This window comes from Bubalus bubalis, chromosome 6, assembly GCF_019923935.1.
Source record: "Bubalus bubalis isolate 160015118507 breed Murrah chromosome 6, NDDB_SH_1, whole genome shotgun sequence".
Classification (NCBI taxonomy): Eukaryota; Metazoa; Chordata; class Mammalia; order Artiodactyla; family Bovidae; genus Bubalus; species Bubalus bubalis.
In genome coordinates, this window is record NC_059162.1 from 10686937 (window position 1) to 10975294 (window position 288358).

Here is a 288358-nt window from a genome sequence, read left to right on the forward strand (position 1 = left end):
TCGCCATTCCTGGTCCTCTGCTCCCTCTCTGTGGCTGCTTTGTTGTAATGCAGGCTCTTGCCAGATTCTTGGCTGAACTGGCTCCCAGCTCCTCTGAAGCATTTTTCAGTTTAACTTCAGTCTTTTCTTTTCAGGTACTACTATCTTAGTTCTTCTAACCTCTTCTGATGCTTTTTAATATTCATCTCCTCTTGTCAGAGATTCTGTGAGAAATGTATCCTGAATGTTACAAGTTTGGGTGCCAGTAAGACCTCTTTAAGGGCTTCTCAGGTGGTGCTAGTGGTAAAGAACCCACTTGCAAATGCAGGAGACATAAGAGATGCAGGTTCGATTCATGGGTCAGGAAGGTTCCCCTGGAAGATCAGGGGAACTATATGGATTGATCTGTATGAACTGTATGGACTGTGGCATGCCAGGCTCCTCTATCCATGGGATTCTCTGTGGGCATGGGAACATGTCTCCATGGATGTGTTCAGTCGCTAAGTCGTGTCCAACTCTTTTTGACCCCATGGAGTACAGCACACCAGGCTTCCTTGTCCTTCACCATCCCAAGGAATTTGCTCAAACTCATGTCCATTGAGTCGGTGATGCCATCTGACCATTTCATTTTCTGTTGTCTGAACGAGTGAACATGTCCATGGAGAATCCCATGGACAGAGGAGCCTGGCAGGCTACAGTCCGTAGGGTCACAAAGAGTTGGACATGACTGAAGCAACTTAGCATATATGGACACAAGACCTCTTCAAGTTCTGGATCCTGTTATCTGTTGTCCTGTTGGACACCAAGTTCTCTGGCCTAGGAATGCTGAAGGAGCAGTATGTTGTCATAGGTTACTTAGTCATAGAAATCCCCTCCTTTTGCCCTCAACATCAGAGCTTTTTAATAAGAGAGAATACACCTATGCTTGCTTTGCTGAAGGGTGATGGTGGACCGCAGATAGACCCACAAAGCCAGTGCTTCAGAGGGAAGGTGTGTGGACAAAGGATATATCTGCTTTCTCTCTCTTCTAATTGCAAAGCATGCCTAGCAAAGGTAATGAAGGATTACTTTGTTTGAGAAACTTTGTGGATAAGAGTAAAGGGAAATAAATTCAGTGAGGTGACTTTAAGCCAAATTTGAGAGGATAGGATGTGAAAATCAGACACTGAAGAGTTTTATCTTTATCCCAATGTCAGTGGCAAAATTTTTGAAGCAGAATGTTATGTGAATGAATTAATTGCTATTAATCCTCAGATTCAGTGCAGCAAAGATGTTAACTCTTTTCCCCTCTGAATCTGCAAATTCAGTGCAATCCCATGCTAACTTCCAATGTTTTGTTTTATGGAACTTGATCAGTCGGTTCTAACAATCCATTGGAAAATAAAGTCAAGAGTAGCCACAGTGTTAAAAAACACGTGGAGAGGTGATAGTGAGTTTTTCCATTGTCCCTAAGTTACTTTAAACTTGCAGCAGTAACTTCTCAGAACCTATCTGTTTTACACATGGTAGTGGATGTAAGTCAGCGCTACTTTCTCCTTTCATCCTGCTTGCTCCACTGTGCCCACAAGTCTGTTCTCTATATCCGACCTAGAGGGGTGGGTGAGGGGAGGGGAGGGGGGCACAAGAGGGAAGTGGTACCTGTGTGATTATGGCCCATTCGTGGTGTTGTTTGGCAGAAACCAACAGAACATTGTAAAGCAATTCTCCCCCAATTAAAAATAAATTAAAAAAAAAAAAGAACGTGAAAAAAAATGTATCAGTGAAAATGTTGAGGCATTGACATAGAAACATGTAGATAGTTTCAAGGAACAAGAGAGAGTGTAGCAGTCACAAACCCATGTGAGAATTTAGTGTATGAGGAATGATGCACTATGTCGTACACCATACTTATAATCAATGCCCCGGGATTCAACTACTTAATGGATGGCATTACAATAGTTTGATATCTGTTTGACAGTTGGGGTGGGCTCAAGCCCTTCCTTATTCCATATACAAAAATAAATTTCAGATGGACTGACGAGCTAAATTTTATAAATAAAACGAAACTAAAAGAAATTGTTAAAAACTATAGAAAGTATGTTTAATCTCAGCGTGGGAAAAACCTTCCTATGTGAGACCCCCAAACTCACAATCTCTAAAAGGAAGGGCTGGCTAGTTTACATGATTTTTATTTTCTCTTTTTCCCTCTTTGTTTACATGTTTATTTTATATTGGCTATAGTTGACTTACAATGTTGTGTTAGTATCAGGTGTACAGCTAAGTGATTCAGTTATACATATACATGTATCTCGGAGAAGGCAATGGCACCCCACTCCAATACTCTTGCCTGGAAAATCCCATGGATGGAGGAGCCTGGTAGGCTGCAGTCCATGGGGTCGCTAAGAGTCGGACACGACTGAGCGACTTCACTTTCACTTTTCACTTTCATGCATTGGAGAAGGACATGGCAACCCACTCCAGTGTTCTTGCCTGGAGAATCCCGGGGACGGGGGAGCCTGGTGGGCTGCTGTCTATAGGATCGCACAGAGTCGGACACGACTGAAGCGACTTAGCAGCAGTAGCAGCAGCAGCATACATATATCTATTATTTTTCAAGGTCTTTCCCCATTTCTCAGTATTACAGAGTATTGAGCAGAGTTCCCTGTGCTATACAGAAGGTTACTGTATGATTTTTTTGTAGATGCCATTAAGGCAAAATTTAAAAGTATGTTACAGATTATGATAATTTAATTATAACATAGCCAAGTTTTAAATTGCTAATATGCAGAATATTCAATAAATAATGTAAAAGACAATTCAATAGAAAATTACACAAAGGGTATGAGTAGGAATTTTTAGAAAAGGTATGGTTGTCCAATAAACATCTGAAAAGATCTGCTCCATTTAAATTTTGAGAAATACAAGATAAAGCAACAAAGAAATCCAAGATTTTTAAAAATTAAAATGACAGATAATATCCAGTGTTGGCAAGTGTTGGCAAGCATTTGGGAAAACAGGCACCTTTATTTATTGTTAGTAAGAATGTAAATTGGTGCAGTCTTTTTTGCAGATACGTTGGCAGGATGTGTCAAAATTAAAAATGGAAATACCAGTAGTGCTATTTCCACCAACCTGTGCTATAGATCTAGTCACACGAGTGCCATGATTTATGTACAAGAATCACATCATTGTTTACAGTAGTGAAAAATGGAAAATAATCTGAATATCCATCAACAGTGAATTGGTCAAATAAATTATGCTATAGTCATACGTTGTAATAACATTTAATACTTAAAAAGAAGGAGGTGAATTTATATGTACCAACAAAGAAAGATAACCAAGATGCACTGTTAAGAGGAAATGCAAAGATAATACACATATTGTTATCCCTATTGTGTAAAGTAAGAGAAAAAACTAAAAAGACATGTTTGCGTATGTTATATTTCACATATAACATGTGAAAATGTGTGTTGATGTAGATGAATAGGTACTTACTGGCTGTGTGTCCTTGGGCAGGTTGCTTAACCTCTCAATATCCTATTCTCCTTGAATGGAAAATACAGATAAGAGTAGTACATATCCCCTAGGGTTGTGTGATGTGAGGCTTAAATAAATTAATCTACTTAAAGTGCTTTGAATGGTGCCTGGCACATAGTACTCACTTGATGAGTGCCCCTACTATTCAAACACATATTAAACTTGGAGAATTATTATTTGGGAGGATGGGAGTGAGATTTCAGATTCTGAATTATTTTTAGAGCTTATTCTAAAGAAGGTCATTCAAAGCTGATTTAGAAATCCAGAAACAAAATCAGACAGTCCTGAGTTGGGCGATGGTGTTGGAAATGGAAAGGAGACTCTGAGTTTGGTGTTGGTGATGGGAGGGCCGAGAGTCAGAAGGCAGGGGCCACTCAGAGTTTGGGGTTTTGACTGATGGACTTAGAAAATGCTGCAGCGTGGAACAAGTAGTGGAGATAGGAGACTGTTTCTGTGGGGTGAAGTATTTTGGAAGGGAGGAAGATTAGTTTTGTTTTAAATTATGTTCTTTAAGCTTCTGGGAACCCATCTATTAGGAAGTAATCAGTAGACTGGATGTAAACACTGGCACTCTGGAGAAAGATGAATGCTCCAACTACCCTTTGAGGTAGAACAGCAGGAAACGTCTCCAGTTCTTAGGTCTCATTTTAAGGATTTCCTTCTAATATTTCCATTATAAAAATAAATGATTGTGATACCATGGAACAATCTCTGGGTAAGGGAGGCAGAGAACCTGTTCTAGTCAGTTTGTTTGTCTATTCAGTTTTTCCCCCCCAACAAATATAAATTGAGCAACTTTCATGTGCCAGACACTGCTCAGACTGATGAGGTAGAAGGAACTGAGTTGCTCACCATCTGATTTAGGAGACAGACATGAACAAAATTGATTGCAATACAGTGTCCTCGGCGCTGCAATAGCCACCTGCACAGGGATCCAGTCTGCTTAGCATTGTGGGGGAAGTCAGGGAAATGTGATAGAAAAGGAGATGGCTGAGCTGAATCTTCCAGGAGGGAAACAATCCTCCAGGAAGATGTGAGGGTAGGGAGAAGGGAAGGGCCTTCCAGAGAGAGGAAGCATTGCATCTCAAAGCATGTTAGCATGGGACTAGAACAGCTTTTGTGTTGTTGGTGGTAGCTTTTTTGGGTGTCTATTATAGAGAACTATAAGTACTTTGGCATGGCATGGAATGGGGTTAGGGGTAGAGAATATTAGTAAGTGAATTGAAAAAAGTGGCAGGGATCAGATCGTAGGTGGTGGGAAAAATATCAGTAACCTCAGATATGCAGATGACACCACCCTTATGGCAGAAAGTGAAGAAGAACTCAAGAGCCTCTTGATGAAAGTGATAGAGGAGAGTGAAAAAGTTGGCTTAAAACTCAGCGTTCAGAAAACTAAGATCATGGCATCCAGTCCCAATCACTTCATGGAAAATAGATGAGGAAACAATGGAAACAGTGACAGATTTTATTTTTGGGGGCTCCAAAATCACTGCAGATGGTGACTGCAGCCATGAAATTAAAAGACGCTTGCTCCTTGGAAGAAAAGCTATGACCAACTAGACAGCATATTAAAAAGCAGAGACATTATTACTTTGCCAAAAAAGGTCCATCTAGTCAAGGCTATGGTTTTTCCAGTGGTGATGTATGGATGTGAGAGTTGGACTATAAAGAAAGCTGAGCACCAAAGAACTGATGTTTTTGAACTGTGGTGTTGGAAAAGACTCTTGAGAGTCCCGTGGACTGCAAGGAGATCCAACCAGTCCATCCTAAAGGAGATCAGTCCTGACTGTTCATTGGAAGGACTGACGCAAAAGCTGAAACTCCAATAGTTTGGCCACCTGATGTGAAGGACTGACTCATTGGGAAGATCCTGCTGCTGGGAAAGATTGAGGGCAGGAGGAGAAGGGGACGACAGAGGATGAGATGGTTGGATGGCATCACCGACTTGATGGACATGAGTTTGAGCAAGCACCGGGAGTTGGTGAGGGACAGGGAAGCCTGGCATGCTGAGTCCATAGGGTCTCAAAGAGTTGGACACGACTGAGTGACTAAACTGAACTCAACTGAACTAGGCCACAGGGGAACACTGAGGGGTTTCACCTTCCAGAAAAATCACAATTGCTCTTGTTGGTGGCATGGCAGATGGGTGGAAGGGGAAAAGGGATGGGTACAGGTAGACAAGTGAGGGGTTACTAAATTTACTGAATTTTCAAATCACCATGGTTTAAAAAGAGGAAAACAAAGGAACTAAAAGCAGTGAGAATGGAGAGTGAGGGACAGATGTGAGAGCTAGTGAAGAGGCAGAATTGGTAGAACTCAGTAGCTGATTAAATTTGGAAGATAAAGGTGAGGAAAAGAGCGTTGACAGGCTCCATGTTTCCAGCTTAAGTGACTGGATGGTCTGTTCCTTCTCCCCAGGATATATCAAATCAGTCTTCTTTCCAATTTCTGTTGTGTAATCAGTTCTATTTCTGGGGTCCAGATCTCATCATAACTTACCTTGATGACTGCCAAAGCCTCCTCGCTGTGACCTCTTGAAGTTATCTACCATGCAACATCCAGAGTGATCTATCAAAAATGCAAATCAAATCATAGTTTCTCCCTTACTTAAAACCTTTCACTGCCTCTGCATCTGCTGCAGGATGAAAATCGAAGCCCTTTAACATGACATATAACGGTCTCTAAGATGTGGTCTTTCCAGCCATATTCTTTGTCATTCCCTGCCTGAGCCTTTGGACTTGAGCAACCCCTCGTATCTTGCAGTATCACACACAGAGCTATATATTTGCTTGTTGTCACCCCTCCAAAGTCTTTAGTGTGCCTTCCTATCCGTGTTTCCCCAGCACACACACAACCATACATTCTCCCTGCCCCAACCTCCTTTGCTCTGATTAACAACAGTTCTTACTTTAGAACTCAGGTTAGGTCTGCAGCTCTGGGAAACTCAGGCCTCGCAGCCTGGATTAGTTTGCCCATATTTTTGGATATTATAGCACACTGGACCTACCTCACAGTCATTCAGCTTGTTTTGTTTTATGATTCTGTTTATTTTCTATTTCTCACCATAATCCAGAGCAGATACGGTATCTTCATGATCTCTTGTCTCAAATGCCTAGCACATTTCCTGGTATATGATATGTATTTATGGGCCTGTGGAATAAATAAATTAATAAATGAGTCGGCACCACCATTAGCTAGATAGGTGGAACAGGAAGAGCAGAAGATTGATGGGGAACTATAAGCTCAGATTTGTACATTTTACAATTGAGATTCCTGCGAGTCACATAGGGATGGCTATTTCAGGGCAGCCAAATATATCAACCTGGCTTTCAAGTGAGATGTCTGGCTTTCAGATACGGGTATGGGCATTTTTAGCTCATAGTTGGTAGTATATGGTGTGGGGGTGTTTAAGATCATTCATGGTGAAAATATGAGGAGAGAGAAAGGCATACTTTAGGGCAGTATTTTTGACCACAACCCACAGAAAAAAAATTAGTTTTTATTATGCCCCAGAACACATACACTCACACAAATCCATGTACATGTAACTAAAACAAAAAATTTTATGAAACAGTATAGAGTCCTTTTAGACAGTGATGCCCTCTGATATATTTTTTTGTGTCATCCTGTCTTATCCTAGCCTATCATTTCTTTTCTATTTAATACTATGCAAATGCTGCTAAACATTCTGACTGGCCGTCTGATAAACCGTCCTCTGTAGAACACTGATATCTAAGAAGGAAGAGGAGGGCCTCGTGAAGGAGGCTGAAAAAGAAAGTGCGGGGGTGGGGGGCACTGAGAAGTGGGTGGCAAATTAGAAGAGAGCAATATCTGTCACAGAAACCAGAGGAGCGAACATTTTTGAGAGAACAGAGGTGTGGTCAGTGGTGTGAAATGCTGCAGAAAGGTGAAGTGAGACTGTCGAATGTGGCGAGGGCATTTTTGCATTATCCCGATTGAAGTCAATTGAGGAATGGGTAGGGGGTAAGAGAAGAAAGCCTGAGCCTAAGCTCTTCTCTATAAAAATGGAGGCTGCCTGGCAGTAGTCTGCTGAGTATTTTCTCATCCTTTATCTCATTCACTCCTTAAAGGTATTATTCTTTGTGTGCCTTGTAGAAATCAGAAGAGTAATTCAAACCTCAGAGAGGTTCATTTAGGTGCCCTGTGGTGCCCATCATCACGTAGTAAGTTGGAGAGCTGAGATGCAAACCTTGGTCAACCCCGACTTTAAAGTCTGTAGTTTTCCAATTGCACCGTAATGGTTAGTCTATTTTTGTAATTTTGGATAAGTAATTTAATTTCTACGGTCACGAGTTTATGAATCTATGTAATTACAGATGGAGAGGGTTGACAAAAATTATAGACTCCAGAAACATAGACAATAAAGAGCTAGCATGTACTCACTTAGCATTATCAATTTAATTTCAAACTATTTTAAAAAATTTATTAGTGTCATAAGAGCATGTGGTAAAAATTCAACTGATGCATAAGGTTAAAAATGAGGCAATTATTTTAAACTCATTTTCCATTTGGAGCCTTCAGTGGTCCTGGGAAGAGTTTATTCAATACTTTTGATTTTCTAATTTATCAGTTTAGTCTGAATACTTAACTGATTTTAGCATCTTGGTCTTCCTCTCCCTCCCCTTCACCATACCCAATGCATAACGACTGTGTTGAAGATTCAAGAGTGATTCATTGATACCATGCACCTGCTGCTGCTGCTAAGTCGCTTCAGTCGTGTCCGACTCTGTGCGACCCCAGAGACGGCAGCCCACCAGGCTCCCCCGTCCCTGGGATTCTCCAGGCAAGAACACTGGAGTGGGTTGCCATTTCCTTCTCCAATGCATGAAAGTGAAAAGTGAAAGTGAAGTCGCTCAGTCGTTCCCGACTCTTAGCGACCCCATGGACTGCAGCCTACCAGGCTCCTCCATCCATGGGATTTTCCAGGCAAGAGTACTGGAGTGGGGTGCCATCGTCTTCTCTGCAGTGATACCATAAAGGAATAAAAACGGCACTGAAGTTTAATACTGCTCTGTTATGTATGAAAGTTAAGAGTACATCCTAAAAGTTCTTATTACAAGGAAAAAAAAATTTTTTTTAAATTTTTTTATTTGGCTGTGCCAGGTGTTAATTTTGGCATGTGGGATCTAATTCCTCAACCAGGGATTGAACCTGTGCTCCCCTTGCATTGGGAGCACAAAGTCATAGCCACTGGATCACCAGAGAAGTCCTGGGAAAAAAAAGTGCTTTTAAAATTTTGCATTTATATGAGATGAATGAGTGCTATGTTTTATCTAAGGATTGATCTGTTAAAATGTGCTTTCACCTACCTGTTAGTTGATGTATTTCATTAAAAGATGTCTTGATGATTGATTTTTTAAAAAAAGGCACCAAAGCAGGAGTCAGAAAACCTGGAACTAAGTGTCAGCTTTATCAATGACGAACTGACTGATCTCAAGCAAGTTATTTTATTTATCTGGATGGCAGATAAAAGTTTCCTGTGTTTTTCTTAAGGTAACTGAAAGGGGAGTGAGTCACTAAATGGGGGCCTACATAGAGCTGCCTTACCCAATGCTGCTGTCTGTCTTCTAAACGCCATAGCTTCTTCCTCTGCCTCTATCTCTTCCTCTACCCTGGGGCCGTTTCCAGGCCCACCTGGCCCTCTTGTCCTTCCTTAGGCTGTCCCCCTCTGAACACAAATGTGGGAAAAATTCTCAGAATCTCACTTCCTGGGACAAATTATCCAGGCACCCCGTGCCTCTCAGTGGATGCCTCCTGTGGAGTGGTGGCAGAGGTCGGAACACAGCTCCCCAGCCCCACCACTTCTGAGCCAAGTGACTTTGGGCATGTCACTTGGTGTCTTTCATCAAGGTTTTTCTTTTGTAAAAGGAGCATAAGGATAATCACTTTTTCCATAATGTAGGGCTGTTCTGATGCTAAAATGAGATAAGAAGTTCAAAATCATTTTATCATCATTATGTCTATTGTTAATAATGACTCTTAGAATCATAGATAGCACGAGGAAGGACCTTGGAAATTCAGCTGCCGCTTTTTAAAGGAGGAGAAACTGAAACTAGAGGAGACCAACTGGTTTACTCAAGGTAAAATGCTTTCCTGTGACCCTGTTTCCAGTGTGGGGACTGGAAAGCTCAGGCTTTAGAAGTCCCAGTCTTCTGCAGGTAGTAATGGACTGTCGTGTAAGGATAGACTGTATAGTACAGATGTTGCTATGGCTTGTCATGGGCATCACCAACTCAATGAACATGAACTTCAGCAAACTCCAAGAGATAGTGAAGGACAGGGAAGCCTAGTGTGCTACAGTTCATGGGGTCACAAAGAGTTGGACACAACTTAGTGACTGAACAGGGTTTCCCTGGTGGCTCAGAGGTTAAAGCATCTGCCTGCAATGTGGGAGACCTGGGTTCGATCCCTGGGTCAGGAAGATCCCCTGGAGAAGGAAATGGCAACCCACTCCAGTATTCTTGCTTGGAGAATCCCATGGATGGAGGAGCCTGGTGGGCTACAGTCCACGGGGTTGCAAAGAGTCAGACGCGACTGAGCGACTCCACTTCCACTTAGTGACTGAACAACAACAACTACGGCAACAATCGCTTGTCAAGCAGAAGGTCCTTACATAAGGACAAATTTAGTTCCTGGAGTTGAAACTTTCATGGATGTATTTTTTGGTTTAATTAAACTGATGTATTGTAAAAGATGAGTACCGTTCTTGTCTGGCCATTATGAGTTTGCTTTGCTGTGTTCACCTCAAGGTTTCTTCCTGGCTGAATGGGAAGTGGAGCTGAGGTAGGCAAAAGAGAAAGAAAGCCCAGTTTACTCCTAATATTAGGCAAAACCAATGTTCTTGAATCCCTTGGCCAATGACTACAGAGTAATTGGCGTTTTAAGAATACATCTTCTAATTCTTTGACCTCTAGCCTAGAGCATATGACCTTTTAAGAATCGAGGGCCCCTTGTCACTATGAAAATTAAGAAGCCTAGTTGCCAGCCTGTCCTCTGATAACTAAATGCCATGGGGATTAGCAGGGCTCTATTTGGGGCCTCCTGGTTTTAAAGCCAGCGGTGCACAGAGCCGCGATCTAAGAACTAGAAGAGACACAGGTGTGTCGTGGAGACAGGAAGATTCCAGGGTGTCTAGAGGCGAAAATGGAAAGGAAGGGAAGGACCAGCAGGTCATTCTGGACAACCCTCAGGAATCTTCATCTGTGTGGACTGGGTAGAGAGATTCAGAACAAGAACTATAAACTGAAGATTTAAGAAGGAGAAAAGGTCTGGACTAGGAAGATGGGCGGAAAAGAAAGAGATCTGGGACATGAAATCTGGAGGAAGGAAAAAGAGAGCCTGGGGATGAAGGAAAGACAAAATCAAGACTCTGGAGCCAAGTGACAGTCTACTGAGATGGTGAGAGTCAAGGAGCGTGAGAGGCTGGGAAACTCAAAAAACCTTTGGGATAGTGGTTATGGAGGGCAAAGACAGAGAGGAGCAGTGGGCTGAATATGGGAGAGACCAGGAACAGTGAGCTTGGGCAACAGTCTTAGAGTAGATGGATCCAAGGGGAGATGAGAACAGATAGGGAAAGGGCCAAGAAATTGTGCCTTGCAGAGGATGGTGACTGGGTGGGAAAGGATTAGGGAATGGCAGCTGCAGAATGTGGGAAGTAGTGAAATGAACCTGAGTGAGGAGCGGTGTGCACAGAGGGGAAAGGGCGTTTAAATCAGGAAATGACTAAGGTGGATGTGCCCTGAGGAAGAAGGAGAAACTGGTGGAGATGGTGAGGAGAAGAAACAGTGGGAAGACATGACAGGGAAGTTAGTATTGAACACATGAGAAGGGGACAACTTAGAGTTAGCAATGGAGGCATGTGGGATCTTAGTTCCCTGAGGGATCTAGCCCTCACCCCCTGCACTGGAAGTTCGGAGTCTTAACTCCAGGACTGCCAGGGAAATCATGAGAGAGCCTGGATTTTAAAGAGAAGAGTGTTGAACTAGAGAGGAAATACCAGAAATTACACATTTAGGAGGAAAACCTGGGTAAAGCTGAGAACATTTTCCAGCAAATTCCCAGAAAAATCTGGTGGGATGTGTCAGCCCACTTCCTCTTGTTTTGTTAGACGCTGCTCAGAGAAGGCAATGGCAACCCACTCCAGTACTCTTGCCTGGAAAATCCCATAGCCGGAGGAGACTGGTAGGCTGCAGTTCGTGGCCGCAGTTCATGGGGTCGCTAGGAGTCGGACACGACTTCACTTTCACTTTTCACTTTGTCATGCATTGGAGAAGGAAATGGCAACCCACTCCAGTGTTCTTGCCTGGATAATCCCAGGGATGGGGGAGCCTGGTGGGCTGTCGTCTATGGGGTCGCACAGAGTCGGATACGACTGAAGTGACTTAGCAGCAGCAACAGCAACAGCTAGCTTCCTCATACTTTTTGACCAAACAGAGCATTTCATATCCTTGGAGATATACTCTCTAGAATTTTCTAGTCAGCTGAAAATGATGGGAGGTAGAAGCATACAGGAAGGGGAGATTCTATCTCCAGTTTCTTCAGCATTCCTCAGACCACCTCCCCCGACCCCGCACAAGAGGTTGACCTCAGTATCTCCACTGTGACCTTGAGTAATCCTTTGGAAGTCTAGCCCATTTTTGAAATAGATTGATTCTAGGTCTACTTTCCAGGAAGCTTGAAAGGGCTGGATATCCCAAGTGGGACTGAGTTAGACCCAGAATGGTGTCTGAAAGTCGGATGTTGTGATTAAAGCAAAATTGGCTCTCTATTTGTGCTCCTTTGGCTTGATTACAAGCTCAGTTATTACCTGGATTATATTACTTCTTTCTACTTAAAAGGACAGGGAAAAGATAGGAGGGAAAAAGCAATCTACAGTCAAGCTCCTTGACTGAAAGTAAAAAAATAGAAGTTCCTCAGTCATGATCTTCCCAACCCAGGGATTGAACCCAGGTCTCCTGCATTACAGACAGATTCTTTACCATCTGAGCCACCAGGGAAGTCTTGGCTGAAGAAGGAAGGAAATAGAAGGCTTTAGGAACATACAAACTTTATTATCATGGGTTAGAAACATTCATGAGAGAAATAGACAAATGACAGGGAGCAAGGCCCAACAAAGATGCAGTGTCTGGAGAAGAACCAAAGGCCCTTTGCTTTATGGGTATGTCCCCATTGCCTTGTGTAAAGAGTAGGGAATTACGAACTGAGCACCTGTAACTTCTGCAGAGTAGGGCCTAGCCCCACAGGCCTGACCTTGCAAAACACCTTTCTCAACCTCCCTGGGAGGTGCTGACAAGAGGAATGAGACGGGCTGACTTTTAGGGGTGAGAAAATAAGATAGTTGTTGGGGACATTGGAAAATGGTATATGGAAACCATTTTGGGAGAATGTGCCCATGTTCATGTGAATGGATAAGATTTGGGACAGTGGAGAATCCCAGGGACGGGGGAGCCTGGTGGGCTGCCGTCTATGGGGTCACACAGAGTCGGACACGACTGAAGTGACTTAGCAGCAGCAGCAGCAGGGACTAGATGAAAGTATAGTGTGTAAAGGCTATACTCTCCAAACGGTTACACTGTCCTCCTCCATCTAATATCCTTTAGCATTTAGAACATGGATTTGTTGGTATAGGTATAGGGAAGCTGTAAGCAGGGCCAAGATAGGATGTGGGATTTAATTGTATTTGTTTCTGGGCCAGCGGGAGAAGTTTCTGGCATTTATCACGTGTATCCCAGCAACACTTTATGAATGAAATAAGGTATGAGCATCACCAGTGTGTCTGTGGGGTCAGAGGGTGGTATTCAATTAGAGGTATGAGTAATGCTTGAGTCATAGATCTTTGGAGAATTCAATCAGTACAAAAATTTTTTTTGGAAGGAGAATGTACTCATCTTCTTAAGGGTTTACATAAACACAAATGACATACCTAGCTTAGAGAAGAAAAAGATGTACTGTCTTTAATCATTTTGATGGCTTAACCTTATCTTTCCTTCTCCTTTAAAAACTACCACTTCCTTTGATTGTTTCCCTCCTTATTTTCAAATTAAAAACCTAATTGAGAGACATTATTCACACTTATCAAGAAGCTTTATCTGATTGATGGATTTAAAGTGAAATAATAGACGTCAGAGAAATGTCTCTTATTTGATAAAAGCCCTTGGACAAAGTCCAGCATATTTTTGTTGATAGAGAATATAAGTGTAAAGGGTCCTGCAGAGACTCTTGTTGGGGAGGGGTGTTTCTTTGGTAGAATGGAGAGGTTGAGGTGGGGAGTAATGGAGGGATAAGGGAAGGATATTCATGAGGAAGGAGGTAACTCAGGCTAAATAGTCAAGAAGTATAACTCATGGGACAGAGGAAGGAGGGGGACAACATCTTGAAGTCTCAGCTCATCTTTCTCAATAGTGTTTTTTATTGCCCCCAGTTTACAATGAGGAAATGGAAGATTGAGAAGTTAAGTCACATTCTTGGAGTTTTGAAGCAAGCAAACTACATAGCTTGCTACTGAAGCTGGCTGTTTGGTTAGTGTGAACCTGGAAAATCAGCACATTATTTGCTGGGCAATAAGACTAATTCCATCCTCCCAGGTGGCTCAGTGGTAAAAAATCTGCCTGCCAAGCAAGATACACAGGTTTGATCCCTGGGTTGGAAAGACCCCCTGGAGAAGGAAATGGCAACCCATTCCAGTATTTTCGCCTGGGAAATCCCACGGACAGAGGAGCCTGGTGGGCTACAGTCCATGGAGTCACAAAAGAGTAAGACAGGATTTAGCAACTGAACAGCAACAAACAGCAAGACCAATTCCATCTTTTCCTGTCCGTCTTTCAGAGTAGTTCCTAGATTAGAATCTACCTATGGGATCCTTGAGGATGGGACCATGTCATTATTATCTCTCATCGATGTATGCCCTAGCCCCAAGTGTGAACATTTCAAACGGTGACTGAAGGTCTGGAGGGAGTTGGAGAACTGGGGCTGTTCACTCAGGTTGTGGGGAACACATGATCTCTTAAGGTAGTGAAGCTTTGGGCAGATCTCGGGACTGGTAGATTTCTTGGGTATGGGGCTCAATCTCTATGAAGAGCAGAGGATGTATCGTGTCTCAGAGAACACTGACTGAGTCTGGTGGGAAGTATCCCGATAACCTAGGCTTTCCTTTTCCTCGTGCCTGTGGGGCTCATGGCTGGCCTGAGCATCGAGGTTTGCATTACAAGCACGTGGGCCTCCTCATGAGTTCCCTGACTAGCACCTTGTTCCTGCCCACTCAAAGTAGTACAGTCTCTGGCCAGCACCAAGTTCTATGTGTCAGATTCTTGGAGCTGTCTAGGGTGAACGTATTAAGATTGGTGCGCCTGTGCCTCCTTGCTTTAGGTTTGTAATATGCATTAGCTGTTTTACTTTTCTGAGCTCCTCTCTTTAGGTTCTAGACAAAAGGCAAGCTTGATTGGAGTGGCTGCTTTTCCCCAGGTGTTAGACTTTGCATCCCAGCCTGACTGAATCACCTTGCTCCCTGATCCCATCACTGGGGCTAGAGGAACGGGTAGGGAAGTATGAGCTATTACCCTAGGATCCAGTCTTAGAAGGGCCCTTTAAGATCTTCTGATTGAAGCCCTTCATGTAGTCATGCTGTTCCTCACTTGGCCATCGCCTGTATCTTGAGCCATAATCGGAGGCAGGGGGCAGTGACCAGAGCTGTAGCCCTAGAAGCACACACTGAGGTTGGGGAGAAGGGGATTCTGAGCAGCACTTTACTCTAGTTGTAACCTTCTGAGTGGGACTGGGGTCATGAACACTGAATCAGAGTCTTTCGATCAATGTACTGTCATTGGAAACACAGAGGCCAGTTGTCCCCTGATGTGTCTGGGAATCAAATAGGATAAAATGAGCTGAAGGTGAGGTTAGAAGGACTTAGATTAGACTTTCAGAAGGACTGGCGTAGTGGAAACAGTGATTGTGGCATTGTTTTCTCTAGGAGGCTTTTAAAAATAGGAACTGTTTTATTTGATCTGGGGTAGGTATGGAAGTCTTTATATAAGGTTATGGAGTGATGGTCAGTTTGATTGTCTAGGGTCACCTCTAGCAAGCCCAAGCAGCTGAGAAATCCTCAGTCTTTAAGTAAGACAGACCTGGAGGAAAGAAAGGCAGACTTGGAGCTGGGGAAGGTGGGGGAAGGGAGGCAGGTATTGGTGGAGGGTTGCTGAAGACCATCTGTGTTTCATTACAGAGCTGCCACACTCACCCTCCCCCCGTGTGCCCTTCTTCCCACCTTCCCTCTCTGTCTCTGTCTCTCTCTCAAACGCACAGACCACTGCTCCGTCTCCACTCCTGTCCTTAATTCTAGAGAGGATGCTGAAGGAGCATCATATCAGACTCCCGTTCCTTCTTCCCAGGCTCCATAGATACAGCTCTCAAAGCTGAGGACTGTACCGTCTTCTGGAGCCCAGTTTCCCTGCCCGTCTTTGCTGCCGTTCACACTGTTTCTTTACGGAGGCAAGCTTCTTTGTCTCAGGGATCGAGGGTTTTCCTAAATCTCCCAGCTTTGCCCAGCCCCTGTCTGAGAATAGCTGGACTGGGATGAAACCACAAAGAGAGAGAGGGGTGGAGGTAGAGAAGGCTTCGGGTTTCTCTCCTGGACTGGGTGCACTCTGCTTAATTAGCATGAGAATAGAAAGACGGTCTCCCTACCTCCCTTAGGGATGGAGAGGAACTGAAGAGCAAAGACTCACGCTCTGTCCTACTCCATCAGAGATTCTGGGACTGGGGAAATGACCACTTTCACATTCCTCCGATCCTCTGCGGACCCCAGGACCCAGGGTACTGAGAAAAGCTTTGATGGAGCCGGCTGGTGGATCTCCACTCCAGATTTTCCAGCTGTCCCTGTCCCCCCACCGCTCAGAGAGCAGGATGCTGAGATGGCTCGGTGATGCAGAAGGTATGTGCTTTTTCAGTTCTGGTGCTGATGCTGTGTGTGTGGTGAGGTCTCTGTGGCGCAATGGACGAGCGCGCTGGACTTCTAATCCAGAGGTTCCGGGTTCGAGTCCCGGCAGAGATGGTCACCTGGCAGGTACCTCTTTTATTTTATATGCTGTCATGCTAGGTTGATAGTTATATTTATTCCTCTCTGGGGGCTCTGGGAAGAGAAAGAAAACCCCTTTCCTTAGGAATCCTGGACCTCCTCTCTTTTTCTGTCTCCTCCCTCTTTGTTCTTTCCCTGTTCCTTCCTTATTAATTTTCTATTGTCTAGCGAAGGCTCAGATGCCTGCTACATCTCTCCGCTCAGCCTGACACAGCCTTTGAATCCTTTGCTTCGCAGAAAAATCACTGGCAAAGAGTGACTGGGATGCCTGGCCATAGGTTTTGAAACCACTATGGCTCCATTCCTTTACCTCTGAGCACATGAAAAGGCAGATCATCCCATATGCTGATAAGGAAAAGTCCAGTTGTCCTCGAAGGTAACACTCACCTTGACCAAGATGGGTCAGGAGGTGGATGGGGTCCTGTAGAGGGTGAAGACCTGTGCTGTCTATGTCGGCTATCCTTTTGTATTCCAAAGGATAGGCTTTTGTGTGTGTGTGCTAAGGCTCATCACTCACTTCTTCCTCTACCAGGTGAGATGTGATCATTGTTCTTCATCTCAGTGGAATAAACTACACAGAAGCATGCTAATTATCAGCAGGAGACGAACTTGTCCCCAGAAAGTCAAGGTCTTACACTTCAGTGGTCTTGACTGCAAAGTTCCCAGCCTTTCCTGCTTGCCAGACAGGCTTTGAGGTTTGTATCGGAATGTTCTTTTCATAATTCTTGGTTTCCAGCAAGCAGTTTTCTCACCAGCTCGCTCATCCTGCATCCACTTCAGCTCTCTTTCCCTGCTTCATCTAATGGGCCACAGTCAGGAAGATTGGGAGCTTGGTCGAATTGGTTTTCTATTTTGGGCTGGTCTGGCTCTCTCTATTTCATATTGCAGCCTCTAGTCTATTAGCTAGAGGGAACCGCCTGAGCCGGGAACTGACCTCCACCTCAGGTGAACTCGGGAAACCTGAGGAGACTCACCTCTCCTCCTGACTGCTGGGGAGTCAGCATCTCTCCAACTCAGGGCTCTGGACAGGTGACCAGAGGACACGGCCAGCTGTCACTTGTGCTCTGAAGAAGCTGGGGTGGGGTGAGATAGGAGAATCCAATCCATGCTAAGAAGTGGGGAATTGATACGGCAGACAGGAGGACTCTGGACGGAGACCGATTTTTTTCTTTTTTTTTTTAGCTTGGGGACTTGTGCGCGTTTGCAGCAAGCTGAAACTCCTGAAATTCTTTTGAAGTTAGTCTGGTACTTTTAAAGGGACTTAGGAATTTTGCAATAAGAACCAATACAGCTTTACCTTCCTGAGTTACTTTGATGGAACACCAGTTCTGATATTAACTCTTTCCTGACAGCCCGATGGATATGGCCTTTGGACATGAAATCCCTGGACAGCCCTTCTGGAGCCTTTTATTTTTAGCTCAGCTTATCCTAGATCTTTTTGCGTTAAGGTCAGGCCTGAAAGGAAAAATTGGTCTGTGTGTGTGGATAGGGGCATGGGGGGTTGTATGGAAGGAGTTTACAGAAGAGGCATTTCGGAGTTTTCAGCCATAATCCAGAATATTACCTACATCTTTCTAGTCCACCCCTCACTCCCCTGCATCATTCTATTATAATGGTGCTGCTGAATGCTAACAGTTTCTAGCACTGTGAAAGTTTGGGACAAGGGTATACATTCATCATAGTTCACTCTAAGCTTTTCTTGATTCTGGAAGCTCTCTATGAATGTATTCTTTATGAAATGTAGTCTTTATGAAATTGTGGGAGCTGGGGTGGGATGTGTGCCCAAGTAGGCAGTGAATTGAGATTCGTTCAAGTGGTTGATCAGGGTGCAATGTAGCCAGCTCCTCAGGTCAAGCTTCTTCCAAGAAGCCAAGTTTCCAAGCCTCTCTGATCTTTAACGTGCTTATTTATTAAAGCAAAATTGTACTGTCCATCTTCCAGATGTGAAAATGAACGAGAAAGTCCATTGTACAGCTCTATATAGCTCTGTAGAGCTGCGTGCAAGTGTATAGGTTTTGTTAGTTTGGGGGTTGCTTTTGTCTCACTCTTCAGCATGAAGAAAAGGTGCCTGGCCAGAGAGTAGGGGAATGAAAGGCTCTGAATGATCAGCCGCTGCCTGGGACCTCCAGGGTGGCTGTATGCCACCAGCCGGGGCTGGTACTGACCTGTGCTGCCCTAACAGAGAGGACGGAATGGGCTTTCTAGCTGGTGGAGTCCTTCAGAGGGCAGAGGGCCCCTGTGTTCCTTACGTAGGTGACTTCATCTCAGCCAGGTAGGTAGAGGTCCCCACTGGCTACACCACTGAAGGGAGCTAAAAGCTTCCACTTATTTAGGCATCACCCAGCTTTTAGCTCCCTCAGCTTCTGAGGGGTGATGTTTTGGGAACTTATAGAAGAACATCACCAGGACCAGTGGCAAGATTTTCCAAATTGGTAAAAATTCCTATATATGTGCTAGCAACATTTTTCTTAACACAAGAGACAGAATTTTTTAAATTTATGAATATCATAATTATTACATTTTAAAGGTACTCAGAATATAAAATAGAAATGGGTAGATTGTTTTTTTTAATAAAGTCACTTCACTGTAGGACTCAAATGCTTCACAGGTGCTGAAAATGGCCATTAATTACAAAGTGTGCAGACAGGATATATCTTATTTATTATTGTATTCTCACCACTTGAAATATGGTCAGCATTTGATGGATATGTTTGAAAGAATTAATGCTGACTTACATTGGCTATAAATTATGTAGATAAAAAAGAGAAAGAGCCATAGCTCCTAGGGATCGGGAACACAGGCAATGTCTTCTTGCATGAATTCATCCACTTTACAAATATTTATCAAGCACCCACTTTATGCCACTTTCCAGGCACAGCGATCCAAAATAGCATTTCCCACTTCCCTCATGGAGTGCATATTTCTGTGACAGAGACAAAGAATAGGTAGGTAAATAATATTATGGTAGAATTGTAGGTAGAGGTACCTGCTGCAGGAATCGATGATAAAAGAGTGATGTGAAGCCTGGTGGTCATGGAAGACTTTCCCAGGAGGTGGCATGTGAGTGGAGAGTAAATGAAGCAAGAGAGCTCAATGAAATCCAGATGATGGGCATTCCAAACAGAGAAACAGCAAGAGCAGAGAGCCTGAGGTGGGCATGAGCTTGAAGACTGAGGGAAAGTACAAAGGTTAGTGTGGCTGGAGCGGAGATGGTGATGAAGAGAGTCAAGCTCAGAGATTAATATGGGACATATGGGAACTTCCCTAGCAGTGCAGTGGCTAAGATTCCATGCTTCTAATAAAGGGGCATGGGTTCAATCCCTGATTAGGGAACTAAGATCCCACATGCCATGGTAGTGTGGTTAAAAAAAAAAATTCGGGGCATGTCATACAGGATAATGTACTCAACCCCATCACAGCCAACTCTGCCTTGTGTGTTAAGTCTAGTATCTCCTCACTTTTCCTTTACTATCCTGCAATGAATTTATAGGTAATACAACTTATAAGTATAATTAAAACAAATCAATAAAATTCCTTTTTTTGAAATGTAAGGAAATGTAATAAACACTATGTATTTTAATACATAAATGCCACACTAGCAGTCTTATACCTATATGAAGAATCACCTCCAATGCAATAACTATAGATGCAGATATGCAAAAAAAAGTGCAGGTATATTATAAATACCACAAAGAATATCAACCATTAGCAGTGTTGTGATTTTCCAAACTGGTACACACTTGTTGATAAATTTATGATCAAAATAAATTAAATATTCTTGCAAAGCAGGCACCATTTTGCATTCCTGAATATTTTAGGAAATTTGAAACCATGCAGAAAGCTGTATTTATATGGAAAAATGAGATAGACTTTAGGTCCAGACACCAGCAACTAGCCTTTCAGTAGGTCATTCAAAAGAAGTGCACCACATGAGGCAGGTCTTCTTTGTGTGAGATGCATCTACATATTGCAGGACACACGAATCCCAGGTTCCTTTCCTCTCTGTAGCTAGTTCAGTTCAGTTCAGTTGCTCAGTCGTGTCCGACTCTTTGCGACCCCATGAATCGCAGCACACCAGGCCTCCCTCTCCATCACCAACTCCTGGAGTTCACCCAGACTCAGTGGTACCCAATCATTACAGAAACAAAGCAAAAAAAAAAAAAAAAAAAAAAACTCCACCAAATTTTCAAATCACTGCTGCTGCTGCTGCTGCTAAGTCACTTCAGTTGTGTCCGACTCTGTGCAACCCCATAGACGGCAGCCCATCAGGCTCCCCCGTCCCTGGGATTCTCCAGGCAAGAACACTGGAGTGGGTTGCCATTTCCTTCTCTAATGCTTCATGAAAGTGAAAAGTGAAAGTGAAGTTGCTCAGTCGTGTCCGACTCTTAGCTATTGCAGACCAAGTGGTAAGTCTTGTAGATCAAGCTTTCCTTCATGCTAATGAAAAGTCATTGGTGGGTTTGAGCAGAGGGGTGGTGGGATCTGATTTATGTGTTGAAGGGTTAATTTTGACTGTTGGTAAAGAATAGCCTGTGTTGGGGAGAAGGGAACGTTTTCTGGTCTGCTGGTCACAACACCTTTTAGAAGCAGCTGGGTGTGGCACTGTGGTTCCCAAGTGACACCACTAGAAATGGAGGGTTTTATAGCAACGTCCACCTACAAAAGTGATCTGTCATTTCTGGAGAGCTAGCCTGGCATGGATCATTTATAGTTTGTCTAGGAGCTAGTTAGTTTATTGTCCTTACAGTGATTCCACTTACTAGCAAAACTGTTCATTTTTGTTTGCATTTAAAAGCCATAGGAAGTGGAACCTACTCCCCTAAACATGATTTCAGTGTTTATGTCTTTTTTCAGTTCCTATAAATTGTAATGGAACAGAACATCTTTAGACGTCTTTGTGTCCTCCTTGGAAGATGTAGCTTTTTGCTTCTGTAATGTAAGGTTGTCCTATGATGGTTCTACTGAGAGAATGGACGGTGGGCGAGACACAGAGTCTTATGATACGAGAAGCGGGAGACACAAGCATAGCGGAGGAAACAACTGTTTGGGGACGACAGGGACCTGGGTCTGCATCAGCGGTCTTGCTGTCCACTTGTGTAACTTTGGGCATGCACTAGGTTTCTTGAGCCTTGGTTTCCTCTTCTAGAAGATCCAACTAATATCTAGAATTAAATAAGGTAAAATGGAAAAGGGTCTGGATAGGTAGATCCATAATAGGTGCAGAAACAAACACTAGCTTCCTTTGTTTACAGATGGTTTGTCCAACCAGCCTTCTTCAGATTGAGAGTTTCAAGCTAGTTTCTTGGAGATCATGTGTGAGGCTCTGGGGATTTAGCCATGGACCACATGTCTCCATACCTTGAAAATGCTTGGGCGCAGTGAAGTGCTAGAGGGAGTAAGAAATGCATGATGCATCTCACAGTCATCACCACCAACAGACTGTCTCCCGTGCTCACTAGGAAGCTCTGGACTTCTCTATGGGGCTCTGAGCATAGAAGCTTGCAGGGATCATTAGTCCAGTTCTGGGAACAAGGTTTCACAGGCCCCATGGAGAGGGTCATGTGAAGTCTTTTCAACGAGGAGAAATGCTGGGCTTTAAAGCCAGGTATGAGCACCAGGGTGTCCAGAGACCAGACAGATTCCTGCGGAGCTGGGAGGAAGTAGGAGCCCAGAGGTTGGCTGCTGTGTTCCTGGCCAGGGCACTTCCTGGGAGCTGCCTGCCATGGACCCAGCCCAGTCCTGAGTTTTGGAGGAGCATCATCTGTGAATCACTAACAGCCCCTAATAATCTTCCTTTTGCTACATCTATAGTCCACTTTTGAGGAGGGCCATGGAGAAGGCAATGGCACCCCACTCCAGTACTTTTGCCTAGAAAATCCCATGGATGGAGGAGCCTGGTAGGCTGCAGTCTATGGGGTCGCTAGAGTCAGACACGACTGAGTGACTTCACTTTCACTTTTCACTTTCATGCATTGGAGAAGGAAATGGCAACCCACTCCAGTGTTCTTGTCTGGAGAATCCCAGGGACAGGGGAGCCTGGTGGGCTGCCGTCTATGGGGTCGCAGAGTCGGACACGACTGAAGCGACGCAGCAGCAGCATGGTTCCATCCAAAATAGCAGACAATTTAGAACCAATTATACGTATTTTGAAGGAATATGCAGCTTATTTTCTTTTCTAATTATGCACAAGCTTCCAACAGTACTTTAACATTTTTTTTTTTTTTACTTAACTGTGCCCCTAACAGTGGAGGAGAGTGATTTTTTTTTACCCCCAGATGTCAGGAAGCAGAGACTAAAGTGGTTTTTGACAAGTACAATATTTCTTTGAAGTCTTATGCTTCATGCTATATTTTAGTACAGTTTGGGGGTTCTACTTCATTATATCTGCATTTTTAGGTACATAAATAATTATCTGGCTGCAAACTTTATAGTAAAAATAGTGCCTGGCATGTCCCACATATGAGTATCTGGTATATACTAGTTATAAAAGCACAGAAATATCTTAATATTAAAAATGAGCTTGTGACCCCTGAGTATTCACTCAGAGACTCCGGGGCAGGTAGCCTGGAGACAGCTTAAGTATACAGAAATGTGACGGAGAATGAATATTCATTCAGTTACTCATTCAACAAATACTTAGCGCCTACTGTGTGCTAAGCATTGAGCTAGGTGCTGGCGGGGATGCAAGGATGAACAAAGAGAGGCACAGATTATCACGCAAATACATTGTAGAATTGCAACTACAAATGAAGAGGCAGACGATAGAGGGGAGGACGTTTATGATAGAGGGAGCTGACCTCCTCGGAGGGGCCAAGGAGAGCTTCTTCCAGGAAATGTCTCTTGACTTGACTCTGAAGATCAGTAGGAAATAACCAGGCAGAGAATGAAGGAAAGAGCTTTCCAGACAGAGGAACAGAGAGCACAGAGGTCTCATGGTGGGAGAGAGAATAAATGGCTAAAAAGCGAGTGTGGTTTGACTTCAGAGAGGCAGGCAGAAAGAGGCATGAAATGAAATTGGAGAGAGACAGGAAGCTGACCCACAGGGCTTTGTCATGACTGTAGGGGTTTTGTCTTTATCCGAAAAACAGGGCGAAACCACTGAAGGGTTTTAAGCCAAAGAATAACGTGATTAGCTTTGCATTTTAGAATGATTGCTCCAGCTGCTGTTCAGAGGACAGGGTGGAAAGGTGCCAAGACAGACACTGGAGCTGAATAGCAGTTCAGAAGTCGTTGTGAGAAGTGAGGTTAGCTTGGATTGGGCGATGGTGGTGGTGGTGTAGTTAGAGACAAGTAGATGGGGAGAAGGCAATGGCACCCCACTCCAGTACTCTTGCCTGGAAAATCCCATGGACGGAGGAGCCTGGTAGGCTGCAGTACATGGGGTCGCTAAGAGTCAGACACGACTGAGCGACTTCACTTTCACTTTCACTTTTCACTTTTCACTTTCGTGCATTGGAGAAGGAAATGGCAACCCATTCCAGTGTTCTTGCCTGGAGAATCCCAGGGACAGGGGAGCCTGGTGGGCTGCCGTCTACAGGGTCTCACAGAGTCAGACACGACTGAAGCGACTTAGCAGCAGCAGCAGCAGCAGCAGATGGGTTTTAGAGATATTTATGAGCAAAAATGTGCAGGATTTGGTAGTAGATTGGCAATGGTACAAAGAGGAAGGAGCTGTCAAAGGGGACTCCAACATTTCTGGCTTGCCTACTATTGACCATGACAGGAAAACCCTGCAAGAAGGCCAGGTTTGGGGTAGGTGAGCTCAGCTCTGAGCTTCTAACTTTGAGGTGCTTTGAAGCTAAGAGCTGGGTCAGGGTCTGAATCAATGATTTAATTTTGGGAGTCATCTGCATGTTGGTGGAATTTGAAGCCAAAAGTGTGAATGAGATCACACAAGAGAAAGAGTAGAGTGAGAAGGACCTAAGAATGAGCTAAGAAAAACTCTACTGTTTAATGGCACAGTAGAAAAAGAGAGAAGCAATGGCAAGGGAGGTGGGAGGGAAACCAGAATATCATTTCTGAATTCAAAGGAAGGGAGCATTTAAAAGGGACTTGATTGAGTACCACGTGCCACTGCAGAGCCAAGAATAAGCAGAACTAAACTTATCCGTTAGAGTAAGATATGTGAAAGCCGGTGGTAGGTTTTTTTTCACTTTCTAAGGAGTAAAAGGGCAAGAAACCAGATTGGGGTGCAGAGAGAAGGGGAAGGGAGGATGAGGAGAGAACACAGAAAGGCCACTCTTAGACATCTGGCTGAGAAGGGATGAAGGAAGGCTGGTGAGCTGGAAGGCAGGAAGAGCCAAACAAGAGTGTGTTTTTGTTTTTTATTTTTAAAACTTTTCACTTTGGAAATTTTCAAATGTAAATAAATTCAACAGAGTAGTATTATGAACCCTCATGTGCCCATCACTTGGTTTCAGCAATGATTAACTCACGGTCAAACCTGTACCTATATGTCCACCCATTTTATCTGTGTTGTCAGTGGGAGAGACTTGAGCTGTTTGAAAAACTCCTGGGGAGGAAATCACTGAGAAGGAGAATCCGAATAGTCAAGAGAAAGAAATAGAGAAGAAAATGATGCTTAGGGTTTCTGAGAAAGTGAGAGGGGCATAGGATGTAGAGCATGCTAAAAGGGAGTTGCTTTGGTGCCTGGAGAGCCACCTTCTGTCTTGCTGAAGGAAGGAAGGAGGGCAAGGTGATAGGATGGGTGCAGATGCAGATTTGCTTATTGGCATCTGGAAGATAAGACAGTTCCACCTGCTGATGCAGCTGGCTCCTCCTCCTCCTCTCCCTCCTCCTTGTCCTTCTTTTGAAGGAAGTGATCATGCCATCTTCTGAGAGTAATTGGGAAAAAGAGGATGTTGGTGTTTAAAGAGACCATAGAAATCTGGGTTAGTGATTGTGGAGAGAGAGAGAATGATGATATAGCAGAGGAGGGTGGAATATTTACTAGACGGTATTAAAAGACCAATTTGGAGGAGACAGACTGGCTCTGAGAAACAGATCCAAGTTCACATACATATATATGTATATTTGTATTTCTGGCTTGTTAGTGTGAGCCTTCATAATATGCTGTTACTCTAGTCCCCCGTGGAAGAATGTGTTCAGGTACAATGTATTTACATGTTCCACAGAGTGCATGGAACTCCACAATCTCCTGAGTGTGTAAGTAGTATATATATATGTAGGGAAGTGATTTTAATTCTTAAAATGTACGTGTGTCTAACCTGGAGAAGGAAATGGCAACCCATTCCAGTATTCTTGCCTGGAGAACCCTCATGGACAGAGGAGCCAGGCGGGCTACGGTCCATGGGGTTGAAAAGACTGAGAGACACACAGCATAGGTGTGTCTAACAGCACATTTGGAGAAGGCAATGGCACCCCACTCCAGTACTTTTGCCTGGAAAATCCCATGGACGGAGGAGCCTGGTAGGCTGCAGTCCATGGGGTCGCTAGAGTTGGACACGACTGAGCGACTTGACTTTCACTTTTCACTTTCATGCATTGGAGAAGGAAATGGCAACCCACTCCAGTGTTCTTGCCTAGAGAATCCCAGGGACGGGGGAGCCTGGTGGGCTGCCGTCTATGGGGTCGCACACAGTCTGACACGACTGAAGCGACTTAGCAGCAGCAGCAACAGCATATTGGAGCTTGTGTTTCACATTAATTGGTTCAGGGCGCCACCTGCTGGAAATCTTACTTAACAGTACCAGCCTGGGTTTTCCAGTTTTAGATGCAAAATCTAAACTCTTTTTTTCTCTGAAGTCAGTGTTCTTGCATACAGCATTTCCCTTATGACATGTGGGCTTCATTTATTAGATACTCTTTTACTGTTTTATTTGTGTGTCAAGTCACAGACATTAAACTATGTTCTTTTCTGAGTTGCTTTTGGTCAAGGATCACATCTATCCCATTTCAGCGCATGTGTTGTCTGTAAATCTCATCCATGATCCGTATACAAAAGAATAGAAATAAAATGTCAGACTTAAGGAGCAGATTATTGGCTAAAGGTGTATAAAGCATAGGAGATAGAGTCCAATTTTATCCAGATTAAGAGATGTCTTATTTAGTAATCCCTCAAATTCAGATGTTGTCTATAGTATCCTATCACAAATTCTTCTCTTCTAGGTTCTTAAAGTAAAATATGTATTTCTCCATAGTTTCCAAAGTGACCCTTCAGGAAACCAGTCTGATATAAAGTATCCTTTTCATTGTCTATCTTAATCTGAATATATTATCATTCAAAACTTTTCTCCAAGATCTTTAGGTAACACTGTTAAACTGCTTCCAGTTTCTAGGTTTTTGTCAAATAATTCTTTTCCTTTGAATTAAATTACTCTATGGGAGAGTTCTGGGATAAATCACTCTTTTTTTTATTAGTTTTTTTTAAAAAAATTTCTATTTCATTTTAAATTGGAGAATAATTATTTTACAGTCTTGTGATGGTTTCTGTCATAGATCAACAGGAATCAGCTGCAGGCATACACATGTCCCTCCCTTCTTAAACCTCCTACCTCTCCATCCCACCCCTCTAGGTTGTCACAGAGCTGGCTTTGGGTTCTTTGCATCATACAGCAAATTCCCACTGGTTATCTGTTTTACATGTGTAAATATATATGTTTCAGTACTACTCTCTCAAGTCATGCCATCCTCTCCCTCCTCCGCTGTGAACAAAAGTCTGTTCTTTACGTCTGAGTCTCCTTTGCTGCCCTGCAAACAGGTTCATCCATGCCATCTTTCTAGATTCCATATATATGCATTAGTATACTATATTTGTCTTTCTCTTTCTAACTTACTTCACTCTGTATAATAGGCCCTCGGTTCATCCACCTGATTAGCACTGACTCAAATGTGTTCCTTTTTATAGCTGAGTGATATTCCAATTTGTATGTGTACCACACCTTCTTTATCCATTCTTCTGTTGAAGAGCATCTAGGTTGCTTCCATGTCCTCACTATTGTAAATAGCTGCAATGAGCTAGTGCTTCAGTGAACATTGGGATACATGTGTCTTTTTCAGTTATGGTTTCCTGAGAGTGTATGTATGGATGTGAGAGTTGGACTGTGAAGAAAGCTGAGTGCCGAAGAATTGATGCTTTTGAACTGTGGTGTTGGAGAAGACTCTTGAGAGTCCCTTGGACTGCAAGGAGATCCAACCAGTCCATCCTAAAGGAGATCAGTCCTGGGTGTTCTTTGGAAGGACTGATGCTAATGCTGAAACTCCAGTACTTTGGCCACCTCATGCAAAGAGTTGACTCATTGGAAAATACTCTGATGCTGGGAGGGATTGGGGACAGGAGAAGAAGGGGACGACAGAGGATGAGATGTCTGGATGGCATCACTGACTCGATGAACATGAGTCTGAGTGAACTCCGGGAGTTGGTGATGGACAAGGAGGCCTTGCATGCTGCAATTCATGGGGTCAAAAGAGTGGGACACTACTGAGTGACTGAACTGAACTGAGAGTGTATGCCCAGTAGTGGGATTTCTGGGTCATATGGTAGTATTATTCCTAGTTTTTAAAGGAGTCTCCATACTGTACTCCACAGTAGCTATATCAATTTGCATTCCCACTAACAATGCAAGAGGGGTCCCTTTTCTCCCCACCCTTCCAGCAATGGATAAATCACTCTTAATTGCTTCTTCTCCTTTAATTCAGTCAACTCTTAATTATGGTCATTTTTTTCATATACAAATAATCATGATTCACAGGGAATTTAGAGAAATGCCAGTATAAAGTACTGAGTTATTCACAAGAAAAGTAGCATTTGTTCATTTACTCAGCCAGTCCTCATTAAGTGCTTACTGTGTGCCAGGAACTTGGGGAAGCAATGGGAGGATGTGGGGAGCAGGACAGACATGATTCCGATCCTTAGAGAGCTCGCTGTACAATGTGGAAGGCAGACATTGATTATAGCATCCCAACATGTTCTGGTGAGCCCTCTGCTAAAAGAAATTCAGAGAATGTCATGGAATATCTGGAAGGCTGAGAGTCATGGAAGTCTCCCTTGAAGAAGTGGTATGAAGCCATGGAGGAAAAGGAGAGCAAAAAAACTCCAGGAAGGCTATGGGACAGGAGCCAAATGCTGAGAGCCGGATTATGGAGGGGCTGATAAATCTTTCTATGAAGTTTGGATTTTATTATAAGAACAGATACCAGCAATGGAAAATTTTAACAGTTTGTGTATGAATGGCAGCAGGGGTGGCCACACTCAGATATGGATTTTGGAAAGATTATTCTAGCTGAAGTTTGGAGAAGGTCTGGAGGGAAAACCCTGATGGGACATAAGTTTCAAGGTATGTGTGATGTGGCATTGGCTTACATTAGGACAGTGGAGAAGGAGACAAGTGAGTGAATCTGAGAGATATTTAAGATGTTGAACAGATAAGACTTGGTGGAAATTGGTTGTAAGGCGTCAAAGGAAGAGACAAGTCTAGAATGGCTCCCAGCTTTCTGGCTTGAACAAAAGGAGGTGCCCTTAGTGAGACAGCAAGTACTGGACAAGATGTAGATTCTCAAGGCCAGAGAAAGTGAGTATTCCCCCTTGGACATGTTGAATTTGAGCTGAAGGCAATGGCACCCCACTCCAGTACTCTTGCCTGGAAAATCCATGGACAGAGGAGCCTGGTAGGCTGCAGTCCATGGGGTCGCTAAGAGTCAGGAACGACTGAGCGACTTCACTTTCACTTTTCACTTTCCTGCATTGGAGAAGGAAATGGCAACCCACTCGAGTGTTCTTGCCTGGAGAATCCCAGGGATGGGGAAGCCTGGTGGGCTGCCATCTATGGGGTCGCAGAGAGTCGGACACGACTGAAGCGACTTAGCAGTAGCAGTAAGGAGTATTGGTAGATATGTCTAGTGAATAATTAGATATATGAGCCTGGAGCACTGGGGAGGAATCTGGGCTGGAGATACAAGTCAGGATGATCAGCCTGTTGAGAGTAAATTGATGTTTTGGAAGTGGTCAATACCTCACCAAACATAAAGAAAATAAGAATGACTAAGGAGCCTTCAGGAACACATCTTTTAAGGCAAGAGGGATGGTACGGGGAGGGAGGAAGGAGGGGGGTTCAAGATGGGGAACACGTGTATACCTGTGGCGGATTCATGTTGATGTATGGCAAAACCAATACAATATTGTAAAGTAATTAACCTCCAATTAAAATAAATTTATATTAAAAAAAAATTAAAAAAAAAAAAAGAGGGGGAAGCCAACCCAGAAGACCAGCCAGTGAGGCTGGGAGACAACCAGGAGGGCCAGTGCCAGAGCCAATGGTAAGAAGCTTAAAAAAAAAAAAAGAAAAAAAGATGTGCAGCAGTGGCCAAAATTGCTGATAACAACTGATGTTTTTCTTTAAGATTTAGTGACACGTACGTGGCCTTGTCCAGTGCAGGTCCAGTGAAGGGACACAGTCAATTTCAGTGAGTTCACATACAAGTAAGGGATGAGGAAGTGGGAGCAGTGAGTGCAGAAAATGAAAATATCTGTTGTAAACTGGAGTTTAGGGACTCAGTGGGAATTGGCAGGAGAGGTATGGTTAGGGAGAAATACTGTTGTTGCTTGTTCTTTGGAAAGAAAAGGGTTGAGAATGTTGCAGTGCTCACAGAAATTATCCCATAAAGAAAGAAAGGCTGAAGGGAACAAGAGAGGAAGTATTCACTTGATAGTTTAGTCCCTAAGAAGGCAGCCAGAGATAATAAATACATAAATAAATAATTTGCTGTGCCCCTTTTTTGTATACAGAAACTGTCCTAGGAGCATTATCTCATTTGACTCTTATGCAGCCTCTCTGAGAAGTTCTATTATTATTAGCCCATTTCTTCGAGATGTGGACACTGAGGCACAGATAGGTACCAAGGCCACACAGTACATGGTGGGGCTGGGATTCATATTGGGGTATGTGACTTGAGACTTGTACCCTTGATCACAAGGCCCTGTTGTGGGATCCACAGCCTACCTGGAGCCATAAATGGGAGGTGTCCACCCTTGCTCTTGTAAGAGGTCTGAGGGGGAGGGGCTGGTCTGGATGCAGATAGGTGTCAGATTGGTTGGCATTATTAATTCCTTAGGGATGCCATAATAAATTACCCCACTCTGGGTGGTGTCGGAGAAGGCAATGGCAACCCACTCCAGTACTCTTGCCTGGAAAATCCCATGGACGGAGAAGCCTGGTGGGCTGTAGTCCATGGGGTCGCAAAGAGTCAGACACAACTGAGCAACTTCACTTTCACTTTTCACTTTCATGCATTGGAGAAGGAAATGGCAACCCACTCCAGTGTTCTTGCCTGGAGAATCCCAGGGACGGGGGAGCCTGGTGGGCTGCCGTCTATGGGGTCACACAGAATCGGACACGACTGAATCGACTTAGCAGCAGCAGCATCTGCTCTCCCTCCCTCTGAAGGGGTCCCTAGTCTGGGGGTCTCTGCCTCTATCTTCACTTAGTTGGCTTCTCTGTATCTCAGAACTCTTTCTGCCTTTTAAGAGACCTGTCGTTTAATGTAGGGCTCACCTCAAACCCAGGATGATCTCATCTTGAGACTCTTAATTACATCTGCAATGATTCTTTTTCCAAATAAGTTCACAGATTTTGAGGGTTAGGATCTGGACATATTTTGGTGGGGGAGGGGGTACTATTCAACCCACTACAGTTAGAAAGATGAAGGAGTTTCTGTCTGATGGATCCCTGTATTCTATGGAGTAGAGTATGAGTACTGTTCTGAGAGTGAACTCAGAAGTAGAGGGGTCAAGTATCTGAGGAGTGAAGAAATCTGGCAGTGATTATTATTGAAATGTGGAGAGTCGACTGAATAGGAAACACAATATGTTTGTGGAGCAGCGTGAAGAATGCAGATAAAGTTTGTTATCATTAATTTATAGCTGTGTGATTTTCTCTAACAGCAATTTGCAGCCGGGTGCACGCATGGAGAAAGCTGACAGATGAAATGACAGGAGTTACAGTCAAGAGGGCGGGGCATGGATGGGGGGGAAGCAGGACAGAGGAGGAGGGTTAGGGTACTGGCGGGGCGGGGGGTGGGGGAGCTCTGTCTATAGGAGCAAAGCTGGGTGTGTATGGAAACAATATCCAAGGAGAACTAATAGATGGGTCAAAAAGCAGGTGAAACCCTAAGAGCAATTCAGTGAACTATCTATAGTGCTACAAGGTTATTCTCAGAGTGTGGAGTATTTGATTGTATTGTTTTACATGAGGAAAAGAATCTGGTTGCAGTAGAGGCAAAAGAAGGTTAATGGAAATGGACAAGTCAAGAGAGAAGACAGGGATATAACAAACTAGAAACAGATTCAAGGTTATAGAGAACAGTGGTTACCAGGGAGAAAGGTGATAGAGGGGTAAGGGATTATGGGGTACAAACTACTGTGTATAAAATAAGTACGTTTTAAGGATATGTTGTGCATCACGGGGAATATAGCCAGTGTTTTATCATAAGTCTGCTGCTACTGCTAAGTCGCTTCAGTCGTGTCCGACTCTGTGTGACCCCATAGACAGCAGCCCACCAGGCCCCGCCGTCCCTGGGATTCTCCAGGCAAGAACACTGGCGTGGGTTGCCATTTCCTTCTCCAATGCAGGAAAGCGAAAAGTGAAAGTGAAGTCGCTCAGTCATGTCCGACTCTTAGCAACCCCATGGACTGCAGCCTACCAAGCTCCTCTGTCCATGGGATTTTCCAGGCAAGAGTCCTGGAGTGGGTTGTCATTGCCTTCTCAGTATCATCTATAAAAATACTAAATGATTATGTTGCACACCTGAAACTGATATAATGTTATAAATCAACTATACTTCAATTATTTTTTTAAAAAAGTGAAGGCAAGATTCAGGACAGGCCACCCATGTGAACACAGAGTCACACAGAAAAACAACAGGCCCTGGGTGGCAAATGCTGCTGATGGTGTGATGTTTGACCTGGGACTCAGTGGTTAGAAGAGGCTATTGAGGTGGGTGCCATTCCCTTGGAGTGACACTGGATGCTGTGTTATTGAAGATTCTAAGAGGAACAGAACCAATAGAGAGAGAGAGAGAGAAAGTGTGTGTGTGTGTGTGTGTGTGTGTGTGTGTGTGTATTTACAGAGAGGGAGGGAGAGAGAGAGTTATTGATTGATTTATTATTAGGAACTTATGTGATTATGGAGGCTGAGAAATTCAGACCAAAGAGAATAGATAATATAGTTCCATTCCAAGGCAGAAGACTGATGTTCTAGCTTGAGGACAGTCAGGCAGAGAAGAAGAATTGTTTCTTAGCCTTTTATTCAACTCAGGTTGTTAACAGATTGGATGGAGCCCATCATAGGGGGAGGGGCAATTTGCTTTACTCAGGCTACAGATTCAAATGTTAATCTTATCCAGAAATACCTCCACAGATACACCCAGAAATGATGTTTGACCAAAGATCTGAGCACTCCCTGCCCCACTCAAGTGGATACATAAAATTGACCTCCACAAACACCTTGATTACATGAATAGTCTTACTCTACTGGTCTTAGTCTCCCTGATTTTAAATGAAGGGTAAAAAAGATTATTACTAAAGGTCCCTCTAATTTTAACTTTCGTGTTTTGCAGTATAATTTCAAACCCTTAGGGTGGGAAGAAAGTGTTAGTCGCTCAGTCATGTCCAACTTTTTGTGACTCCATGGACTATAGCCCATCAGGCACCTCTGTCCATGGAATTCTCCAGGCAAGAATACTGGAGTGGGTAGCCATTCTCTTCTCCAGGGGATCTTTCTGACCCAGGAATTGAACTTGGGTCTCTTGCATTGTAGGCAGATTCTATACCATCTGAGCCACCAGGGATATCCTGGTAGAAGGGTGGAAATAAACATCATGTTAAAATTCTCCTTAACTAAACATAACTCAGAAATAACTCCTGTGAATCCACAGATCTTAGAAACTAATGATTATACTCAAATTCTGGCTAATACTCACTATTTACCTGCTTAAAAAAAAACACATTTATTTATTCTTGATTACACTAGGTCTTCGTTGCTGCATGCGGGCTTTCTCTAGTTTCTACCAGTGGGGGCTGCTCTTCGTTACGGTGCACTGGCTTTTCACTGCAGTGGCTTCTTTTGGTGAAGAGCACAGGCTCTAGGTGCGTGGGCTTCAGTAGTTGTGGCTGTTAAGTTTAGTTGCTCCATGGCATGTGGAATCTTCCTGGACTAGGGATTGAACTTGTGTCCCTGCATTGGCAGACAGATTTTTATCCCCTGCGCCACCAGGGAAGTCCTCTTAAAAAAAACAACAACAAAAAAAACCATAAAAGTCTCGACAAAACTTTCAACAGCACAACCACAGAAACTTCTCCTTCCTTTCCCACAGAAACCATTAACACATGGTTCCAAAATCTCCCTGGGCAACAAGAACTAGTTCTGGGTTGTTCTCTGTCTTCTCTGAGTGTGGATTAAGTGATATTGTGACAGGATAGCAGTCATCTCAGGTGAGTCCCTCATTTAGGTCAGTGTAGCAAACTTGCCTGCAAACAATGAATTCCAAGTTGTTACCTTTGCTTGAAATCTGTGCATTTTATAGGCGGGCTGAATATTTCTTTTTAAGTAGGTGTATCTGAAAATAATAAATGCAGTCCTTCCTGGAAGCAGAGGGTTGGGATGAGAGGACATTTTGAAGCATAGTACATTTGCCTAGTTTGGGGTTAAGGAAAGGAGAGTGGAAGTTCAGCCCTCAGTGTACACGCTTCTGCTGGAGGAGTTAGATAGAGAAGAATCTTCTCAGATTGGCACACTTTATCTTTACTCCACTTGGAATGCCCTTCCTCCGTTTCCTCTCCTGATGACTTGAAACAACCTCTGAAATGTCAGACTCCTTTAGGTAGCTTTTCTTGGCTTCCCTTCCCACCCACTCTCATCTAGATCAGGTGCCCTCCCTTTGTCTGCCTGTCACCTCCTGTGTGTACGTCTGTCATGGCGTTCCCCGTGGCATATTTACTTGTCTTTTATTTCTGTCTCCCCGACACAATGGCTGACACATGAGGCGATAAATTCATTTATACTGAAGTCATTTAATTGTGTACTTTTGATGAATTTGTCATTATCTTGCTCCCTTTGCTATGTCTGGCAACTATTTTATATCAGTCACTATACTAGCAACTAGGAGCATACAGATAAACAAAACATAGGGGGTTCTGATACTTGTGAAGTGTGTATTCAGGTAGGAGAGACTGACAAAGAGGAAAGCAGTAGAAGAAAAGTAAATAAGGTGGCCACTATTTGTAATTACTATGTCACAAAGGGAATAAATGAGAGACAGACAGAGACTGATGGGTGAAGGTACTCTGGGTAAAATGAGTAACAAGCCTCTCCCAGTTGGTGATGCAGGAGAGAAATAGGGAGGCAAATACTTCAGGCAGAGGAAACGGCAAGAGGAGGAGCTCAGTTAAATGTGGATGGCGTAGAATGAGCCAGGCATCCTGGAAAGACATAGGAGTGGGATCACTCAGAGATGCTACCCATAGTTAAGAGTTAGGACTTGGGAGACCAGTGAGGAAGTGCTGCAGGAGCACCATCAGTGAAGGGGATAGTACTGTCTTGGAGTCATGCAAGGGCAGTAAAGACAGAAGAATGTAGGCTTCAGATTATGTGTTAAAAATAAAAAGTGGTCATGTTTTTGATAGTTTAGATGAGAATGATGAAGGAAAGAAAGGAATCAAGGATGTCTCTCTGAAGTAATGGATTGCTGTGTACTGATTTGGGAAGATTTGGAAGAAGGAGAAAGAAACAGGCTCAAGATCCTACTGTACAGCATAGGGAACTATATTAATATCCTGTGATAAACCATATGGAAAAGAATATGAAAAAAGAGTATATATGTATGTAAAACTAACTGAATCACTTTGCTGTATAGCAAAAATTAGCACGACATTGTAAATCAGCCTTTGGTCACCTAATCTATGACAAAGGAGGCATGACTATACAATGTTGAAAAGACATCCTCTTCAATAAGTGGTGTAAAAACTGGACAGCTACATATAAAAGAATGAAATTAGAACATTCCCTAACATCATGCACAAAAACAAGCCCCAAATGGATTAATGACCTAAGTGTGAGACCAGACACTATAAAAGTCTTAGAGGAACATGTAGGCAGAACACTCTTTGACATAAATCACAGCAAGATCTTTTTTGATTCACCTCCTAGAGTATTGAAAATAAAAACAAAAATAAACAAAAGGGACCAAATTAAACTTAAAAGCTTTTGCATAGCAAAGGAAATCATAAACAAATGAAAAAAAAAACAAACTTCTGAGTGGGATAAAATATTTGCAAATGAAGCAACCAAAAAGGGATTAATCTCCAAAATATACAGACAGTTCACTCAGTCAAAAATGAGTGGAAGATTTAAGTAGACATCTCTCCAAAGAAGACCTACAGATGGCCAACAAATGCATGAAAATATGCTAAACATCACTATTAGAGAAATGCAAATCAAAACAACAATGAGATACCACTTCACACTGGTCAGAATGGCCATTATTAAAAATCTACAAACAATAAATGCTGGAGAATATGTTGAGAAAAGGGAACCCTCCTACACTGTTGATGGGAATGTAAATTGGTTGGTTCAGTCACTATTGAGGACAATTTGGAGGTTCCTCAAGGGGTCACACAGAGTTGGACATGACTGAAGTGACTTAGCAGCAGCAGCAGCAAAAAACTAAAAATAGAACTCTTATATGATCCAGGAACCCCACTTCTGGGCACATATACAGGGAGGAAACCATAATTAAAAAATGACATATGCACCCCAATGTTCTTTGCAACACTATTTACAACAGCCAGGACATGGAATCAATCTAAATGTCCATCAACAGAGGAATGGATAAAGAAGATGTGGTCCATATATACAATGGAATATTACTCAACCATGAAAATGAATGAAATAGTGCTATTTAAAGAGACATGGATAGACCGCGAGATTGTCATACAGAGTGAAGTAAGTCATAAAGGGAAAAGCAAACATCATATAATATTGCTTATATATGGAGTCTAGAAAAATGTACAGATGAACTTATTTGCAAAGCAGAAATAGAGACAGATGGAAAGAACAAATGAATGGATACTGAGGTGGGGAAGGGAGGGCTGGGATGAACTGGGAGATCGGGATTGAGATATATACACTGCTGCTGCTGCTGCTAAGTCACTTCAGTCGTGTCTGACTCTGTGCGACCCCATAGATGGCAGCCCACTAGGCTCCACTGTCCCTGGGATTCTCCAGGCAAGAATACTGGAGTGGGTTGCCATTTCCTTCTCCAATGCATGAAAGTGAAAAGTGAAAGTGAAGTTGCTCAGTCATGCCCGACTCTTAGTGACCCCATGGACTGCAGCCTACCAGGCTCCTCCATCCATGGGATTTTCCAGGCAAGAGTACTGGAGTGGGGTGCCATTGCCTTCTCTGATATATACTCTACTATGTATAAAATAGATAACTAATGAGGACGACAGAGGACGAGATGGTTGGATGGCATCACCAACTCAATGGACATGAGTTTGAACAAGCTCCAGGAGATACTGAAGGACAGGGAAGCCTGGCGTGCTGCAGTCCATGAGGTCACAAATAGTCGGACATGACTGAGCGACTGAGCAACAATAATGAGGACCTACTATATAGCACAGGAAACTCTATTCAGCGCTATATGGTGACCTAAATGGAAAGGAACTCCAAAAAAGAAGGATATCTGTATACCTATAAATTAATCACTTTTCTCTGTGGCAGAAAGTGACACAACATTGTAAAGCAACTAAACACCAATAAAACTTTTAAAAAATGTAAGTCAACTATATTTCAATAATAAAAAAAAAAAAAACAGGCTCAAGAGGAAGATAAGTGTTCTATTTACATTTGAGATATGTGTAAATTTTCCAAGAGAAGGCTAGTAGGTAATAGAAGCAGGTAGTTGGATACGAGTTTTAAGCTCAGAAGAGCTCAAAGACTTCACTTGTAAATTTAAGAGGCCTCCGCATAAAGATCCTACATAGATCTGTGGAAATTGACAAGGCTATTTAGAGAAGAAAACAGAGAGAGAAGAACAAAGAGGGCTCAGATCAGTTCTTTGGACCTCCCTGATTCGGCATTTGAGTAAAGGAGGAACCATTCAAAGAAACTGAGAGAAACAGCCAGTAAAAGAGAAAGTAATTTTAGGAAGCAAAAAAGAGTTTCAAGGAAGAGGAAATACCGTTGCTGAGAAGTTCAGTAGGATGACTGAGAAATGTCCACTGAACGTTTTACACATTGGGGTCATGGGTACTTTGGCAAGAACTGTTTAATTGAGAAGTGAGAGCTGAATTTAGGTTTCAGTAGCACAAATTTGAGTTAGAATTCAGGAATCGAGGCAGTGTATGTCCAGAATCACACTTTTCAAGAAGTTTGGCTATAAAAGAGCTCTGAGAGATGGACCAGGAGTTACGGGGAGGTGTGGATCAGTGAAGGATTGTTGTTATATTCTTAAGGAGAGATCATGATTATAGTTTTTTTTTTTGCCAGTGAAGATAATCCAGGAGAGAGGGAGAAGTTGGAGGTTCTGAAGAGAAAAGATCATGGTAAGGCTTGATGTCTTCTAGGATTTAAGAAACAATGGCACCCAGTGCCAAAGGGAAAAGATGAGCTTCGAGAGGGAAGAAGGATGTGATGAAGGCCAGTGAATAGGTGAGTTCATAGGTAAGATGTGGGGCTTCACCTCCAGTGGCTTCTATTCTTCTAGACTGAAGAATGAGGTGAAACCATGAGCAATGAGTGAACAAGTGCTTGGACCTGTTCTCTTTCTCATGGCATGAAACTAATTTTGCCAGTTCTTAAGATAGTCAAGGGCCTCCCTGGTGGCTCAGTGGTAAAGAATCTGCTTATCATGCAGGAGATGCAGAAGACATGGGTTCGATCCCTGGGTTGGGAAGATCCCCAGGCGGAAGGTATGGTAACCCACTCCAGTATTGTTGCCAGAAAAATCCCAGGGATCGAGGAGCCCAGTGGGCTACAGTCCATAGGGTCACAAAGAGTCAGACACAACTGAAGCGACTAAGCCCACAAGATACTCAACTAGAATTGGCAATATTTCATAGAAACCTGGAAGGTCACTGCTCTTTGGCTTTTTAGCTCTTTTTTTTGGCAGGGACAGATTCCTCTTCATCTATGCTTTTTCTTTTCTGAAATTAGTTTGTGTGGTAGTTAATAGTTTTTTGATGAGATTCAAAATTCCGTATCAATCATTGCCCCTCAATCATGCTGCAGGGGTGAAGGCTAGCCAGGAAACCTGGCTGTGTGTGGTGGGAAGAATTGATTGTCACAGTTTCTAGGTGGGGCTTCTTAAAGGCTTTGGAGGAGACAGGTGTATGAGAAAGAGAAAGCATTTGTGCAGGAGAAAAGAAAAATGGAAATGATAAAAAGGAAAGATTAAGTTTTGCCATGTGCTGCACAATACCTAACACTCATATCTATCTTCCACAGAACATTTAATAAAATTTGTGCTACTTGTCAAAGTTGACACTGCTGCTTCCTGGGCTCAGTGTGGAGTAACAGCAGAGGCTACCCAAGGGATAGCCCATGCACATTTGGGTTACATTAATTTTTTATTGTGAAATAAATTATTCATAGCCAAGGATGTATATAGAATATATGAACAGTTTAAGATGCATAATTACAATCATAAAATAAGCACTCAAGTTCCAACTAGCCAACTTAAAAAGAGAACATTGCCAGTTCCTCTGAAGATGCTTGGGCGAACCTCCTCAATGGTGAGAGATTAGTGGCTCAGTCATTTTGGACTTTGATGACCCCATAGACTAGCCCACCAAGCTCGTCTGTCCATGGGATTCTCCAGGCAAGAATATTGAAGTGGGTTGCCATTCCTTCTCCAGGGGATCTTCCTGACCCAAGAACTGAACCTGGGTCTCCTGCACTGCATACAGATACCTTACTGACTGAGCTACGAAGGAAGCCTCAATGGTATCCCTCTCCTACTTCCAGAGGTAACAAATCACCCCCTTAGTTTTCTTTATTACTAAATAATAATATGTTGTTGTTGTTCAGTCGCCAACTTGTGTCCAATTTTTTGTGACCTCATAGACTGCAGCACACCAGGCTCCCCTGTCTTTCATTGTTTTCATTGTGTTTCATTGTTGAAAGACAGGCTCCCCTGTCTTTCATTGTCTTTCAAAGTTTGCTCAAATTCATATCCATTGAGTCAGTGACACCATCAACCATCTCATCCTCTGTCATCCCTTAGGTTCATTTATTTTTAAACTATATGGAAACACATTCTTTTGTGTTGCTTTGGTTCCATCATCATTGTACTTTTTGAGATTTATCCATGTCCTTAGAGGCACAACAGTTTATTTATGTCGATAGATGTATAGTGCTCCATGATATGGAAATACCACAATTTATTAATATACCCTGCCTTTGACAACATGTGATTTTTTTTTCAGGTTTTTCTGTTATAACCAGTGCTGCTAGAATATTCTTATATCTCATGGTGCAAGAGTTTTCAGATTATATACTTAAGAATAAGATTGCAGAGTCATAGGTTATATCCCTAGTCAGTCTCATCAGGGTATACTTTTTTTGCTTTCCAAAGTGATTCTTATCAATTTTATGTTGTCTTTTCAACAAAGACAATACAGATTATATCCAAATATGAATAATAACAGAGATTTTGCAAACCTGGAGGAAATGTTATTAGTTGGTCCTCTCTGTAGAGATAGCCACAGTGCAGGAAATGGGTAGACACTCAGGCCGGTGAAATATTGGTGGTACATGTTCCTTTGTTTCATTTTTTTCTTCCCTAACCTTCATTCTCAGACAGGAGTATCTTTTAACACATGGATGTGGTTAGGGGTCTCCTAGGAAGCTGAGAATGTCAGAAAACAGGAGATTCAAAGTTCGAGGCAGGAAAAGAAGGGAACATTGCCCTGCACACATATTTGAGGATCTGGAATGTCCAACAAACAGCGAAGGGGTAGGGGTTGCTGTGCAAACATTTTTGTCAGAAATTTTGGCCCCAGAGTTGAAATGCTTTTTGCAGCTAGGAATTTCCATGGTCACTGTTGGATGCATTAGTAAGAACTGCAAGTTTTTCGAACCTTTCATCCCCAAAGGATATGGAAATGCAAGTATCATCCTGCCTGAAATTCTGGTACCCTGACACTAAGGTCACTTTGCCCTGTGTTTCCTGGAGTAAGAGTACCTGGTACCCATACAGCTTCCTCTCTGCATCCTCTTCCCTCCTAGGGCATCAGCCATTAACCAATCACATTAGAAAAACGACCTTGAATCCTCTCAAGATCCCTGAAAATTAGATATTGTTCCAATTTTAGAGATGAGAAAACTGAGGCTCAGAGAGGTGAGTAACTCACCCCAAATTAGGCCAGTTCTAAGTGGTAGACTAGAAAGCTGAAGTCACACCTGTTTAACTGCATCTGTGTTTTTCCTCCCTGTTCTCTCCCTCTTCTTCTGTTCTGTCTTGTCCTTTATAACCATATGGTCCTGAACAAGTGTCTTCTCCTGTCTGAGCTTTAGATTGAAAATTAGCAGTTCACATAGGTTTAATGAACATTTATTAAAAAATGAAAATCACCCTATGGACATCTCACATTCTAGTGAGAGCAATGTTCTGAGCCTGCAAAAGATCTTTCTCCCTCTATCTTACTACCGATCTTGTTGCTACTATTTATAAGTGTCTTCTAAATCTACTCTCACAGCCTGTGGCTAAACGTGCGTTTAGCTTGTTCTACAGCTGGTGTGTACCTACAGTTAGGTAGGTCTTGACTATAAAACTTGCTCCAGTGTGGTGGTGTTTGTCTGTTATTTTGATTTCATCCTATTTTGCCAACCAAGAGTATGTTTCCCCTCATAAAAGTGAGTTTTTAGTGGAGGCCTTCTTCAGATCTGCTGTTACAAACTCACACACACCTTAGCACTGGTATCTGTCTCAGGAAAGCAGTCAGGCTCGGCAGCATGACAGGTACGCCCATCAGTACCCAAGGAAAACTGCTATTGCAGCCTCCCAGTTTCATTACTTCTCTAGTGACACCTCACCCTGCTAACAGGGGATCAGAAGCAGAGGCAGGAGGTGTAATTCAAATGTGGGAAAGAGTCAAATCAGCCTCTATCTTGGTGTGGCTCGGGGAGACCCAGCCCCTACCACCTAGGAGGCTAACTGATTCAGACCTTTCTCCTCCTGGACAGCCAACTTGCTGCCTTGTGTGCTGGTCCACCTCACCCGTTTCTCCCTTACTCCCCTGGTTGGAGAGAAAGATGCTGATTCTCCAGGGTAGTCCTCATCCACTGGGAATGTGAAGACTGTGATCGAGGAGTTGTTCTCTATGACCCCAGTGTGTGTGCGTGTGTGTGCTTAGTTGTGTTCAGCTCTTTGCAGCCCCATGGACTGTAGCCTGCTAGGCTCCTCTGTCCATGAAATTTTCCAGGCAGGACTACTAGAATGGGTTTCCACCTCCTACTCCAGGGGACCTTCCCGACCCAGGGATCGAACCTGAATCTCTTGGGTCCCCTGCATTGGCAGGTAGATTCTTTACCACTGCATCATCTGGGAAACCCCATCTGTGACTCCAAATACCCCCCAAAATTAATTGAGATAAAAAGAAATTCTAAACTCTTCTAATAATGGTCATGGACATGAATAACAATATCAGGGACCTCAGGTTCTGGTTCCTTTTTGCAGTTGGTTGCCCGGTAATCCTGTGTCCTCTACTTGAAAACTGGGTAGAGAATCTCAAAAAATCATCAAGATTACTGAGAATAGCAATGAGTGAGAGACTAGAAGTTTTTCATAGTCTAGAACAGTAGCTGGCAAACTTTTTCTATAGGTCAGATAATAACTATTTTAAGTTTTGTGGTCCCTTCTGTCTCTGTGGAATATGAAGCTGTGTGTGGATTTACAATCTTTAAATGTATAAAAACCATTCTTAGTTTGGTAGCCTTACAAAAATGGACCACAGGCTGGATTTGGCCTGTAGTTTGCTAACTGCAGTCCTATAAGCTCACCTGCAATTTTAGAGCAGCTAGATATTAGAGAAAAACCTTCTAGAGACTTAATATGGTATATTTTGAGAGGAAGCATTGAGCAGAAATATCGGGCTCAAGCATAACTAATTAGAAAATAATCTGGAGGACAAAATGGACAAAGGAGAGTAAAGATAAGGAAGAACAGAGATTGTGAGGCAATTATTTAAAGGAATTAGGGATGTGGAAAAGAAGCAAAGATAGGGGATGAGGATTGAATGGAGTATCTTGAACAAAGTAGAGAGTCTGGGAAAATGGAATAAGTGGGGCAGATTTTCTCCTAAGCATGTGCATGCGTGTATGCATGCTCAGTCACTTCAGTTGTGTCTGACTCTTTGTGACCCCATGGACTGTAGCCTCCCAGGCTCCTCTGTTCATGGGATTCTCCAGGCAAGAATATTGGGGTCGGTTGCCATGTCCTTCTACAGAGGATTTTCTCAACGCAGGGATCAAACCTGAGTCTCCTGCATCTCCTACGTTGCGGGTGGATTCTTTACTGCTGAGCCACTAGGGAAGCCCCTCCTAAACATGCTGCTAAGTCGCTTCAGTCGAGTCTGACCCTGTACGACCCCATAGGCGGCAGCCCACCAGGCTCCCCTGTCCCTGGGATTCTCCAGGCAGGAACACTGGCATGGGTTGCCATTTCCTTCTCCAATGCATGAAAGTGAAAAGTGAAAGTGAAGTCGCTCAGTTGTGTCTGACTCTTCACGACCCCATGGACTGCAGCCCACCAGGCTCCTCCATCCATGGGATTTTCCAGGCAAGAGTACTGGAGTAGGGTGCCATCGCCTTCTCCTAAACATAGTTACTGTCAAATACACACAAGTCCTGCTGTGTAGCAGACTGGATTTGCATGGGGATATGAGGAGGAATTTACTCCCATCTGTGGCTTATCACTACATGCATGCGTGCTCAGTCACTTCAGTCTCGTCTGACTGTTTGTGACCCTACGGTCTGTGGCTCACCAGGCTCCTCTGTCCATGGGATTCTCCAGGCAAGGATATTGGGTGGGTTGCTATTTCCTCCTCCAAGGGATCTTCTTAACCCAGGGATTGAACCTGCATACCCTGCATCTCCTGCATTTCAGGCAGATTCTTTCCACTGAGCTGCCAGGGAACCCTGGCTTATCACTTTGGTCCTCTTTTAACCATATGGGTCAGGTCACAGGTCTTCACTTGCTTTCCTGGCACCACCCAACACTTAGTTTAGTGCTTGTTCAATCAGCTTTCATGACTGAAAAATAAAAAGGAGGGAAAGAGTGCATTACTTCCCTGGGATGTAGGTTGGCAAGGGTGATTGGGAAGAATGCAATATTGTGGAACATTTTCTGTGGATTGAGAAGTAAGTGTAATAATGTCAATCATGGCACTTTAGCCGAAGTACAAACATGTTTTCTCACAGATAATTGACCATGGGTGGACACTCAAGATGGACAAAGAGGACAATCAGAATATTAATGGAGAGGTGATACATGTCAAAGAGAAAATAAGAAAATGGATCTCAACTGTATGACTAGGTAAACAGGCCAATTTCTGCTGGGAGATAATTTGAAAGGCTGAGACCTTTTAATACCCAAGAAGTATTGAACATCACAATATTTGCACAATATATTGAATATCTCAAACAGGCCCATTTTCTCAGAATGATGGAAGAGCCCTGAACTAGGAATCAGAACGTCTTGGGTTTAGCTTTTAGTCTGCTCAGTAATTTGAAATCCGTGTAATCTGTGTGATTGAGCTTTTCCGAGTCTCGTTTCCTCATCAGTAAAATGGAGATGGCATGTTTTTCCTTTTCCATACTGTTATTTTGATTTATACATGCATATTAAATGGCTTTGTAAAGCATTAGGAACTATGATAATGATGGAGATTTTATTAGTTTTAGTATTTTATTATTATTTATTACTATTTTATTAATGAGTTGGCTTCACTAATAGAGCAGGCTGGGTATTATGATTAGGGGCTTCCAAAAGACTAGCTGCCTGTCAAGTTTTGCCTAAATTGAACTGTAATAGTATGATTAAATCATTTCATGAGGTCCACAGTTTCTAAGGTTCTTCAGTTCAGTTCAGTTCAGTCACTCAGTCGTGTCCGATTCTTGGCGACCTTAGGTTATGAAAATAAGAAATATTTAAAAATACAATTACATTAAAGATGAAATTTAATTCAATTGTGTACCTCTTAGCACTTGATTAGCTGGCCATCCTAGCAATGTCTTGAGAGAATGGAGCAGAATTGCTGAAGAGCTTTGGGTCACCACAAAAGTACTGAATGAATGCCTGTCTGAACATCAGAGGTGGGCAAGGCATTAAGGAAGAGAGGAGTGGTCTTTTGTAATTGTCTTCACAATTTTGACTCAGGATAGTTTGTTCTGCCCATATCTAGGGGTTTTGAGAGATGGCAGCCTGTGATTTTTTTTTTCCTTTGAATTCTTTCCCAGTGCCATCTTTTCCCCTAAGCAAATATTCTCAATACAGGATCCTGACTAACCCTCCTGGAGTTCTTATGGCATAGATAGCTAATGTCCCACAAAGAATGCATGCTTCCCTTCCAGGAGCCTTATATCTTGTAACCTGTATTCTAGGAGTCTTCCAGGAGACTTTCCAAACTGCCTTGTATCTAGGTGGGGCTGGGTGCCAATGGCAGGTTGTATGGGTGTGATGTGTGTCACGTACAGGCTGAGCTAGTTAAGAAGCAAATGATTTCTCCACTCCCTTTTCTTCTTGTCTGCTTACTGAAAACTGATACCAGTGGTAATACTGGAAATCAAGTCTTGAGGATGGAACTATCATTAAAAATGGAAAGAAACTGGGCATCTGAGTCACTGCTTGAAGGAGAGCTGCCCTATCAGGAACACCTATGTCATACTGGAATGTAAGCAAATAATCCACTGGGACTTTTGGGTTTTCTGGTATTACCTGGATTAATACAGTTGTTGATATAGCAAACCTTCTCATACTATTCTGTTCTTTACAAATTGTGATCAGGTAGCCTTGTCTCTTGATATTTAGCCCTTTCCCTTTCTTCTCTAGGTCCTTTCTACCCTTCCTGCTGAAAGGTTGTTGCTGAGCCATGAAAGATACTGGGATTCTTGGCCTCCAGAGGAGAGGAATTCAATCCAGGGCAAGTGACAAGGCTTGATCACTCAGAGCTTTTGTGTGATAAAGTTTTATTAAAGTATAAAAGAGATAGACAAAGCTTCTGACATAGACACCAGAAAGGGGCAGGGAGAGTGTCTCCCTGTTAGCCTTTGGCAGTATGTCATATGCCTATCAGCAAGCTGCTAATTAGAGAAAGGAAATGTCTCAAAACTCAGAGTGGCACCAGGCCCCTCACCCACAACATGCATTTTGAGATAACATTGGCACAAGGTGAGTCATCCCGGGCCATAAAATGATTGACATGAATCTTGAAGAAAGGCAGGTTTCCAAGTAAATATATAGTTTCATTAAGAAACAGAGTTGGAGAACAATGTATGAGTAAAACAGACTAGTTTGTTGAGCCCTTATTGGTTCTGAGTCTTAAGCGGAACCGACTTGAAGAAAGACAGAGTTTAGGGTAACTACATAGTTCATCAACATAGCTTAAGGAAAATATTTCCATAAGAAAAATGCATTTTGATATTTGGCAAAACTAATACAATTATGTAAAGTTTAAAAATAAAATAAAATTAAAAAAAAAAGAAAAATGCATTGTTAGCTCAAGATTTGAGAAAAGTTAAGTTCAGGTGGAACCAGGTGTCATCATGGCAACACAGAATTTTAAAAGAAACCTCCTTTTAATTTTGTATAGAGAAGGAAAAAAATCTGACACTTATAGTTTGTTTCCTCCTGCTGCTTAAGGGAGAAATAAAAAATGTCTGATGCTTGCAGCCTATTTCCTTCGTTTGGAGACCCCAGGCCTTCTTTCCTGATACCCTCTCACTGCCATCATCTTCAGATGAATAATGACATCATCAAAGAGCAAGAACAAAACAGTGGTTATTTCATTCTTGGATGCATTCATTCATTTGTTTGTTTGTTTTTTCTCTGCCTGACTCAAATGCATGGTAGTAGCCCAGATGTTGGATGGGAGCCAAGAACAGATGTTTGCAGGCTATTATCTTAAACTCTTGTGTTGGATATAAAAAAGGTATAAACAGTAAAGACCATAAGTTTCAATGGCATGACTTTAAATTGGGAGTCTAGAGGAAGGGTAGTTTCTCACCACTTTACATCCATGGGATTTGTCTCATTTTTATTTCTTACTCCTCGTCTGGCAGAGTGCACTTGAGATGTAAGAGTCATCAATGGAGCACCCTGTGGCCATTATTGGGTTTATAAAGCCAGCATAGGGAGATCAGAGAGTTGTTTAAAACCTGAAACCATGTTGTGAGCCTGGAACCCAAGTTCAAATACTTGGATATAAAAGAAACTGAGAGCCCATGTGTTGAAGGAGGATAAAGTTACACATGCAGAGCAAGTAAACAAAACCTAGAAAACAGACACAAAAAAGGAGGCTAAAAAATCACACCAAATTCATGTCTGAGATCTCATAATTTTCCCACTTATACAGCTTGTGCTCACAGGTACACTTGCAATTTGACCAAGTACAATCTATACTTAAAACAGTTGTCCTAACCTGTTATTTTAGTCATGATGTTGGGTATAACTGTGGTTTCTAAACAAGAAACTTATTCCATAGTCACTTAGGGATTAAGTGGCTTAACTGGAATGAAACCATGATTGCAGGGCTCACTTTATAGTTTCTATCACCAGTTCATACAGCCAGTATAGAATCTCACTGGCCTTGAATAATCCCTTAACTTTCCAAGAGCCAAATACCTGGCTTTGGAGGAAGAGATTCTTATGATGTGCTGGAGTTTGGACCAGGCTCTGTTTGAATCCTGACTCTGCCACTCACTATCTCTGTGACTCTAAGTGAGTTACGGAAACCTCTCTTTGCCTCATTTCCCTCATTAGTAAAATGAGGATAATCATATGACCCACCACTGGTTGTCAGAGGGATTAAATGGATCAAGAGGAGTAAATCATTAGAACAGTGTCTGCTAAATAAGCATCAGTTTTTGCTATTGTTTTTCTGTTGTGGGTTAAGTGCATTTCCTCCTGTTTGAGCTTTTGTTGGACTGGAAGGCAGCTAATTCTGCCTGCAGACATGAAGGTCCTGACTCAGGTTTTTTCAGCCTTATTTGGAGGATCCTCACAACACTGGTGTCCTTTTCCTTTCAAGTCGGAGCTCATTCCAATCTTCTTTTTTTCTATTTTTGATTGTGCTGGGTCTTTGTTGTGTGCATGCTTTCTCTAGTTGTGGTGTGCAGGCTTTTCATTGTGGTGGCTTCTCTTGCTGTGAAGCACAGGTTCTAAGCACATATGCTTCAGCAGTTGCAGTATGCGGGCTCAGTAGTTGTGGCTCTCTGGCTCCAGGGTGCACCTTCTCTCTTGAGCTGTTGCTTTCTCCCTTCATCTTTTCCCCACTGACTCTCTCTGTCGTCCCTATGGTCATGTCCTCTTCCCTGGCAATCCTACCCATGGCAGCCCTGTCTTTCAGATCTGGCTCAAGAGTTCTAACGATGAAGGGTTTTCTTTTACATTGGTGTATCAGTATCAGTTCGGTCACTCAGTTGTGTTGACTCTTTGTGACTCCATGAACCTCAGCACGCCAGGCCTCCCTGTCCATCACCAACTCCTGGAGTCTACCCAAACCCATTCCATCGAGTCGGTGATGCCATCCAACCATTTCATTCTCTGTTGTCCCCTTCTCCTCTTGCCCTCAATCTTTCCCAGCATCAGGCTCTTTTCAAGTGAGTCAGCTCTTCGCATCAGGTGGCTAAAGTATTCGAGTTTCAGCTTCAACATCAGTCCTTCCAATGAACACCCAGGACTGATCTCCTTTAGGATGGACTGGTTGGATCTCCTTGCAATCCCAGGGACTCTCAAGAGTCTTATTCAACACCACAGTTCAAAGGCATCAATTCTTCGGTGCTCAGCTTTCTTCACAGTCCAACTCTCACATCCATACGTGACCACAGTGGCTGACTTTATTTTTCTGGGCTCCAAAATCACTGCAGATGGCGACTGCAGCCATGAAATTAAAAGACGCTTACTCCTTGGAAGGAAAGTTATGACCAATCTAGACAGCATATTAAAAAGCAGAGACATTACATTGGTGTATGGGTACTAAATATGGAGGAGGGTATGGCAACCCACTCCAGTATTGTTGCGTGGAGAATCCCAATGGACAGAGGAGCCTGGTGGGCTACAGTCCATGGGGTCACAAAGAGTTGGACATGACTAAGCAACTAAGCACAGGATATAGGCACTCAATACCTAATGTTTTTCAATGCTAGCTTCGTGGCAGGAGAGGACAGTTTAGTTCAGGATTAAAAGACTGGCCAATAGCTGTGATAATGATGCAGGTGATCAGAAAGAAGGAGAGAGGCAGCAGATCAAGATGCTCCAGGATCCTTGTGCAAGACAAATCACAGGTATCCTGTCTGCTCAACTAAAACCTGTAACCAGTTAACTAAATTGCGTGTCTAATAGATCACATATAACTATACACCAAAAGGAAATATTTCAAATGTCTTTTGCACACAGGACTCTGGCTCACAGAGTCCATCTTTTGGTGACAGGTTTTCTGAGGACAAAAAGAACTCAAGTGAATCCTAAATTTCACTCAGTGTTTTTATTGTTGATGTTGTAATTTTGAAATTATCATATGTGTGTCATAGAATAAAGCAAATAAGCAGGGAATTCCCTGGCAGTCTGGTAGTTAGGACTGTGTGCTTTCACTGATGAGAGCCTGGTTTGATCCCATCCCTGGTTGGAGAACTAAAATCCCACAAGCTGCGTGGTATGGCAAAAAAAAAAAAAAAAAAGGCAAATAAACAAAACTGTTGATGATATTAGGATCAAAGTTTTTCAGTGTCTGAGAAAAGACAAAATATAGAAACAAAGAAGGTAATGGAGAAAACCCTACAATATCTAATCTAAGTTGGAAATATCAATAAGAGCACAAGGTTATATACATAGTCTATATAAAATATAGCATGTGTTGCATACAATATAATCTGTGTGAAATTAAAAGACGCTTGCTCCTTGGGAGAAAATCTATGACAAACCAAGACAGCATATGAAAAAGCAAAGACATCACTTTGATGCTTTTGAAATGTGGTGCTGGAGAATATTCTTGAGAGTCCCTTGGACATCAAGGTTATCAAACCAGTCCATACTAAAGGAAATCAAACCTGAATATTCACTGGAAGGGCTGATGCTGAAGCTCCAATACTTTGGCCACCTGATATGAAGAGCCAGCTCATTGGAAAAGACCCTGATGCTGAGAAAAATTGAGGGCATGAGGAGAAGGGGACGACAGAGGATGAGATGGTTGGATGGCATCTCAGTGGACATGAGTTTTAGAAAACTCCAGGAGATACTGAAGGACAGGAAAGCCTGGCATGCCACAGTCCTTGGGTTGCAAAGAATTGGAGTAGACTGAAGGACTGAACAATAGCAACAACAATTTATATTTATCTGTGTATAATCTATAAGTCTATTATATAGCTATGTCTATATACATATATATGTGTGTGTGGAGAGAGAGGCAGGGAGAGAACAAAAATTTGAGAATATGCTCTATTATTTAGAAACCAATGTACTCCAGTAGCAATGAGCACAGCTACATTCAAGTACTATTTTCTAAAATACAATGTTCACTAAAAAAACTAAGGCTCCTTAGAGAAATGACAAGTTCTAGCTTTGAAGCAGGAGAAATTTAAAGTGAGGTTAAGATTTCTTATGCCATCATAATGGAAAGAAATTCTAAAGAGTAATAGGGGTCTTGTTAAAAGGAAACAGCTCTCACTGGACAAGTTTGGGACAATATTAACCTCAAAAGAATAATGCTTGAATTATATCAATCAAAATGTCTGAGTTTGTAATGCCACTCAAAAAAAGATAAAAGAAAAATAAAAAAAGAAAAAGGGGAAATAAAAGCTTATTTACTACAGTGGAGATTCTTAGGATACCAACTTCTTATTATGAAAATTAGTAATTAAAAGGAAATATTTAAGCTTTACTCTGTGTTAGTCTGGATAGGTGGATTATGCCACAACCTCAAAATCTTAGTGGCTTGAAACAAGAGAGTTTATTTTTCATTTTCACTCCTCGTCCGTCTTGGATTAGCAGCTGTTCTGATCCACATCTTCCTCACTTAGGGATACAAAATGACAGAGACTCAATGATTTAGAATGCTATTGTGGCAGTGGAAAGGAATGTGCTAGAAAATACACCATATGTCTACTCATATTTTCATGACCCAAGCAAGTTATATGGTCATGTCCAAATTTAGGAGGGTAGACAAGTTCAATCCCACAATGGCAGATTGTGTAAATTTTTTAGGAAATAAATTTCTTCTTCCCTTTTCCCCAGGAACACAGTAAACTTCATCCTACCAACTTTGTGACTTGCTCCAACTGATGCCACGTGGGCAGAAGTGACATCATGCTGGCCTGGAGCAGTGGCTCTACAAGGCATCTCATCCTTTGTCTCTTTAGCACTCAGGGCATCCAAGAAGAGAAGAGCAGGCCCCCAGGAGCCGGTGCTTCTTTTTTAGACTCCTGGTTTTAGAGACACACTACACTGATCTGGAGTCTGGAGCAAAGCCCAGAAGAGCTACAGCTGAGCCACAGGCAAATCACAGACTCATAAGAGATGTTTCTTGTTGTGAGTCAGTAAGATTTGGGCTTGTTTGTTGCTGAAGCAAAAGCTGACTAATCCACCCATCATATACTCAGAAGGAAGATTAAAAGTGGAATACTGGTGGCTAGCCACATTGCCTTTTAAAGTGAAGCGAGTACTCCAGATTGCCAACTAATAAATGTTGAAGGAATGATACTACTAGACACCACTGTTTTGCCATCCTGAAATCATTAATTCCAGCAGTTATTACCAATGAATATGGAACCATTAGGTGAAAGTTTATTCGGAAATAGAATATTTGGATGAGGCTAAGTAGCATCTTGTGGATTACTTCCTGCTTGCAGGGGGTTCACTGTAGCTTTGGAGAGAACTGGTGGAATCAAACGCTATGTCACTGATGGTGGACGGCTTGACATTGTGTGCTCCTGGTGTGATGCAGTTTGAAGCAATAGCACTGCCTTTGAAATATCCTTGCCTGAAATGTTTCATCTGTATTTAATCAAGACTTTAGTTTAGAGTTTCAATATACAGGGGATACAGGAGACATAGGAGCATGTTAAATAATGTTGCAGGAGACAGTGCATCAGGAATGTGGTAATTTTATAAGGTGATTGTTCTAATTTTTTCAAAATCCCCATGTCACAGGGATTCAAAAAAAAAACAGTATGTTTGTGTGGCTGTTCTGGTTTAAAAATGACAAAAGATATAAGACAAATGTAGTGCATAAGCCTTGATTGGATTCTAGTTTCAAAAAATCTCACTAGTTTCAAGAAAAGAAAAAAAACTATAAAAGTTTCAAAAGTTTTTCTAGTTTCAAAAAAAACTATAAAAGCATCTGTTGGTGAGTTTGGGAAATTTGACCATTTGGCCTGATAGTTGCATGATAACAGGGTATTTTTTTTTTATATAATATTCCTAGGTGATGATAAAAGTAGTGAAGCTCTGTTGAAGACATTTTTCTTATAGGAAATGTATGCTGAAGTATTTAATGGCTAAATATTAAACCCAGTTTCAAATAGGTTGACAATAAATTTATACAGATAAACAAACACCAACATAATACTTATAATTCAAGCAAATTGTTAACATTTCTTGAATCTGAGTGGTGTATACAAGTGTTCATGATATTAATCTTTCAAATTTATATTGGAAACATTCTGTATAAAATATTTCATATAAAAAACCTAGGTGGTGGAATTTGAATCTGTACTCAAAATATCATTCCAATCTAGAATTCTGGCAGGATAAATGTGACATCAATTTTTCTTTTTATTTTAATTAATTTTTATTGGTGTATAGTTGATTTATAATGTATAGGTGTCAGGTGTACAGAAAACTGAATCCAGTCTGTTTTAGATTCTGATATAGGTCATTACAGAGTATCGAGTAGAGTTCCCTGTGCTATATAGTAGGTTCTTATTAATTATCTATTGTATATATAGTAGTGTGTATATGTCAATCAATTTTGTTTTCTTTTACTTGCTTTTAAGCCATTTTATTTCAGGCATCCTTATCCTGAATGGTTGCTCCTGACCTTCTGCATCCTCCATTTTTTTTTTTTTTTTCCATTGTGCAAAGAGCGAGCTATCAATTGATTTAGGGAAGGAGATCAATAATTACACTTTACTTGAATTATGATCCACCTGGAGAAACCATATTTTACTGGGTAACTAGTGCTTCTGTTTGGAATAAACATTGCGTATACAAAATGCATGAACTTCGTGTACATCTTCCACCTCATAAGATGAGGCATTTCTCTTCTTTATGGCTAAATGTCTCCTTAGCTCCAGAGCACATCCTTTGCCAGCGCCTTCGGAATCCTGATCTGATCTGTTTATTCTGACTCTTACATGAAACTTCTTTTGACACTTGGCCTTCAGCCTAACACACACACACACACACACACACACACACACACACACATCTGTCACCTCCATATAAAGCATATTTTTCTGCTATCTACTAAGCCTCCCGAGATGTATCGATCTATTTCTGTTCTTCCCTTGACTGCAAAATTTCTGACTATCGTCTGTCCAAGCTATTGCCATTTCTAGCTATTTATTCATTATTCTCATTCATTTCTGAAGCAACTCTTGCTGAAGTCACACAAAAAAAGCAACTTGAGAGTGGAACCCAATTTTTCAATTGTCTGTACTCATCTGTATTTCTCTATATGTAATTTCTTAAAAAAATAATACCTCTTCCATCTAAAGTTTTTTTTTTTTTTTTTTTTTTTTTTTTGCAGTGTCCAAGGGATATAACAACAGTTTCAGAAGCACACCTAGTGCCAAGTGGCTTTGAAAGACCTGAGGTACACAGGCCTTTTCTAAGCAGGATTGGTCACTTCACTGGACTCTTTCCTATCAAACCAAGGCCACAGGGGTTCTATGAACTCAGGCCACTGTCTTCTTCCAGGCTCAATTTTCCTCTCTCCACTTTAAACCATTTGGGCTCATGTGTGTTTTTCCTTTATGGCCTTTCTGTTGCCTCAAACCTGGGCTCCTTCTCAGTGTAGTTCTTCATACTGACTATCTGAAATGTTTTCTTAGCTTTGATTTGAGTTTATCTTGCTATCCTGTCTTTTGGGTCTCTCTGTTTCAGATTCATGCATAACATCCTGAAATCCACAGTTTTACCCTGCCGTTGCATTTAGGTTCCCAGAATATCATGTGAGGCCGAGTATAATGGACACCCACCTTTTTGACTCAAAAGACATGAATTAGAACAAACTCTGGGAGATAGCAAAGGACAGAGGAGCCTGGTGTGCTACAATGCATGGGGTCACAAACTTAGTTGGACATGTCTTAGCAACTGAACAACAACAGCCTTTCTATAAAAGGGGATCTTGCACAATAGCAGTTTTGCCTAATAAATGTCGTTCTTTGGGCTACTGTGTCTGGTTGGTGGCTTTGTAGCCAATTCAAAGGTCAAGGATAGAGTTGCTTATCTTGTGCCTACAGACCTGACTTCTACAATCCTAGGAAGAAGATATGGCTGCCAATTCAGCTTTGAATATCAATAAAGATACAGGCACTGACATTTTGATGAGTGGCATTTCTGTTATCCTACCTGAAAGAGGAGACTGAAAGTGTTATACCACGGCACGAGAAACTGGAGAGCAAACTGTGCAGGATCCCTGGCTGTCTCATCTGGACTTCATGAAGGCACTTTCCCAGTCATACATGGTCTACAACCATTCTCGGGATCGACTGGAAGAGAATGGTCAGGCATGTAGTATGATGGTGAGTTATGTCTACTTTTCTAAGATTTGGTATGAAGTTGTACCCTCTTCTAGGGAGATATGAGTAAACAATCTCAGGCGCCATGCAGGTCAAGTAGGCTAATGTGAACTGGTGAAGATCATTTTTGTCCTACTGCCGCTGCTGCCGCTGCTAAGTCGCTTCCGTCGTGTCCGACTCTGTGCGACCCCAGAGACGGCAGCCCACCAGGCTCCCCCGTCCCTGGGATTCTCCAGGCAAGAACACTGGCATGGGTTGCCATTTCCTTCTCCAATGCATGAAAGTGAAAAGTGAAAGTGAAGTCGTTCAGTCGTGTCCAACTCTTCGCGACCCCATGGACTGTAGCCCACCAGGCTCCTCCATCCATGGGATTTTCCAGGCAAGAGTACTGGAGTGGGGTGCCATTGCCTTCTCCATTTGTCCTACTAACCTGGACATATAATAATGCTCAAGGCCACACCTCCCAGACAGCTTCACCTAGTACCCTAGCAGGGATGAGTCCAGAGAAAGGGAATAGAGAGTCAATGAAAGTTGTGGGGGTTGGGGTGGAGAAGGAATTTCCCTTTAATACTCATCAAACAGTAGCTTCATGCCTAGAGTCTGTGTTCCTGGAGATCTGGTAGCTCCATAAAGCACATCCCAGATAAGAAACGTTCTGTTCTTAAGAAGAAATGAGATAAATGGTCAGGTTCAGGCCTACTCATCCTTCCTTTCAACGTTCTTAAGACCATGGCTTTGGATACTGGTTTGTAACTATAGATTCCATGTAAAGTGGGATTTCAAGCCATTGGAAATACTTTCTATATCCATCCTGTTCGTTGGGGTCAGCCACCTACTGAGCCCATTCGCACACTACAGGGTCCATCCCTATGAGATCATACATGTAGCACTCCGTGTGGATGAACTTTCATCTATCATATGACTTCCTTCTGAACTTCGACATCCTGGCTAAAATCCTATGCCAAGTTCATCTCCTAGCACTCCATGCTCTGGAGCTTCACCAGATTCACTCTTATCGGTATTATCTATTGTCACAGTCAGCCACCCTTCTTGTTTTATAGGTATCTGGGTATTAACAAGTCATATTATTAATCAAGGGAGAGGTCTTCTCACAACAGGATGTAGACTTACCCTCACTCTAGACTGTGGCTGTGCCTTTGATTATGTGCAGTGTTTATTCTTGGAACCAGAAGAAGGGCTCTCTTGGGATTATATAGATAAGAATGTTTAATCTTAAAACAGATTTGTGTGCCTCAACTAATCCTGCTGGGACTGCTGAGCTCCTCATGAAGAAGAAAGATGGAAGTTCAAACCATGATAGTATTGCTCTAGCCTTATATGATGACAACATGTGCCCACTGTCCATTTTCACCCACTGGGTTTTTATAGCTGTGAGGCTGGAGTATTCATGAAGTTCAGTCTTGTGGAGGAAAACAGCCAATTAAAAGCGGGATAATGGCATAGGTAAAGCCTTCCAGACACTCTTAGGGGCACAGAAATATTAAGTAATGTGTTTCTTTTCAGGACGGAACTTCAGTATCTTAGCAGCTAATAAGTGTGACTCTTCATAATCCAGTAGATTGAGTGACTGCTATCCAGAAGATCTATCAAAAACTCCTCACACTGTACCTCACTTACCCAGGCCTTGGTCTGTTTGGGGCTGGGCCAACTAGCACAGCACACATTCTGTGAGAGCTTAGAGGCCTCACTTCTGGGTGTTATATTCTCCAAACAGGTTTATCTCTATAATGTAAGATGATATATCTTCTATATTTAATGGTAAGCCCCCAAGACTAAGGAGTATAACTCCTTTGGGAGTTCAAAGGCACTCCTAGAAGATCAAATCCCTTTAATCACGTCATTGTCCATTCTCCAATTTCCTTAAGAAAGGTCAGGTTTACCTGAAACTTGGCTGAAGCTGCTATCCATGCTCAGTCATGTCAACTCTTTGTGACCCCATGGACTGTAGCCCACCAGGCTCCTCTGTCCATGAAATTCTTCAGGCAAGAATACTGGAGTGGGTTGCCATTTATTCCTCCAGGGAAACTTGGCTACACACCAGCTTTTTTTTTCCTTTTTTTTCTTTTTCAGGATATCGTCCTTCTCAGATCTTAGCTTAACTCAGTACATCATGTCCTCTCTAATTCTTAAAGACAGATATCACACTAGTAAAGTGGCTAAATTTACATTTATCTCTTTCAAGATAATGCCACTCGGAGACCGCTACCCTCAAACTTACTTGTTCATCTGGTTTTGCCAGGGTCATCTACTCAGGATGGGAAAATAACTGCTTACTTTTAAATTGGCATAGAGACTCTTACCTTGAGGGGTCTGCATTCATAACCCTGAGGCATGATCACTATAGTGGCCAAGAAAAGCTCAGTTCCTACCAGATGTGATATTATTTTTTTTAATAGGGATTTGAATTCCAGATAATGTACATACAATGTGGCCCAAATGTCCAGATCCATAGAGCTATGACAATCCAAGTGCTAGTACTCAATGCCTAGTGGCATAACCCAGCTTATATAATAATATAACCTCATTGCATTCATTAGATTCATTGAATTCATTAGAGTTGATAGAATTCACTCAAAGGCAATGTTAAAATATGCCTAGGTCATGGGACTTCCCTGGTGGTCCAGTGGCTTAGACTCTGTGCTCCCAATGCAGGGGGCCGGGATTCGATCCCTGGTCAGGGTACTAGATGCCACAGGCTGTAACTAAGAATTCATGTGCCGCAACTAAAAAAAGATCCCACATGCTGCAAATAAGACCTGGTGCAGCCAAATAAATAAATTAAAAAAATATATATCTAGTTTAGCACTCTCTAAAAGAACCATAATTACCTCCAAGAAATTTCTGAAGAATGGAGAAGTCACTATAACAGTTTAGCTACTTAAGTTTTTAAAAATGACTATATGACAAAAAATGGCTATATGCAAATACTATAGCAGTTCAGCTACTTAAAAATGTGTTTGAGCACCCAGATGCTCAACAAACGTATTTTGAATGAATGCATAGATAAATGAATAAATAAGAGCTGATTTGTAGGTCTGCTTCTTCCAGTTGCCAGCCTGGTGACCACCCCCTCCCGATGCTAATTTCCTATCCTTCATGTGGTCTGTCAGATCTTCTTGTACCTTATATTTGAGCTGATACTGTGTTAGACATCTTTGCATGAAAGCTCCACTATTGGTGTTGGGAGTGGTCCTAGGGGAACCAAGATACGACTACTTTATTTGCTACCTGGAGCGGAGAGATTATCTAGATTCCATAGTAGACCTGCCCATGCCTGCTCCAAGAGCCTCAGTGGGGAACTAATGTGACTGTGCTTCTACTAATATCTCTTCCAGTCATTTCCGCTGCCCTGCTTCTCTGGCAGGATTTATCTGCTCATTCACCTCTCTACTTGGCAGTCTGGTTAAAACTGCAACCTGAACCTCACCCAAGGCTATAGGAATTTATTGGCCCACCTGGCAGACGGTTATACAGGAATGGTCTGAGTAATGGTTTTCAAAATTTATTGTACATCAGAGTCACCCTGGAGAGCTTGTTCAGACACAGCCTGCTCATGTCACCCCTCAGAGTTTCAGGTTTATTTGATCTGGCTTGAGGCCCAAGAATTTGCATTTCTAACAAGTTTCCAGGTGATGTAGATGTTGCCAGTCCAGGGGCCACACTTGGAGACTCACTACTCCAGGTGTGAATTCCTTGAAATCAGGAAACAAAGGAAGACCTTTTCGCTTTCATTTCTCTCTACCTAAAATATCTTTGGCTGATTTCTCAAATGGATAGAAAAACTACTCAGATTTGACTGAAAAAGGAAAGAGAAAACTCAATAGTGCCTTTTCTTTCCAGGGGCTTAGCACCCAGGTGACAGCAAGGGCCACTCCAGGTTCTAAGTGAAAGTGGCCAGGGGCACTTTTCCTTGTTACCTTTCAAATCTTCTTCTTATCATGTTAATGCATGAAGAAATTTACTTGCTGTATCTTTCTACCCTAAGAAGACTAAGTCATCCCTGCAGCTTTGACTCAAGGACTAGTTTGTTGTGGAACTAGATTCCAATGAGGTAAGGTTTGTGTGAATTTTTCTTGAAAAAGCTCAGGCAGAACCATTTGCTCATCGAACAACTAGAAAGAAACAATGGTTGTGGGTTTCTGCGGTGGGAAACGTGGTGGTATTGACAATATTCCAGAAAAAGAAAATCTGTGGGTAGTTTGATTCTAAACCTCCAGTTGACTGAGGGAACAGAAGTTAGCTTTTATTTCACCACAACTGAGATTTTAACAAAAGGAAATGCATTTGGCTGTGGCAGGAATTAGAATGTATTGTGCAGGAGGTTGACCCAGACTGAGTCTAAAAGGAATTCTGATTTTCTGGGTGTGTTGGTCTGCAGGTGTCTTATTGATGTGAGTTTATTTTTAGAGGCTTTTGATTTTTGGCCAAAGGAGGGAGAAACTTTAGGGCTGGGGATCTGTTTCTTAGAAAAAGATGAGAACAATGGCATGACAAAATGCCTATGATGTAATATTAGGTTAAAAACATCAGAATACGGAACTGTATTATGTATTATTCCTGAGGTTAAAAAAGTACCTAGGAGATAAACTCTTCATAGATTCAGAAGGGCAAGAATATATAGCCTTTAAACTTTTTTTTTCTATTGCACATTTTAATTTCTATTTCTTGTAGTATTACATGACAGAATATTTGTTTCCATTCATTTAAGATTGAACCCCCTTTCCCCTGCATTCACAGCTAGATTCTTTGAGTTTGAGGAATAAATTAGATTCATGTGACAACCATTCTTAAAATAGGTTGAGACATCTCTTATAGCCTTATTAAATACATAATATACATTTCTAAATGTCCCATCAGATGAAAGTTGTTAATTGTGTTATTCAGCACTTCTATATTTTTGCTGAATTGTTTTGGTTGCTTGAATCATAATTTATTGAAAAAAACATGTGCTATAATCTCCCACCATCATGGTGATTTTTCAGTTTATTTCTGCAGGTCTTTTGACTTTTGTTTATGTCTACTGAGTCTACCTATTTAATAATGCATCTACATGTTTAGAATTGTTATGTTGCTTTAGTTACTTTAATCTTTAATAATTGTATAGAAACTCTGTGTTTAATGATGTTATTTGTCTTCAAGTCTTCTTTGACTGATTTTAATTTATCTATACTGGCTGTCTCTTAGCATTTGATTGACATATCACTTCTCATTCTTTTCAACTTTTCATTATTTTCATGCTGTAGGTGTGTCTTTTGTAAGAAGCACAGAAGTTGGATTGTGTTGTAATCCAACCTGATATTCTCTTTTAACTGACAAGTTTGATTTACATGTGTTGAGATAATTGATATATTTGGATTTGGTACGATTAGTTTTATTTTCATATTATACTTCTTTTATGTTTGCTTTCTCCTTTTTTTTTCTCATCTTTTTTTTTAGGATGAATATTTATATATTTCCCTTCATTTTTTAAAAAAAATATTTATTTTTAATTGAAAGGTAATTGCTTTGCAGTATTGCATTGTTCTCTTGCTTCTTGTTTCGTAAGTCCTATGTCATTAAGTCTGTGAGGACAAGGCATTTTCTTAGAGTCCAGGTAAATTGCTACCAGATGTTTTCTCACTCCTTTTAAAAAATGGAGGTGAAATTCACATAACATAAAATTAACCAGTTTAAACTGAACAATTCTGCAGCTTCTACAATGTTCATAATGAGTATGCAAGCACAACTCTATCTAGTTCCAAAATATAACAAGGTCTCTTTTGCTTTGCTCTGCAAGATGTTTTATTAGACCTCAGGCCAGGTTGTTTTACTTTTCTTGTAAGAAAGAGTTCTTTCTATATACCTCCTGTGCTGTGCTGTGCTTACTTTCTCTGTCATGTCCAAATCTTTGCGATTCCATGGACTGCAGCCTGCCGAGCTCCTCTGTCCAGGGGATTCTCCCTGAAAGAAAACTGGAGTGGGTTACCATGCCATCCTCCAGAGGATCTTTCTGACGCAGGGATCGAACCCATGTCTCCTGCATTTCTGGTGGATTCTTTACCTCTGAGCCACCAGGTAAGTCTCTATACACCTTCAGTTCAGTTCAGTTCAGTCGTTCAGTTGTGTCCGACTCTTTGTGACTCCATGAACTGCAGCACTCCAGGCCTCCCTGTCCATCACCAACTCCCGGAGTTTACCCAAACTCATGGCCATTGAGTCGGTGATGCCATCCAACCATCTCATCCTCTGTCGTCCCCTCCTCCTCCTGCCCCCAATCCCTCCTAGCATCAGGGTCTTTTCAAATGAGTTGGCTCTTCGCATCAGGTGGCCAAAATATTGGATTTTCAGCTTCAACATCAGTCCTTCCAGTGAACACCCAGGACTGATCTCCTTTAGAATGGACTGGTTGGATCTCCTTGCAGTCCAAGGGACTCTCAAGAGTCTTCTCCAACACGACAGTTCAAAAGTTCAATTTCACCATAGTTCAATTTTTCAGTGCTCAGCTTTCTTTATAGTCCAACTCTCACATGCATACATGACTACTGGAAAAACCATAGCCTTGACTAGAGGGACCTTTGTTGACAAAGTAATGTCTCTGCTTTTTAATACGCTGTCTAGGTTGGTCATAACTTTCCTTCCAAGGAGCAAGCGTCTTTTAATTTCATGGCTGCAATCACCATCTGCAGTGATTTTGGAGCCCCCCAAACTAGTCAGCCACTGTTTCCACTGTTTCCCCATCTATTTCCCATGAAGTGATGGGACCAGATGCCATGATCTTAGTTTTCTGAATGTTGAACTTTAAGCCAAGTTTTTCACTCTGGTCTTTCACTTTCATCAAGAGGCTCTTTAGTTCTTCTTCACTTTCTGCCATAAGGGTGGTGTCATCTGCATATATGAGGTTATTGATATACACCATCAGCACCTTCCAAAGCATACATGGACTGCCCTTAGCCTCATTCTCTGTCCACTCTGCTATTAGAATGATCATTAGATCTGATTAGACAGATTATCTGTTAGACTGATGATCATTCTAAAAGCAGAGTGGAAGGGACTGAGGCTGCAGGCAGTCCACATCTGCTTTGGAAGTTGCTGAAGGTATATAGAGGCTTACCTGGTGGCTCAGAGGTAAGAATCCACCAGCAATGCAGGAGACGTGGGTTTGATCTCTGTATCAGAAAGATCCTCTGGAGGAGAGCATAGTCACCCACAACAGTTTTCTTGCAGGGAGAATCCCATGGAGAGAGGAGCCTGGCAGGCCGCAGTCCATTGTGCGGCTTCTAATTGATCGGGCTTCCCTTGTGGCTCAGCTAGTAGAGAATCCTCCTGCAATGTGGGAGACCTGGGTTCAATCTCTGGGCTGGGAAGATCCCCTGGAGAAGGGAAAGGCTATCCACTCCAGTATTCTGGCCTTCCATGGATTGTATAGTCCATGGAGTAGCAAGGAGTCAGGCATGACTGACTTTCACTTTCACTTCTAATTGATCTGAATCTTGTCCTACTGTTTATTTTATTCATTTATATATATATTTTAATTCAGATATAGTTGACATATAACATTATATTAGTTGCAGGTGTACTATTTATTTGAGATGCTGAATGCTGGATTACAAGAAAACCCCAATCTCTAGTAAGGAATGTGTGTTAGAGCTCTACCTGACTCTACCCCACCTACACAGCAGGTTATAGTGAGAATGCAAAATTCCCTGGACCACTAATGGAATGGAATGTTGCCAGGATCCAGTACCCCTACCCTAACCCCAAATTTTCCCTGATGTTTTCTAGATGTTGTAATTCCTGAATGTATGTCGAAAGAAGGAGGATGAGAACAGATAACACTTTGGCCACTAAAATATCAATATGCATGCAGAGAAGGGTTTGATCTCAGTTTTCTACTTGGCACAGACTCAATTTCTCTAATCCAGAGGGGCAGCATTGCAGAAGGGACAAAGTGTCTCCACACTTTTTGGTTTTAGGTGGACAGGTTTTGTGTAGCAACGTGTATTAAGGCTACTGTTTGCACTTACCAAGCAATTACCATCAGCTTTTCACATTATGCTAATAGGTTGACTGATGGCAGTGTAAGATTTTTCTTTTTTCTTTGTAAATCTTCACATCTATCTTTGTCTTCATAGGTAATTCACTGGAAAGTCGGGAACATCTGCTTTGGAAAATCTTGGCAGTTTTTTTTTTTTTTAATGACATTTTGGGGTTCATAGGCCCTCATATACCAAGGGCAGAGGAAGAAGGTCTGAGAAAACATAGAATTTGAGTCTTTTGTGCATAAATGGCACCTCCCAATCTGGTGACACTTCAGATTCTGGTTCTCAGAGTTCTCATCGAATAAGATATTATAAAAGGACTCCTGAAGCAAGTTTTATGTGGAAGTAGGGCCATGGTCTCGGAGAAGGCAATGGCACCCCATTCCAGTACTCTTGCCTGGAAAATCTTATGGACGGAGGAGCCTGGTGGGCTGCAGTCCATGGGGTCACGAAGAGTCGGACACGACTGAGCGACTTCACTTTCACTTTTCACTTTCACGCATTGGAGAAGGAAATGGCAACCCACTCCAGTGTTCTTGGCTGGAGAATCCCAGGGACGGGGAAGCCTGGTGGGCTGCCGTCTCTGGGGTCACACAGAGTCGGACACGACTGAAGTGACTTAGCAGCAGCAGCAGCAGCAGGGCCATGGTCTTGGTCTCAACCACACTCAGAGATCAGGGAAGAGGTTGAAAGGAAACCCCCTCACTGCCTCAGCCTTGTCCTGTGAGCTGGTTACAGACAACTCTCTCCCATGGCTTTACAAAGACACCTGCCCTTGAGGTCCTGAAATTCTGTCTCCTTCATACCTTCTCTAATATGATTTCCTTCTTTGTTCTTCATGGGAGAATTTAGAGCAGCAGATTTGAATGATTTTCTTGGGTCTGCTTTGAGGCAATTTGGTATAGCATTGACTTTGATAAAACATAACAAAACAAAAAGTTGGTAAAACATAACTCACATGACCTGAGTTTAATGTCTGGCTCCATCATTTAGAAGCTCAATCATTTTCTTTACTTCATTTGTTTTTCATTGATGTGATCACTACTTGACACATATTTTTATTTGTTTGTCCCACTAGTGCATAAACCCAATGTGGGCATGGAATTTTTCTTTGATCTGTATCTCTACTGCTTCGTATACAGGCTAGCACATTGTCATTAATATTTATTGCATTAGGCTTGTTCCCCCCTCCCCTTTTTTTTCTTTTGCAATCCTAAGTAACTCTGAAATGAGCATCTTCAAGTTTTCATCATAGGTAACTCTGATGTGGAATCTTTTTTTGAATTATTTTGCAAGATACATCACAAGTGCAATTGTTAAATCAAAGTCATAACTATTTTTTGACTCAATATGTATTAACAAATTGCTTTCTAAGATGTCCTGCAAGTTTATCAGAGTTTCCATAAATAAATGTTACTAATTTAATAGGCATAGAATGGTAGAAATTAATTAAATTTAATTTATTTGATGAAGTTTCTATACTTCCTATAATGTACTCAAGTCTATCATAGGAGAAGAATCATGTCACTTCCATTTTTCTATGCTTAATTAAGGAGCACTAGGTATCATTGATCTTCCCTGGTGGCTCTGAGAGTAAAATCGTCTGCTTGCAATGCTGGAGACCTGGGTTCTATCCCTGGGTCGGGAAGATCCCCTGAAGGTGGAAATGGCAACCCACTCCAGTACTCTTGCCTGGAAAATTCCATGGATGGAGGAACCTCATAGGCTACCGTCCATGGGGTCACAAAGAGTCGGACATGACTGAGTGACTTCGCTTTTGCTAGGTATCTTGAGTATGTTGAGAAGATATTTGGCTGTTAAAGAAAAACTGTGGCATCTGGTTAAAAGGGAAAAATAAAGCAAACAGGGACTTATTTATGCCATTTTCTCATTTTTTTCTGTTATCTTTCATGTATCTCATTTTTTTCTTGAAGCCTGGGTGAGATTACAATCACTCAAATGTGAATATGAAGAAATTTTGATGATTTTTTCTTTTCACCCTTTGTTTTGCCAAAAGTTTTCACTTTTGTCTCAGGTTCAAAGGATTTGTTAACAAAATAAGCCACTTGTTATATACAAATAAATAATATAGATATTTATTAGAGAATTATCTGCTTACTTTCAACATACTAACATTAAAAGAAAAGAAAAATAGAAAAAGCAGAGAATACATCACCAAATTGGGTTTTGACCAACATCCAGACTTAATCAGTGCTGGGATGTCCCTGAGTCACAGCACACCTGGAGTCCCAGTTGGGAAAGGGTCTCAGGCAGCAAGTCTGCTCTGTGGGTGAGACTTCAAAGATTGCAGTTCAGGGTTCCTGTTTATAATCCCAGGACAGAAGCAAACTGATATCATCAATCTGTGACCAAATTGCAAGCCTGGTTTCATGTTAATACTGTTTGTTTTGTCTTATAAAACTTGGAATGTTGCTAAGTGTGGGACTTGGTTGGCCAGGCCCCCTTCAGGGGCCCAACAATCTCAAGATTCCTCTCCCATCTTATCTAAGGTTTTGCAAGTCTTGCAGTCTCAGCAGGCAGGTTAGAAGCAAGGTCAGAGACCTGCTCTGCTTTATCTCTGAAGCCTAAAAAAGACTATTCATTTAATTTCTGTAACACCCTCAAATCCTGCCTCTCTTCAGGTCACTAACTAGTTCTAGAGGATTTAACATTTTCTGGAAAGAAAAGGATTAAGGAGATTTCTAGAGAAGATACAAGAACTGACTGACTGAGGCCCAGACATTTGGAAGTAGAGCAGTTATGTGTGTGCTGGTGTGTCTGCGTGTGTGGGTGGGGTGGGGATGCTGGTAGGAAGCTAGGTTGAAGGGAACCTCTGGCAGCTTTGTGTGACACAGGAGAATAACTAAACACAGTGTTATATTTCATCCTTTGTATCACTCTTTTCCCTCTCTGCTTCATTTCCTGCGTTCATTTCTTCAATCTCATGTTCACCTTGATGTGGGAGTGTTGGGGGAGGGTTAGAAAATAATCTTGTCAAAAGATAGGTGTGTGTTTACAAGCCCATTTATCCATGAAAATACTTTATGATATTAAAGAAAATCTTTTGAAAATTTTTTTAAAGGGAGGTAATTTATGTGGCTACTTTACTCATTTTCAAGAGGTGTGATTAGCATCTTTTTCTGTGTACATTTTTTGTAAAAAAATAATACTGCCTATTAGAAATGGTCAGGATACAACTGGAGAGTGTGGTCCACTTTGCTATTGGTTGGCACAGACTATATTAAAGCAACAATGATCCCATGAGAAAGAAGGTTTTTTTTTTTTGTATTCAATTGAAAGGCACAGAGACTTGAATGAACAAAAAATGAAACAACATTGACTTAAACAGGCATTTAATCCAAAATTTATTTTTATGTCTGCTAGTCAACCACCCAGGACTGGTGTAGCAGCTTTGCAAAGCCATATGGGACTTAGGACATGTCTTTTTTTTCTACTTAGTCACACATAGAGTGTGCTTGTCACCTTATGGCCACAAAATGGCCCTTTCAATTCCATGTTAGTGTCCTATTTGAAGCAGTAGAAGTGGATGGGCAAAGAGCATGAGTGTGCCTCCCCTCCCACTTGTTCACAAGCTCTGCTGTGAGGTCCTCCCCACAACTTTTGCTTCGTAAATACTGTGTCACATGGCTCTCCTTATGCATTGTGGAGGCTGGGGAAGGTGGGAGCTGTGGCGTGTTTTTCTCTCTCTTTGCTTGCTTGTAAACTGGGCACAACTGAGAGCACATGGGATGCTTTTAGAAAAGGGAGTGAAGATTTAACACTGAGTAACATTCAGTAACGGGCTCCCAGGTGGCGCTAGTGGCAAAGAATCCACCTGTCAATGCAGGAGATGCAGGTTTGATCCCTGCTTTGGGAAGGTCCCCTGGAGGAGGGCATGGCAACCCACTCCAATATTCTTGCCAGGAAAACTCCATGGACAGTGGAACCTGGTGGGCTACAATCCATAGGTCACAAAGAGTCGGACACAACTGAAGTGACTAACACACACACAAATACAACATTCAGTAACATTGAGCTGCCCCAGAACCTGAACATTTGGCCTTCAGAAATGTGAGTTTGTCAGCCATGTGATCTTCATCATCATTGGGGTTTAAGTGAGAGGTAATCATGGGTTTGTGGGTTTGTAATTCATGGGTTCAGATGTGAGAGTTGGACCATAAAGAAGATGGAGAGCTGAAGAATTGATGTTTTTGAACTGTGGTGCTGGAGAAGACTCTTAAGAGTCCCTTGGACAGCAAGGAGAGCAAGCCAGTCAATCCAAAAGGAAATCAATCCTGAATATTCATTGTAAGACTGATGCTGAAGTTGAAGTTCCAATATTTTGGCCACCTGATGCAAAGAGCCAGCTCCTTGGAAGAGACCCTGATGCAGGGAAAGATTGAAGGCAGAAGGAGAGAGGGTGACAGAGAACAGGTGGATGGATGGCATCACTGATTCAATGGACATGAACTCACACCATCTGGGAGATGGTGACAGACAGGGAAGCCTGGCGTGTTGCAGTCCTTGGAGTCGCGAAGAGTTGGACATGACTTGGTGACTCGATAACAACAACAACAACAATCATGAATTTAGAATAAACATCAAAAATAAAAAGGCAGGACTTCCCTAGTGGTCCAGTGGCTAAGAATCCAGCTTGTAATGTAGGGGATGCCAGTTTGATTCTTGGTCATGGAATGAAGATCCCATATGCCACGAGTGACTAAGCCCATGCACCGCAACTAGAAATCCCATGCACTGCAATGAGAAGATCCTTTGTGACTCAATAAAGATGTTGTGTGCCACAGCTAAGACCTGAGGCAGCCAAAAGAAAAGAAAGCAATGGGAGTTCAGGTGATGAAAATATTTTGGTTATAAGTAGTGGCGACACATAAAATTGTGAATGTATTTAATGCTGTTGAATTATAGACTTAGAAATGGTTAAAATGATAAATATTATGTCATACACATTTTATCACAGTAAAAATATGCAACAAGAGGGATAGCCATTAGACTGGGGGAGAGTTCTAAACTTCTCTGGGTGGAACAGAAGTGGAGGACCTAAAATGTAATATTAAATAAGATGATTCTTTGGGGTGGGTTGACCACGATAGCAGTGAGGAAATAGTCTAAGAAAGAGTAAACAATGATTTCCTCTGCCCGTCTACTATTTCTTCTTGTTCCTCTTTCAGAGGGCTGTCTAGCAGGTGTCGCCTTCTTCCACGTTTGCTGCAGCCTGCAGGCTCACCCCTCCTGCTCTGAGGAGTCATTTGCCAACTGTGTCAAGCAGTGTCTTCCCACTCACATCTGGAGGAAACCTGGCACACGATCAGTATTGACAGGAAAAGCAGAGGCTTTTGGAGTTGGAATTGGCTAAGTGTTGTTTCTCAAGACTGTTTTTCATCTAAATTACAAATTATCGCCCAGTTTCAACTTCAGGGCACACTGCTTTCTTACATATACCCCTTTCTTTTTATTTCTTTTTTTAAAATATAAATTTATTTATTTTAATTGGAGGCTAATTACTTTACAATACCTTTCTTTTTATTTCTATTGGAGTATAATTGCTGTACAATCTTATGTTAATTTCTGCTGTACAATGAAGTGAATCAGCTATATGTATACATATATCCTCTCCTTCTTGGGCCTCTCTCCCACCCCTCTAGGTCATCACAGAGCACCAGGCTGAGCTCCCTGTGTTATACAGCAACTTCCCACCAGCGCTCTATTTTATACATGGCAATAGCACCTCCTGGGAAGCCCCAAATATATATATGTCAATCCTATCCTCCCAATCGGGCCCATTCTCCCCTTCCCACTTGTGACCACATGTCTGTTCTCTATTTCTGAGTCTATATTCCTGCCCTGGAAATCCTTTCATTTGTACCATTTTTCTAGATTCACATATACAATATTTTTCTGTTTCTGACTTCCTCTTTCTAGAGAGTTTCTCTCTCTAAACACTTGGTGTGGTTTCTGAATGTAGGATATAACTTCTCTAGATGTGACTTCCCATTTGCTTCAAAGTAAAAGCCTGAGACCAGACAGCAGCTTAACAGTTGGGCTACCGAGCATCCTGTTTTGTCTGGTTTGTGATTTTTGCTCCGGTATAATTATTAGTAACACCTCTTTTACTCTTACATGGGTTCCTGTCTGGACAATAAATTATATGGTCCTTCTACCTGTAAGGCTCTGCATGATCTATCTCACTCTCAACATACATCTCTGACTTCACCTTGATTTACCTCCCTGCTTCTTGCTCTGAATTGCAGACTTACAAATGGATAAAATGATAAATATTATGTCATATGCATGTTGTCACAGTATAAATAAGCAACAAGAGTGATAACTATTAGACTAGGCTCCTCACTGACTCTTGAACTCATGTGTGTGCTCCTGCCTTAGAACCTTCACACGAGCTTTCTCTTTCTGGAATGCTCTTCCCCAGAGATCTATGTGGTCAACTCCTTCATGTCTTTGCTTAAATTTTACCTTCTCAAGGAGACAAACTGGTCACCCAGTTTATTGGGTTGGCCAAAAAGTTTCATTTGGGTTTTTCCACATGAATGTATGGAAACGTGCCATCACTCACTTCTGCTGCATCCCTGGGCCCCATTATTCTGCCCTGGTGTTTCGTAGAAGTATACTATCTCACTTGGGGGCTTTCCAGGTGGTGCAGTGGTAAAGAATCTGCCTGCCAATGCAGGAAATGCAAGAGACATAGATTCGATCCCTGGATTGGGAAGATCCTTGGAGTAGGACATGGTAACCTGCTTCAGTATTCTTGGAAAATCCCATGGACAGAGGAGCCTGGCAGGCTACAGTCCATAGTTTCGTTAGGAGTCGGACACGACTGAGTACGGCACACACACATTCTATCTCACTTACATATATTTGATATTTATACTGTCTCGGTTACAAATCTATTATGTTTATTGCTCCTCTCCCCTAGCTAGAATATGAGCTTCTCCAGGGCAGGGACCTTGTCTCATACATAGTAGACACTCCATATATATTTGTTGAATGAATGAGAGAAGTAATAAGTGAAAAGAGATATGATCTGTGGCCCATTTCCTCAAAATCTTGCAGGGTGACTTGATAGCTATAAAGAGCCTTGGTGTTAATAGCTGATGGTTTTGTGACTCATTAGTTTATTCCTAAACTGGATAACTTTTCATTTTCTTTTCCCAAAATAGTATTGGAAATTTGTATGGCAAAGGGTTTGACCATTTTATCACAAATCAGTTTAGGGGTAATTTGGAAGATGGGTAGGTCTTCAGGATCCTTAGAAATAGTCCCACAGAAGCAACTATTTGTTTTGTCTAAGAGAAAGGCTAATTCTGCAGTAATGATTATGAAAGTAAAAAGAAATTGATATTGGCACAATACTCTGTAGTTTATAGAGCTCTCTCAATCTTACTATCTTATTTAATCCTCATAATAACACTTTGTATTATCCCTATTAAATTTATGGGGAAACGGAGCCCAGACAAATTAATGCCTTTCTGAAAGATGGCTAATTTAGTGGCAGAGTGGTTAAGTGGCAAAGTGCCTTCACACTCCTAGTTTAGTGACACATTTTTTCTAATATCCCTCTCTAAGTTTTATCAGGACACTTTGATTTGTTGTGTCTTTTGGCATCCGGTGGGGAAGTAGACAAGAGACAGAGAACATTGTAACCCATAGCCTGGGAGAGGATATCCTCAGGTCCTAATGTGCAGCTGGACACTATGAGATCCAGGCCATGGGCATTTTTCACCCAGATCCAAATGGACATTTTCTACAAGGCTTTCATAAGACACAGGAAAAGACTTTCTTCATGATATTTCATAGTCTCCTCCCAGTTTTTTTCTGCTCTCACCACTGTAACAACTATAGGCATAATAATAGGAACAATTGTTACTATATATTAAGCACACCATGTGTCCTGAGCTATTCTAAGCGTATTACATATGTTAATTCACTTGCATCCCATATCATTTCTATGTAGCAGTTAGCAGTCTATTTTTCATAAATGGTCCTGAAGCACATTTGAGCTCATTTCATAGATAGAAAGTGGAAGAAATAAAATTTGAACTTATGTCCATGCCCCAGAAAAGTGCTAGCCAGTAGAGATATAATATGAGACACATGTAATTTTAAATTTTCTAGTAATTACATTAAAAAAATTAAAAAGAAAGAAATGAAGTAAATTTTAATAATGTGTTCGATTTAACTGAGTATATCCCATGTATTAACACTTCACCATGTAATCACTGTAAAATTAATACAAATTTCACATTTTTTGTACTAAGTTTTCTAAATATGGTATATGCTTTACTTTTTTTTTTTAATATTTATTTATTTGTTTTTTGGCTGTGGTGGGTCTGTTGCTGCACGCAGGCTTTATCTAGTTGCAGCAGGTGGCGGCTGCTTTTCATTGCGGTGGCTTCTCATATTGCGGAGTACTGGCTTTAGGCACAGGCTTCAGTAGTTAGCGGCACGTGAGATCAGTAGTGCGGCTCATGGGCTTGTTGCTTAGTGGCATGTGGGATCTTTCTGGACCAGGGGTTGAACTGTCCTTTGCTTTGCAAGGCAGATCCTCCTTAACCACTAGACCACCAGGGAAGCACTGCACTTGCTCTTATAGCACATCTTGACTTGGATGCTAAATTTTAATCAGAAATACTTAATTTGCACTTATATTTCATACAATTTATAGCTGAAAAAGTAGATTTACATATCTGAGTTATTTTAATCATACTTAAGTTTTCCAATAACTGAGTTGAATATGAATTTTTAAATTAAAATAAATACAGTGTAAAATTCATTCCTCTGTGGTGTGGTTGTAGCTGCTATTTTGGGCAGAGTGGCTCTGGAGCCCATGCCCGTAACCACAACACCATATGACTTTGATTGTTAGGGGAGACAGTCCCAGAAAGAGCCCATCAATGTTCCTCTCTAATGTCTAGGTTCCTGAACTATGGATCTATTCTATGTCATGTTTAACAGCCTTTTTAAAATGTTTAGAAAACCTAGAGTTAAAAAGTGGATTCTCACATGTTGATGTTTTATATAGTAATTTAGGAACATTGACACCTGCAGGGTCATCTAACATGGTAGCAACTCTGATTTGATTAAAGTTATTACCGTATACATTTATACCACAAAAGCAGTACACTGGGTTGGGTAAGTTCACTTTATACCCTAGAATGAGATTTTTAAAATTTCCTCTTGGCTTTACATCATGTCCAAAGGGTACTTATGGGCAAAAAAGAGGGAAAAGCCTTTTTTTTTTTTTTTTTTTTTGCTACTTCAAAAGAGAAAGGGCTGAGAAACAATGGCCAATCCCTGGTAGGAGGGGTCAGAGATGTGTGTGTGTGTTGTGTGCTCAGCCACTCAGTTGTGTCTGACACGTTGCCACCCCACAGACTAGTCTGCCAGGCTCCTCCATCCATGGGATTATCCAGGCAAGAATACTAGAGTGGGTTGCCACTTCCTTTGCCCGGGTATCTTCCCAACCTAGGGATCGAACCCACATCTCCTATGTCTCTTGCATTGGCAGGCAGATTCTTTACCATACCCATGATGAAACGCTGTTACCCTTATGTTTATCCCAAATCTCTGGCTTCTCCATTCATTGACTTTGTTTGATTGACTCTCACTTCCCTTGAAGATTTAATTAAGTTCAACCATATTCTGTCAACCTCCCCAGTTTCAGTGGAGTCTTTTATTTCTGCTTCATTATAACAAGAAATTGTCTCTCAAATTAAAAAAAAAAAGCACCCCCAAACAAAAACCACTCTCCTTGCCAGAGAAGCCTTCCTGACACTGTGGTAATTTCTTTCTATCTTCTTCTCCTCAGCTTTTTAGATCTTATGACATTCAGCCCATAATCTTCATATTTAGCATTGACATTCAAATGCCCTGAATGACACAGATCCTACATCCTACTTGGGGTAAGGTGAGAAATTTTATGAAACAAAAAGAATATGTAGGTTTTTTTCTGCTCTGCTTAATATCTAAGAAAATTCAGGAAAAGGTAAGGCTATCTCTTACCAACTGTGGGAGGAAATAATAGCTAGAGTAGACTTCATGTCAGACCCCATTGCTTAATTGGGTTTCAAAATAGCTCCTTTGCATCCTCTTGGTTTTGGTGTGAATGAATTTGGGAGAGGGAGATGATTGGTAAGAAATGGAAAAGTGAAAGCTACATCTAGAATTTTCTTTCATGTTTCAGAACTGACCTTCAGAGAAGACATTTTTGCCTCTCTGCAGCCAAGAGAAGAAAAATATCTGTCAGGCAAATGAAAGGGGAAGGTTTAGGGGTGACTTCATCTTCTCTCACATTTTATTCGGGGGGGACACTAAGTTAGGACTCTAGAAAATGTTAGTACAGTCACCTTACTCACTTGTGCCAGGCCCAGAGCCATGAAGTTATGAACTAAGCAAACCTGCCTCCATCTTTTCTTCTCCAGTTCTGAACTTGGTGAGGTAGAGAGAGATGGCTCTCTCTCCTTTACCAGGGCAAGCTTGCTGCAGTGACGGACAGTCCCTCTGAGATGAACATTAAGCTGATGATTGTCATAAGCCCAACACTGGGACTTATGGGAAAAGACTGGGAAAAGAAAATATGGTAAAAGTGTGAGTATATGTGATATTCTCTAGCTAATGCATAATAAAAGCAAAGTACAGACCCTCTGCTGCACGTGGGTGAGACAGCCTACGACAGTCAGAATACACTTTGGCCTGGGGCAAGTTAGGCCTGGAAACCAAGTGGTGACAGTCAAGGATCTCACCAGTCAAGATTTTACCAATATTTCGGTTCAGTTACCTCACTTGACATGGAACAACAGACTGGTTCCAAATAGGAAAAGGAGTATGTCAAGGCTGTATATTGTCACCCTGCTTATTTAACTTATATGCAGAGTACATCATGAGAAACGCTGGGCTGGAAGAAGCACAAGCTGGAATCAAGATTGCCGAGAGAAATATCAATGACCTCAGATATGCAGATGACACCACCCTTATGGCAGAAAGTGAAGAGGAACTAAAAAGCCTCTTGATGAAAGTGAAAGAGGAGAGTGAAAAAGTTGGCTTAAAGCTTAACATTCAGAAAACGAAGATCATGGCATCTGGTCCCATCACTTCATGGGAAATAGATGGGGAAACAGTGGAAACAGTGTCAGACTTTATTTTTTGAGGCTCCAAAATCACTGCAGATGGGTACTGCAGCCATGAAATTAAAAGGCGCTTACTCCTTGGAAGGAAAGTTATGACCAACCTAGACAGCATATTAAAAAGCTGAGACATTACTTTGCCAACAAAGGTCCATCTAGTCAAGGCTATGGTTTTTCCAGTGGTCATGTATGGATGTGAGAGTTGGACTGTGAAGAAGGCCAAGTGCTGAAGAATTGATGCTTTTGAACTGTGGTGTTGGAGAAGACTCTTGAGAGTCCCTTGGACTGCAAGGAGATCCAACCAGTCCATTCTAAAGGAGATCAGTCCTGGGCGTTCTTTGGAAGGAATGATGCTAAAGCTGAAACTCCAGTACTCTGGCCACCTCATGCAAAGAGCTGACTCATTGGAAAAGACTCGGATGCTGGGAGGGATTGATGGCAGGAACAAAAGGGGACGACAGAGGATGAGATGGCTGGATGGCATCATTGACTTGATGGACATGAGTTTGAGTGAACTCCAGGAGTTGGTGATGGACAAGGAGGCCTTGTGTGCTGCGATATGGGGTCGCAAAGAGTCAGACATGACTGAGTGACTGAACTGAACCTCACTTGAACATGGGTCACAGAGTAGATGTTAACAGGCTGACTCAGATTCAGAGGGGTTAGGGACCTCAGGCAGGGTCCCAGGGCCAAGAACCAGGTCATTGATGTCAGCCTCTTCTGCACCATGAACCCTGCCTTCTTTATAGCTAAAACCTAAGAAGAAGAGTGCATGTCTCCTGATTGATTGTTGTATAGTAATATTCTATACTGATCTAGAGCTTTGGCACGAACACAAGCTTAAGGATGGGCCTTACAGGCACGTTTGTGCTTATCCCTGCCTCACCCTTCGGTTACAGGAACATGCAACTTATCTCTAGCCTCAGTATTATTCTCCTTTTTAATTCATATATTCCTTCTTCTCTCTTTACCATTTCTTCTTTCCTCCCTTACACCTTGATTAAGCATATTCTTTGTATTAGGCATTACCTATTGCTTTAGTTGTCAGGAAAACAAAGGTGAACAAAATGTTGTTGTTTCAAGAAATATGTGGTTTATAATGGGAAACAGATTAGAAAACAAATTGCAGTAGAAATGAACAGTGGTGGCCTGACGGTGAGAATGTTTTATGCAGGAAGATGGGGGAAGGTTTGGAAAGGTTTAATGGACATGGAGAATCAATTAAGTGGGGTCCACAGGGGTACGTAGGAGTATCTCAGACATTATAAGATGTAGAGAGGACAATCTATGTTTCTGTAAAAAGTTTACCTAGAGTGATGCATTTTAACTTTTGCCAGATTTTATCTATCAATTTGGGGCTTTCCAGGTGGCACTAGTGGTAAAGAACTGCCTGTTAATGCAGGAGACACAAGAGACCTGGGTTCGATTCCTGGGTAAGAAAGATCCCTTGGAGGAGGGCATGGCAACCCACTCTCGTATTCTTGCCTGGAGAATCCCATGGACAAAGGAGCCTGGCTGGCTACAGTCCATCATGTCACGCAGAATCAGACATGAATGAATTGACTTAGCACACACACACACACATCTACCAATTCACTTTTTATATATTGCAGACATGTGGTAAGTATTCATAATTTGATTTCAGAGTATAGATCCATGGTAGAAGTCAATATAAACAGTTAAAACTGGGAGTAAGAATTACACTCTGCTCTTGTTTTATAAGCCCAAAGAAGGCAATTATTAAGGTCAATGTGTAAATAAATGTCAACACTGATGGGGAGATCAGTTGAGACTTGTGTACTTCTTTGCCATTGCTTAAATCAGTCTCCCTTAGTTCAGCTTAACCTTGTTTCTAAAGTTGTACTTATTCGTTGCCAGGTTAGAATTCTACTAAAGGCACACGAGGCTAAGATTAAGTGATCCTCTGACTTTTCTAGGGAAAGTGGGAGGAACCCAGAGCTGTAGGAAGTCCTTTACTAAGGAAAGTCAATGTAGAACATGCCATGAGGACCTAGTGCACCAGACAGGTGTGGTTGTGTCCTTATTCTGTGTGTGTGTCTGTGTGTGTGTGTATGTGAGTGTGTGCATTTTGTCCTTGCTCTTGATTCAAGTAGATGATTTGAAAAAAAGAAAAGCAGTTAATATAATCAGATACAGTGCGATATAGGAGATCTAGCAGTTTGGGGGAGGAAAAAGAAAGCCAAAGCAGGTCTATGACAACCTCATGGAACATGGTTGTGAGCTGTACATTGTCAACGTGAGTCAGAGTTTTGGATTCTATGTATTTCACCTATGTCATCTTTCACCTGTATTCTATTGTGTCCATCTGGTCTTATGGCCATTCCTATAGAATGGCCATTTTTTTTTCCTCTGAATAATAAAATTTAAACATTTTCTTCTGACCACAACTTGATGTCTCTCTATCCTTGAAACTCTATCACCCAGTTGTCCCTGCCCTCTGTCTCCTTCTGATTCATCCAGATCTCCAATTTTGGGCCTATTTTCTCAGTGTCTATTAATCCCACCTCTACAATGCTTTTTTCTTCATTTGAATTTTTGGTTGTGCTGGGCCTTTATTGCTGCATGGACTTTTTTTCTAGTTACGATGAGTAGGGTCTACTCTTGCGCTGCATGGTCTTCTCTTGTTGCATGGGCCCTCCAGTGCAAGGGCTTTAGTACTTGTGGCTCCTGGGCTGTAGAGCAGAGGCTCAGTGGTTGTGGTGCATGGACTTAGTTGCTCCATAGCCCAGGTCAGGGATGGAGCCCGTGTCTCCTGCACTGACAGGTGTATTCTTTTTTTTTTTTAATTATTATTATTATTTTTTAATTTTATTTTATTTAACTTCACAATATTGTATTGGTTTTGCCATATATCAAAATGAATCTGCCACAGGTATACATGTGTTCCCCATACTGAACCCTCCTGCCTCCTCCCTTCCCATACCATCCCTCTGGGTCGTCCCAGTGCACCAGCCCCAAGCATCCAGTATCGTGCATCGAACCTGGACTGGCGACTTGTTTCATATATGATATTATACATATTTCAATGCCATTCTCCCAAATCATCCCACCCTCTCCCTCTCCCACAGAGTCCAAAAGACTGTTCTATACATCAGTGTCTCTTTTGCTATCTCATACACAGGGTTATTGTTACCATCTTTCTAAATTCCATATATATGCATTAGTATACTTTATTGGTGTTTTTCTTTCTGGCTTACTTCACTCTGTATAATAGGCTCCAGTTTCATCCACCTCATTAGAACTGATTCAAATGTATTCTTTTTAATGGCTGAGTAATACTCCATGTGTATATGTACCACTGCTTTCTTATCCATTCATCTGCTGATGGACATCTAGGTTGCTTCCATGTCCTGGCTATTATAAACAGTGCTGCAATGAACATTGGGGTACACGTGTCTCTTTCCCTTCTGGTTTCCTCAGTGTGTATGCCCAGCAGTGGGATTGCTGGATCATAAGGCAGTTCTATTTCCAGTTTTTTAAGGAACCGCCACACTGTTCTCCATAGTGGCTGTACTAGTTTGCATTCCCACCAACAGTGTAAGAAGGTTCCCTTTTCTCCACACCCTCTCCAGCATTTATTGCTTATAGACTTTTGGATAGCAGCCATTATGACTGGCGTGAAATGGTACCTCATTGTGGTTTTGATTTGCATTTCTCTGATAATGAGTGATGTTGAGCATCTTTTCATGTGTTTGTTAGCCATCTGTATGTCTTCTTTGGAGAAATGTCTATTTAGTTCTTTGGCCCATTTTTTGATTGGGTCATTTATTTTTCTGGAATTGAGCTGTAGGAGTTGCTTGTATATTTTTGAGATTAGTTGTTTGTCTGTTGCTTCATTTGCTATTATTTTCTCCCATTCTGAAGGCTGTCTTTTCACCTTGCTTATAGTTTCCTTTGTTGCGCAGAAGCTTTGAAGTTTAATTAGGTCCCACTTGTTTATTTTTGCTTTTATTTCCAGTATTCTGGGAGGTGGGTCATAGAGGATCCTGCTGTGATGTATGTCGGAGAGTGTTTTACCTATGTTCTCCTCTAGGAGTTTTATAGTTTCTGGTCTTATGTTTAGATCTTTAATCCATTTTGAGTTTATTTTTGTGTATGGTGTTAGAAAGTGCTCTAATTTCATTCTTTTACAAGTGGTTGACTAGTTTTCCCAGCACCACTTGTTAAAGAGATTGTCTTTTCTCCATTGTATATTCTTGCCTCCTTTGTCAAAGATAAGGTGTTCATATGTGTGTGGATTTATCTCTGGGCTTTCTATTTTGTTCCTCTGTCTTTGTGCCAGTACCATACTGTCTTGATGACTGTGGCTTTGTAGTAGAGCCTGAAGTCAGGCAGGTTGATTCCTCCAGTTCCATTCTTATTTCTCAAGATAGCTTTGGCTATTCGAGGTTTTTTGTATTTCCATACAAATTGTGAAATTATTTGTTCTAGCTCTGTGAAGAATACTGTTGGTAGCTTGATAGGGATTGCATTGAATCTATAAATTGCTTTGGGTAGTATACTCATTTTCACTATATTGATTCTTCCAATCCATGAACATGGTATATTTCTCCATCTATTAGTGTCCTCTTTGATTTCTTTCACCAGTGTTTTATAGTTTTATATATATATATATACATATGTATGTATATATATATATATATATACATATGTATATATATATATGTCTTTAGTTTATTTAGGTAGATATATTCCTAAGTATTTTATTCTTTCCATTGCAATGGTGAATGGAATTGTTCCCTTAATTTCTCTTTCTATTTTCTCATTATTAGTGTATAGGAATGCAAGGAATTTCTGTGTGTTGATTTTATATACTGCAACTTTACTATATTCATTGATAAGTTCTAGTACTTTTCTGGTGGAGTCTTTAAGGTTTTCTATGTAGAGGATCATGTCATCTGCAAACAGTGAGAGTTTTACTTCTTCCTTTCCAATTTGGATTCCTTTTATTTCTTTTTCTGCTCTGATTGCTGTGGCCAAAACTATGTTGAATAGTAATGGTGAAAGTGGGCACCCTTGTCTTGTTCCTGACTTTGGAAGAAATGCTTTCATTTTTTCACCATTGAGAATAATGTTTGCTGTGGGTTTGTCATATATAGCTTTTATTATGTTTAGGTATGTTCCTTCTATTCCTGCTTTCTGGAGAGTTTTTATCATAAATGGATGTTGAATTTTGTCAAAGGCTTTCTCTGCATCTATTGAGATAATCATATGGTTTTTATTTTTAAATTTGTTAATGTGATATATTACATTGATTGACTTGCAGATATTGAAGAATCCTTGCATCCCTGGGATAAAGCCCACTTGGTCATGGTGTATGATCTTTTTAATGTGTTGTTGGATTCTGATTGCTAGAATTTTGTTAAGGATTTTTGCATCTATGTTCATCAGTGATATTGGCCTATAGTTTTCTTTTTTTGTGGCATCTTTGTCAGGTTTTGGTATTAGGGTGATGGTGGCCTCATAGAATGAGTTTGGAAGTTTATCTTCCTCTGCAATTTTCTGGAAGAGTTTGAGTAGGATAGGTGTTAGCTCTTCTCTGAATTTTTGGTAGAATTCAGCCGTGAAGCCGTCTGGACCTGGGCTTTTGTTTGCTGGAAGATTTCTGATTACAGTTTCAATTTCCATGCTTGTGATGGGTCTGTTAAGATTTTCTATTTCTTCCTGGTCCAGTTTTGGAAAGTTGTACTTTTCTAAGAATTTGTCCATTTCTTCCACGTTGTCCATTTTATTGCCATATAATTGCTGATAGTAGTCTCTTATGATCCTTTGTATTTCTGTGTTGTCTGTTGTGATCTCTCCATTTTCACTTCTAATTTTATTGATTTGATTTTTCTCCCTTTGTTTCTTGATGAGTCTGGCTGGGTTTGTCAATTTTATTTATCCTTTCAAAGAACCAGCTTTTGGTTTTGTTGATTTTTGCTATGGTCTCTTTTGTTTCTTTTGCATTTATTTCTGCCCTAATTTTTAAGATTTCTTTCCTTCTACTAATCCTGGGATTCTTCATTTCTTCCTTTTCTAGTTGCTTTAGGTGTAGAGTTAGATTATTTATTTGACTTTTATCTTGTTTCTTGAGGTATGCCTGTATTGCTATGAACTTTCCCCTTAGGACTGCTTTTACAGTGTCCCACAGGTTTTGGGTTGTTGTGTTTTCATTTTCATTCATTTCTATGCAAATTTTGATTTCTTTTTTGATTTCATCTGTGATTTGTTGGTTATTCAGCAGCGTGTTGTTCAGCCTCCATATGTTGGAATTTTTAATAGTTTTTCTCCTGTAATTGAGATCTAATCTTACTGCATTGTGGTCAGAAAAGATGCTTGGAATGATTTCTATTTTTTTGAATTTACCAAGGCTAGATTTATGGCCCAGGATGTGATCTATCCTGGAGAAGGTTCCGTGTGCGCTTGAGAAAAAGGTGAAATTCATTGTTTTGGGATGAAATGTCCTATAGATATCAATTAGGTCTAACTGGTCTATTGTATCATTTAAAGTTTGTGTTTTCTTGTTAATTTTGTGTTTAGTTGATCTATCCATAGGTGTGAGTGGGGTATTAAAGTCTCCCACTATTATTGTGTTATTGTTAATTTCTCCTTTCATACTTGTTAGTATTTGTCTTACATATTGCGCTGCTCCTATGTTGGGTGCATATATATTTATAATTGTTATATCTTCTTCTTGGATTGATCCTTTGATCATTATGTAGTGTCCTTCTTTGTCTCTTTTCACAGCCTTTGTTTTAAAGTCTATTCTATCTAATATGAGTATTGCTACTCCTGCTTTCTTTTGGTCCCTATTTGCATAGAAAATCTTTTTCCAGCCCTTCACTTTCAGTCTGTATGTGTCCCCTGTTTTGAGGTGGGTCTCTTGTAGACAACATATGTAGGGGTCTTGTTTTTGTATCCATTCAGCCAGTCTTTGTCTTTTGGTTGGGACATTCAACCCATTTACGTTTAAGGTAATTATTGATAAGTATGATCCCGTTGCCATTTCCTTTATTGTTTTGGGTTTGAATTTATACACCATTTTTGTGTTTCCTGTCTAGAGAATATCCTTTAGTATTTGTTGGAGAGCTGGTTTGGTGGTGCAGAATTCTCTCAGGTTTTGCTTGTCTGTAAAGCTTTTGATTTCTCCTTCATATTTGAATGAGATCCTTGCTGGGTACAATAGTCTGGGCTGTAGGTTATTTTCTTTCATCACTTTAAGTATGTCTTGCCATTCCCTCCTGGCTTGGAGAGTTTCTATTGAAAGATCAGCTGTTATCCTTATGGGAATTCCCTTGTGTGTTATTTATTGTTTTTCCCTTGCTGCTTTTAATGTTTGTTCTTTGTGTTTGATCTTTGTTAATTTGATTAATATGTGTCTTGGGGTGTTTTGCCTTGGGTTTATCCTGTTTGGGACTCTCTGGGTTTCTTGGAGTTGAGTGATTATTTCCTTCCCCATTTTAGGGACGTTTTCAACTATTATCTCCTCAAGTATTTTCTCATGGTCTTTCTTTTTGTCTTCTTCTTCTGGGACCCCTATGATTCGAATGTTGTAGCATTTAATATTGTCCTGGAGGTCTCTGAGATTGTCCTCATTTCTTTTAATTCGTTTTTCTTTTTTCCTCTCTGATTCATTTATTTCTACTATTCTATCTTCTAATTCACTAATCCTATCTTCTGCCTCTGTTATTCTACTATTTGTTGCCTCCAGAGTGTTTTTTATTTCATTTATTGCATTATTCATTATATATTGACTCTTTTTTATTTCTTCTAGGTCCTTGTTAAACCTTTCTTGCATCTTCTCAATCCTTGTCTCCAGGCTATTTATCTGTGATTCCATTTTGATTTCAAGATTTTGGATCAATTTCACTATCATTATTTGGAATTCTTTATCAGGTAGATTCCCTATCTCTTCCTCTTTTGTTTGGTTTGGTGGGCATTTATCCTGTTCCTTTACCTGCTGGGTATTCCTCTGTCTCTTCATCTTGTTTAAATTGCTGAGTTTGGGGTGTCTTTTCTGTATTCTGGCAGTTTGTGGAGTTCTCTTTATTGTGGCGTTTCCTCGCTGTGTGTGGGTTTGTACAGGTGGCTTGTCAAGGTTTCTTGTTTAGGGCAGCTTGTGTGGGTGTTCTGGTAGGTGGAGCTGGATTTCTTCTCTCTGGAGTGCAATGAAGTGTCCAGTAATGAGTTATGAGATGTCTATGGTTTTGGGGTGACTTTGGGCAGCCTGTATATTGGAGCTCAAGGCTGTGTTCCTGTGTTGCTGGAGAATTTGCTTGGTATGTCTTGCCCTGGAACTTGTTGGCCCTTGTGTAGTGCTTGGTTTCAGTGTAGGTATGGAGGCATTTGATGAGCTCCTGTCAATTAATGTTCCCTGGAGTCAGGATTTGGACTTAAGCCTCCTGCTTCCAGTTATTGGTCTTATTTTTACAGAAGTCTCAAAACTTCTCCTTCTATACAGCAGCATTGATAAAACATCTAGGTTAAAGATGAAAAGTTTCTCCACCATGAGTGTCACCCAGAGAGGTTCACAGCGTTACATGGAGAAGAGAAGAGGGAGGAGGGAATTAGAGGTGACCCGAATGAGATGAGGTGGAATCAACAGAGAAGAGAGCAGGCTAACCAGTAATCATTTCCTTATATGCACTCCACAACTGGACCGCTCAGAGATGTTCTTGGAGTTATACAGAGAAGAGAAGAGGGAGGAAGGAGACAGAGGTGGCCAGGAGGATAAAAGGAGGGAATGAAAAGGAGAGAGACAGATCCAGCCAGTAATCAGTTCCCTAAGTGTTCTCCACCGTCTGGAACACACAGAAATTCACAGAGTTGGGTAGAGTAGAGAGGGGTTAGGGAGGAGACACAGGTGACCTGGTGGAAAAAAAGGAGAGTCTGAAGAGGGAGAGAGTAGTCAAGCCAGTAATCTTGCTCCCTAGTAAAAAATGGATATTGAAGATTGGGTTCTTAAAGGTACAAAATTGGTAACAAATACCAAAAAGCTAAAATTAAAAATCTAGAGCAGAGTTTGGAATTTCAAAAATACAATGTTAAAGAAAAGAAGAAAAAAAAAAGAGAAAAAGAAAAAAAAAAGGTCACATAAGTTATAAAAAATATCTATATGAAGTTTGCTTTTTTTTTTTAAGAAAAAAGGGTCTTTTTTTGTTTTTACAAAGTAATAGTAGGTTATAAAAGTGAAAATTAAAGGAGTAATAGAGGACTTAAAATTTTTAAAAAAGTTAAAAAAAAAGAAAGAAAGAATGATCATAAAAATAGTAAAAAATATATATATAGGACTTTCTCTGATGTTGTTGTGCATATTGTGGGTTCAGTTCATTTTCGGCTAGTTCCTTGTTCCGGCTTATATTTCTCAAGATCTATAGGCCCCTTCCTATGTAGTCAGTATGCTGGTCTCTTCAGTGTCTGGTTTCCACCCTGATACAAAGGGGGCGGTGGTGGACACCGTTGTTTTTTTTTTTAAGGCGCACTTGTTCAGTCGTGCTGTGGGGAGGGAGGGATGCTGCAAATATATAAGACTGGCGTGTGCTTGCAGTGCCTCAGCCACACTGGGCCTGCCCCTGCTCACGGCGTGTGTAGCCTCCCTGCCCACACTGCTCAGGCTTTAGGTTGCTCCGCTGCGAACCATCCGCAGCCGGCCCTGGGCTGCTTGCACCTCCCAGGTCTAAGTTGCTCAGGTTCAGGCACTCGGGTAGTCCTCAGAGGCACAGACTCGGTTGGGCCTGCATTTTGTGCCCTTCCCAGGTCCAAGCAGCTCAGGTGATGAGGTGTTTGGCGAGTGTGGTTGCTGCGACTTATCGCCTCCCCGACGCTTGGTTATCTGGGTGTACAACCGGTGCACCTTCTCAGGTGGATGTTGACTGTCCAGAACCCCAAGAAGTTTTAGTTAGCAAAGAAGCCTGCTTACAGTTTTGTAGATATTGTCTCTCTGGGGCTGCGATTGCCCCCTTCTGGCTCTGGCTGCCTGTCACCGGAGGGGGATGGTCTGCAGCCAGCTATCTCTGTACAGTCCTTTGTTCCATGCGTGGACCTGGCGGTGTCTTAGGTTAGGGTTGGCTTTTCGCATGGTAGATATCTCACAGTCTGGTTTGCTAGCCCAAATTATTTCGCTCAGGTAGCGCTGGGCGTATTCAGGCCAGATCCTTACTCTAAGCGATGCAGCCCGCGCTGCGACTCCCTGCCCAGCCCCCACTTGCTAATGGTGGATGCAGGCGTCTGCACTGCTTCTCCGTTGGGGGAGTTACAGTAGGGCTTGTAATCTGTGGGTTTTAATTGTTTATTTATTTTTCCTCCCTATTATGTTGCCCTCTGTGCTTCCAAGGCTCGGCACAGACTTGGCAGTGAGAATGTTTCCTGGTGTTTGGAAACTTCTCTCTTTTTAAGACTCCCTTCCTGGGACGGAGCTCCATCCCTCCCTCTTTTGTCTCTTTTTTTTGTCTTTTATATTTTTTCCTACCTCCTTTTGAAGACAATGGGTTGCTTTTTTGGGTGCCTGATGTCCTCTGACTGCATTCAATAGTTGTTTTGTGGAATTTACTCGGCGTTTAAATGTTCTTTTGATGAATTTGTGGGGGAGAAAGTGTTCTCCCCATCCTATTCCTCCGCCATCTTAGCTCCTCCTTGGCAGGTGTATTCTTTACCAAGAATCTTTACCAAGGAAGCCCTTTCACTGCTTTTTCTATAAACTTGAACTGCATGGTCAGAAACTTCAATAACCTTCCCTTTATCCTGAATTCTATTGTCATCTGTCTATTCTATAAACATCCTGTGCTGCAATATCCCAGCTGTCTGCTTTTTTTGAACCTACTCTTGGGTTGCTGAGCACTGGTGAAAAAAGATGATATATTTAAGTTTCTCAGACAACTGGATTTTCACTTCTCAACAAACTGAAGTATCCTCTGTTTTTTTTTTTTTCCCCTGCATAGTCTGTGTCACAGACAGAAATTGTTTGGAGAGTATATTTGTTTATTGATTGTCTTCATTAAGGTTCTGTGAAAAAGAGTCTCTGTTTATATTACATGCTTCTCTACTCCTGGTACTTGATAGACGCTTGTTAAATAGATGAACATGTCTCAGCTTGGATGTCACTATCTCTAAAAATTGTTCCAGCATCAATATTTCCTATCAGTCTGAGTTAGGGATTTTCCCCTTAAGTATCCTGTTTCTATGTCACAGCATTTTCTGTGCCATATTCCCTTTGCCTGTTCAGCACCTTCCAATAGGACTTTTCACAAGGATGCTGCTGCTAAGTCACTTCAGTCGTGTCTGACTCTGAGTGACCCCATAGACGGCAGCCCACCAGGCTCCCCTGTCCCTGGGATTCTCCAGGCAAGAACACTGGAGTGGGTTGCCATTTCCTTCTCCGATGCATGAAAGTGAAGTTGCTCAGTCGTGTCCGACCCTAAGCGACCCCATGGACTGCAGCCTACCAGGCTCCTCCATCCATGGGATTTTCCAGGCAAGAGTACTGGAGTGGAGTGCCATTGCCTTCTCCATTCACAAGGATAGGTATAGTCTATAGTCTATCTCTGTGTTTTCCAGTGCAGTACCTACTAAGCATATGTGACTACTTAACACTTAAAAAGTAGCTAAGGACTTTCATGTTGGTCCAGTGATTCTGACTCTGAGCTTTCACTGCTGAGGGCCTGGGTTTGATCCCTGGTTGGAAAACTAATATCCCACAAGTTGCATGGCATGGCAAAAAAAAAAAAAAAAAAAAAAAAAAATGTGGCTACTATGACTCAGGAAATGCACTTTCATTTGATTTTAAATAATTTTAAATTTAAATAGTCATACATGCTTCATGGCAGCCACATTGGAGAGCACATACAACTCTAAATTTTAAACTTTATGAGCTGAGGGAATGTATTTGTCTCATTTTCTGTTACAAGCATTCAATAAAAGGGCATATAATCTAGATTGTGTGTCTAGATTATAGATTATGTGTCACTTGGGGGTTGATGCCTTCTATGTTGAGAGTGAGGGGGAATGTGAGAAAATTCTGTTTCAGAAAGGCTTGGATATCTGTGCTGATGATTTTAAGAGATTAAGTTCTTATTATTGTGTGTAGCTCACTTCAAAAGTGAGCTAGAAATGGTGGCTAGGCTTCAGGTAGCTGGATTTGTGATAGAATTGCTTATTCTGTCTCAGTGCTGAACTAGACCATAGAGACTTTTAACAGATGTATTTTCATAAATTGTCTGAAAATCCACAAAATCATAAAAATGAAGGTGATCCCTCCTGGGAATGAAAGACTACCTCAGAACAAAGTGAGTATCTTTTATTTCTCTTTTATGAGTGAGTGGTTGTAGCACTTGCTCTTCTTTTCTTTAAATAAATATTTACTCTTTTAATTTTTAATTATCATTTTTAAATTTTGGCTGCACTGGGTCTTCCTTGTGGCATGCGGGCTGTTCAGTTGTGTACTTGCGCTTATCTGCCCCACAGCATGTACGATTTTAGTTCCCCAACCAGGGATTGAACCCACGTCCCCTCCATTGGAAGGTGGATTCTTAACCACTGGACCACCAGGAAAGTCCCACACCTGCAATTCTTGAGTTCTAAAATTGATTTGCTGATTTAGTGATGTGAGCTAATAATTTGTGTCATATACCCAAGCACTAACCTGTTTTCTATGCATTGATTTATGTGATAACCAAGTACTACTCTCGACTTTAGAGACAAGAAAGTTAAAGCATGAGATTAGTGACTTGCCCAGTGTTACTCAGTTCAGCGGGGAAAGGAGGATTTGAACACAAGCACTCAGTTTCAGAATCCACTCTCACCTGTATTGCCTCTTGTATAATCATTTGTGTCTCTCTATACTTCTGTGTTCTCACTTATGGAGTTTTGGAAAAATATCACTCACCTCATATGGTTATTAAAATTACATGTACTATGTATTTGAAAGGGCTTTGTCAAGTATCACAGACTTCATCAGGTTGGGTGCCCAAGAATCTAAAATATCAGCACAGTGACCTTTAAGAAATGCCAGCTCTCAGAGATAACACAGCTATAAGATTTAGTGGTTTGCCTAAGAACTGGGGAGAATTTTCACTTTTCTACTTCCTGTAGTTCAAGGATTTTTGCTTTTGGAGTGTAAGAGGCCTGACAGCTTTCCTGCAATTCCAAGTTTTCAGTGTCTTAGAGTTGCTTCAGTTCTAGAACAACCTAATGTCTTTGAAATCACAAGTAGGAAAGGGATTCAAGGATGAAGAGAGGTAGTGGTGTGTGTATGTGTATGTGTGTGTGCGTGCGCATACGTGTGTGTGTGTGTGTGTATGACTAAAGGCCAATGCAGAACATTTATAGACCCTCCAGGAGGTGAAATCTTCAAGCAGCACATTTATATATACCCCTAATCTCATGGCTGCTAATACCTACAAAGAGTTACATGCATTCTTGGCTGGTTCCAGCTGTGACAATTTAGTGAGTAGTACTCTGTCGCCACGACCTGTTTGCCTGATAGTCCGCTTGCTGTTCTGATTGGATTCATACTTCGAGGTGCTAGTATCCATGCATGTGTGTGTATTAAGTCGCTTCAGTCATGTCCGACTCTGCAATCCTATGGACTGTAGCCCAGCAGGCTCCTCTGTCCATGGGATTCAGATTCTCCAAATAAGAATACTGGAGTGGATTGCCATTCCCTTCTCCGGGGGATCTTCCAAATGTAGAGATTGAACCCATGCCTCATATGTCTCCTGCTTTGGCAGGCAGGTTCTTTGCCACTAGCGTCACCTGGGAAGCCCATTAGTAGGCCATTCTGCTGCCTGCTAAGTTGCTTCAGTCGTGTCCGACTCTGTGCGACCCCAGAGATAGAAGCCCACCAGGTTCCGCCATCCCTGGGATTCTCAGGCAAGAACACTGGAGTGGGTTGCCATTTCCTACGTCAATGCATGAAAGTGAAAAATGACAGTGAAGTTGCTCAGTAATATCTGACTCTTAGCAACCCCATGGACTGCAGCCTACCAGGCTCCTCCATCCATGGGATTTTCCAGGAAAGAGTACTGAAGTGGGGTGTCATTGCCTTCTCCATTAGTAGGCCATAGAAGTGAGACAATTTTAGAGAGGCTGTCTTAGGAAGCAATAGTTTTAAAATGTCTCTTAAAGGTGGAAAAGAAGACTGGATAAATAACATCAAAATCCATTAATTTTTAAAAAATGAAAGTAAATGGTAATTTATTTATTAGTTCAGTTCAGTTCAGTCGCTGGGTCATGTCCGACTCTTTGCGACCCCATGAAATGCAGCACATCAGGCTTCCCTGGAGTCCAGTAAACTCCTGGAGTCCACCCAAACCCATGTCTATTGTGTCGGTGATGCCATCCAACCATCTTGTCCTCTGTCGTCCCCTTCTCCTCCTACCCTCAATCTTTCCCAGCATCAGGGTCTTTTCAAATGAGTCAGTTCTTTGCATCAGGTGGCCAAAGTATTGGAGTTTCAGCTTCAACATCAGTCCCTCCAGTGAACACCCAGGACTGATCTCCTTTAGGATGGACTGGTTGGACCTCCTTGCAGTCCAAGGGACTCTCAAGAGTCTTCTCCAACACCACAGTTCAAAAGCATCAATTCTTTTGCACTCAGCTTTCTTTATAGTTCACCTCTCACATCCATACATGACCACTGGAAAAACCATAGCCTTGAGTAGACGGACCTTTGTTGACAAAGTAATGTCTCTGCTTTTTAATATGCTGTCTAGGTTGGTCATAACTTTCCTTTCAAGGAGCAAACATCTTTTAATTTCATGGCTGCAATCACCATCTGCAGTGATTTTGGAGCCCAGAAAAATAAAATCAGCCACTGTTTCCACTGTTTCCCCATCTATTTGCCATGAAGTGATGGGACTGGATGCCGTGATCTTCGTTTTCTGAATGTTGAGCTTTAAGCCAAATTTTTCACTCTCTTCTTTCACTTTCATCAAGAGGCTTTTTAGTTCTTCTTGGCTTTCTGCCATAAGGGTGGTGTCATCTGCATATCTGAGGTCATTGATATTTCTCTTGGCAATCTTGATTCCAGCTTGTGCTTCCTCCAGCCCAGGGTTTCTCATGATGTACTCTGCATAGAAGTTAAATAAGCAGGGTGACAATATACAGCCTTGACCTACTCCTTTTCCTATTTGGAAGCAGTCTGTTGTTGATACTTGATTATTATTCCCCTGATATACACAGTATAGCTGACGTTGATTGAACTCATACCACTTTAACTTTACCATCACTTTATACTTTCTTTCACTTTATTATCATAACAGCCTTGACTTGAAAATGAACACCTATGCTGCAGAATAAAGTACAAATTGAAGCTTAATGCTTTCCTTTCAGTGCTCCTACCTCCTTTGTAGGGAATACTTGTTAGTACACAGTGTATGTTATGCCAATTAAGTTATGAAAAATTTAAATGCATCTAGCCATTTTAGATTTCCATCACCCATTAAGATATTTTAAGCATAGCTTTTCCACTTCAAAGAAAGTGTGGTACCTTAAGATCTCAAGTTATATACACTTTCAATATTACACACAGTAAACTAGGCAATTTCAATATAGGCTACTAAGGAGGAAGACAAAGGTGCAGAATATAGTAGAGATTATTCTAGAGCACCTGATTGGGAAGATAAAGCTGGCCAAGAAAACTGTCACATAAACAGAGAGGCCCTGGAGGCTGGGATGGCAGGCACTGGGCGTGGGTGCTTCTTCCTCCTTTCTTCCTAAGCTCTTGGCACAGACAGCGTTCACAGCTTAGCTCCATTCGCATAAAGTCTCTCAAAACAGAGCTCACACAGCCACCAATAACTAACTGATTTGATCGGAGCTGACACTCATATAATGAACTCTGTTCTTCATCCAGCCTCTGTGATTTTTACTGCATTGAGGGAAGGATTCAGAGTTTTCTGCTCTCTGATATGGGTTGACTAAATTATGGTAGATTATAAAACATGTATAAAAAAAAAGTACTACTCTTTCCATTATTGTAGTAACTCAAAGCCAGCAAGGAAAGTGATCTGAAAGAATTTTCACAGAAGTGTCAGAAGTGCTTGCCTCTTTGGGTTTATGAAGGTTTTTTTTTTTTTTTTTTTTTTGGTCTACTTTTGGTTGGCTACATTTTCTGATGTTTCAGTAATGACTTAAATTGTTCTATCACAGTAACAAAAAGATAAAACAACTGGAGCTTAATGAAAGAAATAGTAAAATGTATATTTTTTATAGTCAGGTTGTTTTATCTTTTTTGCTAGCATAAGCGGCCTAGAACGAGAATAGCACTGAAAATAAATTAGACACACAAAATGAAAAGGTAGACCAAAATCCTCAATTTTGGAAAAATTATTTTAAAACTTTAAAACACCATAAACAATTGTAAAAGAGCTTCAGAGTGTGCCTAGTTAGCCATATCAAAAAAAAAAAAAAAATTCACTGAGAACACTTGATATCTTGAAATTAACTATTGCATAGATACACAAAACAATATTTATAAGCACATGTTTAAGATGCAGACATATAAAGGCACAATAAATACCTGTGTGCTTACCACCCAATTAATTTATGAAATGGAATATGATCATTATTTCCAAAGCCCCCATGTACCTCTGCAGTCTCATCCACTTTTCACTCCCCTGAAGCAACTACTCTTCTGAATTTAAGGTTTGTATCCCTTTGCTTTTAAGTTTTATACCAATAAATAATAATTGTTTAATGTGTACATTTTATGCTTTAAATACATGAAATCATATTATGTATATTATGTAACTTGCTAAGATTCTTTCATGTTATTATTTTAACTGTAGTTCACTTTTGAAGTTGTGTAATATTCCACTACATGAATACACAACAATTTATTCATCCATTTTACAGTTGGTCACTTTTGATTTCTTTACTTCTTTTTGTTTTTTCTTTTTGCTTGAACAAACAGTGCTCCTAAGAAGTTTATCTAGCATGGGGCATGCTGTATCATAGGATATATATATATCTTCAAAAATAATACTAATGCCACATTATGATCCAAACAACTTATACCTCTTTATGTTATTACAGTGAATAAATCTACTTTCCAGAGGACTTCCCTGGAGGTCCAGTGGTTAAGACTTCCAATGCAGGGAGTGTGGGTTTAATCCCTGGTTGGGGAACTAAAAGCCCCCCATACCGTGTGGCATGGCCAAAAACAACAAATAAATAAACGAATAATTTCAAAAAGACTGTAAAAATGAAAGTGTTAGTCGCTCAGTTGTGTCCACCTCTTTGCAACCCAAGGGACTGTAGCCCATCAGGCTCCTCTGTCCATGGAATTCTCGAGGCAAGAATACTGGAGTGGGTTGCCATTCCCTTCTCCAGGGGATTTTTCCAACCCAGGGGCTGAACTCATGTCTCTTGTGTCTCCCGCATTGGCAGGTGGATTCTTTACCACTAGTGCCACTTTCCATTTATCCATGTCGTCACTAATATTTGCGTTTGTCAGATTTCGACATTTGCTTTTCTGGTGGTGGTGCAGTAGCACCTCTGTGGCTTAAAATTTCATTTCTCTGGCTACCATTGATTAATGTAAGCACCTTTTGCACATATTAGTTTGCCAGTTGTGTTTCTTCACATAGAAAGTGCTGCTCTCACCTGTGCTCATAAATCTACTGGGTTGTTTGTTTATTTCTTATGGGTTTACAGAACTTTGACTGTTCTGGATTAAACTTCTGTTGGTTATATGGGCCTTTGTACATCTTCTCCAAGTTTTTAGCTTGTTTCCCCACTTTCTCTGATGTTTTAGTCAACAGAAGGTCTCAATTTTAATACAATGTACTTTGTCAACTTTTTCTCTCATGATTTTCATTCTGTACCTTTTACAACTCCTTCATAATGAATTTATTGTTACATGTGTTCTTCTTAGAGCTTTAATAATATTTTCTTTCTCATTTAAGTTTTCGATCCACTTGAAGCTGATTTATGTATAATGTTTTTTCATTTCATATGAAACTATGAGAATGAATATTAATGTAGTTCCTTCCTGTCAAATATACATTTATACATTTGATGTTTTCTCTATATATTCCAAGGCTTAAATTTAAGAAAACTGACTTCAAAAATTTATTCTGCATATTTTTCTGGTTGTCTGATAGCTCAGTTGGTAAAGAATCTGCCTGCAATGCAGGAGACCCCGGTTCGATTCCTTGGTTTGGAAGATCCACTGGAGAAGGGATAGGCTACCTACTCCAGTATTCTTGGGCTTCCCTTGTGCCTCAGCTGGTAAAGAATCCTCCTGCAATGCAGAAGACCTGGGTTTGATCCCTGGGTTGGGAAGATCCCCTGGAGAAGGGAAAGGCTACCCACTCTAGTATTCTGGCCTGGAGAATTCTATGGATTATATTCCATGGGGTCGCAAACAGTCAGACACGACTGAGCAACTTTTAATTTCTTTTAGGCTGTGTAAGATATCTATTATGTTAACCAATAGATGTAACTTTTCCCTTGATTCTTTGTGCTTTCAACAAATCTAGTATTTTCTCTGCTTTCAAGTGAATGATAAAAAAGCTCTGCAGAATAGAATCCTGAGGCATGTCACTCCAGATTGTTCTTCCAACTGAATTCTGTTCACAAATCAAAATTCTAGAGATGCACCTTTTAAAGCAGCTACAAATCCACCAATAAATATTATCAACTTATTCTTTCCAGGTAATCTGTTGTTATCATGGTTGTTCAGTTGCTAAGTCATGTCTGACTCTGCGACCCCATGTACTATAGCCCACCAGGCTTCTCAGTCCTCCATTATCTAAAGGAATTTCCTGAAATTCACGTCCATTGAATTGGTATTGCTATCTAAACAACTCATCTTCTGTCACCCGCTTCTTCTTTTGTCTCCAATCTTTTCCAGCATCAGGGTCTTTTCCAACAAGTCGACTCATCACATCAAGTGGTCAGAATACTGGGACTTCAGCTTCAGCAACAGTCCTTCCAATAAATATTCAGGGTTGATTTCCTTTAGGATTGACTGGTTTGATCTCCTTGCTATCCAAGGAACTCTCAAGAGTCTTTTCCAGTACCGCAATTTAAAAGTATTAATTCTTCAGTGCTCAGCCTTCTTCATGGTCCAACTCTTACATCTGTACATGACTACTGGAAAAACTATAGCTTTGACAATATGGACCTTTGTCAGCAAAGTGATATCTTTGCTTTTTAATACATTGTCTAGGTTTGTCGTCATTTTCTTTCCAAGGAGCAAGTGTCTTTTAATTAGCAAATATTAAATTCATTCACCCTCCCTAGAATCTAATGTGTCTGGCTACACACCTCTACAGACCCTGGGGAAATTTGAATATCCTTTAATATTATATATAGAAAGCAAAGAGGAACTAAAAAGCCTCTTGATGAAAGTGAAAGAGGAGAGTGAAAAAGCTGGCTTAAAACTCAACATTCAAAAAGTGAAGATCATGGCATCTAGTCCCATCACTTCATGGCAAATAGATGGGGAAACAATGCAAACAGTGATAGACTTTATTTTCTTGGGCTCCAAAATCACGGCAGATGGTGACTGCAGCCATGAAATTAAAAGACACTTACTCCTTGGAAGAAAAACTATGAACAACCTAGACAGCATATTAAAGAGCAGAGATATTACTTTGCTGATAAAGGTCCATATGGACAAAGCTATGGTTTTTCCAGTAGTCATGTATGGATGTGAGAGTTGGACCATAAAGATGTTCGAGTGCCGAAGAATTGATGCTTTTGAACTGTGGCGTTGGAGAAGACTCTTGAGCGTCCCTTGGACTGGAAGAAGATCAAACTAGTCAATCCTAAAGAAAATCAGTCCTGAATATTCATTGGAAGGACTGATGCTGAAACTGAAGCTCCAATACTTTGTCCACTTGATGCAAAGAACTGACTCACTGGAAAAGACCCTGATTCTGGAAAAGATTGAAGGCAGAAGGAGAAGGGGATAATAGAGGAGGAGATGGTTGGATGGAGTCACCAACTCAATGGACATGAGTTTGAGAAAGCTCTAGGAGTTGGTGATGGACAGAGAGGCCTGACATGCTGAAGCAGTCCATGGGGTTGCAAACAGTCAGACATGACTGAGTGACTGAACTGAATGGAACTGATAGCCAAGGAGGTGAATTGAAATAACACGTTAGACCTTGTGGAATTATATATGCCATCAAGAATACTCCCTCTATTTGTAAATGTCATGAAGCTATGTGTGTGAGTGTATGTGTGTGTGTTAATGTCTTTCCAGTAATTTATTTATGCAGAAGCAAATTGATATTTGGTTAAAATTTTAGGCTCTAGAGAATGATTACCTAGGATCAAATTCTTACACCGTACTCATATCTTTGTAACCTCAGGAAAATAACCTATCCTCTTTACATCTTAGTATCTCAGTCTGGACATAGACACTGTGATTGTTCCTATCCTTAGGGTTGTGGTTGGGCCTGAAGAGCACAGGAACATGAAGATACATCTTTCCCCTCTCAGCTACTTGCACGGGCTGTGTTCTCACTCCTCATCCCCCCTTCACTGTGTTCTGCTCCTCCCTCAGATTAGAGCTTCAGCCTGCTTCAGTCTGATAATGTGGGGTAGGCAGAGAGTGGGAGCCAATCTCTAATCTGTATGATTGTGGGGCATGTTTTGTGGGGTTTGACTCATGCCTAGTTAGGGCTAAAACTGTTACATGCCATCACAAACTCCAGCTGCACATATGTTCATGAAATTTGGTACTTGTATATATTATGTAGTATTTTTCAGATAGCACAGCATGGTGAACCATTTCCTATGTTATATTCTTCAATACCAGTCTGATGACTGGTCTCTTAGCTTTGTTCAGAAAATATTTTTGTATTTTACTGTTAAAACTGTGTTAGGATGAATAGTCATTTCTTTAGATCTTTAAAGATTCACATTTTTTATTTCTTAAGGTGAATTCTAGAAAGTGGATTGCTAGATTATAATTATTTGCTCTTTTTTGTCAAGAATCTTTAATTCATTGTAAAATAAAGACTGAACTAATTGTTGTGGCCTAACAATTTCACCTTTTAATTGTTTCCTTCCTCAATTTGAATGAAAGGAAAAGGGCTATCTTTAGGGTGAGCATCTGCAGACAAATCACCCTCTTTACTTCCTGTTATCTTGTGTAACATCAGGGATGCCATTCACTTTCTCTTCTTTGTGTCCTTGAAGCCACTCCATGACAGAACACTTTTATTTTTTTAATATAAATTTATTTATTTTAATTGGAGGTTAATTACTTTACAATATTGTATCGGTTTTGCCATACATCAACATGAATCTGCCACAGGTATACACATGTTTCCCATCCTGAACCCCCCCTCCCTCCTCCCTCCCCGTACCATCCCTCTGGGTCATCCCAGTGCACCAGCCCCAAGCATCCTGTATCCTGCATCGAACCTGGACTGGTGATTCGTTTCATATATGATATTATACATATTTCCATGCCATTCTCCGAAATCATCCCACCCTCACCCTCTCCCACAGAGTCCAAAAGACTGTTCTATACATCTGTGTCTCTTTTGCTGTCTTGCATACAGGGTTATCATTTCCATCTTTCTAAATTCCATATACATGTGTTAGTATACTGTATTGGTGTTTTTCTTTCTGACTTACTTCACTCTGTATAATAGGCTCCAGTTTCATCCACCTCATTAGAACTGATTCAAATGTATTCTTTTTAATGGCTGAGTAATACTCCATGTGTATATGTACCACAGCTTTCTTATCCATTCATCTGCTGATGGACATCTAGGTTGCTTCCATGTCCTGGCTATTATATACAGGGCTGCAATGAACATTGGGGTACACATGTCTCTTTCAATTCTGGTTTCCTCAGTGTGTATGCCCAGCAGTGGGATTGCTGGGTCATAAGGCAGTTCTATTTCCAGTTTTTAAGGAATCTCCACACTGTTCTCCATAGTGGCTGTATTAGTTTGCATTCCCACCAACAGTGTAAGAGGATTCCTTTTTCTCTACACCCTCTCCAGCATTTATTGCTTGTAGACTTTTGGATAGCAGCCATTCTGACTGGCATGAAATGGTACCTCATTGTGGTTTTGATTTGCATTTCTCTGATAATGAGTGATGTTGAGCATCTTTTCATGTGTTTGTTAGCCATCTGTGTGTCTTCTTTGGAGAAATGTCTATTTAGTTCTTTGGCCCATTTTTTGATTGGGTCATTTATTTTTCTGTAATTGCACTGCAGGTGTTGCTTGTATATTTTTGAGATTATTTGTTTGTCAGTTGTTTCATTTGCTATTATTTTCTCCCATTCTGAAGGCTGTCTTTTCACCTTGCTTATAGTTTCCTTTGTTGTGCAGAAGCTTTTAAGTTTAATTAGGTCCCACTTGTTTATTTTTGCTTTTATTTCCAATATTCTGGGAGGTGGGTCATAAAGGATCCTGCTGTGATTTATGTTGGAGAGTGTTTTGCCTATGTTCTCCTCTAGGAGTTTTATAGTTTCTGGTCTTACGTAAACACTAGTGAAAGAAATCAAAGAGGACATTAATAGATGGAGAAATATACCATGTTCATGCATCGGAAGAATCAACATAGTGAAAATGAGTATACTACACAAAGCAATCTATAGATTCAATGCAATCCCTATCAAGCTACCAACGGTATTTTTCACAGAGCTAGAACAAATAATTTCACAATTTGTATGGAAATACAAAAAACCTCGAATAGCCAAAGCAATCTTGAGAAAGAAGAATGGAACTGGAGGAATCAACCTGCCTGACTTCAGGCTCTACTACAAAGCCACAGTCATCAAGACAGTATGGTACTGGCACAAAGACAGAAATATAGATCAGTGGAACAAAATAGAAAGCCCAGAGATAAATCCACCCACCTATGGCCACCTTATCTTTGACAAAGGAGGCAAGAATATACAATGGATTAAAGACAATCTCTTTTACAAGTGGTGCTGGGAAAACTGGTCAACCACTTGTAAAAGAATGAAACTAGAACATTTTCTAACACCATACACAAAAATAAACTCAAAATTGATTAAAGATCTAAACGTAAGACAGAATACTTTTAGAGGTAACATCAGTTTAATTGGAGAAGGAAATGGCAGCCCACTCCACTGTTCTTGCCTGGAGAATCCCATGGACAGAGGAACTTGGCAGGCTACAGTCCATATGGTGTCGCAAGAGTTGGGCATGATTTAGTGACTAAACCACCAGCACAACCAGTTTAATGGTCACCTCTTAAAGAGGGTATTTTCAACAGAGAGGGACAAAGCCACTTTTGTTTTGGCAGTTACTGGCATTTGATGAACACACACACACACACACACACATTTGCGCATCATTTATTGGATATCTCTTATACTTCACAGGGTTTCTCTGGTGGCTCAGACTATAAAGAATCTGCCTGCAATGCAGGAGACCTGGGTTTGATCCCTGTGTTGGGAAGATCCCCTGGAGGAGGGTGTGGCAATCCACCCCAGTACTCTTGCCTAGAGAATCCCCATGGACAGAGAAGCCTGGCGGGCTACAAGAAGTCAGACACAACTGAGCAACTAACACACACAAACACACACACACACACTTATACTTCAGCCTCCTAAGTTACTTTCCAAATAAAAGGGTTTCTGGAGAGGAAAGCCTTGATCTGGTTGCTTTGGTTCATGCTATCCAGGTTGCTCCAAAAATGGAGATAATCAGGATACAAGTAATGATTTTGTTTTATAAGTATATAATTTTATTCATGCTTCCCACCCTCAGGCATATATGATGGTACTGTAACTTGTGAATCTTTAAGGATCACAATTCTTCCTCTTCTTCCCTGATGGGATCAGTGAAAGGCTCGTAGTAATATGAAAAAGGAAAGATGGAACACAGGAAGGCATGCCATGAGAAGCATGTCACTGTGGATTGATTCTGCCCTGCTTTTTTCAGGGGTCACAACAACATATAGTATTAATCTGACTGAAGAAAAAATTTTCTATCCTCCTCACCCATGAGACCAAGAATGTCTGAATATAGAAACTTTAACCTCTATCCCATCATTCTTTTGTCTGTGTTATTTAAGTTACTTAATATTTTGTTAATTATTATTATTATTATTTTTACTGTCTTCCTAAGTTTAACATTTCTTTAGGACAACACAAACTAAGCTCTATAAGTTTAGCATTGGTGTTGAGGTTTCTCACTTAACAGTGATTTATCTTTTCTGATGACAGTCTGTATCTTTACTCTCATGTTTTCAATTAAAGAAGAGACTAAAACAGAAAGAAGGTCAATAAGAAGTTCCTGAATAACAGGGATCCCAGGAGGAGTTTGGGCTTGAGTCTTTGAGACTGAGACTGAGACACTTTATGCTAATGTAGTTAATTAGAGTGAGTTTCTCCTAGTGAAAAATTTTGTCATCAACTTAAAAGAGAATTTTACCCCAAAGTGGGATCAAAAGCTGTTGTCCCAATGGTTTTCTAAAGTTGAACCATGCCTAGCACATGTCTGATGTTGATACTGATCGAAAAAGACCTCTGTCTAATCAACATATCAGAACACTAGATGAGTAGCTCAAGGTCAAAACAAAAACAAAACTTTCAAACACAACATTGTAAGAAAGACTAACTATTTTCACTATGAAGATTTTAGGTAAAATTTTGGCCTTGGTCTAAAGGGGTGAAAGAAAACATCTAATTAAGTCTTATTAGAGATTAAAATAAAAAACTGAAGGGCAGGGAATTTTTATGGTGTGATGATAATTACACAGTTTTGAAATGTGAAGTGGTCACACACTCTAGCAGCATATGACGACAGATTGATTGATTCCCAATTCACATATGACTTTCACCTCCTGGTGTTTTTCTGAACTATATATCCATATGCTTCGCTGATATATATCTTTACACTGCACTCTTGCATCTTATTTAAAGTGACAATGTTTCTGGTGAATTTGAGGTTCTTGCTTTGTCATGAAAGAATGCAGAGATGAAGTGATAGGTAAGAAGTGGATTTATATAGAGAGAAACACACTTCACAGACCGAGTGTAGGCTATCTCAGAAGGAGACAGAGTACAAGAGTCCTGAAATATGGGGTGGTTAGTTTTTACAGGCTGAGTAATCTCATAGACTAATAGGTGGGAGGATTATTCCAGTTATTTTGGGAGAAGGGTTGGGGATTTTCAGGAATTGGGCTACAGCTCACTTTTTGACCTTTCATAGTTGGCCTCAGAACTGTCATGGTGGGAATCTACTGCCATCTTGGACCTAGTTGGTTCTAACCAGTCTTTGTCATGTCCTGTGTACCGGTGGCTCAGCAGTAAAGAATCCACCTGCCAATGCAGGAAGTGCAAGAGACACGGGTTCAGTTCCTGGGTTGGGAAGATCCTTTGGAGAAGGAAATGGCAACCCACTCCAGCATTCTTGCCAGGAAAATCACATGGACAGAACATCCTGACAGACTCCAGAGTCGGAGACACTTAGCAACTAAGCAACAACAACAGCAACAACAACAACAATGGCTATGTCATTCTTTTAAAGGTTGTGCACTAACCCCTTCCCTTTTGTTTCAACAGTATCTGTGAATATCACTGACGCTGAGTTGAGTATTGTCTTAGGTTGGGGGTTCCCTGAGAAAGATTCTGAGATTTGCCTGCAGGAGGCTTTTGCAAGGATGTTCTTGTAACTGAGCAGGACACTATGGGGCCTCCCTAGAACAAGCCTTGCCCCAATATCCTCTGCTTTAGCTCCTCTATTTAGTACCCAGATAATAGTATTTGAGGCACATTTCCTGAGCTGTTTTGCAGATGTGAAATCCCCTCTCCTCTCACAAATGGAAGATGTTAACTGCTCGATGGCCATAAGCACATAGCCCTAGGCCTTCTGGAGCCTAAGACCTGATAATGTTACCCACGTGACACAACCTGCTACCCCATCAGCCAGTTAGAGAACTGTGCACAAGCTGATCACATACTCTCCAAACCCCACCCCACCCCCCAGCTTTTAAAAGTGCTTTGTGGAAACCCTTGGGGAGTTCAGGACCTTTTAGAATAAGAGCCACCTTGTCTCTTTACATGGCCCTGCAATAAGCTTTTCTCTGCTCCAAACTGATGTATCAGTTTGTCTGGCCTCACTTTGCTTTGCACATGGAGCCAGCCGAGGAGCCTGTGCCTATAGAAGGTTGATCCCAGGCTGGTGGACTCCCTTCTCTGAGCCCCCAGCAGCAGCCAGAGTACATCTGGTTCTGAGGATTTTAGAAGGACTATCCCTGACAGGTGCTGGCTGCCCATGGCATGAGGTTGTTTGGAGCTGAGAAACATCTGGAGCCGTGGTCCACATTTGGTATTGTTGGGTGAGTTGCTCTGTTGCAGCAAAAATCTAAATGAAGCTTTTTCTCTCTTGAGAACTAGAAAAGTAAGGGGAACAGTGAACAGGCTAGAGAAGAAACATAATCAAGCCTGAAAGGGTTAATCCCTTCTAGTTTCATTTTAACCGTTGCTAATCTGTGGTGTCTGCAACTAGATTTGTCCTTCATGAAGCTAAACTATCACCTCCTCCTAATACTATGTCAACTGTATCTTGCACCTGGTGTTTGCTCTCCTTTCTCTCTCTTGTAGCAATTCACCCCCTATAACTGTTTGCATTTCAGAAATAAGGTCTCGGTCTCAGGCTCTTAACCCAGAGACAAACAGACCCAGTTACTGGGCTGCCAGATGCCAGTTGTGACTGTTTTGAAATAAGGCAGGAAAAGGAAGAATACAAGAACTTCATTACTTTGAGCTATATGATCTGCCTTAGACCACAAGACCCAGGATACATAACATCTCTCAATGCCCCTAGGAAGTGGGCATAGTTTTTGAGTCACTAGCCTGTTTTGTTCTCTCCCCTTGCTCAGGAGACAGAATAAAAGCCACTTTTTCAATCTCCTCCAAATCTGTCTCTGCATTTCTATTTGACATTGGGCAGGGAGCCAAGATTTTGGCACCAGCTCTGGCTTGCACAGGCTGGGGATTCTCTGCACTCCATTTGGGAGGCTTCCTTTGCAGTGAGTGAGTCACTCCTTCCACTCTTTTGAGAGCTGGGCCGATTTATTTGGAGGCCTCCCTCTGGGAGTGGAAATGGGCATTCTAGACTACACCTTCTCTGATTTTCTGTCTGTGTCAGCATCGCTTAGTTGTTGTTTGTGTTTTCCTGTGTTGGGGTGGAGACCTCCATTTGCTTGAGGGTATGTCACTCTCCTGAGTACAACCAGGAACAATTTCCCCTCTCAATTTGGGCTCTCCCTCTATGAGACTAGCCAGTTTGTTGATTGGGGTACCCTGTTGGAGAGGGAAACTGTTGCAGGACTCTACTCATTTTGAGAACTGATTCATTTGCTTCTGTTTTGTGTGCATTTATGTTGGAATTTGTATTTTTAATTGCTATTTGCTTGATATTTAATAATACTGGTCATGAATAATTAAGTGTGGATGATCAGAGCTCTGTTCCATCTTACAGTCCCCTGGAGTACTTTTGAAAAACTGAGAGATCTTTAGCTGTGTTCACTAAATGAAAGAAAATACGTCAACACTCCCTGAGATCTGGAGAGTAAAGTCCCCTGATGGCTCTGCTATTTTATCGAGGTGTGCCTTTTGCAATTGCTTTTATCTTGGGGGTATATGTATGTATATGTGAATAGTGTCTTGGTACCTATGTCCAAATCCCTTCCTGATTTGCTTCAAGGGGGGCAAACTAATGTGAGAGGATGATATGTACTATTTTTTGTCTATTACTGTTATTTGTTTGTTTGAACTGAGATGGATATTTGGGAATGGAAAAAAAGAAAGTTCCCTGAAAATAGCCCAAGATGATTAGGTTTTGTATAAGCAGATACAAGAGAAATTTGAGATGTAAATGATCTACCTGGGTTCTCTGGAGCTCATTTAATCAATCTGAGTTGCTTGGACTTGAAGAGTATCTATGGCAAATTTGTTAGCAAGAAACATAACTTGGTATGATGAAATTTTTGTGAGTGAACTAAATGCAAATGTGATAAGAGCTTTTAGGTAAACTCTATAGTAATAATTATGTTCTGAAAATTATCTAAAAGAGTCTCTTGATTTTGATAACAGTTATTTGCCTCTTGGTTTTCACTAAAGTTCCCTGGAGACGGAAATGGCAGCTCATTCCAGTACTCTTGCCTGGAAAATCCTGTGGATGGAGGAGCCTGGTAGGCTACAATCCATGGGGTTTCCAAGAGTTGGACAAAACTGAGCGACTTCACTTTCATTTTCACTTTTCACTAAAGTTAAGGTTTTTAATAGTTAGGGATTTTCATTTAAATATGTAATTAAAGTTACTGAAAATAATAAAAATATTTCACTACACAGTAGGAAATTGGGATATATGTTTTGAGTAAAAAGGAGTTGTGTGCATGGTCAGGCTGAGACTAGATTAAACTTAATTGGTCAAATGGATTCTGTTATTAAAATTAGACTGGTGAAGAACTAGATCTGGTTTCTCTTTGCTAAGAGAACAAGTGTACAAGAATGCTGCTTTTGATAATAGATTGTGTGAACTTTCTTGCCTTTAACTGATTTCTGTCTGCTCAGTCACTTCAGTCCGACTCTTTGTGACCCCATGGACTGTAGCCCACCAGGCTCCTCCATCCGTGGGATTTCCCAGGCAAGAATACTGGAGTGGGTTGCCACGCCCTTCTCCAGGGGATCTTCCTGACCCAGGGATTGAACCTGTGACTCCTGTATCTCCTGGATTGCTGGCAGATTCTTCATCCACTGAATCACCAATGAGGGTTTAACTGATCTATATTTGTTTTTAAATATTCACAGTGACCTATGATTCTATCTGACCAAATGTTTTTTCTTTTTTAACTTTATGAAAAGTTTTGATGAAAAGTTGCTCAGTCATGTCTGACTCTTTGTGACCCCATGAACTCTACAGTCCATGAAATTTTCCAGGCCAGTATACTGGAGTGGGTAAGCCTTTCCCTTCTCCAGGGGATCTTCCCAACCCATGGGTCGAACCCAGGTCTCCCACATTGCAGGCGGATTTTTTACCAGCCGAGGCACAAGGGAAGCCCAAGAATACAGGAGTGGGTAGTCTATCCCTTCTCCAGTGGATCTTCCCAACTGAGGAATCGAACCAGGGTCTCCTGCATTGTAGGAGGATTCTTTACCAGCTGAGCTATGAGGGAACTTCCTATCAAATTCTAATTAAAGTTCTTTTGACCTCAGCTGCAGTGCAGGAGACCTGGCTTTGATCTCTGGGTTGGGAAGATCCCCTGGAGGAGGGCATGGCAACACCCTCCAGTATTCTTGCATGGAGAATCCCATGGATGGAGGAGCCTGGTGAGCTACAGTGCTGAGGGTTGCAAAGAGTCAGACATGACTGAGTGACTAAGCACAGCACACACAGCTTTGGCATGCTTCAGCGGGCCTCTGAGGCACCTCAGGGAGAAAAATATATATATTACTATTAAACTGACTAGAATTTGTGGGTATTCTAAATTACACAGAAAACATTGTCAAATGAGTGATAAGCCTCCTCAGATTATATTGTATGAATCAGTTCAGTTCAGTTGCTCAATCGTGTCCGACTCTTTGCGTCCCTATGAATCACAGCACGCCAGGCCTCCCTGTCCATCACCAACTCCCGGAGTTCACCCAAACTCATGTCCATTGAGTCAGTGATGCCATCCAGCCATCTCATCCTCTGTCATCCCCTTCTCCTTCCTCCCTCAATTCCTCCCAGCATCACAGTATTTTCCAGTGAGTCAACCCTTCACATGAGGTAGCCAAAGTATTGGAGTTTCAGCTTTAGCATCAGTCCTTCCAATGAACACCCAGGACTGATCTCCTTTAGAATGGACTGGTTGGATCTCCTTGCAGTCCAAGGGACTCTCAAGAGTCTTCTTCGACACCACAGTTCAAAAGCATCAATTTTTCGGCACTCAGGTTTCTTCACAGTCCAACTCTCACATCCAGACATGACCACTGGAAAAACCAAAGCCTTGACTAGACGGACCTTTGTTGGCAAAGTAATGTCTCTGCTTTTGAATATGCTATCTAGGTTGGTCATAACTTTCCTTCCAAGGAGTAAGCGTCTTTTAATTTCATGGCTGCAGTCACCATCTGCAGTGATTTTGGAGCCCCCCCAAAATAAAGTCTGACACTGTTTCTACTGTTTCCCCATCTATTTGCCATGAAGTGATGGGACCAGATGCCATGATCTTCGTTTTCTGAATGTTGAGCTTTAAGCCAACTTTTTCACTCTCCTCTTTTACTTTAATCAAGAGGTTTTTTAATTCCTCTTCACTTTCTGCCATAAGGGTGGTGTCATCTGCATATCTGAATTTACTGATATTTCTCCCGGCAATCTTGGTTCCAGCTTGTGCTTCTTCCAGCCCTGCATTTCTCATGATGTACTCTGCATAGAAGTTGAATAAGTAGGGTGGCAATATATAGCCTTGACGTACTCCGTTTCCTATTTGGAATCAGTCTGTTGTTCCATGTCCAGTTCTAACTGCTGCATCCTGACCTGCATATAGGTTTCTCAAGAGGCAGGTCAGGTGGTCTGGTATTCACATCTCTTGAAGAATTTTCCACAGTTTATTGTGAAATGTTATTAATATAGGCAATCTAGAACTTTTATAAAGTTTCTGAAATTTGGATATGTCTTGGTATTATTTTTTACTTTTAGTTGTTATTTTTAAATGCTATATGTCACAACAACATGGATAAGCTTCTTTGTCAAAATCAGATCTTTAACCTTGCCTTTTTAAGAACTTTATCATTCATAGGTAGCAAAGGTGATACTTTGCAAAACTACATCTTCAAGAAGAGTCATTGAAAGAACATTTTTACAAAAACAGATTTCTGATAACTTTTAAAATATTATTGCTAAACTAGGTAAGATATTTTAAAAGTCTAATGGAAAGAGGGTTATTTTTTACATGTGGTGTATGGGAATCATATAATTAACAAATGTGCATCCAAGTCTTACTAGATTCCAGTCCCAGTGATGATTTTTTTTCTTTCATTTTTTAGACAGGATAGATTCAATTTCTACCCCTATAGAGTTTATATCTCAGTGAAGAAGGCAGATATTAGGCCTCATAAAACAATACTGACATTAATAATAATGTACAGTGTTTGCCAAGTGTTTTTTGTCTTTCGTGTCTTTCACTTCACTTCATGCTTTAAATGTGTGAACTCAATTTTCACAGCATCAACATGGACCATGGCCATACTGGTCCTCAGTAGGGTAAGAGATATTTCCAAGCTCACACAGGTATTGGAGTAGGGATTTTAATTTTGTGCAGAACCAGAGCCCAGGCACTTCTTTGCACAATGTTAATATATAGGAAATCCTAAGTTTCATGGGGATTGGCAGTAGGATTACATAACCCAGATTTAGGCTGTGAGGACTTGAAAATAATTTTTGAGGAAGTAAAATATAAAGAAAGACCTGGAGGTGAATAGGAATGAACTAAATGAAGGATAAGGAGGAAATGGAGGGGAGGTATGATAAGGGTAGGCTGAGCTTAGTCTATTGGGGCAGAGAGATATGGGGGAATGCCTGACCACAGAGCATTCTGGATAAGATGGCCAGGAAGAGAATAGAAAGCTGTCCACACACCACAAAGGGCCTGTCTTCAAGAGACAGGAAGAGGAGGAGGCACTGAGAATGTAGGGGAAAGAATATGATTCAGAAGCTGGAAGAGCATTAGGATCAGCTCTCATAGTTGTTGCCTCAGCCGTGTTGTATTTCACCTACTCTGTTTCAGTTTATTGTGACCCAACATAACAGATCAAACCAGACTAAAGTTATGCAATGAGAGATAAAATTTGGAGGAAATGAATAATTACCTAATAACTGATTCTAGAAGGGTCTGCTGGGTCTGAACCCTACCCTTCTTGAAATGTGCTCTGCCTTGCCTTCCAGAACCCCATTAACTGTTGCTTCTTTTCCATTCTGCCCTGACTTTCTTTGTCAGTTCTGTTTGCTGACCCTTCCTCTTCTGCTCAGCTATTTCCTGTCTGAGCTCCCTGTGGCTCCAAGGCCTACTCTTTCCCCACTCAGCATGCCCTGATTATCTCATCCTTTTCTAGAGGATCAACTGTCATCTGTATTCTGACTCTGTTCAAGTTATTATCTAGAGTTCTGACTTTTAATCTAAGCTCTAGGGTCATATAGTCAATTAAGCATCTCCATTTATATCTCACAGGAACCTCAAGTTCAACACATCGAGCATTAAAACTACGTCTCTTCACCTATTCTGATGTACGCCTCCTCCAATGCTCCCATTCTCTGTAATGGGCCCATCATTCATTCACCTATGATCTTGAGCTAGAAATCTGTGAATGATGTGGCTCCTATGTCTTTTGAATGGGTTTACAGTAGACATGTCATATTCATGGCTCCCCAACATCTTTTAAACAATCCACATGTAGCAATTCACACCTTCCAACTCAGAAGTCAAACTCTCAAGTTCTCTTGAAATCCAGTTGGATACATGTGGCATAGGTTTGCCCTATCACCTGCTATCAAGTGAGGTTTGATTTAGAAGTCATCAGCAGAAGTACCAAGATATACATGGGGCTTCCCTCTGGCGGATACAGCAATCACAAGGTCACATTCCCTATATGGAAGCGGCACCAGTACTGCAGATTTAGTGAATAAGGTGAAATCAGGTCTTGACATCTTGTATGCAGTAGCAGTGGAACAACAGACTGGTTCCAAATAGGAAAAGGAGTACGTCAAGGCTGTATATTGTCACCCTGCTTATTTAACTTATATGCACACTACATCATGAGAAACGCTGGGCTGGAGGAAGCACAAGCTGGAATCAAGATTGCTGGCAGAAATATCAATAACCTCAGATATGCAGATGACACCACCCTTATGGCAGAAAGCAGAAGAACTAAAGAGCCTCTTGATGAAAGTAAAAGAGGAGTGAAAAAGTTGGCTTAAAGCTCAACAATCAGAAAACTAAGATCATGGCATCTGGTCCAATCACTTCATGGCAAATAGATGGGGAAATAGTGGAAACAGTAGTTGATTTTATCTTTTGGGCTCCAAAATCACTGCAGATGGTGACTGCAGCCATGAAATTAAAAATGCTTACTCCTTGGAAGGAAAGTTATGACCAACCTAGATACCATATTAAAAAGCAGAGACATTACTTTGTCAACAAAGGTCTGTCTAGTCAAGGCTATGGTTTTTCCAATAGTCATGTATGGATGTGAGAGTTGGACTATAAAGAAAGCTGAGCACAGAAGAATTGATGCTTTTGAACTGTAGTGTCAGAGAAGACTCTTGAGAGTCCCTAGGACTGCAAGGAGATCCAACCAGTCCATTCTGAAGATCAGTCCTGGGTGTTCAGGTGAAACTGAATAGGTGTTGAAGGTGAAACTCCAATACTTTGGCCACTTTATGCAAAGAGCTGACTCATTTGAAAAGACCCTGATGCTGGAAAAGATTGAAGGCAGGAGGAGAAGGGGATGACAGGGGATGAGATGGTTCGATGGCATCACCAACTCAATGGACATGAGTTTGGGTGGACTCCGGGAGTTGGTGATGGACAGGGAGGCCTGGCATGCTGTGGTTCATGGGGTTGCAAAGAGTTGGACATGACTGAGCGACTGAACTGAATGCAGTGGCAGAATTACTGAGCTTGCTCATTCAGAACAGTTTTGCTGCCTTGTTTGGAGTGTGTGAATGTGGATGGGATGAGGAGGTATGAACCATGGTGGAATTTTTTTGTGTGAGTTTAGACTTATTTATTTATTTACTTTACAATATTGTATTGGTTTTGTCATATATTGACTTGAATCCACCATGGGTGTACATGTGTTCCCCATCCCAGATCCCCCTCCCACCCCATCCCATCCCTCTGGGTTATCCCAGTGCACCAGCCCCGAACACCCTGTATCATGCATCAAACCTGGACTGGCAATTCGTTTCACATATGATAATTTATTTGTTTCAATGCCATTCTCCCAAATCATCCCACCCTCTCCCTCTCCTACAGAGTCCAAAAGACTGTTCTATACATCTGTGTCTCTTTTGCTGTCTCGCATACAGGGTTATCATTACAATCTTTCTAAATTCCATATATATGTGTTAGTATACTGTATTGGTGTTTTTCTTTCTGAATTACTTCACTCTGTATAATAGGTTCCAGTTTCATCCACCTCATTAGAACTGATTCAAATGTATTCTTTTTAATGGCTGAGTAATATTCCATTGTGTATATGTACCACAGCTTTCTTATCCATTCATCTGCTGATGGACATTTAGGTTGCTTCCATGTCCTGGCTATTATAAACAGGGCTGCAATGAACATTGGGGTACACGTGTCTCTTTCAATTCTGGTTTCCTCGGTGTGTATGCCCAGCAGTGGGATTGCTGGGTCATATGGCAGCTCTATTTCCAGTTTTTTAAGGACTCTCCACACTGTTCTCCAGAGTGGCTGTACTAGTTTGCATTCCCACAAACAGTGTAAGAGGGTACCCTTTTCTCCACACCCCATCCAGCATTTATTACTTGTGAACTTTTGGATAGCAGCCATTCTGACTGGCGTGAAATGGTATGTCATTGTGTTTTGATTTGCATTTCTCTGATAATGAGTGATGTTGAGCATCTTTTCATGTGTCTGTTAGCTATTTGTATGTCTTCTTTGGAGAAATGTCTGTTTAGTTCTTTGGCCCACCTTTTGATTGGGTTGTTTATTTTTCTGGATTGAGCTTCAGGAATTGCTTGTATATTTTTGAGATTAATTCTTTGTCCATTGCTTCGTTTGCTATTATTTTCTCCCATTCTGAAGGCTGTCTTTTCACCTTGCTTATAGATTCCTTTGTTGTGCAGAAGGTTTTAATTTTAATTGGGTCCCATTTGTTTATTTTTGCTTTTATTTCCAATATTCTGGGAGGTGGGTCATAGAGGATCCTACTCTGGTTTATGTGTGAGTTTAGACTTAAAATTTTTTTTTTTAATTTATTTAGGCTGCACTGAGTCTTCATTGCTGCATGTGGGATTTTTCCTACTTGCTGCAAGGAGGGGCTTCCTTCTCTTCATTGAGGTCTGAAGCTTTCTTGTTGCGATAACTTCTCCTATTGAAAAGCACAGTCTCTATAGGGTGCAGGGGCTTCACCTGTTGCTGCATGCAGACTCAGTACTTGTGGCAAAGGAATGGGCTAAGTTCCCCTGCTTCATGTAGAGGGATTGAACCCTTGTCCCCTGCATTGCCAGGTAAATTCTTAGCCACTGGACCACCAGGGAAGTCCTGAGTTTAGACTTGATTTTGCTCCTTCAGCTTTTACACAGATCAGAGAGATTAATATTCTTTAATGAAACCCATTTGATTCACTAAATCATTACATTATACAGCAAACTGGGAAAAAAAAAAAAAAAAAAAACCAGAAAACACTAGTTACAATTTCCGGTAAGGATCTTGAACAGTCTGAGGTTGTTGCTTCCTCTCCGGTAGAATGTTTATCTCTGTGTTGAGCTGTGTGAAAACTGAAGTGGGGAGGGGTGTGGTGAGAAAGGCCTAGAAAGGGTGGATGTGGGTGAATGTGGGTGTTCAGTTCAGTTCAGTTCAGTTCAGTCACTCAGTCATGTCCAAATCTTTGCGACCCTATGAATTGCAGCACGCCAGGCCTCCCTGTCCATCACCAACTCCCGCAGTTCACCCAAACTCATGTCCATCGAGTCGGTGATGCCATCCAGCCATCTCATCCTCTGTCGTCCCCTTCTCCTCCTGCCCCCAATCCCTCCCAGCATCAGAGTCTTTTCCAATGAGTCAACTCTTTGCATGAGGTGGCCAAAGTATTGGAGTTTCAGCTTTAGCATCATTCCTTCCAAAGAACACCCAGGACTGATCTCCTTTAGAATGGACTGATTGGATCTCCTTGCAGTCCAAGGGACTCTCAAGAGTCTTCTCCAACACCATAGTTCAAAAGAATCAATTCTTTGGCACTCAGCTTTCTTCACAGTCCAACTCTCGCATCCATACATGAGCACTGGAAAAACCATAGCCTTAACTAGACGGACCTTTGGCAAGGTAATGTCTCTGCTTTTGAATATGCTATCTAGGTTGGTCATAACTTTCTTCCAAGGAGTAAGCGTCTTTTAATTTCATGGCTGCAGTCACCATCTGCAGTGATTTTGGAGCCCCCCCAAAAAAAGTCTGACACTGTTTCCACTGTTTCCCCATCTATTTGCCATGAAGTGATGGGACCAGGTGCCATGATCTTCATTTTCTGAATGTTGAGCTTTAAGCCAACTTTTTCACTCTCCTCTTTCACTTTCATCAAGAGGCTTTTTAGTTCCTCTTCACTTTCTACCATAAGGGTGGTGTCATCTGCATATCTGAGGTTATTGATCTTTCTCCAGCCAATCTTGATTCTAGCTTGTGCTTCTTCCAGCCCAGCGTTTCTCATGATGTACTCTGCATATAAGTTAAATAAGCAGGGTGACAATATATAGCCTTGACATACTCCTTTTCCTATTTGGAACCAGTCTATCATTCCATGTCCAGTTCTAGCTGTTGCTTCCTGACCTGAATATAGGTTTCTCAAGAGGCAGGTCAGGTGGTCTAGTATTCCCATCTCTTGAAGAATTTTCCACAGTTTATTGTGATCCACATAGTCAAAGGCTTTGGCATAGTCAATAAAGCAGAAATAGATGTTTTTCTGGAATTCTCTTGCTTTTTCCATGATCCATCGGATGTTGGCAATTTGATCTCTGGTTCTTCTGCCTTTTCTAAAACCAGCTTGACTATCTGGAAGTTCACGGTTCATGTATTGCTGAAGTCTGGCTTGGAGAATTTTGACCATTACTTTACTAGCATGTGAGATGTGGATGTAGGGTTTGTTTATTTGATCTGTCTGTACTCCCCCCAAAAAAGATTTCTGTATATTGGTGTGTCAAATATACAAATTATTTGCAAATATTCCAAAAGACAAGGCAGAGTGATATAAAGAGAATGGGCATTTAACAGAAAACAACTGACTTTAAATTCTGTCTCCACCACTAACTAGCTGGGTTGTTGTTGTTGGTCAGTCACTCAGTCATGTCCAACTTTTTGCGATCCCGTGGACTGCATCATGCCAGGCTTCCCTGTCCTTCACCATCTCTTGGAGCTTCTCAAATTCATGTCCATTGAGTCAGCGATACCATCCAACCATTTCCTCCTCTGTCGTCCCCTTCTCCTCCTGCCTACAATCTTTCCCAGCATCAGAGTCTTTTCTAATGAGACAGCTCTTTGCGTCAGGTGGCCAAAGTATTGGAGCTTCAGCTTCAGCATCAGTCCTTCCAGTGAATATTCAGGACTGGTTTCCTTTAGGATGAACTGGTTGGATCTCCTTGCAGTCCAAGGGACTCTCAAGAGTCTTCAACACCACAGTTCAAAAATATCAATTTTTTGGCATTCAGACTTCTTTATGGTCTGTCTCTCACATCCATATATGACTACTGGAAAAACCATAGCTTTGACTATATAGACCTTTGTTGGCAAAGTAATGTTTCTGTTTTTTTAATGTGCTGTCTAGGTTTGTCATAGCTTTTCTGCCAAGGAGCCTACATCTTTTAATTTCATGGTTGCAGTCACCATTTTTAGTGATTTTGGAGCCCAAGAAAATAAAATAAAGTCTGTCACTGTTTCCATTGTTTCCCCATATATTTGCCATGAAGTGATGGGACTGGATGCCATGATCTTTGTTTTTGGTATGTTGAGTTTTAAGCCAGCTTTTGCACTCTTCTCTTTCACTCTCATCAAGAGGCTTTTTAGTTCCTCTTTGCTGTCTGTCATAAGCGTGGTGTCACCTGCTTATCTGAAGTTATTGATATATCTCCTGGCAGTCTTGATTCCAGCTTGTGCTTCATCCAGTCTGGCATTTCATATGATATACTCTGCATATAAGTTAAATAAGCAGAGTGACAATATACAGCCTTGCTGTACTCCTTTCCCAATTTGGAACCAGTCTGTTTTTCCACGTCTGTTTCTAACTGTTGCTTCTCATCCCACATACAGGTGTCACAGGAGGCAGGCAAGGTGGTCTGGTATTCCCATCTTTTTAAGAATTTTCCATAGCTTGTTGTCCTTGAGCAGTTGCATTAACCTTTTTCAATTTCAGTTCCCTTATCGATGAGATGTAGTTAATGTTTAATGTCTTTACCACATAGTATGTTGTGAAGTTACTTGAGAAAATATTTGGAGGGACTAGATGGGGAAACAGTGTGAACAGTGTCAGACTTTATTTTTCTGGGCTCCAAAATCACTGCAGATGGTGACTGCAGCCATGAAATTAAAAAGACGCTTACTCCTTGGAAGGAAAGTTATGACCAACCTAGATAGCATATTCAAAAGCAGAGACATTACTTTGCCAACAAAGGTCTGTCTAGTCAAGGCTTTGGTTTTTCCAGTAGTCATGTATGGATGTGAGAGTTGGACTGTGAAGAAGGCTGAGCGCCAAAGAATTGATGCTTTTGAACTGTGGTGTTGGAGAAGACTCTTGAGAGTCCCTTGGACTGCAAGGAGATCCAACCAGTCCATTCTGAAGAAAATCAGCCCTGGGATTTCTTTGGAAGGAATGATGCTAAAGCTGAAACTCCAATACTTTGGCCACCTCATGCAAAGAGTTGACTCATTGGAAAAGACTCTGATGCTGGGAGGGATTGGGGGCAGGAGGAGAAGGGGATGACAGAGGATGAGATGGCTGGATGGCATCACCAACTCGATGAACGTGAGTCTGAGTGAACTCCGGGAGTTGGTGATGGACAGGGAGGCCTGGCGTGCTGCAATTCATGGGGTCGCAAAGAGTTGGACACGACTGAGCGGCTGAACTAAACTGAACTGAGGACTTAGTGGCTAGAGATAAAGTTTAGCTCTCTGTGCCAGAGGCAATCAGAGACTCCAGGAAATATATGGCTTATAGACTACTTATTGTAGATAGTCCTTGGAATTGACTATTTTATTCTATTGACCCAGGATTCCATTTTTGTATTCCCTCTTACTGAAATCTAATTCTTTCTGATAAGACCATTCCAGTGTCTTTTTCCTTAATGGAAGCTTCCCAAATTCTCTTAGTTGTAAGTAATTAAATCTACTTCTGAAATATTATTATGTCTTAATGTAAGTTGTGTTTGAAATTTTGTGTAAAATTAATAGATCCTTAGGATGAGCAAGTGGGAAGGTACTATAATCAGCATCTAGTAGAGCCCATTATGTTTTAGTTTAATCTTTAAAAAAATTTTGTTATTTTTTAAACTGAAGTATAGTTGATTTTTACTTCCTCTAGATAATCAAGTTCCACCGTCTTCTCAGCGCTCCGCCGGGGCGATCGGAGGGCCTCACTAAACCATCCAATCTGTAGTAGCGACGGGCGGTGTGTACAAAGGGCAGGGACTTAATCAACGCAAGCTTATGACCCGCACTTACTGGGAATTCCTCGTTCGTGGGGAATAATTGCAATCCCAGATCCCCATCATGGATGGGGTTCAACGGGTTACCCGCGCCTGCTGGCGTAGGGCAGGCACACGCTGAGCCAGTCAGTGTAGCACGCTGCAGCCCCGGACATCTAAGGGTGTCACAGACCTGTTATTGCTCAATCTTGGGTGGCTGAATGCCACTTGTCCCTCTAAGAAGTTGGGGGACGCCGACCGCTTGGGGGTCGAGTAACTAGTTAGCATGCCAGAGTCTTGTTCGTTATCGGAATTAACCAGACAAATCGCTCCACCAACTAAGAACGGCCTGATGTTCAAGCTGGTTTTAGAAAAGGCAGAGGAACCAGAGATCAAATTGCCAACATCCACTGGATCATGGAAAAAGCAAGAGAGTTCCAGAAAAACATCTATTTCTGCTTTATTGACTATGCCAAAGCCTTTGACTGTGTGGATCACAATAAACTGTGGAAAATTCTTCAAGAGATGGGAATACCAGACCACCTGATCTGCCTCTTGAGAAATTTGTATGCAGGTCAGGAAGCAACAGTTAGAACTGGACATGTAACAACAGACTGGTTCCAAATAGGAAAATGAGTTCGTCAAGGCTGTATATTGTCACCCTGTTTATTTAACTTATATGCAGAGTACATCATGAGAAACGCTGGATTGGAAGAAACACAAGCTGGAAACAAGATTGCCGGGAGAAATATCAGTCACCTCAGATATGCAGATGACACCACCCTTATGGCAGAAAGTGAAGAAGAACTAAAAAGCCTCTTGATGAAAGTGAGAAAGAAGAGTGAAAAAGTTGGCTTAAAGCTCAACATTCAGAAAATGAAGATCATGGTATCTGGTCCCACCACTTCATGTGAAGTAGATGGGGAAACAGTGGAAACAGTGTCAGACTTTATTTTTCTGGGCTCCAAAATCTCTACAGATGGTGACTGCAGCCATGAAATTAAAAGACGCTTACTCCTTGGAAGGAAGGTTATGTCCAACCTAGATAGTATATTCAAAAGCAGAGACATTACTTTGCCAAAAAGGGTCCGTCTAGTCAAGGCTATGGTTTTTCCTGTGGTCATGTATGGATGTGAGAGTTGGACTGTGAAGAAGGCTGAGCGCCGAAGAATTGATGCTTTTGAACTGTGGTGTTGGAGAAGACTTTTGAGAGTCCCTTGGACTGCAAGGAGATCAACCAGTCCATTCTGAAGGAGATCAGCCCTGGGATTTCTTTGGAAGGAATGATGCTAAAGCTGAAACTCCAGTACTTTGGCCACCTCATGTGAAGAGTTGACTCATTGGAAAAGACCCTGATGCTGGGAGGGATTGGGGGCAGGAGGAGAAGGGGACAACAGAGGATGAGATGGCTGGATGGCATCACCGACTCGATGAACGTGAGTCTGAGTGAACTCTGGAAGTTGGTGATGGACAGGGAGGCCTGGCGTGCTGCGATTCAAGGGGTCGCAAAGAGTCGGACACGACTGAGTGACTGATCTGATCTGATAGTTGATTTACATTGTTGCACCAAACTCTGCTGTATAGCAAAGTGACTCAGTTATATACAAATAGAAATTCTTTTTAATATTCTTTTCCATAAACAAGAATGAAATAATGTCATCTGTAGCAACATGGATGCAGCTAGAGAATATCATATTAAGTGAAGTTAATTTAATCTTTCTTGTCATCAAATGAATGTTACTATGGATGAGATTTCAAACAGTGTTACAGGATGATAAAGAGAATTATGATAGATAGCATTCTTTAGGCGGGTTGATACTGAGTCCATGGGCCCAGTCACATAGTCACCCTGGTCCTGGAATTTGTGGCCATTTGGGATTTATGTCCATTCACACAAGTCAGAAAGGGGATCTAGGGGAACTGACTAATTGATAACATGAGAGTCAGAGGGGCTGATTTTCTTGATGTTGTCAAGAGACCAACCTGCCTAAGAAAACAAACTGACCCATTATTAACTAGGTTAACAGTTAACCAATCCTATTCAAAAGCTATTAACAAGTCAAAAGGTATATAATGAGACGTCTTAAAGGGTGGAGGGGTCTCTTCCTACCCCTTTAAGATGTTTATGTCAGAAGTTGTCTCTGTAACTTCTAACTTCAAGTAAAACTGCTATTTTGCTGCAAAGGCCTGAGTGACTGCTTTCCTTTGGTCCTGGAGTGATTTTTTTTTTCCTTGTGAGACTGTGAACCAACACCAAATGTCTCCGAACACTAATCCTTGTATCTGTTCAACCCCCCTCCCGCCCCAGAAACTTTAAGACTTGCTCTCTTCTTGGTGTTTTGTAATTTTAAAAATGATGTGCTTTTATAAGCACATTCATCAAGCTAGATATTATTTCTTTGATAATTTTTTTTTTCCATATTGTCTTGGTTCACTCTTGCTTGGCACCTATTATATATAACCATCTTGATCTGGTTCATATTCACCCAGGCATAAACTTCTACATTTCTCCTTTTCTCTGTCTCATTGTTTTTTAGGTATACACTGAAAAAGAACTCTTCAAATTTATCCTCTACCACTCTATTACATGTAAATTTGTTCTATCACATTTAAAAGACACATCTCTAAAAACTCTTCTGTTAAATTTTTTTTCACATTTGTTAGCATTATCTTTTTGTTTCAATGATACAGTCTCTTCTCCTTTCTCTGATGATTAAATATGTGTGTGTGTGTGTGTGTGTGTATGCAGTTTCCTTTTGTCTCCTCTGTTTCTTTCAAGTTCTTTTCTCTGAATGCTTTGTTCTTTGTCTTTCACTTTAGAGGTTTTTCTGAAGGTGATTCATATTTAAGAGTGAAAAGAGCACGCATACACAATCTTTAAAAGTTACCTATTTTTGTAAAAAAGCTTAAGCTTTAATCTCCTGGCAAACTTCAAGTATACATTACAGTATTATTAGCTATAGTCACCATAGTGTATTTTAGATCCTTAAATATTACCTATTGTTAAATATTTTTTAATTAAAAAAATAAGACAGAAGAACTTTCTTCTAAGCATACAAAACCAAGAGAATGATTGGCTGTCTCTGTGAATATGTATGTACATGATGTATGCTAATGCATACATGTATGTGTATGTATATGTACATATGTGTGTGTTTGAGCCATAAAAGCCTAAAGGATGAGATGAATATTATTCAGCTGAATTGCCAATGCCAAAGATTGATGTTAATCTGCAAATTGATTATTGTCATTTCCTCTAATATTGAATCCACTGAATTTCCAAGCCAGTTGTGGCCATGGCATGAAATAACTAACTGCACCCTCAGAGAAGTCTAGAATTTGTCTTGCTGTCATAGAACCAGTAACAAATATCTTAACTGTGCTGACATTTCCTCCTCCCTTCCTATCTCTCCTCTCTAACTGAATTATCTTGTTTTGTACAACTGAGTGTCTGTCTCTGTCTCCATGCCATAAGTTTCATCTTCCTGAGAGTGCAGTTCTATAAACCTTAACTAGCTTGGCAAACTGAAGGGTTTTTAGCATTCCTTTGCTTCATGTATTAAAATGTCAACTGCACAGTAAGAATTATTTCTGGAGTTATTTCTCCACTGATATCCAGTAGCATATTGGGCACTTACCGACCTGGGGAGTTCATCTTTCAGTGTCCTATCATTTTGCCTGTTCATATTGTTCATGGGGTTCTCAAGGCAAGAATACTTAAGTGGTTTGCCATTCCCTTCTCCAGTGGACCACATTCTGTCAGACCTCTCCACCATGACCCATCTGTCTTGGGTGGCCCCACATGGCATCATTTAGTTTCATTGAGTTAGACAAGGCTGTGGTCCATGTGATCAGATTGGCTAGTTTTCTGTGACTATGGTTTCAGTGTGTCTGCCCTCTGATGTCCTAACGCAACACCTACCATCTTGGAGCCAAAGCAAAAACAATAACCAGCTGTGGATGTGACTGGTGATAGAAGCAAGGTCTGATGCTGTAAAGAGCAATATTGCATAGGAACCTGAAATGTTAGGTCCATGAATCAAGGCAAATTGGAAGTGGATAAACAGGAGATAGCAAGAGTGAACGTCGACATTCTAGGAATCAGCGAACTAAAATGGACTGGATGGGCGAATTTAATTCAGATGATCATTATATCTACTATTGTGGGCAGGAATCCCTTAGAAGAAATGGAGTAGCCATGATGGGCAACAAAAGAGTCTGAAATGCAATACTTGGATGCAATGTCAAAAACGACAGAATGATCTCTGTTTGTTTCTAAGGCAAACCATTCAATATCACAGTAATCCAAGCCTAGGCCCCAACCAGTAATGCTGAAGAAGCTGACGTTGAACTGTTCTATGAAGACCTACAAGATCTTTTACAACTAACAGCCAAAAAAGACATCCCTTTCATTATAGGGGACTGGAATGCAAAAGTAGGAAGTCAAGAAACACCTGGAGTAACAGGCAAATGTGGCCTTGGAATAAGGAATGAAGCAGGGCAAAGGCTAACAGAGTTTTGCCAAGAGAATGAACTGGTCATAACAAATACCCTCTTCCAACAACACAAGAGAAGACTCTACACATGGACATTACCAGATGGTCAACACCAAAATCAGATTGATTATATTCTTTGCAGCCAAGGAGAAGCTCTATACAGTCAGCAAAAACAAGACCGGGAGCTGACTGTGGCTCAGATCATGAACTCCTTATTGCCAAATTGAAGAAAGTAGGGAAAACCACTAGACCATTCAGGTATGACCTAAATCAAATCCCTTATGATTATACAGTGGAAGTGAAAAATAGATTTAAGGGACTAGATCTGATAGATAGAGTGCCTGATGAACTATGGAAGGAGGTTCATAACATTATACAGGAGACAGGGATCAAGACCATTCCCATGGAAAAGAAATATGGCTTTCTGGGGAGGCCTTACAAATAGCTGCAAAAAGAAGAGAAGTGAAAAGCAAAGGAGAAAAGGAAAGATAAAATCATCTGAATGCAGATATTCAAAGAATAGCAAGGAGAGATAAGAAAGCCTTCCTCAGCGATCAATGCATACAAATAGAGGAAAACAACAGAATGGGAAAGACTAGAGATCTCTTCAAGAAAATTAGAGATACCAAGGGAACATTTCATGCAAAGATTGGCTCGATAAAGGGCAGAAATGGTATGGACCTAACAGAGCAGAAGATATTAAGAAGAGGTGTCAAAATACACAGAAGAACTGTACAAAAAAGATCTTCACGACCCATATAATCACAATGGTGTGATCACTCACCTAGGGCCAGACATCCTGGAATGTGAAGTCAAGTGGGCCTTGGAAAGCATCACTACGAACAAAGCTAGTGGAGGCGATGGAATTCCAGTTGAGCTATTTCAAATTCTGAAAGATGATGCTGTGGAGTGCTGCACTCAATATGCCAGCAAATTTGGAAAATCAGCTGTGGCCACAGGACTGGAAAAGGTCAGTTTTCATTCCAATCCCAAAGAAAGGCAATGCCAAAGAATGCTCAAACTACCACACAATTGCACTAATCTCACACCCTAGTAAAGTAATGCTCAAAATTCTCCAAGCCAGGCTTCAGCAATATGTGAACCGTGAACTTCCTGATGTTCAAGCTGGTTTTAGAAAAGGCAGAGGAACCAGAGATCAAATTGCCAACATCCCCTGGATCATGGAAAAAGCAAGAGAGTTCCAGAAAAACATCTATTTCTGCTTTATTGACTATGCCAAAGCCTTTGACTGTGTGGATCACAATAAACTGTGGAGAATTCTTCAAGAGATGGGAATACCAGACCACCTGACCTGCCTCTTGAGAAACCTATATGCAAGTCAGGAAGCAACAGTTAGCACTGGACATGGAACAACAGACTGGTTCCAAACAGGAAAAGGAGTACGTCATGGCTGTATATTGTCACCCTGCTTTTTTAACTTATATGCAGAGTACATCATGAGAAATGCTGGGCTGGAAGAAGCACAAGCTGGAACCAAGATTGCCGGGAGAAATATTAATAACCTCAGATATGCAGATGACTCCACCCTTATAGCAGAAAGTGAAGAGGAACTAAAAAGCCTCTTGATGAAAATGAAAGAGGAGAGTGAAAAAGGTGACTTAAAGCTCAACATTCAGAAAACTAAGATCATGGCATCTGGTCCCATCCCTTCATGTGAAATAGATGGGAAACAGTGGAAACAGTGTCAAACTTTATTTTTTGGGGCTCCAAAATCACTGCAGATGGTGATTGCAGCCATGAAATTAAAAGACGCTTACTCCTTGGAAGGAAAGTTATGACCAACCTAGGTAGCATATTGAAAAGCAGAGCCATTACTTTGCCAACAAAGGTCGGTCTAGTCAAGGCTATGGTTTTTCCAGTGGTCATGTATGGATGTGAGAGTTGGACTATGAAGAAAACCGAGTGCCAAAGAATTGATGCTTTTGAGCTGTGGTGTTGGAAAAGACTCTTGAGAGTCTCTGCAGGGAGATCCAACCAGTCCATCCTAAAGGAGATCAGTCCTGGGTGTTCTTTAGAAGGACTGATGCTAAAGCTGAAACTCCAATACTTTGGCCACCTCATGCAAAGAGTTGACTCATTGGAAAAGACTCTGATGCTGGGAGGGATTCGGAGCAGTAGGAGAAGGGGATGACAGAGGATGAGATGGCTGGATGGCATCACCGACTTGATGGACGTTAAGTTTGAGTGAATTCCGGGAGTTGGTGGTGGACAGGGAGGCCTGGCGTGCTGCAATTCATGGTGTCTCAAAGCGTTGGACACGACTTAGAAACTGAAGTGAACTGAACTAGGTCCGTCATAACTTTTTTTCCAATGAGTAAATGTCTTTTAATATCATGGCTGCAGTCAGCATCTGCAGTTATTTTCGAGCCCCCCAAAATATAGTCAGCCATATTTTCTATTGTTTCCTCATCTATTTCCCATGAAGTGATGGGACCAGATGTCATGACTTTAGTTTTCTGAATGTTGTGCTTTAACCGAATTTTTCCCTCACCTCTTTCACTCTCATCAAGAGGCTCTTTAGTTCTTCTTGGCTTTCTGCCATAAGGGTGGTGTCATCTGCATATCTGAGGTCATGGATATTTCTCTCGGCAATCTTGATTCCAGCTTGTGCTTCCTCTCGCCCAGCATTTCTCATGATATACTCTGCATATAAGTTAAATAAGCAGGGTGACAATATACAGCCTTGACGTACTCCTTTTCTGATTTGGAACCAGTCTATTGTTTTATTTCCAGTTCTGACTGTTGCTTCCTGACCTGCATACAGGTTTCTCAAGAGGCAGGTCAGGTGATCTGGTATTCCCATGTCTTTCAGAATTTTCCACAATTTGTGGTGATCGTCACAGTCAAAGGCTTTGGCATAATTAATAATGCAGAAATAAATGTTTTTCTGGAAGTCTCTTGCTTTCTTGATGATCCAGCATATGTTAGCAATTTGATCTCTGGTTTCTCTGCCTTTTCTAAAACCAGCTTAAACATCTGGAATTCATGGTTCATGTATTATTGAAGCCTGGTGTGAAGAATTTTGAGCATTACTGTACTAGCGTGTGAGATGAGTGTAATGTGCAGTAGTTTGCACATTCTTTAGCATTGCCTTTCTTTGGGATTGGAATGAAAACTGACCTTTTCCCAGTCTTTTGGCCACTGCTGAGTTTTCCAACATTGCTGGCATTTTGAGTGCAGCAGTTTCACAGCATCGTCTTTTAGGATTTGAAATAGCTTTGCTAGAATTCCATCACCTCCACTAGCTTTGTTCATAGTGATAATTTTCTAAGGCCCACTTGACTTCACATTCCAGGATGTCTAGCTCTAGGTGAGTGTGAGTGATCACGCCATCATGATTATCTGTGTCATGAAGATCTTTTTTGAATAGTTCTTCTGTGTATTCTTGCCACCTCTTCTTAATATCCTCTGCTTCTGTTAGGTCCATCCCATTTCTGTCCTTTATTGAGCCCATCTTTGCATGAAATATTCCCTTGATATCTCTAATTTTCTTGAAGAGATCTCTAGTCTTTCCCTTTCTATTGTTTTCCTCCATTTCTTTGCACTGATCACTGAGGAAGGCTTTCTCATCTCTCCTTGCTGTTTTTAGGAACTCTGCATTCAAATGGGTATGTCTTTCCTTTTCTCCTTTGCTTTTTGTTTCTTTTCTTTTCACAGCTATTTTAAGGTCTCCTCAGATAGCCATTGTGCTTTTTTGCATTTCTTTTTCTTAGAGGTGGTCTTGATCCCTGTCTCCTGTACAATGTTATGTAACTCCAACCATAGTTCATCAGGCATTCTGTCTATCAAATCTAGTCCCTTAAATCTATTTCTCCCTTCCACTGTATAATTGTAAAGGATTTGATTTAGGTCATACCTGAATGGTCTAGTGGTTTTCCCTACTTTCTTCAATATAAGTCTGAATTTGGCAATAAGTTGTTTGTGGTCTGAGGTCCTGGTTTTGTTTTTGCTGACTGTATAGAGCTTCTCCATCTTTGGCTGCAAAGAATATAACCAGTCTGATATTGACGTTGACCATCTGGTGATGTTCATGTGTAGTCTTCTCTTGTGTTGGAAGAATGTGTTTGCTATGATCAGTCCGTTCTCTTAGCAAAACTCTCTTAGCCTTTGCCCTGCTTCATTCCGTATTCCAAGGCCACATTTGCCTGTTACTCCAGGTGTTTCTTGACTTCCTACTTTTGCATTCCAGTCCCCTATAATGAAGAAGACATCTTTTTTGGGTGTTAGTTCTAAAAGGTCTTGTAGGTCTTCATAGAACCATTCAACTTCAGCTTCTTCAACATTACTGATTGGGGCATAGGCTTGGATTACCGTGACATTGAATGGTTTGCCTTGGAAATGAACAGAGATCATTCTGTCATTTTTGAGATTGCATTCAAGTACTGCATTTCAGACTCTTTTGTTTACTATGATGGCTACTCCATTTCTTCTAAGGGATTCTTGCCCATCGTAGTAGATATAATGTTCATCTGAGTTAAATTCACTCATACCAGTCCATTTTAGTTTGCTGATTCCTAAAATGTCGATGTTCACTCTTGCCATCGCCTGTTTGACCACTTCCAATTTGCCTTGATTCATGGACCAAGATTCCTATGCAATATTGCTTTTTACAGCATCAGACCTTGCTTCTATCACCAGTCACACCCAGAACTGGATGTTGTTTTAGCTTTGGCTGTCTCTTCATTCTTTCTGGAATTATTTCTCCACTGATCTCCAGTAGCATATTGGGCACTTGCTGACCTGGAGAGTTCATCTTTCAGTGTTTGAAAGCATCTCCTGTGGAGGTACGGGTCAGCAGTGGACTGCCATAGGGAAAGGGGCTCTGGATGTAGCAGACTGGGTATGGCATAAGTCATCTTGGAGGAGGTAGCCATTAACCCCACCATAGAGCTGCCAGACTTTACACAGGACTGGGAAAAAGACTCTTGGAGGGCACAAAAAGAACCTTGTGTGCACCAGGACCCAGGAAAAAGGAGCAGTGACCCCACAAGAGACTGAACCAGACTTGCCTGTGATTGTCTAGGAGTCTGCAGTGGAGGCGTGGGTAGGTGGTTGCTTGCTGCATGGTTGGGGGCAGTGAGTGTAGCAGTACACGCATGGGATCTTTTGAAGGAGGTCGCCATCATCTTCATTACCTCCACCATAGTTTGAAAGTGAAAGTAAAGTCGCTCAGTCGTGTCCGACTCTTTGCCACCCCATGGACTGTAGTCCAACAGGCTTCTCCATCCGTGGGATTCTCCAGGCAAGAATACTGGATTGGGTTGCCATTTCCTTCTCCAGGAGATCTTCCCAACCCAGGGATCGAACCCAGGTCTCCCGCATTGCAGACAGACGCTTTACCATCTGAGCCATCATAGTTTGGCCTCAGGTAAAAAGCAGGGAGGGAACACAGCTCTGTTCAGTCACTCAATGGTGTCCAACTCTTTGCGACCCCATGAATTGCAGTTCACCAGGCCTCCCTGTCCATCACCAACTCCCGGAGTTCACTCAGACTCACGTCCATCGAGTCAGTGATGCCATCCAGCCATCTCATCTTCTGTCATCCCCTTCTCCTCCTGCCTCCAATCCCTCCCAGCATCAGAGTCTTTTCCAATGAATCAACTCTTTGCATGAGGTGGCTAAAGTACTGGAGTTTCAGCTTTAGCATCATTCCTTCCAAAGAACACCCAGGACTGATCTCCTTTAGAATGGACTGGTTGGATCTCCTTGCAGTCCAAGGGACTCTCAAGAGTCTTCTTCGACACCACAGTTCAAAAGCATCAATTTTTCAGTGCTCAGCTTTCTTCACAGTCCAACTCTCACATCCATATATGAGCACTGGAAAAACCATAGCCTTGACTAGATGGACCTTTGTTGGCAAAGTAATGTCTCTGCTTTTGAATATGCTATCTAGGTTGGTCATAACTTTCCTTCCAAGGAGTAAGCGTCTTTTAATTTCATGGCTGCAGTCACCATCTGCAGTGATTTTGGACCCCAGAAAAATAAAGTCTGACACTGTTTCCATGGTCTCCCCATGTATTTGCCATGAAGTGATGGGACCAGATGCCATGATCTTAGTTTTCTGAATGTTGAGCTTTAAGCCACCTTTTTCACTCTTCTTTCTCACTTTCATAAAGAGGCTTTTTAGTTCTTCTTCACTTTCTGCCATAAGGGTGGTGTCATCTGCATATCTGAGGTTATTGATATTTCTCCCAGCAATCTTGATTCCAGCTTGTGCTTCTTCCAGCACCGTGTTTCTCATGATGTACTCTGCATAGAAGTTAAATAAGCAGGGTGACAATATACAGCCTTGACGAACTCATTTTCCTATTTGGAACCAGTCTGTTGTTCCATGTCCAGGGCTAACTGTTTCTTCCTGACCTGCATAAAGGGTTCTCAAAAGGCAGGTCAGGTGGTCTGGTATTCCCACCTCTTGAAGAATTCTCCACAGTGTATTGTGATCCACACAGTCAAAGGCTTTGGCATAGTCAATAAAGCAGAAATAGATGTTTTTCTGGAACTCTCTTGCTTTTTCCATGATCCAGGGGATGTTGGCAATTTGATCTCTGGTTCTTCTGCCTTTTCTAAAACCAGCTTGAACATCAGGAAGTTCATGGTGCACGTATTGCTGAAGCCTGGCTTGGACAATTTTCAGCATTACTTTACTAGTGTGTGAGATGAGTGCAATTGTGCAGTAGTTTGAGCATTGTTTGGCATTGCATTTCTTTGGGATTGAAATGAAAACTGACCTTTTCCAGTCCTGTGGCCACTGCTGTGTTTTCCAAATTTGCTGGCATATTGAGTGGAGCACTTTCACAGCATCATCTTTCAGGATTTGAAATAGCTCAACTGGAATTCCATCACCTCCACTAGCTTTGTTTGTAGTGATGCTTTCTAAGGCCCACTTGACTTCACATTCCAGGATGTCTGGCCCAAGGTGAGTGATCACACCATCGTGATTATCTGGGTCGTGAAGATCTTTTTTGTACAGTTCTTTTGTGTACTCTTGCCACGTCTTCTTAATATCTTCTGTTTCTCTTAGGTCCATACCATTTCTGTCCTTTATCAAGCCCACCTTTGCATGAAATGTTCCCTTGGTATCTCTAATTTTCTTGAAGAGATCTCTAGTCTTTCCCATTCTGTTGTTTTCCTCTATTTCTTTGCATTGATTGCCGAGGAAGGCTTTCTTATCTCTCCTTGCTATTCTTTGGAACTCTGCATTCAGATGCTTTTATCTTTCCTTTTCTCCTTTGCTTTTTGCTTCTCTTCTTTTCACAGCTATTTGTAAGGCCTCCTCAGACAGCCATTTTTCTTTTTTGCATTTCTTTTCCATGGGGATGGTCTTGATCCCTGTCTCCTGTACAATGTTATGAACCTCCTTCCATAGTTCATCAGACACTCTATCTATCAGATCTAGTCCCTTAAATCTATTTTTCACTTCCACTGTATAATCATAAGGGATTTGATTTAGGTCATACCTGAATGGTCTAGTGGTTTTCCCTACTTTCTTCAATTTGGCAATAAGGAGTTCATGATCTGAGCCACAGTCAGCTCCCGGTCTTGTTTTTGCTGACTGTATAGAGCTTCTCCATCTTTGGCTGCAAAGAATATAATCAATCTGATTTTGGTGTTGACCATCTGGTGATGTCCATGTGTAGAGTCTTCTCTTGTGTTGTTGGAAGAGGGTATTTGCTATGACCAGTGCGTTCTCTTGACAAAACTCTATTAGCCTTTGCTCTGTTTCATTCTGTATTCCAAGGCCACATTTGCCTGTTACTTCAGGTGTTTCTTGACTTCCTACTTTTGCATTCCAGTCCCCTGTAATGAAAAGGACATCCTTTTTGGGTGTTAGTTCTGAAAGGTCTCGTAGGTCTTCATAGAACCATTCAACTTCAGCTTCTTCAGCGTTACTGGTTGGGGCATAGGCTTGGATTACTGTGATATTGAATGGTTTGCATTGGAAATGAACAGAGATCATTCTGTCATTTTTGAGATTGCATCCAAGTACTGCACTTTGGACTCTTTTGTTGACCATGATGGCTACTCCATTTCTTCTAAGCGATTCTTGCCCACAGTAGTAGATATAATGATCATCTGAGTTAAATTCGCCCATTCCAGTCCATTTTAGTTTGCTGATTCCTAGAATGTCGATGTTCATTCTTGCCATCTTCTGTTTGACCACTTCCAATTTGCCTTGATTCATGGACCTAACATTCCAGGTTCCTATGCAATATTGCTCTTTACAGCATTGGACCTTGCTTCTATCACCAGTCACATCCACAACTGGGTACTGTTTTTGGTTTGGCTCCATCCCTTTGTTCTTTTCCATCAACAGAAAATTGGATTAAAGATTTACTGAGCATGGCCTCACCCATCAGAACAAGATCCAGATTCCCCCTGTCAGTCTCTCCAATCAAGAAGCTTCCATAGGCCTCTTATCCTTCTCCATTGGAGGGCAGATAGACTGAAAACCACAATCACAGAAAACTAACAAATCTAACCACATGGACCACGGACTTGTCTAATTCAATGAAACTATGAGCCATACCGTGTAGGATCACCCAAGATGGACAGGCCATGGTGAAGAGTTCTGACAAAATGTACTCCACTGGAGAAGGGAATGGCAAACCACTTCAGGATTCTTGCCTTGAGAACCCCAGAATCAGTATGAACACAACAGTATCAGTGATTTGTGATTCCTGAAAAATAAAGTCTGTCACTGTTTCCATTGTTTCCCCATCTATTTGCCATGAAGTTATGGGACCAGATTCCAATGATCTTAGTTTTCTGAATGTTGAGCTGTATGCTAACTTTTTACTCTTCTCTTTCACTTTCATCAAGAGGCTCTTTAGTTCATCACTTTCTGCCATAAGGGTGGTGTCGTCTGCATATCTGAGGTTACTGATATTTCTCCTGGCAATCTTGATTCCAGCTTGTGCTTCATCCAATACAGTGTTTCTCATAATGTAGTCTGCATATAAGTTAAATAAGCAGGATAACCTTGACATACTCCTTTCCCGATTTGGAACCAGTCTGTTGTTTCATGTCCGGTTGTAACTGTTGCTTCTTGACCTGCATACAGATTTCTCAGGAGGCAGGTCAGGTGGTCTGGTATTCCCATCTTTTTCAGAATTTTCCACAGTTTGTTGTGATCCACACAGTCAAAGGCTTTGGCATAAGCAATAAAGCAGAAGTAGATTTTTTTGGAACTCTCTTGCTTTTTCAATGATCCAGCAGATGTTGGCAATTTGACCGGTTCCCCTGCCTTTTCTAAAACCAGTTTGAACATCTGGAAGTTCATCGTTCACATACTGTTGTAACCTGGCTTGGAGAATTTTGATCATTACTTTACTAGCGTGTGAGATGAGTGAGATAAGGGTGAATGCTTTAGGTTCTATTTAAACCAATAGATAGCTTGTAGAAAACCACTCCCAGGAGTTTCAGACCAAAATAAATAAATAAATAAATAAAAGTAGAAAGATGGCTCTTCCAACTTCTCTTGCCACTGCTACACCAACAACAGGAAACAAGCATTAAGTAGCTGTTGAGGTCCTTTAATGGACTGGAACCTGGTGGTCCGGAGTCGACCGATAAGAAAGTAAAGGAGAGAGAAAAAGTCTGATGTTCCTTGGTTTACGCAGAAAGCCAATAAAGCCCCTGGCACGGGGCTTGCTCTGTTCACAGAGGCCTCAGGTGCCCTCTTGATGGGGTGAAGGTGCAGAGTGCCTTCTTGAGAGGGTCTTAGAAGCCTGGGCAGGAAAGTGAACTCAGAGAGCCTCTGCACTCCAAAGAAATAGCCTGAGAGAGAGAGAGACAAAGCAAGACATGGGACCAAAGCTCTGATGGAGCAAAGGTGTTTTAAGCAACAAGGTGTGGGCATATATACTGTAGTTATTCTCAGCAAAGATAAAGATTAAAATTCCAGACTTCCAAACATAGGTGATCCATATGGGGAGGGAGGAGGGAGGAGGGTTCAGGATGGGGAACACATGTATATCTGTGGCGGATTCATTTTGATATTTGGCAAAACTAATACAGTTATGTAAAGTTTAAAAATAAAATAAAATTAAAAAAAAAATAGAGATAGAGAGTTGTAAATAATCACTTTTACCATATGGTTCACAGGAAGGAAGAGGGTACTTATCACCTTATAGAAAAACTAACGAAGGATATACCTGGATTCTTCAGCCCCGGGGAGAGGCTTGCCTCTCCTTTTAATTCCTGAATTAAATTCCTGAATTAATTCCTGAATATTCAGGAATTAATAAGAAACAGAGGATTCCTGGCAGATACAAAACAGCACACAGGAAGCCTCCTGTTAAATGCTTTCTGACAAGTAGCCAGATGACTCATCTTACTTCTCTTATATTTGAGAGTCATTCAAGTGAATATAGATTTTTAATGACCCACATGTAAATCTTCTGGACAAAAAAGTTCTAATCTTGGAACTCTTTTCATCTATGAACATTTATAATAAAAAAAAAATTTGAGTGTAACCTTGCCATAATTTGTTGTTTTTGAGTAAGATATTTACAGGAAATAAACTGTTTTCTCTGACTGAGGAAATCGAAAGCTAAGAACATTGGTGGGAGGAGTCTAAATACTGTTTCTTAACGTTCTCCTTTCTGGGAAAGCACCGTATGAGGCAGCCAGCACTAAATCAAGGGTTTTGACTAGTCAGTTCCGCTTTTCCTTGTTATCTTTCAAAATACTTATTTTCCCTCTGCCCTTCAGGAGATTATACAATTCTGCAGTTCAGTCTCTAAGAGCTTTACTGATTTATTATCCTACTTAAAATAAACAGTGATTCTTGTATTTCTAAAGATAACCTCAAGATCTGGACTACTGTGGAAGACATCTCGACTGAGGTAAGATGAGTAGGAATTCTTGTTGAGAGCTCTGGGTATCTGGTTGGTAACCTCAAGAGGACAAGGGGAGCTTTAGTCATGAAGAATTGGGGGAGAATGGATTGGTATTAACTATATTCAGAAAAGTGAAAACAGCAGTAACTTGATTCTAAACATTTACTGCCTAGGCAAATAATAGACATTTCATTCTACCACAACTGAAGCCTGAACAAAGGGAGATGCATGTTGACAATAGAAGATATTCAAATGTACTCCCCAGGCAACTATCAGCGTGAGTTATACTTAGAGACAGTACTTGCTTTCGTTCCCTAAAAGATGCACAGGAATCTTAGTGGCTGTGGTGGGGGCCTGGGTAAAAGTCCAGATAGGGACATGATAAAATATCATAAAATAATATTGAGTAAAAAACAGAACCAGATATAAAACTATATTGTGTGATATTATCCTAATTTTTGAAAACACACACACACACACAGAGCAGAGCAGATAAGTTTCAATTCCACAAATGCAGTTATACAAAACATGGCTTCTTTACCTCCCTCAAGACAGTTAATTTTTCTTTCAGACTTTTATACCTGCTGCCAGAGTTGTTATTTCACTCTCCTTTAGAATTACTTTCTGCTTTCCTGAAAATTAATGACTTTTTTTCTGGTGGCACAGCATAGGAGAGATGCAGGGAGAGGCAATTACAAGCAGATTTCTATTGTCTACTTTTAGAGCTGTTTAAAGACTTTCTGAATGACCTGGTGCAATAATATTTTATATGTGCTTGACTAGAATATAAGATTTTTAATATTAATTTCAGAATCTTCTGTATGTTAGATAAACAATCTTAATCATACTATTATATTTACTTTTAGTAGGTAAATAGACAATTAAAACTGTTTTATCTCCCTAGGAGTTGTACCTTTTATTATTGTGTTGTGCTCTGATGATAGTTTTTATTTCAGATCTGTTTAAAGCCAGATTACATAGATAGACTGCTTTTCTTTTAGGTACTCTTTACATATTTTAGATAGTCTTTTCATATTTAGGTACTCTTTATCATATTTTATCTCCGGGAGGTGGTGATGGACAGGGAGGCCTGGCGTGCTGCGATTCATAGGGTCACAAAGAGTCGGACACGACTGAGCGACTGATCTGATCTGATGATAAAATATTTTTCTTTTATTTTCCCACCATCAAATGATCTTCTGTTAAAAATACATTGGCAGATTTCCTAAATCCAAGTTGACCAAGTTTTCACTTAAGTTTAACCACTTAGATTCTTTGTGTCTATGCTGACAGTTAACATATATTATCTTGTTTCTTCTATTCATTTCAATGTATGATACTTCTATATTCTTTCTTGATTTTTTTTTTTGAGGGGGAGGAGTTAGCATTTTTGGTTTGGCTTTTTACTCATGCTCCTATCTTACTTAACGTTTAAGACAAATATGTTAGTGTACTGTCATATTCTTTGTCTTTCCTCCCTCCCTCCACCATGTTGATATACTTCCTGCTTCTTTTTTCTTTAAACTGAGCTTTATTAATTTTAAGACATAGATAGACACACCTGATCAGGTTTTCACTTTTATTTACCTTTCAGCTTACAGTTTTTCTTGACTTCCTTATATGTGGTGTGTATGCTCAGTTGCTCAGTCGTGACTTTTTGTGATCGCATGGATTATCACCCACCAGGCTCCTCTGTCCATGGAATTTTCCAGGCAAGAATATTGGATTGGGTAGTCATTCCCTTCTCCAGGGGATCTTTCTGACCCAGGAATCAAACCTGTGTCTCTTGCGTCTCCTGCACTGGCAGGCAGATTCTTTACCACTGAGCTACCTGGGAAGCTCCAGCTTCCTTATATATTAGCCTTTTATTGACTAGTTACTTCCAATAGATATCTCCACGTGATCTTTGCCTGTCAAAACTACTAAGGCCTTGAATACAGGAAAATAGTTTTTGAAATCCTCATATTTAAATATCATTTTGACTAGATTAAAAATCCTACTCTAAAAATTATTTTTCCCTCAAGGTAGATGAGCAGTACCTTGTCTAATACCCCTGGGACTAGATATGTTGTGAAATTCTGATCTGGAAAGTTCAGAAAATGCTATTTAATTACTGAATCTTATTTTTTATTTGGGGAGAAGGGGCTAAAGTTTGCATTTTATTATTTTTCTTCCAGTTTTTTTGAGCCATAATTGACATACACCACCATATAAATTTAAGATATACTGCATAGTGATCTGATTTATACACTGCTGCTGCTGCTGCTAAGTCACAGCATGAAGTAATAAGCACAATAACTATAGTGAGCATCCATCATGTCATATAGGTGCAAAATTAAAGACGTACAAAAAGATTTCTTTTTCTTGTAATGAGAATTAAGTTTACTCTCACAATAACTTTCATATATAACATGCAGCAGTCATAATTATATTTATCATGTTGTACATTACATCCCTAGTACTTATTTATCCTATAGCTTTGAAGTTTGTACGTTTCGCCTACCTTCATCCAATTTCCCTTCCCCCACCACACCCTGATTACTGGTTACCATCTTTTGCTATGAGTTTGTTTTTGCAATGTAATTGACCTAAGAAATTGTGTTGGTTGTTATAACATGACATCAGATCAGATCAGTCACTCAGTCGTGTCGGACTCTTTGCGACCCCATGAATCGCAGCACGCCAGGCCTCCCTGTCCATCACCAACTCCCGGAGTTCACTCAGACTCACGTCCGTTGAGTCAGTGATGCCATCCAGCCATCTCATCCTCTGTCGTCCCCTTCTCCTCCTGCCCCCAATGCCCCCCGGCATCAGAGTCTTTTCCAATGAGTCAGCTCCTCGCATGAGGTGGCCAAAGTACTGGAGTTTCAGCTTTGGTATCATTCCTTCCAAAGAAATCCCAGGGCTGATCTCCTTCAGAATGGACTGGTGATTCGATATTTCTTTTTTTAAGTGTATTTATTTTAATTGGAGAATAATTACTTTGCAATATTGTGATGGTTTTTGCCATACAGCAGCATGAATCGGCCACAAGCATACATGTGACCCCCCATCCTGAACCCCACTCCCACTTCTCTCCCCACCCTGTCCCTCTGGGTTGTCCCAGATCATCGGGTGCCCTGCTTCATGCATCAAACTTGCACTGGCCATCTATTTTACATATGATAATGTACATGTTTCAGTGCTATTCTCTCAAATCATCCCAACCTCACCTTCTCCCACTGAGTCCAAAAGTTTGCTCTTTACATCTGTGTCTCCTTTGCACCCTGCATGTAGGATCATCAGTACCATCTTTCTAAATGATATTTCTATACATTTCAAACCAATCACCATAAGTCTAGCTATGATTGTCACCATACATACTTGTCACCATATTGCATTCTTATTGATTATATTCCCTACACTGTACATTTATATTACATTATGTGCATTATTATATTATATACATTACCTACACATGACTCATTTATTTTGCAACTGGAAGTTTGCACATGTTAATCTCCCTCACCTATTTCTTTGCTTCTGCTATACCCTGCTTCTGGAGAACACCTATTTGTTCTCTGTGCCTATAATTGTTTGTTTTTGATATGTTTGTTCATTTGAATTTTTTAGATTGTATATCACATGAAATCATAAAATATTTGTCTTTTTTCTGTCTGGCTTATTTCACTCAGAGTAATATCCTCTAGGTCCATCCATATTGTTGCACATGGCAAGATTGCATTTTTTTAATGACTGAGTAATAACCCATCATATATATTTGCCATGTCTTCTTTATCTATTCATCCACTGAAGGGCATTTAGGTTGTTTCTGTATTTTGGTTATTGCAAATAGCCATGAATATTGGGGTGCGTATATGTTTTCTAATAGTATTTTTAATTTTTTTGGATAGGTACTCAGGAGTGGTATTTCTGGATCATATGGTAGTTTTATTCTTCATTTTTTGCAAATCTCCATGTTGTTTTCCATAGTGGATACACCAATTTACATTCCCACCAACAGCGCACAAGGGTTCTCTTTTCTCTGCATCCTCATGAAGACTTGTTATTTTTCACTGTTTGACACGATAACTATTGTGACAGGTGTGAGATGATATCTCACTGTAATTTTGACTGCATTTTGCTGATGATTAGTAATGTTAAGCAACTTTTCATGAGCCTGTTGGCCATCTGTATGTTTTCCTCCGAAAGATATTCCTTCAGTCCCTCTACTGATTTTTTAACTGTGTTGCTTGCTTGTTTGATGTTGAGTTGTATGAATTCTTTGTATATTTTGGATATCAACCCATTATCAGATATATTGTTTACAAATAAAGTCTCCCATTCAGTATGTGGCCTTCTGGTTTTGTTGATAGCTCCCTTTGCTGTGCAAAAGATTTTTAGTTTGATGAAATCCTATCTTTTTATTTTAATTTTTGTTTCCCTTACCTGAGAAGATATATCCAAAAAACTATAATGAAGACTGCTGTCAAGGAGTATAGTGCTAGTTTTCTTCTAGAAGTTTTATGGTTTTAAGTCTTCCATTTAAATCTTTAATTCATTTTGAATTTATTTTTGTACACGGTGTCAGAAAGTAGACCAGTTTGACTTTTTTCACATAGCTGTCCACTTTTCTCAACACCACTTGTTGAGGCTGTCTTTTATGCATTGTAATTCTTGCCACCTTTATCAGATTAATTACCCTTGAAGTGTGGATTCATTTCTAGAATCTATTTAATTCCATTGATCTAGGTATATGTTTTTGTTTTGTCACTCTTCTGTTTTGATTAGTGTAGCTTTGTAGTATAATTTGATATCAGGGAGTGTTGTACCTCCAGGCTTGTTCTTCTTTCTTTAAATTGTTTTGGTTATTTGAGGCCTCTTGTGCTTCCATACAAGTTTTCAAATTTTTTGTTCTAGTTCTGTGAAAAATGCTACTGGTAATTTGATCAGGATTGCATTGGATCTGTATGGTGCCTTGGGTAGAAAAGTGACTTTAATAATATTAATTCTTTAAATCCATATTTTTCTATCTGTTTGTGTCATCTTCAATTTCTTTCATCAGTGTTTTGTAGTTTTCCAAAAAGAGGTCTTCTATTTCCTTAGTCAAATTTATTCCTATGTATTTTGTTCTTTTTGATGTGATTGTAAATGGGGTTGTTTCTTAATTTCTGTTTTTGATAGTTCATGCTACTGTATAGAAATGCAACAGATTTCTGTACTAACTGTGAGGGTTTTTTAAAATTTATTTATTTTTTAATTGGAGGAAAATTGCTTTACAATTTTGTGTTGGTTTCTGCCATACAAAAAGGTGAATCGGTCATAATTGTATATATATCTCTTCTTTCTTGAGCCTCCTTCCTCCCCCAACCCCACCCCTCCAGGTGTTCACAGAGTGCCAGGCTGGGCTCCCTGTGTTATGTAGCAACTTCCCACCAGCTATCTATTTTACACACGATAGTGTATATATGTTGATGCTACTTTCTCTATTTGTCCCACTATCTCCTTACCCCTCTATGTGCACAAGTCTTTTCTCTACATCTGTGCTTTCATTCCTTCCTTGTGAATAATTTCATCGGTACCATCTTTCTAGACTCCATATATATGTGTTAACATATGATATTTGTTTTTCTCTTTCTACTTCACTCTGTATAATAGGCTCTAGGATCATCCACCTCATTAGAACTGACTCAAATGAAGAGTTAGAGCTTGAGCAAATTCCGGGGGATAGTGAAAAACAGGGAAGCCTGGCATGCTGCTCTTCATGGGGTCGCCAAGAGTCAGACATGACTTAGCGACTAAATAACAGCAAATGGTGTTAAAAAGTGTTATAGTTTCAACAATTTTTTTGTTCTATTCTGTGAAAAATACCTTTGGTAGTTTAACAGGGATTGCATTGAATCTGTAGATTGCTTTAGGTAGTATAGTCATTTTTACAATATTGATTCTTCCAGTTTAGGAATATTCATCTGTTTGTGTCATCTTTGATTTCTTTCATCAGTGTGTTATAGTTTTCTGCATACAGGTCTTTTATCTCTTTAGGTGGTTCATTCTTATTGTATTTTATCCTTTTGTTGCAAAGGTGAATGGAATTTTTCCCTTAATTTCTCTTTCTTATTTTTTTTTTTCTTTTTGGTTAGTATATAGGAATGCAAGGGATATCTGTGTATTAATTTTATATCCTGAAATTTTACTATATTCATTGATTAGCTCTAGTAGCTTTTTGGTGGCATCTTTAGAGTTTTCTATGTATAGCATCAGGCTTCCCATGTGGCACTAGTGGTAAAGAATCTGCTTGCCAATGCAGGAGATGTAAGAGACACAGATTCAATCCCTGGGTTGGAAAGATCCCCTGAAGAAGGGCATGGCAACCCACTCCAGTATTCTTGCCTGGAAAATCCCATGGGCAGAGAAGCCATGTGGACTACAGTTCATAGGGTCACTTAAGAGTTGGATTCAACTAAAACTACTTAGTATGCACGCTTGCATGTATAGTATCATGTCTTCTGCAACAATGAGAGTTTTACTCCTTTTCCAATCTGGATTCTTTTTATTTCTTTTTCCTCTCTCATTACTGTGGCTAAGACTTCCAAAACTATGTTGAATAATGGTTGTGAGAGTGGGCACCCTTGTCTTGTCCTGATCTTAGAGGACATAATTTTAGTTTTTCACCATTGAGAATAATATTTGCTGTGGGTTTGTCATATATGGCCTTTATTATGTTGGGATAGGTTCCTTCTATGCCAACTTTCTGGAGAGCTTTTATCATAAATGGATATTGAATTTTGTTAACAAGCTTTCTCTGCTTCTATTGAGATGATCATATAATTTTTAACTTTCAGTTTGTTGATATGATATATCACATTGATTTGCATATATTGAAGAATCCTTGCATCCCTGGGATAAACCCCACTTAATCATGTTGTATGATGCTTTTAATGTCTTGTTGGATTCTGTTTGCTAGAATCTTTTTGGGGATATTTGCATCTCTGTTCATCACTGATATTGGCCTATAATTTTCTTTTTTAGTGGTATCTTTGTCTTGTTTTGGTGTCAGAGTAATGGTCGCCTTGTAGAACAAGTGGGATGTTTCCTTCCTTGGCAATTTTCTGGAAGAGTCTGAGCAGGTTACATATTACCTCGTCTCAAAGTGCTTGGTAGAATTCACTTGTGAAGCCATCTGTCCCTGGGCTTTTGTTTATTGAAAGATTTTTGATCATGGTTTCGATTTCAGTGCTCATGATTGGTCTGTTAATATTTTCTATTTCTTCCTGGTTCAATCTGGAAGGTTGTACTTTTCAAAGAATTTGTCCATTTCTTTCAGGTTGTCCATTTTATTGGTGTATAGTTGCTCATAGCAGTTTCTTATGATCTTTTGCATGTCTGCATTGTCTGTTGCAACTTCCACTTTTTTCATTCTAAATTTTACTGATTTGAGCCTTCTCTCTTATTGTCTTGATAAGTCAGGCTAATGGTTTCTTAATTTTTTTTTTTTTTAAATCTTCTCAAAGGACCAGCTTTTAGGTTTTGGTTTTCTTTCTTTCTTTCTTTCTTTCTTTTTTTTGATCTTTGCTATTGTCTCCCTCATTTCTTTTTCATTTATTTCTGCTCTGAGCTTTATGATTTATTTCCTTCTACTAACTGGGCTTTTTTGTTCTTCTTTTCCTAGTTGATTTAGGTGTCTGGTTAGGTTATTTAATGCTTTTCTTGTTTTTTGAGGTAGACTTGTATTGCTGTAAGCTTCCCTCTTAGCTGCTTTTGTTGCATCCCATAGGTTTTGAGTTATCAAGTTTTCATCATTATTTGTTTCTAGCTATTTTTGATTTCCTCTTTGATTTCTCAGTGACCACTTGGTTATTCAGAAGCATATCATTTAGCCCCTATGTGTTTGTGTATGTGTTTGTGTTGTTTACATTTTTTTTTCCCTTGTAGTTGATATCTAATCTTATGGCATTGTGGTCAGAAAAAACATGCTTAATGCAGTTTTATTTTTTAAAAATTTATCAAGGCTTGATTTGTGATCCAAGGTGTTATCTATCGTGGACAATGTTCTGTGTGCACTTGAGAAAAAACGTGAAAACTGTTTTTGGATGAAATGTCTTATAGCTATCAACTAGGGTCCAGTGTATCATTTAAAGCTTGTATCTCTTTATAAATTTTCTGCCTGGATGATCTGTCTGTTGGTGAGTGGAGTGTTAAAAGTCCCCCACTATTACTGTGTTACTGTCGATTCCCCATTTTATAATTATTAGCATTTTCCTTATGTACTGAGGTGCTCCTATGCTGTGTGTATATATATTTATCATTATTATATTTTCTTCTTGGGTTGATCCCTTGATCATAATGTAGTGTCCTTCCTGTCTCTTGTAATGATTTTATGTTAAAGTCTATTTTATCTTCTATGTGTATTGCCACCCCCACTTTTTCCAATTTCATGAAATACTGTTTTCCATCCTTCACTTTCAGTCTGTATGTGTTCCTAGGTCTGAAGTGGGTCTCTTATATATATAGGAACCTTGTTTTTGTATCAGTTCAGCCAGTTTGGTTGAAGCAATTGGTTCATTTACATTTATACTAATTATAGGAAATGGCAACCCACTCCAGTGTTCTTGCCTGGAGAATCCCAGGGACAGGGGAGCCTGGTGGGCTGCCGTCTCAGGGGTCACAGAGTTGGACACCACCGAAGCGACTTAGCAGCAGCAGCATGATCCTATTACCATCATTTACTTTATTTTTTTTTTTTTTTACTTTGTTTTTGTAGGTCTTTTCTTTCTCTTGTGTTTCTTGTCTAGAGAAGTTCCTTTAGCGTCTATTGTAAAGCTGGTTTTGTGGTTCTGAGTTGTCTTAACTGCTTATCTGTAAAACTTGATTTCTCCATAATATCTGAATGATAGCTTTGCTTGGTAGAGTAATCTTGATCATAGATTATTTTTCCTTTCATCATTTTAAGAATATCCTGCCACTCCCTTCTGGCCTGTAGAGTTTCTGTTGAAAGACCAGCTGCTAGCCTTATGGGAATCCCCATATATGTTATTTGTTGCTTTTCTATTGCTACTTTCAATATTTTTTCTTTGTGTTTAATTTTTGTTAGCTTGACTAATATGTATCTTGATGTGTTTCTCTTTGTGTTTGTAGTGTATGGGATTCTGAGCCTCCTGGACTTGGGTAGCTATTTACTTTCCTATGTTTGAGAAAATTTCAACTATAAACTCAAATATTTTTTTCATACTGTTTTTTCTTTTTCTTTTCTTCTTCTAGGACTCCTATAATTCAAATGTTGGTGTGGTTAATGTTGTCCCAGAGGTTTATGAGGCTGTCCTCATTTCTTTTTTCTTTATTCTTCTCTACTCCAGTTATCACTACCATTCTATCTTCCAGTTCACTTACCTGTTCTTCTGTCTCAGTTATTTTTTGGGTTCCCTTGAGTGCATTTTTAATCTCAGTTATTGTGTTTCTCATTGCTGATTGTCTATTCTTTATTTCTTTGAGATCCTTGTTAAACATTGTTTGTATCTTCTCAGTCTGTGCCTCTTCTATTTATCTGTGCCTCCATTTTATTTGGAAGATTTTGGATTATCTTTACTACCATTACTCTGAATTCTTTTTTAGGTAGATTCCCTGTTTCTTTATTTGTTTGATCTTATGGGTTTTTACAATATTCCTTCATCTGCTGCCCATTTCTCTCTCTTTTCAACTTGTTTGATTGATTGTATTTGCCATCTCATTTCTTCTGGTTACAAGGTCAGATTTCTCTTATTTGTGAAGTCTGCCCCCAGTGGGTGGGGATGAATCTGTGCTTTGTGAAAGTTTCCTGTTGGGGAGACTGGTGTCTGTCCTGGTGAATGGAGCTGGATCTTGTCTCTCTGGAGGGCAGTGCCGCTCTCAATGGTTTGTTTTTTGGGGTGTCTGTGGGTTTGGTATGGCCTTGGGCAGCCTGCTGCTAATGGGCAATGTTGTATTCTTGTTTAGCTGATGGTTTGGTATGAGGCATCTGACACCAAACTTGCTAGCCTTTGGGTGGGACCTGGTCTTAGTGTTGAAATGGAGACCTTTAGGAGACTTCTCACTGATTAATGTTCCATGGGGCCAGAAGTTCTCTGGTGATCCAATGTCCTGTACTCTGATCTTCCACCCCAGGGGTTCAGGCCCAAATCCTTATTATCACCCAAGACTCCACAAGACATACAGCACAGAAAGAAAGAGGAGAAAAAAGAAAAAAAAAAAAAAAGGTGTGTGCGTGTGTGTGTGTGTGTGTATATATATAAAGATATATTATATATAAAGTGTGTGTATATATATATATATACACAGATATATATATATATAAAGATATATGATATATAAAGTGTATATATATATATATATATATATATATAAAAAGAGTGATAGTAAGAAGAATGTCCTCCTCAGTCTTCTGTCATGCTCACCACACAGTGAGCATCAGCCAATCTGTCTACTCAGGAAGCCCTCCAATATTTCTAGGAAGCTGGTCTCTGGACATGCTGTGGGCACTGTGGGGTCAGTTCACACTCACATCTGGCCTAATTCCAGCTTGTACTTGCTTCCAAATCCCATAATTGCCCCCAAAGTCCACAATCTCAAGCTAATGGTGGGTACATAATCCATTGCACCTGTGGCTGCAGGAATAATTTCCTTCCTCTTCCTTGGTCACACAACCTCTGGTACTCAGCTTTGGTTTTGGCCCTGCCTCTGGTGCCTCTTTAGTTTTAAATCTAGATTTAAGGGACTAGATCTGATAGACAGAGTGCCTGATGAACTGTAGCTAGACGTTTGTGACATTGTACAGGAGACAGGGATTAAGACCATCTGCAAGAAAAAGAAATGAAAAAAATCAAAATGGTTGTCTGAGGAGGCCTTACAAATAGCTGTGAAAAGAAGAGAAGCAAAAAGCAAAGGAGAAAAGGAAAGATATACCCATTTGAATGCAGAGTTCCAAAGAATAGCAAGGAGAGATAAGAAAGCCTTCCTCAGTGATCAGTGCAAAGAAATAGAGGAAAACAATACAATGGGAAAGGCTAGAGATCTCTTCAAGAAAATTAGAGATACCAAGGGAACATTTCATACAAAGATGGGCTCAAGAAGGACAGAAATGGTATGGACCTAACAGAAGCAGAAGATATTAAGAAGAGGTGGAAAGAATACACAGAAGAACTGTACAAAAAAGATCTTCATGACCCAGATAATCACGATGGTGTGATCACTCATCTAGAGCCAGACATCCTGGAATGTGAAGTCAGGTGGGCCTTAGAAAGAATCACTACATACAAAGCTAGTGGAGGTGATGGAATTCCAGTTGAGCTATTTCATATCCTAAAAGATGATGCTGTGAAAGTGCTACACTCAATATGTCAGCAAATTTGGACAACTCAGCAGTGGCCACAGGATTGGAAAAGCTCAATTTTCATTCCAATCCCAAAGAAAGGCAATGCCAAAGAATGCTCAAACTACCGCACAATTGCACTCATCTCACACACTAGTAAAGTAATGCTGAAAATTGTCCAAGCCAGGCTTCAAGAATACATGAACCATGAACTTCCAGATGTTCAAGCTGGTTTTAGAAAAGGCAGAGGAACCAGAGATCAAATTGTCAACAAACGCTGGATCATCGAGAAAGCAAGAGCACTCCAGAAAAACATCTATTTCTATTTTGTTGACTATGCCAAAGCCTTTGACTGTGTAGATCACCACAAATTGTGGAAAATTCTGAAAGAGATGGAATACCAGACCACCTGACCTGCCTCTTGAGAAACCTATATGCAGGTCAGGAAGCAACAGTCAGAACTGGACATGGAACAACAGACTGGTTCCAAATAGGAAAATGAGTTCGTCAAGGCTGTATATTGTCACCCTGCTTATTTAACTTCTATACAGAGTACACCATGAGAAATGCTGGGCTGGAAGAAGCACAAGCTGGAATCAAGATTGCTAGGAGAAATATCAATAACCTCAAATATGCTGATGACACCACCCTTATGGCAGAAAGTGAAGAAGAACTAAAGAGCCTCTTGATGAAAGTGAAAGAGAAGAGTGAAAAAGTTGGCTTAAAGCTCAACATTCAGAAAACTAAGATCATGGGATCCAGTCCCATCACTTCATGGCAAATATGTGGGTAAACAGTGGAAATTATGTCTGACTTTATTTTGGGGGGCTCCAAAATCACTGCAGATGGTGACTGCAGCCATGAAATTAACAGACACTTACTCCTTGGAAAAAAGTTATGACCGACCTAGACAGCATATTAAAAAGCAGAGACATTACTTTGCTAAAAAAAAAAAAAAGTCCATCTAGTCAAGGCTATGCTTTTTCCAGTAGTCGTGTATGGATGTGTGAGTTAGACTATAAAGAAAGCTGAGCACTGAAGAATTGATGTTTTGAACTGTGGTGTTGGAGAAGACTCTTGAGAGTCCCTTGGACTGCAAGGATATCTGACCAGTCAATCCTAAAGGAAATCAGTCCTGGGTGTTCATTGGAAGGACTGATGCTGAAGCTGAAACTCCAATACTTTGGCCACCTGATGCGAAGAACTGATTCATTTGGCAAGACCCTGATGCTGGGAAAGATTGAAGGCAGGAGGAGAAGGGGATGACAGAGGATAAGGTGGTTTGATGGCATCACCGACTCAGTGGACATGAGTTTGAGTAAGCTCTGGGAGTTGGTGATGGACAGGGAGGCCTGTTGTGCTGCAGTACATGGGGTCGCAAAGAGTCATATGAGACTGAGACCCTGGTATCTGTTCCCTCCCCATACACAATGGGGTGAAAGTAGCAGCTTATTAAGGCTCACTTACTCAGTTGGACTGGGAAGAGGGAGAGGTATTCAGACACAGTTATAGTATGTGGGGAGCGCCCACTGTGGCTGAGATCTGCAGCCCATCGCCACAGTCTGAGGTGGGGGGGGGGGGGGGTGGGTGTGTATTTCCCCAGGGGAATTGGTCCCAGGTCTTCGGTCCCTCAGCAGGGCCAAGTTGCACAGATTCCCAGGAAGGTATGATCAGTGACTTGTACCTGGAACGCAGCTTGGTGGCGGCTGTAAGCCCTGAGGTCGAGACTGCAGTGGCCTCCTGTCCTCTGCCTCTGGCATCTACACTGGTCCATCCCTCCTCTGGGATCACAAATGCCGTGATGTGTAGTCTCACCTCTGGCACTGATGCTGGCTTTGGTATATCTATCTCTGGGGTTGCAGTCCACAGCCATGGCTCATGCCACTTACGGCACTCACAAAGGCAACGTCCTATGATCTGCGAGCATGCAGTGTTGGAGGGTCTCTTGCCTCTGTGGCAGGCCCAGGCTTTTCTCTGGACTCCCTAAGCTGTCATACTAGCCCCCTCAGAGTATCTTCATAGCAACTCAACCCCAGTAATCTCCCTAGGGTCCAACCCCCAGAACTTGAGCCTCAGCACCCAACTCCCACTCACTGCAGTGAGCGTGCAAACAGTCTTGACTGGAAAGTGCTGATCAGCAATGCTATCTGGGGTGAATCATCTCCATTCTGCCTGCTGAGGACCTTTTGATGTGTTTCTCTCTGAGGTTCTGAAGCTCTGCCCATCCCTGCCCATGAAGGGGTTTCCGAGTATGAGGAAACTTTTCATCCTTCTTGGCTGCTCCCCAAGGCACAGGTCCCTGTCCCAAGTCCTTTGTCTCTTCATTTTTCTATATGTTCTGTCCTACCTCATTCTGTGGAGGTTAGCTTGCCTTTTTGGAAGTCTGGGGTCTTCTGCCAGTGTTTAAAAGTCTTCTGCAAGAGTTGTTCCATATGTAGATGTATTTTTTTAATATATATATATAAATGTCGGGAGGAAGGTGATCTCTCCATCTTGCTCCTCCACCATCTTGAAAGTTCCTCCTGTATATTAGTTTTGTATCCTTCAACTTAAGTGAATTAAATGATGAGTTTTAGTAGGTTTTTTTGATGTGTTTATCTCATCTGCAAACAGTAACCATTTTAAATTTACCTTTGCAATTTGAATTCCTTTTATTTCTTTGTTTCTAGTTTGATTGTTGTGACTAGGACTTCTAATACTATGTTAAATAAAAGTGGGGAGAGTGGACATCCTTGTCTAGTTCATATATATGTGATTATTATAAGTTGCTGATCTAAGTTTAAATACATTTTAACAATACTGCATTTCCTCCCCATTACCATGTTTAAAATTTTGACATCATATTTCACAACTTTTTGTTTTGTATATCCTTTAACATCTTATTGCATATATAGATGATTTGGCAACTTTTATCTTTTAACCTTCCTACTAGCTTGATCTATTACCTTTACTGTATATTTACCTTTACTAATAAGATTTTACCTTTTATGTTTCTTTTCTTTTTACTTGGAAAAGTCCCTTTAGCATTTATTTTAAAGCTGGTTTGCTGGTGCTGAACTCTTTTATATTCTGCTTGCCTATGGAACTTTTAATGTTTCTGTGAAATCTGAATAAATGCTTTGCCATCGAGAGTATTCTTGGTTATAGAGTTTTCTTTTTCATCATTTTAAACATATCATGCCCCTCTCTTCCTGTCTGCAGTTTCTGCTGAAAATTCAGCTGCTAGCCTTAAGGGAATTCCTGTGTATGTATGTTGCTTTTCCCTCTCTGATTTTAATATTTTCTCCTTACCTTTAATGTTGGCCAATTCAATTACAATGTATCTTAGCATGGTCTTCTTTGGGTTTACTCTGTTTGGGACTCCATATGCTTCCTGGACCCAGAAGTCTGTTTCCTTACTGAAGTTAGGGAATTTTTTAACTATTATATCTTTAAATATGTTCTTTGCCCCCCTTTCTCTCTATTCTCCTCCTGGGACCCACTATAATGATATGATGAATGATAACATGCTTGACGTTCTTCTAGAGTTCTCTTAAACTGTCCTCAATTTTTTTCTTTTTTTATTCTGCTCCACTTCAGTGATTTCCATTATTCTGTCTTCCAGCTCTATGGTCTTTTCCACTGTACTGTTTAATCTACTGTTGACTCCTTCTGCTATATTTTTCATTTCAATTATTATACTTTTTGTCTCTCTTTGATCTTTGTATTTTCTAATTTTTTGTTAAAAACGTCTAACTTCTCACTCTGTATATCCCGTCTTCTCCCGAGTCTTCTTGAGCGTCTTTGCTGTCATCTTTATGGACTATTTATTGTGTAGATTGCCTATCTCCATTTCACTGACTTCTTTTGAGGTTTTAGCTCATTTCCTCACTTGAAACACATTCTTCTGTAGCCTCATTTTGTCTAACTTCCTCCTTTATTTCTGTGTATTTGCTACATTTGTTACATTTCCTGACCTTATAAAAATAGTCTTTTGTTGAACATACCCTATTTGTCCCTCCAGTGCATCCCTTCTGGTCACCGGAGCTATAAGCTCTGGGAGCACAAACCCTACTGTGAATTCTGTTTGTGAGGGGTCCAGGTTGTGTTTTCCTCATGAGACTGTAACGCCTGATGATCTGAGGTGGAGCTGAGATGGCGACGCTAGTGCTGCAGAGCGGCTGCAAATGGAGACTATCTTTAGCAGAGAGGTTTGACTGCACAGAGACCATAATAAATCAATTGCTTGCAGACGTATCAAAACCCTTTTAGTGAATGGCAAAAGACAAGCTGCATCTGGTGGCAGGTTTTATAGTGGCAAGTGAGTTGATGTACTTTAAGTCAGAATTCAACACTTCTTTTAGTCCTCATGTGGCCTGCCCATTATTTTATTTACCACTACCAACCAGGTCTCTTTTCCTCACTGTGTGCTAGTCTTGGTCACAATTTTTGTAAGTCCATATGTTAACCCTTGCCAAAATGATTGAAATACAAATGTCACTGGAGAGCCACTTTGAAAAGTTGGAAAGACCCAATGATGAGACAGCAGAAGAATCTTAAGTTTGTAGGCAGAAAGAAAACTGCATTTAAAAGAAAGTACCAAGTCGTCTTAATTTACAAGCTCATTGCACAGGTAATTCACATTCTCCAAGCCTGCTTTGTATAATATGTGGTGACTAACTATCCAATGAAGCCATGAAACCTTTAAAACTTCCTTGCAATATAGAGAAAAAACACCCTGCATTAAACGTCGCCTTTGGATTTTTTCAAAAGAAAAACATATTACACAAAGAAAATAAACAATTTTTGTAGGCCACCACTTCATCAAATACGTCTGAACTGAGAAGATCATTCTTAGTGGCTAACCACATTGCTAAAGCTAAGAAGACCTTTACTGTATTATTGCTGAAGAGTTGATCCTGCCTGCTGCTAAAGACATTTGTTGTGAACTTTTAGGAGAGGCTGCAGTTCAAAAGGGGACACGTGTTCTTCTTTCAGCTAGTATCATAACTGGATGAGCTGATGAAATAGCAGAAGATATTGACGCACTATTGTTAGGATTAATGAGTCACCCTGGTACCTAATCCAGACTGAATTGTCTACTGGAGTGGGTTGCCATGCCCTTCTCCAAACTTCAAATCTCCATACATTCTGGTGGAATATCTGGAGATTGCCTCAAAAGCATTGAAAAGCCTGCTTCCATTTTCAACATCCTATCTTTGTGGAGCAGAGTTTTCTACAGTGACCGAAACCAAAATGAGATTACAGAGTAGACTGAGAATAAGCAACACACTCTGAGTGTCACTGTTTCTCATCACTTCCAAATGGGACTATCTGTGTACTAATGTGCTAAGTTGCTTTAGTCATGTCTGACTCTTTACAACCCTATGGACCATACATAGCCCACCAGGCTCCTCTGCCCATGGGATTCTCCAGGCAAGAACACTGGAGTGGGTTGCCATGCCATCCTCTAGGGGATCTTCCTAACCCAGAGACTGAACCCATATCTCTTATGTCTCCTGCATTTGTAGGCAAGTTCTTTACCACTAGCACCACCTGGGAATCCCCAGTTAGTTGCAGGAAAACAAGCTCAGGTCTCCCACTGATTCTGCATTATGGTGAGTTATATAATTATTTCATTATATATCACAGCATAATAATAGAAACAAAGTACACAATAAATTTAATGTGTTCAGATCATCCTGAAACCATCCCTCCACTCCAGTTTGTGGTCTATATAAAGGTGTAACACTATATGTTATTTTTCTCTTGTAGGCACATCCCTAATTTGAGAGATGGGGAACGACTACAAGAAAATTGTCCTGCTAAAAGGATTTCAGCACATCAATGACAAATGTTTTAACATGATTAAGTCTTTACTGGCCCACGATTTAAAACTGACTAGAAAAATGCAAGATGAATACGACAGAGTTAAAATTGCTGACTTGATGGAATTGAAGTTCCGAGGGCCTGACTGTGTTGACAAGCTAATAGAGTTGGTCAAAGAAATAGATGAAATTAAAGACCTTGCCAAAGTTCTTAGAAAGGAGAAGTTAAAAGGTAACTGGAAGAACCCTTATTTCTCACTCTCTCTCACGGACCTCAACTTTGACCTTGAATTGGTCAAAGTTTAGACCTCTCTTTCCCAACTTGAGACTCAGCAGCCATGACAATGGTAGCATTTTAGATGCCAAAAATTAACAACTTAGAGGATGTGTTTCCTACAAAGAGATCTGATGTGTTTTAGAGGGTGTATTTTGGGGGTGTGGCAAAGAAAATACTAAGAGTTGATGAGAAAGTCTGAGGCTTCCATGCATTAGAAAGTTTAGACAATGAAGAAACAAAATTAGAGCATGTAGGTTTTTGAAGTATTTAAATCAGTTAATGTGCATGCTCTATCATCACATTTACTTCATCATTTTTATACTTTCTAGAAATAAATATGAAACAGTACTTAAGCAAAAACCTACCTCTCAGAGATGTGAAGAACTCACCTCTTATAAAACCACTGGATTAGAAAACATATTTGAAAAAGTGGAATCCAGTATCACCATTTTGTCCCATCACAAGTTAGACTACATTTTCCTTCTTTGGTTTCAGTAATTCAAATAGATCTTCTATAGGTGTTGACCCATGACTAGCATCATGAAATTTTAGTTTATTAAGAGGAAGATAAAGAATATGAGAGTTGTAAAAGGATTTGACTGAGATAGATGAGTCCAGAGGATAGGATGAATATGCTTGTTGTACAGGGGACAAGAAGGGAAACCACTGAGGATGTTCGAGACAGAATCTGTATCTATGTTGCTACTTTTGGCCACCTTTGGCCAAATGAGGCTAAATGCAGTAGAGGTAGATACAGCCATACCCAGATCCACCAGCAGGAACTGAGAGGAAACACTGTTGAAGCTGCTTCATGTATCTCGACCAGCTCCTTTGGATTTACCATGTTCTCTTTTATGACATCAGTTTTAAAGAAAAGCAAGGCAAAAGGAGCAACTCCAGCACAAAACCAGGATACATCCAGTCTTGGGCAATCCACATCCACCGCAAATGAAGCTTTGGGATCCAAATCAGTCAAGGATACACCTGTGAAGGTAGGATGGCTGAGGTCCCACAGAAGGCGTTTTTACTATGGCTTTTTTTATGAGCTCTTAGTTCTTTATTCATTTCTCAATGTAAATAGAAGAATCAGAGAAAAGGGGAACCGGGGGCAAAGTGAAAATGAGTTTCAGAGTCAGTAAATTTATAGGTACTTACTACCCATTATGTTTCTGAACTACTGTGCACTTTAACTTATATAATATAATTCTGATTGATGGAAATATGGAATCATTACTCCTCTTCTAGAAGTATATTAAAACAGCAATCGTATTAGGAAAACAGTTTACCAAAGTTTGCCAAAGCCTACTTTAATCAGATAATCAGATAACTCTCACCTAGAGTGAGACATCCTGGAGTGTGAAGTAAAGTGGGCTTAGGAAGCCTTATTATGACCAAAGCTAGGAAGTGATGGAATTCCAGCTGAGTTATTTCAAATCCTTAAAGATAATGCTGTTAAAGTGCAGCACTCATTAGGCCAGCAAATTTGGAAAATTCTGCAGTGGCCAAAGGACTGGAAAAGGTCAGTTTTCATTCCAATCTGAAATAAAGGTAATGCCAAAGAATGTTCAAATTACTGTACAATTGCACTCACTTCACATGCTTCCAAGATTATGCTCAAAATCCTTCAAGCTAGGCTTCAGCAGTATCTGAACCAAGAACTTCCAGATTCATTTTGATACTTGGCAAAACTAATACAATTATGTAAAGTTTAAAAATAAAATAAAATTAAAAAAAATTAAAAAAAAAAAAAAGAAAATTCAGAGGAACCAAAGATCAAATTGCCAAATACTACTGGATCATAGAAAAAGCAAGAGAATTCTAATAAAAAGAAACATCTCAGATAGTAAAGAATCTGCCTGTAATGCAGGAGACCTGAGTTTGATTCCTGAGTTGGGACGATCCTCTGGAGAAGAGAGTGGCAAACCACTTCTGTATTCTTGCCCGGAGAATCGCATGGACAAAGGAGCCTGGTGGGCTACAGTCCATGGGGTCAACAAGAGTTGGACATGAGTGATTAACACTTTAAACTTTGAACTCTGCTTCATTGACTATGCTAAACCCTTTGACCGTGTGCATGCTCAGTCACTCAGTCGTGTCCGACTCTTTGTGGCCCTATGGGCTGTAGCCCACTAGGCTTCTTAGTACATGGGGTTCTTCAGGCAAGAATACTGGCTTGCCATTTCCTTCTCCAGGGGATTTTCTTGACCCAGCAGTTGAAACCGTGTCTTCTGCATCTCCTGGATTGGCAAGCAGATTCTTTCCACTGTGCCACCTGGGAAGTCCTTGTCCCACAGCCCTTGCTGTACATGCATGCCATCCCTCTCTGTCACTGCCAGCCCTCCCCAACTTTGACTGTGTGAATCATAACAAACTGTGGAATATTCTTAGTGAGATGGGAATACCAGACCACATTACCTGCCTCCTGAGAAAGCTGTATGCAGGAAAAGAAGCAATAGTTAGAACTGGACATGGAACAAGGGGCTGGTTCAAATTTGGGAAAGGAGAACCACAGGCTGTATGTTGTCATCCTGCTTATTTAACTTATATGCAAAGTAAATCATGTGGAATGCCGGTTGGATGAAGCACAAGCTGGAATCTAGATTGCCAGGAGAAACAAATAACTTCAGATATGCAGATGACATCACCCTTATGGCAGAAAGTGAAGAGGAACTAAGGAGCCTCTTGATGAAAGTGAAAGAGGAGAGTGAAAAAGTTGGCTTAAAGCTCAACATTCAGAAAATGAAGATCATGGCATCCTGTCCCATCACGTCATGGCAAATAAATGGGGAAAAAGTGGAAACAGTGGCAGACTTTATTTTCTTGGGCGCCAAAGTCACTGTGGATGGTGACCACAACCATGAAATTAAAAGATGCTTGCTCCTTGGAAGAAAAGCTATGACAAACCTAGATAGCCTACTAAAAAGCCAAGACATCACTTTGCCGACAAAGGTCCTTATAGTCAAACCTATGGTTTTTCCAGTAGTCATCTACAGATGTGAGAGTTGGACCACAAAGATGTCTGAGTGCTGAAGAACTGATGCTTTGAAATTGTGGTGCCGAAGAAGACTTTTGAGAGTCCCTTGGACAGCAAAGAAGTCAAACTAGTCAATCTTAAATGAAGTCAACCCTCAAAATTAATTGGAAGGACTGACGCTAAAGCTGAAGCTCCAGTACTTTGGCTACCTGATGAAAAGAGCTGACTCTGGAAAAGACCCTGATGCTGGGAAAGATTGAGGGCAGGAGAAGAAATGGGCAACAGAGAATGAGATTAACTAGAATGAATATAACTAGAATCTAGTGATAAAAAAGTTGATTTTCTCAGTAGTGAAGATGTATTTCATTTCTCATTGAAAACTACTAACCAGGCAGGGGAAATCCTACTTTCAGAAAAAGAAAACCACCAAAACTAATGAATCTAAGAGGATGAAGCTAACCGAGGAGCAGAGTCAGCTTCCAGGATCGTCAGTAATGAGCGTCGAGTCAATTAAGGGCCTTCTCCAGACTCCTCAAATGCCTCCATCAAAGCCATCCAGCAGTTCCTCAACCAAGGTACCATTTTCCTGTTCCTAATATGTGTCCCTCCCTACAACATATTATAAGAATACTCATGACCCCGAAAGAATCTCTCAGTATTCCTTTCCTAGATACAAACTTCTTTATGCAATCAAATCACCCAAAAACTTATCAAATAAAATATTGAGGCCAATTAAATAAATGAATTTAAAAAATGTTGAGGCCTCAGTGTATTCTAAGTCCTTGGACTTTTGGACATTTTTACATTTATGAATAATTGCTGACCTTACAAATGTGACGGGCCTATGGAGGTGGCCAGGCAATTAGACAGGAATATAAGGATATGTTTATCCCCAACATTTCTGTTTCCTTTCACCTCTTTTCTCTTAACTACACCTCTAGATTAGTTCTCAGCATTCTATGCTCCTTCCCATGTCAGGTATTTGCACACAGGCTAATTCCTTGATTTGCATTCATGATTCATGTTGCTTTAATGGCTAAATTAATTCAACCATCAGGTACCAGCCTGAATTCCTTCTTCAGCATGTCCTCACTGAGACAACCCTCCCCAAAACTTATAGATAGTCTCATTTTTTATTGCCGTTACAGAATCCTTTACTATTCCTTTATAGTATGTATCACAACTGTAATAAATTTGTTTTTCTTCTCTTCTGGACAATGTTCTTGGAGTATAGGTACTCTATCAAAAAGGAATACAAGACAGGGGTGGGAAAGTGAGTCCACAGCTATAGGCATCAACCTCTAGCCCAACCTGCTTTTTATTTTGCTCTGGATTACATGAAACCTGGAACTATGGAGCATGTGTCTGAGATGAGTGGGAAGGAAAAGATTCCCCCAAGATAAGTGTCAAAGGTAGGCAAGGGCAAGATTTAAACCACAATCTCTAACACAGTTTCTTACCCAAGACCCAAGTTGCCCTCTAACTCAGTCTATGTCTTCACCACCACCCCACACATTCCACTTGAAGACAGAACTCCTAGATAAGGGGACTTTAAATTTGTGGTTTTGTTGTGGTTGTTGTCATTGTTCTTATTAGTCACAAGAGTCCATATTTCTCCTAGTAATCTTCCTCAGAAGATCAGTAGGTTTGTAGAAGCCTATAGAATAGATATTAGAAACCCACTTGTGTCTTTTCTTGATAAAAAAGTCATAGTTAACAGACATCCTTAAGTGCAGCCAACTTTGAGCTGAGATTTGCTTCCCTTATAGCCAGTGAAGGTTATCTACTTGCTTTGGCTTGTTTGCATCAGATGTAGGATCCAGATTCCATCCCCAAACCAATGAAATTTTGTCTGAGCTTTTAGTATTTGGAGAGTGAAATTTGTAATCATAGTTGAGGTAGGTAAAGGATGAGTAAGTAATACAGGTATCTGAATATGTGCTATTAGTCCAGAAAAAATTGAAAAGTTCAGATTGAACATTTAAAATGACAAAAGATGCTGTATTCTGTGTGATTTTTGAAAATCATTTTCAAGAACTAAGAAAAAAATCTATTTTTATCCAGAAAAAAAGTGACACAGCCACCAAACCTAAGGACGTAAAGAGGAAGATGATATCTTATAACCAGAGTCAGCTTCCAGGAACTTCAGCAAGCAGCTTGAGCCCAACTGTGAGCAGTGGCCAGAGCACTCCAATTGTTCTACCAAGAGTATTCAGCAATTTCTCAATCAAGGTACTGGCTTTTTTATTCCATTCCTTGTACTTCTTACGACGTAAGTAGAAGAATTATCATCATTGAATTTCCCATTTATTCATTTATTATAATCTCTCCTTCATTTATCAGTGTTTAGTCTGTGATCCCACTCTATTCTAACTACTTGTTAATTTGGTTATTTACCAAAGCATGAGTTCATGAAACCTCCAATTTTGAGAGGTTTACTCTCTTGTATTGAATAGAAAGAGGAAGGAAAGATGACTAAACAAGTCAAAATGAGCGTGTCTTTACTTCATACATTCCACTTTCCTTTGGCCCTCTTCCCATTTGCTCACTGACCACATGGCAGGGTTTATTTTCAAAGTCTGGTGCTCCTTCTCAGGTCAGATGTTTTGACATTGACACTTTCCATGTTTGAAATCACTTGTCTTGAGTTGCAAACTTTAATCTCTTCCTAGGGCAAGTCCCTGCTGATACCTGCCCACTCTCAGAATATATTAGGTATTCCTCTTGTTTGCTTTCAAAGGTCAGTTTACTTTCTCTTTTTTAGCACTTACTGAAACTATAATAAATGTACATTTTTATTTGTTACTGGACTATAATATAAATTATAAGGTGTCTGTCAACTGAAAAAACGCACAATCTAAAAGTTAAGAGTTGTTTTATTCAGCAGACAAATATGAGGACTTAAGATGAGGGCACAGATTCTCAGATAGCTCTGAGAGAGCTTCTCCGAAGAAGCAAGGGCAGGGAGGCAGGTTATACAGGAATCTTGTAACGAAGACCAGGCAGTCAGAACATCAAAATGTTACTGTTTGTAAAGAGAACCTGATGTCTCAAGTTAAGAAATTTAACACATTTTTATATACAGAAAGATGCAAGGGTCTGGGCTTTCTGAAATAATCCCTTTGCTACAAAGTTCAGCTATCTGGGGCCAGTATCTTGTGCTTCCTTACCCTGAGTCTCCTGAGGGGGCACCGTCAGGATTGGCTGAAGCAGTTGACTGCTTGCTGGAGGGCATTTTGCTTCTATCCTGAGTTCCTCAGGGCTTACAGTGTGGGCAGCTGTAATGTGATGGCTTGATGGCCACAACATCCTCAGTTTACTGATATGGCAGGCAGCGTTTTTCATTCAAAGTGCCCTATTCCCAGGATAAGACCAGATCAGGATGGAAAAGTGAGTGCGCACACACATGTGCATCAACTTCTATCCTCGCCTGCCTTTATTCTGTCCTGATATGACCCTGTGGTTACCATCACACTGGGGTACAACACCTATTCCTGCAGCAAATAACCAAGTGACTGGAGGAATAGGCCAAAGCAGCATTTAAATCACGAAACTAGTTTGTCACCCAAGTTCCAGGCTGCCCAGGCTGAAGCCCTCTATAAGCATAGCAGTTGAAGACATGTCTTTTGACATAGTTGTTCAAGTTTTATCTTGTTATTGTTTTTATTACTGTTAACTCTGATAATTAGTAATGCCTCATGTAGTCTCTCTTTGCTTTATTTATGGGATAGAGCTAGTAATCTGTGCCTGTTTGCCTCTAGGTCCAGATGGCCTTGGTCTAGTCATTGAAACCTCAGACCCACTGTCAGTCTGCTGTGACGATGACATGCATGTACACCACAAGTCAACTCTGCTTTTCTATGCATACAGGCTTAGAATTGACACTTTCTAAGGTCCCACCCACCTAAATTTGTGAAATAGTCATTTCTACTTTCATATGAATCATTCTGCTGCCCCCCAAATTCCCGGGAGCATAGGAATCCCAGAGAGGCCCATCTATCCCCTTGGCCTCATACACCTAAAAACACCTTGCAATCATTTCTCCTTTGGGGCCCAGCCACTTCAATAGGAGGCATGAAAAAAGAAAAAAAAAGGATCTGGCCATTCTGCTGGGAAAGAACAGGAAAGCCTTGCTCCTTCATCATGGGGTCTCCCAACTACTTTTTTTCTGTGATATAGGCTATGTTTGGGATTCAGAGACAGAAGCAGACCAATATTTTCTTGGATTACTACTGCTGTGTCTCCCTGAAAGCAAATACCACATATTGGCATGATTTAAGAACCAGGTGGAGTTGTGAAGGATATAAGCCAAGGGGAAAAAAAAAAAATCCATTACTATTTTTAAATACTATCCACCCAAATAGTGTATTTTAGGGATCTAAATCCTGCTTCTATGATGGAAGTTTTTGTTTAACTGATTGTGAAAATCAATCATGATGCTCTTGTCAATGTGATTAAATTAGTAGTAGAAGTGAATAGCGGAGAAGGCAATGGCACCCCACTCCAGTACTCTTGCCTGGACATGACTTAGCAGTAGCAGCAGAGGTGAATAGAAAAGTTTCTTTAATAAAGTCCTTCCAATACCACCTCTATCTGGGATTTCCATCGAGAAGACCAGAATTAAGCATGAAACATCTGTGGATCAGAGCAGAAATAAGAAACCCCTGTGTCTACTGTAAAATAATAATGCAGTGATATTTCTATGTATGAAATACACTTAATGGTGCTAGACTTTTAAGATATGGGTTCTTTGTGTACATTATCTCAGTATTCTTTATAACACCTCCTGAGGATGCTATTGTTAATCCCACTTGACATATGAAAATGCTAAAGTTCCTAGGGTTAAAAATCTTCTCCTAAGTCATGCAGAAAATAAACATCAGAGCCAGGATTCAAATCTGCTGCTGCTGCTGCTGCTAAGTCGCTTGAGTCGTGTCTGACTTTGTGCGACCCCATAGACGGCAGCCCACTAGGCTCCTCTGTCCCTGGGATTCTCCAGGCAAGAACACTGGAGTTGGTTGCCATTTCCTTCTCCAATGCATGAAAGTGAAAAGTGAAAGTGAAGTCGCTCAGTCGTGCCTGACTCTTAGCGACCCCATGGACTGCAGCCTACCAGGCTCCTCCATCCATGGGATTTTCCAGGCAAGAGTACTGGAGTGGGTTGCCATTGCCTTCTCCAGGATTCAAATCTAGCTTAACTGAATTCTAAAACGTGAGCATTTAACGGCATATATTGCTCCCAAAGTCCGAGCATAGACTGCTTCAGTATCTGAAATTTACCTCTAAAAATTTATATCAGATAATGTTATGTCTCAGATTTGTTTTCGTATCCTAGGCTCTCAAGCCTTCTAATGAGAAATGAGGTGACAAGGGAGGTGAGAGAGTATCCTAATCAAGAAGCTACATGTCAGAGACAGTCATTTTAATCAGGTCCCTCATCTAAAGTTTTATCAGCAACTGGTACTTTATGAACTGGTTAAATGGATGCTCGAAGTGGTAAGAACTGTGGCAATTCTACACTGTGCGTATTAAGTCGCTTCACTCGTGTCCGACGCTTTGCGACCCCATGGACTATAGCCTGCCGGGCTCCTCTGTCCATGGGATTCTCCAGGCAAGAGTACTGGAGTGGGTTGCCATGCCCTCCTTCAGGGGATCTTCCTGACCCAGGGATAGAACCTGTGTCTCCTGCAACTCCTGCATTTCAGGCAGATTCTTTACCGCTGAGGCACTGGTGAAGCCCTCTATACTGTAGAATGTTAGAAATAGTCTTTCATGAGTAAAACCAGAAATAGTCAAGATACATTATTTCATAGACACTTCCTGCCCTGGCTTAAACAATTGTAAAAATTCAAGTACTAAAATTGTATATGTATGGGTCTGTACCCTGGGTGAAATTGCAAATGGATTTGTGCATTGTTCATAGCGATGAAAGATTTGGTTGCCTGATAGAGACTAGGCAGACAACAGAATCCCTCCTACGGGTTTATGAATTTGAGGTAATATCTCTGGTATGTTGACAAACAAAGCATTGAAATGAATGGAGACCTGGGTTTTCTAGATTTGAAGAGCAGAGGATAGAAACCATTTTGCTTATTTGGTAAATACATGAGGCAGTGAAAGACTTAATCAGTAAAAATGTTCATGAATGCAGCCTATGTTGTTCTGAGACCATTCTAACCTGATAGAATTTCAAGTGTTGTCTTAGTAAAGTTGCAACAGAGGTAGAGCCAGAATTCCAAAACAGACCAATGACATTGCAATTACCTGAGTTTTAACATCTGCAGAGAGAAGTTTGCAATCCTAGTGGGGGGCCAAGCTGGGGAGGTGTTGGGAGTGTCAGAAGATGTGCTCTTATTCCAGAGAAATTTGTTATTCCAGAGAAAATTGGCAGAGTGTGGATACTGTGGTGTGTCTGTGAGAGAGAAAGACAGATACAGAGAAAGATGGAGGGTAAGAGAGAAATGTTATTGTTCATATGATATTGAAAATCATTAACCAGAAAGAAGAAAATGCACATCTTTCAATTGGAAAAATAGAAGACATAACCACTAGAACTGCTGACCCCAGGATGAAACTATCCCTGGAGCAGAGTCAGGTTCTGGGAATTCCAACATGCAGCACAATCCCAATTGAGAATTGCCTCCAGACTCCTCAGAAGCTGCCACCAACCACATCCAGCAGTTCCTCAACTAAGGTACCAGATTCTCATTTTCAGTATTTCCCTCTTCCTACAATATAATGACAGGGACCAATAGAAATATAAAAGAACTTCTCACTAATCCTTTACAGTATCCAAGTCTTTATTAATTAGGTCACACATGTTGTTACTGAGTGTGTACTTTGAAATCCTACTGGCATTCAAATTCTGACTCTCACTATGCTGTGCTTTGCTTTAGGATAATCTATGGCCTAGTGTGCACCTAAATCATTCCTCTTCAGTAGTGGGTATAATTAATAATTTGTTTAATTTTATTTTTGTGTTTCCTTCAATACTATGAAAGACAGAAAGTTTCCTTATAGTTTTCTCACTATGAAAGAGGGAATTTAGGGTGCGATAGGGTAGAGAAATATAGAAACACAGCACTATTGTCTTTTTCTTTTTTCTTTTGGAAATAATATCATCCATATTAGGATGCAGAAATTTAGGAAATAGAGATACATGGACAAAGATAATTAGTGTTAACTGTCTGAAATCTCCCCTCTATCAAATGCTCTCTTTTGGTAAATAGACTTTCTGATTGTATCTTTTGTTATGTATATAAAAAGAATATCAGTTTGTTTCAGGATGATCACATTACACATATTTTTCTATAATTCATTCTTTTTCTTTCATCTTGAAATGCTATTCAAGAAATGTAGATTTAAATTATTATTTTAACATAAAAGAGTAATTACATGATTATTTTATAAATTAAACAATAATTTTTTGCTATTTGACTTTAGGCTATTTCAGTATTCCACATACATACAATGAACATAATAAGAACTTGTGTCCATCATGTCTACTGTCATGGCCCTGTGTATACAATATAATTTTTTTCTTAAGTCCTGTGTACTTCTTCTCAAGATGCTGCTCATATTACCAGTAAGAAATTTGTTGTTACTGGTTAACTTGTCCTGGGAATGAGCATTTGGATATGGGGAGAATTGGCCACAGTGATGAAAATGTTATCAGAGTTGAGCCCCATGACCCACAGGTCATGGCTTGTGTGATTGTACAGGTCAGACCACAAGGAGCACTGCTGGTCTGTGGAGGCAGCTGTCTTGTCTCCATGAACCAGTCCCTAGGGTTCTCATAGCCCACCTTTGCCTTCATACCTCCTCTTACACATCAGTGGACTCCCTTCCAATTCAAACTGCTCTCCTAAAACTCAGAAATGGTGCAACCACTGGGTAGATAGGAGGTCATAGAAAAGCCCCTGGCACCTGACTTCTCTTTTGACATTCTTCTTCTTAGGGTCCTGCCATTATTCTACCAGGAGTGTGTAAAGGAGGAAAAACAATTTGCCCTCTGCCCTTCTGAGGTCTTAGCTGAGATCCCTTTTTTAAAACGAAGATTGTTGTTGTTCAGTTGCTCAGTCGTGTCTGAATCTTTGTGACCCCATGGATTGCAATATGTCAGGCCTTCCTGTCCCTCACCACCTCCTGGAAGTTTGCCCAAGTTTTTGTCCATTGAATCAGTGATGCCATCCAGCTGTCCAGCCATCTCATCTTCTGTTGTCCTCTTCTCATTCTGCCCTCAGTCTTTCCCAGCATCAGGGACTTTTCCAGTGAGTTGGCTATTCACATCAGGTGACCAAAATACTGGAGGTTCAGCTTCAGCATCAGTCCTTCCAATGAGTGTTCAGGGTTGATTTCCTTTAAGATTGACTGCTTTGATCTCCTTGCTGTCCAAGGGACTCTCAAGAGTCTTCTCCAGCACCACAGGTCAAAGGTATCAATTCTTTGGTGCTCTGCTTTCTTTACGATCCAGCTCTCACAACCATATGTGACCATTGGGAAGACCATAATCTTGTATGGAACTTTGTCAGCAGAGTGATGTCTCTGCTGTTCAACACACTGTCTAGGTTTGTCATTGCTTTCTGCCAAGAAGCAATCATCATCTGATTTCATGGCTGCAGTCACCAACCGCAGTGATTTTAGAATCCAAGAAGAGGAAATCTGTCACTGCTTCCTCCTTTACCCCTTCTATTTGCCATGAAGTAACGGAGCCAGATGCCATGATCTTAGTTTTTTTTTTTTTTTTTTTTTTTAATATTTAGTTTTAAGCTGGCTTTTCAAATCTCTTTCATATTCATCAAGGCGTTCTTTAGTTCCTTTTCACTTTCTGCCATTAGAGTGGTATCTTTGTTAAAACCGAGATTAACAAGAAGAAAAAAAAAAAAAAAAAGCAGAAGTTCCCTAACATGTGTATCTCATCTACACATAGAAAATACCCAGGAAAAATAAGTAACTCCCTGAGGTGGCCTAAGCCACCAACTTAAAATACCATCTTTAGTGAAAGACAGTAGAAAGAAAAGTGTGGGAGGTCAGTTATAAGAAAGTTACCAGGAAAATCAGGGTAAACAAGGGTGATGTTTGTTATGCAGGTTTAAGTCAGTTTCTAGTCCAGTGATAATATTCTCCCAAGGTTTAGAGTCCTGCTTCTCTTCCTGGTACATAGAAAAAGACACGCTTAGAAATGGAAATTTAATTTATAAATACAAATTTCCCTTACAAAAAGGCATCTTCCTTTCTGGTTTTATAGGTGTTTTGTAAAAATAATCAGTTTAAGATAATCTTGTACCAAGGAAACATATTTTGGGGTGGCTGATTTTGTTACTCTTCGAAATGTCCTTTATCGAGGACATTTCCACATCCAGAAAATTCATGAGATTTTTCCAGTGACTGTCTTATTAATACTTTCTCAACATAACACTGCTTTCCTGAAGAAGGACTGTATAATTTTGGTCTTTAAATTGTCACATCTACTGGGGTGTATAGGAGGCAGTGTTCAAAATCATTCCAAAGAAAAAGAAATGCAAGAAAGCAAAGTGGTTGTCTGAGGAGGCTTTACAACTAGCTGAGGGAAGAAGAGAAGTGAAGGGCAAGGGAGAAAGGGAAAGATATACCCAACTGGTTGAAGAGTTCTGGAGAATAGCAAGGAGAGATAAGAAGGCCTTTTAAAATGAACAATGCAGAGAAATAGTGGAAAACAATGGAATGGGAGAGACTAGAGATCTCCTCAAGAAAATTCAAGATATCAAGGAAATATTTCATGCAAGAATGGGCACAATAAAGGATAGGAAGGATAAGGACCTAACAGAAGCAGAAGAGATTAAGAAGAGGTAGTAAGAATACACAGAAGAACTACACAAGAAAGATCTTAATGACCCAGATAACCATGATGATGTGGTCATTCACCTAGAGCCAGACATCCTGAAATATGAAGTCAACTGGGCCTTAGGAAGCATACTACAAACAAAGCTAGTAGAGGTGACAGAATTCCAGCTAAGCTAGTTAAAATCCTAAAAGATGATGCTGTTAAAGTGCTGCACTCAATATGTTAGCAAATTTGGAAAACATAGCAGTGGCCACAGGGCTGGAAAAGTTCAGTTTTCATCCCAATTCCAAAGAAGGGCAATGCCAAAGAATGTTCAAACTACCATACAATTGCAGTCACTTGACATGTTAGCACAGTTATGCTCCAAATCCTTCAAGCTAGGTTTCAATTGTACATGAACTGAGAAATTCTAGATGTAGAAGCTGGGTTTCAAAGAGGCAGAGGAACCAGAGATCAAATTGTCAACATTCTTTGTATCATGGAAAAAACAAGGGAATTCCAAAAAAAATATCTACTTCTGGTTCATTGACAATGCTAAAGATTTTGACTGTGGATCACAACAAACTGTGGAAAATTCTAAAGAGGTGGGAATACCATACCACTTTGGCTGTCTCCTGAGAAACCTGTATGTAGGTCCAGAAGCAACAGTTTTTATAGAACTGGACATGAAACAACTAATGGGTTCAAAATTGGGAAAAGAGTATAACAAGACTGTATCCTGTCACCCTGCTTATTAACTTTTGTGCAGAGTGCATCATGCTAAATGCCAGGCTGGATGAAGCACAAGCTGGAATTAAGATTGCCAGGAATGATATCAACAACTTCAGATGTGCAGATGATACCACTCTAATGGCAGAAATTGAAGAGGAAAGATCCTCTTGATGAGGGTGAAAGAGGAGAGTGAAAAATCTGGCTTAAAACTCAACATTCAAAAAACTAAGATCATGGGATCCAATCCCATCACTTCATGGGAAATAGAAGGGGAAAAAAATAGAAGAAATGACAGAATTTATTTTCTCGGGCTCTAAAATCACTGTGGATGGTGACTGCTACCATGAAATACACTTGTTCCCTGGAAGGAAAGCTATGAGAAACCCAGACACTGAATTAAGAAGCAGAGACATCACTTTGCTGCCAAAGATCAAAGCTATAATTTTTCCAGTAGTCATGTATAGATATGAGAGTTGGATCATAAAGCAGGCTGAGTGCCAAAGAATTGTGGTGCTAGAGATCTTCAGAGTCCCTTGGACAGGAAGAAGATCAAACCAGTCAATCCTAAAGAAAATCAACCCTGAATATTCATTGGAAGGACTGTTGCTGAAGCAGAAGCTCCAATATTTTGACCACTTGGTGCAAAGAACTGACCCATTGGAAAAGACTCTGATGCTGGGAAAGATTGAAGGCAAAGGATAAGGTGGTGGCTGAGGGTGAGATGGTTAAATAACACCACCAACTCAGTAGACATCAGTTCAGTCACTCAGTCATGTCCGACTCTTTGCGACCCCATGAATCGCAGCACGCCAGGCCTGCATTTGAGCAAACTCCAGGAGGTAGTGAAGGACAGAGGAGCCTGGATGCTGCAGTCCATTGGGTTGCAAAGAGTCGAATGTGACTTAGTGCCTAAACACCAACAGGGATGACATCAGTGGATTCTAACTGGAGCCATTCTCTACTCTCAGTGCTACTGATGCAGAAAACTCAACTTCTCTGTTCACCTGTGCTGAACCAAATCTCAGAGACAGAATTTTGGGTGACGTAGAAAAAGATAGCTTTATTGCTTTGCCAGGCAAAGGGGGACACAGTGGGCTAATGCCCTCAAACCCATATGTCTCAACTTGAGGAAGATAGTGACAAGTTTTATAGTAAAAGAAGGCTCATGGACATTTCTCTAATGGGTTGGTGATGAGCTAAGTAGGAGTCAGCACCAACAACCTTCAAGTCCAGCTGGTCTGGGATCTACATGCTTGTAGGCAGCATATCATTGTTAATCATTAATTAACTTCTCCCATCTGGAGGAGGATTCAGTATCTGCAAAATAGATTAAAGATATTTTTGTTTGTATCCTTTGATGAGAAAACAGGACCTTGCCCCAAGGGTAGTCTTGACTCTTTCTTCTTGGTCTCCCATTCACTTCCTTCTTCAATTAACAGTTGTTTGAACTCAGGGAAGGTCATGGAAGTTGAATGAAGGCTGCTTCCTATAGTCAAAGAAATGGGGGACACAAAAGCCTTGTGCCCAGGAGCCCCTCAAGGCCTGCACAGTATCACTATTTCATCATTGAAATGAAGTCGCTCAGTCGTGTCCAACTCTTTGCGACCCCATGGACTGTAGCCTATCAGGCTCCTCCGTCCATGGGATTTTCCAGGCAAGAGTGCTGGAGTGGATTGCCATTTCCTTCTCTAGAGGATCTTCCCGACCCAGGAATCGAACTCGGGTCTCCCGCATTGCAGGCAGACACTTTACCGTCTGAGCCTTTGTATCTTAATTTGTGCACTAAAATAAGTTAATGGGATAATTTAAGATGATTTTTTTCATTCTTATCTCTAGTAGGAATCACTACACAGCAACATTGCTACTGTCTACTGCCTCTGTACTCTACATAGCTTTTCTTGGAAAAAAAAAACAAAAACTTTTTCTTTTGAGCTAACACTTTTTAAAGAAAAATATTCTTCCTACCACACTCATAAAGCAATGGAAAAAAAAAAGAGAGAAATCACCAATTAAATCTTCTCCATTATTCCATTCGTTTATTTATACCATGTTAGTGACCTTTGTCTAGTTTTTTTTTTTTTCCTCAAGCTCTACCCGATTATGTTCTTTATTGAGGTTCAACATTAAGCCATAGATGGTTTTCATTAGGGAATGCAACTGCATTCCTTTTCTTAATTCTGCCTGTTTTTGGTGTGTACTTCTAAGTAGAAACCAAGATTGAAGTCTGTACCTAAAGAAGCTTCCAGAGAGGAGGGCTTCCAGAGGGGCCCCAAAGAAGTGATGGTGCTGAAGGCAACGGAACCATTTACATATGATGTCAAAGGAGGCAAGAGGATGTTTCATGCCACAGTGGCTACTGAGAGTCAGTTCTTCCAAGTGAAGATTTTTGATGTTGCCCTGAAGGAGAAGTTCATCCCCAATAAAGCCATTGCCATATCAGATTATATTGGCCGCAATGGGTTCCTGGAAGTGTTCAATGTCATATCTGTGTCTGATGTTAAGCCTGACCGAAAGATGGAGATCTCTAAAAGCCTAATTCAAAAGGCAAAGGCAACTCCTAAAATCAGTCATCTTTATCTGCAAGACCTAGGAACATTTGTGAATGGGGTTTTTGTGGTGCATAAGGTAAGTCCACATCATTGTTTTGCAATATTTCTTTTGCAATCCCAGAATTCAAGTCTTAACTGCCAAATGAATATAGTTAACTTCATAAATATAGGAACTCAAAGCCCTTCTGACCAGGGATAGTTGGGTGCAGTCTTTCACTTCAGAATATAGGGCTGATAATTTCTTAACATTCTTCTTGCCATAACAACATGCAAGTTTTTAAGAAAGTGATTCACCAGAAATCATAGTATTTTACGAGCTGTACTGATCCATTCACAGAGAGAGCACTCCTTTTAGTGACAGTTTAAGTTAATTTGTGAATAAATAATTGTTTTTTCAAGCTTGGATTTCAACTGTAACAAACAAAATGAGAAATCAATAGACTGCTTTGCCCTAGAATCTGCTCTTATCAACAATTAGCTAAGATTCTGATCATCTGAACTGTAAAGTATTCTCACATCTTCACATTCTTTCATCAAAAAATTGTTGAGCCAAAAACTTTAGCATTAATTAAGATGAGAAATATGGATATTGAAAAAATGTGAGAAACCAAGTCATTTCATTTTTAAATTTATTATATGGACAATAAAAGGTAGAATTTAGGTGAATTCTTAGAATCAGAGTAGGTATTTTAGTCCCAACACTTCATACAAATACTAAACTTAGCTGACCTAACTTTTATGTGAAGTATGTTTCATATTCCATTATATATGTCTTCTAGGGTGGCTTTTTACTTATACCCTGTTTTTTGTGCACTCTATTATAAAGAATGTGCATACATGAGCATTAGCAGAATTGATGAGTAAAGTAAGTGACATAGAAACTAGAACAATGGAACGAGATGATCTAGAGTCAAGATTTGGGCAGATTAGGGAAGAATGAATAGATACAGAAGATAGAGGAAAGAATTACATATTGAAATATCAACTGAAGGAGGAGTTTTAGCAATCTTTTTTAGACTCATCATAAGACAGGAATAGCCTTTCTTCTCTGTTCTTCGTCATGAAGTTGCTCAGTCATGTCCAACTCTTTGCGACCCCCATGAACTGTAGCCTATCAGGCTCCTCCATCCATGGGATTTTCCATGCAAGAGTGCTGGAGTGGATTGCTATTTCCTTCTCCAGGGGATCTTCCTGACCCAGGAATCGAACCCGGGCCTCCCGCATTGCAGGCAGACACTTTACCGTCTGAGCCACCAGGGAAGCCAGGGAAATCCAAAAAAGCCTCCGATGCTTATCAGACCACACCATATCTAAGTTCCTTAAGAAATCTCAGCTATTCTTAGATGGGAGCAGGAAAAATTAGGGAAGTAATCCCTTTTTCTAGAATGACCCAGCACACAAACACCCAAAGGAAGAAAAGATAGAGAATTTATATGGGAGGATAAACTGAACAAGATATCTTACACTATTTGATACGTGTAATACTAGACCTCCAGCTTGTATTAACTGTTCTGAGAGAAAAATTTCCACTAACACTCTTGATTTTTCAAAGTTTTCAAAGTGGTAATTCCTGATCCAGTTCTCAAAAGATGAATGCTAATTTTCTTTTGCAGAAATCGGTATATAATGAATTCATATATTATGAAATACAAGATGATACAGGAGTGATGGAAGTCGTGGTTTATGGACAGCGACTAACCAGTGTCAACTGTGACGAGGGTGACAGACTTACACTCGTGTGCTTTGAATTGGGAGAAAGTGGGCATAAGAGGCAGCTGAGATCTGTAATTCATAGTTTCATCAAGGTGAGATCTTCTGGGGGGTCATCATTGTTCCAAAGTAGAAGTCGTTAAGAAAACTATACTGCTGCTATTACACAGAGAGTCTAGCAGGTGAAATAACTAATTCTTGTCATTTAGTGTGTGTGAAGTTCCTTTTCATCATTCTTATTTTTAAGGATATTTTAAAATGTAGGTTAGTTTAAAGTGTACAGCAAAGGGATTCAGTTACATACACACACACATATATTTATATATTGTATTCACACACACACACACACACATATATATTCATTTTAGATTCTTTTCCATTATAGGTTATTATACAAAATCAAGTATAGTTCTCTAAGCTATATAGTAGGTCCTTGTTGTTTACCTGTTTTATATATTGTAATGTGTATATGTTAATCCCAAACTCCTAATTTATTTTCCCTCCCCCACCACCATCCCCTTTGGTAACCATAAATTTTTTTCTGTGTCTGTCAGTCTTTTCCTGTTTGGTAAGTTCATTTGTATCTTTCTTTTTTTTTATTTTTTAGAATTCACATGTAAGTGATATCATATGATATTTGTCCTTTGTCTGACTTACTTCACTCAGTATGACAATCACTAGATTCATCCATGTTACTGCAAATGGCATTATTTTATTCTTTTTATGGCTAAGTAGCATTCCATTGTTACCCTAGTCATTCATCTGTCAATGGGCGTATAGGTTCCTTTACTGTCTTGGTATTGTCAATAGTGCTGCTATGAACATTGGGCTACATGTGTCTCTTCAAATTCGTTTTCTCCAGATATTTGCCCAGGAGTGTGATTGTAGGATGATATGGTAACTCTATTTTTAGTTTTTTAAGGAACCTCCATACTGTTCTCCAGAGTGGATGCACCAATTTATGTTCACACCAACAGTGTAAGAGGGTTTCTTTTTCTCCACATCCTCTCCAGCATTTGTTACTTGCAGACTTTTTAGTGATTGCCATTCTGACTGGTGTGAGGTGGCAGTCATTGTATTTTTGGTTTTCATTTCTCCAATGATAAACAATATTGAGCATCTTTTCATGAGTCTGTTTTCCATCTATATGTCTTCTTTAGAGAAATGCCTATTTAGTCCTCTGCCCATGTCTTGATTGGGTTTATTTTTTGATATTAAGCTGTATGAACTGTTTGTATATTTTATAAATTAATCCCTGTTGTTAGCACCCATTGCAAACACTTTCTCCCAGTCTGTGGGTTGTCTTTTTGTTTTATTTATGGTTTCCTTTGCTATGCAAAATCTTTTAAGTTTAATTAGGTCTCATTTGGTTATTTTTGTTTTTATTTCCATTACTCTAGGGGACTGATCCAAAAAATATTGCTTCAACTTACTTCAAAGACCGTTCTGCCTATATTTGTGATAGGAGTTTTAGTGTATCCAGACTTACATTTAAGTCCTTAATCCATCCTGAGTTTAATTTTTAATGGTGTTAGAGAATGTTCTGGTTTGATTCTTTTAGACATACCTATCAAGTTTTCCCATCACCACTTACTGAAGAGACTCTCTTTTCTCCATTGTATATTTTTGCCTTGTTTGTCATCAATTAACTGGCCATAGATGTGTAGGCTTCTTTCTGGGCTTTCTAGCCTGTGCCACTGATCTATATGCCTTTTTTTTCTGTGTGTGGCGGTACCATACTATTCTGATGACTATAGCTTTGTAGTATTGTCTGTAGTCAGGGAGCATGATTTGTCCAGCTCCACTTTTATTTCTCAAGATCATTTTGGCTATTTGTGGTCTTTTGTGGTTTTATGCAAATTACAAACTTTTTTGAGTTCTATAAAAAATGCTACTGGTAATTTGATAGGGATTGCATTAAATCTGTACATTGCCTTAGGTAATATAGTCATTTGAACAATATTGATTCTTCTAATCCAAGAACATGGTATATCTTTCCATCCGTTTGTGTCATCTTCAGTTTCTTTCATTAACATCTATTAATTTTCATTTAAGAATATTTTTAATCATATTAAAGAGAGAAACTTCAGAAAGTCTATCAAAAGCTATATCTAAGCTCAATATTATAAAGTTGTTTGAATTTTCAGATCAGGTGGATTAATTATTAAATTTTGAATTTTTAAGGCAAATTTATTTTGAATACTGGTTCTACAATTTGCTAGTTGACTAATAACTTAAATGCTAGAAACTTCTGATTCATCATCTATAAAATGGAGGAAATATCTTTTATCTCAGAGGATAGTTACTTGCCCATTTCAGATCTATTAATAAATGATCAAGGATGCCTCTGAGCCTTTCAGAACACAAAGTTACCTGCTTTTGGTGAGATACACATGCTGGTCAACAACAGAGGTAATTGGTCCTACAGGACAAATTCCATGCTTTTTGTCAAACTCACACATTCATGTGGAATGGATTCTTTGAATACTAACAAAGGTTACTATGGGCATACTTTGCTTTATTATACTTCACTTTCTTGTGCTTCATAGATATTTGCTTTTTCTTTGGTTTATTGTACAAATAAAGGATTTATAGCAATCCTATGTAGAGCAAGTCTCCTGGAGTTGTTTTTCCAAAACATTTTACACTTTGAATGTCTGTGTCATATTTGGCAATTTTCCCAATATTTCAAGCTTCTTGAATTCTTGTATTTGTCATTTTGATCTGGGTTTAGTGATCTTTGATGTTACTATTGAAATCATTTTGGAGTGCCATGAACTGCACACTTGTATGAGACGGGGAATTTCTTTGATAAATGTTATGTGTGTTCTGACTGCTCCACTGATGGACAGTTCCCCCATCTCTCTCCCTCTCCTTGGTCTCCCAATTCCCTGAGGCAAAACAATGTTGAAATTCAGCCATTTAATAACTGTATAGAAGCTGCTAAGTGTTCAAGTGAAAGGAAGTGTTATACATGTCTCACATTAAATAAAAAACTAGAAATGATAAAGCTCATTGAGAAAGGAAAAAAAGCTGTCAAAAGTTAGGATTCCTGTAACAAATAGACAAGTTGTGAATGCAAAAAATTTTTTTAAAGAAATTAAAAATGTTATGCCAGTGAACCTATGAATGATAAAGACAACAAAACAACCTTACTGTTGACATGGAAAATTTTTGTGGTCTGGATGGAAATCATTCTTAGGGAAAAGCCCTAACACTTAAATACCATGAAGGCTGAGAGACATGAGAAATCTGCAGAAGGAAAGTTTGGAGCTAGCAGAAATTGATTCATTAGGTTTAAGGAAAGAAGCCATCTCTAACATAAATGTACAAGATGAAGCAGCAAGTGTTGCTTCTATAGAAGCTGCAGCAAGTTATCCAGAAGACCTAGCAGAGATGATTGATAATGATTGCTATACTCCACAACAGATTTTCAATGAAAATGAAGCAGCCTTATATTGTAAGAAGGTATCATCTAGGATTTTCACAGATACAGAAAAGAAGTTAGTGCCTGGCTTAAAAGCTTCAAAGGACAGACTGACTCTACTGTTACGGGCTAATGGAGCTGGTGACTAAGCTGAAGCCAATGCTCACTGACCATTCTGAAAATCTTAGGATCCTTAAGAATGCTAAATCTTTCCTGCTTTTGCTCTTATAAATGGGACAATAAAGCCTGGATGACAGTACATCTGTTTACAACATGTTTTACTGAATATTTTAAGTCCACTGTTTTTTGAGACCTACTGTTTAGAAAAAAAAAAAAAAGATTCCTTTTTAAAATATTACTGCTCATTGACAATGCACCTGATCACCCAAGATGCCCTATGGAGATATATGAAGAATTAATTTGTTATCATGCTAACATCCATTCTGCATCCCATGGATTATGATTTAAGAAATACATTTCACCTGGCTATAACTGCAGTAGATATGATTCTTTTGATGGATCTAAGCAAAGTCAAATAAAAATCTTTTGGAAAGGATTCAGCATTCTAGATGTAATTAAGAACATTCATATTTCATGGGAAGAGATCAAAATACCAAGATGAATAAGCATTTGAAGGAAATTAATTCCATCCCTCATGGATGATTTTGAAAGGTTCATGACTTCAGTGAAGGAAATAATGGCAGATGTGGTAGAAAATGAACTAGAAGTGGAGCATGAAGATGTTACTGAATTGTTGGACTTTGATGATAACTTTAATAGATGTGGTGTTGCTTCTTGTTGTTCTTGTTCAGTCATTAAGTCATGCCACATTCTTTGTGACCCAATGGACTGCAGCACACCAGGCCTCCTTCTCCTTCTCCCAGAGTTTCCTCAAATTCATATCCATTGACTTGGTGATGCTATCTAACCATCTCTGGGTGAACAAAGAAAATAGTTTCTTGAAATATCATCTACTCCTGAGGATGATGCTGTGAATATTGTTGAAACATCAAAGGATTTAGAATATTATACAAACTTAATTAATAAAACAGTTCCAGGGTTTGAGAAGCTTGGCTCTAATTTTGGAAAAAAGTTATACTATGGCTATTGTTGGTAAGGAAAGAAAATTTCTTCTACTCTTCTAAGTTCTTTAGACTGGTCTAATAATTAAAATGAGATAGATTAACAAGAGAAATGCAAACAAAAGTTTAATAACATGTGTACATGGAGAGGACACATGTCATACTTGCTTGCTCCCTGGAAGAAAAGTTATGACAAACCTAGACAGCATATTAAAAAACAGAGACGTTACTTTGCCAGCAAAGTTCTGTATAGTCAAAGCTATGATTTTTCCAGTAATCATGTATGGATGTGAGAGTTGGACCATAAAGAAAGTTAAGTGCCAAAGAATTGATGTCTTTGAACTGTGGTTTGGAGAACACTCTTGAGAGTCCCTTGGACAGCAAGAGATCAAACCAGATTTAGGATTTAGGATTCTAAAGGAAATCAGTCCTGAATTGGAAGGACTGATGCTGAAGCTGAAGCTCCAATACTTTGGCCACCTGATGTGAAGAACTGACCCTGATGCTGGGAAAGATGGGAGGCAGGAGGGGAAGGGGACGACAGAGGATGATATAGTTGGATGGCATCACCGACTTGATAGACATGAGTTTGAGAAATCTCCAGGAGTTGGTGTTGGACAGGGAAGCCTGGTGTTGCAGTCCTTGGGTTCACAGAGAGTCGGATGCAACCGAGCAACTGAACTGACTGATTCATGAGAGACCCAGAAAAAATGAATAGCTCACCAAAATGGCCAAAACTCTCAATTTAAATACCATCTTCAGTTAAATACCATAGCAGTTAATGATAAAAGAGAATGTCAGGGTTAGTTGTTTAAGACCTCCACTGGGGAGAAAGACAATTCACATGGAGATGGAAAAACAAATGTTATAGTAAACAAATGTTTGATGGACATCCAGAGAAGATGGGACAGAGAGTGAACTCTACTCTATGGGCCCTGCAAAGTTTCCTCTACCACACTTAACCCATATTCTTTGCAGATACCTCTTATGAGACTTTTATTCTGGGAACAGCCTCTTTAACTAAATTCTTTAGGTAGCTAAGTTCAGTTCAGTTCAGTCACTCAGTTGTGTCTGACTCTTTGAGACCCCATGGACTGCAGCACGCCAGGCCTCCCTGTCCATCGCCAACTCCCAGAGTTTACACAAACTCATGTCCATTGAGTCGGTGATGCCATCCAATCACCTCATCCTCTGTCATTCCCTTCTCCTCCTGCCTTCAATCTTTCCCAGCATCAGGGTCTTTTCAAATGAGTCAGTTCTTCACATTAGGTGGCCAAAGTATTGGAGCTTCAGCTTCAACATCAGTCCTTCCAATGAATATTCCGGACTGATTTCCTTTAGGATGGACTGGTTTGATCTTGCAGTCCAAGGGACTCTCAAGAGTCTTCTCCAACACCACAGTTCAAAAGCATCAATTCTTCTGTGCTCAGCTTTCTTTATAGTCCAACTCTCACATCCATACATGACTACTGGAAATACCATATCTTTGACTAAACGGACTTTTGTTGGCAAAGTAATGTCTCTGCTTTTTAATATGCTGTCTAGGTTGGTCATAACTTTCCTTCCCAGGAGCAAGCATCTTTTAGGTACTAAAGGGGATGTGAAAAGACAGATTTCCAGAGGCTTCTGTTTCTTAAAAAATAATCAATATAAGTTAATCCTCATGCCTGAAAGACATCTTTTGGGGGTGATACATTTCCTCTACACTATCACACAGCATTGCATACTACAGACAGATTTTCCGTGGAAGGAAATGTCAATCATTCCAACAAAATGCATCTTTGTCTTATTTAAGAAATCGCCACCACTAACCCAAGCTTCAGCAAACATCAGCTTCATCAGTTGGCAGCCATCAATATCCAGGCAAGATCCTCCTCCAGAAAGAAAAAAGAAAAAAAAAAAGATTATGACTCACTGAAAATTCAGATGATGGTTAATGTTTTTTAGTAATAAAGTATTTTTTGATTCAGTTATGTACATTGATGCTCTTGCACAGTTAATAGACTGCAGTATAGTATTGTATAAACATAACTTTTATATGTACTGGGAAAGCAAAAAAAAAAATATATGTGTCATTTTATTGCAATATTCTCCTTGTCACAGTGGTTTGGAACTGAACCCATACTATCTCTGAGGTGTGCCTGTACTGGAATGCAAACAGATCAGATACAAAGGCTGACATATCCAAGCACTCAGAAATGCACATGCTCTTTAGTCTTGCCAGTTCTCAGGCTCTCAGTGAGACATCCCAATCTTTCCTTCACAGCATGGCACCAGGAATACCTTTTGCCCCTTCCTTCCACATTTCCTCTCAGTAAGAACTTTCTCTTCAACTCTTGGCCTTGAGTATAATTGCTTCTTCTTCTCTCTTGTCCTCCAAAACTCCTGCCTGTCCACATGCACTTATGCTGGGTATGAGTGCCTATCTCATTTGAGGGTTCCAACAAAAAATTGGGGGTGGTGGCTCAAAAGATGGGAATTCACTAAATAAGCTAGGTGAGAGTCGGAGAGGGGCCTCTTAGGTGGGAAGAGGAAAAGGGATGTGACAGTGTGAATGAAGGGAGAAATGTATAATCAGGTTCATCTCATTGTTTATCTTTTTCTTCTTCAAGGTCACCAAGGTCAAGCAAAGAACAACCACACAATCCTGATTCATATATGGAAACCTGCTCAGAGCTGTTCTTCTAAAAACCTGGATGTCATTAATATTGATGTTTATGGAACTAAGATACAATTAAAGGAAAAATGTGTGTGTCTATATATATATATATATATATATATATAGACACACACACATATAGTGTACTTTATTAGCCGTTACTTCTTAGGAATGAAAAGCTTTTCATTTTTTTTATACTTTTCTGTAACATCTCAGTGTCCCATTTTGCATCTATAACTTTTATAACTTGGAAAAAATAATAAATATTATATTTTTCTTTTCTGAAGGTGTGTATCCCTAGGAGTTGATTTGTTGCTTAAAAGGAAATAGTCATCTGTGGCCTGAAAATCAGATAGAGACACCTAAGCCTCAAGCAATATTTGAATTTATACTTTGGGTGTGATCTTTACAGGATATAACTCTGGTCAAGAAAGAACAGGTTGAGCAAGCTGTGCTCAAAGAACCCAGGAGGAAGGCAGACCAACTGAAATTCCATCTGTCCTTCAATTGCCAACCCCCATCCCAGGGTGGAGTTGCTTTAGTCTAAAACAATGTTATCTTTTCAGAATTGATCTCCTGGAGGGGCCATAATTGGGTAATTTGCATACAAAATAAGGCAGCTTTTGGCTATTTCCTGAAGTCACTAGTACATTTTGAAAGTAACTCTAGCCCCTCTGATGTGAAATAACTGGTTCCACTTATTTATTCAGGTACCAACAGCTCAGTAGTTCTCCAGTTATACTTCATGGTCCACACATGTGTGGATCCTATGAAAAAGTTGCTCCAGGCAAAGACCTGGATTAGGCAAACACTGAAGAATAATTAATTTACTTTACAGTACAGTGACTTCCCTGGTGGCTCAGAGGGTAAAGCATCTGCCTACAATGCGGGAGACCCGGGGTTCAATCTCTGGGTTGGGAAGATCTCCTAGAGAAGGAAATGGCAACCCACTCCAGTATTCTTGCCTGGAAAATCCGGTAGATGGGGGAGCCTAGTAGGCTACAGTCCATGGGGTCGCAGAGTCGGACACGACTGAGCGACTTCACTTTCACAGTGGCAAAAAGTAACTAACGCTGATTTAACAGTGTGTTCTTTTACATTTTTTTTTTGAAGTACAGTTGATTTATAATGTTAATTTCTGCTGTACAGCACACTGATTCAGTTATACATAATATATATATAATGTATTCTTTTTTGTATTATTTAATAAACCACTATGGTTTATTATAGGATATTGAGTATAGTTTTCTTAGAATGTTATTTGTTGATCCCACATTTGGTACTTGATATTTTACAATTACTTTGTATCACTTAATCTTATACCAGCTCTAGAGGGTTGATAGGATTCTTTTTTTTTTTAAAACTTTCCTAATAAGAAAAATAAGAGACAGAATGGCAAGATCATGTTTTTAATGATTAGAACAGTTCCATCATAAAAATAATTTCCCCCATGCCACTTTATTGTTGATGCTTTCTCTAATCCAAGCTCCTGGAAACCACTGATACAGTTTTTTATTTTTATTTTTAGTTATTTTATAATAGGAGGGAAATTGTTTTCAATGCTGTGCTGGATTCTGTGTACAACAACTCGAGTCAGTAATAATTATACATATCCCCTTCCCTCATCCCAACTGTCTAGGTCATCAAGGAGCACCATCTGGGCTCCTTGTATTATACAGCAGCTTCCCACAGCTATCTATTTTACACTTAATACTGTATATATTCGATGCTACTTTCTCAATTCATTCCACCCGCTCCTTCTCCTGTTGTGTCCATAAGTCCATTCTCTGCTTCCGCGTCTCCATTCCTTCCCTGAAAGTAGGTTCATCAGTACTACTTTCCTAGATTTCGAAAACAAAAACAAATACATATTAATGCATATGTAGGGAATCTAGAAAAGCTTAAAGTGAAAGTCGCTCAGTTGCGTCTAACTCTTTGTGACCCCATGGACTATAGTCCATGGACTTCTCTAGTTCCGAATACTAAAGTGGGTAGCCTTTCCTTTCTCCAGGGGATCTTCCCAACCCAGAGATTGAGCCCAGGTCTCCTGCATTGCAGGCAGATTCTTTACCAGCTGAGCCACCAGGAAAGCCCAAGATTACTGGAGTGAGTAGCCTACCCCTTCCCCAGTGAATCTTCCCAACCCAGGAATTGAACCAGGGTCTTCTACTTTGCAGGTGGATTCTTTACCAACTGAATTATCAGGGAAGGCCCTCTTAACTTAAACTTTCTTATTTTCCAAAGTTTCCTAAGATGGAATTTAAAATGCGTATAGCATTTTGAGTCTGGCTGTTTTTACTTTGTATAGTGTAGTTGTGTGTATTGGTTTTTTCCTTTTTATTGCTGTGTAGAATTTAATGTGTGGACTCACTGAAGTTTATCCGTTCCCCAAGTGAGGAATGATTGGATTGTTGACACTTTTGCATAGTTACAAATAAAACTGAGGCGAATATTCACATGCAGATTTTTGTGTGAACCTATGTTATCATTCAGTGAATAAAACTTTTGGGGTAACATTGTTGGTTTATATGGTAAATGTATTTCAAGTATGTAAGAAATTGCCAAACTGTTTTCTAAGATGACTATACATTTTTCATTCCCTGGAGCAATCTGTGGGAGTTTCAGCTGCTCTGCATCCACCTCAGAATTTAGCATTGTAGGTGAATGTTAATTAAAAAACAAACAAACAAAACTGTCCAACTGTTTTGCAAAGCAGTGTACCATTTAATGTTCCTGCTACCATTGTATGACAGTCTTAACTCCCCCTTATCCTTATCTGTCACTGGTACGGTCAGTCTTTTAAAATTTTAGTCGTTCTAATTTCTGCATAGTGGTGTCTTACTGTAGTTCTAATTTGCATTTCCCTAAAGATAAATTAGTTTGAGCATCTTTTTATGTGTTTATTTGCCACCTGTGTATCTTTTTTTTTTTTTTTTTTGCTCATCTTAAAAATTTAACTGTTTGTCCTCACAATACTGACTTTTGGGAATCCTTTATAAATTAGTTTTAGGATCTTTAGTAGCTATGTGGCTAGCAAATATTACCTCTCAATCTATGGCTTGTCTTTTCATGCTTTTAAGGTATCTTTTGAAAAGACATGTTTATTTTGATGAAGTTTAAATTATCAAAATTTTTCTTATGAAGATCTTTTAATACTTGGGGGGAAATTAAAAGACGAATGTGACAGGAAAATTATATAAAATTCAAATTTCAATGACTACCATGCAGTTTTATTGGAACACAAACACGCTCATTCATCTATGGATTGTCTATGGCTGCTTTTGTAGCCAATACAAAGTAAGCATCTGTAATATAGACTATAGGGCTCACATAGATGAAAACATTGGGTTGGCCATGAAGTTTGTTCAGGTTTTTCTGCATTACCCTACAGAAAAACCCAGAATAACTCTTTGGCCAACCCCATATGTACTATTGGATGTTTTACTGAAAAAATTTTCCAATCCTTCTTTTTGAACCTCAGTTATCTTGTAGAACAGTTAAACATGAGAAAATAAATTTTATATTAGCTTCATTTTTCATATTATCAGACTGACAATCATTTCATGCTGTAAACCTTTGATATTTTTGCTGTGAATTTGGTCATTTATAGTGCATATTAACTTGTATAGCTACAGATAGTACATATTTTCCATTAATTATTTTTTCATTCAATAGATATTGAACATCTATAATATTCCTGAATATTTACATAGAGCAGAACCTTATCATTACCCCCAAACTAAACCTGGCTATGGGCTTCAATAAATGAGAAATACACTTTTATTGTGATAACATGTTGAAATTTTGGAATGGTTTATCCAGAAATTATCCTATCCTGACTCATCTGGAGTTAGGAAGGAGCCCATGTGCTGCTGCTCTCCAGTAACTCACAATCTGGTTGAAGAGGTTGTACGTTTCAGGTATTCTTCAATTAAATGCTGGTTAGACCAGTTGATCTGAATTGATCCCTTTCATTTCAGTTTTTTGACCTTAATAACCTTATGGAGACAAAATACATATGGTCTGAGATGAAGCTGATCAGTTATCCCTTCTCTGCTTTCAGTGACTCTGTCCTCTTAAAGTGCATTTTTCTTTTCTTCTCATAAAATTATCTTCTTCCTTTCCTCCCAGTGGGCTTCCCTGGTGGCTCAGATGGTAAAGAATTCACCTGCAATGTGGGAGACCTGGGTTTGATTCCTGGGTTGGGAAGATCCCCTGCAGAAGGGAATGGCTACCCACTCCAGTATTCTTGCCTGGAGAATTCCATGGACAGAGGGACCTGGCAGGCGACAGTCCATGGGGTTTCACAGAGTTGGACACGACTGAGCAACTTTCACTTTCACTTCCTCCCAGTACATTGTTCATTCTTGGATAATTCTCCTGAAGTTACTATCTGGCTTGAGATATACACTCCTACTTAACAAGGGCACATATACCAGTGTCTCAAGTCTCCACCCCACTCTTAAAAAGGGAGATAGCAGCTAGTACAAACAGTGCTGAGACATGGGATGAAGAGCAGGTAGTGGCAGCAGGATGTACTGGTATGAGGGAGAGATGAAAGGTCAGGAGTAAGGGTTTACCCTGACTCAGTTTCCCTGGACTATGTGTAAGGATGGCTGAAGTGCCTCTGACAAATGTGTTTTTAAGGTATACGTGGACTATGTCTATTTTAAAATACATCTTTCAGAATAATTTAACCGACTTTAGGCAAATGTCTGCATTAAACTTACAGTGTTACCAATGAACTGTTTGTGGAGCTGTGTGGGTATCACAGGGTGTGTCTTCACCTTATGAAGCCCATGTCCTCTTAATTGTGTGTCTAGGGTGTGTATCTTCTAAAAAGGAGGCTGCTAAGATGATGCTGTTAAAGTGCTGCACTCAATATGCCAGCAAATTTGGAAAACTCAGCAGTGGCCACAGGACTGGAAAAGGTCAGTTTTCATTCCAATCCCAAAGAAAGGCAATCCCAAAGAATGCTCAAACTACCGCACAATTGCACTCATCTCACATGCTAGTAAGGTGATGCTCAAAATTCTCCAAGCTGGGCTTCAGCAATATGTAAACCATGAACTTCCAGATGTTCAGGCTTGTTTTATAAAAGGCAGAGGAACCAGAGATCAAATTGCCAACATCCGCTGGATTATCGAAAAAGCAAGAGAGTTCCAGAAAAACATCTATTTCTGCTTTATTGACTATGCCAAAGCCTTTGACTGTGTGGATCACAGTAAACTGTGGAAAATTCTGAAAGAGATGAGCATACCAGACCACCTGACCTACCTCTTGACAAACCTATATGCAGGTCAGGAAGCAACAGTTAGAACTGGACATGGAACAAAAGACTGGTTCCAAATGGGAAAAGGAGTACGTCAAGGCTCTATATTGTCACCCTGCTTATTTAACTTATATGCAGAGTACATCATGAGAAACACTGGGCTGGAAGAAGCACAAGCTGGAATCAGGATTACCAGGAGAAATATCAATAACCTCAGATATGCAGATGACACCACCCTTGTGGCAGAAAGTGAAGAGGAACTAAAAAGCCTCTTGATGAAAGTGAAAGAGGAGAGTGAAAAAGTTGGCTTAAAGTTCAACATTCAGAAAACAAAGATCATGGCATCTGGTCCCATCACTTCATGGGAAATAGATGGGGAAACAGTGGAAACAGTGTCAAACTTTATTTTTGGGGGCTTCAAAATCACTGCAGATGGTGATTGCAGCCATGAGATTAAAAGACACTTACTCCTTGGAAGGAAAGTTATGACCAACCTAGATAGAATATTAAAAAGCAGAGACATTGCTTTGCCAGCAAAGGCCCATCTAGTCAAGGCTATAGTTTTTCCAGTAGTCATGTATGGATGTGAGAGTTGGACTGTGAAGAAAGCTGAGTGCCAAAGAATTGATGCTTTTGAACTGTGGTGTTGGAGAAGACTCTTGAGAGTCCCTTGGATTGCAAGGAGATCCAACCAGTCCATCCTAAAGGAGATCAGTCCTGGGTGTTCATTGGAAGGAATGGTGCTAAAGCTGAAACTCCAATACTTTGGCCACCTCATGCGAAGAGTTGACTCATTGGAAAAGACTCTGATGCTGGGAGGGATTGGGGACAAGAGGAGAAGGGGACGACAGAGGATAAGATGGCTGGATGGCATCACCGACTTGATGCATGTGAGTTTGCGTGAACTCCGGGAGTTGGTGATGGACAGGGAGGCCTGGCGTGCTGCGGTTCATGGGGTCGCAAAGAATCGGACATGACTGAGCGACTGAACTGAGCTGACTGACTGAAGTTCTGTGAGCTAAATATCAGGGTCTTCCACACCATATCCTATTCAATAGCACCTATCCATTTTGCTGAAAGCAAACACAAAGCAGTATTGCTTTGGAGAGCTGACTTTCCTCCATGAAGTTCCCACCTTAATGAAAGTATAAACTCCAGATTTCAGGTGTAGTTTCTTTCCAGTCTTTGACAGCACGAAGAATATAAGTTGAAGTTTGTCCCCTTCCTTACACTGGATTTTGTTCTTTTCCAAGCACCAATATTTCTATCCTTCCTGTGTTGTCATTTAGATTATATAATGCATAATTCCTCTGTTGTGTTTTCTGCAAAGATAAAATCAAAATCCAACTTTTGGTAATCTAATTAAGGAATGCCACATCAATCAGACATCAGAAGTGCCAGTAACAGCCTCCAGAAAGAGATATAAAGGAAAAATACAGGCTTGAAACTGGCAGATATATAGTTAGTGTGCTGTGCTGTATTTACTTTAGTAAATTCAGGTACAGAAGACAGTCTTGTTTTACTTAGATCCTATTGCCTCTTAGGTTCACCTTTCAGATCCCAAGCTCTTTTCCCTTAGAAGGCCAGGATGGCCCTGTGAACCAGTAATTGATCAGACCAATAGTTGGAATAGTTAAGGGAAAGAAATTCCTCAGTTGGAGGACAATCACTCAAAGCAAGAAATGCAGGAGATAGGTGAGCAAATGCGATAAAACCAATAGAGTCTAAATAAGAGTTAGGAATGAGGGGAAGCAGAATAAATCACTCCCAAATATTCCACTTTGACTTATGGATTTTTAGTTGAAGATAATTAAGACCCAGCAGATTCAGGAAAAGCTTTTTACCTCTCCCTGAACCACCTAAAAGAATTTAGATATGGGGACCCTACCAGAAAGAGCTATTACTAAAGATACCTTTCTACAGCAGAAAGACTTATCTGTATGATAGGACAAACACCTATTTAACAAACAGCTGCTCTTTTAATTTTCCTGTGAATTATCTTCCTCCCCTTTGAAGACCCAGACCCCTACCTCCTTCTCCTTAGCTCAGGATAGTGTATAAGTCTCAATTGCCTGACCCTGTTGGAGTCATATTTTTTATGGCCCTCCCATACAGTTTAAATTACAGACACTTCCTGCCACATTGGATTGTCCTAGGTACTGATATATCCTGAGTCAAACTCCACCTTGTCTTGTCTCTTTAAATTTAGTTCCATGTAATTCTGATGCCCCCAGCAGAACAAACCTTCCTACTGAGTCAGCACATAGCTTCCTCTCCACTCATCTCACCTGGTTCCTTCCTCTACTTTCATCTGCGTGGTTCAAAATCTTAAGCCACTTAATTTATTTCAGCCAAGTTGTTATGAAGCTAAATCAGAAGTAATGAAGTGATGAGGGAAACAGGAAAATACATGACCAGGGATATAAAACAGGCAATCAAAATGAGGAACACATTACATGGGAAAGAACATAGTGGGTTGGGCCATGAACCAATTGGATACTCATATATCTTGGCCCTAAGGTCATCTCAAACTTGATATATCAAAACTTCTCCCATACATACCTCTTAGACTATGGTAAATTCACTCTTCTTATTTTTGTTTACCACCTAATGTTCCACACTAGAAACTTGAAATAATTACTTTTTTCTCTTTCACCTTCAATTGTTAGTGAGTACCTGTGGATCAACCTCCCTAAGCTCCAACCCTCCTCTTCCACAATGTTGTTTCTGTCTTTCAATTCTTTAAAATCCTAGTGTACCTTCTGGAAACTCAAGATCCAGACACAAGAATGTAAATCTATTGCGAGCTAGATCCATCATGCAAAATATGATTCTTTGGCCAGAAAGGAACTTGAGAAGGCACAAAATCTACACATCTGAATCTGTGTAGGCCACATATCAATCATGAGCCTTTTAGTCCTTAAAGGCACCACAGTAGAAAGAACATGACTTTTGTAATCAAATAAATAGAGATTAATCCAGGCTCTGGCACTAACAGTGTGTTCTTGGACAAATTATTCAGTTTCTGTGATTTGTAATTGCCTGGCTTGTAAAATGGAGATAACAAAATTATCTACATCAGGGCACTGTTCTGTAGATTAAATTAGTTAATTAATTTATACAAAAATAATCACTGAGCCCATGCTCTGAGCCATGTGCTGGGAATATAACATGAAAAGAAATAGAAAAAATCTTTACCATTATGAAGTATACATTCTAGTGGGTAGGAAAAAAATAAATGTAATTGAATAAAATATATATAATAGAAGGCAAGAGAGTTCCAAAAGAACATCTACTTCTGCTTTATTTACTATGCCAAAGCCTTTGACTGTGTGGATCACAATAAACTGTGGAGAATTCTTCAAGAGATGGGAATACCAGACCACCTGGCCTGCCTCTTGAGAAACCTATATACAGGTCAGGAAGCAACAGTTAGAACTGGACATGGAACAAAAGACTGGTTCCAAATAGGAAAAGGAGTACATCAAGGCTCTATATTGTCACCCTGCTTATTTAACTTATGTGCAGAGTACATCATGAGAAACACTGGGCTGGAAGAAGCACAAGCTGGAATCAAGATTGCTGGGAGAAATATCAATAACCTCAGATATGCAGATGACACCACCCTTACGGCAGAAAGTGAAAAGGAACTAAAAAAATCTCTTGATGAAAGTGAGAGGATAGTGAAAAAGTTGGCTTAAAGTTCTACATTCATAAAACTAAGATCATGGCATCTGGTCCCATCACTTCACGGCAAATAGATGGGGAAACAGTGGAAACAGTGTCAGACTTTATTTTTCTGGGGTCCAAAATCACTGCAGATGGTGATTGCAGCCATGAGATTAAAAGATGCTTACTCCTTGGAAGGAAAGTTATGACCAACCTAGATAGCATATTAAAAAACAGAGACATTACTTTGTCAACAAAGGTCCATCTAGTCAAGGCTATGGTTTCTCCAGTGGTCACTAGAGTTGGACTGTGAAGAAAGCTGAGTGTGGAAGAATTGATGCTTTTGAACTGTGGTATTGGAGAAGACTCTTGAGAGTCCCTTGGATCCATCCAGTCCATTCTAAAAGAGATCAGTCCTGGGTGTTCATTGGAAGGACTGATGCTAAAGCTGAAACTCCAATACTTTGGCCACCTCATGCGAAGAGTTGACTCATTGGAAAAAACTCTGATGCTGGGCGGGATTGGGGGCAGGAGGAGAAGGGGACGACAGAGGATGAGATGGCTGGATGGCATCACCGACTCAATGGACATGAGTTTGAGTGAACTCCGGGAGTTGGTGATGGACAGGGAGGCCTGGTGTGCTGCGATTCATGGGGTCGCAAAGAGTCGGACACGACTGAACGACTGAATTGAACTGAATAGAAAGTGATAATTACAAAGCAAATAAACCTAGGAAAAGATCTCTTGGGCAGGAAAAACTCCCAACAATTACAAATGTCTTTAAAATAGGAATGTTCCTGGAAGCTTGAGGAACTGTGAGGAGGCCAGTGTGGCTGCAGTGGAATGAAGGTGCAGTGCTGGAAGATAAGGTCAATGCAGTGATAATTTTCTTATGACTATACTGGCCATGTACAGCAGATATTTGTTCTACTTGGTCATCCTTGTGCCGTGCAGTGCTTCAACAGCACTCATGTTTATAGGAGATAAAGTGTGGAAACGAGCTGGGGTCCGGAAGATGGTAAACTGAATGAATTGCCAAGAGACAGCAAGGAGGTATTTCTGGAAAATAAATTTTAACCTAAAGTCAGGAGTAGAATATTATGGTGGGTAGGAAAGAAGTTAGATAAAGAATTCAGAAAAAAATAAAATAAAATGCAGTGACAAGCAGTTATGTGAAAATTTAGGGTGAAAGTTATATCTGAGCTGGGCTAGTGTGGCAATGGTTACACATGAAAGTCAAGCTGGAACCCTTGCACAAAATTGGAAATTCAGTTAAATTATAAGGTGGAATTCTTTTCTCTCCAACTTGAAGGCTTCTTCCATTGTGTCTTTCTTCTCTCCCATTCTGCAAACTGCACCTCAAATTTATCTTCTTTTACCTTTTCTTTTTCCCAGACTAATATCATCGATCCCAGACAATTCTGGCATCAGAAAATGCATCTGTGACTTAACAATTATCTCCCTGTTTTAAGTGGAATAAAGAGACCCAGTGTTGGAGCGGGAGCGGAGAGCAAACCTCTTTGAAAACATCCGGTTTGATATAGCTAACTTCTGTACACACCTGGAAATGGTACCATTAAGCTCATCTGCTTAGCACAGCACAGGAAAAGTCCATGAATTGATGCCATTACTGATCATCATAACTATTGTTCTCTGAACCTCACAATAGTGGACAACACATATTTTCCCACTTCTCTGCTTTAATATCTGCTATTTTCATCCTCTATTTGGTCATTTCATCTGAGACAGATCATTCTCCAGGTGGGCTTCTCTGATGATGCATCCCAGAATAAGATTCCTTTACTCTGCTTTGTTTCAGGATTTCCTCTTATTACTCTCAAGATTTTCTCAGATATTATTTTACTCTAAACTTGGTGATGAGATGCTTTGCTCTTGAAAAACACTGATCTCCCCACCCTAAATGTCTAATTTAGAGATTCTTCCATTATTAAAATATATTATTTTCTAAGATTTACTCAGCCAAAGGGCAGAGTGGGTTGGAATTTAAATTTCACTTATTTTGTTTTCACATATTTTTTTCCTTGATATATATTGACTTATTGAGTTGAGGGAAATTTAAAGTATTGGAGTAATGGTGTTTGGATCCAGAATTTCCTTTTCTTTGAGTTTCATATTGGACCTTATGAATTTTGGGCCCATGGGAAGAAGTTCTTATGCACACAAATTAATGTTCTTGCTTTCTTAAAATGTTTAAGCTATCACCTCATGAGTGTCAGAAAGAAAAAAGACAGGGATTATTCACATGCAAGTGGTAGAAAGTTGGTGGAGGAATTGCTTACTGACTTACTGGCCATGACAAAGGAAGAGCGCTTTTCAGGTTTATAAAGCCAAAAACTAATGTAAGCACTTCACTCTAGTTTTAGGATCATCAACTAGTATAGTAAAGAATAGGATCACTTTGGGAAGAGAGATATAGCTCCTCCAGGGGCTCAAAATATGGTAAGTTATTGCTTCTTAGTGTTATGACAGCGATTTAGGGCCTGTATGATGTTGTAGTTTCAGAATGTATTGCTATATCCAGAATAAAAATACAACCATGGTGTAAATTATTATTGTATTCTCCAGTGAAAACATTTTTACGGTAAAAAATTACTATTAGCAGAAATGCATTCAAATAAATTTCATGACTGATTTTGCTACAACTTACTTCACAAGTTTATACAAATGGAATTACTTTAAATTTTCCATATTTTATCATGGTTTACTTCTCAGAAAGTGGGATTATTTTCTCTGGGGATAAAAATATCTAAGTTACTTAACTTGAATGTATTTTGTAAATAAAACCTCTCAACATTTCTTCTTTTTGAAATCATCTTATGAGATATCTGAGTTGACCACATGATTTTTTTCTGGCTTTCATCTATGCTATTCCAGGTGTAGAAAGCCCAGTTAGAGAATACACGCTGAAGAGATAAATGTAAATGATAAATATAAATGATGGCATAAGCACATGATGCTACAATGATAGGGACTGATTGTGTCTTGCATTGTAGTTTTCTCTGCTCTATGAAGTTAGAAGATGTAGGTTTTAGAGATGGCCTCGAGGTGGCAGTGATTACATGTAATTGCTCCAAGTAACCCAAAGCCCTGTGATTTTTTTGTGTGTGAACCAGGAATCTAAAGGTGTTGGTGAACATAGGTTGAAAATATTTAGGAGTGTCTTTTATTTTTTTCTGTCAACTGAATAATTTATTCCTCTCTGTCCAGGATAGCACCAAATTCCCCCTACTGCAATCTTTTTTCCATTTGCTATTGTAATGATACTAGAATGTTATTACCCTGACTGGGTAAAAATGATCCAATAAGGAATGAAATTTCAGAAAAATTACCAGTACAGAATGACTGGTAGCTCTGTGCTCCATGTAAGAAGTCAATTAGGTTCCTGTTTTATTTTAAATTCCATCCTAGATTATTCTTAGGTATATTTTGTATGTAGCAAATTTGTTTGTGCTCCATGCCACCCCTAGCTATGCTGGTGGGAAACAAGTTTTTGTTTTGTTTCCTTGTAGGTTTCATCTTTCATCTTTTGTTGAAGGTTCTTTCTGTGTAACCAGAAATGTCTGCACACTTACTACTGTATAATGTTCTTCTCACAACCTCTCCTCATTTGAAGTAGAACAGAGTAGATGGAACTATACTCAATATCTTGTAATAACCTACAATGGAAAAGAATCTGAAATATATATATATATATATATGAATCAATTTACTGTACACTTGAAAGTAACAGGATATTGTAAATTAAATATACTTCAATAATAAAAACAAAAACAAAGAATGCCTGTTCTTCCCTTCCCCTCTTCCCCAAATAATTGAAAAAGAACATCTTTTTCATGTTTCTAAAATATCAAGAAATGATATTTTAGAAATTAAGACTGGAAGTTGGCTTTTCATGATGAAATATAATTTGGCCTTTGACCTGGGGCACCCAAGCCAGATGGTACAGCTGCACTGAGGTGGCGTTCTTCAGGGCCAGGTTGTCATCCACCCATCCATCCCCTTATCTATTCAGTAACTATCTCTTGAGTTCCTAATAGGTAATAGGAACTGTTTTAGGTTCTGGTGATAAAACAGGGAGTTAAAAACAAATCCAAGTTCTACAGAGATTTTATTCTAATGAGAGTGGTACATCTTTTTCTTGACCACAAATTAATGAATTAATAATCTGAGGTAAGACTTCCAGCTGAAAGGAAGACAGCATTTGGAGAGCATGTGTCAAGGAAGCCTAACAACAGCCAGGGGTTAGAGTGGGAGCTGTCAGCTGAGGCTTCTCTTGAGATATGACTTTTGTGCTAACCTCTGAAAATGAACAGGAATGGACTGTATCTTCAGTCAGAGGAAACACAGTGTGAAAAACACCTGTGGCAGGAGTTTGACTTTCTTAAGGGTTTGAAAGACAATGGGGGTGGCTGTGGTACAGGGAATCTCCGAAGGGTGGTATGATGCCTTGTAAGGCCTGTAGAACATGACTAGAATACTTTGTTTCCAGAAAACTCAGAAGTGATCGAACAAAAGGTTTTGAACCATACAGTGATAATAGAGTTCATTTTAAACTGATCCTTCTAGATATTATTTGGCAAAAAATGAGTAGCCAATTTGACTTTGGGGAGAACAGCTATTGCCATAGGCCTGGAAGAGATACTAGTAACTTTGATTTGGAAATGTAGAAAGATATACTGAATTGAGAGAGATTTGAGAAGTATTAAGACTTGGTGATAATTAGAAATGAAATGCTGGTGGGTAGGCTTTGTCAGGCAGTATTATCCAAATAAGTTACCAGGTGAAATATACATATATATAAGTATATATATATATATATATATACACACACACACACACATATGTACATATATCTTATACATTAAATATATATAGCTATATATATGTATATATTTATATTAATTTTTATTGTAGTATATAAAAATAAAGAAGGTACACAGATTTAAGACTACAACTCAACAAATTATCAAAAAAGTAAATGTAACATGATATATTATCTTATTTATTTATTCTAACTTATTTTATTTATTTTTTTTACTTTACAATATTGTATTGGTTTTGCCATACATCAACATGAATCCACCACGGGTGTACACGTGTTCCCCATCCTGCACCTCTGAAGTCCCATTTTTGCTCCAAGACACACTTAAAGATTGCCATGATCTTAAATTCTAAGAGCAAAGACTAATCGTACCTATTTTTCAATATAAAAAGAATTTTACAGTTTAATCTATTTTGTGTCTCTTTTCAAATGACATTAGTAGCTTGTAGCAGTTGTTTCCCACTCCAGTGTTCTTGCCTGGAGAATCCCAGAGACGGGGGAGCCTGGTGGGCTGCCGTCTATGGGGTCGCACAGAGTCGGACACAACTGACGCGAGGCAGCAGCAGCAGCAGCAGCAGTTGTTTGTTCATTTTAATTTCTGTACAACATTTCATGTTTTAGTTTTATACATATAATATATGAGAGTCTACCGCTGATTGTTATTTGGGGACATTATGAATACTGCTGCTATAATCACATGTTCATTACAAATATTATAAACATTATATACATGTCTTTTCATTTATATGTATGTAAACATATGGGCTTCCCTGGTAGCTCAGCTGGTAAAGAATCTGTCTGCAATGCAGGAGACCCCAGTTTGATTCCTGCATTGGGACGATCTCCTGTAGAAGGGATAGGCTTCCTACTCCAGTATTCTTGGGCTTCCCTGGTGGCTCAGATGGTAACAAATCTGATTATAATGTGGGAGACCTGGTCCAGTCCCTGGGTTGGGAAGATCCTCTGGAGGAGGGAATGGCAACCCACTCCAGTATTCTTGCCTGGAGATCTCCATGGACAGAGGAGCCTGGAGGGCTACAATCCTTGGGGCTGTAAAGAGTTGGACTCAGCTGAGCTAATAAGTACAGCACAACATATGCAATCATAGAAGTATATATATATATATATATATATATATATATATATATATAAATAATACTGTATATGTGTGTAAATCTTTCACTTGACTGTATACCTATGAATGGAGTTAATGGAAATAAGTTTAGTATATATTGAATTTTAGCAAACAGTGCCCAACTATTTTCCAAAGTGATGTAGCAGTTTGAAAATTTTACTTAGATCACAGTTTTTAAAAAATCTTATTATAAAATATTTGCCATTTTAAAGAGTATTTTAATATGAATTTCTCTGACAACTTTTGAGATTGAGCACAATTTGTATTTATATGGTGACTAGCCATTTGTATATCTTATTTGTCAAGTGACAATTCATTTTTTGCCTACTTATCTTGTGGTTTGTCTACCTTTTAAATACATGTGTATGAGAGTAATTCATATTCTGGACACCAGTACTTTATTTTTTATATATATATATATATATATATATATATATATATATATACACACATATAAAATATTGAAAAGTGAACCCCTTGGATACATTATTATCTCAGTCAATACATGGAAATCCATCTGTTCTCTCACTTTGTGGCTTGCTTTTCACACTCTTAATAGTCCCTTTTGGGGAACTGGATGAATTGATGCTGTGGTATGTTGTAAACATAGCTATCACACCTTGCATTGCAACCATGCAGATGCTCATCAGGAGGTGGAAATTCTGTTTCTTAACCTCTGAAACTGTATGTAGGCATGTGATTTGCTTTAGCCAATGGGGCATTAGGAAACATGAAAGGAATGAAAACCACTTGTACACGGGAGCTTGCCTTGTGTTATTCCTGGGAACCCTTCTGTCCTCATGTGAACAAACCTTGCTTACCCCTTAGGTGATGAGGCACCACAAGGGCTGAGGCCCCAGTTATCATAGTCTTCTCAGTCTCTCAGTTGAGGTCCCATACGAGTGTGAGATGTCATATGATCATCGAACTTCTCTGAGCCAAATCAGTATTGCAGAAACTGCTTGGGCAATCTACAGTATTATAAGAAATAATAAATGTTTGTTGTTTTAAGCCACTAAGTATGGAGTGGTATACTGTACAGCAAAAATCAACTGATGCACTCCCAGCCTTTTGTGGTATTATTCAGTTCAGTTCAGTTGCTCAATCATGTCTTGACTGCCATTCCATGGACTGCAGAATGCCAGGCCTCCCTGTCCATCACCAACTCACATAGCTTGCTCAAACTCATGTCCATCGAGTTGAGTGAATCTAACTGGCCACCTGATGTGAAGAACTGACTCATTGGAAAAGACCCTGATGCTGGGAAAGATTAAAGGCAGGAGGAGAAGGGGATGACAGAGAATGGGATGGTTGGATAGCAACACTGACTTGATGAATATGAGTTTGAGTAGGCTTTGGGAATTGGTGATGGACAGGGAAGCCTGGCATGCTGCAGTCCATGGGGTTGCAAAGATTTGGACCGACTGAGTAACTGAACTGACTGAGTGAATCTGACATTTTCCTGAACTGGTTCAAATAGTCTGTGTCACTGTCCATCAGTGTCCTCTAGTGAGTAGACATGTCCTGCATTCCAGGTCCTAGTAGAGATCCCATTCAGAAGTGCCTACAGTTTTCCTTGTATGCATCATTTTTTTCTTCTATTTTCCTTTGACTCTAGACAGCAAGTTCCTTTTCAAAAGCAGCATTTGCTTCTAAAACAACCCACTTCCTCATAACTTATCTCAGTTAACTTGGAGAAGAACAAAGAAAAAAATTAGTATTAATCTTATCACCTAGAGAAAACCTAGTTGATATTGGTAACTATCTAATGTGTTTGTATGTGTGACTTGTTTCCTCAATAAGAAAAACATTGTGTATTCTGTTTGGGGCCTTTACCTTTTTTGGGTCAATTATAATAGTTGACCTCACTATTCCTCTAAGGAAGTTTTAATATTTATATAGTGCTTTATTGTTTGACTATAGCACATTTTACTTAGTTAAATCCCTATCCATCTGAATGCAGAGTTCTAAAGAGTAGCAACGAGGATAAGAAAGCCTTCCTCAGTGATCAAGGCAAAGAAATAGAGGAAAACAACAGAATGGGAAACACTAGAGATCTCTTCAATAACATTAGAGATACCAAGGGAACATTTCATTCAAAGATGGGCAAAATACAGAACAGAAACAGTATGGACCTAACAGAAGCAGAAGATATTAACAGGAGTGGCAAGAATATATAGAAGAACTGTAAAGAAAAAAATGGTCTTAATGATCCAGGTAACCACGATGATGTGATCACTCACCTAGCACCAGACATCCTGAAGTGTGAAGTCAAGTGGGCCTTAGAAAGCATTACTATGAACAAGGCTAGTAGAGGTGATGGAATTCCAGCTAAGCCATTTCAAGTCCTAAAATATGATGCTATTAAAGTGCTGCAGTCAGTATGGCAGCAAATTTGGAAAACTCAGCAGTGGCAACAGGACTGGGAAAGGTAATTTTTAATTTCAATCCCAAAGAAGGGCAATGTCAAAGAATGTTCAAACTACCACACAATCACACTCATTTCACAAGCTAGCTTGGTAATGCTCAAAATCTTTGAAGCTAGGCTACAACAGTACATGAACTGAGAGCTTCCAGATGTACAAGTTAGATTTAGAAAAGGCAGAGGAACCAAGAAATCAAACTGCCAACATTGTTTGGATCATAGAAGAAGCAAGAGAATTCCACAAAAGCACCTGCTTCGTTGACTACACTAAAGCCTTTGACTGTGTGGATCACAGAAAACTGGAAAATTCTGAAAGAGATAATAATACCAGACTCTCTTACCTGCTTTCTGAGAAACCTATATGCAAGTCAAGAAGCAAAAGTTAAAATCAGACAAAAACAATGGACTGATTCAAAATTTGGAAAGGAGAACATCAAGGCTATATATTGTCACTTTATTTTTTAACTTATATGCAGAGTAAATAATTTGAAATTCTGGGCTTCATGACTCACAGCTGGAATCAAGATTGCTGGGAGAAATATCAATAACCTCAGATATGCATATGATACTAGCCTAATGGCAGAAAATGAGGAGGAATTAAACAGCCTCTTGATGAAAGTGAAAGAGGAGAATGAAAGAGCTGGCTTAAAAACTCAGCACTCATAAAACTAAAATCATGGCATCAGGTCCCATCACTTCATGCCAAATAGTTGGAGAAACAATGGAAACAGTGACAGATTTTATTTTCTTCAGCTTCAAAATCACTACGGACAGTGACTGCAGCCATGCAACTAAAAGATGCTTGCTCCTTGGAAGAAAGGCTATGACAAGCCTAGACAGCATATTAAAAAGCAGAGACATCACTTTGCCAACAAAGGTCCATATAGCTAAAGCTATGGTTTTTCCGGTAGTCATGTACTGATGTGAAAGTTGGACCATAAAGAAGGCTGAGCATTGAAGAATTGACACTGTTGAACTGTGGTGTTGGAGAAGACTCTTGAGACTCCCTTGGACAGAGAGGAGATCCGACCAGTCCATCCTAAAGGAAATCAGTCCTGAATATTAATTGGAAGGACTGATGCTAAAGCTGAAGCTCCAATAGTTTGCCCACATGATGTGAAGAACTGACTCATTGGAAAATACCTTGATGTTGGGAAAGATTGAGGGCAGGAGAAGGGAACGATCAAGGATGAGACTGTTGGATGGCATCATTGATTCATTCAATGGACATGAATTTGAGTGAACTGCAGGAGATAGTGAAGGACAGGGAAGCCTGGTGTGCTGCAGTCCATGGGGGTCACAAAGAGTCAGACATGACTGAGCGACTAAACAACAACAAGAAATTATTTCAATTTTTGTAATTATAAATAGCAAGATGTAATGCTTTTCTATAAACCTTAGTGGGTAGCTTGTTATTTCTAAGGGTAAATTTATAAACATACAATTGATTCTTCTTTTTAATTCTCCCTATAACTTACTCATAGAATCTCTGACTTAGGTCATTCCCTTCTATCACATTTAGCTTAATCTCTCATTTTATCAAGCAGAGGAGCGTTTCTAAAAATTTGGGAAGGTTGTGCAGATATTTCAGCTTCCTCACTTATCTACCATTCAGTTTAGTTCAATTGCTCAGTTGCGCCTGACTTTTTGTGACTCCATGGACTGCAGCATACCAGGCTTGCCTGTCCACCACCAACTCCCAGAGCTTGCTCAAACTCATGTCCATTGAGTCAGCAATGCCATCCAATCATCTCATCCTCTGTTGTCCCCTTTTCCTCCTGCCTTCAATCTTTCCCAGCATCAGGGTCTTTTCCAATGAGTCAGTTCTTCGCATCAGATGGCCCAAGTATTGGAGTTTCAGCTTCAACATCAGTCCTTCCAATGAACACCCAGGACTGATTTCCTTTGTTGTCCCAGGGAATCTCAAGAGACTTTTCCAACACCAACTTGATTCTAGCTTGTGCTTCATTCAGTCCAGCATTTCACATGATGGAAATGCTGCATATAAGTTAAATGGAAATGCATATAAGTTAAATAAGCAAGGTGACAATATACAGCCTTGATGTACTCCTTCCCAATTTGAAACCAGTCCATTGTCCATGTCAAGTTCTAACTTGCTTCTTGACCTGCATACAGATTTCTCAGAAGGCAGAAGGCGGTCTGGTATTCCCATCTTTTAAAGAATTTTCCACAGTTTGTTGTGATCCACACAGTCAAAGGCTTTGGCATAGTCAATGAAGCAGAAGAAGATGTTTTTCTGTAACCCTCTTGCTTTTTCGATGATAGAAGATGTTTTTCTGGAACTCTCTTGCTTTTTTGATGATCCAATGGATTTTGGCAATTTTACCCTGGTGCCTCTGCCTTTTCTAAATCCAGCTTGAACATCTGAAGTTCTTGGTTCACGTACTGTTGAAGCCTAGCTTGGAGAATTTTGAGCATTACTTTGCTAGTGTGTGAGACGAGTGCAATCATGTGGTAGTTTGAACATTCTTTGGCCTTGCCTTTTTTGGGGGTTGGAATGAAAACTGACCTTTTCCAGTCCCATTGCCACACTGAGTTTTCCAAATTTGCTGGCATTTGAGTGCAGCTTTTTAACAGCATCATATTTTAGGATTTGAAATGGCTCAGCTGGAATTCTATCACCTCCATTAACTTGGCTCATAGTGATGCTTCCTAAGGCCCACTTGACTTTGCACTCCAGTATGTCTGGCTCTAGATGAGTGATCACACCATCATGATTATCTGGGTCAATAAGATCTGCTTCTTTTAGGTCCATACCATTTCTGTCCTTTATTTTGCCCATCTTCCAATGAAATATTCCCTTGGTATCTCTATTTTTCTTGAAGAGATCTGTAGTCATTCCTATTCTATTGTTTCTTATATTTCTTTGACTGATCACTTAGGAAGGCTTTTTATCTCTCCTTGCTATTGTTTGGAACTCTGCATTCAGATGGGTATATCTGTCCTTTTCTCCTTTGCCTTTTGCTTATCTACCAGAGTAAAATGAATATTCAAGACAGTATTTGGTGGAGGATTGAGAACATCTTGTGCTCTAATGGAGTCAGAAGAAGAAGATAGGATGAGAGTCACTTTTTTGCCTTAATTTGCAATGTCTCAGAGGTCTGATGTGCTCTTTAAATATAGTAGAAAAACAAGGATGCAGATCAGGGAGTCTGCCTGCAAAGCGGATTATACTATCTCTTCTGAACACAGGACATGAAATCTTCCCTAAAGGGGCTCTTGTCAGTCTAGATCTCATATCTCTTTCTGACTCCTCTATGCCTCTTCCTTTGACTCCACCTATCTCTGGCTGGCTTTCTGAGGTTTATCATAAAGAGTGAAGAAAAGTCTCCTTAATTGTATCTTTTTTTACTCAATCTAATATCTTTCTTCTGTTGCCTTCAACCTTAGCAGAAATGATGGTGGTCCATCAAGAATTCATCAGGCAAGAGTGTTTCAGAAGGGCCCTGTGGCAGTCATGGTACTGGAAGCAATGAAGGCCCAAGAAAGGGAAGCAGGAGATGTGTCATGCTGCAGTGTCTACTGAGAGTGAATTCTTTTTTGTGAAAGTTTTCAGTAAGAAGCTCAAGGATAAATTCACTCCAAGCAAAATAATCATGATATCAAAATATTATTGGCACAGTTGTTTCCTGGAAGTGATGCTGAATTTCCCTGGTGTGTGACACTGAATTTGACCAGATCCATGTCTCAAAGCATATTATCAGAAAAGATGGTGATACCCTAAGGTCAATAAACTTCAATTTCAGCCCCAGAGAACAACTTGTGAATGGGCTGTTTGTAGTCTAGGTAGTTTTCTATATATAATCTAAAATTGATTAGTAAGAATAACTTATTCTCAGCTATGAGCTTGGAGAGATTTTAGAAATTATTCATTAAAATATTTTTAAATAGAAAAAGTAGACAAATGAACCCCCAAAACTAAAAAAGCTGTACAGTGAATGTACTAAAACTGAAATACATTAGAAGCATTTTTATTTTCAAGAAGATGTCATAATCCTGTTTTGAATTTCTTTTTGTAGCTTCTGAAAAAGCACTTGCCTGAGTGCTAATTCGCTGCAGTCGTGTCTGACTCTTTGTGACCCCATGGACTGTAGCCCACCAGTGTCCTCTGTCCATGGGATTCTCCAGGCAAGAATACTGGGGTGGGTTGCCATACCCTCCTCCAGGGGATCTTCCTGACCCAGGGATTGAACCCACATCTCTTATGTCTCCTGCATTGGCAGGTGGGTTCTTTATGACTAGCACCACCTGGGAAGCTCCCCAAAGTACTTCATACATAAATAATGTTTGCCTTCTAGGTAATTTCATATTTATATGCATGGTATGTATTCTAAATGAACATTGTTATAAATACAGAATTACTATAGTTGGTGATAAATTGATTTGAAAATAAGGCTAGAAGTAATATGAATAGAAGAAGAAAACAGATGACAGAGTTAGTATGAGGAGACTTATTAGATGTGAGAAATAATAATATATTTTGACTCTCAGCCTCAGGGAATTAGCCTTGTGTGACTGCTTCTGGTTGAGATTAACACCAGAAGCCCCAGAGAGAGAACCTGCTTACTCTGCTTCCAGGAGCTTAAGGCTAAGCATTACTGTCTTGAGTTTAGTGAAGAGGAACTGATAGAATCTGTCCTCCTGAAAAAGTCAAGCTAAAATGAATCTTGGATAAGACGGCCATGGTCTTTATCCTTGTTTTGAGCTTTTGATTTGGCCAACCATACACCTATGTATTTATTGAATTCATTAAATTAAACTTAAAATCCTATCAATCTTCTAGATAATTGACCAGCACTCTGCTCACTTTTTACTTGGACTTGACTGTGAATGATTTCTTGTCCTTTATTCCTGTAAGGGAAGAGAAATTTTCTCTTCTTTCTTTCTAGATTTTTTGGTTGCTCTAATAATTCACTTGACATAAAAAAGGTTAACAAGAGAAAAAAATGTAATTCCGTATATATGGGAGCCTCCTGAAAAACATGAGACTCAAAGACATCCAGGCAATTGAAGCTTATACACTATCCTGAGCTAAGGAGAAGGGGCTAGGGATCTGGGGTCTCAAAGGGGCAGAAGACAATTCATAGGAAGAAGAAGACAAGAACAGATGTTTAGGAAACAGATGGTTGACTTGCCATGCAGATAAAGATAAACCTTTCTGGAGAGGGTGGGATGATTTGAGAGAATAGCATTGAAACATACAAATTACCATACGTAAAATAGATGACAAGCAAGAGTTTGATGTATGACACAGGGAACTAACAGCCTGAGCTCTGTGACAACCTGGAAGGATGGGGTGGGGAGGGAGCTGGGGCGGGGTGGCTGTCCAGGAGGAAGGAGATGCGTGTATACCTGTGACCTATTCATGTTGATGTATGACAGAAACCATCACAATATTGTAATTATCCTCCAATTAAAATAAATAAATTTTAAAAAGATAAACCTTTCTGATATAAATGTTTATATTTGGTAATAGCCCACTTTCTGGTACAGATCCCCTACCTAAATATTTTTTTGGTACTTTAAGGACAGGTAGAAAACCTTTTTGTGAGTCTGCTGAGTCAGTAGCCTTCAGTTCAAAATCCACAGGTCAAAGTGGAATATTTGGGGGTGAATTATTCTGCTTCCCATCACTCCTAACACTTACTTAGACTCTTTATGATTTTGTCTCATTTGCTCACGTCTTTCCTAGATTTGTTCCTTTAAGTGGTTGTCCTCCAACTCTGGGATATATTTCCCCTGTCTATTCTGACTACTGGCCTTACTAATTACTGTTTCACAGGGCCAACCTACCCTCCTAAGGGAGGGGAGTTTGGCACTGGAAAGATGCATAAATGAGGCAATAGGATTTAAGTAAAAACTGTCTTCTCTATCTGAAGTTACACTTTGCCGGAGCAGCCGTGAAGAGATACCCCACGTCAAGGGTAAGAGAAACCCAAGTAAGACGGTAGGTGTTGCGAGAGGGCATCAGAGGGCAGACACACTGAAACCATAATCACAGAAAACTAGCTAATCTGATCACATGGACCACAGCCTTGTCTAAGTCAATAAAACTAAGTCATGCCGTGAGGGGCCAACCAAGATGGAGGGGTCATTGTGGTGAGGTCTGACAGAATGTGGTCCACTGGAGAAGGGAATGGCAAACCACTTCAGTATTCTTGCCTTGAGAACCCATGAACAGTATGAAAAGGCAAAATGATAGGATACTGAAAGAGGAACTCCCCAGGTCAGTATGTGTCCAATATGCTACTGCAGATCAGTGGAGAAATAACTCCAGAAAGAATGAAGGGATGGAACCAAAGCAAAAACAATACCCAGCTTTGGATGTGACTGGTGACAGAAGCAAGGTCTGATGCTGTAAAGAGCAATATTGCATAGGAACCTGGAATGTTAGGTCCATGAATCAAGGAAAGTTGGAAGTGGTCAAACAGGAGATGGCAAGAGTGAATGTTGACACTCTCGGAATCAGCGAACTGAAATGGACTGGAATGGGTGAATTTAACTCAGATGACCATTATACCTACTACTGTGGGCAGGAATCCCTTAGAAGAAATGGAATAGCCATCATGGTCAAAAAAAGAGTCCAAAATGCAGTACTTGGATAAAATCTCAAAAACGACAGAATGATCTCTGTTCATTTCCAAGGCAAACCATTCAATATCACAATAATCCAAGCCTATGCCCCAACCAATAACGGTGAAGAAGCTGAAGTTGAACGATTCTATGAAGACCTACAAGACCTTTTAGAACTAACACCCAAAAAAGATGTCTGGGACTGGGAGCTGACTGTAGTTCAGATCACGAACTCCTTATTGCCAAATTCAGACTGAAATTGAAGAAAATAGGGAAAACCACTAGACCATTCAGGTATGACCTGAATCAAATCCCTTATGATTATACAATGGAAGTGAGAAATATATTTAAGGGACTAGATCTGATAGACAGAGTGCCTGATGAATTATGGACGGAGGTTTGTGACATTGTACAGGAGATAGGGATCAAGACCATCCCCATGGAAAAGAAATGCAAGAAAGCAAAATGGCTGTCTGAGGAGGCCTTACAAATACCTGTGAAAAGAAGAGAAGCAAAAAGCAAAGGAGAAAAGAAAAAAAGCAAAGAAATATCTGAAGGCAGAGTTCCAAAGAATAGCAAGGAGAGATAAGAAAGCCTTCCTCAGCAATCAATGCAAAGAAATAGAGGAAAACCACAGAATGGGAAAGACTAGAGATCTCTTCAAGAAAATTAGAGATACAAAGGGGACATTTCATGTAAAGATGGGCTTGATAAAGGACAGAAATGGTATGGACCTAACAGAAGCAGAAGTATTAAGAAGACGTGGCAAGAATACACAGAAGAATTGTGCAAAAAATCTTTACAACCAAGATAATCACGATGGTGTGATCACTCACCTAGAGCCAGACATCCTGAAATGTGAGGTCAAATGGGCTTTAGAAAGGATCACTACGAACAAAGCTAGTAGAGGTGATGGAATTCCAGTGGAGGTATTTCAAATCCTGAAAGATGATGCTGTGAAAGTGCTGCACTTAATATGCCAGCAAATTTGGAAAACTCAGCAGTGGCCACAGGACTGGAAAAGGTCAGTTTTCATTCCAATCCCAAAGAAAGGCAATGCCAAAGAATGCTCAAATTACCACACAATTGCACTCATCTCACACGCTAGTAAAGTAATGCTCAAAATTCTCCAAGCCAGGCTTCAGCAATATGTGAACCGTGAACTTCCTGATGTTCAAACTGGTTTTAGAAAAGGCAGAGGAACCAGAGATCAAATTGCCAACATCCGCTGGATCACCAAAAAAGCAAGAGGGTTCCAGAAAAACATCTATTTCTGTTTTATTGACTATGCCAAAGCCTATGACTGTGTGGATCACAGTAAACTGTGGAAAATTCTTCAAGAGATGGGAATACCAGACCACCTGACCTGCCTCTTGAGAAACCTATATACAGGTCAGGAAGCAACAGTTAGGACTGGACATGGAAGAACAGACTGGTTCCAAATAGGAAAAGGAGTACGTCAAGGCTGTATACTGTCACCCTCCTTATTTAACTTCTATGCAGAGTACATCATGAGAAACATTGGTCTGGAAGAAGCACAAGCTGGAATCAAGATTTCTGGGAGAAATATCAATAACCTCAGATATGCAGATGACACCACCCTTATGGCAAAAAGTGAAGAAGAACTCAAAAGCCTCTTGATGAAAGTGAAAGAGGAGAGTGAAAAAGTTGGCTTAAAGCTCAACATTCAGGAAACTAAGATCATGGCATCTGATCCCATCACTTCATGGCAAATAAATGGGGAAACAGTAGAAACAGTGTCAGATTTATTTTTTGGGGGCTCCAAAATCACTGCAGATGGTGATTGCAGCCATGAAATTTTTAAAAGACGCTTACTCCTTGGAAGGAAAGTTATGACCAACCTAGATAGCATGGTCAAAAGCAGAGACATTACTTTGCCAACAAAGGTCCTTCTAGTCAAGGCTATGGTTTTTCCAGTGATCATGTATGGATGCGAGAGTTGGACTGTGAAGAAAGCTGAGTGCCAAAGAATTGATGCTTTTGAACTGTGGTGTTGGAGAAGACTCTTGAGAATCCCTTGAACTGCAAGGAAATCCACCATTCCATTCTAAAGGAGATCAGTCCTTGGTGTTCATTGGAAGAACTGATGCTAAAGCTGAAACTCTAATACTTTGGCCACCTCATGTGAAGAGTTGACTCACTGGAAAAGACTCTGATACTGGGAGGGATTTGGGGCTGAAAGAGAAGGGGATGACCGAGGATGAGACAGCTGGATGGCATCATTGACTCGATGGACATGAGTTTGGGTAAACTCCGGGAGTTGGTGATGGACTGGGTGGCCTGGCGTGCTGCGATTCAAGGGGTCGCAAAGAGTCGGACATGACTGAGCGACTGAACTAAACTGAACTGAACATCTATTAACGATATATCTGCCCATTTCAAGCCTGTATTTTTTTTTTTTTTGCCTTATATCTCTTTCTGAAGGCTATTGCTGACTTCTGATGTCTGATTGATGTGGCATTCCTTAAGCACATTACCAAAAGTTTGGTGTTTGTTTTATCTTTGCAGAAAGCAGAACAGAAGAATCATATATTCAGTTCAGTTCAGTTCAGTTCAGTCGCTCAGTCATGCCCGACTCTTTACAACCCCATGAATCACAGCACGCCAGGCCTCCCTGTCCATCACCAACTCCCAGAGTTCACCCAGGCCCAGGTCCATCGACTCAGTGATGCCATCCAGCCATCTCATCCTCTGTCGTCCCCTTCTCCTCCTGCCCCCAATCCCTCCCAGCATCAGAGTCTTTTCCAATGAGTCAACTCTATGTGACCTAAATGAGAGCACAGGAAGAATAGAAGTATTGATGCTTGGAAACGAGAAGAAAATCCAGTGCAAGGAATGGAATAAACTTCAATTTATATTCTTAGAGCTATCAAAGACTGGAGAAAAACTATACCTGAAATCTAGAATTCATAGTTTCATTAACAGAGAAGGCAATGGCACCCTACTCCAATACTCTTGCCTGGAAAATCCCATGGATGGAGGAGCCTGGTAGGCTGCAGTCCATGGGGTTGCTAAGAGTTGGACAGACTGAGCGACTTCACTTTCACTTTTCACTTTCATGCATTGGAGAAGTAATGGCAACCCACTCCTGTGTTCTTGCCTGGAGAATCCCAGGGACAGAGGAGCCTAGTGGGCTGCTTGTCTATGGGGTCGCACTGAGTCGGACACGACTGAAGCGACTTAGCAGCAGCAGCAGCAGCAGTTTCATTAAGGTGGGAACTTCATGAAGGAAAGTCAATTCTCCAAAGGGGTAATGTTTTGTGTTTGTTTTTAGCTAAATGGACAGGTGCTATTGAACAGAACGTGGAAGACCCTAATATTTAGTGCACCTACAGCTTAGAGAACTTAGGAGCCTCCTTGTTAGAAAATACACACCCTAGACACACAATTAAGAGGACATGGGCTTCATAAGGTTGAGACACATGCTGTGGTACCCATACAGCCCTACAAACAGTTCTTTGGTAGAACTGTAAGTCTAATGTATATGGTTTCCTCAAAGTTAGACAAATTCTTCTGAAAGACATATTTACAAGTAGACACAGCCCAGCTGTATCTTGAGGACATGATATATTGAGGATATCTCTCAGAGTCAATTTGGCCATCCTTGCATCCTGAATAGTCCAGGAAAATTGAGTCAGGATAAACCTGGAGGGCTGGAATCACTGATGACTGACATCCTGGTTTACTGATATGGCAGGAAATACTTCATTTCTCAATATCTTTAAAACATGAAAATGCAAGCCATAGATTGAGACATAATATTTGCTAGACACATAGCTAGTAAGGATTCTGTACCTAGAATTTATAAATAATTCTCAGAACTCAGTATTATGAGAAAAAACTGCCAAGTTTTTAAGATAGGCAAAAAAAAAAAAAAAAAGATACACAGGCAGTAAATATGCACATTAAAAAATACTCAACCTGATTTATCTTTAGGGGAATGCAAATTAAAACTACAGTGAGATACCACTACGCACCAATTAGAATGTCAAAAATTTTAAAAGACTGACCATATCAATGGTTAGTGAGGATAAGAAGGAATTAGACTTCTCATACAATGGTGGAATGTTAAATGGTACACTTCTTTGTAAAACAGTTAGATTGTTTTTTAAAATTAACATGAACCTACAATTTTAAACTCTGAGGAGGATACAGAGCAACTGAAATTCTCACAGATTGCTCTAGGGAATGAAAATTGCTACAGTCACTTTAGAAAACTGGCAATTTCTTATATATTTGAAATACATTTGCCATATGACCAACAATTTCACTCCAAGGGTTTCACTCATTGAAATGATATCACAGGTTACCACACAAAAATTTGCGTGTGAATATTTGCAGCAGTTTTATTTGTAACTATGCAAAAGTGTCAACAATCCAATTGTTTCTGTCTTGGGGGATGGATAAACAAATGTTAGTGGGTCCACACATTGAATTCTACACAGCAATAAAAAGGAATAAACCAATACACACAACTTATAGATAAATCCTAAACTCACTATATTAAATGAAAGCAACCAGATTCAAAATGCTATATATATATTTTAATTTCCATTTTAGGAAATTATGGAAATGAGTAAAGTTTATAAAAGTTTTCTTATTAAAAAAAAAACTATGTTAGTGGTTACCCGGAGCTTGGATTGAAGGAAGCACTGACAATAAAGTAGCATGGAGGAAATTCTTGTTATGAAGGAACTTTTCTAATCATTAGAAATATGATCTTGCCTTCTGTTCCACACTTTTCTTATGAAAGAAAAACAGTATCAACCTTCTAGAGCTAGTTTAAAATTAAGTGATCAAGTATCAGGTATCAAGTATGTGATCAATAAATACACTGTAAGGAAGATACATTTAATGTCCTATAACAAACCATCATGGAGTCAGACATGATTGAGCAAGTTCACTTCTTCAACAAACCATCATGGAAAAGAATACAAAAATAGAACATTAAAATGTACAGCTGAATCGGTTTACCATATAGCAGAAACTAATAGATTGTAAATCAACTGTACTTCAATAAAATAAAAGTTTAAAAGTGCATTATAAGTTTCAATGTTAGATATCCACTTTCTGTCACTGTATTTCAAAGTAAATTCTTCAGTGTTTGCCTAATGCAAATCTCTTCCTGGAGCAGCTTCCTCATAGGATTCACACACTGAGGACCAGAAAGCATAGCTGTAAAGCTACTGACCTACTGTACCTGAATAAATAAGTGGAAACAGTTATTTCACATCATCAGACAGGGCTAGAGTTACTTCCAACATATAGTACTGACTTCATGTAAAACATCGGAAGCTGTCTTATTTGGTTCCTAAATTACCTAATTATGGCCCTTCCATGAGTCCAATTGTAAAATGTACACACTGCTATATTTAAAATAGATAACCAGCAAGGACCTACTATAGCACATGGAACTCTGCTCAGTGTTATGTAACAGCCTGAATGGGGAGGTGAGGGGGGAGTTTGGGGAAGAATGGATACCTGTATGTGTATGGCTGAGTTCCCTTCGCTATTCACCTGAAACTATCACAACATTGTTAATTACCTATACGCCAACTCAAAATTAAAAGTTTTAAATAAATAAATAAATAAAAATATCCTTGTTTTGGACTGAAGCAATCCACCTTAGTACAGGGGTTGGCAACTGAAGCACAGACTGGATTGCAGCTGGTGTGCAGAAACCCTCTGGGTTTCTCTGGGGAGAGCACATCTTAGTCTGTTCATACTTGACCTGAGTTATATCCTGTAAAGACCATACTCAAAGTACAAATCCAAATGATACTTTGGGACTTAGTGTCCCTCTCTGGTTTTCAGGCCAGAGTATTTGTTTTTAAGAAGCAAACCAATGAATTAGACTTCTATGAAGGCATGCCTTTAGGGAAAAACATGATGTCTATTATTTTTCTAAATTATAAAAGTTATAGATGCAAATTAGACATTGCAATAGACAGATAAGTACAAAAAAGAAAATGAAAAGCACCATAAGATCCCATTCCTAGGAATTAATAGGTAGTTGTATGTTGCTGTATTGTGTATGTATGTATATGCATATATGCTAGGTCACTTTCATCATATACAAGCCATATGTCAGCCATGTATAAAGCTACTGGGAATGTTAAAAGACAAAAGTAGTAAAATCAGCTATACCTGCAATAAGTTATTAGGGGATACCAAAACAAAAGTATGTGAAATATGATGGCAAACCTCTTCATGGATCATTGCCTAGTCATGGTGAGAGGGGCTTGTGTAACTCAGTGAAGCTATGAGCCATGGTGTGCCAGGTAACCCAAGATGGATAGGTCTAGATGTACAAGCTGGGCTTAGAAAAAGAAGAAGAACTTGTATAAGTTAGTTTTAGAAAAGACAGAGGAACCAGAAATCAAATTGCCAACATTTCCTGGATCATAGAGAAAGCAAGGGAATTCCAGAAAATATCTACTTCTGCTTCATTGATCACATGAAAGCCTTTGACTGTGTGGGTCACAACAAACTGTGGAAAATTCTTAAACAGATGAAAATACCAGACCATCTTACCTGGCTCCTGAGAAACCTGTATGCAGGTCAAGAAGCAATAATTAGAACCTCACATGGAACAACTGATTCGAAATTAGGAAAGAATATGACAAGGCTGTATATTGTCACTCTGTTTATTTAACTTCTATGTAGAGTACATCCTGTGAAATGTAACGCTGGACGAGTTATAAACTGGAATCAAGACTTCCAGGAGAAGCAATATCAGATATGCAGCTGATACCACTCTAATGGCAGAAAGCGAAGAAGAACTAAGAGCTTCTTGATGAAGGTAAAAGAGAAGAGTGAAAAAGCTGGCTTAAAACTCAACATTATACATGTTACAATGCTATTCTCCCAAATCATCCCACCCTCTCCCTCTCCCACAGAGTCCAAAAGACTGTTCTATACATCTGTGTCTCTTTAACCAATACAATATTGTAAAGTAATTAACCTCCAATTAAATAAATAAATTTAAATAAAAAAACAACACTAAAAAAAAAAAAAACCCAAAGATCATGGCATCTGGTCTCATCACTTCATGGCAAATAGAAGGCAAAAAAGTGGATGCAGTGACAGACTTTCTCTTCTTGGGCTCTAAAATCACTGTGGATGGTGACTGCAGCCATGAAATTAGAACACACTTGCTTTTTGGAAGGAAAGCTATGTCAGACTTAGATGGTGTATTAAAAAGCAGAGGCATCAATTTGCCAATAAAGGTCCATCTAGTCAAAGCTATGGTCTTTCCAGTAGTCATGTACAGATGCAAGAGTTGGACCATAAAGAAGGCTGAGTGCTGAAGAATTGATCCTTTTGAATGGTGGTGCTCAAGAAGACTCTTGAGAACCCCTTGGGCAGTAAGAAGATCAAACTGGTCAATTTGGCAAAACTAATACAATTATGTAAAGTTTAAAAATAAAATAAAATTAAAAAAAAATAAAAAAAATAAAGGAAATCAGTCCTGAATATTCATTGGAAGGACTGATGCGGAAGCTGAAATTCCAATACTTTGGCCACCTGATGCAAAGGGTTAACATTTGGAGAGACCCTGATGCTGCGAAAAATTGAAGGTGAAGGAGGAGTGGGTGGCAGAGGATGAGATGGTTGGATGGCGTCACCAACTCAATGGACATGAACTTGGGCAAACTTCGGGAGATAGCAAGAGACAGGGAGGCCTGGTGTGCTGCAGTCCATGGGGTTGAAAAGGAGTTGGACACAACTTAGTGACTGGACAACAACAACAAATGATGGCAAAAACATTAAACATAGTGATGAGGAAATGCAGTGATGATGACGAATATGATGATAATGATAGTGAAGATTTTAGCTCAGGAAAGTTTTCTTCTGTGTATCTTCCCTTATTCCTTCTTTTGTTTTGGTCTTTTTATTCTGAAGGCTATTAGTCTAAAACTGGCTTCTGTTCAGTTCAGTTCAGATTAGTTCAGTTCAGTCACTCAGTCTTGTCTGATTCTGTCACCCCATGGACTGAAGCATGGCAGGCTTCTCTGTCCTTCACCAACTCCCAGAGCTTGCTCAAACTCACATCCATAGAGTTGGTGAAGCCATCCAACCATCTCATCCTCTGCCATCCCCTTCTCCTCCTGCCTTCAATCTTTCCCAGCATCAGGGTCTTTTCCAAGGAGTCAGTTCTTCACATCAGGTGGCCAAAGTATTGAGTTTCAGCTTCAGCATCAGTCCTTCCAATAAATATTCAGGACTGATTTCCTTTAGGATGGACTTGTTGAATCTCCTTGCCATCCAAGGGACTCTCAAGAGTCTTCTCCAACACCACAGTTAAAAAACATCAATTCTTCTATGCTCAGCTTTATTTATAGTTCAACTTTCACATCCATACATGAGTACTACAAAAACCATAGCTTTGACTAGACACACCTATGTTGGCAAAGTAATGTCTCTGCTTTTTAATATGCTGTCTAGTTTGGTCATAACTTTTCTTCCAAGGAACAAGTGTCTTTTAATTTCATGGCTGCAATCACCATCTGCAATGATTTTGGAGCCAAAAAATATAGTCTGTCAACTGTCTTAAGGGAGGTAAAAAAGCCATGTTTTGCATATCTGTGTTTGTGGGATTGAAAATTGCTCTGCTTTGTGAGTGCATGCTTTCTAAAATTAGAATAATGCCATACAGTACAGTTTTATATCCAGTTGCATTTTTTTTTTTACTGAATATTATTTTCTGAATTTTTTATCATGCCCCTATTGGACTTTTACCCAGGCCTTCTACTGAGTTTCCTGTGCATCTTCCAGGGAAGGAAATCAAACTCTGTTTCTGAATATAACTTACACTGATAGTTGCCTGGGGAATACATTTTAATATTTTCTATTGTCAAAATGCATCTCTGTTTGTTCAGGCTTCAGGTGCAGTGGAATAAAATGTCTATTATTTGCCTAGGCAGTAAAAGATTAGAATCAAGCTACTTCTGTTTTCACTTTCCTGAATGTACTTGATACCAAACCTTTCCCCCCAAATTCTTCATGACTAAAACTCCCCTTGTCATCTTGAGGTTACCAACCTGGTACCCACAGTTCTCTACAGAAATCCCTACTGTTCTTACCTCAGTGGAAATATTTTCAACAATAGTCCAGATCTCCTTTTCTATACTATCTTTTCCATTTTGTGATTCCTTAACACCCTAGTATATATCTTGAAAACTCAAAATCCAAACATAAAATATGTTATGTTGAGAGCAATTTAGATTTATCATGGGCAATATAATTCTTTGGTCAGAAGGGAACTTGAGAAGGCACAAGATCCACATGCCTGCATCTGTGGTGGACCACATACCAACCATGAACCTTTTTCTCCTTAGAGGGAGAAGGGCATGGTAGAAAAAGCATGACTTCTGTAATCAAATATATGGAGGCTTTCCAGGTTCCACTATCGGCTGTATATTCTTGGACAGATTACGTAGCTGTTATGATTTACAATTCCCAGGTTTTTAAAATGAAGACGATAATATTATCTACATCAGGGCACTCTTCTTTTGACTGTCATACAAAAATAATCACTGAGCCTAGACTCTGTGCCAATCACCCTCACATATGCTGGGAATATAACAGGAAATGAGATAAAGTTCTTTATCCTTATGGAACATACATTCTACCAGATAAAGACAAATAAATACAAAGACTGGTTCCAAATAGGAAAAGGAGTACGTCAAGGCTGTATATTGTCACCCTGCTTATTTAACTTCTATGCAGAGTACATCATGAGAAACGCTGGACTGGAAGAAACACAAGCTGGAATCAAGATTGCGGGGAGAAATATCAATAATCTCAGATATGCAGATGACACCACCTGTATGGCAGAAAGTGAAGAGGAACTAAAAAGCCTCTTGATGAAAGTAAAAGTGGGGAGTGAAAAAGTTGGCTTAAAGCTCAACATTCAGAAAACGAAGATCATGGCATCCGGTCCCATCACTTCATGGGAAATAGATGGGGAAACAGTGGAAACAGTGTCAGACTTTATTTTTTTGGGCTCCAAAATCACTGCATATGGTGACTGCAGCCATGAAATTAAAAGGCGCTTACTCCTTGGAAGGAAAGTTATAACCAACCTAGATAGCATATTCAAAAGCAGAGACATTACTTTGCCAACAAAGGTCCATCTAGTCAAGGCTTTGGTTTTTCCAGTAGTCATGTATGGATGTGAGAGTTGGACTGTGAAGAAGGCTGAGCGCCAAAGAATTGATGCTTGTGAACTGTGTTGTGGGAGAAGACTCTTGAGAGTCCCTTGGACTGCAAGGAGATCCAACCAGTCCATTCTGAAGGAGATCAGCCCTGGGATTTCTTTGGAAGGAATGATGCTAAAGCTGAAACTGCAGTACTTTGGCCACCTCATGTGAAGAGTTGACTCATTGGAAAAGACTCTGATGCTGGGAGGGATTGAGGGCAGGAGGAGAAGGGGACGACAGAGGATGAGATGGCTGGATGGCATCACTGACTCGATGGACGTGAGTCCGAGTGAACTCCGGGAGTTGGTGATGGACAGGGAGACCTGGCGTGCTGCGATTCATGGGGTCGCAAAGAGTCGGACACGACTGAGCGACTGAACTGAACTGAATTGAAATACAAAGAATAAAATATATAGAATATATAATAGAAAGTGATATGTTCAAACCATATAATCCTGGGGAAAAAATCTTTCAGACAGGAAAAAAATCAAACAATTGTAAATGTTTTTGAAATTAAATTCTGATTGTGTGTGTGTGTGTGTGTGGCCACGCTACTACTGTAGCTTCATAGTATAGCCTGGAGTCTAGGAGTCTGACTCCTCTAGCTCTGTTTTTCTTTCTCAAAATTGCTTGACCGTTCGGAATCTTTTGTGTTTCTGTATAATTTTAAAAAGTTTTGCTCTAGTTGTGTGAAAAAGTAATTTGGTAAGGATTTAACTGATTTTGTAGATTGCTTTGAGTACTATAGTCATTTTGACAATACTGATTCTTCCAGTCCAAGAACATGGCAGTGACTCTGTGTGCTTCCTGGAGTTGAGTGAGTGTTTCCTTTCTCATGTTAGGGAAATTTTCTATGAGAATTTCTTCAAATATTTTCTCATTCATTTTATCTCTCTTTTCTCCTTCTGGGATCCCTATAATGTGCATGTTGGTGCATTTAATGTTGTCCCAGACATCTCTGAAACCATCCTCAGTTTTTCATTCTTGTTTCTTTATTCTTTTCTGCAATTTCTACCATTCTGTCTTTCAGCTCAATTATTTGTTCTTCTGCCTCATTTTTCTGCTATTGATTCCTTCTAGTGTATTTGTCATTCATATTGCATTGTTCATCTTTTTTTTTTTTTCCTTCAGTTCTTCTATCTCTTTGTTAAAAATCTCTTGTAACTTCTTGATCTGTGCCTGAATTCTTTTTCTGAGATCTTGGGTTATCTTTACTATCATTACTCTAAGTTATTTTTCATGTGGGCTGCCAATCTCTTTTTCATTTAGTTGTTCTTGTGTATTTTTTTCTTGTTTCTTCCATCAGAATGGATTTCTCTGCCATCTCATTTTGTCTAACTTTCTGGGTTTGTGGTCTCCTTTCTGCTGACTGGAGGACTGTGACACCTTTTGTTTCTGGTCTCTTTTCTGGTGAGTGAGGCTTGTTCTGAGGCTTGTGCAGGCTTCCTGGTGGGAGGGAAGGGTGGACCTAAGTCTTGTCCCTCTGCTGGGCAGGGCTGTGTCAACGAGAGTATTTATAGGTGACTGTGAGCTCAGTATGGCTTCAGGTACCCTGTATGCTGATGAGTGTGTGTCTGTTTCCTATCCTGATGGTTGTTTGGCCTAGGGCGTTCCAGTACTGTGCAGGTTTTTCGGGAAGGCTGGGTCTTGATGCCAAAAGTGTGACCCCAGAGGAGCTCTCACTGATCAGTATATTCTGGGGGTTCTGCCATCAGCATCCTTTCTCCCCCACCACCCCAGTGAGCCACAGCCAACCCCACCTTCCCAGGAGACTCTCCAAGACTCATAGTTGAGTCCTGCCTCCTATCCAGTTACTGCTTTGTCCCAGGTCCCAGGGTTTGTGAATCCTTGTGTGTTCCTTCCAAGTGTGGAATCTCCTTTTCCCCCAAGTCCTGTTGGAAATCCTGCACTCAAGTCCTGCTGGACTTCAAACCCAATGCTTTGGGGATTCCTCCTCCAGATGCCAGGCCCTCAGGCTGGGGATCCTGATATGAGGCTCAGGGCTCTCACTCTTATGGGAGAACCTCTGCCATATAATTATTTTAAAGTTTGTGGGTTACCCACCTGGTGGGTATGTGACTTGAGTATGTCACAAAAGTGCCTCTCCTGTTGTCTCATTATGGCTTCTTCTTTGTCTTTGAATGTAAAACATCTTTATTGGTAGGTTCCAGTCTATCAATATTTGTTCAACAGTTAGTTGAGTTTTTGGTGTTTTTTGCAAGATGAGATGAGCTCAAGTACTACTCTACATGCTTTTCTAGAATGGAGGAGTTGCTTTTAGTTTGGATGCTTGCTACCCCTTTCCTAAGTGTGTGTTGGCCATTTCGAAACCCTGTGATAGGGGGTGTGCAAATACAGCAGCCCTTGCCTGATCCTGGGACAGCAAGGGCAGTTCTGAGACCTGCTGTGGATTTCCTAGGGGAGGGTTCTCTTTGAGCCCTCCAAGGACAGTGGGGGCTAGGTCCTGACATCTACTGATGAGTTTCCTAGCGGCATGAGCTCTCCATGAATTCCTGGAATAGCAGGGGCAGGTCCTGGTGCCTACTTGTGAATTTCCTAGTGGTGGGAGGTATCTATGTTCTCCCAGGATACAGGAAGCATTTCCTGGCCTCTTTTTCATGCATTTCCTGTGGGAAAGTGCTTTTCTTGCTTTGATAGGACAGCAGATCTCAGACAGGCACCTGCTCATGATTTCCTGGTGGCAAGAACTATTTTACTTAAAAAAAAAATCAACTAATATAAAAAACCTGGGGCAATTCTTGTGGCAGAAAAGGAATCAGTGGCTCTATGGTTATTTCCCCCATTTTAAGTGGAATAAAGATGGGACTCAGTGTTGGAGCAGGAGAGGGGAGCAAACCTCTATGAAAATATTAGGGGTGATATAGCTAATTTCTGTCCTACTGTACACACCTAGAAATGGTAACGTTAAGCTCATCTTTATTGCACAGCATAGCACAGGGAAAGTATATGGATGGATACAGTTCCTGGTCATCATAGCTACTGTTCTCTTGTCTTCACCATAGTGTACAAAGCATACTTTCCTACCTCTCTTGCCTTTACCTCTGATATTATCATCCCCTATTTAATCATTTTGTCTGAGACAGATCATCCTCCAGGAGGGCTTCTGTGATGATCCTTGCTAGAATGAGAATTCCTTTACTCTGCTTTATTTCAGGATTTCCTTTTTACTTTCAATGTTTTCTCTCAACATTTTCTCAACAACTCTTAACTTGGAGGTGAGATGCTTTATTCTTGCAAACAGTGAACTCTCCATTCTAAATGTCTAATTTGGAGATTCTTCCATTACTAAAATATAAAATTTACATTTTATATTTATATAAGATTCGCTCAGCCAAGAAGGCAGAGTGAATTGGAACTTACATTTCACACTATTTTTTCCTTGATACTTATTGACTTATCAAGATGAAGAAAATCACTTAAAAGTACTGGAGTAGTGGTGTTTGAATTCAGAATTCCCTTTTAGTTTCATACTTGGGCTTAAGAATTTTGGGCACATGGGAAACTCTTATGCACCCAAATAAATGTTCCTGCTTTCTTAAAATGGTTAAGCTATTGCCAATGGTTAAGCTATTGTTTTCCTTTCGAAGGAAAACAAATGGGAATTATTCGCATACAACTGGTAGAAATTTAGTGGAGAGAATGCTTACTGACAGGGGCAGTCTTGCTTCCTGGCTATGACAAAGGCTGGACTGCTTTGACTGCTTCTCAGAATTATGAAACCAAAAACTGATTCAACCAATTCACTCTAGGATTCTAGTATTGGGAACCAACTAGCAAAGAGTAAGATCACTTTGGGAACAGAGATATAGCTGCTCCAGGGATTTGAAATATGGCAAGTTATTGCTTCTTGTGTTACAACAGTAATTTAGACCTTGTGTGATTGTATAGTTTCAAAATGTATTGATATAACAAAAATAAAAATATGACCGTGGCATAAATTATTATTGTATTCACCACTAAAAATATGGCTAAAAATTATTATTAGCAAAAATGCATTCAAATTACTCCAGGATTGATTTGGTATCAGCCTACTTTACAAAAGAACACAAACAGGATTATTTTCAGTTCAGTTCAGTCCCTCAGTCATGTCCACCTGTTTGTGATCCCATAGACTGCAGCACACCAGGCCTCCCTGTCAATCACCAACTCCCAGAGCTTCTTAAAACTCATGTCCATTGAGTTGGTGATGCCATCCAACCATCTCATCCTCTCGCCTCCCCTTCTCCTCCTGCCCTCAATCTTTCCCAGCATCAGGGTATTTTCAAATGAGTCAGCTCTTCACATGAGGTGGCCAAAGTATTGGAGTTTCAGCTTCAGCATCAGTCCTTCCAATGAATATTCGGACTGATTTCCTTTAGGATGGACTTGTTGGATCTCCTTGCTGTCCAAGTGACTCTCAAGAGTCTTCTGTAACACCACAGTGCAAAAGCATCAATTCTTTGGAGCTTAGCTTTCTTTATAGTCCAACTCTCATATCCATACAAGACTACTGGAAAAACCATAGCTTTGACTAGATAGACCTTTTTTGGCAAAGTAATGTCTCTGCTTTTTTTAAAATATGCTGTCTAGGTTGGTTATAACTCTCCTTCCAAGGCGTAAGTGTCTTTTAATTTCATGGCTGCAGTCACCATCTGCAGTGATTTTTGAGCCCCCCAAAATAAAGTCTCTGATTGTTTTCACTGTTTCCCCATCTTTTTGCCATGAAGTGAAGGGACCAGATGCCATGATCTTAGTTTTCTGAATGTTGAGTTTTAAGCCAACTTATTCACTCTGCTCTGCCATTTTCATCAAGAGGTTTTTTAGTTCTTCACTTTCCACCATAAGGATGGTGTCATCTGCATATCTGAAGTTATTGATATCTCTCCCAGCAATCTTGATTCCAGCTTGTGCTTCATCCAGTCCAGCATTTCTTGTGATGTTCTCTGCATATAAGTTATTTAAGCACGGTGAAAATATACAGCCTTGACATATGCCTTTCCCAATTTGGAACCAGTCTGTTGTTCCACGTCCAGTTCTAATTTGACCTGCATACAGAATTCTCAGGAGGCACGTCAGATGGTCTGGTATTCCCATCTCTTGAAGAATTTTCCACAGTTTGTTGTGATCCACACAATCAAAGGCTTTGGCATAGTCAATAAAGCAGAAGCAGATGTTTTTCTGAAACTCTCTTGCTTTTTTGATTATCCAGCATATGTTGGCAATTTGATCTCTGGTTCCTCTGCCTTTTCTAAAACCAGCCTGAACATCTGAAAGTTCACAGTTCACCTATTGCTGAAGCCTGGCTTGGAGAATTTTGACATTACTTTGCTAGTGTATGAGATGAGTTCAATTGTGCAGTAGTTTGAGCATTCTTTGGCATTGCTTTTCTTTGGGATTGGAATGAAAACTGACCTTTTCCAATCCTGTAACCACTGCTGAGTTTTCCAAATTTGCTGGCATATTGAGCAAAGCACTTTCACAGCATCATCCTCCAAGATTTGAAATAGCTCAACTGGAATTCCATCACCTCCACTAGCTTTGTATGTAGTCTTGCTTCCTAAGGTCCTTGACTTTGCATTCCAGGATGTTTGGCTCTAGTGAGTGATCACACCATCATGATTATCTGGGTCATGAAGCTCTTTTTTGTGTAGTTCTTCTGCATATTCCCGCCATTTCATCTTAATATTGTTTGCTTCTGTTAGGTCCATACCATTTCTGTCCTTTATTGAGCCCATCTTTGCATGAAATGTTCCCTTGGTATCTCTAATTTTCTTGAAGAGATCTCTAGTTTTTCCCATTCTGTTGTTTTCCTCTAGTTCTTTGCATTGATCCCCGAGGAACGCTTTCTTATCTTTCCTTGCTATTCTTTGGAACTCTATATTCAAACAGATATATCTTTCCTTTTCTCCTTTGCCTTTCATTTCTCTTATTCTCATAGCTATTTGTAAGGCCTCCTCAGACAACCATTTTGCCTTTTTGCATTTCTTTTTCTTGGGGATGGTCTTGATCACTGCATCCCATACAAAGTTACTAACCTCTGTCCATAGTTCTTCAGGCACTTTGTCTATCAGATCTGATCCCTTGAATCTGTTTGGAGCACTGGAGCAGCAGTTGTGCAGCGCTGGAGTGACTGTGAGGAGATATCCCACGTCCAAGGGAAAAAGAGAAGCCAAAAAAGATGGTTCAGTTCAGTTCAGTTCAGTCGCTCAGTTGTGTCCTACTCTTTGCGACCCCCTGAATTGCAGTACGCCGGGCTTCCCTGTCTGTCCATCACCAACTCCTGGAGTTCACCCAAACCCATGTCCATCAAGTTGGTGATGCCATCCAGCCATCTTATCCTCTGTCGTCCCCTTTTCCTCCTGCCCCCAATCCCTCCCAGCATCAGAGTCTTTTCCAATGAGTCAACTCTTCACATGAGGTGGCCAAACTACTGGAGTTTCAGCTTCAGAAAGATGGTAGGGGGGCGAAATTGCATTTAGAATCAAACCCCATACTAGCCAGAGACTCTTAAAGAGCTCAAACATACCTTCTGCACACCAGGACCCAGATAACCCACAGAGACTGAGAAAGAACTGTGTTTGGGTGTCTCCTGAGGAGGCATGGGCCAGTAGTGGACTGCTGTGTGGGCAGGCGCTCTGGGTGCAGTAGATCTGGGTATGGCATAAGCCCTCTTGGAGGAGGTCGCCATTAACCCATCATAGAGCTGCCAGAACTTACACAGGACTGGGGAAACAGACTCTTGGAGGGCACAAACAAAACCTTGTGTACACCAGGACCCAGGAGAGAAGAGCAGTGACCCCACAAGAGACTTGCCCCAGACTTGCCCTCAATGTCCAGGAGTCTCTGGCAGAGGCGTCGGTCTGTTGGGGCCTGCTGCAGGGTTGGGGGCACTGAGTGTAGCAGTGCATGAATGGGACATTTTGAAGGAGGTCGCCATTATCTTCATTACCTCCATCATAGTTTGGCCTCAGATCAAATAACAGGAATGGAACATAGAGCCACCCTTCAACAGAAAATTGGATTACAGATTTACTGAGCATGGCCTTGCCCATCAGAATAAGACCCAGTTTCCCCCTCAGTCAGTCTCTCCCATCAGGAAGCTTCCATAAGCCTCTTATCCTTCTCCATCAGAGGGCAGACAGACTGAAAACCACAATCACATAAAACTAACCAATCTGATCACATGGACCATAGCCTTGTCTAACTCAATGAAACTATGAACCATGCCATGTAGGGCCATCCAAGACAGATGGGTCATGGTGGAGAGTTTTGACAAAGCATGGTCCACTGGAGAATGGAGGGAATGGCAAAACACTTCAGTGTTCTTGCCTAGAGAACCCCATGTACAGTATGAAAAGGCAAAAAGATAGGACATTGAAAGATGAACTCCCCAGGTTGATAGGTGCCCAACATGCTACTGGAGATCAGTGGAGAAATAACTCTAGAAAGAAGGAAGAAACAGAGCCAAAGCAAAAACAACACCCAGTTGTGGGTGTGACTGGTGATTGAAGTAAAGTCCAATGCTGTAAAAAGCAATATTGCATGGGAACTTGGGATATTAGGTCCATGTATCAAGGCAAATTGGAAGTGGTCAAACAGGTGATAGCAAAAGTGAACACTGACATTTTAGGAATCAGTGAACTAAAATGGATTAGAATGGGTGAATTTAACTCAGATGACCATTATATCTACTACTGTGGGCAGGAATCCCTTAGAAGAAATGGAGTAGCCATCATAGTCAACAAAAGAGTCTGAAATGCAGCACTTGGATGTAATCTCAAAAACAACAGAATGATCTCTGTTAATTTCCAAGGCAAACCATTGAATATCACAGTAATCCAAATCTATGCCCCAACCAGTAATACTGAAGAAGCTGAAGTTGAACGGTTCTATGAAGATCTACAAGATGTTCTAGAACTAACACCCAAAAAAAGATATCCTTTTCATTATAGGGGACTGGAATACAAAAGTAGGAAGTGAAGAAATGCCTGGAGTAACAGGCAAATTTAGTCTTGGAGTACAGAATGAAGCAGGGCAAAGGCTAACAGAGTTTGCCAAAGGAATGCACTGGTCATAGCAAACACCCTCTTCCAACAACACAAGAAAAGACTCTACACATGGACATCACCAGATGGTCAATACTAAAATCAGATTGATTATATTCTTTGCAGCCAAAGATGGAGAAGCTCTATACAGTCAGCAAAAAAAGACTGGGAGCTGACTGTGGCTCAGTTCATGAACTCCTTATTGCTAAATTTAGACTTAAATTGAAGAAAGTGGGGAAAACCACTAGATCATTCGGATATGACCTAAATCAAATCCCTTATGACTCTAGAGTGGAAGTGACAAATAGATTCAAGGGATTGGATCTGATAGACAGAGTGCCTGATAAACTATGGACAGGATTATTTTAAGTTTCCCTATAATATATCGTGTTTTACTTCTTTCTTATAACCTAGATTAGCTCCAATAATGGTACTATAGAAAGCTGGATTGTTTTCTTTTGGGAAAAATGTTTCTAAGTCACTTACTTCAATATTTTTTTACCTAAAATTCTTATATTTTAACAAACTTTCTCAATCTTTCTTCTTTTTGAAATCATCCTATGAGAAATATGAGTTGACCACAGAGAGGTTTTTCTGGCTTTCATCTACACTATTCCAGGCTTAGAAAGCCCAGTTAGAAAATATATATTGATGGGAAAAATGTAAATGATGACTATAAACGATGGTATAAGCACATGGTTCTGCACTGATATAAATTGTTATCTAGTTTCTAAGGCACTTTACAGAGGAACTGATTGTGTCTTGCATTTTCCTTCACTCTGTGAAGTTAGGAGATGTAGATTGTAGAGATGGCCTCAAGGTGGCAGTGATTACACGTAATAGCTCCAAGTAACACCATGCCCTGTGATTTTCTGAGTGTGAGTGTTGGTGAACATTGGCTGAAAATACTTAGGAATATCTTTTATTTTTTCTCTCAATGGAAGAATTCATTTCTCTCTGTCAGGACAGCACCAAATTTCCCACACTACAATCTTTCCTCCTTTTGCTGTTGCAATGATCCTAGAATTTTATTATCCTGACTAGGTAAAAATGATCCAATATGAAATGAAATGGTAATTACTGAAATGGTAATTTCAGTAAGAGAAATTACCAGTACAGAATTACTTGTAGCTCTATGCCACATATAAGAAGTCAGTTAGGTTCCTGTTTTATTTTAAATTCCATCCTAGATTATTCTTAGGTATACTTTGTATGAAGCAAATTTGTGCTTCATATGACCCCTAAGTATTCTTGTAGGAAAGCAGTTTTTGTTTTGTTTTCTGTAGGTTTCATCATTCATCTTTTGTTGCTGGTTCTTTCTGGGTAACCAGGCATGTCTGCACACTTATTACTGTATAATGTTTTTCTCACAACCTCTCATGTGAAGTAGAGGAGATCTGGAGCCCAGGGATTTATACTCATTATCTTGTAATAACCTATAATGGAAATGAATCTTTAAAAAAATTTTATATATATATATATATATATATATATATATATATATATATAAATCACTGATCCTGTTCGTGATGTCAATTGTCTTGCTGTTCACACTATTACTTGAACCCAGGGTAGGCAAGGCACAAGCTAAAAGGCTGAAAGAAGACTCAAGGAGCCGTAGGAACGCAGACACATTTATTCTTTCCTGGCTGGCAAAACAGCCATAACACAGCCTCTCTCCTGGCTGACACAGCAGTCAGAGCATAACCATAGTGTAGCAATAACTAGCCACGACATACCTCATATAACATAACCATGATGCCACTCCAGTGTAGTCCAAATGTCATAGCAGCCAGGGCTTTTGTGATGAAGCTCTTACAGGTAGACCGCACAAAGCAGCTCATAACCAAGAGAATACTTCATGTTGCACATGTGCCATGCTATAAGTGATCTCAGCTGTTACAAAAACATTTACAAAATATGGAGCAAGCAAGAGTGAGAGACTGTGGGGTGAGAGAGTCTGACCACATCATCTTGGCTAATTTGCTCTCTCCCCACTATCTATCTATCTATATCTATATCTATAATAGAATCACTTTGCTGTATGCTCAAAAGTTACAAAATGTTGTAAATTAACTGAACTATAATACAAAAACAAAGAATGCTGTTCCATACCTCCTACCTCCAAATAATTAAAAAAGAACATGTTGAAACATGGTATTTTAAAAATCAAGACTGGAAGTTGGCTTTACACAATGAAATAAAACTTGGCCCTAGACCTGGGGCACCCAAGCCAGATGATCCAGCTGCACTGTGGTGGTGTTCTGGAGGGGCCAGGTTGTCATCCACCCATCCATCCCCTTATCCATTCAGTAAGTTTACCTTGAGTTCCTAATAGGTAAAGCAACTCTTTTAGGTTCTGGTGATGAAACAGGAAGTTAAAAACAAATCCAGGTTTTACAGTGCTTACATTTCAATGAGAGAAGTTTCTTTTTCTTGACCACAAATTAATAAACTAATAACCTGAGGTAAGAGTTACAACTGAATGGAAGACAGTCTTTGGAGAGCATGTGTCAAGGAAATCTAACAATAGCTAGGGATTAGAGTGGGAGCCAGTCAATTGAGGAGTCTCTTGAGAAGTGACTTTGGGCTAAACTCTGAAAATGGACAGGAATGAAATGTGTCTTCAGCCAGAGGGAACACAGTGTGAAGAAGGCCTGTGGCAGGAGTTTGACTTGCTTAAGGGTATGAAAGACAACCAGTGAGGCTGCATTTCAGAAAATCTCCAAAGACGTGGTATGATGCCACTCGAGGGAAGACCTTGTAAGGCCTTGTAGAACATGATGAGAATTTTTTGTTTCCAGGAAAATGAGAAGTGATTGGCCAAAATGTTTTGAGCTATAGAGTACTACTAGAATTCTTTTTAAAGTGATCCTTCTGGAAATTATTTGGGAAAAAATGAGTAGCCAGTTTACTTTGGGGAGAATAACTATTATCATAGGTCTGGAAGAGGTAATAGTAGCTTTGATTTGGTTATAAAATGGAATAGAGGAAAATATGCTGAATTGAGAGAGATTTGAGAAGTATTACGATTTGGTGATAGATTGGAAAAGAAAGGTTAGTGAACAGACATTCAGGGAGGAATTATTAAAACTCTAGTTTTAATAATTTAAGTTTCCAGGTGAAATATACAGAAGTATATATACACCTTATATATGTAAATATATACATATACATTTATGAATAGGTCTGTGTATTTACTTACTACATTTTACTGTAGCATGGTCTTCCCCTGTGGTTCAGCAGTAAAGAATCTGCCTACAATGTAGGAGACCTGGGTTTGATCCCTGAGTCTGGAAGATCCCGTAGACGAGGACACAGTAAGCCACCCCAGTATTCTTGCCTGGAGAATGCCATGGACAGGAGCCTGGTGGGTTACAGTCCATAAGGTTGCAGAGTCAGACATGACTGAAGTGACTGACCACACTCACACTGTAGTGTATCACAAACACAGGAGATACACAGATTTTAAGAATACAGCGCAACAGATTATCAAAAGTAACTGGAAGATAACATACCATCTTAGGCAGTAAATTTTACTAGCACCACTGAAATCCTTTTTGTGCTCCCTCTAAGACTTACACGTAAAGATAGCCATTATCTTGAATTCTAATCCCAGATATTAGTTTTGCCTGTTTTTGAATATAAAATGCCTTTTACAGTGCAAATTATTTTGTCCTTTTAAAAAATATTGTTAGCAAAATTTAATCCATGATGTAGTTTGTAGCAGTAGTTTATTCACTTTAATGCTCTATAACATTTCATGTTTTGTGTAATATATATTTGTATTCAGTTGCTTCAGTTGGGTCCAATTCTTTGCAACCTTATGGACCATAGACCCCAAGCTCCTCTCTCCGTGGGATTTTCCCAGCAAGAATACTGGAGTAGGTTATCACTTCCTCCTCCAGGGGATCTTTCTGACCGAGGGATTGAATTCCTGTCTTCTGCATCTCCTGCATTGCAGACAGATTCTTTATTGCTGAGCCACCAGGGAAGCTGCATATACGTATACATGAAGAAAGTGAAAGAAAAAAAGTGAAGTCGCTCAATTGTGTCCTACTCTTTGTGACCTCATGGACTGTAGCCTACCAGGCTTCTCCATCCATGGGATTCTCCAGGCAAGAATACTGGAGTGGGTTGCCATTTCCTTCTCCACGGGATCTTCCTGACCCAGGTATCGAACCTGGGTCTCTTGCATTGTACATATTCATATGTATATGCATATATATGTATGTACAAAATTACATATATAGGTTTGTACACACACACACACACATATATATATATGTGTGACAGAGTCTACTGTTAGTTTTTGTTTGGGGCCATTATGAATAATGTTGCTATAATCATTTATGCCCATTTTAAATATTATGAGTATTATGTATATATCTTTTCATTTATATACATGCATAGTTATATAAGTATATATATAATACTGTGTGTGTGAATCTTTTTCTTGCCTGTACACCTGTGAATAGTTATTGTACAATAGAAAGTGAAAGTGAAGTTGCTCAGTCGTGTCCGACTCTTTGTAACCCCATGGATTGTAGCCCACCAGGCTCCTCCATCCATGGGATTCTCCAGGCAAGAATACTGGAGTGGGTTGCCATTTCCTTCTCCAGGGGATCTTCCTGACTCAGGGATTGAACCCAGGTCTCCCACATTGCAGGCAGACACTTTAACCTCTGAGCCACCAGGGAAGCCCTGGGTTGTACAATAAGGTTAGTATATATTGAAATTTAGCAAGCAGCCCAACAGAAAATAGCCTATTTTCTGAAGTGCTGTAGCAGTTTGAGAATTCATAGTTCACATTAAAAAAAAACAAAACTTATTTACTTAAAAACTAGTCACTATTTTTAAAAGAGTAATATGCATTTCTCTGGCAACTTTTAAAGTTGAGCACTGTTTATGTTCATATGATTTATGGTTATGTTCATATGGTTATATGCCATTTGTATATCTTATTTAGCAAAACAATTCTTTTTTTTTGCCTACTTATCTGGTGATATGTCTGCCTTTTAAACATGTGTGTATGAGAATTATATATATTCTGGATACCAGTATATATATATATATATATACATAATATATCAAAAAATGATTAAGGAAATACCTGAATGTAGGCATGTAAAGCTTTAGCCAATGGGGCATTAGAAAACATGATGAAAAAACAGGTATGAAAGCTACTTGCGCATTGTCTACTCTTATTGCTGGGAACCTTTCTGCCTTCATGTGAACAAACCTTGCTTAGCCCTTAGCTGAGGAAACACCACAAGGGATAAGGCCCCGTTTATTATAGTTTTCCTAGCACCTACACTGAGGTTCCAGACATGTGTAAGAGACATCATTTAATCATTCAGTTTCACTGAATCAGTCAAGTTTGGAGGAACTGCTCAGACAATCTACAGAATTATAAGAGATAATAAATGTTTGTTATTCTAAGACAGTACATTTGGGGTGGTTTATTCCACACTTAAGGCAAATATATTGGTGACCAACCAGTCAGTGTACCAAAGCACGTTATCAGAAAAGCTGGTGAAACCCCAAAGATCATGGGCATCAAATTCAGCCCATTGGAACAATTGTGAATAAGCTGTTTGTTGTCCAGAAGGTAATTATATATAATTTTATATTGATTAGCAGAAAGTTCATTCTCCACTATAATCTTGGAGAGACTTTAGAAATTATCCTTTTCAAAATAACTTCATATAGAAAAAACTAAAACAAATTAACCCCTCCCAACCTAAAAAACTATAGAGTGGACGTTCTAAAACTGAAATGCATTAAAAGTGTTTTTATTTTCAAGAGGCTGTCACAATCCTGCTTCAGTTTCCCTTTGTCATTGTAGTTTCTGAAAAAGGGATGATTTCATATGCAAGTAATGTTTGCCTCCTAGGTTCTTTTTATATTTATACACATGATCTTTATTCCAACTGACTATCATTATAAATTAAGAATTACTATAGTTGAGTGATAAACTAGATGAATTGACTCAGAAGGCCAATACATAGGGCAGGATTACAGAACTGTGCTTAAAAAAAGAAAATAGAAGACAGAGTTAGTATAAGGAAATTTATTAGAAGTGAGAAATAATAACATATTCTGACTCTGAGCCTCAGGGAACTAGCCTTGTGTGACTGCTTCCAGTATAGGCTGGCACCAAGAGCCCCAGAGAGGGAACCTGGTGATTCTGCCTCCAGGAGCTTAAGGCTAAACTCCACTGTCTTGAGTTTAGTGAAGAGGACCTGATAGGAAGAATCTATCTTCCTGAAAAATTCAAGCTAAAATTAACCTTGGGTAAGAAGGCCATGGTCTTTACCCTAGTTTTGAGCTTTCAATTTAGCCCACTATATACAAATATATATTCAATGAGCCCAGCAAATTAAGCCTGAAATAAAATAAATCTCCTAGGCAACTGAATAATTAACTAAAAGTGTAAAAAATCCAGTTGTTCCTCACTTGAGGGATGGATAAACAAACTTTGATAGGTCCATACACTGAATTCTACACAGCGATAAAAAAGATAAAGTGATACACACAACTGTATGCATCCTAAATGCACTATACTAAGTGACAGAAGTTAGACAAAATGTCATACACATTTAAATTTCCTAGAAAATGCTGGAAAAGTGAAAAGTTTAAGTTAAGAAAACTACATCAATGACTTCCAGAAGCTTGGATTGGAAGAAGCATTGACAATGAAGTAGCGTGGAAGAAATTCTTATTATGATGACAGTGAAAGTGAAAATGTGAGTTGCTCAGTTGTGTCTGACTCTCTGCAACCCCCGGACTGTAGCCCACTAGGCTCCTCTGTCCATTGAATTATCCAGGCAAGAATACTGGCATGGTCAGCCTTTTCCTTCTTCACGGGATCTTCCCGATCCAGGGATTGAATCCAGGTCTCCTGCATTGCAGGCAGATTCCTTACCATCTGAGTCACCAGGAAAGTCCATAGTATAAGATTAAGTGACACAGAATAAATGCAAACACCAAGTACCAATTATGTGATCAAGAAATACACTGAAATATATTCAGTATCCTATAATAAACCAAAATGGAAAAGAATATGAGAAAGTACATTTTTTTTTGTATAACTGAAACACTTTTCTGTACAGCAAAAACAGTACATTATGATGTTACAAGATTGTATATCAACCATACTTTAATAAAAAATACATTGTAAATTTCAGTGTTAGATATCTACTTTCTGCCATTACGTTCTAAAGTAAATTAATCATTCCTCAGTGTTATTCTTCAGAGTTTGCCTAATACAAGTCTTTGCCTGGAACAATTTCCTCATAGGACCACACATGTGAGGACCAGAAGTTTAGCCAGAGAACTACTGTGCTGTTGATATCTGAATAAATAAGTGGAACCAGTTATTTCACATCAGACATGGCTGGAATTACTTCCAACATATACTAGTGATTTCATGCAAATCACCAGAAGCTGCCTTAGTTTGTACACAAATCCCTCCAGGAAACCAATTCTGAAAAGATAGCATTGTTTTGGGCTAAAGCAACTCCCCTGTAGAACACGGGTAGGCAATTGAAGCAAAAACTGGCTTTCAGCCTGTCTGCAGCCCTCCTGGGTTTCTTTGAGTGGAGCACAGCTTGTTCAACCTATTCATTGTTTTTCTTTCTTTCTTTCTTTCCTTTTTTTTTTGGATAAAAGACAATTTTATCTTCTTTAAACAACTCCACAGAAAAGATGACTACCATGGTCTAAATAAGACTCACTTGATATCAATAGCATACATTATATAAAACTTAGAATCTCAAAGGAATTAAATATTCCACTGACATTTTGCTTACACAAGTTCACCTAACAAATGCTCTTCCTTCACCATGAAGTTAGACAATGATTCAGTCCCAATGTTTGGTTTATTTTGACTCAGTCAAAATAGATGGAAATCTAGATATGGGCTCCAGACTCTGTCCTGTTCTATCATGAGACAAACTGGAAGTGAGCATGAACACTGTCATCTACTTTGGAAAGCTTTTCAACTGATGTTAGCTATATAAAGCACCAGTTCTGCTGAAGCATCAATCTGTTCGTTCTTGACCACAATTATATCCTGGAAAGTTCATACCCAAAGTATAAATCCAAATATTGCTTGGGGCTTAGGTGTCCCTATATGATTTGAAAACCACAGACTATTTATTTTTAGGCAACAAACATATGAATTAGACTCCTAGGGAGGCACACATTTAAGGGAAAGCAAATGATGCTTAATTTTTCCAAATTCTTAAAGTTATAGATTTAAAATATAGCAGTGAGATGACACAGATAAGTATATTAAAAAAGAAAGTGAAAAACACCCTTAACATCCCATTCCAAAGAATTAATAGCTGCTGTATATATATTGCTATATTTCAAGCATATGTGTGTGTATATATATATATTATGTACTTAAATTTATCACAATAAATATCAATATTAATGACATTCGGTCTTATCTGAACACAGACATGAAAATAGAAGAGCTTCTATATAGAAGAAGACCTCTAGTCAAGTTTCCATATATGAATCAAGATTGAATGGTTGTTCCTTCCTTTCCTTATACTTGGTGACCTTGAAGAAGAAAGAGACAGAGATCAACAATGAGATGACCCTGATTGTACATCTCTTCCTTCATTCACACTGTGTCAGCTTGCTATAGGCCACATCCCCTTTTCTCTTTCAGTCTAGAAGGCTCTTCTCCCACTCTCACCTAGCTTCTTTAGTGAATTCCTCTTTTGAGTCACCACCTCCAGTTCTTCGTTGGGACCCTCAAATGAGATAGGCATTCATATCCAGCATGAGTGCATGTGGACAAGTGGAGTTGTTGGAGAACAAGAGAGAGGAAGAAGCAATTGTACTCAAGGTTAAGAGTTGAAGGAAAAGTTCTTACTGGGAGGAAAGGTGGAAGGAATGGGCAAAAGGTATTCCTGGTGCCATGCTGTGAAGGAAGGATTGGGATGTCTCATTGAGAGCCTGAGAACTGGCAAGACTAAAGAGCATGTGCATTCTGAGTGCTTGGATATGCCAGCCTTTGTATCTGATCTGTTTGCATTCCAGTACAGGCACACCTCAGAGATATTATGGGTTCAGTTCCTGATCACTGTGAAAAAACAAATATTGCAAAAAAGTGATACCTAATTTTTTGCTTTTTCAGTGCATAAAAAAAATTATGTTTTCACTATCCTGTAGCCTATTGTGTGCAAGAGTATTAATGTATATACTTTAATCAAAAAATACATTAATGTTAAAAACTGCTAACCCTCATCTGTCTGTCAGCCCTCATAGAATTGAAGAGGGTTAGGGCCTTACCCTGGGAATACTGTGGCTGGTTTAACCTTCTATCCAGGCTACTAAAATTTTTTCCATATCAACAGTAAGACTGTTTTTCTTTCTTACCATTTATGTGTTCACTGAGATAAAATTTTTAATTTCCTTAAAAAATTTATTCTGAGCATTCACAACTTGTCTATTTGGTACAAGAGGCCTAGTTTTTGGTAAAAGAGGCCTCGTTTCTTCCTTCCTCACTAACCTTAATCATTTCTAGTATTTGATATAATGTAAGAGATATTTTTCTGGGCTCCAAAATCACTGAAGATGATTATTGCAGCCATGAAATTAAAACACGCTTGTTCCTTGGAAGGAAAGTTATGAACAACCTAGACAGCATATTAAAAAGCAGAGACATTACTTTGCCAACAAATGTCCATCTAGTCAAGGCTATGGTGTTTCCAGTAGTCATGTATGCATGTGAGAGTTGGACTATAAAGAAAGCTGAGTGCAGAAGAATTGATGCTTTTGAACTGTGGTGTTGGAGAAGACTCTTGAGAGTCCCTTGGACTGTAAGGAGATCCAACCCATTCATCCTAATGGTGATCAGGCCTGGGTGTTCATTGGAAGGACTGATGTTGAAGCTGAAACTCCAATACTTTGGCCACCTGATGTGAAGAGCTGACTCATTTGAAAAGACCCTGATGCTGGGAAAGATTGAGGGCAGGAGGAGAAGGGGACGACAGAGGATGAGATGGTTGGATGTCATCACCGACACAATGGACAAGGGTTTGGGTGGACTCCAGGAATTGGTGATGGACAGGGAGGCCTGGCGTGCTGCGGTTCATGCGGTCGCAAAGAGTCAGACACGACTGAGAGACTAAACTGAACTGAACTGAAGAGATATGTCACTCTTCCTTTCACTTGAGCATTTAGAGGCTTCTGTAGGGTTACTAACTGGCCTAATTTCAATATTCCTTTGTTTCAGGGAATAGGGAGTCCCAAGGAGAGAAAGAGAGATAGGGGAATTGTCCATCAGTTGAGCAGTCAGAACACCCATAACATTTATCAAAGAAATTATCCAATTTAGGGGTTGTGTAGCTCACAGCATCCCAAATGATTTCAGTAGTAACATCAAACTCACTGATCTCAGACCACCATGACAAATATAACAATAATGAAAAAGCTTGAAATATTTTGAGAATTACCAAATATGAAAAGAAGACTCAAAGTGACAAATGTTTTGGAAAAATTGTGCCAATAGACTTGCTCTACACAGGATTGCTACAAACCCCCAACCTGTAAAAACAACAGACTACTTATGAAGCACAATAAAGTGCAGTAAAGCAAGGTATGCCTGTATTAGCCTTTGTTAGTGCTTCAGGAGTCTTTCCTGCATGGATGCATGCATGTGAGTGTGACAAAGACCGTGGGGTTTGTCCTGCAGGATTAACAGCTTCTGTTGTAGACAAGCATGTGTATCTCACTAAAGGCAGGTAACTTTGTGTTCTGAAAGGCTCAGGGGCATCCTTCATCATTTAAGTCTGAAATGAGCTCTGATAACTTTCCTCTGGGTAAAAGGTATTCCTTCCATTCTATAGATGATGGATCGGAGGTTCCTAGTATTTGAATTATTCAAGCAATTCAATTCAATTCAGTCTCTCAGCCGTGTCCGACTCTTTGCGACCCCATGAATCGCAGCCTGCCAGGCCTCCCTGTCTATCACCATCTCCTGGAGTTCACCCAAACTCACATCCATCGAGTCGGTGATGCCATCCAGCCATCTCATCCTCTGTCGTCCCCTTCTCCTCCTGCCCCAAATCCCTGTCAGCATCAGAGTCTTTTCCAATGAGTCAACATCTGAATGCAGAGTTCCAAAGAATAGCAAGAAGAGATAAGAAAGCCTTTGTCAGCGATCAATGCAAAGAAATAGAGGAAAACAACAGAATGGGAAAGACTAGGGATCTCATCAAGAAAATCAGAGATACCAAAGGAACATTTCATGCAAAGATGAGTTCGATAAAGGACAGAAATGGTATGGACCTAACAGAAGCAGAAGATATTAAGAAGAGGTGGCAAGAACACACAGAAGAACTGTACAAAAAAGATCTTCACGACCCAGATAATCATGATGATGTGATCACTGACCTAGAGCTAGACATCCTGAATGTGAAGTCAAATGGGCCTTAGGAAGTATCACTAAGAATAAAGCTAGTGGAGGTGATGGAATTCCAGTGGAGCTATTTCAAATCCTGAAAGATGATGCTGTGAAAGTGCTGCACTCAATATGCCAGCAAATTTGGAAAACTCAGCAGTGGCCACAGGACTGGAAAAGGTCAATTTAAATTCCAATCCCAAAGAAAGGCAATGCCAAAGAATGCTCAAACTACAGCACAATTGCACTCATCTCACACATTAGTAAAGCAATGCTAAAATTTCTTCAAGCCAGGCTTCAGCAATACGTGAACCGTGAACTTCCAGATGTTCAAGCTGGTTTTAGAAAAGGTAGAGGAACCAGAGATCAAATTGCCAACATCTGCTGGATCATGGAAAAGGCAAGAGAGTTCCAGAAAAATATCTATTTCTGCTTTATTGACTATGCCAAAGCCTATGATCGTGTGGATCACAATAAACTGTGGAAAATTCTGCAAGATGTGGGAATACGAGACCACCTGACCTGCCTCTTGAGAAACCTATATGCAGGTCAGGAAACAACAGTTAGAACTGGACATGGCACAATAGACTGGTTCCAAATAGGAAAAGGAATACATCAAGGCTGTATGTTGTCACCCTGTTTATTTAACTTCTATGCAGAATACATCATGAGAAACACTGGACTGGAAGAAACACAAGCTGGAATCAAGATTGCCAGGAGAAATATCAATAACCTCAGATATGCAGATGACACCACTCTCATGGCAGAAAGTGAAGAGGAACTAAAAAGCCTCTTGATGAAAGTGAAAAAGGAGAGTGAAAAAGTTGACTTAAAGCTTAACATTCAGAAAATGAAGATCATGGCATCTGGTCCCATCACTTCATGGGAAATAGAAGGGAAACAGTGGAAAGAGTGTTAGACTTTATTTTCTTGGGCTCCAAAATCACCGCAGATGGCGATTACAGCCATGAAATTAAAAGACGCTTGCTCCTTGGAAGGAAAGTTATGACCAACCTAGATAGCATGTTGAAAAGCAGAGACATTACTTTGCCAACAAAGGTCTGTCCAGTCAAGGCTATGGTTTTTCCAGTGGTCATGTATGGATGTGAGAGTTGGACTGTGAAGAAAGCTGAGTGCCAAAGAATTGATGCTTTTGAACTGTGGCATTGGAGAAGACTCTTCCGAGTCCCTTGGACTGCAAGGAGATCCAACCAGTCCATTCTGAAGGAGATCAGCCCTGGGATTTCTTTGGAAGGAATGATGCTAAAGCTGAAATTTCCGTTCTTTGGCCATCTCATGCGAAGAGTTGACTCATTGGAAAAGACTCTGATGCTGGGAGGAATTGGGGGCAGGAGGAAAAGGAGACGACAGAGGATGAGATGGCTGGATGGCATCACCGACTCGATGGACGTGAGTCCGAGTGAACTCCGTGAGTTGGTGATGGACAGGGAGGCCTGGCGTGCTGCGATTCATGGGGTCGCAAAGAGTCGGACATAACTGAGTGACTGAACTGAACTAAACTGAACTAAACTGAACTGATATATCTTCTTTGGAGAAATGTCTTTTTAGGTCTTCTGCCCATTTCTTAATTAGGTTGTTTACCTTTTTGTTACTGAGATTCATGAGCTGTTTGTCGATTTTGGAGACTAATCCCTTGTCAGTTTTATCATTTGCAAATATTTTCTCCCATTCTGTGGGTTATCTTTCTGTTTTGTTTGTGGATTTGTTTGCTATTCAAAGGGTTGACTTCAATTAGATAACATTTGTTTATTTTCGTTTTTATTTTCATTACTCTGGGAGATAGATCAAAAAGATATTGCTGCAATTTATGTCAGACAATGTTCTGCCTTCTGTTTTTCTCCAAGAATTTTAAAGTATCTAATCTTACATTTCAGTCTTTAATCCCTTTTGAGTTTGTTTTTGTATGTGTTGTTAAAACGTGTTTTTATATATATATATATATTTTTTTTTTTTTCCATGTAGATGTCAAGATTTCTTAGCATCATTTACTGAAGAGACTGTCGTTTATCCATTGTACAGTTTCGTCCTTTATCATAGATTAATTGACTAGGTAGGTGGTTCATTTCTGGACTTTCTGTCTTGTTTTGTTGGTCTATATTTCTGTTTTTGTGCCAGTCCCATAGTGCTTTGATGACTGTAGCTTTGTAGTACAGTCTGAACTCAGGGAGTCTGATTTCTCCACCTCCGGTTTTCTTTCTCAAAGTTGCTTTGGCTATTTGAGGATTTTTGCCTTCATAAACAATTTAAGATTTTTTTGTTCTAGCTCTGAGAAAATATGTAATTGGTCACTGATTGAGAGTGCATCTAATCTGTAGATTACTTTGGGTAGTATAGTTATTTTCACAATATTGACTCTTCCAATCCAGGAATATGGTATACTTTGCTGTTTGTAGTGTCTTCAATTTCTTTCATCAGCATCTTACAGTTTTTGGAGTACAAGTCTTTTGCCTCCTTAGGTATGTTTATTTCTATGTATTTTATTCTTTTGATGCAGTAGTAAATGGCATTGTTTATTTAATTTCTCTTTCTGATGTTTCATTTTTCATGTATAGAAATGCAGCAGTTTTCTGTGTATTAATTTTGTATTCTGCCACTTACTAAATTCATTGATGAACTTTAGTAGTTTTCTGGTAACATCTATAGGATTTTCTATGTATTGTATTGTGTCATCTGCAAACAGTGACAATTTTACTCCTTCCTTTCCAATTTGGATTCCTTTTATTTCTTTTTCTTCTCTCATTGCTACGACTAGGACTTCCAAAACTATGTTGAATAATGGTCAAATGGTGAAAATGGGCATCTTTGTCTTATTCCTGACCTTAGAGGAAATGCTTTCAGCTTTTCACCACTGAGTATGGTGTTAGCTCTAAGTTTGTCATATGTGGCCTTTTTATTATGTTGAGGTATTTCCTTCTATGTCCACTTTCTGGAGAGTTTTTATTGTAAATGTGTATTGAATTTTGTCAAGCTTTTTCTACATCTATTGAGATGATCATATGGTCCTTTAATTTCTTGATGTGATGTGCCATGTTGATTGATTTGTGGATTTTGAAGAATCCTGGTATCCCCAGAATAAATCCCACTTGATCATGGTGTATGATCTTTTACATATATTGTTGAATTTGAATTGCTAGTATTTTTTTTGAGGATTTTGGTGTCTTTGTTCATCAGTAATATTGGCCTGTAATTTGTGTGTGTGAGTGTGGTATCTTTGTCTGGGTTTGGTATCTGGGTGATGGTGGCCTCATAGAATGAGCTTGGGAGTAGTCCTTCCTCTGCAATTTTTTGGAATAATTTTAGAAGGACAGGTATTAATGCCTCTGTAAATGTTTGATAGAATTCACCTGTGAAGCCATCAGTCCTGGATTTTTATTTGTTGAGAGTTGTTAAATCTCACTTTCAATTTCATTACTTGTGATTGGCCTGTTCAGTAAGACTTTAAACCAATTGTCTGCTGAGAGGAAGAGCTTTGTTCCTGTCCCATTGGTTGTTTGGCCTGAGGCTTCTCAGCAGTGGAGCTTAAAGGCTGTTTAATGGGGCTGTTTGTAGCCACCAGGAAGGCTGACACCAATGAGTACTCCCCAGAATTGCTGATGCCAGTTTCCTTTCTACCGTAGTGAGCCTCAGGCATCCCCCGCCTCTGCAGAAGACAGCAATAATATCAGGTAGATCTGGTCCTGTCTCTTATGAGGTTACTGCTTTTTATCCAAGGGACCTAGTGCATGAACTCAGAGAATGGTGTTTCTGTTTTGCCCAATCCTATGAAATTTCTATGATCAAACCTTGGTGGTCTTCAAAGCCAAATTTTCTGGAGGCTCCTCCTTCTGTTGCCAACCCCCTCAGCTGGGAATCCTGATGTGGGGCTCAAAACTTTCATTCCAGTGGGAGAACTTCTGCGGTATAATTGTTTTCCAGTTTGTCACCCACCCAGCAGGTATAGAATTTGCTTTCATCATGATTGTGCTTCTTCTACCATCTCATTGTGGCTTCTTTGATTTTGGATGTAGGCTAATTTTTTGGTAGCTTCTGTTTTTTCTTTTTTTTCCCAATGGTTGTTCAGCAGTTAGACGTGATTCTGGTATTCTCATAAGAAGTAGTGAGCACATGTCCTTCTACTCTGCCATCTTGAGCTTCTGAGGCCCCTCCTTCACTACTGAGTGATATTAATAACTTTTCTAGGCAGGCTATTTTTGGTTGGCAGTTTTTCTTTAAGCACTTTAAATATATCATTCCACTCGGTCTGTAAGATTTCTGCTAAAAAGGATATGAAACACTTCACAGATTTGCACACTATTCTTTCATAGCAGCAAGGCTAATCTCTGTAATCATTCTAATTTTTGTGTTGCCAAAATTAATAGTCTCATTGTTTTACCTGCATCCATACAAAGACTCAGCCAATGAATGTGCCAGTTCTCTCTACCTTTCTTCTCGCCACATTTGTCTCATGTGGGGTTTTTAATGATTCAAATTAAAGCAAAACATGAATGCAAACAATGCATGTCCAAATACTGATATGTTCAGGCACATCCAAGTCCACTTAAGTCACCTTGCTTATTAGAATCCCTGAATTGGCCATCCTTGCATTCAATTTAACAACAGCAATTAAACAAAGAAAAAACTTTACTTGATGTATTCCTCCAAATAATTGTCCTATATAAGTGTCTTTCACACTGAAGTTTTCATTTTCTAAAAACCAAAGGTCACTCATTTTCTGGCTCCATATACTCCTCTCTAGCTTCATTTTCCTGCACACTTCTCTATCTACCAAAATTTAATTTGTACAGAACTCATTAGGCTGTTTCACACTTCTGAGTATTTACATATGACATTTCCTCTTAGGCACTCTCAGTTTCTCTATTTTGCTAAGAATAATAGTATCTACTAATTTCTCAAAATGTGCCAGATCTGTAATAAGTAATACATATGCATTATCTCATTTAACTTTTAAATCATCGCTATGAAGTAGAGAGTTCCCTTATTTTAGAGAGTTCCATTTAAACTATTTTCCCAATATCATGTAACCAGTGAGCAAAAGCCAAGACTCAAACCAGGTCTGATTTATTTCATGACCCCACTTTTGAATGCTAGGTAATATCACTTCCCTGTCATGCTAATTTCTACAAATCTTTTCACATTTAACCAAGGTTTCATATCCTCTGAAGCCTATCAGAATGTGATTTTCTTATGTTATTAATAAAAAAATTATCCCACTGGGATTCTTTGGTGGTCCAGTGGTTAAGACTCCATGCTCCCACTACAGGGGACACAAGTTCAATCCCTGGTCAGGGAACTAAGATCCTGCTTTCCATGCAGCATGGCAAAAAAAAAAAAAAAAAAAAAAAAAAAAAAAAATCTCCCACCTAAAATGTGAGTACAAAAGAACTGCTTAAATTCTTATGCTTCCTGGTATCTGGTATAGATGTAAAACAGTGATCTAGTTTCCCAAAGCCTAAGCCAAATTGTTTGCCTTTTTGAAAAACTGATCTATCTGAAGTAAACTTTGCCTATCCATTTACCACTCTGATGAAATTATAAATTTCAAGTATCAGCTTTGACCTCTGGTCTGTTCTCAGTCAAATCAAAAGAATAAAATTTACCTCCCTCCATGTTTGTGATATGCTATCATTCTCCATTCCACACTATACTTACATTCAGTATATTATCCTTAATTTCAGAGATTGTAGCTTTCTTATTCATTGTTTCTGCAACAGAAAACCTACATACAGTTTTACATTTTTTTGAGAACATAGTAACTACCACTTATAAGGAAAGATGCTTGTGAAAGCATAAATAGAATATATAGGACAATGATTATAGGTGCAGATATACTTGTGAGCTTCCCTAGTGGCTCAGATGGTAAAGTATCTGCCTGCAATGGAGGAGACCCAGGTTCAGTCCCAGGGTAGGGAAGATGCCCTGCAGAAGGGAATGAAAACCTACTCCAGTATGTGCATCAGGAGAACTCTATGGACAGAGGAGCTTGGTGTGCTACAGTCCATGGGGTCACAAAGAGTCAGACACAACTGAGTGACTAACACACACACAAATACATGTATCTTAGACTAAGTCTTATTACACAGCACTCCTTTTAGGAAACCATTTTTAAGCTTGTGCTAAGTCTCTTTTCCTCTGTAATACCAGTGTCAAGGGTGGCTGCTGCTGTGTAGAGGGTCCCCATCTACCATGAACTACTACCACGTGACTGTGACAAGACCCTCGGGACCCTCCACCACCTCATTGCTTTCAAGAAGAGATTCATCTAGAACCCAGACTCCAGGTGATTCACAGACTGGTGAGGATCCTTTACAGATGTGACTGAAGCAGTTAGTATGGAGGGGTGCAGAGTCCCATATAGGAGGATTCTCAAGATGGTGAAGTAGAAGGACGTGTGCTCATCTTCTCCTGTGAGAACTCCAAAATTGCAACTCACTGCTGAACAACCATTGGCAGGAGAATGTTGGACCTCACCAAAAAAAGATACCCCATGTCCAAGGTCTAAGGAGAAGCCCTAACAAGATGGTAGGAGGGGCAAAATCATGTTTAGAATCAAACTCATACCCACCAGAGGTGCTTGGAGGGCTCAAACAAAACCTTGTGCATGCCAGGACACAGAGATGCCACAAGAGACTGAGCCAGACCTGCCTTTGTGTAAATGAGTGTCTCCTGTGGAGGCACAGATCAACAGTGTCCTGCTGTGGGGACAGGGGCTCTGGCTGCAGCAGACCTGGGATGTGCAGCCTGTGGCATAAATCCTCTAGGAGGAGGTCGCCATTACCCCCATCATACAGCCACTTAGTAGATGCCCCACAAGCTATAGAACAATTATATAAAAGTAGTTTTCACACTGTTACAAAGTTCTAGGGACCACAACAGATTTCCCAATCTGAGGATCCAGCAAAGGGACTGAGAACTCCCAGGATATTTGACTTTGAAGACCAGTAGATTTGATTACAGAACTTCCACAGGACTGTGGAAACAGAATTTTGGAGGGCACAGACAAAATGTTGTGTGCACCAGGACCCAGGAGAAAGCAGCAGTGAGCCCAGAAGAGACTGAGCCAGGCATGCCTGTGAGTCTCCAGCAGAGGCATGGGTCGACAGTGTCCTCCCTCTGGGTCAGAGGCACTGAACAAAACAGTCACGGGAGCCCCAGCATGTTAGCATAAACCTTTGTGAAGGAGGTCATCATTACTCCTGCCATAATTTCACCTCATGCCAAACTACAGGGAGGAAACACAGCCTGACCCATCAACAGAAAATTGGACTAAAGATTTACTGAGCATGGCCCAGTAATTCAGAGCAAGACCCAGATTCCCACAAGGCCAGTTCCACCCACCAGGAATCTTCCACAAGCCTTTTATCCTTATCTATCAGAAGACAGATAGAATAAAAACTATAATCACAGAAAACTAACCACGCAAAAATATCTACTGCTTTATTGACTACACCAAAGCCTTTGACTATGTGGATCACAGCAAACTGTGGAAAATTCTTCAAGAGATGGGAACACCAGACCACCTGACCTGCCTCTTGAGAAATCTATATGCAGGTTAGGAAGCAACAGTTAGAACTGGATATGGAACAACAGACTGGTTCTAAATAGGGAAAGGAGTATTTCAAGGCTGTATATTGTCACTCTGCTTATTTAAATTATATGCAGAGTACATCATGAGAAATGCTGAGCTGGATGAAGCACAAGCTGGAATCAAGATTGCTGAGAGAAATATCAATAACCTCAGACATGCAGATGACACCACCCTTAAGGCAGAAAGTGAAGAAGAACTAAAGAGCCTCTTGATGAAAATTCAGTTCAGTTCAGTCACTCAGTCATGCAACCCCATAAACTGCAGCACGCCGGGCCTTCCTGTCCATCACCAACTCCCAGAGTCCACCCAAACCCATGTACATTGAGCTGGTGATGCCATCCAACCATCTCTTCTTCTGTCGTCCCCTTTTCCTTCCCTCAAACTTTCCCAGACTCAGGGTCTTTTTAAATGAGTCAGCTCTTTGCATCAGGTGGCCAAAGTATTGGAGTTTCAGCTTCACCATCAGTCCTACCAATGTACACCCAGGACCGATCTCCTTTAGGATGGACTGGTTGAATCTCCTTGCAATCCAAGGGACTCTCAAGAGTCTTCTCCAATACCACAGTTCAAAAGCATCATTTCTTCAGTGCTCAGCTTTCTTTATAGTCCAACTTTTACATCCATACATGACTACTGGAAAAAACATAGCCTTGACTAGATGGACCTTTGTTGACAAAGTCATGTCTCTGCTTTTTAATATGTTATCTAGATTGGTCATAACTTTCCTTCCAAGGAGGTAAGCGTCTTTTAATTTCATGGCTGCAATCACCATCTGCAGTGATTTTGGAGCCCCCTAAAATAAAGTCTGATACTGTTTCCACTGTTTCCCCATCTATTTGCCATGAAGTGAGGGGACTGGATGCCATGATCTTAGTTGTCTGGATGTTGAGTTTTAAGGTAACTTTTTCACTCTCCTCTTTCACTTTCATCAAGAGGCTTTTTAGTTCTTCTTCAATTTCTGCCATAAGGGTGGTATCATCTGCATATCTGAGGTTATTGATATTTCTCCTGACAAACTTGATTCCAGCTTGTACTTCACCCAGCCCAGCGTTTCGCATGATGTACTCTGCATAAAAGTTAAATAAGCAGGGTGACAATATACAGCCTTGACATACTCCTTTACCTATTTGGAACCAGTCTGTTGTTCCAAGTCCAATTCTAACTGTTGCTTCCTGACCTGCATACATGTTTCTCAAGAGGCAGGTCAGGTGGTCTCGTATTCCCATCTCTTTCAGAGTTTTCCACAGTTTATTGTTCCACACAGTCAAAGGCTTTGGCATAGTCAATAAAGCAGAAATAGATGTTTTTCTGGAACTCTCTTGCCTTTTAGATGATCCAGCAGTTGTTGGCAATTTGATCTCTGGTTCCTCTGTGTTTTCTAAAACCAGCTGGTCATAGCAAACGTCTTCCAACAACACAAGAGAAGACTCTACACATTGCCATTACCAGATGGTCAACACTGAAATCAGATTGATTATATTCTTTGCAGCAAAAGATGGAGAAGCTCTATACAGTTAGCAAAAACAAGACTGGGAGGTCACTGTGGCTCAGATCACAAAGTGCTTATTGCCAAAATCAGACTTAAATTGAAGAAAGTGGGGGAAACCACTGGACCATTCAGGTATGACCTAAATCAAATCCCTTATGACTATACAGTGGAAGTGAGAAGTAGATTTAAGGGACTAAATCTGATAGACAGAGTGCCTGATGAACTGTGGACGGTGGTTCATGACGTTGTACAGGAGACAGGAATCCAGACCATTTCCAAGAAAAAGAAATGCAAAAAAGCAAAATGGCCTTACAAATAGCTGTGAAAAGAAAAGTGAAAAGCAAAGGAGAAAAGGAAAGATATACCCATTTGAATGCAGAGTTCCAAAGAATAGCAAGGACAAATAAGAAAGCCTTTCTCAGGGATCAATGCAAAGAAATAGAGGAAAACAATAGAATGGGAAAGACTAGAGATCTCTTCAAGAAAATTAGAGATACAAGGGAACATTTCATGCAAAGATGGGCTCAATAAAAGACAGAAATAGTATGGACCTAACAGAAGCAGAAGATATTAAAAAGAGGAGGCAAGAATACACAGAAGAACTATACAAAAAAAGATCTTCACGATCCAGATAACCACGATGGTGTGATCACTCACCTAGAGCCAGACATCCTGGAATGTGAAGTCAAGTGGGCCTTTGGAAGCATCGCTATGAACAAAGCTAGTGGAGGTGATGGAATTCCAGTTGAGTTATTTCAAATCTTAAAAGATGATGCTGTGAAAGTGCTGCACTCAATATGCTGGCAGATTTGGAAAACTCAGCAGTGGCCACAGGACTGGAAAATGTCAGTTTTCATTCCAATCCCAAAGAAAGGCAATGCCAAAGAATGCTCAAATTATTGCACAATTGCACTCATCTCACACGCTAATAGGAGAAGGCGATGGCACCCCACTCCAGTCCTCTTGCCTGGAAAATCCCATGGATGGAGGAGCCTGGTGGGCTGCAGTCCATGCCGTCGTGAAGAGTCGGACGTGACTGAGCGATTTCCATTTCACTTCACTTTCAAGCACTGGGGAAGGAAATGGCAACCCACTCCACTGTTCTTGCCTGGAGAATCCCATGGACAGGGGAGCCTGGTGGGCTGCCATCTGTGGGGTCACACAGAGTCAGAGATGACTGAAGTGACTTAGCAGCAGTAGCAGCACACACTAATAATGCTCAAAATTCTCCAAGCCAGGCTTCAGCAGTACGTGAACTGTGAAAGTGAAAGAGGAGAGTGAAAAAGTTGGCATACAACTCAACATTCAGAAAACTAAGTTCTTGGCATCTGGTCCCATCACTTTATGGAAAATAGAAGGGGAAAAAGTGGAAACGGTGAGAGACTTTATTTTGGGGGATTCCAAAATCACTGCAGACGCTTGCTCCTTGGAATAAAAGTTATGACCAACTTAGACGGAATACTAAAGGCAAAGATGTTACTTTGCCAACAAAGATCCATCTAGTCAAAGCTATTTTTTTCCAGTAGTCATGTATGGATGTGAGAGTTGGACTGTGAAGAAAGCTGAGTGCCAAAGAATTGATGCTTTTGAACTGTGGTGTTGGAGAAGACTCTTGAGAGTCCCTTGGACTGCAAGGAGATCCAACCAGTCCATCCTAAAGGAGATCAGCCCTGGGTGTTCTTTGGAACGACTGATGTTGATAAATGCAAATCAAAACCACAATAACTTATCACTTCACAGTTATTTGTTATAAATACTATTATTAAAAAGGTAAAAATGAACTAATATTGGAGAGTATGTGGAGAAAAGCAAAACCTAATACACTGTTGATTGGTCTATAAATAGTGCATCTACTCCAGAAAACTGAAATTTCCTCAGAAAACTAAAATAAGAACAGAACAATCACATGACCGAGCTATTTTACTACTGGGTATTATCCAAAGGACAATCAAAACACTTACCTGAAAAGATATATGCAATCCTATGTTCATTGCAGCATTATTTACAAAAACCAAGATATGAAATGATCTAGACTTTTAATGATGTATGGATAAAAAAATAAAGAATGTGGGTTACCCATACTAGTAGAATTCTGCTGCTGCTGCTGCTGCTGCTGCTGCTAAGTCGCTTCAGTCGTGTCCGACTCTGAGCCCACCAGGCTCCCCCTTCCCTGGGATTCTCCAGGCAAGAACACTGGAGTGGGTTGCCATTTCCTTCTCCAATGCATGAAAGTGAAAGAATAAAGTGAAGTTGCTCAGTCGTGTCCGACTCCTAGCAAACCCATGGACTGCAGTCCAGCAGGCCCCTCCGTCAATGGGATTTTTCCAGGCAAGAGTACTGGAGTGGGTTGCCATTGCCTTCTATGAGAATTCTACTGGGCCATAAAGAAGTATAAAATCCTTCCATTTGTAACAAGGATGAATCCTGAAGGTGTTATTCTAAGTGAATTGCTTTAGACCAAAAAAGAAAAATACTGTATGATTTCACTCATATGTGAAACCTGAACAAACCATCAAGAACAAGCATATAGATAAGAACCGTTTAAGGTCTACCAGAAGGAAAATGGATTGTAGGGTGGGTAAAATTGGGAGTCATCAGTATCGTAATGATGGTAAGCAGACTTGTGGCTATTATGCAGTTCAGTTTAGTTCAGTTGCTCAATTGTGCCCGACTCTTTGTGACCCCATGGATTGCAGCATGCCAGGCTTCCTTATCGATCACCGGCTCCCAGAACTTGCTCAAATTCATGCCCATCGAGTTGGTGATGCCATCCAACCATCTCATCCTCTGTCACCTCTTCTCCTCCTTCAATCTTTCCCAGCATCAGGGTCTGCAATGCTGCAATGAACATTGGGATATATGTGTTGTTTTCAGTTTTAGTTCCCTCAGGGTATATGCCTAGGAATGGGATTGCTGGGTCAAATGGTAGTATTGTTCCTACTTTTTAAAGGAATCTCCATACAGTCTTCCATAATGGCTGTATCAATTTACAGCACCAGCAATGCAAGAGAGTTCCCTTTCCTTCACATCCTCTCCAGCATTTATTGTTTATAGACTTTGATGATGACGATTCTGACTGGTGTGAAGTGGTATCTCATTGTGGTTTTGGCTTGCATTTCTCTAATAGTGATGTTGAGTATCATTTCATGTGTTTGTAAGCCATCTGTATGTCTTCTTTGGAGAAATGTCTGTTTAGGTCTTTTTCCCACTTCTCGATTTTTTTTTTTTTTCTTGATATTGGGTTATATCAGCTGCTTGTATATTTTGGAAATTAATTCTTTGTCAGTTGTTTCCTTTGCCATTATCTTCTCCCATTCTGAGTGTTGTCTTTTCACCTTGTTTGTAGTTTCCTTTGCTCTGCAAAATCTTTAAGCTTAATTGGGTCCCACTTGTTTATTTTTGTTTTTATTTCCATTACTCTAGGTGGTGGGTCATGGAAGATCTTGCTTTGATTTATGCCATTGAGTGTTCTGCCTATGTTTTCCTTTGAGAGTTTTATAACTTCTGGTCTTACATTTAGGTCTTTAATCCATTTTGAGTTTATTTTTGTGTATGGCTTTAGGAAGTATTTTAATTTCATTCTTTTGCATATAGCTGTCCAGTTTTCCCAGCACCACTTATATGAGATCATCTTTGCCCCATTATATATTCTTGCCTCATTTGTCAAAAATAAGGTACCCAGAGATGCGTGGGTTTATCTCTGGACTCTCTATCTTGTTCTTAGAGGAGATCAGTCCTGGGTGTTCACTGGAAGGACTGATGTTGAAGCTGAAACTCCAATACTTGGCCACCTGATGCAAAGAGCTGACTCATTTGAAAAGACCCTGAGTCTGGGAAAGATTGAGGGCAGGAAGAGAAGGGGACAGCAGGATGAGATGGTTGGATGGCATCACCGACCCAATGGAAATGAGTTTGGTTGAACTCCCGGAGTTGGTGATGGACTGGGAGGCCTGGCGTGCTGCTGTCCATGGGGTCACAAAGAGTCAGACATGACTGAGTGACTGAACTGAACTGAACTCTATCTTGTTCCATTGGTTTATGTTTCTGTTTTTGTGCCAGTACCATATTGTCTTGATGACTGTAGCTTTGTATTATAGTCTGAAATCAGGAAGGTTGATTCCTCCAGCTCCATTCTTCTTTCTCAAGACTGCTTTGGCTATTTGGGGTCTTTTGTGTTTCCATATAAATTGTAAAATTTTTTCTAGTTCTGTGAAAAATGCCATTGGTAATTTGATAGGGATCACATTGAATCTGTAGATTGCATTTGGTAATATAGTCATTTTCACAATATTGATTCTTCCTACCCAGGAACATGGAATATCTCTCCATCTGTTTACGTCGTCTTTGATTTCTTTCATCAGTTTCTTATATTCTCCGTATACAATGCTTTTGTCTCCTTAGGTAGGTTTATCCCTAGATATTTTATTCTTTTTGTTGCAATGATGAATGTGATTGGTTAATTTCTCTTTTTGATTTTTCATTGTTAGTATATAAGATTGCAAGTGATTTCTGTGTATTGACCTTGTATCCTATGACTTTGCTGATGCTGAATTCACAGCTCTAGTAATTTTCTGATAGTTTCTTTTGGGTTTTCTATGTATAGTATATCATCTGAAAACAGTGAGAGTTTTACTTCTCCTTTTCTGATCTGGATTCCTTTTATTTATTTTTCTTCTCTAACTGCCATAGCTAGGACTTCCAAAACTATGTTGAGTAATAGTGGTGAGAGTGGACACCCTTGTCTTGTTCCTGATCTTAATGGGAATGCTTTTAGTTTTTCACCATTGAGAATAATGTTTGCTGTGGGCTTGTCATATATGGCCTTTATTGTGTTGAGGTAGGTTCCCTCTAAGCCAAGTTGTTTAAGCATTTTTATCATAAGTGGATGCTGAATTTTGTCAAAGGCTCTTTCTGCATCTATTGAGATTATCATATAGCTTTTATCTTTCAGTTTGTTAATATGTTGTGTCACATTGATTGATTTGTATGTATTGAAGAATTCTTGCATCCCTGGAATAAACCCAACTTGATCATGATGCATGAGCTTTTTATGTGTTGTTGAATTCTGTCTCCTAGAATTTTGTTGAAGGTTTTTGTGTCTGTGTTCACCTGTAATATTGGCCTGTAATTTTCTTTTTCTTTTTGTTCTCCATGGCTGGTTTTGGTATCAGGGTGATTGTGGCCTTGTAGAGTGAGTCTGGAAGTATTCCTTCCTCGACATTTTTTTGGGAAGAGTTTCAGAAAAACAGGCATTATTTCTTGTCTAAATATTTGATAGAATTCCCCTGTGAAACCATCTGTGTTTGTAATTGGCTTATTCATAATTTCTATTCCTTCATCGTTCAGTCTAGGGAGGTTGAACTTTTCTAAGAATCTGTCCATTTTTTCTAGGCTGTCCATTTTATTAGCATACAGTTGCTCATAATGTTCTCTTGTGATCCTTTGTATTTCCATGTTGTCTGTTGTAACCTCTCCTTTTTCATTTCTAACTTTGTTGATTTGATTTTCCTCCCCTTTTTTCTTGATGAGTCTGGCTAGTCAAAGACAATCTTGAGTAGAAGTAAAATGCAACTTATCACTTACAAGACAGCTTAAATAAAATTATTGGCAGATTTCTCAGCATAAGCCTTACAGGCCTGATGGTAGTGGGATGATCTATAAAGTGCTGAAGGAAAAATCTGTCACTCAAGAATTCTATGTCTTACAAGTCTGTCTTCATAAATGATTGAGAAAGTCAGGACTATCCAGATAAATGCAAACTGAAGAAATTCACTACTACCAGACCTCCCCTACAAAAAACATGCTAAAAGGAGTTTTTCCAAACTGAAACAAAGGGTACCACACAGTTATTTAAACCCATCCAAAAATATAAATTTCTCTACTGAAGTAAATATATTGGACAAATAGTAAAGTTTGTATTATAACAATTTAAGTTTGTAACTCTATGTCTTTAATTATTTTAGGGTTTAAAAGATGAAAAAATAAAAAATTATAAATCTGTGTTAATATATATATAAATATATATATATGTAAAGTATATATATATATATATATAAGGTATATAAAGATATATATTTGTGACATCAATTACATAAATATATATATGGAGCTCAAAAGGTGTAGAGCTTTTGTATATGATTAAAATTAATCTTTTACCCATTGAAAATAAAAAAGGAAGTGAGAAGAGAATCAAAATACATCAGTACAAAAATTCATCTAAACACAAAGGAAAACAGTAAGGGAGTACTAAATGAGATTCAAAGACATTTTAAGACATATAGAAAGCAAATAACACAATGGCAATTGTAAGTCCTTATTTAGAAGTAATTAGTTTAAATATAAATGGATTAAACTAATGGGTTAAGTTAAATTCTTTAAAATATTGAAAAGCGTTATTGGCAGTATGAATTTTGAAAAATCAAAATTCAACCATGAAGTCTACAAGAGATCAACTTTAGATCTGAGGGTGTACATAGGTCGAAATTGAAAGGTTGGAAAAAGACATTCCATGCAATAATAACCAAAAAACAGCAGAGGTGTCTATGTTAATATCAGACAAGGTTAAGTTTAATATTAAAAACTGCTACAAAAGACAAAGAAAGACATTGTATAGTGATAAGTGGGTCAATTCACCAAGAAGATACAATAATTATAAACCTCAGAATATCTAAACACAGGGAGCAAATATTAACAAATTTGAAAGAAGCAATAGACTTCTCTAAAATGATAATACTGAACTTCAACACCCTACTTTCAATAATGATTTATACCAGACAGAAGATCAATAATGATGTAGCACTACAGACAAATCAAGCCTAAGAAATATACACAGAACACTCCACCCAACAACAGTGGAAAAAGCATTTTTCTCAAGTGCACATGGAACACTGTTCAGAGTATACAATAAATTAGGCCACAAAATAAGTATTAATAAAATTTAAAAGTTTGAAATAATATGTATTTTCCAATAAAAATGGAATAAAGCTAGAAATCAGTAGCAGAAAAGAAATGACAATGACTTTGCAGAAATCCATGCATGTAGAAATAAAGAGCACACTTTCAAACAAGCAATCAATCAAAAAAGAAATCACAAGAAAAATTATAAAACATTTAGAGAAAAGAAAGCACAAAATGTCATTTCACTGGATGCAGTGAAAGCAGCTCTAAAAGAAAAGTTTACAGATACAAACCCTTACAAATAAGAAAGCTTTCGAATCAACAACCTAACTTGACACCTCAAGGAACTAGAAAAAGGAGAAAGAATAAATTATCCAAAATCCAAAGCCAACAGAAGGGAAAAAATGGTAGGATCAACAAAATAGATATTAGAAAACGATAGAGAAAATTAAATAAAATAAGTTATATTTTGAAGAGATAAAATTGACCAACTTTTAGCTAGACTAAGAAAAAAGAGAAGACTCAAATAAGATTATTAATGAGAAGGGGACATTAAAAATGATGTCACAGAAATAAAAAGGATCCCGAGACTAATATGAACAATTGTACACCAAAATTTGTATGACATAAGTGAAAGGATAAATTCCTAGAAATAGACAACCCTCCCAGACTTAATCATTAAAAAATAGAAAATCTGAACATCAGTGACAGATAAAGAAGTTGAATAAAAATTCAAAATCTCGTAATATTTCCCTGATAGAAAAGCTAGACAGAGGCGCTACCAGAAAAGAAAACAACACATCAATATTCCTGACAAATATTGATGCAAAAATCCTCAATAATATAATAAACAATACAATAGCACATTGAAATTATCATACAGCATCACCTAGCGGGATTTATGTCAAGAAGGCAAGGAAGTTTTACCATATGAAAATTGATAAATGTGTTAATATACATTAAGAGAATAAAAGGACAAAAATCATATTATCATTTCAATAAATACAGAAATTTATTGAATATTCAATACCCTTTCATGAATTCTCAATAAATTGTGTATGGAAGAAAACCACTTCAATATAATAAAGATATATATTACCATCCCATGGCTAAACTTCATGCTTAATGTTCAAAAGCTGAAAGCATTTCTCTAAGTTCAGGAACAAGAGAAGTTTGCTCATTCTTACCACTTCTCATCAATATATCACTGAAAATCCTAGCCAGAGCAATTAAGAAAAAAGAAAGAATCCATTCACATTAAAAATAAATTACCAGAAAATTACCTGTGTTTGCAGATGACTCTATATACAGAAAACTTTAAAGACTCTGCCAAAATTTTAGCACTAATAAACAAATTCAGTCAAGTTAAAGGATACAAAGTTAACATATAGATATCAGTTGCTCTTTTTAACATAATAAGAATGAACCATCCAAAAAGTGATAGGGACAAAGTGAAGGGACAAAACAGGTGATTAAATAGCTAATCCCACTAGGAGATATTATAAACAAAAAATTAAAGACCCCTGTAAGTTAATGATTACTCAAGAAAGCAGGTTTACTTAACAAAAAAACCAAGCAGGCTAGCTTAGCAACATAACTATGCAACTGAAACATAAGACATGCCCCCAAACAATAAAACAATGGTGGTATGAGACCCACCTACTGCCCAGTGAGCGCAATAAGTTAGCAATCTTTAGGACATGCTCTTTGCACACATAAAAAACAGTAATTTGTGAACTGACCTAGTTTGACTATGTAGGGAGAAACCTCCTTTGCCCAACCAGGAGGAGGAGTTCATGATGGAAACATGATATCTACTCAAGAAAGACAAAGAAGTTCTCCCCCTGCCCACCTCTCCTTTGATTATAAAACTGTAGCCCACTAAGTTTTCAGGTGTGGGATTTCTTGCCCATCTGCTCAGTTGTGTCCAAGTCTTTGTCACCCTATGGACTGTTGTCCACTAGGGTCCTCTGTCCATGGAATTCTCCAGGCAAGAATACTGGAGTGAGTAGTCATTCCCTTCTCCTAGGGAGCTTCCCAACTCAGGAATCAAACCTGGGTCTCCCACATTGCTGGCAGATTCTTTACCACCTGAACCACCAGGGAAGCCCCTTGTAAGTATCAGCACAATTCAGTTGCTCAGTAGTGTCTGACTCTTTGCAACCTCATGGACTGTAACCCACCAGGCTTCCCTGTCCATTACCAACTCCTGGAGCTTGCTCATACTCACATCTATCAAGTTGGTGATGCCATCCAACCATGTCCTTCTTTGTCATCCCCTTGTCCTCCTGCCTTCAATCTTTCCCAGCATCAGGGTCTTTTCCAATGAGTCAGTTCTTTGCATCAGTGGACAAAGTATGGGAATTTCAGCTTCAGCATTAGTCCTTCCAATGAATAGTCAAGACTGATTTCCTTTAGAATAGACTGGTTTGATCTCTTTGAGAATGGACTGGTTTGATCTCCTTGCTGTCCAAGGGACTCTCAAGGGTCTTCTCCAACATCATGATTCAAAAGCATCAATTCTTTGGCACTCAACTTTCTTTATGGTCCAAATCTCACATCCATACATGACTACTGGAAAAACCATAGCTTTGATTAGATAGACCTTGGTTAGCAAAGTAATGTCTCTGCTTTTTAATATGTTGTCTAGGTTGGTCATAGTTTTTCTTCAAAGGAGCAAGAATCTTTTAATTTCATGGCTGCAGTCACCATCTGAAGTGATTTTGGAGCTCAAGAAAATAAAGTCTCTCAATGTTTCCACTGTTTCCCCATCTATTTGCCATGAAGTGATGGAACTGGATGCCATGATCTTTGTTTTTTGAATATTGAATTTTAAGCCAGCTCTTTCATTCTCCTCTTTCACTTTCATCAAGGGACTCTTTAGTTCCTTTTTGCTTTCTGCCATAAGGTGTCATCTGCATATCTGAGGTTATTGATATTTCTTCCAGCAGTCTTGATTCCAGCTTGTGCTTCACCCAGCCCTGCATTTCACATGATATACTCTACATATAAGTTAAATAAGCAGGGTGACAATATATAGCTACTCCTTTTGAAATTTGGAACCAGTCCATTGTTCCAAATCTGGTTCTAACTGCTGCTTCTTGATCTGCATACACATTTCTCAGGAGGCAGGTCAGGTGGTCTGGTATTCCCATCTCTTGAAGAATTTTCCACAGTTTTTATGATCCACACAGTCAAAGGCTTTAGCATAGTCAATGAAGCAGAAGTAGATTTTTTTTTTTTTTCTGGAATTCTTTTGCTTTTTGTATGATCCAATGGATGTTGGCAATTTGATCTCTGGTTCCTCTGCTTTTTCTAAATCCAACTTGTACATCTGGAAGTTCTCAGTTCATGTACTTTGAAGCCTAGCTTGGAGAAAATCTCACAAGCATCTTATTCTAATAAACCACTTCTTATCTATCACTTTGCTCTCACTGTATTCTTTGTGCTGAGATATAAAGCACAATGGTACTGGAGCTCTTCAGAGCTCCTGAACCACAGCCAAAGTGTTTCAAAAGGAAATTAAGAAAACAATCTCAGTAAAATTGCATTGAAAAGAATAAAATGTTTAGGAACAAACATATCAAAGTACACAAAACACTTGTACACTAAAAACTTCAAATATTGAAGAAAGAAATTAAAGGAGAAACAAATAAATGGAAAATTATCCTGTGTTCATTGATTGTCCATACTATTCAAAATTACCTACAGATTCAATGATATCTACATCAAAATCTCAATTGCATCTTTCACAAAAACTAAAACAAAAAATCCTAAAATGTATATTAAATCTCAGAAGACCCAGAATATCCAAAACTATTTTGAAAAAGAAAAATAAAACTGGAAATATCACATATGCAGAGTTCAAAATATATTACAAACTGTACTAATTGTTAATACAGTATGGTAGTGGCACAAAGACAGTCACACAGAAAAATGGAACAGAATAGAGACATAGAAATAAACCCATGAATATAGAGTCAACTGAGTCAACTGATTTTTGATGAGAGTGCCAAGAATATACACTGGATAAAGCATAGTCTCTTTCACAAATTGTGTTGGGGATTATAGATATCCACATGCAAAAAAAGAAGGGAACACTACCTTATAATATATAGAAAAAACAACTCAAAACTGTATGATTTTATATGCATAAAACTCTAAAGATTTCACTATTAGACCTAATGAATGAATTCAGCAAATTTTCAGGACAAGAAAACATGCAGAAATCAGTATATTTTTATACAATAGCAATCTGAAAAATAAATTAAGGATCAATACAATTTATGATGACTTAAAAAACAAATGAAGTAGTTAGAAATAAACATAGCTTAGAAAGCAAAAGACATATATACTGATAGCTACAAACTGTTTCCAAAATGAATCAAAGTCACAAATACTTGTAAAGCTATCATGTGTTCATTGATTGGAAGACTTAGTATTGTTAAGGTGTCAATACTATACAAAGTGATCTACAGAGTCAATATAATTCCTACCAAAATACCAATGTCATTTTTTTTTTGTAGATAGAGAAAAATTCATCCTAAAATTTATACAGAATGTCAAAGAACTCCAAGTAGCCTAGATAATTTTGGAAAGGAATATCAAATTTGGTGGTCTCCTACTTCCTGATATTAATCAAAAGTGTGGTATTGGTATAAAAGCATACATGGAACAGACCAATGGAATAAAACAGACAGCACAAAAATAAACCCTCACATATATGGTCAAACCATTTTTGACACAGTTATCAAGATCATTTAATTAAGAAAGGACAGTTTTGTTTTTTTTTAAAATGGTGTTGAGTAATAAGTATATTCACCTGGAAAAGATTTAAACTGAATACTTACTTACATCATATACGAAAATTAACTCAAGTTGATCAATGATCCAAACATGAGTTAAAACTATGAAACTCTCAGAAGAAAACATTGGGGAAAGTTTCATGACATTGGATTTGGCAAAGGTTTCTTTGATGTGACATTCAGTGTGTAGTCAAAAACAAACAACAACAACAACAAAATAGATAAATCCGAGGACATCAAAATTAAAAACTTCTATGTGTTAAAGTAAGTAGTCAACAGAGTGAAAAGGAAGCATATAGAATTTTAAAAAGTATTTGCAAAGTATATATCTGTAAAGGGATTAATATCCAGATATGTAAAAATTCTTATAATTCAATGAAAAAAATCAATTTGATTAGAAAATATATGAAAAATTTGAAATAAATCTTTCTCTAAAGATGCTATAAGAATGATTAATAAGCATATGAGAAAGTACTTAATAACAAAATCATTATGCAAATTAAAATAAAATACAATGAATTACCACATCACATTCATTAGAATGACTGCTATATATATATATATAAAGAAAATAGAAAATAATCATTGTTGGTGAGGATGTGGAGAAACTGTGCTCTATCACTGGGAATGTAAAAGAGTGCATGTTGTGGTCCATATGTGGGTTGGAATGAGAAAAGAATAAAGTGTATTAGAGTGGGAGATGCTGTACCCTTTCACAGGCTTGCAGCCCATTTTTATAGCCTCAGGAAAGAAAAAAATTCCTACTGGAATGGTAGCATTAGGTGATTGGTTAGAATGCTATAGGATGGATAGAAGGGTGGATATTTTATATAATGTGGGGCCAGGGAACTGGCTGGTTTAGATATGGAGGCTCATGGCAACAGTTGTAATGGGGCTTGGTTGATTCCCAAGGTTTTTATCCTGTGACCTTAGTACAAGGCTCCACAGTACAGTTGTATGGAAAACAGTATGGAGAGTCCTCAAACACTTAAAAATAAAATTTTTATGATCCAGTAATTCCATTTCTAGGCATATACTCATATACCTCAAAAAGTGAAAGTACAATCTTAGGGGAATATTTACACACCCATGTTCACTGCAGTATTATTCACAGTAGCCAAAAGGCTAAAACAATACAAGTGTGCATTAATAGATGAATTAATAAACAAAATGTCATATACACATACAATGGAAAATAACTGTACCTTAAAAAGAAGGACATTCTGACACATGCTATAACATGGATGAACTTTGGGAACCTTATGTTAAGTGAAATACATCAGCCACAGAATGGCAAACGGTGTATGATTACACTCAGAAATTAGTGCTTTCTGGTATTTGCCAGAATCTGGGGGGAAGTGGAATAAAGGAATATTGCCTAATTGGTATAGAGTTTCTCTTTTGCAGGATGAAAAGAGTTCTGGAGATTAGTTGCACAAAGTCAACATACTTAACACTCTTGAATTGTATACAAGTGTACCCTGAATATATTGTGTGTTTGTTTTCAGATGATTACAATAAAGCAAGTGACATGATTTTTTTTTTCTTTTGGTTTCCCAGTGCATGTAAGAGTTATGTTTACATTATACTGTGGTTTACTATAAAAATAACATTATATTAGTTTTAAAAAACAGTAAACTTGCCTTGAAGTGAAGTGAAAGTTGTTCAGTTGTGTCTGACTCTTTGCGACCCTATGGACTATACGGTTCATGGAATTCTCCAGGCCAGAATACTGGAGTGGGTAGCCTTTCCCTTCTCCAGGGGATCTTTCCAACCCAGGGATCAAACCCAGGTCTCCTGCATTGCAGGCAGATTCTTTACCAGCTGAGTCACAAGGAAAGCCCAAACATGCCTTAATTTAAATATAATGCTGTTGAGAAATGGTGTGGATAGACTTAGAACTTGGGTTGCCACTGACCTGCAATTTGTAAAAACACAATATTTTCCAAGTTCAATAAAGTGAATCACAATAAAATGAGATATGCCTGTGTTTAAAAATGGCTATATTTATGGTATGCATTTTAACACAGTTAAACAAATCAAAACAATTCTCAATATTTAAAGTTTCACTAGTTTTGCAACACAAAATCCCTCATCAACAACTGTTTGGGAAGAGCTTTTCAATAAGAAAAGAAATAAATCTAAAAAATATTGGTAGCCAGAGGGGAAAAAAAAAAAGTTAGTGTGAGCAAATGCCTTCATTAGATGTCTTATAAATAAGTAAAGCCAGAACAAAAGAGAAGAATGCAGGAAGTATGTCAATGTGGTAGGGTTGGAGTTTGGGGGGACCAAAGAATTTGAGAATTCTCTAAGGCACTTGTTCTTAAAAAGAAGATAAAGATTTTTAAAGAAACTGACAAGAAAGGAGAAGAAAGCATATATTATGTGTTACAAACTCTAATGAAGATGGAAGAATCAAGCTAAAATATATACATAAAATAGGTACATAAATGGACAGGAGATAATTTTTTTTCAATTTGGATTAAAAAGAAATCCAGCTGTGTGTTGTTTACAAAATACACATGAAACATAAAGTCACTTAAAGTTTGGATACATAGATATATATGTCATGGTCAATGCATGGGCTGGAAAAGAATTTCCAGACATGAGGCAGAATGAGAGGAGAATAAGGTTTATTAGACTGGGAGACAAGATTAGAACAGCTGGTCTGCTCAAGGGAGAGCCGAAAGGCTTTCGCAGGCTAGTAGCCAGTTTTTATAACCTCAAGACAGAGAAAGTCCCTACTGGAATGGTGGCATTAAGTGATTGGTTAGGATGCTATAGGATAGGTAATAGGGTGGGTATTTTACCTAATATGGGGTCAGGGAACTGGAGGGTTGTGGCAACAGTTGCTATGGGGCTTGGTCAGTTCCAGAGATTTTTGTCCTGTGAACTTGGTACGGGGTTCCACATAATAGTGTAGCTTAAAACAGAGTTTTGGGAAAAAAAAATCAATACAGATAGGGTAGATTTGTAGATTTCACTACATAATTACAATATAGTCAGCCCTTGGGAAAATATGATTTAATTTATGTATTCATACCAAATATATGTATACACATATTTTACATTACTCAATATAACAGCATATCATATTTTTTTCTTTTTTTGTGACCCCATGAACCACAGCACGCCAGGCCTCCCTGCCCATCATCAACTCCTGGAGTCCACCCAAACCCATGTCCATTGAGTCAGTGATGCCATCCAACCATCTCATCCTCTGTTGTCCCCTTCTCCTCCCACCTTCAATCTTTCCCAGCATCAGGGTCTTTTCAAATGAGTCAGCTCTTTGCATCAGGTAGCCAAAGTATTGGAGTTTCAGCTTCAACATCAGTCCTTCCAATGAATACCCAGGACTGATCTCCTTTAAGATGGACTGGTTGGATCTCCTTGCAGTCCAAGGGACTCTCAAGAGTCTTCTCCAACACCACAATATTTACTAGTATATACGTATTTGTACAGCTATCTTCTGCTTTCCAAAAGTTCATATTATGCCACTTCACTTTTAATAAACATCCATATTGGCACGATAATGAAACGGGAAACCGGGTTCTGTTCACGGAGTTAAAGAATGAATTCTGCAAACTCAGCAAACACACATGCATGCAAAGTTTGTTTTAAAGGATGGAGATACAAAGCCCTCAGCATAGATGCTGAGAAGGGGTGAAGAGAGCTCCCAAAGGCAGGAATAACCTCAGTTTTTGTATCTTTATTAGAGTTGATCTGTTCATTTTCGGTTGGCTCAGAGTTAAGACATGTGATGTGTGTAATTTCTGACAAATCAGTTTAAATGTTGCAATATTCAGTTTGGCCTTTTTTTGACTTTCTTGGATCCTCCAGTTTCTCAGTGTTTTCTAGACATTGCAACATCATCCCTTGACCCTTTCTCAAGACACCCAGACCATTATTGAGGGGCTAGATGTGTGTTTAGGAGCTAATTGCCTACCTGGAGTTTTTCCTCCTTGATAAACTGGACAGTAGTTAGTGATTGTCTTGTCCTGGGTCTGAATGTTTTATGACCCTCAAGACCAGGGAGGCATTCCTCTGAATGCCTGGAAACTGAAGGAGTAAATATAGCTTTTAATGAAGCAAAACGCTTGTGTGTGAAAATTAAAACTGAAATTAGGAATTAGAAAAAGAACCACAGCTCTGACTTCTATACTGACTGCCTAACAATTTTTACCTCAATAAGGTTTTTTTTTTTTTTTTTTGTAAAAGTGAAAATTCTCTTTGTATTTCTTTCAGTTAACAAAAAATGTACTAATACAGGTTTTTGGCAAAAGTAAAGTGGTATAAGGCAAACTTGCAAAGTGGGGGGTACTTTTTGCTTTATGCCATTTTTTGGCTTATGAAAGTTTTCAGAGCAATACTCTCCTTTCAGATAGTAGGTAAAAGCTGTAAATATATAAACTATATAAAAATGTATGGGAAAATTCAAAAGAATTACAATGAGAAATTGACAAAGTTACCATTATAGCTGGAGATGTCCTCATCTCTTTCAACTGTTGAAACAACAAGGCTAACAAATAGTTATGATTAAGATTCAAAAGATTTGGCTAACACAATGACCAGCTTAAGAAATTTTATCTAACATGGAATTTTTGAATCCAACATTTATAAACTGTTTTCAAGTACACATTAAATAATTAGAAAATATTTATCATGTAAAAATGGCCAGTTTTACCTAACATAGTCCATTCTAAAAGAGATCAGTCCTGGGTGTTCTGTGGAAGGACTGATGCTAAAGCTGAAGCTCCAATATTTTGGCCACCTCATGCGAAGAGTTGACTCATTGGAAAATACTCTGATGCTGGGAGGGATTGGGGGCAGGAGGAGAAGGGGATGACAGAGGATGAGATGGCTGGATGGCATCACTGACTCGATGGACGTGAGTCTGAGTGAACTCCAGGAGTTGGTGATGGATAGGGAGGCCTGGCGTGCTGCGATTCATGGGGTCGCGAAGAGTTGGACACGACTGAGCGACTGAGCTGAACTGAACTGAACTGAACTGAACATAGTATAGTGTTTAGTACATAGGTGCTCAACAAATACTGACGAATGAATTAATGAATGAATCAGTGATCCTGTTATTTGTGAGTAGGAGGAAATACTGGGAAATAATTTGAAAGGGAGAGAAGCAACTCATATACGGTGCGGGGATTCTGTTCCCAAGCAGACAACTTCCAATCAAATTCATCCTAAACAATTCACCTTTTCGATACATAAACAGAAAGACTCCTTGTCCATCTCTCCTACCATCTCGCTTACAACCCACACTCTGGTCTGCTTGCCCTTTGTCAGAAGAAGAGTTCAAATCCTCAAAAACTACTAAAACTGAGTAAGTTTACGAAATGGTGCTGACTACTTTTAAGCAGCTTGGTCTATGAGTGGTTGACACTTCTGCAAGGACACTGTAACTCTACAGAACTAAGACTTTGAGGATTTCCCCCCTTGTTGAATTCCTCTGGTGAATTTTAATCATCTCCTTGGTTCTATTAGGTATTAGACATGTAACTATAGTGCTAATAATAATAGCAATCAACAAAGTTTGATTTTATTTTTTAGCACTTAACTGCATTCCAACATAAATTATCTTAATTCTTCTAATAACCTAAAAGACAGCTGTGATTAACATTTTAGTTTTGCAAATGAAGCACAATGGGGTTAGCAAAATTGTACTGGATTTTAGAACTGCTGCTTTGTGATTGTTAGTTTACAGCTGTGGGTTCAAACCCAGGGTTTCCTTACGGTGTGTTCTTTATACGATCGCGTGCGTGCATGCTGTCACTTCAGTCATGCTCGTCTCCGTGTGACCCCATGGGCTGTAGCCTTCCAGGCTCCTCTGTCCATGGGATTATCCAGGCAAGAATACTGGAGTGGGTTGCCGTGCCCTTCTCCAGGGGATCTTTCCAACCCAAGAATCAAACCCGGGTCTCATGTCTCCTGCACTGGCAAGTAGGTTCTTTATCACTAGCACCACCTGGACAGCCCCTTTATATGATTACCAACACTGAAAATTGTACTTGTAATTCTGATTATTTGGTGCTGTCTGAGAGTTATAGTGCCATATATGTGTCTATCGGTCTGTAGACAAGCGGAGATGTGCAGACAGGCAGATGATTAGAACGGTTTCATTTTTTTCTGAAAGAAAATGATAGAATTTTTTTTCCCCCCAAGCAGGAAATGAGAATTTAAAAATTGTTCTGAAAGGGGCAAGTAAGTGTGGAAACACATTCCTTTGTTTGAACCTAGATGGTATACACCCCTCTTCTGTTGGGGCGTGGTATCTCTTGGGGCTTATATTTATCTTACTCTTATATTCTCACTTCTCCCTTTACTTCCTTTACACTCAATGAACTTTTTTGTTTTTTAAAGCAGAAGTGAGGCCACTACACTCTTGTTTCTTGATGCTGTTACCCTGGGTATCAGAATGAAAACCACAATGAAAATCATAATTCATAAAATTACAGCTCAAAGAAACCAAGTACTTCATGAAGTCCAATTTCCATATTTTAGTACAGGTCAGGAAAGGTGTGTGACCCACTTTGGGTCCGAGTTAGTTAGTGACGAGCCACGATAAAGCTCAGGCCTCCTGACTCCCACTCTATGTCCACAGGGCCTCCTATGAGTATAGGGAACACATGCCCTTCTGCATGGTTCAGACAAAGCTGGGAGGCTGGTGTCTCCCTGCAGGCCTGAGGAAAGGATTCCTAGGAGGACTGTTTTCTAGAGCTGCTTTTTTTCACTTCCTGCTCTGCATACTCACCTTCACAATTAGTATTAATTGAGGAAGGTAAGAGGAGAAAACTGGGGCCTCCCACAAACCTCCCAGATCCTCTACTCAGGCAAGGAGAAGTCTCTGCAGAGAAAAATGCTGATAATCCCTGAAGTTGAGGCTCAGCTTCATTAAGCAGACACAGCCTCTCCTGGGAACAGTTCCCTAGCCTCACTCTCTGGTTTCCCCAGTTCAACTAAACTGCTCCTCATTTGTCTTCTCATTAAAAAACTAGTTAGCACATTGCTCTGTTCCCCTGAGTTGCTCAGAAGAAAAGTTTTGTGGGAGGATTTCCTTAGCTGCATAGATCTGGCTCTCATGCTTCCCCTAAGGGAATCTCAGTATCCAGGTCCTTCAAACAAGGGGTATGCAGCAGTAATAATTCAGCAATGGGCAAGGCTCCTCTGTTTGACCAAAGGGAAGTGGAAGGAAAGGTCCTGGCTGGCTAAGGATATGAAAGTTCAGTACAGCTGTCTGAGATCTAACTCAGAACAAGGGGAATGTGAGACATGTTTGGACACACCGCTCAAAGATTTCCAGGCTCAGCTTCTGCTGTTGAGCCTCTGAGCAGGTGTCCATCCCATCTGGACTCCTTCCCACATACAGAATTTCTACAGACTGTGCACACTGGTACAGCTCTTCACATTCACCACACACTCTCACATTTCAGCAGTGCCTACCCACTGAGGCAAGGCTGGACAGGTTAAATATTATTATTCTCTGTTTTTTAAATAGATGCCTGAAACCTATTTGGTACAGAGACTGACCTCACTGTTAGAGGGCTTTCTAGTCCTTATTGGGCTTCCCTTGTGGCTCAGCTGGTAAAGAATCTGCCTGCAATGCGGGAGACCTGGGTTCAGTCCCTAGATTGGGAAGATCCCCTGGAGGAGGAAATGGCAACCCACTCCAGTATTCTTGCCTGGAGAATCCTTATGGACAGAGGAGCCTGGCAGGCTACAGTCCATGGCGTCACAAAGAGTCGGACATGACTGAGTGACTAAACACAGCACATATATTTACCACCAACACATTAGTAGTAATAGCAGTAATACTATTCAGTGAGTGCCCACTATAATGGATATATAATTTACACTACATGAGGCAACTGAGGCTCAGAAAGGTTTAGGTAGCTAGTTTAGGATCATTTAGCAAAAATGGGTCTAATGATCATATCTAAGTGAGGGGAGAAAGAGGAGAATATTTTATATAATGGATAGGTATGCAGATGGGTTTAATAATTAGTAACAGATGGAAAGGCACACATATAAGGGGGAATAAATGGGAGATGCAATCATAGAGAGACTCAGAAAATGGTAGAGGTCATTACTGCCCCAACTTTACTTTCCCTGAACTGTGGCATCTGGATCTACCAAAACATTTATCCTTAGTCTCTTAAAGTATCCATTTTCTGTGTGAAACAGCAGAAACAGAAGATTCGTTAGTATATCAGGGGTCTCAGATCCTCCCCCAGTTTCCCCGTCTGCTCTGCCTTTCACCATTCACAGGAGCTTTTAGTTAAATTATACTGTCATCCAATCCTTGATTCCTGGACCTCAATCCATATGCTGAGGCATTAGTCTTGTTCATTCTTTTGATAAAGGCACTCAATTATTCCACTTGTTCAGAAGGCACCCTTGTCTGTGTCTGCCAAAGGTAGGCAGATGTTCTGGAACGAGGAATTCTTTTTCATTCTTCACATTTGTTTAGCAATTCCTGTGTAACCCTAGCCAGAAACAGACCTGGCACTCTTGAAATATCAAAGAAGACACCAGAAAATCATCTAATCCCATATTTTCAAGCAAACAATATCAGAACTGTAATGCATAAAGCCAAAGAGTACCAAGTATAATACAGACTGAAATAGGAAGCAGAAATGAGGATCCAAAGCTCTGGTTACTCCCTGTCCTCTCTTTTCTATCCTGGCTCCTCAAACAGTTACTTTGATGAGATGATTCAGTTTCTTCTCATTTTTTTCAGATGAGAGAGCTGAAGACTGAGGAGGTGATGGGCTACCAAAAATGCACAGCTCATTAGGGACTAGAACAAGATCCAAATTCCCCCACAGTCAGTCTCTTCCATACAAGCCTCTTATCCTATCCAGCAAAGGGCAGACAGAATGAAAACCACAGTCACAGAAACCTAACCAAACTGATCATATGGATCATAGCCTTGTCTAACTCAATGAAACTATGAGCCATGCCATGTAGGGCCACCCAAGGTGGACGGGTCATGGTGGAGAGTTCTGACAAAATGTGGTCCACTGGAGAAGGCAATGGCAAACCATTCAGTATTCCTGCCTTGAGAACCCCATGAACAGTATGAAAAGGCAAACACACAGAACAGAGAGGAAAAAGTGTTGGCCCAGATCCCTTTTTGGTTATATGCCTGCTTCCTGCTAAGATGCTTCAATCATGTCCAACTCTTTGCAACCCATGGACTGCAACCCTGGTGGACTGTAGCCCACCAGGCTCCTCTGTTCATGGGATTCTCTGGGCAAGAATACTAGAATGATTTGTCATGCTCTCTTCCAGGGGATTGTCCCAACCCAGAGACCAAATCCACACCTCTTGTGACTCCTGAATTGGCATGCAGGTTCTTTACCACTACTGCCACCTGCTGCTAAGTCACTTCAGTCGTGTCCGACTCTGTGCGACCCCAGAGACGGCAGCCCACCAGGCTCCCCCGTCCCTGGGATTCTCCAGGCAAGAACACTGGAATGGGTTGCCATTTCCTTCTCCAAAGTACGAAAGTGAAAAGTCAAAGTGAAGTCGCTCAGTCGTGTCCGACTCTTCACGACCCCATGGACTGCAGCCTACCAGGTTCCTCCATCCATGGGATTTTCCAGGCAAGAGTACTGGAGTGGGGTGCCATTGCCTTCTCCGAGTGCCACCTATATGATTCCAAATTAAAAAAAAAAAAGTAACCTCTGTCTGAGCAACTGTTTCCTTGATTTTTTAAAGAAAAATATTTATAATTATCACCACACAGTTCTCTATAGATTAAAGGAAACCAAGAATTTAAAGTGATCAGTGCTTAAGTGTTCTTGATACTTGAGTTACTCTATGAATAATAAAAAGCTTTATTATTTTAGGGGCAGGGCCAGGGACTTTGAAGCTTGGTTCCTGAATTCAGTCATTATCTCTACCACTTTTTTTATTCATGAGCTTAAATAATTCACTTAACTTTCCTATTTTCCATATGTAAAAGACTCCCTCATCTGTAAAATGGTGAGGGAGTAGACCCTCATTCAAAGAATTCTTTTGAAGACTGTTGTTGTTGCTCAGCCATTAAGTCATTTCTGACTCTTTGTGACCTCATGGACTACAGCACACCAGGCTTCCCTGTCCTTTACTATCTCCTGGAGTTTGCTTAAATTCATGTCCAATGAGTCAATGATACCATCCAACCATCTCATCCTCTGTGGCCCCCTTCTCAGCAAACAGAATAGTAAATATTACATATGAGATAGTCATTATTATTACAAATTCATCACATAAATTTCTGCAGTGGGAATTTATTCCCTTAAGTTTGCTTGATTTTACACATATCTTACATTTTTGTCACATGTGTGGGTCAATAGAACTGATGATAATTCAAACTGAGCATTGTCCTTGGGCTTAGGTGTCCAAAATCACCCTAAAACATCCTGTGTTTCTCCTTGCCCTTGTGAAATTTTTACTATCACTCAATACATGGCTTTGGGGCCCTTATCCTCTTCCCACTCTCTTTTCTTCTACCCCAAAGTTGTCTCAACTTGTCTTTATTGGGGTGGTCGTGGGTTGCAGAAAAATACTATTTGGTCAGCACATTACCAGGTGGCAGTCAAAAGAATCACTAGCAATGGGGATTCCCCGTAGGCTCAGTGGTAAAGAATCAGCCTGTTAATGTAGGAGACGCGGGTTTGATTTCTGGCCTAGGAAGATCGTACATGCCACAGAGCAACTAAGCCCATGTGCCACAACTATTGAGCCTGTGCTTTAAAGCTCAGGGGCTGCAACTATTGAGTCCATGTGCCCTAGAGCCTGTGCTCTACAGCAAGAAAAGCTTCTGCAACAAGAAGCCCTGGCACCCCAACTAGAGAGTAGCCCCTGCTTGCTTCAACCTGAGAAAAGCCTGAGCAGCAATGAAGATCCAGCACAACCAAAAATAAATAAATAAAATTTTAAAAAAGAAAAAGAATCACTAGCAATTTCTTGGGTCACATTAATCAATACTGTGTAATGAGTTTGAGGGCTTACAATCCTGTTGTAGATACATCTTATAATTCAAAGAAGCATATATTTCACCAGTGATTTCTATGGTACCTGGTATATTTTTTCATTTATGAATAAATGAAGAATAGAATGAATGGATGAGTGAATAGATGGACTCTTAAGGAGCAAATAAGATGGTAGAGATTGTTTCTTTCTATAAGCTTACTGGGGGTCATTCCTCTTTTTTAGATCAGTTCCATGCTTCCAAATCATCTTCTCTTTTACTGCACAATCTTATATGCTCTCAAACCTTCTGAGGTCCTTCCTTTCAGACTGTCCTTAGTTTCCCAACAAACATAGGTAATAGGTGGGTTGAACTGCCCATCTCCCTCCACCTCACACTTTGAGTGATAAGATACAACCTGAGGAAATTACAGACTTTGGACAATTAGCACTTAAGCAGACATATTCAGTTCAGTTCAGTTCAGTTGCTCAATCGTGTCTGACTCTGTGCAACCCCATAGACGGCAGCCCACCAGGCTCCCCCATCCCTGGGATTCTCCAGGCAAGAACAGTGGAGTGGGTTGTCATTTCCTTCTCCAATGCATGAAAGTGAAATGTGAAAGCGAAGTCGCTCAGTCATTTCCAACCCTCAGCGACCTCATGGACTGCACCCTACCAGGCTCCTCCATCCATGGGAGTTTTCAGGCGAGGGTATTGAGTGGGTTGCCATTGCCTTCTCTGCAGACTTATTAACACTTTTTAAAATTTACTAAGATGTGAAAAGAAGTAGGAAGCAATGCATGAATATGACACAATGGGGTGAATGCCTCAGGAACAACTCTTTGCCTCCTTCCTTTTTCCATGTTCATAGCAGTTTATTACTCTAGAAAGAGTGAAATTATATATATAATAACTCTGATTGCAAACTTTGAAGGAGTATCAAAGTTAACATTCTATCACATAGGATGTATGTGTAGTTTATCATGAAAGTAAAGCCCACATGTTTTTAATAATAAAGCAGGGCACTATTAATAATTATCCCGAGCAACAGGCATTAACCAGAACTCACTTGAGCAAACCAGGATGTGTGATTGCACTATGTCACTGTATTCACATTTATTTTAAGAATATACCTACATTATCAAAAATCAAAATAACTCATAAAAAGGTATATAAATCAATAGAAGAATATTTCTCCAATCCAGGTCCATCTGTCCCATGCTATTTCCACTCCCCACAATAGAAAACAACTTTCATGTGTGTTTCCTAAAACTGTGCAGTATTTCCTTACATAAAAACAAGTAAATATGAGTATTCTCATAAGCCCCCTGGAGACCATTTTTGATCACTGTAAAAAGTCCTTGCTCAGTTTGATAAATAGTTCATTGTGTGCTTAATTTACACAGTCCACTGCTGAAGGGCTGATGGGTTCCAGTCTTGCTATTACAATCAGAACTACAAAGAACGACCTTGTGTATATATCATTTCATTTACATATATGCAAGATGAATTCCTAGAAGTGGGATTGCTAGGCACAAGTGACTATGTAGTTTACATAAAGATTGATCAATTTTTCTCCAGATTTATTTCATTATTTTGCTCTCTTATGAGCAAAGTATGAAAAGTCTATTTCCCTGCAGTTGGCTCAATAAAGTGTGCTTAAAACTATCTGGATTTTTGTCAGTCCGAAGGTGATAGAAGTATCTCAATGTAGTTTAAAGTTGCATGCATCATTATGAGTTAAGATGAATATCTTCTCGTGTATTTAAGCATCCTTATTCTTTTATAAATGCTTATGTGGGGATGGATTGCCCACACTCCAAATTAAGCATCTTGAGGAAAGGGATTATGTTTTATTAATTTCATAACTTTGCCCAGTAAGAGGCATGGGAAATAAGAAGCATTTACTAGACATATTTCATGAATAACAGAATCACTGATTTCCCCTCTCCATGCACTATAGTTGCTTTTTGTTAACACTTTTTTCTAACCTTTGGATCACATTTTTTCTTGGAAAACAATATTTCAAGTAAATGTATGCATAATATAGAATATATAGATAGATAAAATTTGAATTACTTATAAAATTATTTTTAAAACAATTTTTCACCTATTCCTTTCTAATAATTTCTTGTAACACAGGCTTTTTTCAAATATTAATAATCATTGTACAATGTTGAAACTTGAAATACTGTTTGTTTTTTTTTCACTTAACACTCTTAACAGATGTTCTTCATTGTCTCCTTTGCTAAATCACGGATCTCTTGACAGAGGTATCACACCTCGTTCTTTTCTTTTGCTCCATTTCTAATACAGGATACATATTAGTTAAGAGAGCATGTTTTGCTGGTGGGGGGGGGGTGACATGTGAGGAAAATAAACAATTTCCTAAACTTGGAATGCTCCAACTTCTATTTTCCCTCTTTGTGCTACCTTTAAGACATATTTCACTCATTTATCTACAATGCTATATATTTTGCATATGTATTTTGTATTGATTTGGGTTTGTGTTTGAACTTCTTATAAACAAGTATTTGTATCATAGTGATTGTTTTCTGAAGGCAAACAAACAGCCTTATATACTGTTTTAGTGCAAGCCATGATGGTATACAATTGAGTACTCCAAAACATGGGGGAAGTCTGTCCCAGAATCTGTCTTATAGATTGATAAATGCAGCTACAAATTAGGAGTGTTTTTGTATTTGGGATTGCAAAGGATGCAGCAATTTCATCAAATGGTAGTTGTAACCATTTATCCTGGAGAAATGCCAGTTGTTTCATTTGAAGTGGAATCTCTACAGAAGGCTAGAAAAGACTGAATGAGATCCTCTACATGCCCAAGCATCAGAAAAAATTTTACTCGAGGATTAATTCTTCCAGTCTTAAGGTTACATTATTTTCTAAAGCAAAACACTCAAAATCAAATATCACATTTTAATGTCATTAAAACAACTCCAGATCTCACAGGAAGATTTTCCTGGCTGATTTGAGGAGTTGAGGAATGAATTCTCTCAAGTTTACATGGTCTATCTGCAAACCTTTCCTGGTTAATGTTCTGATAGCCAATTTAATTTTGTTGTTATTTTTTCTTCTGCTTCTGATTCCTAAATGTAAAACCACATTTACACTGACCTATGATGCAAACCTACTATTCCCCAGTGGATTAATTCTTTCAATCTGTTACTTATGTGACTTTTATATCCAAACAGTCCATGCCTATGTATAATGCCCAATCAAGGTCAGAATTTAAATGAACTGACTGTAGGGCTTTTATGAAGATAATGCAGACAGTAATAAAAAATGACATGACTATGGAAAACTGAATAAGCATTATGTTCAGTTCAGTTCAGTCTTTCAGTCATGTCCGACTCTTGGCGACCCCATGGACTGCAGTATGCCAGACTTCCTTGTATATCACCAACTCCTGGAGCTTGCTCCAACTCATGTCCATTGAGTCAGTGATGCCATTCAACCATCTCATCCTCTATTGTCCCGTTCTCCTCCTGCCTTCAATCTTTCCCAGCATCAGGGTCTTTTTAATGAGTCAGCTCTTTGCATCAGGTGGCCAAAGTATTAGAGCTTCAGTTTTAGCATCAGTCCTTCCAATGAATATTCAGGACGGATTTCCTTTAGGATTGACTGGTTTGATCTCCTTGCAGTCCAAGGGACCCTCAAGAGCCTTCTCCAATGCTATAGTTGAAAAGTGTCAATTCTTTGGTGCTCAGCTTTCCTTATGGTCCAACTCTCACATCTAGATATGACTATTGGAAAAAACAGTATGTAGATGTTCCATTAATTATAATGGTGGTAGTGGTATAAACGACAGCAATGCTGGTGGTTTTGGTGGTTTAGAATGGTGTTTGGTACATAGTAAATATTCAATAATAATAGAATCAATGGATAAATTGATTTCCTACTCCAGGGGCTTTCCTGACCCAGGGGTTGAACCTGCATCTCCTGCACCGCAGGCAGATTCTTTATCACTGAGCCAAAAGGGAAGGTCGTGGTAAAGTTGGTGGTTTAGCCACTAAGTTGTGTCCAACTCTTGTCACCCCATGGGCTGTATCCTGCCAGGCTCCTTTGTCCATGGGATTCTCCAGGCAAGAATACTGGAGTGGGTTGCCATTTCCTTCTCCAGGGAATCTTCCCGACACAGGGATCAAACCCAGGTCTCCTGCGTCGCAGGCAGATTCTTTACCGATTGAGCTACAAGGGAGACTTGTAGTAAGTTTAGCAATGAGCAACTTTGCTGGAGTCCAGCTCCAGCAGCCAGGGATTCAACCTGAAGAGGTGAACGGTGTCGGTGAGTAATGAGACAGCCTCTCAGTTTTCTTGGACTGCCTATTTATTTCAAGTTTAGGATTCTCTTTTACAAAAACAGTAGGTCAGAGGTTTGACATTTTCAGTTCCCCCTCTCCCAGATTTATTATCTCCCTAAATTATTGTTGCTCTTCAAACAGAGTTCCTGCTTCAGTGATTCTCTCGGAATCAGCCTTATATCATCTATTATCTACCTCCTCTAATGTGTCCTATAGTTAACTTGTGATTACACTGTAACTCATGCTACATTCCTCAGTTTACTACTTATCTTCCTAAATCCTGTTTGCCTGTAACACCCTGAGCTCACTATCTGTTAAAAAGGCTTCTAGCTATAGTGTCTCTAAAATTCCTAACTTCTATAAGTTATAGTAAAATATGCTAACTTTACAACATTCCTTAAATCTTTAACTTCTAACTATTTTAATTATTTCTAAGCCCTAAATTCAGTAAACTCCTTTGCCATAAACATTCTCCTCACAAATAGGCTTCAGATAGCAATCCCTCTTATGGCCTCAAGCTACGGCCTATGTGCTCATCCTGGAACACTCTTTTGTAAAAATCCTTAAACAAATGTCAATGATTAACTTTATGAATTATTCTCTGAGCACAGCTGCAGAAGGCTTTGTGCCTTCTCATGCTCCTCTCAAGAACAATAAGCACTTTAATATTCCTTTTCAGTCAACTCAGCCAAGGAAAGGAAAAAAACAAGTCAGAATTACAAGGCCTAACTCCTTCATCCTGGGTCCATGCCTGCAGAATGAGGAGAGGGGTCTGGGGCCGTGCCTCCATTTTGTCAGTAATGCCTAAGGTGGCTCCCGACACAACTTGATGATTTACTCTTCTTAGATCACCTAGCTCTTATTATTGGAGTTGCATGGAAATGAACCTGAGAAATCTCCTTGCAACGCAATTTTTCAGAAGATGAAACTCACTTCTGGGGCACTCAGTGTGCTATTATGTATGTGTGCATAAAATTATGCAAGATGGGTTGTCTCTTTCCATAGAAAGCTATATGGAATTTTTGCAAAGTTTTCAAAGTGGCCTGGAAAAGGCAGTCTCCTTGAGACTTGATCCCAGAGCTCAACAGTCAGGGTTGCAAGGTTTAGAAAAGTCATTTGAGAAATAGTGCTACTCTGCATCACTTTTCTGTGCCCAACAACTTTCCCCCAGAGGAACCTCTATTGAGAGCTCATCATACCCAACAACACCAATGAACACACATTATACATCCCCTGGGAAGCCAGCATTTCCAGGAACATGAGATATAAGTACAGAAGTGTCTTGGGGTAAAAGAATGATGAAGAAAATGCTACAAGTCCTAATTTCATCCAGACAGATAGTAATTTGGGATAGTGTATCAGAGATAAGTCGACCTGAAGAAGAGGATTAGGGGATGAGAAAAAATGCTAGGAACCATGGTGCTGATGTTTCCCACAGCCCAGAAACATTTTCAGTGGTTTTGGGGAACTATAAATTATCTGTGTTGTAAGTTTTAGAAAACATCAGTTCAAACTTTTTTATGTTAGAGAAAAAGAAGTTGCTCAGCCCAAAGTGTACTGCCTGTTAGCAACAGAGTAAGTTCTCAAAGCAGAATCCCTGACTTAGAGGAAGGCCTTTTCTTTTTTTAAATATAATAGGACTTGTTGCTGGGTGTTCTGTCTTCATGGTTTTCCTCTTTGAAAGTTCCTGGCATGTTTCTTATTTGTGGATCATCTTTCAAAGTGAGTTATTATCAGGCACTATGGACCTGAAATTTTGGGAACAGTTCTTAGAAATTTTGCATTTCTTTAACTTCCCATCCTATTTTTTAATCCTTAGAAAAATGTCTATAAACTCTAGAGGGTATTTCTGAAAGAGGCTTCAACACAGCCCTATATGGCTGTTTTTAATCACTAGAAACTATAGGAAAGATGGAGGTAAAGGTTTTCTTCTCTCTCTTATTTTCCTTTATATATACACACACACACTTAAAGTTGAAGTATAGTTGATTTATAATATTGTATTAGTTTCATCCCCCAAAGAATGTGCTGTACAGCAAAGTAATTATATATATATATATATATATATATATATATATATATTCATTTTTAGATTTACATAAAGGTTTATTTACCTTACATGAACGTATATTTCTTAAACTTTGTAATCTTAAGGTACTAAGAGAATTGAACCTCTGCTATATGTATGTGTGCTTCTCTATTTCTTCTTACTGTCTGCACATCTCAGTAAATGACAGTTTAAGTTTGAAGACTGTTGTCTATTTCCTCTGCTCTCTCTACCATCCTTTGGTTTCACTATTTTCAACCAGCAGTTAGGTGTCTCCTGCTTCCTGATGGTGGAGCAAGAAAGAAATTCAGTTTCTGGAGTCATAAGAGCACAATATTATGGTGTAGAAAAGAATAGAACTGGCATGAGGAGCCTTGATTTCTAGTTCCAGTTCTGGAAACAACAGTTTCTGTTGGGTCCCACCATGTGTGCCTTTAGGGCTGCAACTCTTTTATTGCAAAGTGAGGAGCATTGTTTAGATAATATCAAGTTCCTTTAAGGTGCTCAAATTCAGTATTCTTGACACTAGGGACATTTTCTGAATAGAGGAAAAGCCTTGATGTTTATTAATCCTCTGTTTTTACTCCTTGTTCCTAGAAATCATGGACCTTGTCAATCACACATGGACCCAGAGTTTTCTCCTTGCTGGTTTCACTACTCCTGGAGCCCTGAGACCTCTTGCTTTCCTGGGGACACTGAGCATCTATCTCCTCACCCTGGCAGGGAACTTGTTCATCATTGTGCTGGTTCAGGCAGATTCGAGACTGTCCACACCCATGTACTTCCTCATCAGTGTCCTCTCCTTCTTGGAACTCTGGTATGTCAGCACCACAGTGCCCACGCTGCTGCACACCTTGCTCCGTGGGCATTCACCCATCTCACCAACTGTGTGCTTTGTCCAGCTCTATGTCTTCCATTCACTGGGCATGACTGAGTGCTACCTGTTGGGTGTCATGGCACTGGACCGCTACCTTGCCATCTGTCGCCCACTGCACTACCATGCTCTTATGAGCAGACAGGTACAGTTATGGCTAGCAGGGGCCACCTGGGCAGCTGGCTTCTCAGCTGCACTTGTGCCAGCAAGCCTCACAGCTACTCTGCCCTTCTGCTTAAAAGAGGTGGCTCATTACTTCTGTGATCTGGCACCACTAATGAGGCTGGCGTGTGTGGACACAAGGTGGCATAATGGGGTCCATGGGGCAGTGATTGGTGTGGCCACAGGGTGCAATCTTGTGCTCATTTTAGGACTGTATGGGGGTATCCTGAGAGCTGTGCTGAAGCTGCCCTCAGCTGCCAGCCGTGCCAAGGCCTTTTCCACCTGTTCCTCCCACATAACTGTAGTGGTGCTTTTTTATGCTTCTGCCTTCACAGTTTATGTGGGCTCACCTGGGAGTCTCCTTGAGGGCACAGACAAGCATATTGCCTTAGTGTATGCCCTTCTTACCCCTTTTCTCAATCCTATCATCTATACCCTTCGAAACAAGGAGGTGAAGGATGCTATGAAAAGGGTCAGGGTCAGGATACGGACCATTTTGCAGGAAGTTTGACAATCTCTGTTATCATTTTGAGGTTTCTTGGTAACTGTAGGAATGAGTCTCCCAGTTGGTTAGTCAATTGTCTTCCCAGAGTTAAAGTAAATGCCAGGGAAATAAAATCACTCACAGAAGAAGACATAAGCCTGGATTAATCAGAGTTGGAGCATATATATTAATCAGAGTTGGAGCATATCCCAAACAAATGGGAGAGATATGCCACAAAGGAAGAAAAACAAACCAGAAAACATGCAAATGGTTTTTAATTTATGGCTCAGGGAAAGAGTAAGATACTGAGAGAAAGAAAGCAAATTAAAGCCGAGACATGGCACTTTTGTTGAGATAAGATTCCTAGAATAAGATCGAAAAGGTGGAAAACAAAGCTGGCCAAAAATTATAACCTGTGTAAGTTTCAGATGTGAAGCCATGAGCCATAGGCAGAAAACTTATCAAGAACCCAGTAATCTGGGGAGATCATGTGATCAAAGGTATACCACTGGAGAAGACAATGACCCTATTGGGTAGGAGGCTAGAAACTTTAGATAATAATTTACTGTCTAATGGGGAGAGACATGGAGAAGGCAATGACACCCCACTCCAGTACTCTTGCCTGGGTAATCCCATGGACAGAGGGGCCTGGTAGGCTACAGTCCATGGGGTCGCTAAGAGTTGGACACGACTGAGCGACTTTACTTTCACTTTTCACTTTCATGCATTGGAGAAGGAAATGGCAACCCACTCCAGTGTTCTTGCCTGGAGAATCCCAGAAATGGAGGAGCCTGGTGGGCTGCTGTCTATGGGGTCACACAGGGTTGGACACGACTGACGCGACTTAGCAGCAGCAAGGGAGAGACAAAAGTGTTGGAGATGAGAGTGCACTATGAATTCCCTTCTAAAACTGTGGAATATGCCTTAGAGTAATCTGGAGCCATATTCCATAAATACATAAAATAAAAACCAAGCAACAAAGAGACAAACAAAAAGCTTTGCAAGCACACATGTACAGTGTAGAAAGCATACTGAAATAAAAAATAAACACGGGGACCTGTAGCTATGACCTCATTCTCTCCCTTCTCTTTTCCCCCAGCTCCCTTACCACTTTTTCTGCCTAGCAAAATTTGAAAATTATTGCTAAGGTTTAATTTTTGTACTTTGGCAATATGTGAACTGTAGATCTAGCCCCTGCCAAAAGATGTCAGGGTTTTGAGAAAGAGAGGACCAGGATCTTGGTAGAGACTGGGTCACTGTGTGGGATTTAAATACTCCCTCTAGTTTTCATTCTTATGTAACTGCTAAAAAATCAAATCAATTATTTTTGGTATGTCTGTCCTATGCCAGAATAGTGACAGCTGCTTTCAAATGTATTTTTAATTTAATCTTCATAAGATCTTTTGAAGAAGAAAGACTCATCTCATTACCTACATGATGACACTAGAAAGATTACCACACTTGCTGTCAAGAGACATGGATTTAACCCCAGATCCACTTCAGTGGGCTGCATGAACTTAGCAAGACTTCCTCAGTTGGACTCTTTGCCAGATGTCAATAAGGAGCTAATGACTGCTTATATTCCTTCCTGCTTAGCAAGTTTTGAGTCTGTGATTGCAACATATCTTAAAGAAAGCAGGATCTGGACCAGACTCAGATGGTAAGATCTGAAAATCCAGAACAGAGAGAGAAAAGTAATGGTCCAAATCCAAGTTTTGCTGTTTTTGACTGTCATCCTGATCTCAGGAGGCCTCCACCTGCGATGATTGAAGCAGGATTTCTGTCTCCTGCCAGAGCTTGAGGCCTATGGCAGTGACAGTGCTGAATCCTAGCCACCAGGCCACCAGGGACAAGTGAGTGGCCAGTGACAAAGCCCTGGCCCATCAGCTGTGTAGAAATGAATTTCCACATAGAGATGAAAAGTTGTGAAACAAACTGTTTATTAGGAAGAAAAAACATATGTATGGATAGACACACAGGCGGGGTCAGAGATTCTCACCCTTTTAGTAGTTTAAACCACTTCACATGGGGCATGTCTTTCAGGTTTCCTCTGGCCATCATCTTGCTTTTCCTGATTCTGAGTTTATATTTGGTTTATGTCAGGGTCCTCCCATGTGTGCACGTGCATCTCTTAGCTAAGATAGATTCTATCAAAGATGTCTATGGGTAGACTGACATCACCTACTATGGGGTTGTTCCTCTCTCCCTTTTTGACCGTAAAGGAGATTTTCTGCTTGTGTGTAGTAAGGAAGATCTCCTTGACTTCGAGAATAAGGAATATGTGGCCTTTTATCTCTTATCATAGAAGGGCTTAACTTCTCCTATCCACTGCTATTTTGAGTATCTGTCCATAGGGAACAAACTTCAGCTGTACAGCCTGAGGCCCATCTATCTTGCCTCAACCCTGTCAGAAAAGAAAGTAAATTCTCTCTGATCTTAATTTTTTCTTCCTTAAAACATTCTGTAACAAAGAGTCCTAAAGTTTAAATAAAATAACACATGCTAAGTGTTCAATTCATGTTAGCTTTATTATCCCAGAGGCAGAGCAATGTAGTAGTTAGAACGTGAACTTTGATGCCTGCCTTCCTGGGTTGAAACATTAATTCTACCACTTAATTGCTTTGTGACCTTAAGCAATGCACGCAACTTTTCCTGTGTCTCGATTTCCTGTTCTGTAAAGTGAGGACATAGTAAAATCCTAAATACCATATAAATGTTAATTATTACTACTTCAAAGATTTTCCACTTACATTTCTGCAGTGGGAATTTCATTCCTTGAGAATACCTAGTTTCACACATATCTCACGTTTTCATTATGTGTAGAATCATTAGAATTGATAATTCCCCAAGTGAAGCATTTTCTTTTGAAGTGTCCAAGTCAACTTTCTATAGCCTCAGGAGTCCTGGCTTTCATGAAGTCTATGCTCTTCCCCCAAATACAAAATGCAGTACTCCATTCTGCTGAGCTACTAAGTCTACTTCTTTTGAATTCTGATCCTTTCTCTCCTCTCATAACTTGTTTCATTTAGAAGCTCTTTATGCAGGAATGGTTGTGGGCACTCCCTGCGGAGGCAGCACCAAAAATGGCTGGAAACTGCTTTCCCTAGCAATGACTTGGGTCATGTTAATTAACAGTGGATCTATATTGTGTGTTGAGCCTAGGGGTTTATAACCCAGTTTCAGAGACATCAGTTATTAACAACTCAATGCAGCACCATTGATTTCTAACACAGTGCTTGGTATTCATTCTTTTAATGAATGAACTCTCAAATGTTAAATTAGTGTGATAGAAATTTAATTGCTCCTTTTACAACTCTGGGACTCCCTGGTGGCTCAGATGGTAAAGAATCTGCCTGGAATGCATGACAGGACAGCCAGGTTTGATCGTTGGGTCAAGAAGAAACCATGCGGAGGGAATGGCCACCCACTGAAGTAGTCTTGCCTGGAGAATTTCATAAACAGAGGACTCTGGCAGATTACAGTCCATGAGGATGCAAAGAGTGAGACGTGACTGAGTGAATAATTTTACAAGTCTAGCAGGAGATAGTCTCTTTCTTAGATTTTTCTTAGCTTCAAACTCCCTTAGCCTTTAGTTTATAATCTTTCTGCTCTTGTAACCTCCTCAGGTCTTTCTCTTTAGAATATAAAGTTTAGATAATCCTTAGTGCAGAGTTTCCCAACTGGTATAAATAATGGGATGTCGAGTAACTGACTCCCTACCCCTCACACATGACTTTCAAATGTTCATGCAGGGCCTGAGGGAACTAGAGTCCCTGGACTAGTTGCCTCTATGGAAAACAGCCTTTCTATAAGAGTTGACTCATTGGAAAAGACTCTGATGCTGGGAGGGATTAGGGGCAGGAGGAGAAGGGGACGATAGAGGATGAGATGGCTGGATTACATCACTGACTTGATGGACGTGAGTCTGAGTGAACTCTGGGAGTTGGTGATGGATAGGGAGGCCTGGCGTGCTTCGATTCATGGGGTCGCCAAGAGTCGGACACGACTGAGTGCCTGAACTGAACTGAACTGAACTGAAGTGTTCCTTGGACAGCAAGGAGACCAAGCTATTGCAGGAAGGGGGACCTCTTCCAGGGCCCGAAACTGGGCTCTTGTCTAACACTTGGAAATGAATTGTCTGAGGAGACACATGTGCTGACAAAGCAAGATATTTTATTGGGAAAGGGCACCAGGGTGGAGAGCAGTAGGGTAAGGGAACCCAGGAGAACAGCTCTGTCACATGGCTCACAGTCTTGGGTTTTATGGTGATGGGATTAGTTTCTGGGTTGTCCTTAGCCAATCATTCTGACTCAGAGTCCTTCCTGGTGGTGCATGCCTGGTTCAGCCAAGATGGATGCCAGACAGAAGGATTCTTGGAGGTGGTTGGACATGTGGTGTCTCCTTTTGACCTGTCCTGAACTCTTCCGGTTGGTGGTGGCTTATTAGTTTTTTGTTCCTTACCAGGACCTCCTGTCATAAAACAATTCATGCAAATGATTACTATGGTGCCTGGCCAGGGTGGGTGGTTTCAGTCAGTGTGATTCCCCTAACAAAACCAGTCAATCCTAAAGGAGATTAACCTTAAATATTCATTGGAAGGACTGATGCTGAAGCTGAAGCTCCAATATTTTGGCTACCTGATGTGAAGAGTTGACTCATTGGAAAAGACCCTGATGCTGGGAAAGATTGAGGGCAAAAAGAGAAGGGGACAACAAAGGATGAGATGGTTGGATGGTATCACTGACTCAATGGATATGAGTTTGAGCAAACTCAGGGAAATAGTGAAGGACAGAGAAGCTTGGTGTGCTGCAGATCATGGGGTTGCAAAGAGTTGGACATGACTTAGGGACTGAGCAACAACAACAAAATATTCTCTGCAAGTGTTATCACTTTTTATATATGCTAAGATCCAAAAAAGATGCCCTTTTCATTATAGGGGACTGACTGGAATGCAAAAGTAGGAAGTCAAGAAACACCTGGAGTAACAGGTAAATTTGGCCTTGGACTACAGAAAGAAGCAGGGCAAAGGCTAACAGAGTTTTGCCAAGGGAACACACTGGTCATAGCAAACACCCTCTTCCAACAACACAAGAGAAAACTCTACACATGGACATCACCAGATGGTCAACACCAAAATCAGATTGATTGTATTCTTTGTAGCCAAAGATGGAGAAGCTCTATACAGTCAGCAAAAACAAGACTGGGATCTGACAGTGGCTCAGATCATGAACTCCTTATTGCCAAATTCAGGCTTAAGTTGAAGAAAGTGGGGGAAAACCACTAGACCATTCAGGAATGACCTAAATCAAATCCCTTATGACTATACAGTGGAAGTGAGAAATAGATTTAAGGGACTATATCTGATAGACAGAGTGCCTGATGAACTAGGGATGGAGGTTCATGAAACTGTACAGGAGACAGGGATCAAGACCATCCCAAGAAAAAGAAATGCAAAAAAGCAAAATGGCTCTCTGAGGAGGTCTTGCAAATAGCTGTGAAAAGAAGAGAAGTGAAAAGCAAAGGAGAAAAGGAAAGATATACCCATTTGAATGCAGAGTTCCAAAGAATAGCAAGAAGAGATAAGAAAGCCTTCCTCAGGGATCAATGCAAGAAATAGAGGAAGACAACAGAATGGGAAATACTAGAGATCTCTTCAAGAAAATGAGAGATACCAAGGGAACACTTCATGCAAAGATGGGCTCAATAAAGGACAGAAATGGTATGGACCTAACAGAAGCAGAAGATATTAAGAAGAGGTGGCAAGGTTCTTTGTATACACAGAAGAACTGTACGAAAAAGATCTTCATGACCCAGAAAATCATGGTGGTGTGATCACTCACACTCACCTAGAGACAGACATCGTGGAATGTGAAGTCAAGTGGGCTTTAGGAGGCATCACTATGAACAAAGCTAGTGGAGGTGATGGAATTCCAGTTGAGCCATTTCAAATCCTAAAAGATGATGCTGTGAAAGTGCTGCACTCAATACGTCAGAAAATTTGGAAAACTCAGCAGTGGCCACAGGACTAGAAAAGGTCAGTTTTCATTCCAATCCCCAAAAAAGGCAATGCCAAAAAAATGCTCAAACTGCCACACAATTGCACTCATCTCACATGCTAGTAAAGCAATGGTCAAAATTCTCCAAGCCAGGCTTCAGCAATACGTGAACTGTGAACTTCCAGATGTTCAAGCTGGTTTTAGAAAAGGCAGAGGAACCAGAGATCAAATGCCAACATCTGCTGAATCATTAAAAAAGCAAGAGAGTTCCAGAAAAATATCTATTTCTGCTTTATTGACTATGCCAATGCCTATGACTGTGTGGATCACAAAAAATTGTGGAAAATTCTGAAAGAGATGGGAATATCAGACCACCTGACCTGCCTCTTGAGAAACCTGTATGCAGATCAGAAAGCAACAGTTAGAACTAGACATGGAACAACAGATTGGTTCCAAATCGGGAAAGGAGTACGTCAAGGCTGCATATTGTCACCCTGCTTATTTAACTTATATGCAGAGTACATCATGAGAATCACTGAGCTGGAGGAAGCACAAGCTGGAATCAAGATTGCCAGGAGAAATATCAATAGCCTCAGATATGCAGATGACACTGCCCTTATGGCAGAAAGTGAAGAACTAAAGAGCCTCTTGATGAAAGTGAAAGAGGAGAGTGAAAAAATTGGCTTAAACTCAACATTCAGAAAACAAAGATCATGGCATCCGGTCCCATCACTTTGTGGCAAATAGATGGGGAAACAGTGGAAACTGTGGCTGGCTTTATTTTTGGGGGCTCCAAAATCACTACAGATGGTGACTGCAGCCATGAAATTAAAAGACACTTACTCCTTGGAAGGAAAATTATGACCAACCTAGATAGCATATTAAAAAGCAGGAACATTACTTTGTCAACAGAAGTCCGTCTAGTCAAGGCTATGGTTTTTCCAGTGGTCATGTATAGATGTGAGAGTTGGACTATAAAGAAAGGTGAGCAAAGAAGAAATGATGCTTTTGAACTGTGATGTTGGAGAAGACTCTTGAGAGTCCCTTGGACTGAAAGGAGATCCAACCAGTGCATCCTAAAGGAGATCAGTCCTGGCTATTCATTGGAAGGACTGATGTTGAAGCTGAAGCTCCAATACTTTGGCCACGTGATGCAAAGAGCTGACTCATTTGAAAAGACCCTGATGCTGGGAAAGATTGAAGGCAGGAGGAGAAGTGGATGACAGAGGATGAGACGGTTGGATGGCATCACCAACTCAAAGGACATGAGTTTGAGTGAACTCTGGGAGTTGGTGATGGACAGGGAGGCCTGGAGTGCTGTGGTTTATGGGGTCACAAAGAGTCGGACAGGACTGAGTGACTGAACTGAACTGAAGATGTGAAAAATATGTTAGAGAAGCAGCACCTTATTGTGTGACATATTGGGGTAAGTGCTCATGTTAAGGGATTTCCAGGTGGCTCAGTGGTAAAGAATCTGTCTGCCAATGTAGAAGACATAGGACACCTAGGAGACTCAGTTTTGATCCCTATTTTGAGAAGATCCTCCAGAGCAGGAAATAGCAATCCACTCCAGTATTCTTGCCAGGAAAATCCCATGGACAGTGGGATGGACCACAGTCCATGGAGTCACAAAGAGTCTGACACGACTGAGCAAACACGCATGCACGCTCAAGTTAAGGCTCAATTTTGGCCACTTGTCCCCTGGTAACATGTGGATAATGACTAGCAGGAGAGACAATGAGAAGAAGCCAGAACTGAAATATATTATAAACAGACCATTCACTCTGTCTTTCATTAAGGCTAACATTCTACCCTGCAGAGTGCTATACAGTTCATCATCCAAGTGCAAATGTATTAGGAGTGTGTCAATAATGAGACACTGGGCTTAATAAACCACAGTTATCTGTGGCAAACAAGGACAAAAGCCCACAGAACACTACTGAACTGACATTTCTTTTTTCTTAAATGTAATTTCTTTTTTAAAAATGCAGTTTCTTTGCTTCAACAAGTAATACACCTAAAGGATTCAAAATCAAAACCATCTAAAAGTATTTACATAGAGAAATCTTGCTACTCCAGTTTCCCAACCTCTCTGCTCCTTCCTGGTTTTCAACCAACCCTGATAGAAGATCACTTTTAATGTTTCCTGATTGATTACAATGCTTCTATTTGGAAACCTCAGAAGATAAGAATATTTTATAATCCACCTTTCTTAAGCATAAGGCCCCATACTATATTTGTTCTATCTTTGCTTTTATCTTTTTCCCATCGCCTTGTAAGAGTGCTTTAAAAAAAAGAAAAAAGCTCCATAGTATTCCACTGTGATTTTAACTTGACTAATCCTGTATTGAAGGACTCTTGGGTTGCTTCAGTCTTTGGGTATTAAATACACAACTGGAATGAATAACCTCGTGTATGAATTATTTCGTATATGGGCATACAAATTTCTAGGAATGGGATTCTTGGGTCATAGTGCAAATGCACATATTATTTGAGTAAATATTTTTAAATTTGGTCTAAAGGGATTATGCCATTTAGTTTTCCCAAAAAGCAGTGGATGAAAGCATGTTTTCACACAGCACCTTTTATAAAGTACATATTCAAACTTTTGGACATTTGTAAATATATTTGAGAAACAGTATTTTTTTTTTTAGTTTTATGTTTTAAATTTATCTCATTGTGTATGAGGTTGCATTTTTTTCTTGTATTTGAAAAACCTATTTTTTTATATATTAGTAAGTGACCAATTTGAGGGTCTGTCTCTGATGGCGCTTGTGAAGAACTAGCCTGCCATTGCAGGAGACTTAAGAGATGTGGGTTAAATCATTGGGTCAGGAAGATCCCCTGGAGGAGGGCATGACAACCCACTTCAGTATTCCTGCCTGGAGAATCCTATGGACAGAGGAGCCTCATGGGCTATGGTCCAGAGGATCACAAAGAGTTGGACACAACTGAAGTGACTTAGCACTCATGCGCTCCCAAGTGAAAAGAAAAAGTGAAAGTGTTACTTGTTCAGTTGTGTCTGACTCTTTGGAACCCCATGAAATGTAGCCAGCCAGGCTCCTTTGTCCATGGGATTCTCCATTTCCTTCTCCAGGATATCTTCCCAACTCAGGGCTTGATCATGGGTGCCCTGCATTGCAGGTGGTTTCTTTATCATCTGAGCCACCAGGAAAACTCTGCAGTAAGCACTCTAAGGGAAAGGACTGTGTTTTATGCATCTCATTTTCCCAGTTCCTAGCATAAGGCCAGCTCATAAAAAGTGTTTGAAAGATGTATTAACTAAATAAACAAATGAGTGACTGTGATTTCCCATATTTCTCCCATTATTTTAGCTATACTTGATATGTTTCTAACCTCTCAATCATGCTTTTTAAAATGTATTACGTAGAAATATAGCATATAAAATGTTTAGATGAATTTTAAAATCACTTATAATAACATTGCTTTAAAAATTATTTATTCATTTTTAACTTCTAATAAATATACACTTTTTCAAATATTATAATGATATTGTGAGTTTTATAACACACTACAGCTTACTTTTTTCAATTTTTTTACTTAAATCTTAAGTTTATATAACTGTAAATGTCATCTTCCACCCCCCGCATATTATGAATTATCTGATGGAGGTGTGAGGTATCATTTTTTCTCTTGTTCCATTTCTTATTTTATTTATTTTGTCCACACAGCATGTGTGGATTTTAGTTTTCTGACCAGGGATGAAACTCACACCCTCTGCATTGGAAGTGCAGAGTCTTAACTACTGGACCACCAGTAAAGTCCCTCTTGTTCCATTTCTGATACAGAATAATTGTTAGGTTAGTGCATGCATGCTAAGTTGCTTCAGTTGTGTCCAACCCTTTGCAACCCTATGGACCATAGGCCACCAGGCTCCTCTGTCCATGGGATTCTTTAGGCATGAAGAAAACTAGGGTGGGTTGCCATGCCCTCCTCCAGGGGATCTTTCTGATCCAGGGATCAAACCCATGTCTCGTGCAATGGCTGGTAGGGTTCTTTACCACTAGTGACACCTGGGATCCCAATTGTTAGGTAAGCACCCTCTACTGAGAAGGGATGATGCAAAAGAAGAAGAAACAACTTTCTTGGTTAGGCAAGGCTTATATTTGAAAACTTCTAATTCTTTAGCATATATCTCTCATTTCTGTACTCCTGACCCTAAATAGTCTCTATGATTCCTATGCTCCAGTATTTATATCACATTCAGTTCAGTTCAGTCACTCAGTAGTGTCCGACTCGTTGCAACCCCATGAACCGCAGCATGCCAGGCCTCTCTGTCCATCACCAACTCCCAGAGTTTACCCAAACTCATGTCCTTTGAGTCAGTGATGCCATCCAACCATCTCATCCTCTGTGGTCCCCTTCTCTTCCTGCCCTCAATCTTTCCCAACATTAGGGTCTTTTCAAATGAGTCAGCTCTTCGCATCAGGTGGCCAAAGTATTGGAGCTTCAGCTTCAACATCAGTCCTTCCAATGAACACTTCCAATGTTCTCCTTTAGGATGGACTGGTTGGATCTCCTTGCAGTCCAAGGGACTCTCAAGAGTCTTCTCCAACACCACAGTTCAAAAGCATCAATCCTTCTGTGCTCAGCTTCCTCTATAGTCCAACTCTCACATCCATACATGACTACTGGAAAAATCATAGCCTTGACTAGACTTTGTTGACAAAGTAATGTCTCTGCTTTTGAATATGCTATCTAGGTTGGTCATAACTTTCCTTCCAAGGAGTAAGCGTCTTTTAATTTCATGACTGCAATCACCATCTGAAGTGATTTTGGAGCCCCCCAAAATAAAGTCAGCCACTGTTTCTACTGTTTCCCAATCTTTTTGCCATGAAGTGATGGGACTGGATGCCATGATCTTAGTTTTCTGAATGTTGAGCTTTAAGCCAACTTTTTCACTCTCCTCTTTCACTTTGATAGCCTTCTAATATAGTCAGTCAATGCCAAGGCATTTAGATATGCATCTGGACACTACAAATGAATAAGGAAGTCTGTTTTGAAGACCTTATAAAGGCCTTATAAAGAGAGAATACAGGAATATCATTGTGATGTGAATATATAGAGAACTAAAAATAAGTAATACAGTGGCTACTCTAAATATAGCATAATCTGGTGTTTGAGGATTCTAGATAAATGGCTAATTTCTACAGCTCAATGAAATAAGAATGGAAACAAAGAGCCTTTGGTGTTTAGGACTGGGGAGGTTGCAGTAATTTGGTGAAAGGGCAGTGGCAACTATCCATCCTGGAGAAAGGTCAGGTATTTCAGGTGAAGTGGGATGTAGACTCAGTGTTGGTTAAGATTGAAGGAAGCCCTCTGATTTCCAAATACTTGAGGGTATTTTTTTTTTTTTTCCTCAAAGAGACTCTGTGAATCCTGCAGGTACATTATTAAACTTAGACACAAATATGTTTTTCTTTCATTCAAAAATCTCCAGCTCCCACAGAAGTTTTTGAATCTCAGAAAATTCAGTGACTTCCTTCATTTTAGTGTTGATATACTAGTTAATCTTTTATGGTTACCTCTCTCTCTTAAATTAGGAAGTAAATTGTCCTTAAATTTGATTCTGAAAAAAAGTACATTTGGATGTATGAATGATTCAAATGCATTACTTTCAGCAGTGCTTTTATTCTATTATTTTTTGGATTCCACATCCACCCAAGAACATGCACCACAGGCCGTGCTCACCTGAGGTTACATCTCCAATGTTGAGGCTGTGGCTATAGATAAAATGGATCATAGCAAAATGAATAAGCATCAAGAGGATAATGGTGCTGATAAAAGTAATAGTAATAATACCAGTAAAGGAAACTTTGAACAGTACAGTTAGAACAGAATTTTAGATATTTAATAAACAATGGTTGAATCAGTGAATAAACAGTAGGGGACTTGATGAAGGTAGAGATGGTGGTGGGATCAATGGAAGTGGAGATGTTCAGCACAGAAGTGATGGTGGTGCCCACGCTGACTGTGTTTATATGGTGATGCAGGTGGTGGTAGTCAGAAAAAGAGCTGGATGAGAAATCTTCAAGAAATTAAAAACAAAAACTCACTTCTTTTAAGATGCTCAAAGTGTGACTCTCAATGTGTACACATGTTTATACAAGGTGAATTGTTTCTTCTTAGAGAAAGCTATATGGAAGTTGCAGAAAATTCTAGTGGTCCAGAGGACACAAGGTTTTTGAGACAGGATTCCAGAGTCCTATGGTCAGGGTTGTAAAGTTGAAAAAGTCATTTGAGAAACAGTGCTACTCTGCATTGCTTTCCTGCGCCCAACATTCTGCCCCAGGGGGACCCCTACTAAGAGCTAGTCAAACCCAGCAACCCCAGGGAGGACAGCAAGGAGCCCCTGGGAAGCCAGCATTTCCAGGAACACAAGACATAAATAAGGAAGTGTTTGGAGGTAAAAAAGGCACTGAAAAAGAAGCTATAAGACTTAATGCCATCCAAGCAGTCAGGTAATGGTCAGGGACAATGTAGCAGAGATGAGAAGTACTCAAGAAGAGGACTGAGAGAGGGCTTTGACCGTTCCTAGGTGAAGCTTGTTATATGTGTGGGAAGAAAACTCTTGGGACCTTAGTGTATAGCTCCTATCTCCACCCTCATCCCCAAAACATTTTTCAGTAGCTTTAGAGAACCATAGACTACCATGGCTGTAAGGGACTTACAGGTACCTATTTAAACTTCTTCATTCTAGACAAGAGCAAGTTGAGGCAAAGAAAGGAGAAATGTATCATACAGTAATTGTCTTCCAATAATTGTATTTTGTTCTGTACTTCTCAAAATTGTACAATTATAATCTTTGATAATTTAAAAAAGAAAAAAATAGGAGAAATGGCCAGGCTCAATATCCATTTAGTGGCCAAGCACATTTAGAAAGCTGATTACAAGAGAATGTGTTTTATCTTATACTATAGCCCCTCTACACCAACATCGTAGGGTCTGGACCATATCAATTTACACACACACCTCTTACAGACTTCCCAGTACATAATTGTATTTGAGAATCCTTCCTGAAAATGAACTGTGCTTACTCATTGTTTCCTCATCTGGCCTGATAGCTCTTATAGTTGAGGAACTCTCCAGAGTATTCACATTTCTTTCTTCTTCCTCTTCTTCCTCATTCGGTCCACATTGAGAACATTTCTGAATTCCAGAAAGGCTCCCTGAAGGAAGCTAGTGGTCACATTTTAGAAAGTATTTGTCACCTTTTCCCACAGTTAACAACTGAGTTTGGATACAGAGGAAACGGTACAGGTGAATGTCTTAAAGAATCGTGAGACCTTTCATTTGGACTAAAAGCAGATGAACATGAAAATTTCTTATCTCTTCTATTTCCTGAACGGATATGCAGGAGAATATCCTGGGGCCCCTGACTCTGGTAACACAGTCTATACAAACAAAAAGTCCTGGACTGAGATTCAGGACACCTGGACTCCACTCCAGTTCTGTCAACAACAGACTGAGATATTGTGCAAATCACTTCTGCCTTCTGGGCTTCAACTGTCTTTTAAAAAGTAAGGTTTGACAATGCATAAGTTATTTTCAGGGTTATATGTTCAATATTATTGGTTCTGGAAAGATTTCTCAAGAAGACTCTTGAAGTAGTTAATCTTCTATCTTCACTTCTTGCTTTTAGGAGCTATGGACCTTGTCAATCACACATGGACCCAGAGTTTTCTCCTTGCTGGTTTCACTACTCCTGGAGCCCTGCGACCTCTTGCTTTCTTGGGGACACTGTGCATCTATCTCCTCACCCTGGCAGGGAACTTGTTCATCATTGTGCTGGTTCAGGCAGATTCCAGGCTGTCCACACCCATGTACTTCTTCATCAGTGGCCTCTCCTTCTTGGAACTCTGGTATGTCAGCACCACAGTGCCCACGCTGCTGCACACCTTGCTCCGTGGGCATTCACCCATCTCACCAACTGTGTGCTTTGTCCAGCTCTATGTCTTCCATTCACTGGGCATGACTGAGTGCTACCTGTTGGGTGTCATGGCACTGGACCGCTACCTTGCCATCTGTCGCCCACTGCACTACCATGCTCTTATGAGCAGACAGGTACAGTTATGGCTAGCAGGGGCCACCTGGGTGGCTGGCTTCTCAGCTGCACTTGTGCCAGCAAGCCTCACAGCTACTCTGCCCTTCTGCTTAAAAGAGGTGGCTCATTACTTCTGTGACCTGGCACCACTAATGAGGCTGGCGTGTGTGGACACAGGTTGGCATGCTCAAGTCCACATTGCAGTGATTGGCATTATCAATGCTTGCAACCTTGTGCTCATTTTAGGACTGTATGGGGGTATCCTAAGAGCTGTGCTGAAGCTACCCTCAGCTGCCAGCCGTGCCAAGGCCTTTTCCACCTGTTCCTCCCATGTAACTGTAGTGGTGCTATTCTTTGCCTCTGCTTTCATTGTCTATGTGGGGCCACCTGAGAGTCGCCCTGAAGGCACTGACAAACTTCTTGCCTTGGTGTATACTTTTCTGACCCCTTTTCTCAACCCCATCATTTACACTTTTCGTAACAAAGAAGTGAGAGAGGCTGTCAGGAGAATCACCCAAAGCATTAGGGCTATGATGAAGAGACCCTGAGGATCAAGCCATAGGCCCTTCATTTAGTAAGGGTAGGCTTTAGCTGGTTAGTCAATCAACTAATTAATTTGTCAAATATACTACATATATCAATTTAAATGTATTGAGCATTATATCAGGACAAATTGGGAAATTTGTAAAGGTGGAAAATATGGCGTCTGAACTCATACCTATCTAATATGGGTGAAAGATCACATAAATTGAAAACAATCAAATAATAAGGATGTAAATTCCAGGGTAGATTTAAAGCTCAGAGAGATAAATGTGTTTTTAAGAATTTAGAAAACAAACTAACTGTGAGACTTTTCTCAAGACGAAATTTTTGGAGAGCCATTGATAAAGTGGTAAAGAAGGTTGTGTGCTCAGTCGTATTTGACTTTTTGCAATCCCATGGATCAAGTTTATTTTGAGATTTTCCTCAAGTCTCAGATTTCGGGATCCTAATACCCTGGGCACTGATTTGGTAGTTTTCTGAAAGTTCTCTTCAAATCAGACATGAAACTGTAGTATCCCCCTTGGAGATTCCTTGTATCTGGATAACATGGTCATAAATATACTGAAAATGTAAGAAGAAAATTCATTTAAAAAATAATTCTTCTGGACAGCATTTTTTGAAATGACTGAGTATACAATTTAAGAGCTTCCTGTATTTGCCTAATGATGTTGAAATACTTTATTTCTATCGCAAGGTTAACTTTTTTTTTTTTTTAACTTATTTTACTGGGAGAAGATGTGTATAGAGTGACATACAGACTATATTTCCCATAGAATAATTCTCCTATATCTATAGAACATGGCTGACATGGGACTTAACAAGGATTTCTCTGGTCAGCCTTTCTGCTAGAGGCCTCTTGCTATCTCTTCTCTCGTCTCTCCAGAAGTAGGAATGGGCTCCCAGCTTCCCAGAACCATCCCATGCTCTTGCCCAGTTCCATAACCTCTTCCACAAATATACCATTTATACCTGAATATTTGGTATTCATTTTCTCATCAAATCTCTCATAGAGGCAAAATGGATGAATGTCCTTCCAAAGTCATTTAGTAAGTCAATTAAAGAAAAAAAGAGTTAACTTTACTGAGTAAGAAGAATGAATAGCATCTTTTAAAAGAGAGGGTCTGAGTCTTCACCTTCCCTATCATTCCTTTCAGCTATGGATTTTTCATATTCTGTATGAAACTAAGAATCAGACTGTGTATGACTTATCACTTAAATGTAGGCTTACTAGAGGAAATCTTTTCACGCGTGATTTATATGAGCTAGCAGAGTTAGTTTTGGAAAGGTATTTTTTTCCCTACAGTCATAAAGTTCTAAAAATAAGAAATTATAGGTAATTCCTTTAGTTCTTTGATTCAGTGAACAAAGCAGTAAACTTTTTTAAGCTTCCCCAAACACAGAATTATTGATTAATTGTGAGAGAAATGAAGCTCGACGCATCACCTGGAATCTTCTCAGGTAAAACCTTAACCATAGATTTGGAGTTTTAATTTTAATGAGACTGTGCATCAGAGAACTTTCAGAAACTTTGAGTCTGGGATGTAACAATTTGTATTTCAGCAAGCCTCAAGGCAATGTGAAGCCAATTCAAGTCTGAGAGCCATTTATCTAATCTGATTGGTGAGACTGATAGAGGAATTAGGCACGTGTAGCCCAGTCATCTGTTCCTCTTCTTGGGAACCAACTTGCCCGGTTTGTCTTTCTGCTCTCTGCCATGGAGGAGGGCTGCGGCTTTCAGCGTTTGTGGGAATCAGGAGGGGAAACTGTCAGGAAAGCTAACACACCCACTATCATAGTAAAATGTTTGAAAACCCTCTCCTGAGTAAATATTTACCAGGCAGATATGGTGAAGGAACATAGAATACAGATGGACTTTAAGTGCAAGTCAAATTAAACAAATGTTAAGCTATAATATAATGCCCACTGAAAATGTATATTTTTTGTTCTGGAGATTGAGTGTACAGCATGGCGACCATCAATGATACTGTAGTGTATGCTTGAAATTTACTAAGAGGGCAGGGTAGTTCTTAAGAGTTCTATTTAAAGAAAGAGAAAGGAAGGGAGGAAAGGAGGGAAGGAAGAAAGAAAGAAAAATCATTAGAGTGTGAGGTAATGAATATTTTAATTAGTTTGATTATGGTGATCACAGTGGATACCTATAGCAAAAGATCAAGCTGTATACCTTAAAATATATAGTTTCTATTTGTCAGTTGTATGTCAATAAAACTAAAAAATAAATAAATATAAGTCTTGACACAGTTAAGAGAATTAATATTATGTTGATTAGTTTCTAAATCATGATGTAATCAAATTAGTAATAAATAAATGACAAATTTAAAATATCCTTATGTTTGATATTAAAAAACACTTCTAAACAATTTATAAATCTAAGAGTATACTATAAGGGAAAGTAGAAAACATTTAGCCTTGAACAATAATAAAAATTATAATTTTGAAACTAATGGGATAAAGCTAAATTATTTCTTAGAGAGAAATTCATAGCTTTAAATGTTTACACCATAAAAAAAAATTGTGCAAAATTGATTAGTGAAGCAAGCATCCAAATTTTAGGCACTTGGAGAAATAATATTAGGAAGAGAAAACAAAGAAAGTAGAAGGGAGAAAAATATAAATATGGAACAGAAATTAACAATAAAAATTAGTATATAGCAAAGGAGATCTATAAATCAAAGAGTTGGTTCTAAAACAAAAGTAAACCCTTGACAAGACTAACAAAGAATAAAAGTGGAAAGGAGTAAAAATAAGAAATATTAAAAATAAAAATTTGATACAAATACAGGTTTAAACTACAAAATTTAAAGTGATAATAAGATGATGGTGTTAAGTGGTAAAGAAGCCACCTGCCAATGCAGAAGATGTAAGAGATGTAGGTTCTATCCCTGGGTTGGGAAGTTCCACTGAAAGAGTGCACGGCCATCCACTTTAGTATTCTTGCTTAGAGAATCCCATGTACAGAGGATCCTGGCAGGTACAGTCCATGGAGCTCACAGTCAGACACAACTGAAGCAACTGAGCACAGCATATTAACAACATACAGTCAACAATTAAAATTTTAATTAGCTAGATTCATTTTCTGAAAACTGAAATTACTAGTATCAACTTCAGAAGGGCTTCCTTGGGCTCAGTGGTAAAGAATCTGCACGCAATGCAGGAGATGCAGGAGACACAGTAGATGTGGGTGATCCCTGGGTCTGGAAGATCCCCTGGAGAAGGGCATGTCAACCCACTCCAGTATTCTAGCCTGGAGAATTCCATGGACAGAGAAGCCTGGCAGGCTACAGTCCATAGGGTCACAAAGAGTCAGACAGGACTAAAGTGACTGAGCACACACAACTTCAGAAGCAGTAGGAAATCTTAGTAATATTGAATTAGAAGTTAAAATATTACTAGAAAGAAAACACTGGGCCAAGATGGCTTAATAGGCAAATTCCTCCAAATACTGAAGAGAAAGGTAATTTCTTTCTTTTTTTTTTTTTATAGAACTTATTCAGAAAGCAGATACACTGGAAGTACAACTTAACACATTTTAGAAATCTTGGTGGATGCTAATACTGAAATAAATAAAACCACTACATAAAGAAAAGAATCAGAGGCCAGTCTCACTCATTAACATCAATGCAAAATTTGCCATCTGAAAAGTCCTAAGCCACATTTCAATAATTATCAAGTAATGACTGAATTTGGTTTAATCTCAGAAATGAAAGATTAATCTAACATTTGAAAAGTGCATAATATAATTGATAATATTAACTGTTTAAAAAAGAAAACCCATGATTATCTCTTGATCAAGAATAAACACCATTAATGATTCATAATTTAAAATAAGAAACAATAATAAAATTACAAATGAAAATAGCTTCCTTATTATTATAAAGGGCACTTTTAAAAATCATACAGCAGAACTAATAGTAATGTATGAAAACATTTCTTTTAAGATAAAGGACAAAACAAAATTAATGAGTAATACAACTTCTCAGTTCAGTTCAGTTCAGTTGCTCAGTCATGTCTGACTCTTTGCGACCCCATGAACTGCAGCAGGCTAGGCCTCCCTGTCCATCACCAACTCCCGGAGTCCACCCAAACCCATGTCCATTGAGTCAGTGATGCCATCCAACAATTTCATCCTCTGTGGTCCCCTTCTGCTCCTGCCTTTAATCTTTCCCAGCATCAGGGTTTTTTTGAATGAATCAGCTCTTTGCATAAGGTGGCCAAAATATTGGAGTTTCAGCTTCAACATCAGTCCTACCAATGAAAACCCAGGACTGATCTCCTTTAGGATGGACTGGTTGGATCCCCTTGCAGTCCAAGGGATTCTCAAGAATCTTCTCCAACACCATACATAGTTCAAAAGCATAGATTCTTCAGCGCTCAGCTTCCTTTATAGTCCAAATCTCACATCCATACATGACCACTGGAAAAACCATAGCCTTGACTAGACAGACCTTTGTTGACAAAGTAATGTCTCTGCTTTTTAATATACTGTCTAGGTTGGTCATAACTTTCCTTCCAAGGAGTAAGCATCTTTTCATTTCATGGCTGCAATTACCATCTGCAGTGATTTTGGAGCCCCCCAAAATAAAGTCAGCCACTGTTTCCACTGTTTCCCCATATGTTTGCCATGTGATGGGACCAGATGCCGTGATCTTCGTTTTCTGAATGTTGAGCTTTAAGCCAACTTTCTCACTCTCCTCTTTCACTTTCATCAAGAGGCTTTTTAGTTCCTCTTCACTTTCTGCCATAAGGGTGGTGTCATCTGCATATCTGAGGTTATGGATATTTCTCCTGGTAATCTTGATTCCAGCTTGTGCTTCCTTCAGCCCAGCATTTCTCATGATGTATTCTGCATGTAACTTCGAATCTACCTTTTGTAGGTAGTCCTGGCTACTATAGCAAATAAGCAGAAAGAATAAGAAATTAAAAGTACAAGCACTGGATAAAACTTGAATTATTTTTAGATGATATTTACACTGAAGCATAGATAACCATGGGCTTCCCTGGTAGCTCAGCTTGTAAAGAATCCTCCTGCAATATGGGCAACCTGGGTTTGATCCCTGGTTTGGGAAGATCCCCTGGAGCAGGGCATGGCAACCCACTCCAGTATTCTTGCCTGGAGAATCCCCATGGACAGAGGAGTCTGGCTGGCTACAGTCCATGGGATCGCAAAGAGTAGGACACTATTGAGCACTTACACATTTATAGATATAGGTACCATCTAAGCACATAGTTAACCATCAGGCTTCCCTGGTGGTACTACTGGTAAAGAAGTGCATCAGTTGCGACGGACTGCGCAGAAGCATGGCGGAGAGGAGCTACCCCTCACCCAAGGTCAGGGGAGGCAGCCAAGAGTAGCTACCGGACGTCCAAGGTCAGGGGTGGCGGCGGAGAGGAGCTACCCCACGCTCGAGGCCAGGGGCAACAGCCGGGAGGGGCAACAGCCGGGAGGAGCTACCCCCCGCCCGAGATCAGGGGCAGCAGCCGAGAGGAGCAACCCCATGTCCAAGGAGTGGTGGCTGTGTGGGTGCAGGAGGGCCAGAGAGGAGCTACTCCACGTTCAAGGTCAGGAGGGGCGGTGGTTAGGAGATACCCCTCGTCCAAGGTAAGGAGCAGCAGCTGTGCTTTGCTGGAGCAGCCCTAAAGAGATACCCCACGTCCAAGGTAAGAGAAATCCAAGTAAGACGGTAGGTGTTGTGAGAGGGCATCAGAGGGCAGACACACTGAAACCATAAGTACAGAAAACTAGTCAATCTAATCACACAGACCACAGCCTTGTCTAACTCAATGAAACTAAGCCATGCCGTGTGGGGCCACCCAAGACAGGTGGTTCATGGTGGAGAGGTCTGACAGAATGTGATCCACTGGAGAAGGGAATGGCAAACCACTTCAGTATTCTTGCCTTGAGAACCCCATGAACAGTATGAAAAAGCATTTATAGATAACCATGGATAAATTGTTAGCATTAATACGGTTGGCGAGCTTGCTGGATACCTCTCAATGAAAAAAAGCAACATTGTATTATTGTATAATATCAATAATCATAAATATAATTAAAGAAATAATTTGTAATAAAATACATATAAAATACTTGAGATATTCTTTGAAAATCCCTATAAACTTACATTTATACTTATATAGAATTTTTATATAAATGATAATATAGAACACATTCATGGATGGGACATCAATATTAGAAAAATATTTCTTGCTCTGAATTGACCTATTAATAAAACAAAATCTCAAATAAAATTCCAAAAGTGGTGTCCATGGAATTTGATAATCTTTCCCAAGGACAGCATGATCATGCCATTCAAGAAGAATTAAATAGAAGAAGTGGCATATCAGTGTGATGGGGATTTCAACCAGGTATCCAGGGAGTCAGATTTACAAGATAATGTAGTTATACTCAGAGGCCTATGAAGTTGATGATATTAGAAAAAATTATAATTTAAGTTTTGATTTATATTAAAGAATTCTTCTGAACCTGATGCTTTTCTCTAATGGCCTTTTAGAAGCAGAACTATAAAGGGCCATGTGGGAGTGTATTATCCATATGAGAAGGTGAAAAATATTCAGAGATTGAAACCCTGAACAGGAGGTTATAAGGATGCCTGTCACAGTTTATAAAATGTTCTACATAATGCTCAGCTTAAAAATTTCCAAAAGAATTAAATGTTTTAGATTCCTACAAGCTGAAACAGAAGGAAGAAAGTTAATGTGATTATTGCTTTAGAAATTGAAAGCTGTTCTGAATTTTTATAATGGTTCCTTTTGAAGAAACAAAAGTTAGACTCATTTTGTGTTGGGGGAAATCAGATATATCTGAAATGACTAACTACAAAAACAAATTATGACCACTCTTAATCTTTCATACTGGACAAGTTTATGACATCCTAAAATCTGCCAAATAATATTTTATGAAGTGAAAGGCGCTCAGTTGTGTCTGACTCTTTGCAATCCCATGGACTACAGTCCATTGAATTCTCTAGGCCAGAATACTGGAGTGGGTAACCTTTTCCTTCTCCAGGGGATCTTCCCAACTCAGGGATCAAACTCAGATCTCCCACATTGCAGGCAGATTCTTTACCAGCTGAGCCAGCATGACAAAAAATGAAAGTTTATGTTTTATGCTCATAATGGAAATTAACAGCAATATAGTCCAATTTCTTTTCCTAAATTCATAAAATCAAAACAGATGTGGTCTCTGCCAAGCAGAGTAAACTCCCATGCAGAGTCAACATCAATCGTATTGAGCAACTTTGCCTAATTTTGATTAATATGCACAATTGTCTAGTTTCTGGGGGAATTATATAATCATATTCTTATGCGTCTCCTATTAACAATAATCAAGATATTTAGAAAACAGTTTCTGAACAAACATTGAAGTCCAAGTGATGATTTTGTAGATTCCTTTCAATTATAGCTTATTTCCTTCCTTTCTTCCTAATGGTTTATTTCCTTCTGACTCACTCGATGCCTGGTGGAAACCCTCATCACCTTAACATGCCTGTTTTTTCTTCCTCAAAGGGACTTAAATGACATTCCACTGTGATCACTTCTCCCACCAGGGTTTGCTGGTGTTATCTCTGCCATCAATAAATTATATAAAGGGCGCTGCCTTCCAGTTCTGAGGTACAAGGCATGGCTCTCTAAAATCCTGCATTTGTCAGTTTCATCTAAGTCTAAGTAAGAAAAAACTTGTGGAAGAATGTCTATTGGCTCTAATTCACTTGAGACAGTTTTGCTGAGTCAATACTTTCTGGGTAGGGAAAGTTGTTTAGGCATAATGACAGATGAAAATAGTCTCGAAACACTAAAGTCAGAGAAAAGTCATTTCAAAATAGTGCATATTGTGTGTGTGTGTGTGTGTATATTTAAAAACATTCCTAAGTAATAGCCTTGGATACAATTATGGTCCATGGACCAAATTGGGTACATAGACTGTTTTTGAAAACAAACTTTGTGGAACACAGCCACATCCATTAATATTTATATTGTCAATGGCTACTTTTGTGCTGCAGCCACAGGGCTGAAGGGTTGTGACAGAGACATAGGATTTGAAAAGCATAAAATATTTCTTCTCTGGTTCTAATAAAAAGTTCACCCATCCATGCCAACAGTCACAAAGAGTCAGACACGACTCTTGTCCGACTTGTGTCTGACTCTTTGTGACCCCATGAACTGTAGTCTGCCATGTTCCTCTGTCCATGGGATTCTCCTGGCAAGAGTACTGGAGTGGATTGCCGTTTCCTCCTCCAAGATATCTTCCTGATTCATGTCTCTTGCATTTCCTGCATTGGCAGGTATATTCTTTACCACTAGTACTACCTGGGAAGAGCCAGTATTTATATATTATCTAATAATGTATAGACTGGTAAACATAGAGTTGAGTAAATTATAATCTTAGGGCAAATTGCATTCACAGGACAAACTAATAAGTGGTCATTTACCATTTTCAAGTTGGTTTTTAATTAGGCATCTCCTCACTGCTGATTCAGATCCTGTGATACCAATTTTTGATGTTTTACACAAAACATTCTTTTGGCCCTACTCAGTTATTACCCGGGCTTCTTATCTTCTATTTCTCCCTGCCTGCATGATTCCAGTCATATGAATATGCCCTGGATATACCTGGGGAGAAAAGGAAAAATGTGCATTGGATGAGAGTATTGTTAGGACAGCTTATAGCTAGAAAAATAACTTTTCCTTGTCGCTGCTGTTGTTCAGTCACTCACTCTTTGTTACCCGTGGGCTGCAGCACACAGGCTTCCCTGTCCTTCACCATCTCCTGGAGCTTTCTCAAACTCACGTCCATTGAGTCGGTGATGCCATTCAGCCATCTCATCTGTCAGGAAGCATTTAACAGGAGGCTTCCTGTGTGCTGTTTTGGATCTGTCATGAATCCTCTGTCCCTTATTAATTCCTGAATATTCAGGAATTAAGTGGAGCAGCAAGCTACTCCTGTGGGGTGTGGGGGGTGGGGAGCGCTGAAGTACGTATGCATTTCCATACAGTGATAAGCAACTATTTACGACCCTCTTCCTTTTTATGAACCATATGGTAAAAGTGATTATAATCTTCTCTTTTTCATATGAATGACCTCATGTTTCCTTGATAACTTGAAGTTTTGATTTTATCTGTGCTGAAAATAGCTGCCTTGTAAGACAGTATAAATACACAATGTTGAATAAAACACCTCTGCTCCGTCATAGCTTTGGTCCCCATGTCTTGCTTTCTTTGTCTCTCTCTCTCTCTCTTTTTCAGGCTGATCCCCTGGAGTGCAGAGGCCCTGTGGGTTCACTTTCCTGCCCGGGCTTCTAAGACCCTCTCAAGAAGGTGCTCTGCGCCTTCACCCCCTTGAGAGGGCACCTGAGGCCTTTGTGAACAGAGCAAGCCCTGTGCCAGGGGCTTTATTGGCTTTCTGTATAAACCAAGGAATATCAGCCTCTTTCTCTCTCCTTTACTTTCTTATCGGTCGACTTTGGACCACCAGGTTCCAGTCCATTAAAGGACCTCAACACTCATCCTCTGTTGTCCCCTTCTCCCCCTGCCTTCAATCTTTCCCAGCATCAGGGTCTTTTCCAGTGAGTCAGTTCTCATCAGGTGGCCAAAGTATTGGAGCTTCAGATTCAGTATCAGCCCTTCCAATGAATATTC

The 288358-nt window shown here is 40.0% G+C and overlaps 4 protein-coding genes, 1 long non-coding RNA gene and 1 other non-coding gene across 9 annotated transcripts; all 6 read left to right on the forward strand.

Annotated features, from left to right (window-relative positions):
- Positions 1–15090: 15090 nt before the first annotated feature.
- On the forward strand, positions 15091–38472 carry LOC112585528. The gene is made up of 4 exons (XR_006551574.2): positions 15091–16441; positions 16823–16961; positions 17118–17280; positions 38089–38472. It is a non-coding gene; the product is annotated as an uncharacterized LOC112585528 (long non-coding RNA).
- TRNAR-UCU lies at positions 16488–16561 on the forward strand. Its single transcript has one exon. It is a non-coding gene; the product is annotated as a tRNA-Arg (tRNA).
- A 20134-nt stretch (positions 38473–58606) lies between the features above and the next one.
- LOC102412377 (gamma-interferon-inducible protein 16) lies at positions 58607–171080 on the forward strand. Of its 4 annotated transcripts, XM_045165989.1 has the most exons (10): positions 128217–128461; positions 138572–138660; positions 145528–145814; positions 146724–146851; positions 149247–149408; positions 150898–151065; positions 155333–155527; positions 161576–161992; positions 163530–163721; positions 170748–171080. In XM_045165989.1, the coding sequence occupies exons 3-10, from the start codon at positions 145550–145552 to the stop codon at positions 170784–170786; spliced, it is 1566 nt and encodes a 521-aa protein (XP_045021924.1). In that variant the 5' UTR covers positions 128217–128461; positions 138572–138660; positions 145528–145549; the 3' UTR covers positions 170787–171080. The 4 variants fall into 4 exon arrangements, with proteins under 4 accessions (XP_044800095.1, XP_025143343.1, XP_045021924.1 ...); XM_044944160.2 differs by lacking the exons at positions 128217–128461; positions 138572–138660 and adding an exon at positions 58607–58627 and having other exon boundaries at positions 145530–145814; XM_006060338.4 differs by lacking the exon at positions 138572–138660 and having other exon boundaries at positions 128218–128461; positions 145530–145814.
- A 13075-nt stretch (positions 171081–184155) lies between these two features.
- LOC102414912 (interferon-inducible protein AIM2-like) lies at positions 184156–198077 on the forward strand. Its single transcript, XM_044945427.1, is given in 5 exon segments — positions 184156–184205; positions 191638–191803; positions 191805–191939; positions 197476–197683; positions 198028–198077. Coding segments are annotated over 5 exon segments (609 nt in total).
- Positions 198078–263164: 65087 nt separating this feature from the next.
- Positions 263165–264109, forward strand: LOC102415252 (olfactory receptor 6N1-like). Its single transcript, XM_044945464.2, has one exon. The coding sequence runs from the start codon at positions 263165–263167 to the stop codon at positions 264107–264109; it is 945 nt and encodes a 314-aa protein (XP_044801399.2).
- A 13637-nt stretch (positions 264110–277746) lies between these two features.
- On the forward strand, positions 277747–278691 carry LOC102415566 (olfactory receptor 6N2-like). Its single transcript, XM_006060346.4, has one exon. The coding sequence runs from the start codon at positions 277747–277749 to the stop codon at positions 278689–278691; it is 945 nt and encodes a 314-aa protein (XP_006060408.4).
- The last annotated feature ends 9667 nt before the right edge of the window (positions 278692–288358 follow it).

Excerpts from the sequence above, each read along its gene's own strand:
- LOC102415566 (XM_006060346.4), top strand. The coding sequence starts at position 277,747 with ATGGACCTTGTCAATCACACATGGACCCAGAGTTTTCTCCTTGCTGGT.
- LOC102415252 (XM_044945464.2), top strand. The coding sequence starts at position 263,165 with ATGGACCTTGTCAATCACACATGGACCCAGAGTTTTCTCCTTGCTGGT.
- LOC102412377 (XM_044944160.2), top strand. The coding sequence starts at position 145,550 with ATGGGGAACGACTACAAGAAAATTGTCCTGCTAAAAGGATTTCAGCAC. Across the intron at positions 145,815-146,723 it reads TAGAAAGGAGAAGTTAAAAG|TTTTAAAGAAAAGCAAGGCA; the intron begins GTAACTGGAAGA and ends TTATGACATCAG. Across the intron at positions 155,528-161,575 it reads CCAGCAGTTCCTCAACTAAG|AAACCAAGATTGAAGTCTGT; the intron begins GTACCAGATTCT and ends ACTTCTAAGTAG.